This window comes from Erpetoichthys calabaricus, chromosome 12 (assembly GCF_900747795.2).
Source record: "Erpetoichthys calabaricus chromosome 12, fErpCal1.3, whole genome shotgun sequence".
Taxonomy (NCBI): Eukaryota; Metazoa; Chordata; class Cladistia; order Polypteriformes; family Polypteridae; genus Erpetoichthys; species Erpetoichthys calabaricus.
In genome coordinates, this window is record NC_041405.2 from 21,582,003 (window position 1) to 21,870,360 (window position 288,358).

General features: G+C 41.5%; 10 protein-coding genes and 1 long non-coding RNA gene across 14 annotated transcripts; 5 read left to right on the top strand and 6 right to left on the bottom strand.

Moving 5' to 3' along the window:
• Positions 1–1,217: 1,217 nt before the first annotated feature.
• LOC114661937 (tripartite motif-containing protein 29-like) lies at positions 1,218–17,891 on the bottom strand. Of its 2 annotated transcripts, none has more exons than XM_051934795.1 (6): positions 17,288–17,891; positions 14,611–14,706; positions 6,130–6,363; positions 5,865–6,024; positions 4,398–4,451; positions 1,218–2,311 (listed from the first exon to the last, which is right to left on the bottom strand). In XM_051934795.1, the coding sequence occupies exons 1-6, from the start codon at positions 17,855–17,857 to the stop codon at positions 2,211–2,213; spliced, it is 1,215 nt and encodes a 404-aa protein (XP_051790755.1). In that variant the 5' UTR covers positions 17,858–17,891; the 3' UTR covers positions 1,218–2,210. The 2 variants fall into 2 exon arrangements, with proteins under 2 accessions (XP_051790755.1, XP_028671030.1); XM_028815197.2 differs by having other exon boundaries at positions 4,398–4,454.
• A 15,553-nt stretch (positions 17,892–33,444) lies between these two features.
• LOC114663244 (E3 ubiquitin/ISG15 ligase TRIM25-like) lies at positions 33,445–45,440 on the bottom strand. Its single transcript, XM_028816990.2, has 5 exons — positions 44,818–45,440; positions 42,504–42,599; positions 40,350–40,583; positions 37,266–37,425; positions 33,445–33,735 (listed from the first exon to the last, which is right to left on the bottom strand). Exons 1-5 carry the CDS (start codon positions 45,397–45,399, stop codon positions 33,701–33,703), a joined length of 1,107 nt encoding a protein of 368 aa, XP_028672823.1. The 5' UTR covers positions 45,400–45,440; the 3' UTR covers positions 33,445–33,700.
• Positions 45,441–49,199: 3,759 nt separating this feature from the next.
• On the top strand, positions 49,200–108,853 carry LOC114662329 (uncharacterized). Its single transcript, XM_051934916.1, has 15 exons — positions 49,200–49,608; positions 50,096–50,885; positions 54,646–54,741; positions 56,806–57,039; positions 60,638–60,797; positions 61,232–61,297; positions 67,708–68,224; positions 75,629–75,794; positions 75,901–76,054; positions 88,531–89,171; positions 92,553–92,648; positions 96,134–96,367; positions 96,467–96,626; positions 104,998–105,063; positions 108,255–108,853. The coding sequence occupies exons 2-15, from the start codon at positions 50,304–50,306 to the stop codon at positions 108,791–108,793; spliced, it is 3,711 nt and encodes a 1,236-aa protein (XP_051790876.1). The 5' UTR covers positions 49,200–49,608; positions 50,096–50,303; the 3' UTR covers positions 108,794–108,853.
• On the top strand, positions 75,467–84,630 carry LOC114661944 (uncharacterized). Its single transcript, XR_003717931.2, has 4 exons — positions 75,467–75,794; positions 75,901–76,054; positions 78,286–78,345; positions 83,928–84,630. It is a non-coding gene; the product is annotated as an uncharacterized LOC114661944 (long non-coding RNA).
• A 4,752-nt stretch (positions 108,854–113,605) lies between the features above and the next one.
• LOC114661939 (gastrula zinc finger protein XlCGF57.1-like) lies at positions 113,606–132,073 on the bottom strand. Its single transcript, XM_028815199.2, has 2 exons — positions 131,617–132,073; positions 113,606–117,300 (listed from the first exon to the last, which is right to left on the bottom strand). Exons 1-2 carry the CDS (start codon positions 131,783–131,785, stop codon positions 115,724–115,726), a joined length of 1,746 nt encoding a protein of 581 aa, XP_028671032.1. The 5' UTR covers positions 131,786–132,073; the 3' UTR covers positions 113,606–115,723.
• Positions 132,074–141,106: 9,033 nt separating this feature from the next.
• On the bottom strand, positions 141,107–155,946 carry LOC114661940 (zinc finger protein 3-like). Its single transcript, XM_028815200.2, has 2 exons — positions 155,440–155,946; positions 141,107–142,444 (listed from the first exon to the last, which is right to left on the bottom strand). The coding sequence occupies exons 1-2, from the start codon at positions 155,882–155,884 to the stop codon at positions 141,339–141,341; spliced, it is 1,551 nt and encodes a 516-aa protein (XP_028671033.2). The 5' UTR covers positions 155,885–155,946; the 3' UTR covers positions 141,107–141,338.
• Positions 147,478–175,894, bottom strand: LOC114661941 (zinc finger protein 570-like). 2 transcript variants are annotated; one of them, XM_028815202.2, is made up of 3 exons: positions 175,377–175,894; positions 173,865–173,980; positions 147,478–148,848 (listed from the first exon to the last, which is right to left on the bottom strand). In XM_028815202.2, the coding sequence occupies exons 1-3, from the start codon at positions 175,819–175,821 to the stop codon at positions 147,907–147,909; spliced, it is 1,503 nt and encodes a 500-aa protein (XP_028671035.2). In that variant the 5' UTR covers positions 175,822–175,894; the 3' UTR covers positions 147,478–147,906. The 2 variants fall into 2 exon arrangements, with proteins under 2 accessions (XP_028671035.2, XP_051790752.1); XM_051934792.1 differs by lacking the exon at positions 173,865–173,980 and having other exon boundaries at positions 147,478–148,985.
• A 14,435-nt stretch (positions 175,895–190,329) lies between these two features.
• LOC114661942 (zinc finger protein with KRAB and SCAN domains 4-like) lies at positions 190,330–195,391 on the bottom strand. The gene is made up of 2 exons (XM_028815203.2): positions 194,873–195,391; positions 190,330–193,446 (listed from the first exon to the last, which is right to left on the bottom strand). The coding sequence occupies exons 1-2, from the start codon at positions 195,315–195,317 to the stop codon at positions 192,575–192,577; spliced, it is 1,317 nt and encodes a 438-aa protein (XP_028671036.1). The 5' UTR covers positions 195,318–195,391; the 3' UTR covers positions 190,330–192,574.
• Positions 195,392–201,009: 5,618 nt separating this feature from the next.
• On the top strand, positions 201,010–239,791 carry LOC127529833 (tripartite motif-containing protein 16-like). Of its 2 annotated transcripts, none has more exons than XM_051934791.1 (6): positions 201,010–201,999; positions 229,367–229,462; positions 231,284–231,517; positions 234,032–234,191; positions 236,238–236,297; positions 239,133–239,791. In XM_051934791.1, the coding sequence occupies exons 1-6, from the start codon at positions 201,421–201,423 to the stop codon at positions 239,651–239,653; spliced, it is 1,650 nt and encodes a 549-aa protein (XP_051790751.1). In that variant the 5' UTR covers positions 201,010–201,420; the 3' UTR covers positions 239,654–239,791. The 2 variants fall into 2 exon arrangements, with proteins under 2 accessions (XP_051790751.1, XP_051790750.1); XM_051934790.1 differs by lacking the exon at positions 201,010–201,999 and adding an exon at positions 213,273–214,047 and having other exon boundaries at positions 239,133–239,790.
• Positions 239,792–245,921: 6,130 nt separating this feature from the next.
• Positions 245,922–260,027, top strand: LOC127529835 (tripartite motif-containing protein 16-like). Its single transcript, XM_051934805.1, has 3 exons — positions 245,922–245,958; positions 250,115–250,185; positions 258,603–260,027. The coding sequence occupies exons 2-3, from the start codon at positions 250,143–250,145 to the stop codon at positions 259,157–259,159; spliced, it is 600 nt and encodes a 199-aa protein (XP_051790765.1). The 5' UTR covers positions 245,922–245,958; positions 250,115–250,142; the 3' UTR covers positions 259,160–260,027.
• Positions 260,028–263,723: 3,696 nt separating this feature from the next.
• On the top strand, positions 263,724–285,422 carry LOC114662330 (tripartite motif-containing protein 16-like). The gene is made up of 6 exons (XM_028815726.2): positions 263,724–264,222; positions 274,469–274,564; positions 278,457–278,690; positions 278,783–278,942; positions 280,778–280,828; positions 283,612–285,422. Exons 1-6 carry the CDS (start codon positions 263,878–263,880, stop codon positions 284,142–284,144), a joined length of 1,419 nt encoding a protein of 472 aa, XP_028671559.2. The 5' UTR covers positions 263,724–263,877; the 3' UTR covers positions 284,145–285,422.
• Positions 285,423–288,358: the final 2,936 nt, after the last annotated feature.

Below are 288,358 nucleotides of genomic sequence, written 5' to 3' on the forward strand. Positions count from 1 at the left end.
TGTCTGGTTCAAAGTCCAAAACAGAACTGATGACATGTGGCAAAGATGGCGGCTTTAAAGGCCTGGACAGGAACTGATGTCATCGGTGCGCTGGAACCAGAAGTGACATCATCACGGGTGTTGGAACTGTAAGTGCCATCATCACGGGCGCCGGAACCCTGTGGGATTTCCCGTGAATGGTCTGCAGAGGATTGAGAGAAAAAAATCAGTGCACCTTGCCAACCCCTGGTCATGCATGGAATTGTCACTGTTCGGACCCTTTAGCTGTCTTGCATGCATACGTGTGTGACAATAGATATAGATTATTTAGTGGATGTGTAATTTATTTTGCTAACAGATTCTCCATAACATGCTGATTTAGCAATGTAATTTTTGATTTTCAACACAGATACGAAGAAGGTTGCATAAACAGTTATGGACTGTAGATTTTCAGATAGTTCAATTGATTTCAAGCATTCAAACACAGGTCGCACATACAAAAGTGGCCTAAATCTCATCTTTTGATTCCATATTTTTATGCTGTTCATTATTCTCTAAAAAGACTGATTCTGATTGAAAATGTAAGCATTGAGCTGAAGCGTGGTCTTCTTCTAGGGCACCTAGTAACATGCATTTTTAATTGAACCCCTCTCTTGTTGAATTTATTTGTTTATTTTGTTATATTTCTCAGTTCAATTTCATTTACTTTATTGCCTTATCAATGCAATCTGCAGGGAAGTTAATGCAGTGAGACTTGTACAAATAAAAAAACAGTTCCGTTGGAAGAAATTCCCTTACCTTTACTGCTTGACTTGTATCAAGGTAACTGAACCACATTTGTTTTAAGAAACAGAATAATATAATTTCATGATATATACAAGTGTTATAGGAACTGGATAACTGCTATTAAATTAACCTAAAAACTGAAAGCTGCAAGACCATTGAGACGTTCAAAAGCACAAAACAGGGTTATCTGCACTTTTATAAGTTTACAGGCCTTTTCATTTACCTCTATAATGTTAATGTGCCCTCACAGTCAGCTTGTTCTTATCCTTATGCACAGAGGTGGGTTATATTCAACTCCTGAAATATGGAGGTGGTTGGGAGAAGAAACGTCAAAAATACCAGAACAAAGGATCAATACTGAGAATCTGTCCTATTTTTCAAACAAATTCTAAAAATTAAAGTCGTAGAAAGGAAAAGGGTCTGTGACACTAATAATGAACATTAACAACAACAACATGCAGAGATTTATTTTGATTTTATCCACAAACTCTAGGAAGCTCACAGTGCAAATCTTTTAAACCTGAAGTTAGAATTACGTACCTCCGAGGTTCGTTGCAATGCAATAGCAACTATTGCTGAAAAATGGGCGCACCCAGGAAAACAAAGATGGCATTGGAAAAACACACATAAAATATTTAACAATTTAAAAATTAGTATTGATTAAAAAAAAGCTGGTAGACAAAATTGACTTCGCTGTCCCCAAAAATCTATATCCAGATATAGTATGTAATTAGTGAAGCTCAAGGAACTTAAAGAGGGCTACTCTGTTAGGCCACAGTCTGAGGCTACTTGTTTGAAATTAATTGAAAGCTTGTAAAATCTAGAAGTTTACCTGACACAGTTAGTCATGGACTTCTTACATGTTAACAATCAGTTATGAAAAAGTAGGTTTTAACTGGCTGTTTAGTGGCTACATAAAGAGAGAAAGAGATTGGGAGCGTTCACTGATACAGCGCATTGTCGCTCCCACCACACGACAAACCACGCTATGTAGAGTTCTGATTCATCTTCTTCAGAGTAGAAGGGTAGAGCAAGGATGCCAAGCCTTCCATGATGATGACTGAAGAGATGTACAATTGCACGTCATACCATGTGGTTCTTTTGATGTCTTCCTTAGCTTGTTGCTAGGCTTTTTGCTTGTTTGTCTGCAACTTCATATGGAAAAGTTTGAGTCAAAGGTCATTGGTTGGCTGGAGAGATATTTGCACCACCTAGATTTAAAGGAAATTGCAGTAGCCTCCAATTATTGTATCAGAATCCACTTTCAATTACCGGTCCATGCCTAGTGTTCATTAAGTGAAGCAAGAGTTCAGTTTGCAGTGAGGTACTTGACCTTGTTGTCACCTCTTTGGTCTTGCAGGATGTCAACATTGTGTTTGAAATTCAGAAGGCAAGCTGACCAGATATTGGTCAAGGAGAGAGCTGCAGAATAGCTTAGCCGTTTATCAGGTGTTAATTCGGCAAAGCAGGTTTCTGGGTTTCTGTGCCTCTGTCAAGTCTGTTTTTTTAACAAACGATGAGGGAAGCAAAATGGACATATGCTGTCCTACAATATAAAAGAACAACATGAGAACAGAACAGCTGGAAACATCAAGCCCAACAACCCCTGGAAGAACCAAATGAAAAAATAAAAAATACACACACATCAAAAACATTAATCAAGGTACTGTATCCATCTAATCATATATATATACACATATTCATTATTACATTTGGTCTTCTTCATGTCCATTGTAAGAAAATTAGTTAAATGAGGCAATGGTGCTGCTTCTCCACTTGATATTCTTTATTTGCTGTGATTTTTGCTTTATTTGGCCCTTTCCTTTTTCCTCACCTTCTCTGTACACAAGATAGACTTTTTGAACTGATCTTCATGTCATACATGTCTCACTATTTTGTCTTTTACAGGTAACTGGCAAGTCTACAGGACTAAATATTATGTGAAATAATGGCGGGCTATCAAAGGAGCAGGATCAGGATTAGTGAAATATCAGGCAAGGGTGTGATCATGGGAGTTCTATTTAATATCGAGTGTCAAAGTAAATTTGTGATCTACCAGTCATAGTGTAAAATGCAGAACTGAAGTCCTAGCACTAATTTATGGGATAATAATGCATTTTTATTCAGGGGGATAGATACATTTTTACAGTATTTTGAGGTATTTACTAATATGTACAAAATTCTTTACAATTTTTTTAAACCATTGGATGCAAAAAGAAATGCAGTGTTAGCATGCCCGTTCTTTAAACATGTGTTTTTTTTACTTTTTACTAATATATGCAATTATTTTTTTTACCCTATCCTAACCCTAACTAAAATTCCTATTCTAAACAACAATAAGATTCTGATTGTTCTATCAGGACGATCCAGGATGTAGACTGCTGAGTGATACATCTTAAATAGCAGTGGCACAATGGCATCACAAGTCAAATCCATTCGACTGGCAAGAGGTGTCATTGGCATCAAGAAAATATCAACCATGAGTCAAACGCATAAAATTGCAACCACTCTTTTAAAACTGAACCTCAACAACAAAACATCACTGTCATAAACACAAAAATGAATCTAATGAAAAATAGTCCATATGAATATATAATCACAATATCAAGAAATGGCCAAAGATAATCATATCAAATACCATCTTTCTAATATTTTTCAAAACTAGATTTTTTCTAATATAAGGCCACTGGGAACTACAGAACATCCCGAGAAAGAAGATATGAGCTAGTCCAAGAAAGAAATCCAGATGATACAGCATTTTGAATTAAAATAATCAATATACAGTATCTTAGAGCTATGGAAGAAGCTTTAACAGAAGGATACAACCCAAATGATGTGGGGAGATGGCACATTGAAACATGTCAAACATCTCTGAGTCGAATGGCTCCTATTATTCCAGTTTTTATTCTTCCTTTACTACTGAGGGTCACTGTACGCCACTGTTTAGCCTGGCAGCACTGGGTGCAAGGCAAGAGCCAATGCTGCCCTTTCTCCCTTTTTACTGCTGATTTTTGGTAACAAAAGAAGCCTCACATCACAATAAAACCCAATGGTTGTGAAAAGCACTTTTGTAAGCTGGGGTCAGAAATCTCAAGGTTTTCCCTATGCACCACCAAGGCACTATTGCTTCAGGTTTTAGCTATGTTAGCACAAGCAATTATGCATACAGTATTTGCCCTCTAAGCTTATTTAAATAATTTTGCCTCTTTAATTTCATCCTCAGACTACTAAGGTCCTGGGTTCTAATCTTAGCCTGGTCATTGCTTCTGTGGAGGTTGTCCATTCTCCTCATGTCTACATAGGCATTCCTGCAGGTACTCTATTTTTTTCTCCCACAGCCCAAACACATACATTACAATAAGTTGACTGTCAACTCGTATTTCTGGTGATGGCCCTGAGTGTGCCATGTGATGAACTGCCACTTCATCCAAGTTTGGTTCCTGACTTGTGCCGAGTGTTACTGGGATAGATTCCCTGGAAATCTGAACTGGAGTAAGCAGGTGTGGGAGAGACAGGTGTACTGACAATACAAAGACACTTTCGTGAGTTTCCATATATGTGAAATAAACATGAAGCCGGGATAATGGGTTATCATAGGAACAGAATCAAGCTGAAAATGGAATTCAACTTACGTTTTAAAGGTTCACATGGCAAAGCCACTCTCAATGTTATAACTGGAACTGCACCTTCTGACAAAGGAAAGACATACAGAACTGAAAATCTTCAGCACAAATGAAGGAATTTTATTGTTTCGCTTAACAAAATCTGCAAATGTTCCATTCAGTTCATTCTCATGAAGTATTTTTCCACTTCATTTCTAATACACTATTAAAACAAAAACACAATGCAACAAAGACAATACACGGGCACAGAAACAGACAGCCACACATACACTCACAGGGTAAATTCTTAGGAACACCTCTACACCTGCTTATCCATAGCAATTATTTAATCAGTCCAGGCTGGTGATGGTGGTGTAATGGTGAGAGGAATGTTTTCTCTGCACACTTTCTAACCATTAATAACCATTAATCATTGCTTGATTGCCAAGGCCTGTTTAAGTTTTGTTGCTGACTATGTGCATCCCTTCATAGCCACAGTTTACCCATTTACTTATGGCTACTTCCGGCATGGTAATGCACCATGTCACAAAGCAGGAAATATCTTAAACTGGACAATGAGCTCAATTTTCTTCAGTGGCCTTCCAACAGAATACCTTTGGGATGTGATATAATGGGAGATTCGCAACATGAATGCACAGCTGAAAAATCGGCAGGAATTGCGTGATTCAGTCTACTTGGACTAGAATACCTTTGCACGCCACTGTAGTTTACACCTATTGTACTTTGTTGTTATATCTGACATAACCTAGGTAGCGAGATTTGTGCTGCTTGAGAGTGTTGGCCTGTTGGTCAAGCAAGTCGGTAAGAATTGCCTACCTTGTACATCAGAGTGATTATGCTACATGAAATATTTCACTTACTGAAAATTAGTAGAAATTACCCAGCAGTCACAAGCCTGTTCCATCCGCTTTTGGTTTCTCTTCACTGCCCTCTGTTGGTGATGCCACTCTGATCTTTTTACTTTCTCATATATGAAGTATAGGGAAAGTATTGGAATCCTCCAAAAAATTCCATTTTGAGATTTTGATTAATCTTGCCGTTTTAGACCTCCCAGTGTCCAAAAATACCATTTTTGGAATTATGTCTGTGTGTCTGTCTATCTGTGTATGTGTATGTAAACACAATAACTTGAGTACGCTTTCACTTAGGACAACCAAATTTTGCAGGCAAGAATTAGATACAAAACGTAGATTTCTATCAACTTTTGGGCTATTTCTATTAACCGGAAGTGTTTGATTTATTCAAATTTACTTTTATAATAATTGATCAGTATATTATTAATTTGGATTAATTTGTTGTTGATGGTTCTTTAAAATACATAATATAAAAATACAATCCTTGTCTTGCGGTTTACACCTCAAATATCCATCCCTATATTTGAGTATACAAGAAAGTCAAGGGGAGACCACTCACGATTTTTTCTTATAAGTGAAGATTTTTTTTTCTCCAGATGGAAATTTCAGATGGCTACCATACCTGTTTTAACGACTGCCTCCAGTCCTCGCTTGCTGATGTCCTCTAGAGTCGTTTTCAGATCCAACAACTCTTTCCTCAGTTCTTCAGATGAAAAGTCTCTGCATACAACTTTAGAAGGTGAAGCACCAGCTCCACAAGGGACAGAAGGTGTCTTGTAGTTCTACAACAGAGGACCAGAAATAAGAAGGTGTTGAGTGTTTTTTTTATGTTTTTCAGAAAGGAGATCTTTCACCAGCTTTTAGTTTGAAAGATGTCGAAATATCACCTGTAGGAAAAGAGTGTGGTCTTCAGTCTCGGAAAGCTTTATCATCTCATTATACCTTGTATTCAAATCCTCAATCTCATTCTCCAGTTGTTTTTTAATCCCTTTGGCCTTTCTGACTTCTTTCTTTTCGTGTTCAGTAATCAGATCACTCAGCTTTGTTTCCAATTCAGCGAGTAAATTTTTCAGGAGGCTAATAATCTCCTGACATTCTTGCTGTTCCCTCTTCGCAGAGGCCTGAAATCAGAGAATAAAGAAGCTGTGTGTACAGTTTATTATTTTCAGTGTTTGAGAGGTGCAGGGACCATGGCCTTAAACATTCAAAACCTCAAAGAAGCTGGATTAAGTGCTACCACTTATTTAGTGTACAGTGGGACCCTGAGGAAATCACATAACCTGCCAAAACTCTTACTATAAAAAATGTGTGTAACAAATTTAAAGCATTCTAATATTCTATTTATGGTTATATCATAACTTAATTCATTGGCTAGAGCAATATTTTCAGACAAAACACAATAAAATTTCATACCCAAAATTATTTATGGAGGACCTTGAAATTCTTCTTATCCAGATCTTGTAAAATATTTAAGCAATAGTGTCATACAACCCAAAAAGCACATGCACTGTAAACATCAGTGTTATATTTTAATGTAACACTGAGTACATATCTGAACTATCATTTTCTCATACGATGTCTCTCTATTATAATAAAAAAATCCTAGGATGAATCAAGACTTTTTAGCCTGGGACGAGACATGACTTTTTCAGAGAGATACTTTCAAGTCCCACGAGACGAGACTTTGTGCCAAGAGATTTAACCACACCTGGCCATAGAACGTTGTAAAGAATTCAAAAACGTTGGTGCGATACACATGCAGAGCAGGTTAGAGATAATGAAAGTACTAAAATTCGAAAGCCTCAAAAATTGATAGTAAAGATCGCATTAGCGCAAACAAACAGAAATTATTACTTGGTGAAATAACGGAACAGTGAAAAGAGATCGAATATATTGTTCGGATTTAAACTTTAAGTCGGAGACTTGTAGATCATCTAATTCGTATTGCCATCAGGGAAAAGTAGTGTTTCTTCCCAATGAAGAGGCGTATTCGCGAGAATTAAAAGATTGGTTGTTTGGTGAAAGTGAAAACCACATACGCGAGCAGCAGAGACATGAAGTGGCTAGTGTGTAGCGCAGACCAGGGGGGTTGGTGAGCGAAGTGAGCAGGACACGAAGCCCCCTAGTCATAAAGATGAATAATGGCATAGAGGAAAATATGCATCAGTACTCCTTCCAGATAAGACGCTCTTACCCAGCCAGGATGTGAAATCAAGAGATAGTCATGTCCCAGACCGGAGGAGGTGGCAGTACTAGTGTGCTACACTGATCTACTGGGAGTTATAGCATTTACTGGGGTCTTAAAGGTAACCATGTCAACATGTGCTTCTTGATTGGCAGGAATGGCCTCTTAGGAGCCTTCAGCTCTTCACTATGGTGAGCTTGGAGTGAGGAGAGTGAGTACTGGCAAGGTGATGCTGGGTGAGAAAAAAAACATGGCCAGGTCAGTGTAACTAAGGATGGCTAGTGCAGGGTGACGAGGAGTTTGGTCAGTTGGCTAATTTGTATGACATTGTATGACATTGTATGACATATAAAATTCAGAAGGCATAGACTTTGCTTTCTGTTTTTTGCATAATTGTTTCCTTCTTTACTCTCACGTTTCAATTAATAAACCCTCTTCCTTCCATTTACTTGTACAGTTTTGGTGTTCTTTGTGCCTAGATTAGCCAAATAGTTCATAGTATAGACAACCTGGCAGAACATTGACCGAAGCAGAACTGATAAATAACAAACACAGCTGTATCATTAACAATTTTAGAAAGTAAATGTAAAAAAAGTTAGCAGCACTGGTAAAAGATTTTCAATGCACAGAGAATAGATAATTGAGTGAGTGGCATGCAAAGACCATGTCATATTAGATGACTTTTCTAGTAATTTTTTCCAGTTGTTCCATTTTTTCCAATTTCTAGTTGTAGCCTACATTTAAATAATTAAAGTGAGTTGTAGGCAGCTGGCAGCACGCTCCAGTGAAGGTCCTTCATCTAGTCTGACATTCCCAGTGAATCACTCCAAATGATCTGTGACTCACCCTGATAAAATTAAACAGGTCTGACTTTAGTCATAGTGGTGGGCTTGTTCATATGCGAGAGAGATGACAACTAATTAACACTCATCTGGAAATACAAGGTATATAATGCAGCAACGAGGAAGAAGAAAGCAGGTATCTTGGACCACCCAAACCAAAGAACCTTGTCTGTCTCAAGACTTGTGTTTTACATACCAGGACTCAATGGCCTTGCCACATCTTTTAAGCGCTGGCTTCGTTCAGCAGCCTACTATTGGGCAAACACAACTGTGCTGGAAACTCATTACGCAAATATGGCGTGGCGGGCAATATTCACTTGTATAAATTGACATGGACCTGTGACAAGATTGGCAACTTCAGTCAGAAAGTCTGACATAACCTATGAGAGAAGTTGCATAATGTGAAATTGGCTTAATAAAAAGTTTTGGCCTCACTGTTAGCCAGTTTTATATTTTGAGAAGAGCTAATTCGGTGATCAGATAGGAGTGATGGGGGGAAAAAACGACTGGTGGCCCCACTCCTGCACATTGAATGACAATGAATAATACAGGCACAAAACAGAGCTTTGTCAGAAAAGATACAGTATTGTGAATGCATTAGGCCCTTTGAAATGGTAATGAGCACTGTTTCAAGGAAGTGTTTTAGAAAGAACTTTTAAACAATTAATAACTTTCCACATATTTGTGAAACTGTCTTGACGACCTAGTGACTACGCACTGTAAAATAAAACAGAGAAGGTCAGCTCTTATTGCTGCTGCTATGCACAGATATGAGATCTTTCGCTTTTAAATAAGCTGTTATAAGAACATTAGAACAATTTTGAGCAGAAAAAGCTGTTTGGTCCAACCAAACTCATCAATTCCTATTCACCTTCTTTTTGGAAAATATCTTTGACTTGAGTTATGTAAGCCCCCCCATGACTGTTACTTCCACACTGTGATTAATTTATTCCACATATATGTTCTCCTATGTTTGAATTTAACCTTTACCCATCTCCTATTTGTGCTCCAGAATTCTTGTTAAAGTAACAGCTGGACTCCACTGTAGTAAATTCCTTCATTATTTCTGCTTAACCTCTTTTCCATTGATATGAAAGGATTCAGCTCCTTCAGTCTTTTCACATACCTCATACCCAGCAGTCTACTGTACCTGGTCTTTTTTCTAGCACTGTTGTAGCTTTGCCATATAGAGGGGAGTTCATTTTTGTATAGTATGTCTTGTTTGGTGATCGTTAAATGTTAGAAGCAACACTGGTAGCTCAAATACCTGGGGCCTCATGTATAAACGGTGCGTACACACAGAAATGTTGCGTAAGAACGTTTCCACATTCAAATCGCGATGTATAAAACCTACACTTGGTGTAAAGCCACGCACTTTTCCATGGTACCTCATACCCTGTCGTACGCAAAGCAGTACTACTGTTCCTGTGTGGTTACCCTTTCTTAGATCCACATCCACGACAGAGGCTTTATCAAATACACAGAAATTAACCACATATCGTTCATAAATTTAATGCATCTGATTGTAATTAACCTGTAACAATATAATGGTCCACAGAATAGTCAAACTATTCTAAATACCATAACTGCTTTAGCGTTGTTACTCTTACTGCACCTTCTTCTTCCGTCAGCTGCTCCCATTAGGGGTTGCCACAGCGGATCATCTTTTTCCATATTACTCTCACTGCACCACTCGGAGTATTTATATCACTGTATCTGAGTGTGAATCACAGATCTACAGCGATTGGAAAGAGAATTATCGGTATACAGCATCAAGCACTCACTGCCTCAGCCATTCGCTATTTGAACTGCTCTCATCTGACCAACGCTTCAGAGCCTTTCCTGTTCGGACCTTGCGGTTCAAAAACAGTTTCATCCCAAGAACTCTAAATGCACTCAATCAGTCCATCAAGTGCTCCTTGTAGAACTGTTTGTACTTGCAAGTTACCGTGAGGTAATTGTACTTCTATTTTTCCTCGTACTTTTGCCATTGCCTTTTCACAGAACGCTGGGCTAAAGGTCTATTCATATTGATTTGAATAGTCAAAGAGACGTAATTCTGGGAGGAGTTGGGGTGGGACAGCAAGCGCGTGCACGTGCATTTATTTCCACACTGAGCGGGATTTATGTAGCGGAAGAATGCGGAAGATGGCGAACGCACAGATTCCAGCATCTGGATTTTTCTGTGCGTAAGCACATTTCGGCTTTTGTGCTTACGTCATGTTATAGTGCGAATTCTATGCACGGCTTTATGAATGAGGCCCCTGGTGTGTAATTATGGGGTCTGTGTCTTTAAAGAGGTTTGCAGAGTGGCTTGTGAAATTGTAGTTTTTAGTTTTCGGCACCGTACATATAAAATCGGAAACTAGAAGAGAAGGATGTGGCTGGACATTTTGACTTTTCCATTTTCCTACTGCTTTATCTCCAGCAGCACCTAAAAACCCTTTATTAACTGGATGCTCACAGCAAAGGAGGATTTTGCACAGCCATTGGGTACACGGGCAGTGGTGGGTATTTTGTTTTCCCAATGCTGTCTACAGTTGCTCTTTGTGAAGAGCTGCACCTTAGAAGAACATTCACCTTCTGGACTTTGGTGGTAGGACTGTGTTCATTATCCATTTTTCTGGGGAGCAGTTTAGTAAAGGGGATTATTCCACCACGTCTTTCCTTCTGTTAAACGTTGTTTGCACTTCAAGATCCACACTCTTCACTTACATTAAACACTTTTTTCTGGACTGTAAATATCATTGGGGTTTGTTTGTGGAATTTGTATTTTTGTGATTACCTTTCTTTGTTGTGTTTGCAGATAGTTATTATAGTAAATAGTTAATATAAATATTAGTTGCTTAACATACTGTAACTGTCTGGACATTTTTCTGACGTGTGTTGTTAATATTTGGGTGTTGGGGTGGACAATACTGCAGGACTGATTACATCCATCACTCATTTTAAAAGGATAGTGGCCTCGTTGCTACACATATTGTGTGCCACCTCACCACCCTTCCAGAAGTCGAGGTTCACTACACTGTTATATTCTTTATTTAATATAGAGACCAGTAGTATACACAATGGTATTACATTACTAATGGATGATCATTTTGAAATATTATCTTATTATACAAAATGGGTGACTGGGCAGATCCAAGCCAACTGAAGACCAGTAAGCTTTATGTGCGTCAGAGGTAAATTAATGGAAGGGATTATTAATGAGAAGACTGAGCAACACAAGGCAAGAACAGGAGTTTTACCAAACAGTAAGCATGGGTTCAGAAGATGGAGGTCATGTTTTACTAACATGCTAGAATTCTATGAGGAAGCAACAAAAGGACATAATCAAAGTGGAGCACATGATTTTATTTTTCTTGGCTTTTCAGGAAGCATTTGATAAGGTGCCACATGACTGGGGTGGGGGGGTGGTGGGGGGGCATCAAACTAAAAGAAGTGGGAGTTCAGGGTGGTGTTTGTAGATATTTGCAGAATTGGCTCAGACACAGAAAGCACAGGGTGATGGTGCAAGGAACCTCATCAGAATTGGCTGATGTTAAGAGTGGTGACCAGCAGGGATTTTGGATAGGAAAATAAATAATAAACTGGTTAAGTCTGAAGATGATACCAAGCTAGGTGGACTGGCAGATAATCTGGAACTGTTGAATCATTACAGAGGTAGTTGAACAGCATACAGGCTTGATCAGATTAAATTTAATATAAGCAACTGTAAAGTATTACATGTGGGAAGTAAAAACATTAGGTTTGAATACTCAATGGCAGGTCTGAAAATTGAAAGTTCACCTTATGAGGAGGATTGAGAAGTCACAGTAGACTTGACACTGTCAACTGTCAGACAGTGTTCAGAAGCCATTAAGAAGGCTAACAGAATGTCACATTATATAGCACCTTGATGTGTGGAGTACAAGTCCAAGGAGGTACTACTTAATCTTTATAACAAACTGGTGATGCCTCATCTGGAGTACTGCATGCAATTTTGGTCGCCAGGCTACAAAAAGAACAGAGAAGCTCCATAGAAGATTGACTAGGCTGATTCTAGGACTAAAGGGGATTAATTATGAAGAAAGATTAAAAGAGCTGAGCTTTTATAGTTTAAGCAAGAGAAGACTAAGAGGAGACCTGATTGAAGTGTTTAAAATTATGAAGGGAATTAGTCCAGTGGATCGAGACTGTTATTTTAAAATGAGTTCATCAAGAACACGGGGACACAGTTGGAAACTTGATAAGGGTAAATTTCACAGAGAAAACCACAGACACATGGAACAAGCTGCCAAGTAGTGTGGTAGACAGCAGGACTCTAGAGACTTTCAAAACGCGACTTGATGTTATTTTACAAGAATTAAGTGGATAGGACTGACAAACTTTGTTGGGCTGAATGCACTCTTCTCATCTAGATTGATCCTTCTTGGAAGGAGATTAAGAGGAGACATGATTGATGTACTTAAAATTATAAAGGGAACTAGAACAGTGGATCGAGACAGTGACTGGTGACATTAAAATGAGTTCATCAAGAACATGAATACACATGTAATTTACAGTTGCTTACTAAAATATATATAACATATTTATGTTATTATTATGAATTGTATTTAGTTTAATAATTTACAGATTTTTTTTTAAGGAAATAATGGAATGGAGAGGGGAAGTATGTTGTGTGTAGCTTAGACTTCTAATCTGCCCATGTAAACTAATATTGGTAGCAGGACTTTTAATTTGATAGCAGGACTTTTAATTTGAATTGTCTGGCTGGGTGGGCATAGGATTTCCTGTACAACAGCCATTAGAGAAGGAAGCTTCATAAAGCTTAGGGTAGTTGTCCTGCTGAAAGATGAACTGTCGCCCCAGTCTGAGGTCAAGAGCGCTCTGGAGCAGGTTTTCATCCAGGATGTCTCTGTACATTGCTGCAGTCATCTTTCCCTTTATCCTGACTAGTCTCCCAGTTCCTGCCGCTGAAAAACATCCCCACAGCATGATGCTGCCACCACCATGCTTCACTGTAGGGATGGTGCCAGGTTTCCTCCAAATGTGACGCCTGGCATTCACACCAAAGAGTTCAATCTTTCATCAGACCAGAGAATTTTCTTTCTCATGGTCTGAGAGTCCTTCAGGTGCCTTTTGGCAAACTCCAGGCGGGCTGCCATGTGCCTTTTACTAAGGAGTGGCTTCCGTCTGGCCACTCTACCATACAGGACTGATTGGTGGATTGCTGCAGAGATGGTTGTCCTTCTGGAAGGTTCTCTTCTCTCCACAGAGGACCTCTGGAGCTCTGACAGAGTGACCATCGGGTTCTTGGTCACCTCCCTGACTAAGGCCCTTCTCCCCCGATCGCTCAGTTTAGATGGCTGGCCAGCTCTACGAAGAGTCCTGGTGGTTTCGAACTTCTTCCACTTACGGATGATGGAGAGCCACTGTGCTCATTGGGACCTTCAAAGCAGCAGAAATTTTTCTGTAACCTTCCCCAGATTGGTGCCTCGAGACAATCCTGTCTCAGAGGTCTACAGACAATTCCTTTGACTTCATGCTTGATTTGTGCTCTGACATGAACTGTCAACTGTGGGACCTTATATAGACAGGTGTGTGCCTTTCCAAATCATGTCCAGTCAACTGAATTTACCACAGGTGGACTCCAATTAAGCTGCAGAAACATCTCAAGGATGATCAGGGGAAACAGGATGCACCTGAGCTCAATTTTGAGCTTCATGGCAAAGGCTGTGAATACTTATGTACATGTGCTTTCTCAATTTTTTTATTTTTAATAAATTTGCAAAAACCTCAAGTAAACTTTTTTCACGTTGTCATTATAGGGTGTTGTGTGTAGAATTCTGAGGAAAAAAATTAATTTAATCCATTTTGGAATAAGGCTGTAACATAACAAAATGTGGAAAAAGTGATGCGCTATGAATACTTTCCGGATGCACTGTGTGTATATATATATATATATATATATATATATAATTTTTTTTTTCTTTTGAAAGATCTTGATCTTTCGTTTTTTTCTTTTTTTTTTGCTTAAATAAACTGCCAAATTATTATTTTTATACATATTTGTTGCTCTGTCTTTCATGCTTCCTTTAACTGAACCTGAAATAAAATTTTAAAGTGCTGCATAGTAAATAGTGGTTGGTAGGGGGGCAACAAAGTGCTGTGTCGCCCTCCTCACCCACTAAGCACCTGCTACACGCAATTGGAAAACCTGTTAAAGGTAAATTTTGTACAAAAATCAGGACATTTTTCTTCACACAGAGACCAAGAGACAGATGGAATAAGTGACCAAGTAGTGTAGTAGACAGTAAGACTTTAGGTACCTTTAAACTAGCCTTAATACAAAAACTCACCATAATTAGTTTTGGAGTCTCTTTCATTGCCTGCTGCTTCTCTTGCTTCTCCTTAAGTGCTTTCTGGATCAGTTCCATGTTTGCTTTCAGCGGGACCTTTGTGGAGATATAATCCAAATTTAAGAAGGTGTCATGAGGTACCTTGTGTAACCTTCTAGATTCTAGGGAAGCTTACAAAGGCAGAGTGAGAAGAATGAAGAAATGGCGTTTCTTGAAATGGGAAAATACCTAAAAAGCCTATGACTTCTAAAAATGTATTTTGAGGTGAAGAAATACAATATCTCTATGAGGCACAGCCTTACCCAGTACCTGAAAGCTAAAGAGTGTGGTGGTGTAAATGGATACACCTCACAAAGTATACTTAAGAATGACTACATTAATGTTGGGAGGAAGGAGGCCCTAAGTATAAGTTAGCGGTAGACTAGGTGTCATGGGAGCAGTGCTCCCACTAGCCAAACTGGGGGCCTAAACATAAACTTCTTTGGGTCCACCCCCCCTTTCCCTCCCAGAATCCACTACATTAGTATTTCTTATAGCAGCTTTAATTTGAATAATAAATGTATAAACAATAAACAAAGAAACACACATCAAAACCCTAACTATAACTTTTAGTATACAGGAAAAGGGGTGGCTCTGCATGGGGGCACTGGTCTTGAACTTTTGTTTGGGCTCCACCTGGTTGTTCTGAGGGAACCACAGAAAAAGAACAGCAAGTCATGTGAGAGTATGCAATAGGTACATAGATAGCAGTGAAAACCATATTAGATTATGAGTGTTATATAAATATATACATATATGTGTATATTTACTTATATAATAAAGCAGTAACATCTGTATGTTCAGTCCCTTGAAGGAATCTGATTGGTCAGTTTGGCTTTGGTGTGATTGGTCAGTTTGGTGACATGACAAAAGAGGAAGTTATTAAAAAATGTAAACACCTGAGAAACAAACTGAAACGTTTTTCACTTAAGATCCACTGTCTTTAAATTGTTTCATTTTTTAGCTTTCAGCTTTGAATTATCTACAGTAAGTACAAAGAAAGCCAGCAGCTTGTCATAAGCAAGCATTATAAAAAAATAGAAATAAAAATTTGTGCTAAGAATGACATCATGTGTACAATGCAAAACAGCATTAGTAAGCTAATGAATATCTTCTTGTGATATTATTGTATGTTTATCAAAGCCATTAAAATAATAATATTTTCATGAAAAATGCTTTGCTCTCTTCTGAATGCTGCTCAGATATGTTTATTAAAATCTGCTTTTTTAAGAGTTCTCATCCCTTTAACTTTTTAAGCACACCCCAGCCCTTCTCCCAATCTGCCATACCTGTGTCTTTGAATTGTTCCAGCCCACATCTACATGCTGTAGACAGTATTCATGTTCTGTTATACAGTAAGTGTGCAGTCTCTTTGCATTTCTCGACCATCATTGGTTTATGGGGGTTAAAGAGGACTCAATTAACTAGTCTAATGGCCGAAATACATCTCTGGAAAAAAAGAACACATACTTTTTCAGACATCTTGATTAATTTTATTAATGGGCTGTAGCCCATGTTAGCCATAGCAGAGGTCCAGTTATGCTGAGAGGGAACAGGCTGTCTGGCCTTTAATGACAGCGGTAATTTATTTTTTAAAGTACAATGGCTGTCACTACGGCAGACTCCTTATCAGCGAGCAGTATACTGTGGTGCTAGGCACCTGCATGCTGTACCATATAGCTTGCAAATGATGAATTTAGACTTGAACAGCCTATTATCGACTTATACCTGGGTATTTGTTTTTGGCTTTGCTCAAGGTTTTAGTGTCTTTATGTTTTTGTTTCTGATTTTGCTTCTTGTGTGTATGCCATTTCCTTTTCTTGTGGCCTTTCATTTTTGTAAGCTAGTTCTTTTCCTTTGGTATGTTATCTTTTGCCTGGACTTACGCCCCAGATTATTTCTGTCTGCTTTACTAATTCTATGTAATATCACACTAATGTCAGCTTTCATTATTCACTAGACCTGAACATCACTTAGCAGCTAATCACACAATGATAATGATGACGTTTATATCTGGTGTGTGATTTAGAGTGAGTTTCAGTTTTACTTTGTTTTCCCTTCAATTATAAATCCTTTGTGAATTTTTGTGGTCTGGCATATTTTGGTGCCTGGTTGCTCCAACCAAACTCTACATTAGAAGCCAATTCCTGCTGTTAATGAGACAAGTTATTTAATTCTATGCAACTGTGAGTGCATTCAACCTGCCTGTCAGGCATTTGTGATATTGTTGATTCTGTTTTTACAGTATCTCCAGTCTCTTTAATGTGTAGACACTTACCATGAAAAAAAAAACTTAAAAAATGAATGGAATGCCATTTCCTGTTTAAAAGATGTTGTAGAGGAGACGGACATCATTTTCCACTGGCATAACTGATGGCCACACTTAACCTTATAATAATAACATTCTTTAACGTTTTACTGAACATAGAAACTTTCTTACTGTTGATCGGTATGTTGTTTTCGCTACATACATTTTAACTACATTTGCTTAGAGTGCATTTTTTGCAGAGTACTTTGTGAGAGGTATTGCTATTTAAAATTAAAAATGCTACATAAAAGTCATAGCCATAATTGCCATAGTTCATTCTATGAAAGCTCAAGCTAATATGTCATTGAAATCAGACAGTACACTCGTCACCTGCTTTTGTTGCCTTTCTTCTTCCGTTGAGCAAGTATCATGAGTCTTATGTTCACTCACTTCACATAAGCAGCAGATACAGGTCTGGTCTGTCCGACAATATAACTCCATGGGCTTCTCGTGCTGACTGCAGACTCTCATCTTCAGGTTTTCAATGGGATCTATCAGCTTGTGGTTTCTCCACATGGGAATGTCAAAGTGGGACTGGATATGCATCTCACAGTAGGAGATTAAACAATTCAGGCAAGACTTCACCGCTCTGCACTTTGTCCCAGAACAAAAATCACACATCACTTCCCTAGGTCTCAAATCTTTCTTCAGTGGAGAACTGAGTCGCCTTTTTTTTGCATCATCGGCTCCTTTTTCCGTGGTGGATGTTTGGACCTTAATTGTCCTCTTGGTTAAAGTCTTTTTGCATTGAGAGCAACAGCTTACTCCAGTGTCACTCCTGAGGCCTTTATTACATTCTGTGCAGTAGCCATGCCCACATGGGAGATAAACAGGTTCCTGCATTTTTTGCATGCATCCGCAGCAATAAACAGAATCCTCTGCGTCTGCTTCCTCCTTCATGTTTCAGATATAGGCACACAAGTCTGACAAAGAGAGGAGCGTTCAGTTTTCTGAAATGACAGGTTGCTGCTTGCACTTTTAAGGAGCTATGGGGTGGAGATTTGGCCTAGTGCCCAAATAGCACCTGACAGAAAAGACGAAGGCTGCATTTTCCAGTAAAGCAGAATGGTGATTGCTAAAGAATCGAAACTTAAATTGGGGCAGATGTTTATTGGAAGTTTAATGAGTTTCGTACAGCTCATCAATACTGAATGTCTGATCTCAGTAAGTAATGAGTATTAAGTAATAAATGTGATCCATACCTGCTTTGGGCCATCCAGCTCTGGAATGCAAGTGAGTAACTACAAACTCACATGTCTGCTATGGATCACAAAACACTTGAAAGCCCTACTGTATAAGAAGAAGAAAGCTTTCAGGTCTGAAGATTAGGAGGAAAGCAAAAGGGTGCCTTCAGAACTAAGGAAGCAACTTTACAAGGGGAAATCCCATTTCAGTGACAAACTGGAGAGTAACTTACAGAAGAACAATGTAAAAGAAGTGTGTAACGGGATGAGGACTATCACTGACTACAAGCAGGTTGTAAAACCTGAAGAGGAAGGAAAACAAGAACAGAGCTAATGAATTGAACCAATTCTTCAACAGGTTTGACTCATTCTCATCAGTCCAGTCCCAAACCTATACGCTGCTAGTCTCCGTAATCAAGATATAGGGGTTCTGGAAGTCCAACTGCCATCTCCACCCTCCACCCTTCCACTTCCTGGACTTTGTGTCTCTGCTGATCAAATGAGGAGAGAGCTGGGAAAACTCTGCATGAACAAAGTTGTGGGGTTGGATGGAATCAACTCCAGGGTGCCTAAAACATGTGCCAGCCAGATCTTCAACACCTGTTCTCCCTTTCCCCTGAGTTTGCAGAAGGTCCCTCAACTGTGGAAATGTCCTATGTGTTCCCAGTGCCAAAGAAAGGACATTGCAGTGATCCCAAGAACTTCGGACCAATTGCTTGTACTTCATACATCATGAGGGGCTGGTCCTAAAACAGCTCCAACCCCTGATCTCAAAACATCTGGATCTCCTGTTGTCAGTCTATCAGACACATATACATGTGGAGGCCCTACCTAACTGTGAGGGACGATACGGCACCCCAGCTGGTGTGGCCCTCATTTCCCTACCTGGCCAAGAAGCCTTGATAACAAATGTTCAGGGAGGGAATAACAGTATCTCATTTTTGTACCAGGACCCTGGTGTAGAAGGACGTTACATCTGGCTATGTGGGGCTGACACCCTATAGAGCACGCTACATGCTTGCACAATGTGACAAATGTTCAGTGAACCATAGAGCAGCACAATAGACTGGAAATACTTTTTATTTACATAAGAAAATTCATTCTCTGAAGGCGCCTTTATAGTGTAGCGTCGATGCTGAGTGCCACAATGGATCGATTCTCTGCTCTTTATCCTTAAAGGGACTGCTTGCCTTTTGCCACACTAGTTGGAAAAAGCACCTGTGCCTGTGAGCTGCTGTTGTTTAATGCTCTCCTGCTATTGATGATGTAATATCAGCTTATCCTTTTGGTGATTCATCCCTGGCTGAACACTTCCAGCACCATCACAATAGCAATGTGTGTGCAGCTGACCACTTTACTTTGCATTTGGAAAACCGGACATTGCTGCGAATTGAGCTTTCATACTTCCCAGTTCAACCACAGTGTAAGGAAATCTTATATATCTAGATGACAAGTGGATAATACCATCCCATACACGTGGGATGGTACGCCTCAGTGATGACTGAGAAATACCAGATCAGTCAGCAAGTTTGCGTTGAAAAGATCCTGTGGCTAAAAACCCGAGGGTGGGAAGAACTTGCAATGGAACAGGTAGAGTACAATTCCTCAAAGTCTGCCTTTGTAAAGCTGGCCCCAGTTCAGCACGCTGTGCCAAGAGGATATCTCTTGGAAGCCAAAATCGACTTAGAAGCCAGTCATTATTATCATCCATAAATATGCTCTCTTCTAATTCTTCCATTTGTGATGTCTTCTAACAATGCTAAAGCAGACATGGTAGTTGGAATAGTTTGGCCATTCTGTGCACCATTATTTTGTTGCAGAAGGATTACAATTAAGTGAATTAAATTTGTAAATGATTTGGAATTAATTTCAGTGTATCTGATAAAACCCGGGTGGCATGGTGGCGCAGTGATAGCTCAGCTGCCTTGCAGTTAGGAGACCTGGGTTCACTTTCTGGGTCCTCCCATTGTGGAGTTTGCATGTTCTTCCCATGTCTGCGTGGGTTTCCTCCCACAGACCAAAGAAATGCAGGTTAGGCAGATTGGCAATCTTAAATTGTCCCTAGGGTGTGCTTTGTGTGTGTGTGTGTGTGTGTGTCCTGCGGTGGGTTGGCGCCCTGCCCGGGATTGGTTCCTGCCTTGCACCCTGTGCTGGCTTGAATTGGCTCCAGCAGACCCTCGTGACCTTGTGTTCGGATTCAGCGGGTTGGAAAATGGATGGATGGATGGATGGATGGATGGATGGATGATAAAACCCGCATCAGAACAGAAACAGTAGCACTGCTTTGACGCTGGGTGCTGCCAGTTTGCAAAACCTAGCAAAAACTTGCGTATGCATGGCAGAAGGCTGCCATGAAAATGTGTGTGGCTTTACGCCAAGTTTAGTGTTTATACATCTCAAAGTGAGTGTGGAAATGGGAGTACGCAACATTTTTGTGTGTACGCACTGTTTATGCATGAGGCCAGTCATTCTAGTACAGGGTTCCATTGATGGATTTCAGGGGGTCCGTGAGGGTCAGATAAAAATGAACATTTATATTCACTATACAGTCTGGTACTATTGAATTTTCTCGCCTGAAATTTCTCACATGATTTTTCTCACGCGTTATATCTCTCTCGGTTATTTTGGATACTCTGCAGAACTCTTTCAAAGGTTACTTTGGCTCAGGTGACCTTAAAGTTGAAATCCTTTCCTAGCCGACATAGACTGTTGAAGACCTTTTCAAAGATGACCTCATTGAACTGAGGAAAAAGGAAATGTTACGAAATTAATTTATCTCGAAGAGTCTTGGAGAATTCTAGTGTGCGTTGACACAAGCCCACCCTCTTCTGTACAGCTACAGTATGAGTGCTTTGATTCCCTTTGCTGCTACATACCTTTGTGAATCAGGGTTTTCAGCACTTGTTTCTATCAAAACGAAAAGTCGAAATAAATTGACTGTCAAAGATGATATGCGTGTCACCTTGTCAAAGACCACACCACAATTTCATATTCTTATTCAAGGTAAACAAAAACAACCTTTTCATTGAAATAAAGTAGATAGCAAGAGAGTAGATGTAGTAGTAGCAGTAATGCTAGTACAAAACGCAGTAGTAGTATATCTGTTTTAATTTGCATCATTATATTGAGTGACCATTAATTTTTTGCATAAAAAATGAGTGTTTTTTTTAGGTTATTTACTTTAAAGTTTAATAATACTTTGTGTATGTCATATATGTTTGAGACAATCAAATCTCGATAAATAAAGTACATTATATTCATTGCATGCAGAGTTGTGTTTATGTGAATATTTCTGGGAGGGTGGGGGTCCATAGCTTTCATTATGGAAGAGAAAAAAATGTATATATTAGCATAAATAGCATATTAACATTAATAACCATAAAAGTAATTAATAGCTTCTGAAGCATTAGATTTAGCATACATTAGAATGTCAAGCAAATAAGATATATCAAGCAAATAGTTAAATAAAAGACATTAGCCATATTGCATTATTTTTAAGCTTGGAGCAGAATTACCAATTTGGGAAAGGAAGGATAGAACAGGAAGAGAATGACGTGTAGAAACTGCTTGAGGACAAAAACAAGGGGGAATAAGAAAACACACCTCTTGAGTGATACCAAAAACAAAATGTGGAAAAAATGGTTCTGGTAGGCACGTGAGAAACCAGCTGGAATAGTGAGTCAGCAGAAACAGCAAAGGCACTGATACAACAAGGTCAAGGTGATGTAATGTATGGAAAGTAAAATTAGTGTATTCATGTATTAGTATAAATAAATATAGAGAAATATACAAGCATTAACCTTAGTGCAGATATTAATGCAAGTCAGGCCTGCCACACAAAGAATTAAATAAAGGTACATGCTATATTTCTTTTTAATTAAAGCTTAGCTTTAGCCGCTAAATAAAAAATAGCTTGAAGGCCAAGGGAAAGGGAAGTGATAACAGAGTGACCAAATATGGAAGAAGGAACATCTGCCCAGCCGAAGACCAATCAAAAATAAGCAAAACAGAAACTAAAAATGAACAATAGACAAGTAAAAGTACCACAGGCCAGATACAGGGGAGTAAGGAGATAATAATGGTTCCCATGAGAACTCGAGGTACAGTGCAGGAAGAAGTCAGAGAAAAGCAGCAAGTTAATTTGAGCGAGGTCAGAATGATAAGAAATTACTATATAAGTTTTGAGTCTGGAACTGTTCAGGGCTCAGCTCAATTTGGCTGTATTGGGTTGAGTCCGTGTTTTTTATTATTGTTGATTTATTGCAATAGAACTGTAGACTGCCTATCCTGAGTCTCCTAATAGTCTTCATTTCAGGTAAAAAGCCTTGTGGTGACAATTTTTCGCCACAACATCATCAGATTCTTAAAGGGATCTGTGACTCAAAAAAGGTTAAGAATTTCTGTTCTAGTAGTTTTTTTCAGAAAAGGTAAGGTTAGAGATAGGATAGAAATGTAAGGTGGCGGATCAACAACAACAACAACTTTTTCCTCTTGCTTGGATGAGATTGAGGCCTGGATGTCTAAGAACTTCCTCAAGCTGAACAGCACCAAAACTGAAGCTCTTTTAATTGGCACCCCCCCCATCAACTTCGTTCCTCTGTAAATTGTATGTCCTTTTCTGACCGTACCATTACCCTCTCCCCTTCTGTTACAAATCTGGGTGTCAAGTTAGACTCCCATCTGTCAATTGATATACATATTCATCACCTTTGTAAAATTGCATTCCTTCATCTCAGAAACATAGCCAAACTCTGTCCCTACCTCTCCCTCTGTGATGCTGAAAAGCTGGTTCATGCCTTTGTCTCATCCAGACTGGACTATTGTAATGCACTCCTCATCGGGATACCCAACAAGAGCCTTCAAAAGCTCCAACAAATTCAAAATAGTGCTGCAAGAATCCTGATGAAGGTGCGGAAATATGAGCACATTTCACCAATCCTTCAGTCGCTTCATTGGCTCCCTATCCATGACCGTATCGAATACAATCTCTGTTTGTTTACTCACCAGTGTATCCGTGGAAATGCTCCACAATATCTTAAAGAACTCCTTATATTACAATCCACTACAAGAAACCTCCGTTTTACAAAAACCCACCGCCTTTGCCCCCCTATGACCAAACTTCATACAATGGGTGACCGAGCTTTTGCAGCCGCTGCTCCACGGCTCCGGAATGCCTTACCAGAGAACTTGAGAATTCCCTGTTAGAATAACTTTTGCAAAGACAATTGACAAATCTCAGAGCCAAACATTTGAAAAAGTTGTTTTATTTAATAGAAAAATGAAATGAAATTCAATCACGGGCAGTAATACGTTGCATTGTCACAATGAAATTCCAAACACAGAATCAAAATCCAATGCGATAGTGATGAAAATTTAATTCAAAAAATTGTTTTTACTGAAATTTTACAGTAACAGTGTAAGTTTAAAAAGTATTTGCCTGTTAATTTAAAAGCCAAACAGAACAAAATCGTAATAATCGTAACAATTTACTTTCAAATTATTATGTTTTACTGTTTTTTACTATGGCTAATTACTCACTGTAATGTAGTACTAGGGTGTTGTACCGTGTTAGCCATTATGAATGTAGAGAAAAGCCAAGCAAAATGACACCTTTTATTGGCTAACTAGAAAGATTACAATATGCAAGCTTTCGAGGCAACTCAGGCCCCTTTGCCTGAAGAAGGGGCCTGAGTTGCCTCGAAAGCTTGCATATTGTAATCTTTCTAGTTAGCCAATAAAAGGTGTCATTTTGCTTGGCTCACTGTAATGTAAAATAGTTAGTTCTATTATGCATATGTAACAATTCCCATGAAAATAAAAATCTGTTTAAATTGTACATCTGCATCCCCATACATGAGCGGCAGAACCGCAAAGAGGCTTGCACGTAGTGCAGGCCCAGGGGTTGACGAGCAAAGCAAGCAAAAATTCTCCTTTAAATAGAATAGTGTTGGAGAACAGCTTCAGTAATTGTAATATTCCACTGAGACAGCAGGTGGCACTGTCTAGTAATGACATCTCTTCTCCTCCCTCTGTAAAAAGGAAAATTGGCACCTTTCCATTTATGATGTCATGATGAGCCACCTCTTCTTCACAGAATCCATCTTAACTAGAAGAAACATCATCTTGGGCAGTCTGCTTGCAAAGTTGGAACGACTCATTAGCGTTTTTACCACTCACTTTATTTCATTTTTTTCAAACGTGTAATTATACAGGGTTAGCTGTAAGGTGCCTCAAAACACTTTAATCTTCCGGTCTTGATTTTACACAAGAAAAGTTAAAATGGCCCCCTGCATAAATCCTGCAATATTTAAACAAGGTGAGTTTGTTCTTTATGGAGGAGTATTGGTGCCAAAATTAAATGCAATCCAACATGTTAACTAGATTACAATGCAATGCATATACACAAGGTGCATTTAGTCTTGCCATGGCTTTATTCTGTTATCATTAAAACCATATCATCCAAATCATTGATGGCTTTTCACTATGGCATGCAAGTTTTAAAGATGGGGAATGGTTAGTTCATAAGGCAGTGGATCCGCTATGATGACTTTATACTCTTACGTATTGACTGATTGCTGGAATGAGCTGGTATAACAGAAGCAGCAACGGGGAAGAATCCCCAACTGCTACAGTAACATCCTGTGGCCTGAGTGTGGATCCCAATGCCCCAGTGCAGTGACAGGGGACACTGTGCTATAAAAAAACGGTTCTGTCATTCAGATGAGACATAAAACTGAGGTCCTGATTCTCTGTGGTCATGAAAGATCCCTGGGCATCCTTTATAAAGAGTAGGGTGTATCCCAATGTCCTGGCTAAATTGCCCACCTCATCCATGTCATTCCAGCCCCCTAATCATCGCCTGTCTTTGATTGGCTAGCTACTTTCACCCCTTCACTACTTAAGAGTTAATGTGTTATGAGTGTACTGCTGCAAAAATGTCTGCTGTCATTCAGGTGGATGCAACACATTAGTGGTGGTTGAAGTGGCTTCACACACACTGAAGCACTTTGAGTGGTGAGAGAAGCACTAAATAACTATAAGGAATTATTATTATTATTATTATTATTATTATTATTATTATTATTATCATCCTTAGAACACATTCAAGAGCTAATGGGCCGAAAAGCTGCAGCATACAATTTTGTAGATCATCAACTGGGGTGCCAATATTCCACTAATGTGGTTTATAAACTCTCATAGATGGGGATTGACAGTACCGGCTATTACTAAACCTCTTGATGTATCAATCAGGACTGTCAGAAGAAGAATGGAACAACATGCTATAAGGCAAGCAAAACATATTAAACAACTTAACATAAGAGTAAATTTTTTTAGCAAGACCTAAAACATGCTTTTCTCCATTTCGGTTTATCATTCCACATTGACGACACTTACGTTTGGAAATCTTTAGAAGTGGAATGCCTCTTTGACCACCTTTTGATGCTGATTGGTCATTTGATTACATTCAGGTTAGGCACGATTAACGTGCTCTTCAATCGAAATGCAATACACCCAGAGCAGCAGCTAAGTGAAATTTATGACACGCGATTTATGGACATGAATTAAAATGCATGACACTTTTCATATTAAACTGACATAAAAATTGTGTGCCGTAGTGTAAAGCAATTGATCATTTGGGGGATAAGTTTTTAATTATGAAACAATAAAAACGTGCCAAAATGAAATGCACCACGCAAGTCCAATTTAGTGCAATGTAGTTAAGACATCTGCGGTGGGTTGGCACCCTGCCCAGGATTGGTTCCTGCCTTGTGCCCTGTGTTGGCTGGGATTGGCTCCAGCAGACCCCCGTGACCCTGTGTTCGGATTCAGCGGGTTGGAAAATGGATGGAAGGATGGATAGTTAAGACATTGGAATGCGGTTAATTTTGACGCAAATAATCTCCCATAGTTCTCCAGTTGTTTGTACTCTTCAGTGCCTCTGTGTCTTTCTAATGGAGTCACCATTAAGGAACTGCACAGGGTCATTCTTGACTACGAGGATGTCTACCATCCCCAAGTTCTATAGAAATTATCCGGAAAATAAAGAATTTCAATACGCAATACGGAATCTCTGAATCGCACAGTGAAAAAAAATTATGGGCCGTAATATGCATGTGTAAAAAAAAAAAAAGAAAAAAAGTCAGTTATAATTTTCTTAAAATGACAACTGAAAGATCTCATAAAGTAAAAGGTATTGATTGCTTTTGTATTATATTTCATTTTTGTAACATTTTAATTCATTTATCATTTATTTCATATACTGAAAAACTAGAATCAAACTCACATCTCAGAAAGTCTTCGCTGCTGTTTGGGTGCGATGGCCTTAGGCGGTAAACAGGAGCTGAAATCACTAAATAAAAAATAAAAAGACAAAAATATTAAGCAGCATTATGTTGTTCCTAATTCACGTCAGCAGTTTAGAAAAAGAAAAAACATTTTTAAAACACCAAAGTTGTACTTTAACACAATAATAATACTAAAGCAGAACTACTTTAATAGCTTTGGAGGGTCTTAAGCACATAAAAAACTTTGACTTTCGCCACAATCAGCCATCCACCATCTCAACCTTCCTGTCTGAAGTAACGGAGGCATTAGACAATATGTATTTAAGTTTTTAATCATATTATATACCATATGAAAGTATTATAATCAGTTTGCGCTGGTGAAAATACAACTTGGAATAGTGGTTCATGCTACTGCCTCATAGGCCCACCATCATCAGGTCAAATCCCATTTCATTTGTCACTAAGACTCATCACTATCGACTTCCAGATAGTGTTCAGAAGTCATTAAGAAGGCTAACAGAATGTGAAGATATATAGCGCCTTAATAGAGTACAAGTCCATGGAGGTTCCACTCAAGCTTTATAACACACTGGTGAGGCCTCATCTGGGGTACTGTGTGCAGTTTCGGTCAAAAAAGACATGGAAAAAGGGCAGAGAAGAGCGACTAGGCTGTTCCTAGGACTGCAGGGGATGAGTTATTAGGAAAGCAGAGCCTCTTCAGTTTAGGCAAAAGAAGATCAAGTGTTTATTATGAAGGGAATTAGTCCAGTGGATCGAGACTATCCACATCCAGTCTCCTCTACTTCAAACAAAACAGATTTAATTCTCTGAGTCTGTCAGAGTAGGACAGGTCATTAAGTCCTTGTCTGATGCTCAAACTCTGGTTCATTGTTTTATAATGTATCATATTGATTACTGTAATTCCCTGTTCATCGGTCTCCCTGCAAAATCTATACAGAATCTACAGTATATTTAGAACTCCGCAGCCAAGTCCTCACCCCCACAAAACGTTTAGCTCACATCTCCCCTATTCTTTCCCAGCTTCACTGGTTACCGGTTCCATCAATGATTAAATTCAAGATTCTGCTTCTCACCTTCAAAGCCTTACATAACTTTGCCCCCCTCTACCTCACTCAGCTCCTAGCTCCTTACACTCCTTGTCGCTCTCTCAGGTCCTCAAGCAGTAATTTCCTTACTGTCCCACGCACCAGACTCTCCACCCTGGGAGGCAGGTCCTTTAGTTCTATGGCCCCTCAACTCTGGAACGATCTTCCTCAGTCTCTCCGAGATTGCTCCTCTTTCTGCACCTTTAAATCTCAACTGTAAACTTCCCTCTTCTACAAACTTTTGTCTTCTGTGTAATTTTTTTTTTACTCTGTATGTAAAGCGACCTTGGGTTTGTGAAAGGCACTCTATAAATGCAACTTATTATTGTTATTATTATTGTTGCTCTGCTCTGCTCAGCTTCAATCACTGCTATGTCTTTCTTTTGGTGTGGTGACCAGAACTGTATACAGTACTTCAGATGTAGTCTCACTAATTGTGTTGTATAGGCACAGGGACAGCTTCCTCATGTCTCGTAGGACTCATATGCACAGTGGACACTCACTGTTACTGAATTTGAAACTCAGTTGATTATGAGGCTAAACTAAATTCAAGTTCAGGTTTACTGTGATGTGTATATAGTATATTGAAATTCTTATTTCTTTGGTTCTTTCCTTGCTGTTAGGCTTATACATAAATTCACTAAACTTGTGGGTATTCCCCATCCTTACCTTTATCTAATTGCCAGCTGCCTAACCATTCCAGGTCCTGCTTGAGAGATGACAGCTTTTTCCTAAAGTCATTGGACGAGAACTGAGTATTGACCACAGTGACAGGGACATGTCTGTTTCCAGGAGGGACATACAGAACTTCTGTGTGAGAACAGAAAAAGGACAGCGTTAAGAATGACAATCATAAAGAAAACAAAGAGCATAAAGATACAGACAGGAAAACAAAATGGTTCCAACCTGATTAACATAAATAGAACCCAGCAGTATCTGTCCAATAATGAACTCTTGAACCTCATGCTATAATTTTACCTGCAGTAAGTGGATGTGGTTGTCTGTCTGTCTGTAAAATCACAGTTAGTTCTGCATCTTTACTCTTCAGCTCCTCCTTCTCCTTGTTTAATGTCCATATGATATCTTCACCCTTACCCACTTCTCTTCTTTCTCACTCACTTTATTCAGCATGTTCCCAATGCAGACCATTAGATCTTATAAAGCTTTTTGACTTTCTTATAATTCTCTATCAGCTGAACTCTGATTGATAAAGAAAACAATGTACAGTATAGTTGTATTATTGTGGTATTTCCCTCCACTTACCCTTTACCTAGGGGTAAGTGTACTCATCAGATTTGATCTACTGTTGCACCTTAAAATTAACACACACATACATAGCTATACACATACACACAGAAACTCAACAGTGCCCTAGTAATGACACACACACAGAAGGTTAATCTGTAGCACTTTAAACCACACAAGTGCCTTAGGAATAACACAGCCTGTCACTCTCTTAGCATTTCAAGAGATTATTGGCACTGTGACACTAGGGGTCACTGTTGCCCCATTAAACCCACCAGACAGAACGTCCAGACATTTCTTCTTTCTGATATTGTGCCACAGTAGACACCACTAACATCAAAATAAACAATAAATCAATAATCAAATACAATAAATCACTCCTCCACTCCCAGCAGCTCTGTCACACTCCCTCCCAACTCTGGCTGGTTTCCCATAGTCCTTTAAATAGTCCTCGACCCAGAAGTGCTTCTGTCTGTCTGTCCATGTGATTCCATAGCACTTCTGGGTCGGATGAAAACTCTTATTTTTCTTCAGCCCAGAAGTACTTTTGTTCTTCCGTCCCTGTGACTTGGGAGTACTTCCAGGCTATAATAGAAACAAAAGTCTTCGTGTCTCCCTGCAGCGTCCCTTGGCAGCACCCACGGTATCCAGCAGGGCTGTGAAGCCGAACTCCATTTTCATGATGCCCTGCGGGCATCCGGGGCACCTTCATGTTGCAGGGAGGACTCCATCTACCGGCCTGGATGTGTTGGCCGGGGTAAACTGCCGGCCATCTCTCACAGCACGAACAGCATACATTGTTTTAATGATATCTCAGACCTAAATATTACTTTTGGTCTCCAAGAATACATTTAAATATACAAAGGCTCAGCACTCTTGACTATAGGCCATTTATCAGCCAAGGATGCCTCACTTTACGTACTGCTCCCTACTATTGGGTGGAGCTCTCACCCTTAGCCTTAATAAACCTCGCAGTACAGAGGTAATGGCAAATCTCCGGCTGCACCAGGTCCTCAAAGAAATCTACCTTATTACTTCAATCACTCTAGACATGAAGACAAAGTATAGAAAGTATCTATCTATCTATCTATCTATCTATCTATCTATCTATCTATCTATCTATCTATCTATCTATCTATCTATCTATCTATCTATCTATCTATCTATCTATCTATCTATCTATCTATCTATCTATCTATCTATCTATTACCTAGAAACCAACATTTTCCTTTTTTGTTATTCCTACAGAAGAGACTGAGAATATGCATTCTTCTAGCGTTTTTGGGATTCAGGTATCTTTTCTGTCTCCGGTGCATCTTTAGAATTGCAGTCTTATCTTAACTGGCAAAGTGAGAACAACAAAATGTCTACACATTTTTTTCGCTTCAGATCTTTATTTAAATAGACACGTACAGAATTAATGCACAGAAATACTTCTAGACAGGACTAAAAAGCTTTCTTCTTGTGTCAGTGCCATGAAGTTTTTGAAAGCAAAATGCAAGTTGCTTAGGGATTTTCTATTTTTTGTGGAGCTTCAGAGCTTTGCTGCAAACTAAATTTCATGCAAATTGTGAGGCTCATCATTAATTAGCACTGGCCAAGTGGGTGAGCTGGTAGACAGGGATCAGCTATCTGCTGTATATAGTCAGATTCAAACAAGCTGTGGAGTTGATCTTTAACTTCTTGTGGTGAAACGAGAAGCTGGGTTGTTCCAATTGTTTCATTTATTAATGATTTTAAAGTTTCTACTACAACCCGGTGTTTTAAGTTACTCTGGTACAAGATGCGCTGAGGAGTGCATGAGCTCACCAAATTCGATCATTACAAGCGGCAGTGTGGTGAATTAACAATTCAAGTTGTATTAAAGGAGGTTGTAAAACGAAACTCAGAGAAAGTGGTTGCTCGTTTGAGTTTTTTTGGAGCATGATGAGTACTTCGCAGGGGGAACAGGACAGGGAGCATTGACTCTGCTGAGCAGTTTTAATAGGAGCAGGGCTGAGGGCTGAGAGGAGGTTCTGCTGTGTGGTGAATTCTGTGTATGCCATACAATTGGAGCAGACAGGGATGGACAGGGAGGCCACTGGAATGAATGTGGATCCCGCAGAATGGTGATATCCAATGAAAGTTCAAAGCACCCTGGGGAAGCAGCGGTTACTGGCAGAGGTGGCAGCACTGTAAACTGTGAGTACTGAAGGAGATGCCAATTTGGATTGTCCACTGAGAGTGAGTGCAGCTCATATACTGTATATGGGGGCACCAACATCTTTTAAATGCTTAGGGCCACTAAAGGTCTTAATCCAGCCTTGTGTAACTCCATAAATGCAAAGTCCCATAACCAGTTATTGTTTTTTTAATAATTGTGGTTTGTTGTTGCTTAGTGCAAGGGTGACAGACTCGTTTGGGAATGGGCACCACACTGTTTAAAAATTTCATAAAAGGAGGCCATATCACCTTGCAAAAATCCAATTAATTGTCATTACTTAGTATGTGCCTAAAATTATAGCATTTATTCGAATAATCTTTGTTAGACAATTGGTGTGAATATAAAAAATAAAAAAGTAATTATCACTTTGTATTCATAAACTTTATTTCTCTGAACATTGTGCAAATAAATCTACTACTAAGCCCCTTTAGTGGCAGTGCTATTGACAGAATAACAATATATTTTTTTCAGATTACTGCACATTCACTTTGAGTTAACTTCGGGAAAACACAAATAAATGAGCCAAAGCTACTTAAACAGAACTCCCTGATACTGAACTATTTTGACTTTAACCAGCTCATCAAAATCTGCAGAGTGCAGCTTTCATCTTGTCATTTAAGGTAAGAGTGCACTTTTGACGTATTTGTGTTCATAATAGAAGGCATCTGCTCACAAGTGTCAGTACTTCCAAGAACACACAAAATCATTGAGGCAACAGTTGTCAGTTTTGGGCATTTTTGGTCCAAGACACATATAAACTGTGTTCAGACTTGTGTTGGCAAACATATCCTTCAACACAGCATTGCACTCTAAATCAGTTAATTCCATTTGTAGGTCCTCTCTGGCACGTCAGATGGGTTTATGGTGAACAGCGACTTTTAACACCTCAAGATGATTCAGGGCTTGAAAACGCTGCTTAAACTCAGTGTTCAGCCGTGTTATTTAATTTCAGTCCTGCCTGCGCTCTGATGTCCCTCAGAGAAGGGGAATATGCAGGATTGTTCTCTGCAAGCTATGCCTCTTGATTTAGTTTCTTGCTGAAATGCACAGATGCATGTCATGATATTCTGTTACAAGTTTGTTTAGACCTTGAGGGGTTGAGAACATTCAAGTGCTCCCACCATAACTGCAAGATCCCAGTTTTATCTGGGTTCACTCAATTCCGTTACCGCTTCCGCTTTTTGATTCATGAAAAGTCTGATTTCCATGCATATTTCCTAAAAACACTTGTGTGCAAAGCCTGTCAATCCATTCATTACACGACATAGAGGACCACCTAGGGCGCCGTCATTTCAGGGGCACCATTTATGAAAGTTATGATGTATATGCGCTTCATGTAAAGTCTCATTATGTGGAGTGAGTGCCATTTGTGAAAGTGCGCAAGCTCTGTACACAACAGGGCGCATGCTCCTTAGGTTATCAAGGAAAGGGGGCACCATAGAAATTTTCCATAGCTGGATTTACCATGGACCATAAGAATATGGTGCTGCTTAACCAGGTTCCACAAAAAGGGGCTCCCACATTAGATTAAAGAATTACATATATATTGTTAGAGACGGCCGGCAGCTCAATCTGGCCGGAACATCCCAGGATGGGTAGAATGGAGAAGGGCAACTTTTCCAGGATACTGCCTACCCCAGGACACTAGGTGGCAGCTCCCCTGGATGGTAAATGTACCCCGGATTCCCACAGGGCTTCATGGGAGATGGAGTTTGACTTCACAGCCCTGTTGGGTGCCGTGGGGGCCGCCAGTGGGAGCTAAAAAAAGGACCTGGGGACTCTTACTTTTCTTACAACCTGGAAGTACTTCGGAGTCACGAGGACGGAAGCCCACAGTACTTCCGGGATGTTTGAGGATGATGCGCTTAGTGACTGAAGAAGAAACAAAATAAAAATTAGGTAGGAAATCTCACATATTTGAGTTTCTGCACTTTGCTAGACATTGCAACAAACCAATTTTGCTTTAATATTATAGAGTGATGGACTACTCTATCTATCCACCAGTTTTCAAGCCTGTTTAATCCTCACACATTTAATCCAAATTAACGGATGATGGAGCGCAAATTCTAGCATTATTGGGCTCACACCAGTCTCACACATAAAGAGTCAGCAAGGCCCACCAGTTCACCTCACTTGATCAAAACTGGAGAACTGAGAGAAAATCTCAGAGACACGAGAAGAACATGCAAACTCCAGACACACAAAGGCCAGGAGTTTTAACAAAACTTGATGATGATGCTAATGACGGTGCCACCTCAATCACGTGTATGAATTCAACATGGAATTAAATTTTGTCCTATTGTATAAAAACTGCAAAGGCCTCTCTTGGACACATTTATTTATTTATTGTCAGAAGGAACAGCTGACAACGTCACTGTTTCTCAAGGTTCCAGAATTCATTTTCCAGCATAACTGCCTAATAGCTGGACTGACAGCAGCAGCACATTCCTTCTTATCTCTTGCGTTAACTAAAAGTCACAAAGCAGAAGAAGATGACATGAGTTCTGCTCCGCTCCGGTGAATCAGCAGTTCATCACTGGCTTGTTTTATTACTTTCCGCTGTTCACTTGTGAACTTCAAAACTCAACATTCAGATCCCATGGACTTCCCTAGATGTTCCCCTTAATATATCCATACCATGTGTGAAGGGTGCAATGTGGAAAAAAAAATGGGAAAATTGCTTAAAAAGTACACAAAATCTACTTTGTGTTCTGTGGTTCTCAAGGCTGCAGGATGAAAACTGGAGATTCACTCCCTAAGTGAAAAAGAGAAAGACAGAAATATAAAAATAAAAAAGTCAGACTTGCATAACCATCATGTTCAAATTATGACATACATTTTGATCACAAACTGACATACAGAAATGGAGGGTTTAGTGATCTGTAAAGCTGCTGTGATCGTAAGAGGGCTGATAGGCGATGAGATACACAAGCGTGTCCCTTTGGCTTCTTTTGTGCTCCTGCTATCTTTCCCAGTGTAGTCCTGCATTAAACATGCACTCCTCTTATTCTTTTTTCATTTATTCTAGAAAATTATTTAACAGTGGGATAGGTGAATGGAAAGCTTGATGTTCAGTCCACTCAAGCCATCTTTACAGATCAATAATTCGAGATGTTCTTACAGGCCTGGCTTGAATGTTACATCACTTGCAAAGCACAGCAAAGTAGAAGTTATTAGGCCGGTGGTCCAGTGTCTGTCATTGAATACAAGAAGAGTCAACCCCCGAAATGTTGGATTATGCAATAATTAAGCCAGTAGTTTTCAAACTTGAGACTGTAGACACCTGAATGGACACCATGGTGGCATTTGGGAGGTCCTGGCAAAGAGGAAGGTCCTGAAAACTCAATTGCGATTTTAAAAATTTGTTTTTAAATTGCTTGATAAAACAAAATTTCAAAATATTCTTTCACTGCTGTATAAAGTCAGGTCTTTATCATGGTAGTTATTATATAGAGCAGCTGTTCTTATTCTGTATGATATGTAAGCACCTGCCTGGTGACACAGTGAAGTGTAACTGCCCTCAGCAGGATTGTAATCTGTGCTTATTTTCCAATTAATTTCTTGTGGGATCTCTTGAACACAGACAGACACAGTATCCATCAAGGTGGAATGGAAGGATTATTTTGATCATTTTTGCTCCTTTTCCGGGGTGAATATCTATAATCAGGCACTCGTTACCAGGGCAGGCAGTGTGGTGTAGTGGTTACGGTTTTGGACTTCAGACCCTTAGGTTGTGTGTTCAAATCGTGTGTGACCATGAGCAAGTCACTTGACCATTCCTGTGCTCCAACTGGAAAAAAACAAAAGAAATGGAGCCAATTGTATCATGTTGGAAGTTGCCTTAGATCAAGGCATCAGTCAAATAAGTAAACGTTTTTGAGGTCAGAGAATTTGCTTTTCATGTAAGAATTAAGTTTCCGTGCCTTGTTTGCAAGTTCTCATTTTGAGCCTGAAGCAGTCCGAGTTTATGGATCTACTCTTGCATGCCTTTGTGCTAGACTGCTTATTCTTTTTTGTGAACTTTTGGTACTTTTTGTTCTTGAATATTTGGGACCTTGACTTTTGCCTGTTGCCTTGGGTTTACGATCCCCCAGGTTTTGAATTTTTTTCCTATGTTCTGACCATTTCTTTTCTCCTGATTATCTCTCTATATATAAAAGAAAATCCTGGAATGGAAAGCAAATGCAAGGCTACGATACGTGATAATCTCGAAAGACATTTTAAAGACCCGCGAGATCAAGGAGACTTGTCACGGTGAATCTCGCGGGGACCGTAAACATGTGACTTGGTGCCAAGAGATTGTCCCAGGGCCGTAGCAAAAAGGACAGCGGCTGTACAGGCTTTAAAAACATCGAAGGGCAGCACGACAGCAGCTACCCCAACCGAACGCGAGCAGCGTTATACATCCAGCAAGACAGAATTCAGCCACGCCCGCGGCCAGAAATAAAAGACAGGTTTTGCTTTTAAAACGTCACGTAAGACCAGGCAGTGAGCCATCATTTAAAACAAGTCAACAGACCTCTAAGCTAGCAGAGCTCTTAAAACAACGACATGCGACAGGCAGAAGAGGCAGCTAGCAAGCAGCAAAAAGACAGCAAATTATCCAAAGGCATATCCTTAGCGTACGTTCAGCCACAACACCCTTCACAACACGAGCAGTATTATACGTCTGGGAAGAAAGAGATGTAACCACGCACTGGGCAGGAAATAAAGAAACAAGTATTGTTTTTACAAAAGTTTTTAAAGTAAAAGTGAAAATAATGCATATGTAACAATTCACAAGAAAATAACAATCTCTTTAAATTGTAGATTGCCTGCCTAAGGTAAAGTCATCCCTGATGACTGGGGATGTGGGAATGAGGGGTCCTTTCATCGGATTAGCGCTATTTCAGATGTGGAATGGCAAAATGGGGGAGGCAGCTTGATGAATGAGGTCTCCAGGACTTAAAACAAATCCAAATCATATTATGTGATATCATCTAATGTGAAATTCTACTCCGTACTTCTAGAATTTTTATTTTTATACTGTATTGAGGATTTATTCTGTTCTATGTATTGTATTGTATTGTATTGACCCCCTTCTTTTGGACACCCACTGCACGTCCAACCTACCTGGAAAGGGGTCTCTCTTTGAACTGCCTTTCCCTAGGTTTCTTCCATTTTTTCCCTGCAAGGCTTTTTTTGAGAGTTTTTTCTGGTCTTCTTAGAGGGTCAAGGCTGGGGAGCTGTCAAGAGGCAGGGCCTGTTAAAGCCCATTGCGGCACTTCTTGTGTGATTTTGGGCTATACAAAAAAAAAATTGTATATCCGGTAAACCAAACACAGGGGTTGGTGAGCGAAGCGAGCAGGGGGCGGAGCCCCCTAGTCCTTATTAAAATAACTCAGCTCGCTACAAGGATTCTAAAATGACATTAGTTTCCCATGTGAATGGGGATATAAATGAGTTTCTGTCTGGAGCTTCAACATTGGGTGTTCCAATGGCAATCGCATCCTAGAATTCTTTGAGAAGTGCAATGCATGTGGCGTCATCAGTGAGACCGTATTTAGGACAGGACAGGCGTATACTCCGTATCCGAGCTTGATGGATTAATGCAAGAAAAATCCTTTCTTTATCCTCCTGGTATTTAGATTATTTTCTTCTGTCATTTGGTCTTTGGTTTTCGGTCTGAGATTTCAATGTAGCGTTGCTTGGTTTGATTCCCCGCTCTGACCTCAGCTTGACTAGGTTTAGCTCCTGGTCCTGTTCATTAAATATATATACGGTCTCACTCTGAATCTGTAAACGTAAGCACAGTACTGAAGACATCATCAACGTGACACCTACAGCCATGTACATTACTCGCATCATGACCAGTCCACTACATTCTTGTAAATATGACCATTTCAAGGCGTATCAAGGCATATTCAAAAAGCATCTTTACGCAATACCTACAGTGAGGATGTAATTCCATAATTAGGGTTAAGGTTAGGGTTGGAGAGGGCTCTAGACATGCTAACAAAAGACGAGTGAAGGAAATGTTAACAGGAATGGGATAACTGCTGGGACCAGTGTATTGCATCTCAAGGAGAGTATTTGAAAGGTAACTTAATGGGAATTGCTGTAAGTTTTTATAATAAAGGTTTTTTTTTTTATAACTCCCCAGGAATTTTGGGTCCTCCTTCGTATACTGTATATTTTCAGTGTTACAGTACATATACTTTGAACCATTGCAGTTTATGCAATTACTGCATGATTAAAATGAAAGAAAAAATTAAACCATAGAAAACTTCAGACAGTAAAAGTTACCATATTGGGTGCATTTCTCAAATTTCCACTGACTGATCTTGTCCAGATATTCTTTTAAATGAGACATTTCCTTCCTTTGATCCTCAGCAGAGAATTTGACATCGACTGTGACTCGGAGTGCATCTTCATCTCCAGGTATGACATAGAATGATGAGAAATTCTATATGAGAAGAGAAGAAGATAATAAAATAAAATAAAATAAGGTGACATTAAAGAGAATGGAAGTGTCCCATAACCTACATTTTTGGGGCCCTGAAGCTTGAAGCTTGAACTGTTATGGGGAGGCCCCTCCACAACTTCCAACGAGGTCAGAGGTAACCACTAATATCTTCCTCAATGGGGCTGTTCCAAGACAGAATATTTTAAAAAATGGAATCACTACACATAGGGGTTGTAAATACTACACGGGTTAGACGGGCATCCCGAACAGAGAAGGGGATGGTTTCTTACCCAGACAGAAGACTGGGCAGACAGATGGGCAACCCGACCAAGAGGAAAGGAGAAGCCAGACACAGAAGTGATGGCCGGAGGAGATGGCCGGACAGCCCACCAGAAGTGGAAGATATTGCTGGCAACTTTTCATTTCCCCCAAAACAGGAGATGGCAGCAGACCTCTGTATCAGCACCTACATGAGAACCAGTAGGTAATGTTGGGTGATGTAGTTCAGCACTACAGCCCTTCTGGGGACCATGGGTGCCACAAGGGGGTGCTGTCAGGAGATGCACTCCCTAAAATGGGACTTCTGTATGATCCGGAAGTACTTCCTTCAGGAAGTACTCCCGGGTCCTTAATAAAAGGGACTGCACTCCCTTCTCCAGGTGAGTTGGAGCTAGGAGGACATGGAGCAACACTCAACTGGAGGAGGGCAGTGCGGTGGTGAGAGAAATTGTGGAGAAGAATTGGATTATGGAGAGAGAAACCTGTGCTTTTGTTAACTTGTGGAGGTATTGTGTATTTTGATGCAATAAATATACCTTTATTTAAACCCAAGGCTCTGTGTGTGTTCATGCTGGGGGTCTGGGGCTCGCTGATGCCCTGGTTTCCAACACAGGGTTTTGAAAAGCCCTTCTCATACAGTAGAGTATATAGTATATACTGTATAGAGTATACAGTAGTATACACCCCAAATGTTTCTGGGGCCCTGAAGTTTAAGTTTCATTAGTTTGACAGTAGAGCTGCCTCCAGCCATTAGGAGCTCCCCGTAATAATCCCAGGTGTTCTTGTTCTATTTAAAGTAAGGAAAACAAATGTCTTGTGGGAAGGTAACTCTTTGAGCTAAGGAAGACAGATGTTTCAAGGTAACATACAGAGGGAAAAATAAGTATTGAACGTGTCAACATAAATATGTTTAGTCCATAACTTAGTTATGTGTAATAAAGTGGAATGACACAGGGAAAAAGTATTGAACACATTAAGAAAAGGAGGTGCAAAAAGGCATGGAAAGCCAGAAAACCAGTTGACATCTGTCAGTATTTAGAAAGCAATCCTGAGATCCGCCTATCCTGAGATCCACCTATCAGTGCAAATTAATATCAGTTGGTTTAGTCCTAATTGATGGCCTATAAAAAGGTTTCTCATTCCCAAGGTGTCACACAAGAAACATCTCATGATGGGTAAAAGCAAAGAGCTCTCTCAAGACCTTCGCATTTACCAGCATGCTGAAGATGAAACGAGGGTGGACATTTCCCAAACACACAGCCAAGGAAACTCTCAATTGGTTTCAGAGAAAGAAAATAAAGCTGCTAGAATGGCCCAGTCAATAAGCCGACTTGAATCCCATTGAAAATCTATGGAAAGAACTGAAGATCAGAGTTCATAGAAGTGGCCCCCCGGAACCTTCAAGATTTGTAGACAGTGTGTGTGGAAGAATGGGCCGAAATCACACCTGAGCAATGCATGCAATTCTTTTCTCCATACAGGAGGCGTCTTGAAGCTGTCATTACCAACAAAGGCTTTTCTACTAAGTATTAAATAAATGTCAGTAAGCGTGGTCAATGCTTCCCCCCTGTGTCATTCCACTTTATGACACATATCTTAATTTATGGACTTGTTTTGATTTCTTTGTATGTGTGGATTACTTGGGCTGTGACCGACATCTGGTATAAATTTCATGCCAATAGTCCCATTAGAAATATATTTACTGAGAAAAACGTTGACACGTTCAATACTTATTATTCCCGCTGTAGTTCTACTCACTACTGATGGTGTGGCGATATGTTGCATGTTGATTAATGCATTCAAGTAAGACTTTCACTGTGCTCTGAATGTGTGACAACAATGACCCTATGAACGTATGAAAATTAAACATCTCTCTATTTTAAAAGGAAATCATGGGACGAGACTTTCTCAGAGATGATTTCAAGTCCCACGAGAGATAATTTCAGGTCCAGCGAGACGAGACTTTTTGCTAAGAGATTTTGACAAGCCCCGCCCTCCTCTCAAATATTTACAACCATGCCCACGGTCCAATCACTTCTTATTTGTGTGAATGCTGTTGTCAGACACAATTCCTGCGCTCTCAGCTGCAAGCGGGGTCAGAAATAAAAGACAACGAGTAGAAGACAAAGTAGAACGTCGTAAAGAGGTTCAAAAACTTTGGCGCGATACACATGCAGAGCACATTAGAGATTATGAAAATACTAAAATTCAAAACTCTCAAAAAACTGATAGTAAAGATCGCATTAGCGCTAACAAATGGAAATTATTACTCGGTGAAATAACGGAAAAGCGAAGAGAGATTGAATATTTGGACATAGGTGAAATGACAGAAGTATGTAGATATTGTTTGGCTTTAAACTTTAAGTTGGAGACTTGTAGATCGTCTAATTCATGTTACCATCAGGGACAAGTAGTGTTTCTTCCCAATGAAGAGGCCTATCCATGAGAATTAAAAGATTTGTTGTTTGGTGAAAGTGAAATCCACATACATGAGTGGTAGAGATGTGAAGTGGCTGGCGCGTAGGCGAGCGAAGCAAGCAGGGGTCAGAGCCCCCTAGTTCCCTAAAAAAAGCAGAGACCCAGAGATCTTGTTCGCTGCCCTCATCTTTGCTCAAAAGGGATTCACTCTGATGTCTGTCACTCACCTTGAGGAACTGAATATCATCATCGGTCTTTAAAAGTTCACTGAGCTCAGTGTGGCCCCTCTCCAGCTCTTCAGACTCCTTCTCTAGTTGCTGCTTGATTGCTTCAGCTTTTTCTATTTCTTTCCTTTCTACCTCTCTGATCTGCTCGGTCAGTTTCCAGCAGGTTCTCTCAATGGACCACCTCAGATCACTGAATCGATTCTCAGTTTCTTGTATTTCCATGGATGCAGAAATCTGATTCAACAGAGAAGTAACTTCACTTAGATCCTTCAGTTTTTTTTTTCTCTGCACAATCCTATTTTCATTCCCAAAACTGCACTGGTTCTTGTCTTGTATTCAAAACAAAATGAAAGTACACATTACTGAGACTGAGATACTGGTGTGTACCCTAAGGGTGATCCCACTTAGAAAAGACACGTCGGGACTTTCTTGGATTCAGGACACAATATGGTAAGTACAATCAGCAAGGCTTACCATCACAAACCCTGCATAATGTTTGGGACAAAGACACTTTATCCCTCAATTTACCCCTCAGTTCCACAGTTTAAAATAACAAATCAAACAATTCAGACCAGATTAAAGTGTACATTGCTTACATTTCAGTCACAACACTTTTTCTAAATGGTCCCCACATTTCAGGGTACCATAATATTTGGGACAATTGGTGTTTGTGAATCCTCAGGTGTGTTTCATTGGTTCATAAGATATTTCTGCCTGCTTCTACCCTTTGGAGTCTGTTGTTGCCATTGTTCAACATGAAGACAAGAGCTGTGTCGATGAAAGTCAAAGAAGCCAATATGAGGCTGAAAAACTAAAATAAAACCATTAAAGACATCAGCAATACTTTACATGACCTGAATCAACAGTCTGGAATATCAGCAAGAAGAAAGACCACACTGGTGAACTCAGTTATCACAAAGGGACTATTAGGCCAAAGTAGACCCCCACTGCTGATGACAGAGTAATCCTCACTATGATAAAGAAAAGCCCAAAATGCCTTTCTGGCAGATCAGAAACAGTCAGGAGGGGGCCGATGTGTGTGTCAAAGACCACTATCAGCAGAAGATGTCATGAACAGAAATACAAAGGCCACACTACAAGATGCAAACCACTCGTTAGCCACAATAATAAAACGGACAGATTATAATTTGTGATAAAGGACGTAGGAGCTTGTAGAATTCTGAGAAAAGGTCTTGTGGACTGATAAGACAAAGATGAACCTGCTTGAGAGTGATGGCAAGAGCAGAGTGTGGAGAAGAAAAGGAACTGCCTGAGATCCAAAGCAGACCACCTCATCTGTTAAACATGGTGGTGGTGGGAGTGTTATGGCTTTAGGCATGTATGGATGCTACAGGTACTGGCACACATCTCTTCATTACTAATGGAACTGGTATCAATAATGAATACTGGGGTGTATAGAAACATCTGATCTGCTCAAGTTCCAGTGAATACCTCCAAATTCACTGGATGGTGCTTCATCCTACAAGATGATAATGAGCCAAACATGCTAACCCAACACAGGAGTTTCTCAAAGCTAAAACAGAAGAGAATTCTTGAATGTCCAAGCTAGTCACCTGATTTAAATCCAATTGAGCAGGCCTTCTATATGCTGAAGAGAGAACTTCAGATGGCAGCATGAGAGGCTTGGCAGAGCATCAACAGAGAAGACCCTCAGCACCTGGTGATATCTGTGAATCGCAGACTTGAAGCAGTCATTGAAGGCAAGGATATGTGAAAAAGTCCTAAATTTAATGGCTTTAATAGACCTGCCATTGCTGTGCCCCAAACACTATGGTGCCCTGAAGTGGGGGGACCATGTAGAAAAAGTGTTGTCATTTTTACAAGCTGTGACCGAAATGTATCCAAATTCCCTTAAATGAATGATTGCAATGTTTAATTTAATCACATCTGAATTACTTGATTTTAAACTGTGGATCAGAGGGGGAAATCAAGAAAGAATGTGTCTGTGTCCCAAACATTGACTGGGCTCTGGTTATGCTTGTCCCACCTCCTTCTATGTCTCAGGTTTTGTGTCAAAGATAAAAGTTTTAATTTTACAAGTATTGTCTTGGCATGACTATTTTAAATCCTGACTGCTTGGTGTAAGGATGCCAGCCATGCTGTCTGTTGTGCCGGCTTCCCACTAGAACTCACCCGAAGCATAGCCATAGCTGCCGTGATCTCCGACAGCTTCTTCTCTCTCTCATTTAGTCTTCGTTTCACTTCTAAAAGTGTCGCCTTCACCTCCACCTGTAAGGGAGCAGAGTAGAAAATGTACGGCAGGAAATGATGAAGCTGGAGGACACAAGGAGCCCGTGACTTTTCTGTGCTCTGATCTGCTTCTGTGAATTTTATTTTAACATACATATTTGAAGTTGGTTTCTTCTGCTTGGTCTTATGTGCCCATCTCCTTTACAAAGAACAAAGATTGGTGCAAATGGCAACTTACTGAAAACTACTGAAGATGAAAATCTCTGTACAGCTATGGCCAAAGGTTTTGAGAACAACACAAGTATTGGTTTTCACAAAGTTTGCTGCTTCAGTGTTTTTAAATCTTTTTGTCAGATGTTTCTATGGTATACTGAAGTAGAATTACAAGCATTTCATGAGTTTTAAAGTCTTTTATTGACAGTTACATTAAGTTTATGCAAAGAGCCAATATTTGCAGTGTTGCCCCTTCTTTCTTTTTCAAGACCTCTGCAATTCGCCCTGGCATGCTGTCACAATCAATGTTTGGTGTTTGTCAGAATTGTTGGATTTTTGTTTGTCCATCTGCCTCTTGAGAATTGACCACAAGTTCTCAATGGGATTAAGTTCTGAGGAGTCTCCTGGCCATGGTCCCCAAATTTGGATTTTTGAGCGCTGCCATCAGTCCTGTGTCAGGCCAACAGTAAAGCATCCCGAGACCATTCATGTGTGGAGTTACTTCTCAGCCAAGGCAGAGGACTCACTCACAATATGGCCTAAGAAAACAGCCATGAATAAATAATGGGACCAAAATATACTCCAAGAGCAACTTCTCCCAACCATCCAAGAACAGTTTGGTGACCAACAATGAACAATCCAGCATGATGGAGCACCAGGCCTTAAGTCAAAAGTGAGAACTAAGTGGCTCTGGGAACAAAACATAGAAATAGGAAACTCCCCAGACCTTAATCCCATTGAGAACTTGTGGTCAAGAGGCCGGCGGACAAACAAAACTCCAACAATTCTGACAAACTCCAACCATTGATGATGGAAGGATTAGCTGCCATCAGTCAGGATTTGGCCCAGAAGTTGACTGACAGCATACCAGGGCGAATTGCAGAGGTCTTGAAAAAGAAAGAAGGGTCAACACTGCAAATATTGACTCTGTGCATAAACTTAATGTAATTGTCAATAAAAGCCTTTGAAACTTATGAAATGCTTGTAATTATAATTCAGTAGACCATAGAAACATCTGACAAAAAGATCTAAAAACACTGCAGCAGTAAACTTTGTGAAAACCAATACTTGTGTCATTCTCAAAACTTTTGGCCACGGCTGTACTTGCATCATCTGGAACTGGTACATCAAAAAAAAAAAAAGATACTTAATGTTTTTAATAGTTCTGTGTTTCACGGGCTGTGTCAACTATGTACTACATATTCCATGTACAGGTTCTTGGCAGCACTATGGAGCAATTCACTCAGGTGTATGCAGATACACATTAATTCAGGTCTGTTCATGTGTGTGTACCATGTTTAAAAGCACACAGATTTGAATGTTTTCATGTAATAATTCTACATGAGTGGGAGAGCTATGTAAGATGGTGATCTGAGTGGTACCAAGAACAGTTCATAAGAGATGACAGTGGGTTCCCTCAAACAATAACAAATCTAAAAGCTGTTCAGTCATACTTGTTAAGGGCTATGCTCAGGTATACACAGGTGGGTGAGCCTTTGGTGCCCTGGACAATGGGGTCTCCATTAAGAAGAATGCAGTTTGTGATGTTAAAGGACTGTGTGAGAAACACTGGAGCACCAAAAGGAACAGTCTGGTCTCCTTTTCTCTTCCCTCTGTACCCCTCCGACTGTAAATATTAACACCAGGTCATGTCACTTGCAGAAATTCTCAGATGATTCTGCACTTGTGGGGTTTATTAATAAGGGGGATGAAACAAAGGAGAGGAGTCAGGTGGAGAACTTTGAGAACATGTCTGGTCACTTTGTAGAGGTGGATGTACTGTAGAGTTGGTCCATTCCTACAAGTACTTGGGGGTTCACATCAATGTCAGATTGGACTGGTCTCAGAACACAGAGGGACTATAGAAGAAAGGCTAGAGCAGACTCCCATTTTTCTTAGGAGGCCTCCATTTGTGACTTCCAGAGTCAAAGGTTTTACTTTTTTAAAGTACAAAGATGACATTTATCAGCACAACTGAAACGAGCAGCACATTTCAACTAAGCTGTTCTCACCCATTTACTAAAAAACCCAAAGCCCTGCTCACCTGCTTCTCTTCTCTTTCTGTGTCGGACATCACCAAGGTGTGGTTCTTGTGCTCAGTCACAACGCACAAATGGCAGATGCCACACTGGTCGGTCTTGCAGTAAATCTCCAGGAGGCTGTTGTGCTTTGAGCAGATCCTCTGCTGCAGGTTTCTGGTGGGTTTGTCCAGCTTGTGTTTCTTGAGCGCTTCACACTCCTGGTGAGTTTGGAGGTGAGTCTCACAGTAGGAGGCCAGGCAGGTTAAGCAGGTCTGGATGGCTACCTGCTTTCTCTCTGAGCACACATCACAGGGGACGTCACCTGGACCTGCAATGGTGCCTGGTAAAGTTGAGTCATGTTCTGGTGCCTTCAGTTTTTCTAGTATATCAGCTAATAAGGGATTTTTGGAAAGGGTGGGTTTTGAAAAAAAGCTTTCTGTACACTGAGGGCATCTGTAGTGTTGCTGAGTGTGCTGCCAGCAGTCTCTAATGCACTTTAGGCAGTAGTTGTGCCCACAGGGGATTGTGACGGGCTCCTTCAGGGTCTCCAGGCACAGGGCGCACACAAAATGATCTTGAGGCAGTACAATGATCACTGCCATCATCCCTGTGTGGAAGGAGCCAAACTGACACGCTGATGAGTGTACTGGAGGTTAAGTAGTGCCGTGTGACTCACATGAAGGAACAACATCAGTGGAACATTGTGTCATAATAAAAGAAGGTGTGGCACCCGGGGACTTTACTTACAAGGCTGACAGTTCAACTCTGGCCTCTGCGCTCTGTGCTGTCCTGAGCACCAAGTGCACAAAATACAATTGTAGAATATTTGAAGTCACCTTAGGTAATGATGTCAGCTAAAGTACACGATAAAAACAATAATAAAACGTTTCTCTCTATTGAATATCACCTTGGGTCTCTCCTACTCAGGGGCTCTGTAGTTTATTTTTAGCAGTTGTCGTGTAAATGTGAGGGGTGTCGTTGGCAGTTTGTGTCTTTCCCTAGTCCTGTTAATGGTGGAATGTCTGGATTTCTAATAGCAGCCAATGGTTCACATGGAAAGAAGCACCTGACTCGGAGGACCAAATCAACTGTAAGGGGAGGAGCCAACCAGCCGTGATAGGAGAAAGGTGGAGAAGAAGGGAAGAGAGCGCCAGATCAGTAGGAGAAGTCAAGACTCTGAAAAAATAAAAGCAAGAGGGAAAGCTGCACTCCCCACTGAAGGTTAGTCAGGTGAAGTGGGGTTCATTTCAGGAAGAATCATTTTCCTTTCCTTCGGTGGGGTGAAGTTAATTGGGGAAGGATCTGACATGCCAGCGTAAGGGACGGTGCATGATAAGAGTTGCCCAGGATTTGATAGATAGATAGATAGATAGATAGATAGATAGATAGATAGATAGATAGATAGATAGATAGATAGATAGATAGATAGATAGATAGATAGATAGATACTTTATTAATCCCAATGGGAAATTCACATTCTTCAGCAGCAGCATACTGATACAATAAATAATATTAAATTAAAGAATGATAATAATACAGGTGAAAAAAACAGACAATAACTATGTATAATGTTAAATATTAACGTTTACCCCCCCTGGTGGAATTAAAGAGTCGCATAGTTTGGGGGAGGAACGATCTCCTCAATCTGTCTGTGGAGCAGGACAGTGACAGCAGTCTGTCGCTGAAGCTGCTCTTCTGTCTGGAGATGACATTATTTAGTGGATGCAGTGGATTCTCCATGATTGATAGGAGCCTGCTGAGCGCCCTTCGCTCTGCCACAGATGTTAAACTGTCCAGCTCCATGCCAACAATAGAGCCTGCCTTCCTCACCAGTTTGTCCAGGCGTGAGGCGTCTTTCCTCTTAATGCTGTCTCCCCAGCACACCACTGCGTAGAAGAGGGCGCTTGCCACAACTGTTTGATAGAACATCTGCAGCATCTTATTGCAGATGTTGAAGGAAGCCAGCCTTCTAAGGAAGTATAACCGGCTTTGTCCTTTCTTGCACAGCGCATCAGTATTGGCAGTCCAGTCTAATTTATCATCCAGCTGCACTCCCAGATATTTATAGGTCTGCACCATCTGCACACAGTCACCTTTGATGATCACTGGGTCTATGAGGGGTCTGGGCCTCCTAAAATCCACCACCAGCTCCTTGGTTTTGCTGGTGTTCAGGTGTAGGTGGTTTGAGTCGGACCATTTAACAAAGTCATTGATTAGGTCCCTATACTCCTCCTCCAGCCCATTCCTGATACAGCCCACGATAGCAGTGTCATCAGCGAACTTTTGCACATGGCAGGACTCCGAGTTGTATTGGAAGTCCGATGTATATAGGCTGAACAGGACCGGAGAAAGTACAGTCCCTTGTGGCGCTCCTGTGTTGCTGACCACAATGTCAGACGTGCAGTTCCCAAGACGCACATACTGAGGTCTGTCTTTAAGATAGTCCACGATCCATGCCACTAGGTATGAATCTAATCCCATCTCTGTCAGCTTGTCCCTAAGGAGCAGAGGTTGGATTGTGTTGAAGGCGCTAGAGAAGTCTAGAAACATAATTCTTACAGCACCACTGCCTCTGTCCAAGTGAGAGAGGGATCGGTGTAGCATATAGATGATGGCATCTTCCGCTCCCACCTTCTCCTGATATGTAAACTTCAGAGGTACGGCTCTGCGCATCCTTCACAAGAACAGACTGTAAAGGATCATTAATGACTGTGGATAGTTAAAGATAGGACTCTTGTCTTCATTCATGCTTTTCTTACATGTGTTATTTGTGTATTTGTGGTGCATTTTGTGGAGTGTTTTGTTTTGTGATTCGTGAGTGGGGTGGAAGCACAGGTCAGGTCAGGTCAGGTTGGGGAGCATGCACTGGTACAGTGTGTTGCTGCACCCACCACATGACAAAACAGCTCAGGATCCTAGTTGGCAACCCCCCAGGCAGACACACGGTCCTGTCCCACCCTCCGAAAATGACCCTCTATCTGCTGTGCCAGGTGTTATGTGGATGTCCCACTGGCCTGGTCCAGATGCTCAGATCCTCAAAAATGAGGATCCCTTGAGCCTGATCATCCTCAGGGAATCACGTCACATGGCCGTAGTGCCGTAACTGACGCTCCCTCACGGTGCAGGTAATGTGCCTCATTTGGGACTCCAGGAGCAACCGCTCATTCAACACAAAGTCAGACCAGAGGTACACAAGGATTCTCTGTAGAGACACAGTACCGAAGGAGTCCAGTCTTCATCTCAGGTCACTGGACAGCATCCATATAACAAGACAGAGAGCACCAGGACTCTAAAGACTTTGACTTTTGCAAAGATATCAGGAGCACCACACATCCCTTCCCAGCGACCTCATGACTCCCCATGCTCTCCCAATCCATCTACTGACTTCATAGGAAGAGTCACCAGCAACATGAATGTCACTGCCGAGGTTTGTAAACCTCTTGACGAGGTCGACATTCTCTCCACAGACAGACACACTGCTGATGGCTATGCCCAAAAGGTCATTAAAGGCCTGGATCTTGGTTTTTATCAGGACACTCTCAAGCACAGACACTCAGACTCCTCACTCAGTCTCTCGAGTGCCCCGATCAGAGCCTCCATTGACTCCATGAAGATCACAATATCGTCAGCAAAGTCAAGATCAGTGAATCTTTCTTCACCAGCAGATGCCACACAGCCACTGGACCCCACAACCCTGCTTAACACCCAGTGCATGCAAGCATTGAACAGAATAGGAGCAGAACCCACCCCTGATGAACCCCAGAATCAACTGGGAAATAATGCAGAGGCTCTGCCTTCACTCTGCACAGCAGTAATATACAGTATATATAAATAAAATGTATATATATATTATTATAAATTTATATTGTGCAGATATTTCAAAATTAATTTAAAGAGTACTTTAGGAGGACGCATTGAATTGCCTGATAGCAGTAAGCAGAAAAGAACCCCAGAGGTGCTTCTTAGTATAACATTGTGGAATGAGTTTGTGGCTAAAAATGCTCCAAAAGAGCTACTATGATGTCATGTCCTATTGTAAACCTCTGCATCCAGACCAGAGTTGCAGGTGCCTGTCCCTATTGCGCCATAGGGTTCAAGGTAGGAACAAACCCTGGACAGGGTGCCAGTTCATCGCAGGCCAAACACAGGCAGACTGACCAAGACAGCAGCACCAATTCACCAAATCTGCTTGTCTGTGGAAGGTGGGGCCCAATTTTACATTTTTTATATGTCTTCGCGACCCACATTGCCTCAGCCACCACCAACATCCGGAGGGGACAGGGAGGGTCTGAAGGTTTTCCACATTTTAGAGACTGGTCGCGACACCTCCATTCGGTACTGTTTTGAGTCACAATTCCGCGCGACCTAACTTCTGACATCACGTGGCCATAGTTTAAGTAACGCCGGCCTGCGCCGTGCTGCGCAAATTAAAAGCGATCGGACACTGACAAAGCATATTAAATGGCTGCTGTAAATGTAAACCGGCTAAATTGTTTACAGATACGATCAATATAAGAAATGAACGTTAAGGGGGCGGGGTCTTTTGAGAAAACTATCAGTCATCGCGTGCAGTGTGTAACAGGTTTTAAATACGGATGACGCGGACCTTGAGTTTGACACTCCTGTATTAAACGCGTGTGTGTGTTTAATATTCATTCTTTGTCCATTTATTGCGTCACGGTGTGTGTGTGTGTTTTGGGTGGGAGGCGCCCACGGTTCCAGATGGACTTTAACCGATAAAGCATTCACGGCGAGCACAGGACGTTTCTTTGATGGGGTCGCAGTCGCAGTGTTTACATGGAAGCGTGTCTCAGGTATAGCTTGATTGACAGGATGTCTTATAAAAGGTAAAGGTTTGTCAGTTCTGTTTTGAACGCTGTATTGCGTTCGGGGGGCTTTAATACACGCACACTGTACGATAACGTCATGTAGCATCCCGGCCGGGGTGAAGTCCGGAGGAAGGGGAGCTGTTGAGTCTAGCAAGAAGGGCGGAGAGCGGATCTGCCGTCGGGGATATAATTAACACTAAAACGAAATAAAATGAAAGGTACCCTGACCGGTTTTCTTTACTGGAAATGGAGGCGGGGATTTCTAGACGGTTCAGGGGACGACCGGAAGGTGTGTGATTTAAGGATATGGGACTCACGAGCACGGGAGTATAGGGTGGGTTCTGTGTAGGAAATCGGACTTTTTTTGCGACGTCTCTCAGGGCTATAATAATGAGAGGTGTATAGATCATTGTAAATAGTTCTAGTTCAGTTTCAGTTTTTGTCTTACATTCGTGTTTTCTTTTCTTCTTAGGCTGTTACGAGTAAAAACTGTTCTGCAATCTGTTCTCTGTCCACAGCAGTCTTCCTTTTCAAACCTGTTACGGTGAGGTCGCTGCAGTAATATGCGCGTGCCTGGTGACTCGCTTTAATTCTCCGCCCCTTTCTTAGAAGGAAAAAGTAGCCTTCGCTTTCTTTTTTATTTTGTTCGCTTTCCCCAAACGTTGTTGATTTGACAGACGATGGCAGAGGCAAAACTGCGAGAACTTCGGGATCAGATTACTTGTTCAGTGTGTCTGGAGACCTTCAAGGAGCCCGTGTCGCTCCATTGTGGACACAGTTTCTGCATGGAGTGCATTACAGACTGCTGGGACCACTCCGGAGTGTGCTACTGCCCTCACTGCAGGAAGACCTTTGCACCAAGGCCGGATCTGTGTAAAAATACCGTGCTGGCCGAAGTGGTGAACAAATTAAAGGCGACGGAAGTGAGACCCTCTCCATCGAAGAATTACCCAGGATCGAAAAGGGGGGTTCGCTGTGACGCCTGCGCTGAAACGAAGATCAGAGCTGTGAAGTCCTGTCTGACATGCCTGGCCTCCTTCTGCGACACTCACATCCAGCTTCACTACCAGATCCCTGCCTGGAAGGAACACAAGCTGATCGACCCAAATGAAGATCTCCAAAAGAGACAATGCACAAAGCACCACAACGGGTTGGAGCTTTACTGCAGAACGGACCAGGCGGCCATCTGCATGCAGTGTGTTGTGATGGAGCACAGCAATCACGAAGTAGTGGAAATGGAGTCAGAAATCAACCAAAAACGGGTATGTTTATGTTTTCTGTACATTACTCTCATTTTTAAATATAACTTTTTTATTTCTATTCATTTTTTCAGCACTACGTAAGTTACGCAAGTGCGGTGGCATGGTGGCGCAGTTATTAGCAGGCAGCCTTACATAGAGCAGTGTTTCTTAAACATTTTGGGAGTGCTGTGCCGTATACAAATAAAATTGTATTCGCGGTACCCATATGACAATGTAAGATAATTATAAAATAATCTGTGAAAAACATATTAATCAAGAAAATGTTTAAATGTAGTCATACAGTATATGATTATGAAAAAATATTGTTTCATGGTTTAAGCATAATAAATATGCAAATCTGTTAGCCCCTTTACAACTCATTGGAAAAAGTGGCTCTCTGCCTCGTGAAAAGTGACGAAATGAAAACCAACTGTCCCCTGTAGACCTGCATGTTTTTATATGTCATCAAGTAAAGCAAAGCAAGTCCAAAAAGAAAGTTATTACTTCTTCTGCAAAGATTCTAAAATGGCCTGGACACATTGGCAGGTACCCCTAGAAAAGATCATCCAATAATTACATTCGAGTGATTTTTCAAACTAGCTATTCTTTTGAATTTGTGTCACAAATGTCTCCAATTGTACATTCAGTCATTCAGCCGATTTAAATGGAGAAAAGTCGTCACTCTGTTGTTTGGTGTCATCGTGTGTCCCACACTGAACATGGACCAGAGGAATCAAAGGAGAGAGTTGTCTGAGGATGTAGAAAGAAAAAGATAGACAACCATGTGAAAGGCAGAGGCTAGAAGACCATCAGTCTCCAAGCAGCTTGAAGTTCATGTAATAACACTTGCAAATCTCTCTATTATAAAAAAAAATCTTGAAAGGAGACGAGACGTGATTTTCTCGGAGAGACACTTATTCATCCCCGTGTGACGAGTCCACGCCTGGGGCCAGAAATAAAGGACAAAGAGTAGATGACAAAGTAGAACGTCATAAAGAATTCAAAAATGTTGGCCTGGTACACATGCGCAGCAGGTTAAAGATAATGGAAGTATGAAAATTTGAAAGTCTCAAAAAAGGATAGGAAAGATCGCATTAGTGCAAACAAATGGAAATTAATACTCGGTGAAATAATGGAACAGCGAAAATAGATCGAATATATTGTTCAGATTTAAACTTTACGTCGGAGACTTGTAGATTGTCTAATTCGTGTTGCCAGTGAGAATTAAAAGATTCCAACAACATTGGCACGATATGTGAGACGGAGACTTTTAACATGGGATTCATTCAAGTCACGCCCTACTTATAACTATTTTCAAACTAGACCACGGTCATCTAACCTCAGTTGTGTGAAAGCTTTTGACAGACACAGTTCCTGCACTCTCAGCTCTTATAAATTTTATCAGGACGATAATTTTATTTGTTCTAGATGACACGTCAACGACAAAGGGAAGAAGAAAGAGCATGGACAAACATTCGAGAAAGTCGTTTTATTTATTAGAGAGAGAGAAACGACATTCACTCACAGGCAGATATACGTTGTGTTGTCACGATGCGAGTCCAAACACGGAATCAAAATTCAATGCGATCTTGAAGAAAAGTTAATTCGAAATATTGTTTTTACTAATGCTTTAAAGTAAAAGTGAAAATAATGCATATGTAACAATTCCCATGAAAATAACAATCTCTTTAAATTGTACATCCGGTTAACCAAACCCGGGGGTGAGTGAGTAAAGAGAGCAGGGGGCAGAGCCCCTTAGTATTATTAAGAAGTTTAAGGTTCATGAGAATGTAGCCAATCTCCAGGATGCGGCCACAAGAGGAAAATTGACCCCAGAATGGCAGGAGGATAGTGAGAGTGGTAGACAAAAAGGCCAAGAACAACTTCCAGAGATACCCAAGCTGAACTCCAAGGTCAAAGTCCAGGAGTCTGATGACGACCCAGGAGGACTCCACTGTTGAAACAAAAACATAAAAAAGCCAGACTGGAGTTTGCTAAAATGCATATTGACAAGCCCCATTGCTTCTGAGAGAATGTCCTGTGGACAGATGAGCCAAAACTGCAGCTTTTTGGCCAATCACATCAGCTTTATGTCCACAGATAATAAAATGAAGGCCTACTACCTCTACATCCACTCCCTGAACAGTGGCTGGACTTGGAGGCTCTCTGGTGTGGTGACGTTCAGTAGCCATTACCCTGATTCTGCTGATGTTAAGGTGCAGATTGCATGGGGGGGCATGGGGGTATGCAATTGAAGGATCACGTTGGTGTCAGAGCACCGGTGTTTTTGGTCGGCTGCACTTATTGCATCAGATGTGTATGTGAGGGAGCACATGGAGGTGCGTGACTGTTCATGTGTCATGGCGTAAACTGTCCATTGTGACCAAGATCATGCTTCAAAGGCCAGAGGTGTGATGGACGGACAAGCCTTACAGTTGTAAAGGTCTAGATCGGGGGGTCCCCAACTCCGGTCCTGAAGGGCCCCAGTGGCTGCAGGTTTTCTTTCTGTTTCCTTAATTAGGGACCTGCTTTTGCTGCTAATTAACTTATTTTGAATTCATTTTATTTGATCTGCTCTTGAAGACTCAGACCCCTTAATTGTTTCTTTTTCCTTAATTAGCAGCCAAACAATAATGAGATACAAAATGAACCAAAAAACTTTGTCGATCATACAATATCTGAAAATAAAGAAAGGTGAAGGTTCAGGAATGCTGATCTGTTCAGGTCTCCAAAACATTTGAACAGCCCTAAAACCCCATCCACCCAAGTACGAATGAGTGATTCCTACAATGGCCGTCACTCCTCCATAATCCTCATAGGAACTCACTGTCTTTAGCATTAACAACTGATGTGCGTCCCGGAGACACACAAAGGCTCATTAAATTTTTTGGTTATATGCCACTTACCAGCCAACAGTGTCTTAGTTCTACCACACTTGTACTTCCTATTGAAGTGGGCCAGGGTTGAGCAAATGGTATTCTCCCCTGCACCAGTTGCCCAAATATTTGCTTTCTTACTTCAGTCATTCTAAAAATAAATTATAGAAACGTAAAGACAATGTGGTATTTGTTAAAATACAGAAATAGAAATAAAAGAAAATGAAGTAGATAGCAAAGTTTATATACTGTATATCGTCTTACAAAGCTTATTGAAAATCAGCAATCCCAAGGGTGGATGTTGTCCTGGGCAGCATTTTGATTCAGCAATGATGCCTAAGTTACATTCTCCGACAACCCGACGTAACGGTCTCTCTTTTTTTTGCTGTGTCTCAGTTTTTGACGTCGCTTCCTTTATCGTTGCCTTCTCAGTCCTTTGGGTGGGCCATTATTTATGTTGAATTGACACATGGGCTCCAGGACATGTGATGTCACACATATGACTGATGGATGGCTCTGCCCAAAAGCGGTGATTCAGTGGGAGTTTTTTTTGTCATTATTCTTTTTACCATTAAATCATAAAGCATGTCTGAACATTTTCAACTGAAAGCATCATAAACTCCTTGGATAACAAAACCGATACATTAAAGTTATAAATTGCTCGTACATTACAGAAAGAATGTACAGATGTATTTGAATCATACTGTAAGTTATTGCGATACTTTCAATGTAAATTGTCTCTGTACATTAGTTAAATTGTTTCAAGGGTGCTGTAAATTCAGTTTTAAACGAGTTCCTTTATAGTTCATTTGAGCAAAATTAATATAAGCAGTCTGCATTTTTGTTTTCCAGGCCTGGAGAAAAAATTATTTTCATATCTCTTTTCCCTCTTTTGTTTCTACCAGAAAAAGCTGGAATGGATGTTGGAAGAATTCCAGATGAAAGTCCAGCAAAGACTAAATAAAATGGAAGAGATCAGACGGGCCGTGAGCCTCATTAAGGTGAGGTTTAATAAAAAAAAAATGTTTACTGTAAAAAATGGAATTAAAGGAAATGCTAAGATCTGTGTGCACCTCGAAGCAATCTGATTGGTCAGTTTGGCATTGGTGACACGATCGAAAGTGTGAGGGAGTGAGAGACACAATAATGAATAAAAGTGTAAGAGGCAAGCAGAGAGTCGCCTTTAAAGACGGAAAGTATATAAAAGCTGACAAGCGGATTGAGAAAGCCACCTTAAAAATAACAATAGAGTCTGAGAAGCTGGCTTGATGGGAATACACTCGACAGGGGGAGCACCGGTCAAGAGAGGTTCAGACATATGCGGATACCGAGGACAGGAGCTGAAGGTACAGATAGAGCGATAGATAGATAGATAGATAGATAGATAGATAGATAGATAGATAGATAGATAGATACTTTATTAATCCCAATGGGAAATTCACATTCTTCAGCAGCAGCATACTGACACAATAAATAATATTAAATTAAAGAATGATAATAATGCAGGTGAAAAACGGACAATAACTATGTATAATGTTAAATGTTAACGTTTACCCCCCCGGGTGGAATTAAAGAGTCGCATAGTTTGGGGGAGGAACGATCTCCTCAGTCTGTCAGTGGAGCAGGACAGTGACAGCAGTCTGTCGCTGAAGCTGCTCTTCTGTCTGGAGATGATACTATTCAGTGGATGCAGTGGATTCTCCATAATTGATAGGAGCCTGCTGAGCGCCCTTTGCTCTGCCACAGATGTTAAACTGTCCAGCTCCATGCAGCAATAGATGTCAAATATTTTTACATTTGTTGACAGATAACGGGGCTAATTGAATAGAAAGACAGAGCTAACATTAAAGACACAATTCCAAAATAAGTTTTAAAATGCACAACCCTCAACAAAAGTTGGCACATACATTATTGAACCGGCTTGTTCTGTGTCAGAGCTGTGTGCGACCAGAGCCTGTGTAGGCTGCTGCTGTTTCTTCAGTATTCACCTTCTCCACTTTATCCTGCCTTCTTGTCTTGGTATGATTTACCATCTTTCAGTTAACCTTCTGATTTCTTTCCCTCCGGTGTATCCTCCAGCACTGTTTTCGATAGTCCATTCTCCTCCCAGTACACATCCTATCCAGTTTTGTTGCCTTCTTCTCACTGTTTCTCGCATGCTCCCTTTTTCACCAGTCCCTTCCAGTACTGTTTCATTAGATGATTTATCTATCCAACTGTTCATTTCCATCTTTCTCCATAGGTACATGTCTAGGAGTCTCAAGACATGCAAGTCCCAAAAAGTGGCAAAAGCACTTCTAATAATTGCCCACTAGAGGGGGATATACTGCCAAACCCCAGCTACTGTATATACTCACAAATTAATTCTCCCGTGGATAAGTCGGGACTTGATTTTACAGTATAATTTCTAGCATTTTATAATGTCGGTCGTATAAGTTGAATGCGGAAAACTCACGCTATTGGTCCAAGAGATTATGATATGCTAACGCCCACCTGAGAAAGTAACCACTGAGCACATGGCCTTTTTTTCTATGTGGGTGTGGCAATGCGCAGTATCAGCGTATGCTCCTAACCTCTCTCTCTCTCTGTCTCTCTATTGTGCATACGTGACCACACGGTAATACCCGAATTATTCTGAAGTGACGTTTGCACTGTTTATGTTTTTTTTGCATCTCACACCGTCATACACCTTTATCGTAAGAGCATCCCTTATCTACGATGGAGCGTTCGATCAAAAGAAAATATGAAGCTGGTCTTAAATTAAGTCATTGAAGTGACGAAAGAAATTGGTAACTGTGCTGCTGTAACAAAATTCGGTGCATCTGAGGAACTGATGTCTGATTGTCCCTGTCTTGTCTTCTAATGCTTGTCTAGCAGTTTTTATATGTGTGCTAAATCTGGCCTTGTGTTAGCTGTACATGTGAGTAGAAAGAAAAGTGGATTTATAAAATATTTTTGTGCAGAGCACAGTGACATATTAAACTTATATACTTATTACAGCATCTACTGACTAAAAATGCTTGTGCGTAAAATAGTCAATGAAGCCATTTTCTTTTTCCAATTAGGTATCTGCAGAGAGGGCGATGCAGGAAATTGAGAAGGTCTTCACAGATCTGATCGGCTGCATTGAGGAAACTTGCAAGAAATTGATCAGTCAGATTAGAGAGCAAAAGGAGAGAGATGTACAAAAGGCAAATGAAGTCACAGAACAACTGGAGAAGGAGATGGCAGAGTTGATGAAAAGAAACGCCATGCTGACCGAGCTCTCAATGACAGAGGACGACAGTCATTTCCTCCAGGTAAGAGTTGGTACCCTGGCTTCTCACAGCAGTCCATCCATCCATTTTCCAACCCGCTGAATCCGAACACAGGGTCACGGGGGTCTGCTGGAGCCAATCCCAGCCAACACAGGGCACAAGGCAGGGAACCAATCCTGGGCAGGGTGCCAACCCACCGCAGGACACACACAAACACACCCACACACCAAGCACACACTAGGGCCAATTTAGAATCGCCAATCCACCTAACCTGCATGTCTTTGGGAGGAAACCGGAGCGCCCGGAGGAAACCCACGCAGACACGGGGAGAACATGCAGACTCCACACAGGGAGGACCCGGGAAGCGAACCCGGGTCCCCAGGTATCCCAACTGCGAGGCAGCAGCGCTACCCACTGTGCCACCGTGCCGCCCCTCACAGCAGTCTGATATAGCAAATGAGGCCCCTCAGGCAAAAGGTGTCTGGCTTGGTTTATATGACCATTTGCTTTATACATTTTTTTTTTGTAATACATTAGAACAGTTGTGACGAGAGCAGGCCTTTCAGCCAAACAACATTCACCTAGATTGTCCAAAATAACATCAAGTCAAGATTTGAATGTCCCTAAAGACCTATTCTCCACCACATTATTTGTTCATTTATTCCATGTGTCTAATGTTCAATGCATGAAGAAAAATGTTTTGACATTTGTGCAAAATCTGCCTTTAGCAAGCTTCCAACTGTGTCCCCGTGTTCTTGTTGCAAAATTTTTTTTTAAAATAACAACAGGGAATCATCCTCTGTACTAATTCCTTTCATAATTTTAAACACTTCAGCCATGTCACCTCTTAACCTCTGCTTGTTTGAACTGAAAAGGTTCAGCTCCTTCAATCCCTCATCAAAGCTCAAACCACGTAATCCCAGAATCAGCCCGAGTGTCTCCTCTGGACTTTCTCTAGTGCTGCTATGTCTTTTTTGTAATAAGCAGAACAAAACTGAACACAGTATTGCAGGTGAGGCCTCACTCGTGCGTTTTTTAAGTGTAATCTCCCTAGACTTGCACTCCACACATCGTGTTTTACAACCTAACATCCAATTATCTTTTTTGATCACATTTCTGTCTTGATGTAAATAGTGACGCGTCCACAACGACTCCCAGGTCTGCCTCTTCATCAGTACTTTCAAGCGTCACACCTCCTGTTGTGTATTTAAATCTGCCATTTTTACTTCCTACACTTCATATTTTCCATTTACTTACGTTACATTTCACCTGGCACAAATCTGCCCAAAGTTGTATGCTGTCCAAGTCCTGCTAACAGTTAGCTGATCCTACATTATCCATTCATACCAAACTAAGAGGATCATCTGCAAAATGAACCATCTTATTGATAATATTCCTGTCTAGTTTATGTTCATTAAAAAGAACCCAGCACTGATCTCTGAGGAGCACCACTTTTAACATCACCTAATTCTGATAAAGCTCCCCTTACCATAACCCTTTGCCTCCTGTGTTTGAGCCAATTTTGTTCCCACCTACAGCATGCACCCTTAACTCCAACTTCCTTTAGTTTGAGGAAATTTAGATATATGCATACATAGTCTACATATTTTAAATCAATTGCTTAATCAGTCTATCTATATTGTGACAAGTGACACCCCCAACACCCCCCAACTGCTCTGTGCCCCGAAACTCTGTTAAAGCAAGTTCACAGGTTCACCATGTGTCGTGTCTGTCGCCCGGTGGTTGATGAGGGAAACCGGGAATTTAAAACCGGCCACTGACCTGGTCGTGTGGTCACTTTGTCTCCTCTCTTGTGCAGGAAGGCTATCTGTTCTTTTAATTTGAGAAGGGGGCTACTGTAGGACCGCATATATAGCGTGTGTGCTTAAGTGACAGCTTCTGTTTGAATAAATGCCTTGAGATGTTCCCGTTGTGGAAACCAGGGGTGCATGGGGCTGCCCTAACCCAACACAGGGTTTTACCACACAGCACATGACTTTATTGCTCTTCTTTGTGGGAACAACTCCACGTCACCTCCCACCATTACAACACCAATCTAAATTACAGTTAAACACACAACAGGTCGTCTTCTGCCACTTTCCACCACCATTCCCTCTTTGGCAAGCTCTGTCCTCTTCCTCCCGACTCTTGCTTCCCATTAGCAGTGGCTGGCTCCTTTAAGCAGATCCTGGGAGTGTTCTAGGTGCTTCATCGGTATTACCTGGAATCACTCCCAGGTGTGATGGAGCTCCACTGCCAGACTCTGCAGCTCCCCTAGGTGCCCCCACGGAAACCAACAGGGCTGCATCAAACTCTCACTGTGAGTCTGCACTGCAGGAACCCTTGGTGCCACAGCCACCCAGGAGGACTGCCCCCCTCTAGCGTCCCAGGGGAGGTAGTGCCTCGTAGGTGTTCTCTCCCCTGGTTCTTCCATCCAATTGGCGTCTCGGCCAGACAATGGCCGTGGCCGTCCGTCACACCGCCTTCACAATGATAAAGCCAATTTTCTCAGAAACCTGGACTCGCCTCCTTCTCTTGTGCAAGTCTGTGACCCATCCATCCATCCATTTTCCAACCCGCTGAATCCGAACAAAGGGTCACGGTGGTCTGCTGGAGCCAGTCCCAGCCAACACAGGGCACAAGGCAGGAACCAATCCCGGGCAGGGTGCCAACCCACTGCAGGACACACACAAACACACCCACACACCAAGCACACACTAGGGCCAATGTAGAATCGTCAGTCCACCTAACCTGCATGTCTTTGGACTGTGGGAGGAAACCAGAGCACCCGGAGGAAACCCACGCAGACACGGGGAGAACATGCAAACTCCACGCAGGGAGGACCCAGGAAGTGAACCCAGGTCCCCAGATCTCCCAACTGCGAGGCAGCATACCCACACATCACAATATATATAAAATGCTAAGAGTTGTTGGTCTGTCATGCAACAAATTCACAAACCACCTTGCCTCAAACCTTAATTGTGGTCTTAAAAAAAAGCTTGCACTGTGATACACGTAACGTGACCCATGATTTGGACATGCAGCCATGTAATTGGGCTTTGGGACCTTCTCACAGCAACATCTGCTGACAGTGCAGCAAATTGCACACGTTAATCAGAAGTGTGTCAAGTACACACAATTATACCAGGCATGCCCGAGATATTTCATCATTTACAAGGAGCCATACAGCACTTTTTTTATTCAGCTGCAAGGGAACCAAAAAATGTGTCCGCATCTGTATGTAATCACACAGTGCACAAGACAATGAATAGATAGATGTAAATAGTGAACGGAATTAATTTTATTTGGACCGCTTAAACACCCAAGGTAGGCAGTGAATGTTACCGTTAAATTCCTATTGTGTCAAAGAATTGCCTTCCCTGTGTGCAGTTTTCATGGCACAAGTTTTCAAATGTGTTAATCATGGAGTGAGAAAGCGTTATGGATTTTTCATTATTTATATAATTTTGTAGCCACAGAAATAGTAAAAAAAAAAAAAAAGAGTTCATTGGTGGTCTGGGAAACGCTGGAATCTGACCAAGGCGCGTAATGTGAGACCTGATTATTTTTAAAATAAAGACGGGAACTGCTGAGGATGGGAATAGCCTCTCAATGTCCCTGTCCTCTTCTGTCCATGCAGACTTTCTCCTCCCTCTCATCTGTTCCTGAAGATGAAGATTTGCTGAACATCGTGATCCCCACAACCTTCTCTTCTGCGAGCCTGAAGAAGGAGCTGTCCAGTCTAAAAGAGCGCCTGAAGAAAATAAGCCAACAGAAGATTGAGGAATTCACTCCTGCAGGTAGAGTATCGTTAGTTCATGTGGCAAAGGCAGAGGATGAGAAGGACAAGGTAAACAACTAGAAATCCAGAGGCAAGGCCAGAGGACGAGGCCTCTTTCTTATTATGTATCATTCAGCCATTATTGATGTAACGAGAAGTCAAGCAAAATGACACCTTTTATTGGCTAACTAAAAAGATTACAATATGCAAGCTTTCAATACAACTCAGGCCCCTTCTTCAGGCAACATGTAATGAGTACAGGGGGCCCGAGTTGTCTCGAAAACCTGCATATTGTAATCTTTTTAGTTAGCCAATAAAAGGTGTCATTTTGCTTGACTTCTCGTTACATCAATAATGGCTGACACGATACGACTCCCGAGTCTTTATTTGTTTTATCCATTTCACAGAAATTCACATTTCAAACCACAATGTGTTCTATTCCTTTTCTTTCAGGTCACAGTGCTCCAGATTACATCCTTCAGTCCCCAGCACCTCAGAGCAGAGAGGAGTTTTTACAATGTGAGATTCATTTTTTTTCCTTTGGCATCAGTTTTTCAGTGTGGTAGTCAGCAATCCTTTCTTGTATCTCTGGAGTCTTGGTTTCAAATATCAGTACAAGTACTGGCTATGGAGTCTGTATGTTCTTCCTGTGTTCCTTAGTTTTTTCTCTCAGGTTCTTAGACTTCTACCCACATCCCAAAACTAGCCCACTTACTGTGTTTCCCTGAAATGTATTAATTTTTACTCCAAAAGATGCACTAGGGCTTATTGTCAGGGATGTCTTATACCGTATTTATTCATGTACAACAATATACATTTATCCAAGTACAGTCATGTCATTTTCTTCTGGATTATCGTCATAACTCTCCTCATTCAAACCTTGAATTCCAGCCTGAATTTCTTGCTACTCCAGCCGCTTTTAGGATCATCTGGGATCGATGTGCCTGCTTCGATGTTTGATGAATGGCTTGATATGGTGAAGCAAAAAGCCGACATACAAATGCATTCGTGGTGCTTTTATATTCAAGCGTTGCACAGTACATTTTAAAGGTCTCACATACCATCTTCTCTGCTGCCTTGTTTTTTACCTTCACAATAGCATCAGAATGTACAGTGGGTACGGGAAGTATTCAGACCCCCTTCAATTTTTCACTCTTTGTCATATTGCAGCCATTTGCTAAAATCATTTAAATTAATTTTTTCCCTCATTAATGTACATACAGCACCCCATATTGACAGACAAAAAAAAGGAATTTTTGAAATTGTTGCAGATTTATTAAAAAAGAAAAACTGAAATATCACATGGTCCTAAGTATTCAGACCCTTTGCTCAGTATTTAGTAGAAGCACCCTTTTGAGCTAATACAGCCATGAGTCTTCTTGGGAAAGATGCAACAAGTTTTTCACACCTGGATTTGGGGATCCTCTGCCATTCCTCCTTGCAGATCCTCTCCAGTTCTGTCAGGTTGGATGGTGGACAGCCATTTTTAGGTCTCTCCAGAGATGCTCAATTGGGTTTAAGTCAGGGCTCTGGCTGGGCCATTCAAGAACAGTCGCAGAGTTATTGTGAAGCCACTCCTTCGTTATTTTAGCTGTGTGCTTAGGGTCATTGTCTTGTTGGAAGGTAAACCTTCGGCCCATTCTGAGGTTCTTAGCACTCTGGAGAAGGTCTTTGTCTAGGATATCCCTGTACTTGGCCGCATTCATCTTTCCCTCGATTGCAACCAGTCGTCCTGTCCCTGCAGCTGAAAAACACCCCACAGCATGATGCTGCCACCGCCATGCTTCACTGTGGGGACTGTATTGGACAAGTGATGAGCAGTGCCTGGTTGTCTCCACACATACCGCTTAGAATTAAGGCCAAAAAGTTCTATCTTTGTCTCATCAGACCAGAGAATCTTATTTCTCACCATCTCAGAGTCCTTCAGGTGTCTTTTAGCAAACTCCATGCGAGAGTTGGCCTTAATTCTAAGCGGTATGTGTGGAGACAACCAGGCACTGCTCATCACTTGTCCAATACTGTACGTTGGCGTATTTGAGCCACAGAGAAAAAAAATAAGGACATGGTGAAATTGTCTGTTTTGTGATTAAAGTGGAAATTTCGGCTTTAACCTCAAAATGTCCACTTTAACCTCGTAGTTTATCTATATTACTAAACCACAGTTTAATTTATGCACGGACGGCGGACGCACCACATGCGCACTGCGCCTCAGAGTCAAACCCATCGGCTTCCCAGAGTCAGTAGGTGGCGCCCAAACACCACAACCTGTGAACTAAACCTGCTCTAATCCACTGTGCCAGTGGTCTGTGTGGCATATTTGAATCACATAACGGAAAGAGCTCAACGTTTTGTAATACAAACCCGAGCCCGTAGTTCCCAGAGTCAGTGCGTGGCACCCAAACACCACAACCTGTAAACTACACCTGCTCTAATCCACTGTGCCAGCAGTCAGTGTGTGTAAGTTGGAGTATGTTTCCTAACAGTAAACGAGTTCTACCTAACGACACAGCCACAGAACAACAAAGACGAGGCCACATGGATAAAAACAATACACGGAGGCTCCTACGACGCACTTCAGACACACCAGAAGCAAAGACGTCACGGCTCCACAATTAAAGAGCTCAACTAACGAAATCGGATGGAACAGAAAGTGATTACCATTCTTGGATTTGTGATTGTTTCGAGAATCGCGGGCTTGCTGGTTTTGTCATTAAAGCAGACCGTCGTAAACGTCATCTTCAAACCGACCCAGTTGATAATCGCTACGCGCTTCTGGGGCTTCCTCCTGAGCTGACAGCAGCGGCAAGCAGCAATAGATCACCTCACAGAACACATTAAATTTATAATATTCCAGCTCTCTGCACATTTAGAATCCTTAGATTTATATTTGATATCGCTTTCATGATGAAATGCATTAAAATTATATGTTACATTTAACAGAAAAATTGTTAACTTTGTTTAAATAATCCATCCATCCCTAATTCTTTGCATTTATATAGCGCTTTTCTCACTACTCAAAGCACTCAGCAATTGTTTCCATTATCCAACCTGCTATCTCCTAACTACAGGGTCACGGGGGTCTGCTGGAGCCAATCCCAGCCAACACAGAGCGCAAGCCAGGAAATAAACCCCGGGCAGGGTGCCAGCCCACCACAGGGCACACACACACATCACACACCAGGGACAATTTAGGATCGCCAATGCACCAAACCTACATGTCTTTGGACTGTGGGAGGAAACCCACGCAGACACGGGGAGAACATGCAGACTCCACACAGGGAGGATCCGGGAAGCGAACCCAGGTTTTCCTAACTGCGAGGCAGCAGCACTACCACCGTGCTGCCCTATTTAAATAATGTATACTGTTAATAGTTACACATGTGGGTGTGACACGGCGGCAGAGCGGTAGCGCTGCTGTCTCGCAGGGAGTCGCGTCCTTATGGAGTCTGCATGTTTTCCTGGTGGGTTTCCACAGTGTGCTCCGTTTTCCATCCAAATGCATGAAGGTTTGGGGATTTGGTGACGCTAAAATGACACTAGTGCATGTGTGTGCTTGTGTTCTCCTTGCGATGAGCTGATGCCCCGTCCAGGGATTTTGTTTCTGTCTTGCGCCCGATGCTTGCTGGAATGGGCGCATCCCTGGATTGATGGATGTAATCATTAAACATCCATTCTTATCAGAGATATTGTGGCAAGGTGTCCTCAGAATTTAATGGATGTTTCGGGCACACGTGTCACAGTGCGTGAAGTAGCCTTAGGCGCCTTGCTTTTCAGCTGACGATCTTGACTACGGCTTATTTTTGGGGTAGGGCTTATATTACAGAGCAGCCTGAAAATCATGCTAGGGCTTATTTTCGGAGTAGGTCTTATTTTCGGGGAAACACGGTAGGTTAAATGTTGATGTCTCTCCATAACCGTGTAATAGTGCATGGATGGGCTAAGAGTACATCTTTTCTCATGGATATCTAAATGTAAAAATTTTGTGTGAATGGCGGCATATCAGTTCCCCGGGCAGCACTGAAAGGAATGTCGTGCTGAAACTTACATCAGACCAACTACAAGCGATTCCGATCACATATAGCAATCAGTTAAAGGAGTTGCCGATACTTTGATACAGTCCCACACAGAAGATTAGTTCTAAAACCAGAAAACACAAAGCACATGTTCAGCTTGAGAACCATTGTCCTATACGATATGGTTTAGGAGGTACCATCACCACCAAAGACAGCCATTGCTGCACGTGTGTAAATATACTGTACAGCTCCTTTAGCACCGCCATCTCCTTATGCTAAGGTATCTTTAGGCTTTTAGGTTTAAGTGATCCTGTGCATTTCCGCTTGGCTTGAATATAGTGGGCTGTAGTACCGTTTGGCACAGTTTGGATGATATTAGGTGGGATTGGCTTTGGACCAAGGCAACTTAGTGCCATGGAGTAATTTGAATGCTTGACAAAATATTTGAATTTTTAGTTAATGTGGAAGAGCTTCAACTGTAAAAAAAAATGTGTGCAAAAGAATAACTGTAAAACACTCTCGGATTGTTTTATAAATTAGAAATCTGATTGGTCAACAGTGAATTCAGCTACTGTACTATCCTCTTGTGCGGTGTAATGAATTGTGAGAGGAGTCCCAGAGGCGCATGTCTTTCTGTCTCCTCTATTAAAGTTTGACATTTGGTGAGCTTGATGGATACATTTTGTATTTTTAAAGTTATTTCTTCACAATTATGGTATAATCTGCCACATAAAATGTTTCTAAAGTGGAGCATTTTTTTTAATATTAATTTCAAAAAAAAAAAATACCTGGCCTGTTCATGCACTTTACAATGGAAGTCATGGGGGCAGTGGTCCAAATGTACAGAAAAGCCTTAAAAAATGTAAAATGAACTCAAGAGTGTTGACAAGTATTGATTGATCTGTAGCTTGACATTACATGCAAATTGCAAAACAGAATATCCATGTTATCAAAGGAAAAAAAAAAACAAGCAAAAAGAAACCTTTTTGTTAAATACAGCCATTTTAGAAGAAGGAGAGCAGCTGTGCGCTTCACCTCACTGATCGTCTACCTCCTTTCAGCCTGAGGTGTGCGATTTCACTTCCCGAAAGTCGTCTCCACACCCTGTGGTTTACGTTAAAGGTTTATGCTCAGATGTGTTCTGTAGACAACAATCTACAGTCAGCCATTCTTTCACTACATGGCATGTTACGTCATCTTCTGTTCTGCTTAGTCCAGACCAGGCATGGATGTGGCAGGAGTCCATCGCAGCTAGCATAGGGCGCAGGGAAGGTGATCACACACATGGGCCACCAGGCACGGGAAGAACATCCAAACTCCACCAAGGAGGACCGGGGCCAGGAACCCGGGTCCACTTTGAGGCAGCAGTGCTACCACAATAATTAATAGTCTGTTTAAAATTGCTATGCAATTATACTTGTACTTTTGTGGTAGACATTTACACAAGCCCATAATATGACAGTAACAGTAAAACTTTTTGATTATGTTTACTCACTCGAAAACATTGTCCTTATTATATTACCATATCCTCAGCAAGCAGTATAAAATTCAACAATTGGCATGTGATGCTTCAATCTGATTTTATCATGGTCTGGCTCTATTGCATAATTTGCCCTTTCCACTTTCTCATTATTTTGTATGGTACGTGAACACACTCCACAGAAAGTGCGTAATGCAAGTGCTGTTTGACACTGCGAACTTGACGTGCAGATGGCCTCGACTCATTCAAACATCTACAATGTTGATGAAAAATGCAATGCAGTGCAATCCGTTCACTTCAGATTTTTTAGGTTTACAAAGTGCAAAGAAACTCCCATCAGTGCCCACTTCATCACCCCACACAATGCAGCCATTCAGTATCGGCCTCCGTCCATAGACTATGTGTATGTGATTCAGTAGGTTTCCCAGTTTGCCAATAATAAATATAATTTGAGTACTTATGGTGGCAACACTTTAGTTTAGGAACTGCAAAAATGCATTTCTTACACGATTACTGTCATGGAGCAAGACTTTAACAAATGCTTCTTTTGGTGATAATACTCCTACAAAGCATCAGTAAAGTGCTTATTTATCTATAGAATATGGCCTACTAAAATAGCTTTGCTTTGGAACAGTCCAAAGGGGCTTAAGTGAGACACAGGTCTCTTGAAATTTAGTACTTCATTAGAAGATTTGTGAATCCTTCATATTCATAAGTTATTTTATCAGATGCCACACTGCACCACTTTACTGATGCTTTATAACCATAATTAAGACTAAAAGAACCCTTTAATTGTCTTGTTGCCTAAGAGTTAAGGAATAATAGTTGCATATTTGCAGTACCCAAACTAAAATGTTACGCACATGACAAAAGAAAATACGATTCGAATATGCATGCAGCACTGGTGCTGGTTCTTGTTTTGAATTATGGCCGATGTCTTCTCAAATCAGAGGATTTCAGGGCCTACTGCTATCACACATTTGGCACCCTTTTGTGCGGAGCATCATTTGTTACAAGCCATTACAGAATCCAAGAGTTGAAGAGACGGAATTGTAGGATCTTATGCAGCTTGAAGGTATGGAAATTTGGCAAAATGGGAGTGTGCTTGGGTTAAATGTCAAAATTCTACACATGACAGCCACTGCAAGCAGACAAGTGAACGGGAAACATTGAAACCTTCACTGCTTCAAAATCGAAATATTCAGTAACTTTTAAGGCTGTTGTTTTCACGTATTCCTCAGCTCTACGATCTCTAATTTAAAATATAAGAACAAGCTAGGTGTTTTTTTTTTAATGTATGAAAATACGTCACACAATTTCATGATAATTAATATACCGTGAGTGTTTAGAAATAACGATTCGAAAAATTGCAAGGGTATCATGTAAATGGTGTCCAGACCTCCTTTCTGATTTTATTTCTTTTCCATTCCGATCAGACTACTATCAGCTCACGATGGATCTGAACACGGCACACAGAGAAATCCAGCTCTCCGACGGCAACAAGAAGGCGTCACGCGTGAAGGAGAGACGCCGCTATCCTTCTCATCAAGAACGATTTGACCACTGGAGGCAAGTTCTGTGCCGAGAGGTTCTGATGAAGGCTCGCTGTTACTGGGAAGTAGAGTGGACCATGTCAGCTGCCGTTGGAGTTGCGTACAAGGAAATGTGCAGGAAAGGAAGCGGCCCTGAGGCACTTTTTGGGCACAATGAGAAATCCTGGTGTTTATTCTTCTCTGATTCCTGCTATTATGCGTGGCACGATAACAAGGATACTAAAATCGCTGCTCCTTTTTGCTCCAAAATTGGAGTATATGTGGACTTTCCGGATGGCTTTCTAGCATTTTATAGTATCTCGGACACAATGACGCTCCTGTACAAGTTCGACATTTCCTTCACCAAGCCACTTTATCCTGGGTTTTGGATTAGATTTGACTCCAGTGTGACAATCTGCTAGCTGAATGCATACAAGTCATGGCCAATATTTTCAGCAATTTAATTTTTTCGGGAAGTAGAATTTGATATGTTTAGGTACGTGGAAGGCCAGGCAAAGGAAACAGCATTTTGCCGATTGTAAAACAAAATATGGGGTGAGCTCATTTGGATAGCGATGTTGGACACGCACCCCATTAAGTCGACATAAGAAGAGAAAAGGTCTGCATGGGGTGAGCTCAAATGTGGAGTCTTTCCTCAGACTGTGAACCCCTTTTAAATTTTAAGTTATTATCAGTGACAAGTTAAATAAACTGCGTAGAATCAAAATTTAACACAACACCAAATCCCAATGGAGAGAAACTACTGAAGAGGCAGCCAAAAACAATTCAGAAAGATCTGAGAATTTTCAAAAATGGGCAGACACCTAGAAAAAGCAGGTTAGTAGAATATGAAGACTAATATAATAAATATGAAGACAAAGCGTTAATCTCTATAATAGAATGTCTGTCTGTCTGTTAACTCTACAATTCTACACACTGACTTTCTGGATTAAATTTTTCAGTTTCCCTCTAGGACCATACGGACAAGATAGATTTCTTTGGAACTCAAAATCTTGACCCTGGTAGAGTCCTAAGTGTTCCAAACCACTGTGTGCTGCAGTTTGCACATTAGTGCCACCTTCTGGCAAGTGAGACACCCAAACTGAAGCCAGATGAGCAGACAAAAGGACCAGAGCTGAACATTATTTACCCAGACACCGCCGAATGCTGATTCTATCTACTGTAAAATAAAATGGAGTATTATTCACTTTTTTCTATGGGTTGTTGGGTGAGACTTGATCGAGTGCAGCAAAAGACAATGGAGAATCAGAGGGTAGTTTAACTCCGTGAACTAAGAGAAAGAGTCAGACACGAGAGCATTCATGGTGACAACTCAGCAGTTAATTACTGCAATTCTGGAATCCAATTGGACTCAAAAAGAACTAATTCTCAACTCACGAGAGTCCAGACATTGATAGAGAGGCAGTTTAAATGATGGATGGGACAACAGCAATAACAGGGTCACCTCAACCCATTCTACAAACATACCCAGGCATCGGCGGGTACTTCTGCTGTTTATAATATAAGTGAAGCTGACACAGGGAAGCAACTTCTGAAAAGAATTTATGAGTTGTGTGTTGCTGCAGCATTCTCATGGAGACGCTATTTAAAGGGAAGACACGGTGTACCATTGTAGAGACCCAAGTGGGCTATGGAACTGGAATGTAAAGGTCCACCAGGCAGCTTTCAGAAGGTGTTTATATATATATATATATATATATATATATATATATATATATATATATATATATATATATATAAGAGGTAAGACACAAAAATAACTGGACCGGGCTTTCCTGGAAAACCATCTGGAGGTTGGCCAGACGTGAATCATAGAACTATATCCCCTCCTACGCGCCCTCTCAAACCGCTGACCAGCTAGGTATATCCTGTGAAGAACCCAGTCAGTATTTGCAAGACAATTGCTACACGAGTTGCCGTGGTAATGTCAGGTGAAAAAATTGAACAGCGAATCAACATCAAATTTCTTGCAATTTTTCTCTTTTTCTGTAAAGCAGTTTTTGACTGACAAAAACATGTCTGTCCTTGATCATCCTCCCTGTTCGCCTGATTTAGCTCCCTGTGATTTTTACTTGTTCCCAAAGATCAAAAGTGACCTGAAGGGAACACATTTTTCTTCAATGGATGAAGTGAAGACAGAAACGCCAAGCCTGTTGAAGAGCCTCAAGCAAGAAGCCTTCCAGCACTGTTTCAATCAGTGGAAGATACGTATAGAGTGGTGTAGAGATCGGGAGGAGGAGTATATAATACTGGCTTTATGGAAGAACCTTTTATCAAATACTGTTGGTTGTTAAATAATGTGTTTTATATTTGAATTATGCAATAAACAAGACATCATCTAAGGATTGTGTGGTTTGTGTGCAGTGGGTTCTACACCTAGTGCTGCTGGGATATTCTCCTACATCTCATGATTCTGCATTGGACTTAGCAGGTTTGAGAATTTTATGGTAAGTTAGCTGAGGGAACCTCTAATGGGAGCAGCTGAAAGAAGAAGAAGAAGGAGTGGCAACCAAGTGGAAAAGTGCCAGCTCTGCACACTACTCATCGTGCTATTAGAAGATGGCAGATCGCTGCTATTGCGCTAAGAATCAGAGTTCGCTTGTGGTACCGATTTATTTGCACGAATCCGAGATCCATGCAACGGGCCAAGGAGAAGGGCCTTCCTCACTCACTCACCAGCTTCGGTGCGTGTTCCTTAACTCCACTTAGCTAGCGAACGAGAGAATAATTGAATTCAACTTTGTTTGATATTTAAAATAAAGTGTTACTTAGGTCTTGATGAGTTTGATTCTGGATATTCTCTTAAGTGTATACCATACTGAAAAGATGGATTGCAATTCAGATTGTGAATCGTGATTTTGTGTTAAAAGGATTGTGATATGATTTTTTTGGAAAGATCGCCCATCCCTAATTTGACTAATGAAGTTTTCAAATTTATGTAGGATTCATTAACCCTTTGGTGAGCTACTTGTTGGAGACCCCTGCTCTAGACCTAAAAAACCCTAATTGTTAGGTCAATTTTGGTGCATATTTTGTGCAGGAAAGTATACCCTTATGATAAAACAGCAAACCAATAGGTGTTTTCATCAATAATGATTAGGAAGACTTGAAGTTGTGCATGCCACTTCAACTGACCCAAGGGATTCAGCCCTAATGGATGGATAGATAGATAGATAGATAGATAGATAGATAGATAGATAGATAGATAGATAGATAGATACTTTATTAATGGAAAATGAGAGGTCAAAGTTACTCCTTTTCACAAAACTTTGAAAAAATGGGACACGGTAATACAGGCATATAGAGTGCCATTTTATGATTTTTCAAGGTTATTGATCACAAATATGGCAATGTTTTTGCTACTTGATTCTTTACCTATGGCCCTTTCTCTCAAAGAGCCAGTCCCAGAGACTTAAAATGACATATTTCAAACATAAGCATGTGGGGTATTGTTTTAGACTATTTGGTATTTGGTACACAGTATTAATCCTCGAGGGGAAACTGTCTTTTTGCATGACCTTTGGAGGTCAGAGCACAGAGTTGGCCATTGTACATCACCCCTGGAGCAATTTTCAGGTCAGTGATTACAAATATGTTATTTTTGATTTTTGATTGTTTGCCTAATGTAGAATAGACTCAATTTTGGAAATATATTAAAGAAAGAAATTTGTCCTCAACTAGGACCTCTTTAAGTCAGGAACCAGGCAAGATTTCCATATAGGGATAAATACAGTATAATCTGTCTATTCTGCAAAAAAAAACAATAGACTAGCATGTTTCTTGAGAATGCTTTTTAGCCGTTTTGAGCCCAAGTGAACAGAATAACATTCAAGTGAACAGAATAACATTTCAGCAGTGCTAATGCAATTATAAAGGTTTCTCTAATAACCAATTAGCTATAAACATGACTATTTAAAGATACACTAAGAGAGTTTCCCATTAGGACTGTGAAAGAATGGCTGCTGAAAATGGAGCCTTGCAGTCATATATGAATAATAACAATAAAAGTCACTCATTTCCGCAGTGGGTTGGCACCCTGCCTGGGACTGGTTCCTGCCTTGTGCCCTGTGTTGGCTGGGATTGGCTCCAGCAGACCCCCGTGACCCTGTGTTCGGATTCAGCGGGTTGGAAAATGGATGGATGGATGGATAGAAGTCAGTCATTTCAAGCAGTAATCACCATTAACAACGCTAGTAATGTCTTGGCTGTACTTTTAAATCAATGTAATGATATTTTGTTTAGCAACTGGTATCAATTTTTTTTTTAAAAACGTGAACATTTCTGGGAGTGTTCAAACTTTCGGTGCTGTATTTATTGCAAACCTTGGCAGCATTAGATAGATAGAGGAACGATCTTCTCAGTCTGTCAGTGGAGCAGGACAGTGACAGCAGTCTCTCGCTGAAGCTGCTCTTCTGTCTGGAGATGATATTATTTAGTGGATGCAGTGGATTCTCCATAATTGATAGGAGCCTGCTGAGCGCCCTTCGCTCTACTACAGATGTTAAACTGTCCAGCTCCATGCCAACAATAGAGCCTGCCTTCCTCACCAGTTTGTCCAGGCGTGAGGCGTCTTTCCTCTTAATGCTGCCTCCCCAGCACACCACCGCGTAGAAGAGTGCGCTCGCCACAACTGTCTGATAGAACATCTGCAGCATCTTATTGCAGATGTTGAAGGACACCAGCCTTCTAAGGAAGTATAGTCGGCTCTGTCCTCTCTTGCACAGAGCATCAGTATTGGCAGTCCAGTCTAATTTATCATCCAGCTGCACTCCCAGATATTTATAGGTCTGCACCATCTGCACACAGTCACCTTTGATGATCACGGGGTCTATGAGGGGCCTGGGCCTCCTAAAATCCACCACCAGCTCTTTGGTTTTGCTGGTGCTCAGTTGTAGGTGGTTTGAGTCGCACCATTTAACAAAGTCATTGATTAGGTCCCTATACTCCTCCTCCTCCAGCCCATTCCTGATGCAGCCCACGATAGCAGTGTCATCAGCGAACTTTTGCACATGGCAGGACTCCGAGTTGTATTGGAAGTCCGATGTATATAGGCTGAACAGGACCGGAGAAAGTACAGTCCCTTGTGGCGCTCCTGTGTTGCTGACCACAATGTCAGACGTGCAGTTCCCAAGACGCACATACTGAGGTCTGTCTTTAAGATAGTCCACGATCCATGCCACTAGGTATGAATCAACTCCCATCTCTGTCAGCTTGTCCCTAAGGAGCAGAGGTTGGATTGTGTTGAAGGCACTAGAGAAGTCTAGAAACATAATTCTTACAGCACCACTGCCTCTGTCCAAGTGAGAGAGGGATCGGTGTAGCATATAGATGATGGCATCCTCCGCTCCCACCTTCTCCTGATATGCAAACTGCAGAGGGTCAAGGGTGTGTTGAACCTGTGGCCTAAGGTGGTGAAGCAGCAGCCTCTCCATGGTCTTCATCACATGTGATGTCAGAGCAACAGGCCGAAAGTCATTCAGCTCACTAGGACGTGATACCTTTGGGACTGCGGTGATACAAGATGTTTTCCAAAGCCTCGGGACTCTCCCCTGTTCCAGGCTCAGGTTGAAGATGCACTGTAGAGGACACCCCAGCTCCGATGCACAGATCTTCAGTCGTGGCGATACTCCATCTGGACCCGCTGCTTTGCTGGCATGAAGTCTCCTCAGCTCTTTGCTCACTTGTGCTGTTGTAATTATGGGTGGGGATGTCTCTCCTATGCTGGTATCAGCAGAAGGATGTGTGGAGGGTGCAGTACTCCGAGGTGAGAGTGAGAGTGGGTTAGGGTGGTCAAACGTGTTAAAGAAGTTGTTCATTTGGTTTGCTCTCTTCACGTCTCTCTCGATGGTGGTACCCCGCTTCGAGCTGTAGCCAGTGATGATCTTCATCCCATCCCACACTTCCTTCATGCTGTTATTCTGCAACTTCTGCTCCAGCTTTCTCCTGTACTGCTCCTTCGCCGCCCTGAGCTGGACTTGGAGTTCCTTCTGCACGCGCTTGAGCTCATGCTGATCACCGTCTTTAAAAGCCCTTTTCTTCTGGTTCAAAAGGCCCTTGATGTCACTTGTAATCCATGGCTTGTTGTTAGCATAGCAGCGTACTGTTCTTACTGGAACTACAATGTCCATACAGAAGTTGATGTAGTCAGTAGTGCAGTCAACAACTTCCTCAATGTTCTCACTATGAGATCCCTGCAGGATATCCCAGTCTGTAGTTCCAAAACATTCTCTCAGAGTATCTCTCAGGTCCACTTCCTGAATGATCGTGTGGTTACAGGTAGGACTCTCACTTTTGGTTTATAGTGAGGCTGAAGCAGAACCAGGTTATGATCTCCTTTCCCAAGCGCAGGCAGCGGGGTGGCGCTGTATGCATCTTTAACGTTTGCATACAGTAAATCAATAGTCTTATTTCCCCGGGTGTTACAGTCCACATACTGGGAGAAGGCAGGTAATGTTTTGTCCAGCGTTACATGGTTAAAGACTCCAGCGATTAGCACAAGCGCCTCAGGGTGCTGCGTTTGTAACTTAGCAACAGCAGAATGGATGATGTCACTCGCTGACTCCACGTCCACCCGAGGAGGGATGTACACGATGACAACAATGACATGTCCAAACTCTCTGGGCAAGTAATAGGGACGTAAACTTACGGCCAACAGTTCGATGTCCCTGCAGCAAGTGGAGATTTTGACGTTAACATGTCCAGAGTTACACCACCGTGTATTGACATAGAGAGCGAGTCCTCCTCCTTTGTGCTTCCCACAGGTACTTGCATCTCTGTCCGCTCTAACTGTGCTAAACCCGGGTAGTTCCACATTAGCATCTGGGATGGTGTTAGTTAGCCACGTTTCGCAGAAACACAACAAACTGCATTCTTTGTAGGTTCTGACATTTTTCACCAGCGCAGCCAGTTCGTCAATCTTATTTGAGATTGAGTTCACATTCCCCAGAATCACAGAAGGCACCGAAGGCTTAAAACGCCACTTTCTCGCAAGCCGCTAAATTTTTAGCTTAGTGCCCGCTCTGCTGCCACGATACCGCCTTCTTACCTCGTCAGGTAAATAGGGAACCACACCGGCACTGGCATTTGTTCTCAGCACTCGAAGTTGAGTACTTGAATAGGCGAGTCTCGGCGTGTAAAAATCCATGCCCATGTTGTAAAAGTAAGTGTGTCCAGGGAACGAATCCACATAAAATAAAGTGATAGGAGTGATCAATAAATAAAAATAAAATTAGAAAAGTACACATACACATACAATCATACACGGAGCTGCTGAAAAGGCTGCCACTGTCGGTGGCTCCGGATGTTATCATTATGCTTTACAGCAAGGCCAACAAATGTGCATGTTAAACTAACAAGGAAAACAATGTTAGTGTAGTAAGAGTGAGAGCAGGTGTGTGCATGAGTGTGCTCTGCAATGGACTGGCGGCTCTTTCAGGGTGGATTCCTGCTTGCTTTCAGTCCTACTGAGGAATGAGCAGACTGGCTCTCCATGACCTTGAGATGAAAAATGGAGATCCAAGAAATAGATAAATGGGCAATCTCATTGAAGGTCTAGTAATTCTAATTAACACATAACTCTTAGTTATTAAAGAGGAGCGATTTGAGTCAAGTCAAATGATACCATTGCTGTAATATGTTGCCGAAGTTCCGTACCTGTGATCCATCTCAGTCTATAAATGTGTTATCTTGTGATGTACTTGATATCATAAAGTGCTAAAATACCTACTTCTGCTTAGTGTGTTGCAGAAACAAATGTGCAGGAACATGAGCAGGTCTTCAGTTTACTTCTTCAATCCATCAACAGCCTGAAGTCAGAGGTAACTGCACTGATTAGAGAACATGAGAGGAAGGAGGTGAGAAGGACTGAGGAGCACATAGAGCGAATGGAGAAGGAGATAGAGGAGCTGATGAGAAAGGATGCTGAGCTGACTAAGCTTTTGCAGACAGACGACCATATTCACTTCCTCCAGGTAAAACTACAGTATTACGGCAAATCCGAAGAACACCAGAAAATTGACTTTTCTCCCACCCTGACATGTTTCTGCTTTTCCTTTTCCATTTGCTTCCTTCATATAGAAGTTCTCATCTCTCACTTGGCCTCCAGGAGATGGAGTCCCACCTCACATCACTGTCAATAAAGAGTTGCTTCCTGAATCTCTGAGGAAGGATCTGTCTGATCTGAAGAAAAGTCTACAGGAGATCAGCAGCAGGCAGTTAGTGAAAGTTAATGGTGAGTCAAGTTTGTTCATCCTGGTTGCACCGAGGTTTAGAATGGTCAAGGCCGGACTATCAGGTGAACAAGTGGACAACCTTTTTACTTTCTCATATACAAAGTATAGTATTGTAATCGTCCAAACATTTTGATGAATCTCGACATTTTAGACTTCCCTGAGTCCGATTTACTTTCTCGTAGGGAAGGTATTGTAATAGTCCAAAAATCTGATTTCGAGATTTTGATGAATCTCGATGTTTTAGACCTCCCTGAGTCCGAAAATACCATTTTTGGAATTATGACTGTGTGTTCGTTTGTGTGCGTGTGTGTGTGTGTGTGTGTGTGTGTGTGTGTGTGTGTGTGCGTGTGTGTATGTAAACACGATAACATGAGTACGCTTTCAGTTAGGTCAACCAAATTTTGCATACAAGTATTATGTATAAAACATAGATTTCTATCAACTTTTGAGCTATTTCCGCTAACTAGAAGTGGTACTTTTTTATTCATGCAGCCACAGAGTTTGATTTATTCAACTTTACTTTTATAATAATTGTTCAATATTTTATTAATTTGATTTGATTTGTTGTTAGGCAGCATGGTGGCGCAGTAGTATGCACTGCTGCCTCGCAGTAAGGAGCCCTGGGTTCGCTTCTCAGGTCCTCCCTGCGTGGAGTTTGCATGTTCTTCCCGTCTCAGTGGTGGCCCCTTGTGGTTAAACTATTTAAGGATAAGTTAAGCGAGTTTGTGTTGGGAATTACTGTGTCTGTGGTTTGGGGCTCAGTGGCGCCCCCTTTTGGTTACACTATTTAACCCTTTCGGACCGGAATTTTCACGGTGGCGCAGTGGTAGCGCTGCTGCCTCACAGTACAGAGACTGGGTTCGCTTCCCTGGTCCTCCCTGCGTGGAGTTTGCATGTTCTTCCCGTGTCTCAGTGGTGGCCCCTTTTGGTTACACTATTTAACCCTTTCGGACCGGAATTTTCACGGTGGCGCAGTGGTAGCGCTGCTGCCTCACAGTACAGAGACCGGGTTCGCTTCCCTGGTCCTCCATACATGGATTTTGTATGTTCTCCCCATGTCTGTGTGGGTTTCCTTAGGGTGCTCCGGTTTCCTCCCACAGTCCAAAGACATGCAGGTTAGGTGGACTTGCGATTCTTATTTGTTGCTTGGTGTGTGTGACCTGCAGTGGGTTGGCGCACTGCCCAGGATTTTGTTCCTGCCTTGTGCCCTGTGTTGGCTGTGATTGGCTACAGCAGACCCCCGTGACCCTGTGTTCGGATTCAGCGGGTTGGAAAATGGATGGATGGATGGATTTGTTGTTGATGGTTCTTTAATGTACATAATACAAAAATATAATCGTCTTGCGGTTTACTCCTCAAATATCCATCCCCATATCTGAGTATACGAGAAAGTCTAATGGAGACCATTCCCAATTTTTTTATGTAATACCTTTCGCGTCAGGACTCTTTACAAGAAGATCACTCAATCACTAAGAAAAAGGACTAACAGTGATGAGCAAAACAATTTACGTGAAATTCACAGAAAAACTCAAAAAAAGATGCAAAATAAATTGTGTTTTAATTCAGACGAAATTCATGCCGTTCACATAAGAGGAAAAATATTTAGGTCCTCTCTGGAAACGCTTCCTGCATGAATTCCACATACATGTGTCTGTCATTTACTATTTAAGTATGGATATTAACAGAAAAAAAAACACAGAAAGTTTGCATATCCTCAGCTAGGATAAGGCAATCACTAGATAGCGGTGGTTAGCACTTTGGTAGCGGCATCTTTCCGTGAATGTAGTTTTGCTCTGAAGAAAGCACAGTAATATGCATAATGGAGTGTTTTAATATGTCTTCATGTGGAAAATATGTAGCTTGTCATATTTTAATTAGATGTACTTCTCTTCTTTATGTTGTCGTGAACGAGCGGTATAAATAGAATTGACTTTATCGGTGTGGTACCGATTACACACATTACTGAGGTGCAGAAAAGAACTTGGGTAGACATGGAAGTGTGAAAAAGGCTTTAGGGAGCAGCATTCCTTGTTTTCTATGAAAAAAAAACAAAATCTTTAACGTATCCAGAAACTCCTAAAAAACACATTTAGGGGGGTTTGACTGTGAAATGGACTCTATTTTCAGTTTAGAGAAACCTACGTGTTTTGCTCCTTACTATGCATAAAATTTCAATCTGATTGTGCCCATCTTTAGCAGTGTTCACATTTAGTTTGTGTATTTTCATCAGGTACTTAAGATCCAGTTTACATCCTGCAGGAACTGATCACCAGAAGTAGCCTTTTAAAAAGTAAGTTCATTTTGTTTTAAAGTCAAGAGTTCTAAATTCAAGGTTTCATCACAGACTCTACTTCCACCAATCTATCCATCCATCCATTCATTTCCAAATCTGTTTGATACTCTTCCGAGTTGTGGGGGTATGTATAGGCTATTCCAATGGCCTCTGGGCACAACCCTGGGTGGGGAGTAAATACAGGTAGCTGTTTATCGAATAGTTGGTGCATCTTTACCAAGTTAGGCAGTCAGGAATACATCGCATCATAGTAGTGTTAAGATGAGGTGACTGGTCTGGTTTGGATAAGGCCTCCTGAGTTTGTATATGGTGACAATGGGGTTGAACTAGGCAGTGGGGGTGAGGTCAGGTCAGGTTGGGAAACATGCACTGGTACAGCATGTTGCCGTACCCAGCTGATCCCAAGACAGCTTGGGATTCCGGCTGGCAACCCCCTAGGCAGACACGTGGTCCAGTCCCACCTCCCAGAAATGACTCTCTATCTGCCGCAGCCAGGTGTTACTTGGCGTCCCCTTGGCCTGGTCCAGCCACTCGAGTCCTCAACAATGAGGATCCTGCAAGTCAGATAACCCTTGGGGAATCATGCCACATGGCCGTAGTGCCGTAACTGATGGCCCCTCACAATGCAGGTAATGTTCCTTACATTCAACACAAATCCAAACCAATGGTACCCAAGGATTCTGCGAAGCAGCACAGTACCGAAGGAGTTCAGTCTTCATCTCATGTCACTGGATAGCGTCCATGTCTCACAATCATATAACAGAACAGGAAGCCTCAGGTCTCTAAAAACTTGGACCTTCGTCCTTTTGCACAGATATCGGGAGCACCACACACCCTTTTTCAGCAACCTCATGACCCCCCCCATGCTCTCCCAATCCATCTACTGACTTAAAAGGAAAAGTCACCACAGATATGAATGTCACTGCCAAGGAAAGTAAACCTCTCGATGAGGTTGACATTGCTGATGGCTGTGCCCAAGAGGTCATTAAAGGCCTGGATCTTGGTTTTTATCAGGAGGTCAAGCCCAGACACTCAGACTCCTCGCTCAGTCTCTCGAGAGCCCTGATCAGAGCCTGCACTGACTCCGTGAAGATCACAGTATCATCAGCAGACTCAAGATCCATGAATCTTTCTTCACTAACAGATACCCCACAGCTGCTGGACCCCACAACCTTGCCCAACACCCAGTCCATGCAAGCATTGAACACAGTAGGAGCAGAACACACCCCTGACGAATCCTATAATCAACTGGGAAAAATGCAGCGGTTATGCCTCCAGTCTGCACTGCACTCACAGTTCTAGTGTACAGGCCATTCAAGATATCTTGCAACTTCTGGGGGATCCTGCGAAGTCTCAGGATGTCCCACAGGGCAGCTCGATCAACTGAGTCGAACACTTTATGAAAATCAGCAAAGGCTGCAAAGAAACTCTGCTGATATTTGCGTTTGTGCTCCATGAGAACCCTTAGTTACAGGATGCAGTCGATGGTGGACCTCTTAGAATTAAAACCAGACTGCTGCTGAAACAGCATAGACACCAAACCGTCCTTTTTAGGGCCACTCACAAGCAATCAGTGTAGAGGCTAATTCTATTCCTCTGTCTCCCGCACCCGCAGGGTCATTATACTGTTATTTTATATTATGATGATTGTTTTTAACTGATGACCTACGTAAGCCACAACTATTATGGGTGACCTTTTACATCCCCATATAGGAGTCATAGGCTACACTATAGATAACAGTAATATCCCTCAAACTGGCATAGTATAAAAAACACTGATGTGGCAAAGTAAAATTAAACAATCTAAACAGCAATGGGATTGCAGCTCTTGAATGCATTGCTAAAGGCAGATTTCCCACAGGGCAGCTCGATCAACTGAGTCGAACACTTTATGAAAATCAGCAAAGGCTGCAAAGAAACTCTGCTGATATTTGCGTTTGTGCTCCATGAGAACCCTTAGTTACAGGATGCAGTCGATGGTGGACCTCTTAGAATTAAAACCAGACTGCTTCGGTCACTGGTAGGTGAGCAAGTGATCATGGAACCTTATTGAGGATGACTCTAGCATGGACCTTACCTGGTACCGAGAGCAGTGTTATCCCCCTGTAGTTGCCACAATCTAGGTGTTCACCGTTCCCTTTCATACAGGGAAGAAGAAGGGGCCTGAGTTGCCTCGAAAGCTTGCATATTGTAATCTTTTTAGTTAGCCAATAAAAGGTGTCATTTTGCTTGGCTTTTCTCTACATTCATAATGGCTAACACGGTACAACACCCTAGTACTACAGATATAGTGAATACAAATTCCGTTTTCCAGTCAGTTGGGATGGAAGCAAAGATTGCTTGCAATGCCTACATTTGTAACCCGCTGGGCTGGGGGTGAGGGGGCGGAATTTTTTGAAACAATGCAGATTCTGACTTGCAAGCACTGACTCAGTACAACTGACCTGATGATATTGTAATGCCTTCCTAAGCTTCTTTTTTATTTCAAAACATTCCAATATACATCAATAAATCATTTTTAAGCAATTCGATTCAACAATAACATAATTTATTTGGAACTCAAAACATCCACGTATCCAAAGAGCGACCCTACAAAGACCTAAAGCAGAAGATGGCATGGCTCCACCTAACTTTCAGTTTTATTACTGGGCAGCAAACATATAAGCAATAAAAACCTGGACACAAATAGATGAACATCCACAGGCTTGGTCCGCAATAGAAGTAAAATCCTGTAGTACTTCTTTATATTCCCTGCTTTGTGATCCAATAAATGCAAGTTATCGGCAATATACTAATAACCCAATTGTGCTTCACTCACTCAGAATATGGAACCAATGTAGAAAGCATTTTAAGATGGAGAAGCTTTTATCTGTGGCACCTCTGCAAGAGAACCACCTCTTTCAACCCTCGCAAACATACGCAGTTTTTAATATCTGAAAAAAATTTGGGATTAAAATGCCCAGAGATCTTTATATAGACAACATCTTTGCATCCTACGAACAATTACATTCCAAATTTAACTTTCCAGCTACACATTTCTTTCACCATCTTCAAATTAGGAACTTTGTTAAACAGAACCTGCCTGATTTTCCTCATCTTGCACCCTCGTCCACACTGGAAAAAATATTGCTCAATTTCAAGGACTTAGACACCATCTCTGCAATATATAAAATTATTTTACAGTCCCTCCCTTTCAAAGATCCAAGAGGACAATGGGAAAAAGATCTCTTAATCAATATATCAGAAAGGGAGTAGAAAGTAGCAATGCAGAGAATTCACTCGAGCTCCATATGCGCAAAGCATACAATTATTCAACTCAAAGTTATATATCGAGCACATCTGTCTCACCTAAAACTGTCCAAAATGTTTCCAGGGCAAGATCCAACCTGCGAACGCTGCAATCAAGCTCCAGCCTCATTGGATCACATGTTTTGGGCCTGCACCAAATTAACATCATTTTGGTCCAAAATTTTTAAGTGCCTCTCAGACAGCCTTGGTGTCACAATCCCTCCTAATCCACTAACAGCTGTGTTTGGTGTTCTTCCAGAGGGGTTTAAAGTGGAGCAGGACAAACAAACTGTGATTTCCTTCACTTCACTATTGGCATGCAGACTTATTTTGTTAAACTGGAAGAATCCTAACTCTCTTCTTTTAAGTCAGTGGGAAACCGATGTTTTATACTATTTGATATTGGAAAAAATCAAATATTCAGTTAGAGGATCTGTACAGAATGTTTTTAAAACCTGGCAGGATATAATCAATAACATTTTAGAATAAGCTCTTAAAGCACCGAGGAAGCAATTATCTCCGCATTTCTTTTTCCTCTCCATTCATCTCTACTGGCCTATTAAACTCATCAATTTAGGTATATTTACAAGCCTTAAGTTTTACCCCGTTGGCCATGCTCTCTCTCTCAGGGGTGGGGGTCGACTTGTTTTTCAATCCTATTTTTTGTAAAAATTGATTAATTTCTATGAATGATTACAATAAAATTAATAAAATTAAACAAAAGATATTGTAATGCCTCAGAGTCTGGACCCCAGAGGGGTGACATACTGTCTTAGGGGACAGGAATACCTATAGAAACCAGTGTGAACAACAAAACACAGACAGAATCTATTAAGGATTGGGGAAACCGTCCCCGTATACTGTGTACCACTCAAGCTTTAAAAATGGCTTAGAAGTACCGGTCGTAGCATACAAAGTACACAAAGTACACGGAGGGAGGTTTTATGGAGACGGAACCGGCAGAATAACAGATGTAGAGGAAATTAGGGTGACGTAAATGGAGTGGAGTGAAGATGATGTCATCTTCGGGAGCTGGAACTGAGGTCATCAGAGAGGGACCAGAAATGAAGTCATTACGGGAGGACTGTTAGTAGATGCGGAAGTGTGTTTGACTTTATTGTCAGGAGGTTGTCTGTGGTATGTTCGATTATACATTTTTGGACTTCAGGTCTTCGTGCTTTCTGTTGAGGAAGAGAGAAAGGCATTAATACGCTGTTCTGCACTCCTATCCCGTGTCTTTTCACGCTCTGCTGGGCCCATTGAGTAGCAGGTAACAGTGGGTGGGACGGCTTAACACTTAGAAGACCATTTTAATCACATTTCCTATCTGCTAAATCCCCTCAGCTTGGATGCATAGCTGTCAGCGAGCCTTGGATGTGGACCCTGGCCTTGGGTTCGCTCACTGAGCCGTGAGATAGCGTGACATATCGGTTGCCTCAGACCCTGGGTAAAGTGGTGAGGTGGAGCTGGGTGGTGTGCATTAAGGGACAAAGCAGCTGGGAGCATGTTTCACTGCTGAACATCTGACCTGCGGGCAGAAACAGCATAGACACCAAACCGTCCTTTTTAGGGCCACTCACAAGCAAGCAGTGTAGAGGCTAATTCTATTCCTCTGTCTCCCGCACCTGCAGGGTCATTATACTGTTATTTTATATTATGATGATTGTTTTTAACTGTTGACCTATGTAAGCCACAACTATTATGGGTGACCTTTTATATCCCCGTATAGGAGTCATAGGCTACACTATAGATAACAGTAATATCCCTCAAACTGGCATAGCATAAAAAACACTGATGTGGCAAAGTAAAATTAAACAATCTAAACAGCAACGGGATTGCAGCTCTTGAATGCATTGCTGAAGGCAGATTTAATTTAAACTATAATAAAAACTGCCATTAAAATTTGACAAATGTACGCTCTCTGTTGTTCGACCACCATCTATGACTTTCGCTCTTGGCACAGTAAAGCAGTTCTCCATAGTCCATCTCTCTCTGGATAAACTCCCTGAGGTTGTGCATTGATTGTATAGTAGCACTGCATTATTTGCATACATGGTCGATGTGTATGGAGCTACTTTGGTAAGATTTTAACTAAATTGTCACCATCGTCATAGGATACCTCATAGGCTGGTAGTTTAAAAGGAGAGCCATAGAACATTTTTTCATACAAAGCCTACTAATAGGGCCCAATTTCTATGTGTTTTCTGAAATGGCACCCCACCTCTAGCTCACCGTGCCTTAGATAAGACTTTCAATTTGATTTTCTTTTCTTTTCACTTTTCTCTATTTAGATTCCTGCCGGCTCACGTTGGATCTTAATACAGTACATAAAAATCTCCATCTATCTGAAGAGAACAGGAAGGTAACGTATAGTAAGACAGAGACCCCGTACCCCAATCACGCTGATAGATTTGACTGGTGGCTCCAAGTACTCTGCACAGAAGGTCTAATCGGGAGCCACTGCTACTGGGAGGTGGAGTGGAGTGGCAGGAGAGCGGAAATTGGAGTTGCATACAAAGGACTCTGCAGGAAAGGATACGGCGATGTGTGCTGCCTTGGACGCAATGACAAATCCTGGTGTTTGTGCTGCTTGGACTCTCGGTACTCCATGTGGCACAATAACAAGGAAACAATGATCACGGCCCCATGCTGTTCAAGAATAGGAGTGCATCTGAATTGTCCCACTGGCGTTCTCTCATTTTATAATGTCTCAGATAACATGACCCTACTGTACAGGTTCAAGGCCTCCTTCAGTGAGCCTCTTTATCCAGGGTTTAGGATCGGAATTGACTCAAGCATTAGAATCTGCCAGCTGGACCTGTCCGACTAATGACTTATGGGGTAAGATTCTCGAGAATGCAATGCAGCACATGAAATTCTTTAATAATGATTGGGATAGAAGTTAAAAGGATTCAGTGTAGCAGAGTAACTCTAAAATCTGTGATATGGATGCGACTCTTAGGAATCCAGCACATCATAACCAACTTCATCAGTAATAACTGGAGCATCACTTTAGAGCCGGGAGATCTAAACATGGACTCCAGCGTGGATAACTCATGAGAATCCAGAGCAACTCACTACCTTCACTGTTGATAATCGGGGTGTGACTCTCTGAAGAGTTAGTACAACTTTTGATGATTTGGACATAACTCTTGAGAACACAAAAAAGGACAGCAGTGCCGCTGAAAATGACTGGGCTATGACTCTGAAGAATCCATAGCATTACATAGACTCCATAAATCGTGATTATGGCATGTCTCTTCATGAAGGTCCTATCTATCTATCTATCTATCTATCTATCTATCTATCTATCTATCTATCTATCTATCTATCTATCTATCTATCTATCTATCTATCTATCTATCTATCTATCTATCTATCTATCTATCTATCTATCTATCTATCTATCTATCTATCTATCTATCTATCTATCTAATAAAAGCACTTTCCACTTTTTGCACCATCCCCTTGCTCCATTTGTTGTGCCTCACTGCCCAGCTCATTGATGACATTATTAAGAGCTCCCTGAAGCTGCATGGGAGTGTGGAGAGCACCCACATCGTCACAATGCCACAGTGTGTTTGCAAGTAAACGTGCTGTATGAGAGGCTCATGAGCCATTACCAGCTACCATGAAGAGCATTCGTGTAGACCTCCGCCATCAGCTCCCTTGCACCATTGAGAGTTCTGCTGTGTGCAATAAGACTAATCCTGAGAAGACTCAAGTTCTCAGTTCAGTGCTTGGTTTCCATTTCAGTTCCAACTTATAAACAGGTCGGGAGTATCTCAATCTACTGTCAGTCAAAAGTACCTGCAAAACATTTTCATGATTACCCCAGCTCCACCACCCAGTGACTATGGAGAATCTTAAAACAGGACAACTCCCATCCCCTCCATCCACAAGGAGTATTTTATACAGCAGTCTGTAAGAGAAGATTATAAACTGCACATTTGACTGACCAGCATTCATTATTAAATTCTAAGTCCATATATGAACCTCCAGGAAATTGGCCAAAAACACAGCCAAGAGTGGTCATTTTCTTGTGTTTTATAAATACGTTTACTCCTTCATTTGCTGTGAAATAAATAACATTCATCCCCTTTTTACATCTTTGACCTGAGCTGTTGATGATTCCTGTTATGAACGCTGCATCACCTTATCATGCTGTCTCATCATATCAATAGCAAATTGTTGGTTTAAAACTCAACTGACACTTCATTAATAGGTTTCTGTTACTGGATGGCACATAGCACACTTTTGTCTGCTTGTCTTTTGTCTGCTCGGCTGTTCATACTGGTACGTCTGCTTCATGCCTTACACCCAGTGCTGCTAATAATAACGTAGATATTTTTCCTTCAATAAAAGAAGCATTGCATTAGGTTAGTTGCTACTTTGAATAGTAATTTGACTAATCTACTTTTAACGTGTTACCCCCAATGCTACTCACAAGGTTGTGCTGCTGGAGCTTAGCATTGTGCGTTCAACTCATCAACATAAATTTATCAATTTCTGAAATACTGAGACAAATTATTTCAGCCATGAGAAAGAATAATGCAATCACCTGAGATACCCAAGTATCTTTGTGGAGGCTTCCTCCATCTTCTACCTGTGGCTGGTGACAATGTATGTGCAGTTAACACAGTAATCTCCTGTCTCCCCATACAGACTCAGATGGCTGTGATGAGAATTACTGAGTCTGTAGTTTGGGGTTCAGTGGCGCCCCCTTGTGGTTACACTATTTAACGCTTTCGGCTCGGAATTTTCACGGTGGCGCAGTGGTAGCGCTGCTGCCTCGTAGTACGGAGACCGGGTTTGCTTCCCAGGTCCCCATGGAGTTTTCATGTTCTCCCTGTGTCTGCGTGGGTTTCCTCCCACAGTCCAAAGACATGCAGGTTAGGTGAATTGGCGATCCTAAATTGTCCCTAGTGTGTGCTTGGTGTGTGGGTGTGTATGTCCTGTGGTGGGCTGGCGACCTGCCTAGGATTGGTTCCTGCCTTGTGCCCTGTGTTGGCTGGGATTGGCTCCAGCAGAACCCCGTGACCCTGTAGTTAGGATATAGTAGGTTGGAGAATGGATGGATGGAGTGATGGCCCTGGATTTTCTGTTTTAATGGGAAAATTTTTTATTTGAGATATTCTACCTTTGGGGTGTCTAGGAAGCTCAAAAATGAAAAAACAAAAAATTATCATTATTATTATATAATAGCTGCCAAATACTTCAGTCTTCTTGAGGAAATAAAATTGAAAGTGGAGCTACTTACTATGTGGTCCATTCTCACTTCTGTGTTTCGCGGACTGTATGCCTGTCTCTCCAGTCTGTGCTAATAGTAGCACGCCCCGGTTCCAAATGACTGCAAACGTACCTGTGCTTTACAAAAACGGCTACATATATGTGTACTAGTAATAGGACGTCAGGGCCGAAAGGGTTAAGTATAAGCTAAGCGAGTTGACCGTTAGGACTGTGAAGGAATGGCTGATGGAAATGGGGCTTTGCACCCTTATGTAAATCCATCCATCCATTTCCAAACCCTCTGAATCCGAACACAGGGTCACGGGGGTCTGCTGGAGCCAATCCCAGCCAACACAGGGCACAAGGCAGGAACCAATCCCAGGCAGGGTGCCAACCCACCGCAGGACACACACAAACGCACCCACACACCAAGCACACACTAGGGCCAATTTAGAATTGGCAATCCACCTAACCTGCATGTCTTTGGACTGTGGGAAGAAACCGGAGTGCCCGGAGGAAACCCAAGCAGACACAGGGAGAACATGCAAACTCCACGCAGGGAGGACCCAGGAAGCGAACCCAGGTCCCCAGGTCTCCCAACTGCGAGGCAGCAGCGCTACCCACTGCGCCACCGTGCTGCTCCCTTATGTAAATAATACATTAAAAGTCAGTCATTTCAAGCAGCCATTAGCAACACTAGTAATGTTTTGGCTGTATTTTAAATGAATTTAATTGTGTTGAATAAATAAAAGTTTCAATTTCTACCAAAAACATGAACATTTCTGGAAGTGTCCAAACCTGTGAATTTCCCCTTGGGATTAATAAAGTATCTATCTATCTATCTATCTATCTATCTATCTATCTATCTATCTATCTATCTATCTATCTATCTATCTATCTATCTATCTATCTATCTATCTATCTATCTATCTATCTATCTTTGACAGGTAGTGTATGTATATACATGGTAAGCACTAGCTGCTGCATGTTGTCTGGGTGAAATATTTCTAGGGTGTGGAGCATTTCTCACAATTTTTGAAATCCCAATGTGTCATGGATGGCTTGGTGGTGCAGTGTTTAGCACTCTGGCCTCACAGTCTCTCAGGTGTGGCTCCCACCTTGACCTGAGCACTGTGTCTAGAGAGTCTGCATGTCCCCCGATGTTTATGTTAATTTTTTTTCCCCAGGTATTCTGATTTTTCTTGTACATCACATCTCATATTAGGGGCAGTGTGTGTGTGTGTGTGTGTGTTTGTGTATGAGAGAGTGGACCCCGAGATTTCATCTTGGCCCAATGCTTCTAGTGTAGACTCCAGACAACCCTGAATTGCATGGTTAGAGAATGCTGTGTATGATTTATTCAAAGTGCCAAAATGCTGACACATTAACAAAGCATGCTGGTATAACCCAATAATAACAAATTGCATTTACCTAAGAGGTGGATAATAAAAACTGAATGTCTCCTCTTCAATCGTGGATCATAAATGAGATCAGAATGCCTGACCTACACCTTGAGGCCTACTCCACCCGTCTCTAGGCATTTTCTTCTGCGTTTCGTTTCTTTGTTTGGATTTTTGTTTCCACTTCCTTGTCTCGGAGCCAATCAGCTGTAAGGACATCATAGCTGCAGGGCTTACTGCAAAACTCCTAACAAAACACATACAGGGAAGTCTCCTCTGCACTCCATGTTTCGGCAGAACGACTTGATATCAGTGAGAGAGACGACAATGGAAGCCCAGGATCCCGAGTCACTCGATCAGTTTTGCTGCTCCGTGTGTCTGGAGGTCCTGAGGAACCCGGTAACCCTCCCCTGTGGACACAATTACTGCACGGAGTGCATTCAAGAGTACTGGGATCAGTGTGGAGTGCACAGCTGCCCTCAGTGCAGGCAGTGCTTTCCCTTGAGGCCTGCCCTCTGTAAAAATACACTGCTAGCTGAGGTTTTGGAAAAATTACAGCGTGAGAAGGTTAGCAATTCTCCATCAGACTCTGACGCAGGACCAGGAGATGTGGTGTGTGACGTGTGTCCAAGGAGAAAGAAGAAGAAGGCAGTCGCATCCTGCTTCACCTGCCTGGTCTCCTACTGTGAGGCTCACATCCTGCCTCACCGGGAATTGGAGGCGTTTAGAGCACACAAGCTGGAAGCGCCGGCCGGAAACCTGCAGGAGAGATTCTGTCTGGAGCACAAGACGGAGGTACAGCTTTACTGTAGGACGGATCACACGTGCGTCTGCTTGCTGTGTGTCGCAGTAAAACACAGGAACCACGAGCTGGTGGAGCCGGAGATGGAGAGAGCAGAGAAGCAGGTATGGAGGACCTCAGGGTTTGGTGGTGGTGGCAGACCTCTCAGGCATTCCAACTTTCAGAAATACTCTCCAACCAACTTAATCCAATTCAAGATGGTGTAGGTTCTGACAGCACTGGTCACAAGGCACAAGCACACTGGCACTGACACTCACGTAGCGCCAATTAACCTACATGTCTTTGGGATGTTGGGAGGAAGCCAGAGACAATTTCATACTCAACTATCCAGATGTGAGATTTGACTCCAGGGCACTGCATTTGTGAGGAAGTGGTGCCATGCTTTGCATCACCATGCCAGGCCTCTGTGGTTCAAAGATTTATTAAAATTAGACGCAGGCTGATAACAAAGTCAGTGAGGTTCAAAATGATTTAAATGCCACGATGTAACAAGGCAGCATAGTGTAGTGGTTAAGGATTTGGACCTCACACCCTGAAGCTGTAGATTCAAATCCTACTACTGACACTCTGTGACTATAAGCAAGTGACTAAACCCGCCTGTACCCCCAAGGTTGGGAAACACAACAAAAAATGAAACCAATTGAATCTGTCAAATGTTGTGTTAAGGCGTTGAACAAATAAAGAAATGCAAAGAGGATACAAGTCACTTACATGTTTCTTTTTTGGTCCACTTCTCTTACAGACTGCAGTATAAAATACTCCTTGTGGATGGAGGGGATGGGGGTTGTCCTGTTTTAAGATTCTCCATAGTCACTGGGTGGTGGAGCTGGGGTAATCATGAAAATGTTTTGCGGGTACTTTTTGACTGAGAGTAGATTGAGATACTCCCGACCTGTTTATAAGGTGGAACTGAAATGGAAACCAAGCACTGAACTGAGAACTTCTCAGGATTAGTCTTATTGCACACAGCAGAACTCTCAATGGTGCGAGGGAGCTGCTGGCAGAGGTCTACACGAATGCTCTTCATGGTAGCTGGTAATGGCACATGAGCCTCTCATACAGCACGTTTACTTGCAAACACACTGTGGAATTGTGACGATGTGGGTGCTCTCCACACTCCCATGCAGCTTCAGGGAGCTCTTAATAATGTCATCGATGAGCTGGGCAGTGAGGCACAACAAATGGAGCAAGGGGATGGTGCAAAAAGTGGAAAGTGCTTTTATTAGATAGATAGATAGATAGATAGATAGATAGATAGATAGATAGATAGATAGATAGATAGATAGATAGATAGATAGATAGATAGATAGATAGATAGATAGATAGATACTTTATTAATCCCAAGGGGAAATTCACATAATCCAGCAGCAGCATACTGATACAAAAAACAATATTAAATTAAAGAGTAATAAAAATGCAGGTAAAAACAGACAATAACTTTGAATAACAACAAACCAGTATCCAAATAAATAAAGTGCAGTGTCTCAAAAGTCATTAAATAAATAATCCATAAAAACAGAAGTGAAATTGTGGAGGTTAAAAAAACACACTAGAAAAAACAATCCTTTACAACGAGGTTAAAACAACGACTGGAAGCAATCCTTTAAAAACACAAAGCCCGGTGTCTTCTTTTACCTGGCGGCTCCCCTGCTTCTCCCATCTGGGCCCCACAACAGGAGAGTCACCCTAACAGCAGCTGACCTTCTTCCCACACGACTGATCTGGAGTCTTCCCGATCCCTGGCTTCGGTCTAGCACTCTACAGATCGAGACTTGGCTTCCCTAACGACCAGGATGCTCATGCCAGGGAATTCACCTACCAAGCCTCTCGACTCCTGCTGTCTTACACGGCGAGCCATCCGTCATCACCGGTCACTCCAGCTCCCTGATCGCTCTGCTGGAGCAACCACTTCCTTCTGCCCCACCGAGTGTCGGCCAAACACTCTTCTTGGGGCTCACCTTCCAGCTGCCTACGAGCACTCACTCGCTCGTTCTCTTTTTCTTTCTCTTTCCTCACGCACCAGCTTTCTCGTCCGGCTTCCTGCCCTCTTCCTTACTCTCACAACCTCCGTTTCTTTCTCTCTTTTTTTTTCCTTTCTTCCCTCTGCTAGCCACCTCGCGGTTCTATTTATGATAGGGATGTCATTCAGCTGTGGCGATTAGCAGCTCCTGGGAACAATTATGGATGCGGACAACTCCTCACCTGTGCACTTAAGTGAGAAACGCCCACATCACTAATTCCCCGAGAACCGCTTGACCACACACCACCACGCCCCCTCGCTAAGCGGCGATTATTTATTTAAAACTGGCCTTTTTGATGTGAGCTGTGGACCCGCTATACCACAGGCATACGAACGGGGATCGTGGCCAGGGAAGAGCATCGATTACTACCTGGACGGGAGGCCTGAGAGAAACGTCACTGGCAAGCTTGGCAGAAAGATCATATTGTGTCCAGCCGGCATAAAATAATGGAGGGACCAGAGGAAGCTGGAGCTTAGGAGTAGGTCTATCCCCCATACGCTAGGTGGCAGTGGTCCTTGTGTAAGAGCCCAGTTGGGAAACCTGCAGGGGTGCTAGGGAAATGGAGTCCGGAAGTGCTGCCCTGTAGGATCAGTAGAGGGTGCTGTTGGGGAAGGTCCACTCTACTTTGTCTATGACCCAGAAGTGCTTCCTAGAGGGGACAGAAGGATACTGGAAGCATTCCCGAGTCCAACTTGCCCATCTGTCGGTAGGGTGAGTAACCTGGTTAGGGAAGAAACACAGTTTCTTAAAAATCTACATTTCAATGTGCAAGTACACCTCAAGAGTTCTCCTTTGGCAAATCGCTCCAACATCACTAAATGGCGCAAATCATCGACTACCATGAATCTGTAAACAAGCGTGAAGTGTGAATTTTCCTGTGTTTTATAAAAACATTTAGTCCTTCATGTGCTGTGAAGTACATAACATCCATCGTCTTTCCTACATCCTCGACCTGAGCCACTAATGATTCGCGGAATGAACACAGTGTCACCTGATCATGCCGTCTCATCATATCAATAGCAAACAGTTGGATGAAAACTTAACTGACACTTCATTAATAAGTTTCTGTTACTGAATGGCACACAGCACACTTTTGTCTGCTTGTCTATTGTCTGCTCGGCTGTTCACAGCAGTACGTGCGCTAAATGCCTTACACCCAGTGCTGCTAATAATAGTGCAGATATTTGTAATTCAGTAAAAGAAGGTTACTTTCTACTTTGAATAGTAATTGGACTAATCTGCTTTTAACGTGTTACCCCCAACACTGCTCCCAAGGTTGTACTGCTGGAGCTTAGCACTGTGTGTTCAACTCATCAAATAAATCTATCAATTTCTGAAATACTCAGACAGATTATTTCAGCCAAGAGGAAGAATAATGCAGTTGCAAGCTTCTGCCATCTTCTACCTGTGGCTGATGAAAGTCTGGACAAAGTTAACACAATGATCTCCCATCTCTCCACACAGAATCAGATGGCTGTGACGCAGAAAAGGATCAAAAAGCAAATCCAAGATAAAATTCATAAAGTGAGGAAAATGAAAGAGGCTGTACTGCAACTCAAGGTGAGTCTTGAATATGGCTGCTGCCTGAAGGTGTGTGTGACACTAGGAACAGCAGGAGTGTAGAAAGAACAAAGACAAGACAATGTCAAGATGTTGAGGTACCTGTAATAAATCCATGTAATTGCTATTAGACCACTGGAACATAAAGAAAAAGAGAATTAATCAAGTCTGGTGACACCTACGTGCCTTCCTCAATGGTTATGAAAGGACTGACGACATCTGGATAGGTTGTCCTGGGCTCGAAAGACCCTCACGGTGGCTGCTGGCCTTTTTCTGAGCCCTGATCTTCCAGTCTGCAGGCAAGTGGGTGAGTGACAGTGTTACATTAAAATTAACCTGTGGTGTACCCTAAAAATGAGTCCCCAGTGTTGTCAGACTAAATAATGAACTAGTGAGACCACATCTGGAGTATAGTGTGCAGTTCTGGTCACCACGCAAGAAAAAAGACATAGCAGCACTTGAAACTGTGCAGAGGAGAACACCCTGGTGCATCCCAGAACTTAAGGACATGAGAGACTCTAAGGGACCTAATCCAGGTCTTCAAAATTTTCAAAGGCCTCGATTAAGCAGATCAAGCAGAATTCTTTCAGCTTAACTGTCAATCGGGTACTTGTGGACATCGGTGGAAGTTAAGGGGAAGAGCGTTTAAAACTGAAGCAAGGAAGTAGTTCTTTAGGCAAAGAGTTGTGGGAATCCTGAACAAACGACTGAGACATGGAGTTTAAGTTGTCTTTAGAAGTTATGAAGCAAGTCTTTGTTTTAGACATTTCTGATCCATTCATGAAAAAGAATGAAAAACATGCTTTGGTGCATTTGGAGTTATGAATTTTTTCCCTCTTAGTTATCCCAAGTTCCTGAGGAACTTTGAACATTATATTTAACTAGTTAAGATGCAACAAACTGATGCAACTGATCTTCAAAAATTTAATATGAAATTTATAAAAAAATAATATTAAATAAAACAGTTTCTACAACTTGAACAGGTAGGAAAGGTGTACCAAATTAAAGGGTTAGTCCACCCAAAAATGAGAGTGTTTTTATATTGTAACGAATCGAATATGTGAAAAGTGGGTCGATCAGTACAGCTCGCCTTCCTAAACTGTAATGCGACTGGTATAAGAATAGGACTTCCGAAAAACCCTTCATAGGGGCCAGCTTAAGGGCTCTGGTGATTGTAATTCCTCGTCACTCCAGGGATTGGCGCTGTGACCCAAATGCTTTTTCTCTTCCACCCTCTGCAGACTGGAAGATCGATGGCCATACAACTGCTGATGTCACTTCCGGTGTCCTTCTACCTGGACAGTCCTCTTTCTGCAAGAAGGATTTAAGGCCAGAAGATCAGCCATTTTGAGATAGGAGCTCACATCTGTGATTATTTCATTTCAATTATACTGTGTCACCAGAGTGACAACCCATCTTTTTACCGTGGTCTGTGTGTTCTCTTACAACAATCAGATTCTTCTTGTGTATATAAAAAAGGCAATTTTGGCAAAAATAGAACAAATTTATTATATGTCTAAAAGAATAAACATGAAGATGGAAACACCAATGACACTCCCCAAACCCCCTCCACCACAAACACAACACACAATAACCCTTATTGTGCGGATAAAAACATAAACAGAGGATCACACACCCCTGCTCCTCTCGAAGTTCACACAATCTCTCTTACTAAACTACAGTTAATATATGCACGGCGGACGCACCGAGGCGAATGCGCACTGCGGCCTTGGCGCCCACCCCAGAGTCCAGAGTCAAACGCAGCGACTTTCCAATATGTGGCGGCTTCCCCAGAGTCAGTAGGTGGCGCCCGAACCACACAACCTGTACAGTCAAACGCAGCGGCTTCCCAAAACGTGGCAGATTCCCAGAGTCAGTAGGTGGCGCCCAAACAACACCACCTGTAAACTAGACTTGCTCTAATCCACTGTGCCAGTAATGTAGATCACATAACGGTCATTCAGTTTGGCGCCCGCCCCAGAGCCAAATGCAGCGGCTTCCCAAAACGCGGCAGCGCCCGCCCCAGAGTCAAACGCAGCGACTTCCCAAAATGCAGTGGCTTCCCAGAGTTAGTAGGTGGCGCCCAAATAACACAATGTAATGCGCCGTGGCGCCCACCCCAGAGTCAAATGCAGCGCCTTCCCAAAATGCAGTGGCTTCCCAGAGTCAGTAGGTGGCGCCCAAACAACACAACCTGTGAGCTACACTTGCTCTAATCCACTGTGCCAGTATTATAGATCACATAACAGTCACAGACTCAAACCCAGCGGCTTCCCAGACTCAGTGGCTGGCACACGAACACCACAACCTGTAAACTAAACTTGCTGTGCTCCACTCTGCCAGCAGTTGGTGTCAGCAAAGGCAACAGAATCACGTCTCCACAAAACGAGACCGCTTTACTACAGATATGCTTATGTAGTTAAATGACATTTCCCCAGACGCACCCACCCTCCATGATATGTCATCCATCCAGATATCGGACAGAACAGATACTGATTGCCATTCTTGGATTTCCGATTTTCTAGCGAATCGCAGGCTTACTTGTAGTCCAGATTTCAAACCATCTTATTTTACTGGATGGAATAATTGTAGAAGCTGGCCAATGAACGACAATAAATTTGAAATGTTAAATGGTTCAACAGTCAATACTGCACAATAATAAAAGAAAAATTCAAGACGTTTAGCCAGGACCATTAGATGTAACAAGAGCAAACACAGTTTTCAAAGGATTATCCCCCTGGAGATGAATGCTGATCTTCACCAATCTTTACAGGTCTTTTGTAGCTGTGGTTTTTTTAATGGCCAATGTCGTTTAGTTAGTCCACAAGTCTTTTTCCTCCAATTACTGTTCTTCTTGTCCTTTTTGAAAATGGTGCTATTTACACAAATCATAGATCCCAGAAACTGAACATCCTGCCTCCACATGGCCAGAAAGACAAATGGCAAGTGCATAACATTTCTATGTGGTAGTGCTACAATATGTTACTTAATGTAGTTTGTGGTGATGGTCGGGGGAAAAAAATGTATTTCATGTTTTCATGCAGAATGGAGAAAAAAATTCTTATGATATAATAAAAAACAATAGTGACCAATGCTGTACAATGTCAAACAATGTGTAAAACATCCATGGAAAATAGAAACTCGCATTACTTATGTGGCATAATCCACATGTCATTTATCTAGTCATATGCTCAAAGTGTGCAAAACACTTGCTTTTTTGCTATAACATTGTTAAATAGTCTACTGGAATAATCAGCACACATCATAAATAGGAAGCAAAGCCTCATGGGATTGAATTTCTGATGTGATGACCTGCCTCCTTCCACTCATTCATTAGTCAAGTGTCCTGTCTTGACTGTTTTCCTTCCTCTCACTTTCTGCAGTGCACTGAACTCCTCATTTAATTACCGCATACTCTTCAGTGCTGACACCCCAAACCATTAAACCCCACAAGCTAATGAAAGATATTGTTAACTTCTCCTCAGAGTTCAGCAGAGATAGAAGTGCAGGAGTGTGAGAAGATCTTCACATCTCTAATTCATAGCATTGAGAGGCTGAGGTCAGAGGCGACTGCGCTTATTAGAGACCATGAGAGGAGAAAGGTAAGAATGAACGAAGAGCTCATAGACCAACTGGAGAGGGAGATTGAGGGGCTGAAGAGGAGAGACTCTGAGCTGGAACAACTGTCAAAAATAGACGATCACATCCATTTCCTCCAGGTATGAGAACTGTTTCAAAACAAAATTAAGGGATATCACAGGAGGCTTCAAAAAGGTGTTTTCTCTGAAGTTTTCCTTCTCTCTGTTCTTTACATGTAGAAGTTTTCATCATTTCATGAACAACCTGAAGATCGAAACCTGACAGAAACTGCCGTCCATCAAGATTTACTTCCTGACACATTAAGCAAGAACCTTTCTGATCTGAAGAAATGTCTGCAGAAGATAATGAGCTGGGAGTTTGTGAAAACAGCAGAATTGAGTGAGTTATGCATATCTCTCTATATATAAAATCCAACATCTGTCTGTCTGTCCACTTTTCACGAGAAAACTATTAAACGAATTTAGATCAGATTTTTTTCTATAATTTGCTTCAACATTCCGGTTGATTTTGTGACTTCTCTTATCCCACTATGTATCATAATTTGCTTGTGGTACTGATTTATTTGTGCAAATATGAGAGACACGCAGCGGGCCCGTTCCTTACTTCCCCTTAGCTAGCGAACGAGAGAACTACTTAACAGATTTAGATATGTTTTTTTCTATAATTTACTTGAACATTGCGGTTGATTTTGCAACTTCTCTCATCCTGCTAAGAATCATAGTTAGGTTGTAGGAGTGATATATTCACGCTAATCTGAGACAGAGGCTGCAGGTCGAGGGGAGGGGGAAGCGTGACGTCAGGAGAAGGCAGCCAGGCAGGGCCCTTCTCACTGTCCTATTTCACTAATACGCGGGTGGAGCTGTGGGGAACAGCTAGTTTTAGGTATTAGGGAAAGACACCAGGGTAGTGGATCATCAAATTTGAACACAAGAACTGGAAATTGCATAAGAACCACGAAATAAAAGCATACTGAGAACACAACACAAGAGTGGTCATAAAACAGGGTCTGGTTTAAACAGGGAAGAGTAATAGACAAAGCAACAAAACCCAATACACAAAACAAAACATGAATCCAGAAAGCAAAAAACAAAAGTCCTGACTCCTTAAGGTGTTTTCACACTTACAGTGCATCCGGAAAGTATTCACAGCACATCACTTTTTCCACCTTTTGTTATGTTACAGCCTTATTCCAAAATGGATTAAATTCATTTTTTTCCTCAGAATTCTGCACACAACACCCCATAATAACAACGTGAAAAAAGTTTACTTGAGGTTTTTGCAAATTTATTAAAAATAAAACAACTGAGAAATCCCATGTACATAAGTATTCACAGCCTTTGCTCAATACTTTGTCAATGCACATTTGGCAGCAATTACAGCCTCAAGTCTTTTTGAATATGATGCCACAAGCTTGGCACACCTATCCTTGGCCAGTTTCGCCCATTCCTCTTTGCAGCACCTCTCAAGCTCCATCAGGTTGGATGGGAAGCGTCGGTGCACAGCCATTTTAAGATCTCTCCAGAGATGTTCACTCAGATTCAAGTCTGGGCTCTGGCTGGGCCACTCAAGGACATTCACAGAGTTGTACTGAAGCCACTTCTTTGATATCTTGGCTGTGTGCTTAGGGTCGTTGTCCTGCTGAAAGATGAACCGTCGCCCCAGTCCGAGGTCAAGAGCACTCTGGAGCAGGTTTTCATCCAGGATGTGTCTGTACATTGCTGCAGTCATCTTTCCCTTTATCCTGACTAGTCTCCCAGTTCCTGCCACTGAAAAACATCCCCACAGCATGATGCTGCCACCACCATGCTTCACTGTAGGGATGGTATTGGCCTGGTGATGAGCGGTGCCTGGTTTCCTCCAAACGTGACGCCTGGCATTCACACCAAAGAGTTCAATCTTTGTCTCATCAGACCAGAGAATTTTCTTTCTCATGGTCTGAGAGTCCTTCAGGTGCCTTTTGGAAAACTCCAGGCGGGCTGCCATGTGCCTTTTACTAAAGACTGGCTTCCGTCTGGCCACTCTACCATACAGGCCTGATTGGTGGATTGCTGCAGAGATGGTTGACCTTCTGGAAGGTTCTCCTTTCTCCACAGAGTACCTCTGGAGCTCTGACAGAGTGACCATCAGTTTCTTGGTCACCTCCTTGACTAAGGCCCTTCTCCCCCGATTGCTCAGTTTAGATGGCTGGCCAGCACTAGGAAGAGTCCTGGTGGTTTCGAACTTCTTCCACTTATGGATGATGGAGGCCACTGTGCTCATTGGGACCTTCAAAGCAGCAGAAATTTTTCTGTAACCTTCCCCAGATTTGTGCCTCGAGACAATCCTGTCTCAGAGGTCTACAGACAATTCCTTTGACTTCACGCTTGGTTTGTGCTCTGACATGAACTGTCAACTGTGGGACCTTATATAGACAGGTGTGTGCCTTTCCAATTCATGTCCAGTCAACTGAATTTACCACAGGTAGACTCCAATTAAGCTGCAGAAACATCTCAAGGATGATCAGGGGAAACAGGATGCACCTGAGCTCAGTTTTGAGCTTCATGGCAAAGGCTGTGAATACTTATGTACATGTGCTTTCTCAATTTTTTATTTTTAATAAATTTACAAAAATCTCAAGTAAACTTTTTTCACGTTGTCATTATGGGGTGTTGTGTGTAGAATTCTGAGGAAAAAAATGAATTTAATCCATTTTGGAATAAGGCTGTAACATAACAAAATGTGGAAAAAGTGATGTGCTGTGAATACTTTCCAGATGCACTGTAGTTTGGTTAGTGCAGTTTTTTCAAAGTCTGGTGTGATTTCCCAGAAAGTTAATTTCTGGTTCGTTTAGGTAGATGTGAACACAAAACACCCTTATGGAGAAACAAATAGCAATGCCCTGTGAGCCCGACGATCAAACTCCCTATAATTACTCCACAAAGCGATATACGCAGGTGAGGCATTCTTTCAATGTGATCGGTTTTTGGGTGTGATGCGGAAAAGAAGGCACACTAACTCTGACATATGTAATCAATGTTTATGAAACGTTTCAAAATTAACACAGCAGACATAATGATTTAAGAGGCTATGTTCATATGGTGTCTACTGGAGAGTAAATACACAGCATTGTACAGTTACATGAAACTCATCTGAAAGCTGAAGTACAGCAGTGAATGCCCTCGGGAGAGCTTGCTTCCTTTTGTACACTTACCCACCTGAAACGTGTCCCTTTCACATCTTTTGTGCTTGGTTTCCTAGGGAAAAACAAAATGTTTCTGCACAATGCAAGAATTCTGCGATGTGTCCATGGAATGTTTATTAGTATGTTGAGTTCTCTTGAAAGTATGTTGAGTTCTCTTGAAATGCAACCAAACTAGCTGAAAATTGAAGCAAAGTAACTAATCATCCCCTAATTTGGAACAAAATAAATGGACTATAAGTGTGAAAATGCATCTAGAACTGTTTCCATAACTTGCTGGTCTCTCAGTGGTAATTTGAACAAGGAATGTAACATACTGTCATCCTTAAATGGCCGTTAATAAATTACATCATGAACAGACTACAGCAGCATGCTAATCACATGCTGGCAACATCACAACGTTGCTAGAACAGCAATGGTGGTCATAAGAAATTGTGATGATTGTGAAACAAAACAAAAATAAAAAGAAATATTTCTAAATTCTGACAAAATGTGCATCATAGAACATGCTGAAAAATGTGAAGATCATTAGAACATTTGAACAATCTAGATGAGAACAGGCCATTCAACCTAACAAGCTCACCAGTCCTCTCCACTTAATTCTTCTAAAATAACATCAAGATGAGTTTTGAAAGTCCCTAAAGTCCTGCTGTCTACCACACTACTCCATGTGTGTATGGTTCCCTGTGGAAAGAACTTCCTAACGTTTATGCGAAATTTACCCTTAACAAGTTTCCATCTGTGTCTCCATGTTCTTGATGAACTAATCCATATTACTAACCGAGAATGCTAAACCGGATGATGGACGCAGGCACATCCGGCCATGGGCCGTAGCTGCAAAAAGACGTACTGCGCCGGCGCAACAAACAGTCCGCGAGAGTCGGCTGAGGACCCGAGAAAGGCGGACAAAAGAGGGCGAGAGAGGCGGATGAGGGTCCGCAAGAGACGCAGGCGCAAAAAGAGTCCGAGAGTCCGACAAGAGCACAGAAAACAGGAGTGAGCACATACAGAAAGGAGTCACAAAAATGAGGCTCAACAAGCACCAAAATAAGGAAAAGGCACATAAAAGAGTACTCAAACGAGGGGAAAACACGAAACACATTGCACACGAAACTAAACACACCAAAAAAAAAGAACAGACGAGCGCACAATAGCAAGGCACGACCATACCCCCCCCCCCCCCCCCCCCCCCCTACAGGCACGGGACGGGACGGGACACACACCAAGAGGGGGATTCAACAAGCCCATGGAAGACCAAAAAAAAGAACACAAAAACACCCCACAGACCCTACAAGCAATGGACGGGACACACACAAAGAGGGGGATTCAAACAAGACACAGGAACACAAAAAGAAACAAAACGCTCGCGCAACAACGATCCCCCCCCACACATCCATAAGAAAAAATGTCTCGACTCCAAAAACGCAAAGCTCAACTAAAGCTTCTAACTAACGATGTACCTAAAAGTAAAAACTTTATGAACTGCATTAGATCCTACAATAGTTCAGAATGCTAAACCGGATGATGGACGCAGGCACATCCGGCCATGGGCCGTAGCTGCAAAAAGACGTACTGCGCCGGCGCAACAAACAGTCCGCGAGAGTCGGCTGAGGACCCGAGAAAGGCGGACAAAAGAGGGCGAGAGAGGCGGATGAGGGTCCGCGAGAGACGCAGGCGCAAAAAGAGTCCGACAAGAGCACAGAAAACAGGAGTGAGCACATACAGAAAGGAGTCACAAAAATGAGGCTCAACAAGCACCAAAATAAGGAATAAAAACATTACAGAGTACTCAAACGAGGGGAAAGCACGAAACACATTGCACACGAAACTAAACACACCAAAAAAAAAAAGAACAGACGAGCGCACAATAGCAAGGCACGACCATACCCCCCCACCCTACAGGCACGGGACGGGACGGGACACACACCAAGAGGGGGATTCAACAAGCCCATGGAAGACCAAAAAAAAGAACACAAAACCACCCCACAGACCCTACAAGCAAGGGACGGAACACACACAAAGAGGGGGATTCAAACAAGACACAGGAACACAAAAGGAAACAAAACGCTCGCGCAACAACGATCCCCCCCACACATCCATAAGAAAAAATGTCTCGACTCCAAAAACGCAAAGCTCAACTAAAGCTTCTAACTAACGATGTACCTAAAAGTAAAAACTTTATGAACTGCATTAGATCCTACAATAGTTCATTTGCTTTTAGTAAATATCAGGCCACCAAAAGGCAATGGCCCATACTGCTTTCGCATATGTGCACAAATACTGCATCGCATTGGAACAGTGCACCCTGAAACAAATCAACAACGCAAATATGCACAAATCTACATCCTAGATCCACATGACGCAAACTATCAATCAAAGTGCTGCATCGCAACAGGCACGGATTCAAAACGAAACACCTCCCGTCTCAGACATACGTTAATGGCAGCGAAGGCTACAACGGGCTTCTCACACAGCACAGGCAAATCGATTACAGCTCCAAAACAACACGTCCCAAATACTACACATGCAACAACGCGCCTCTCAAACGGCACAAGGAAAACATACACCAGGAAAATTCATTCGGATTAATGAATGTCATTTGCAATCATTGGCATTCACTTCACTTCCCTGAAGAAACAACTGGCAATACAAGTTATACATTTACACGTTGTTGTCAAAAGGGTCAAATTAGACTGCCTTCTTTACATTCATATACTGAATATCTACAGAAGATTCTAACTGACGATGTACCTGAAAGTGAAATCTTTATCAACTACATTAGATCCTACAAATCGGTATCCACTATGAACATTAACGGTGGCACTGCACGTGACATCCGTCTTGAAAAAATGTTGTTTATTGATGAATGTTCAATGACATGAGGTCACTTACTCAACACCATTCATAAACTTCTACAAACGTTTATGAATAATAATATTCGATTTGGAGGAAAGGTACTTTTATGAGGAGGAGATTTTAGACAGTGATTAGCTATTCTTCCAGATGCCATGCACTCAGCTATTGTTCAGTGCACCTTAAAATACGCAGACAATTGGCATTACTTTCAAAAGATACAGTTAGTAAAAAAGATACGATGTCCAGAACCAGATCATAACAATTGCTTATTACAACTGAGAGATGGTACACTCACCAATACAGATGGACTTCAGCCACATATTATTACAATTCCTCAAGCCTTTATCTACGACGACTTAGTTACAGAGACATTTGGAACAGCAATCTCATTAGACCAAATGCCCCTTTTAACACAACGCACTATATTATGTCCAAAAAATATTAATGTGGAAAACATTAATACTCAAGTCATTCCATTACTTCCTGGAGAGACACAACTCTTTCTAAGCTCTGACAAACTTGACTCTGATCACAACAATAACCATCTTAAATGACCTTACAAGTTCTGAGCTGGAATTACCTTTTACACTTAAACGGCGTGTACAAAGAAATTTTCAAATAAACCTTTACACTGTGCCACACACTTTATTGTTTGATTTCTATTTGCATCATCTACACCGTCACACTATTCTATATCTCATTCATACATCACGCTCTTTGTCATTCCCAACACCAGGGGTTGGCGAGCGAAGCCCACCCCACAGACCCTACAAGCAACGGACGGGACACACACAAAGAGGGGGATTCAAACAAGACACAGGAACACAAAAAGAAAGAAGACGCTCGCGCAACAACAATCCTCACCCCCCCCCCCCCCCCCCACACACACACACATCCATAAGAAGTGACACCCAAAGCCACATATTCTAAAGTGAACGTCAACACCTTCACACTAGACAGCATAGGTGGATCTCCTTACAATAAAGCACTATTAACCGTTCAACTGCAGAAAAGGAAACATATTAACAGTGACTGCGATCCTCCGGAGTGGCAGCAAATCTGTTAATAAATGGTCGTACATGTCACTCAATATTCAAAATACTGGTCCCAATCACAGAGACATCAGTATCCACTATGAACATTCACAGTAGCAATGCCCGAGACATCCGTCTTGCAAAACTGATAATTATTGATGAATGTACAATGGCATCCAGTCACTTACTCAACACCATTGATAAACTTCTACAAACGTTGATGAATAATAATATTCCCTTTGGAGGAAAAGTTCTTTTATTAGGAGGAGATTTTAGACAATGCTTAGCTATTGTTCCACATGCCATGCGCTCAGCTATTGTTCAGTCCACCTTAAAATACGCAGACAATTGGCATTGCTTTAAAACAATACAGTTGGTACAAAACATGCGATGTCCAGATCCAGAATATAACAGTTGGCTAATACAACTGGGAAATGGTACACTCACAAATACAGATGGACTTCACCCAGATATTATTTCCATTCCACAATCCTTTATCTCAGACGACTTAGTAAAAGAGATATTTGGAACAGCAATCACATTAGACCAAATACCCCTGTTAACACAACGCACTATATTATGTCCAAAAAATATTAATGTTAATCACATTAATAACCAAGTCATTTCATTACTTCCTGGAGAGACACAGATCTTTCTAAGCTCAGACAAAGTTGACTCTGATGACGACAATGAACATATAAATTTCCCCTTAGAATATTTGAACACTATTAACCCTGCCGGATTACCACAACACGACCTTGCCCTTAAAAACGGAACAATAATCATGCTATTAAGAAACCTTAACACAAAACAGGGTTTATGCAATGGCACACGGTTAGTCGTCAACACCATGACACGCAATGTTATTCAAGCGACAGTTCTTACAGGATCACATGCTAACAATACTGTTCTCATTCCTAGAATTGACCTTACAAGTTCTGAGCTAGAATTACCTTTTACATTGAAACGCCGACAGTTCCCCATTAAACCTGCATTTGCCATGACCATCAACAAATCACAAGGACAAACCATGGACAAGGTTGGCATCTACCTCTCTGAACCCGTTTTTGGACATGGACAACTTTATGTTGCCTTCTCACGTGTTCGCCGTTCATCTGACGTTAAAGTTAAAATTATAAATAATCCATGCCAAGGAAGACTCATTCAAGGACAAGACACCATCTTTACTACTAATGTTGTATACAAAGAAATATTCCAATAAAACATTAATATATGACAAACACTCTATTTGTTATTTCTATGGGCATCATCCAAAGCTGCACACTATTCTATATCTAATTCATACATCTGACTCTTTCTCATGTCCCAACGCCAGGGGTTGGCGAGCGAAGCGAGCAGAGGGCGGAGCCCCCTAGTTTTAAATAACAGTCTCGAGCCACTGTACTAATTCCCTTCATAATTTTAAAAACTCTAATTATGTCTCTCCTTTTACTTGAACTGAAAGGTTCCACTCTTTGAATCTTTCCTCAATATCCATCATCTGTAGCCCTGGAATCAGCCTAGTTGCTCTTCTCTGGACTTTTTCCAGTACTGCTATGTCCTTTTTATAGCATGGAGACCAATACTGCACACAGTATGTTATACTCACCAGTGTGTTATAAAGCTTGAGCATAAATCACATCACAATACTTATATTCTGTTTTTCTTTATTTGTATTCAGAGGTGACAACTCCAAGCAGCATCTTGCAAGATGAACAACTGATGAGTCGAAGTCACTTCTTACAATGTAAGTCCATTCTTTATCTTTAAATCTGTTGCCAGAGCCTGATTACCCAGCGCAGGGACATTGTGGACATGACCTCACCAGATGTAGGACAGATCCCAGTCCTTGACAGGGCACTAGTCCATTGCAGAACACAGTCTGTCACACACACACACAAGTAGGAATTTCATTATACTCCATTAAACATGAATTGGCACATACTGTGCTCGCTTGTGCTAATTTTAAAGGCTTCATTAAACACACAAGTCTTTAGAATGTCTGAAGAACATCAAAATGGACACAGATATTAGGAGAATGGGATGATGCCACCTCCATCTCCTGGGGCTGTGAGCCAGCAGCATTAACTTGTGCCAATTTTTTTTTTAATTTGCTCTATTGAATTTTAATATCCTAAAAGCAGTCTGTCTATTTTTCTATACCTTCAAAAGTTCAGAATCTAATGTGAAGGTGTGATGGTGGATGACACTGTTGGGTAGAATGTTATCTCAGGGTTATACTGAATGAACTGAATGAGTTTGGAACCACTAGGACACTTCCTAGAGTTGGACGTGCACCTGAAATGAATAACTGGGCAAGAATGACTTTGGTCAGGAAGGTGATCAAGAACCCAATGATCACTCTAATAGAGCTTCAGAAGACCCTCTGCTGAGAACCTGTCAATCATATAAAAATTGTGATAAAAGGTTGAATATCATCTCACTGAAAAGCACAAGAGTTAGGAGGAATGAGTCATTTTCTTGTAGAAGGGTCTCTATCTACTTTTTGAAACCCTCACTAGTCTGAGTGGTATGTTTCCCAGGGTCTTCATCATCATCACACCCCAAACTCGTGCATGTTGTGACACAGAAACAAAGACGAGGAAATAAAGAGATTTATATGGCTGTCTGGAGCACAGTATTAGATGTCCTGCTGTGTTGTAAAATAGCAAGCCATACTCTTTTGGGTGTTAAAATGCTAACCGTGAATTGTCCCCCATAACTGATCATTTAGTGCTAAGTGAAAGAAGGAGACGGATGTAAAAAATCTTACAAATGGTGAGACTTCAACCTGGGGTGACATAGTGGTGCATTGGAAAGGTCACCTTAGGTGACGCCTGTGGTGGAAAGAAGACTGGAGTTTCAGGAAAAGGAGAAGGGGTTAACAAGTGAGAAAAGACATTCAGTAAAGAGTCATCTATACATTTGATGGTGGGCAGAAAGCAGGTTTACAATCTCATAGTTACATGATCTGATACATTTAGTGATCCGTTGTTTTCCAAAACTCATTTTCCATTAAAAGAGAGCAGTTATATTGGATTCACAAAGTAATTCATGTTCTCTACACATTATTGTGCTATAGATTTAAAGTTAACTTAGATACATTTGCCATTTTTGCCCATCAATCTACACTCAATAACCCATAAGAACAAAGTGAGAACAAGCTTCCAGAAAGGCGTGCACATTTATTAAAAATCAACAACTGAAATCTCTCTTTCATATCAGTCTCCAAACCATTTGTTGTGGCCACCAAGCTGTGGTCTGGTGCCTTCTGTGTGCTTTGATTCTCCTTGAGATGTTTCTAGAACTTGATTATAGTCCACCTGTGGCAAATTGAACTGATTGGACATCATTTACAAAAGCACAAACCTATTCACGCTGCCTGTCAGGACAAAAACCAAGCCATGAAGTCCAAGGAACTCTCTATGGACCTCCACAATCAGATTGTGTTGAGGCAAAGATTACAGCAAGGGGACAAAAGCATTTATAAAGCTTGGAGTTTTCCCAGGAGCACTGTGACCTCAAAAATTGTGAAATGGTAGGCCTTTGGAACCACCATGTCTCTTTCTAGAGTTGGTAGTCCACCCAAATGGAGTAAATGGACAAGAGTGGCCTTGGTCAAGGAGGTGAACCTAATGGTCACTCTAACAAAGCTTCAGAAATTGTCTGTTAAGATGGAGGAACCTGTCAGAAGAACAACCATTTCCACAGCGCTCCATCAATCAGGCATTTATAGTATGGCAGATTGGCTATATGGACGCAACTCTTAATTAAAGTTGGACTTTGCCAAAAAGCATTTATAGGGCTTTGACAGCATGAGGAAAAACATTCTCTGTTCTAATGAGACAAAAATTTAACTCTTTGGGACCTGCTCATCACCTCTGCCAACTGGTGAAGCATGGTGGTAGCAGCATCATGCTATGGGGTGCTTCGTAGAGGCTGGGACAGGGAGACTGGTCAGAATTGAGGGAAGGATGAATGCAGCCAAATACAGAGAGAGGTCCTTGAAGAGAACCTTCTCCAGAATGGAACAGTTCACCTTTCAGCGCGACAATAACATGAAGCATGAAGACAAGCCAACAAGTTTCTGATTGTCGTTGAGTGGCTTAACAAAAGCCCAGACATAAATCCCAAAGACCTTGTGTGGAGAGACCTGAAAATGGCAGCTTACAGATGCTTGAAATCCAATCTAATGGAGCTTGACAGGATCTGCCAGGAAGAATGGAGTAAAATGTCCAAATTCTGGGCGTACTAAGCTTGTGGAGATTTACCAAGAAGACTCAAACCTGGAATTAAAGGCCAGAGGGGCTTCAACAAAGTACTGAATTAAGGGTCTGAACAGTTATCTGAATGAGAGATTACAGTTTTTAATTTTTTAAACATTTGTAAACCTTTCTGAAAACATGTTTTCATTTGGTTATTATGGGTTATTTGAGTGTTAAATGACAAATGTATCCATTTAAAGTTAAATCTATAAGACAATAAGGTGTGCAATAAGTGAAGGGGTCTGAACACTTTCTGAGTCCATTGCACATTAGTGAGACCCCAGCTGTGCTTTGCTTTTAAAGCTATGATAAGGCATCAATCCGTCCTTTACACAAAATTAATTTCAATGTTAACTAAAATCTACGCCAACAACACTGGGTGCAAGCCAGGAACTGACACTGCCCCAGCAGGGCACATTCGCTCAAACATCTACACTCACTAATGCAGGCAAAGGCACGACTCATCAAATCATACAACCAGCATGTCTTTGTGTTGTTGGGGGCAAAGCAATCTCGTAAAACCCAGTATGTACAATCAAACTCTACATGGGTTCTGATTGGTCAAAAATAATTTAAAAGCTCCGGGACAGCAATGCTATCTACTGTATGACCATTTTCACGTGTGACAACCCATTTGCCTAATTCACTTTACCGTCTTCTTTAATTCCTTCAGACTCTTGTGAGGTTACATTAGACCCCAGCACTGCACACAGAGATCTCTATCTATCTGAAGAAAAGAGGAAGGTGACATGGGGGTCCGAGACCCAATACCCCGATCATGCTGACAGATTTGACTGTTGGAAGCAAGTTCTGTGCAAGGAGAGCCTAACTGGAAGGCGCTGGTACTTGGAGGTGGAGTGGAGTGGCTACTCGGTTGTCATTGGAGTTTCGTATAAAGCGATCAGTAGGAAGGGACTCAGCCTGGAGTGTGTGTTGGGAGCTAATGACAAGTCCTGGAGTTTGTGCTGCAATGACTCCTCTTATTCAGTTTTACACAATAACGAGGAGACTGAAATCATTGCGCCCTACTGCTCCAGAATTGGTGTGTACCTGGACTATCCCGCTGGCTCTCTGTCATTTTATAGCGTCTCAGACACAATGACACTCCTGCACCGGTTTACGGCTTCCTTTGTTGAGCCCCTCTATCCTGGCTTTCTGGTTGAAACTGACTCCAGCTTAACAATCTGCCGACTACACCAGTCTGCCCAGTGACTGCGGCTGTTCTTTCTTGCAGGCTGCTTTCAGATCTTTGGGTCAGTGACATTTTTGACAAGAAACAGAAACTGAGGAAGCAACAAGCACAGTGAGCCATGACCAAACACTGGTCAGTTCCAGAAGCAAGTGGCGCCCAACGTCTCTGAAACAAAATAAGTCTATATGGCTCAAGATTAGAATATGTATGAATGGAAGAGCAGGAGGATATAAACCAAACAAAATCTTGATCACTTTGAGGCCAAAGTTATAAATATTAAGTGTAAATCTTCTGGTAATGCCTGTGTAGTCTTTCTAATAATATTAAAGCACAAGATAGTGGATTACCAGCCATTACTTTTTAGTAGAACTGAGTATACCATGGGAAGAGGACTATGAGGAGGCAGCATAACGGAAGACCAGCAAATACAACGCAAGGGCAAATGGTGGCAAACCTGACTGTTTCCAGTGCAGGTGAGCTATCAGAGATTTCCTGCACAGCCAGTGTGAAATCTGTTGACCTTGATGGCCAGGACAGAAGAACAGTAGGTCAGAGTTTGGGAGAGGCAGCAGAGACAGCCTCTTGTTGGCTCTGGTATAAGAGAGAGGAGATGAGCTGGAAGTCAGGGGGAGAGGAGCAGTGAGCTGGTCACCAATGGTGATCCATCAACTGGAGATTGTCACTCAATGTTACTAGGACACCACCTGATGACCTCTTCTCCTGGCCAAGGCTTCAACTAGTCCAGCCAACACTAGTGTGGAGGGCATCCTAGAGAAATATGAAAATCTGGTGCATTGTTAGTCATAGGATCCTATATGAAGTTCTTCTTCTTCCTACTCTACATAGTTTCCCACTTGGGAGAGAATAAAGGGAACAATCAAAGGGTAACATAGCTTTTTGTAAATGGAGTGCTTTGAGTGCAGTGCACATTAAAAAGAATTATATAGCATTTTGTCTTATGCATAACATGAAGAGACTGCTGAAATGTTCAAGTGAACAAGCAGAATGTTCCAGGAGATACAGTACAAGAAACTGGCTGATGTCTTGTTCTTTCATGTACCAGTTGCCACGTACACAATTTTTCATCAAAGAGTAAGAGCTGAACTGAAGAGATCTTGAAGGACAAGTTGAGACTTTTATTTGGGTATGTAAGCCATTGAACCAATCAAGAGTGTATGCAAGCTAGTAAACCAATCAGAGTAAGCATTAACTAAGCACTGCTATGCAAACACAGTTATCTATAAGAATGACTCTGTCACTGTTCTGTGACCACTCTCTGTTCAGGGTCCATCCTTTAGCAGACACACCTGGGATGGGGTGCTCACTCTTCATGAAGAGAAATTAAAGATGCATAAACAAGCTTCCTCCTGCCTGGTTCTTCAGGTTGATTATTTTATATTCAAAGAGGTCCAAGTTGAGGACAAAATTTTCATTCTTTAATGTATTTATAATTTAATTTCTTCCACACACTTCTATGTGGGGTCGATGTGCTCGATCAACCGTGTCCATACAGCTTGGTCCCGCAGTCCCCAATCAAGCCCCTTTCCTTCAGATCTTCTTTTACTTTATCCATCCACCTCCACTTTGGTCTCCTTCGCTTTCTCTTCTGCTGTACTTCCATCACATGTCCATACCACTTCAATCTACTTTCCTGTACTTTCTTAGATATCTCTCCCACTTTTGCTGTACCTCAGATGGTCTCATTTCTTGTTCTGTCCTTTTTTGTAACTCCGCACATCCATCTCAACATTCTCATTTCTGCCACGGCCAACTTCTTCTCCTGTGCTCCCTTTACTGGCCATATTTTAGCTACATACATCATTGCTGGTCTTGCCACTTTCTTAAAAACCTTACCTTTACCCTTCACCTTAATTCATTGATAGTACAATACTCCTACCTTCTTCAAATTGTTCCATGTACATTGCACTTTATGGGTAATCACTGCTTCTAATTCTCTATCTTGGGCTATTGATACTTAGATATTTAAAATTATCCACTCTTTTCAGTAGCTCTCCCTGCAGGCTAACATCTGAATCCTGATCATCATTAAACCTCATAGATTTTGTCTTCTTCCTATTTATTTTCAACCCATAGGCTCCTACACCAAGTGCTGTCACATAATAGACACTATTAATTCCATAATACAGGTGCCTTGTATTTATGAAGGCGACTCAAGGGACAGTGACCATCATTCATTGTCCATTTCCACTTCATGAAGCCAATTGAATGCTTTAAAGGTTCATGATAAGGTCACAAAATAAGGTGTAATAGCATGCATCCTTACTGCCTTATGTACTGGTAACACACAACACAACACAATCCAACCTCTGCTCCTTAGGGACAAGCTGACAGAGATGGGAGTTGATTCATACATAGTGGCATGGATCGTGGACTATCTTAAAGACAGACCTCAGTATGTGCGTCTTGGGAACTGCACGTCTGACATTGTGGTCAGTAACACAGGAGTGCCACAGGGGACTGTACTTTCTCTGGTCCTGTTCAGCCTATATACATTGGACTTCCAACACAACTCGGAGTCCTACCATGTGCAAAAGTTCGCTGATGACACTGCTATCGTGGGCTGCATCAGGAGTGGGCAGGAGGAGGAGTATAGGAACCTAATCAAGGACTTTGTTAAATGTTGCGACTCAAACCACCTACAACTGAACACCAGCAAAACCAAGGAGCTGGTGGTGGATTTTAGGAGACCCAGACCCCTCATGGACCCCGTGATCATCAAAGGTGACTGTGTGCAGATGGTGCAGACCTATAAATATCTGGGAGTGCAGCTGGATGATAAATTAGACTGGACTGCCAATACTGATGCTCTGTGCAAGAAAGGACAGAGCCGACTAGACTTCCTTAGAAGGCTGGCGACCTTCAACATCTGCAATAAGATGCTGCAGATGTTCTATCAGACGGTTGTGGCGAGCGCCCTCTTCTATGCGGTGGTGTGCTGGGGAGGCAGCATAAAGAAGAGGGACGCCTCACGCCTGGACAAACTGGTGAGGAAGGCAGGCTCTATTGTTGGCATGGAGCTGGACAGTTTAACATCTGTGGCAGAGCGATGGGCGCTCAGCAGGCTCCTATCAATTATGGAGAATCCACTGCATCCACTAAACAGGATCATCTCCAGACAGAGGAGCAGCTTCAGCGACAGACTGCTGTCACCGTCCTGCTCCACTGACAGATTGAGAAGATCGTTCCTCCCCTAAACTATGCGACTCTTCAATTCCACCCGTGGGGGTAAACGTTAACATTATACAAAGTTATTGTCTGTTTTTTACCTGTATTATTATCAATCTTTAATTTAAAATTGTTTATTGTATCAGTATGCTGCTGCTGGAGAATGTGAATTTCCCCTTGGGATTAATAAAGTATCATCTATCTATCTATCTATCTATCTATCTATCTATCTATCTATCTATCTATCTATCTATCTATCTATCTATCTATCTATCTACTGTATGCTACCACACTCCCATCTTAGTATCCAATAAGAAGTCAAGCAAAATGTCACCTTTTATTGGATAACTGAGAAGATTACAATATGCAAGCTTTCGAGGCAACTCAGGCTCCTTCTTCGAAAGCTTGCATATTGAAATCTTTTCAGTTAGCCAATAAAAGGTGTCATTTTGCTTGACTTCTCACTACATCCATAATGGCTAACACGGTACAACACCCTAGTACTACAGTATCCAATAAGAAATACTGAACTATTAGCTACATTTGCATGTATGTTTTGGCCTAATTTGGGGGTTTGACACATGAAGATTTCATTTCAGATGTTTGGTATTTAGAAAAACAACTGTTTTTCATTACCATTATAATTTCTTCGCTTATGCAATGGCATGTTTGTTCCTGGGCGGCACGGTGGCGCAGTGGGTAGCGCTGCTGCCTCGCAGTTGGGAGACCTGGGTTCGCTTCCCGGGTCCTCCCTGCGTGGAGTTTGCATGTTCTCCCCGTGTCTGCGTGGGTTTCCTCCCACAGTCCAAAGACATGCAGGTTAGGTGGATTGGCTTGGTGTGTGTGTGTGTGTATGTGTGTGTGTGTGTGTGTGTGCCCTGTGGTGGGTTGGCACCCTGCCCGGGATTGGTTCCTGCCTTGTGCCCTGTGTTGGCTGGGATTGGCTCCAGCAGACCCCCGTGGATTCAGCGGGTTGGAAAATGGATGGCTGGATGGATGTTTGTTCCTGTCACGTGACTGCAAAAAACTGTGGGGTTTCCTGAGCCTTTATAGGCAGTGCAGTGACGGACTGATGGCCACGCCTCTTGAAGGGGCACCCACAAAATCTAAAAGATAATCCCCAGGCACATGGAAACTAAATGACCAAGAATATTAGCATAAATAAAGGAACCAAAAATGAACACAAAAGACATCACAACTTCAGCCATCTCGGGCAAATTATAATATTAACATTGCCAAATTTATTAATAAAAGACCCACAATAAAGCAACAACAACAACAACAAAAAAATGGCTCAAACTGAAACAGCCTTTTGATAAATCCTGTATCAATCATTTTTTCATGTTGTATTTTGTCCTAATTTTTATGTTCACCTTTCCCAGTATGTTGGCTGAATTGTTCTATTAGTTATCAATTATTGATAAATAAATAGATATATATCTAACTTTGTCTTGGTTTGTGATTTGGACGGGAATGTTTAGTTTTGGCCTTGTGCCTAACCACCAGGGGTAGAGCACAGAAACTCTGGGCCCAATACATAAACAGTCTGTGTGGGTCCCTTCCTCTCGGAAACAAACTTTTCATTCCAGGATTTGATCCCCGGACCCCCCTCAAGTAGACCCTGGGTAATCATTGCCCCCCCCCCCCCCCCTAACTATGACGTCTATGCTAACTACAATATGTGGTTCTGCATGAAGTTGGGTTCCCACATCCCCATCATCTCCTTACTTAACCCACCCATCCACTGTCCAATATGCAGCGACTTCAGGTATCTTCACAGCATTCCTCTACTTCAAATCTAAACATTGTCAGGATGGAGTCTGCAGAACCAGCAGCTCATGTACTGTATTGTCCCACAATTCAGATTCCCAGTCGCCCTTCTCTATTTTAGTTTATGCGATTGCAAAACTTTATTATTAACTTCATGTTCAATGTAACACAATTGTTTTCATGTAAAAACCATACGCTCACTTAACTTACCTTATCAATTGTGAATACCAACCCCTCGAAATACTGGCCTTGATTAAGTACATGTCATTTAATACTCAATAACCCATTGGGACAAAACGTTTTCAGAAAGGTTTGAAAACTTATATAAATTAAAAACTAAAATCTCTCACATAAGCATTCAGGCCCTCTACTGTGGCACTCCAAATTGTGCTCAGGTACATCCTGTTCACTTTAATTCTCCTTGAGATGTATCAAGAAGGTGACCGGAATCCAGAAGTGGAAAACTGAACTGACTGGATATTGTTTAGAAAGGCACACAACTGTGTAGATAAGGTCCCACAATTCGCACTGCACGTCAGGAGAAAAACCAAGCCATGAACTCCAAGGAACTCTCCGTAGACCTCCATGATCAAACTGGGGTAAGGCATAGATCAGGGCAAGGGCATAAAACCATTTCTAAAGCTTTGAGTGTTCCCAGCAAGATGGCCCAATAATCGAAATGGAACCACCAGGATTCTTCTTAAGAGTTGGCCATCTGGAAAAACTGTGTAAAGCAAGCAAGAAGGGCCTTGAGCAGGGAGGTGATCAACACCACAGCAGTCCCTCTAACAGAGCTTCAGAAGTAATCTGCTGAGATAGGACAGCATAATGGAAGGATGACCATCTCAACAGTGCTCTGTTACTCATGTGTTCATGGTAGAGTGGCTAGACGGAAGTCAGGTATGTGGGAATTTACAGGACTCAGAACAAGAAGAAAAAGGTTCTGATGAGAGAAAAATTGAACTCTTTGGGGAGAACTCCAAGCACTTGGTCTTGCAAAGACCAGGCACCACTCACCATCTGCCTAGTACCATCCCTAGAGTGAAGTATGGTGGTTGCATCATGCTATATGGGTGTGGGTGCTTCTCAGTGGTGGAGACAAGGAGACTGGTAAGAATTGAGGTTAGATTGGCAGTATGTAAGCAACCCTTAATTAAAAGGTACATGGAAGTCCGCTGGGAGTTTGCCAAACAGCATTTATAGAACTGTGAGGGCACAAGGAAAAATGTTCTGTTCTAATGTCATAAAAATTGAAGTCTTTGGGAAGTTCTCAACACCTCTGCCCAATGGTGAAGCATAGTGGTTGCCTGATGCTATAGGGGTTTTCTCAGTGGCAGTGGTCAGAACTGAGGGAAGGACGAATGTGGCCCAGTACAGAAAGGTCCTTGAAGAAAATCTGCTCCAGAGTGCATGCAGATTGAGAATGAGGTGATAGTTAAAATTTCGGCACAACAATGACCACAGCATACAGCCAAGACAATGCTGGAGTGAGTGTTATGAATTTTGTTTTTAGCTTCTTGAGAGACAGTTCATTGCATTTTCAAATAATTTTAACTCCTAAATAATCTAGTGGTTCATCTTTTCTATTTTTATGACATTAAAATCACCAAGGCACCATCACAGACTGTCATTTCATTTGTTTCTGATGGACAAACCCATGTTCTGTATAGTTGCCAGTCAGGAGATTGGGTGGTGTTGTGGCACTTAACATTGGAATGTAGCCCCTATTTAAGATGGTGGCATACATATCCAAACATCCCCTCTTTGAATGAAAATCTTGTGTTAGACGAAGCCAAGATTTTAGTGGTAGGACACATGGCCTCCTTCCTGGAATTTAATTCTCATTGTGTGTTTTGGCTTATTTGTTGTCTCTTTAATGAGTTTGACTTTTTCCTGGGCCCTCAGATTAGACTTGTGCATTAATCTCTCAGGCCTTTCTACTACTAATCCTCTGGACACTCTTTCACTACGAAGTGTCTTTAACACTGAGAACTCTACCCACAACTTGAGTTATTTGTGTGAATCTTTGAGTGTGATTTGAGCTTTCCAGAGCGATTAAAGCTCTCCCCACATTGTGAACACTTATACGGCTTTTCCCCGGTATGAATTCGCTTATGTATCTTAAAACCTGAGGCTTGACTGAAACATTTCCCACAATCAGTGCAAAAATACGGTTTTTCTCCAGTGTGCTTCCTCTGGTGAGCTTTAAGGTTAGACAAATGGCTGTAACGCTTTCCACACTCGAGACAGCTGTATGGTTTCTCCCCAGTGTGGACTCTCTGGTGTATCTTAAAGTTTCCAGAACGACTGAAGCGTTTTCCACATTCTAAACAGTTGTAAGGTTTCTCCCCAGTATGGATTCTCTGGTGCAGTTGAAGATTTCCTAAACAAGAGAAGGTCTTCCCACAGTCTGAACAATTAAATAATTTATTTCCCATATGCCTGTTCTGATGTGTTGTAACTTCTCCAAGTTTGCTGAACCTTTTCCCACATTCAGAGCAACTATACGGCTTCTCTCTTGTATGAATTTTCTGATGTATCTTGTAATTTCCCAGACGATTGAATCTTTTCCCGCATTCTGAACATTCGTATGGCTTTTCACCAGTATGAATTTTCTGGTGCATTTTATATGTCCCTAAACGTTTGAAGCTCTTTCCACATTCGAAACAGCTGAATGGTTTCTCCCCAGTATGAACTCTCTGGTGTGTCTGTAAGCTTCCCAAACATGAGAAGGTTTTTGCACATTTGGGACAATTAAACAATTTCCCTCCAGTATGCTTTTTTTGGTGTATCATGATGCCTGCAGAAGAACTAAACCTCTTCCCACATTCAGGACAACCGTATGGCTTCTCTCTAGTGTGGCTTCTTTGGTGGGCTTTCAGGTTTCCTAAACGATTGAAATTCTTGCCACATTCTGGACAGCCAAACGGTTTTTCTCCGGTGTGAATTCTCTGGTGCGTTTTATAGTTTTCTAAACGACCAAAGCTTTTCCCACATTCAGCACAACTATATGGCTTCTCACCAGTGTGAATCCTTTTGTGTGCTTTCAGATGACAAGACTGAATGAAGCTCTTCTCACATTCGTCACAACTATATGGCTTCTGGCCAGAGTGGATTCTGTGGTGAATCTTTAACTTTGACAAACAACTGAAGGTCTTTCCACACTCGCTACACCTCACACAATTAACAGATGAATCGAAACTCGCATGGTTGTCCTGCTCGTGGGTTACTTTAGAAGCTGCAAGGCTACCTTCAGGCTGCTCCTCCTTAATTTCTGTATCTTCCAGGTTAGACTCAATTAAGTTATTATGTAAGAAAATTTGAATTTCACACAATTCATCTTTCACCGACACAGAAACTGGATCAAGGAACTCTTCTTTCATCGGAACCGATGCCGTGATATTCACTTTGTCTTCATCGAGTAAATGTCCTTCCACCTTTTCACTTTCTCCACATTGAGCGGTGTGTAATTGGTTGTGTTGAGATGTTTCCCTGCAGGCTGGAGAAGCCATGAACTCTTGAGCGTCGTCCAAACTGATGAGTTCTTCTTTTACTAAATTGGGGAGCACAGCTGCATGAATACAAAACAGACACATCAAAATTACTAAAATGTATATGATAAAAATTAAACTTAGAAAAGATCAGTTTCTTTCTTTTGTGTTAACAAAATAAATGCTAAAAGGTTCACTGGGATAAGCAGAGCGCATGTCTGCATTTGCTCAAACAGCAGTGTGTAATGGAGGAGCAGGCTGAAGTAGCATTGCACTATAAAACTCTATATACAGCATCTCCAGTTTGGTAACACAGCGGCGTGTACACAACTGCTAAGAAAACAGCTAATCATGTGAGCACGACTGCACCACCAACTACAGTGCCCCCCACAATGTTCTGGGCAAAGACCCATTTCTCCTCAATTTCCCCTTGTGCTCCACAGTTTAAAAGTACAACTCAAACAACTCAGATGTGATTAAAGTGCACACTGCAGACTTTCATTTAAGGGAATTTGCATACATTTTGGTCATAGCTTGTAAAAATGACTGCACTTTTCTACAGGCCCCCCCCCCCCCCATTTCAGGGCATCATAATGTTTGGACACAGCAATGGCAGGTCTATTAAAGCCATCAATTTAGGACTTTGTTGAATATCCCTTGCATGAAATGACTATGTGAATCCTCTGATTCACAGACATCACCAGGTTTAAATTAAGGAAAAATGTGTCTTTGTCCCAAACATTATAAAGGGCGCTGTATATGAGGATTTATTACCCATAAGTATATGAAGCAACCACATGAAAGAGATGAGGTAGAAATGCGTCCTGGTGGAATCCTACTATATAAAAGCGGTCAGGATTGTCCTTCCGTCCCGGAGTGCAAAGTGTCGCGGTATTCCGCTTATCACAGACTTATTACTTGCGCCTTGCAGTATGAAGCGACGCAATGTGAGCAGAGTTCTGGTGCTCCCATCATTCCCTTGCTTTTGTGCGCGATGCGCTGGAAAAATAGACAAAATTATGTCTCTGGAAATAATTAACGTTGATTGAGTACAAATGCCTCACTGCGTAGTAAATATCAGGGGAGATGGTGCTTGCTTATTCTCATCTATAGCTTATTTAGTGCATGAAACTGTCTTTAGCGGTACAGATTCAGGCTGACATTGTACGACATGTTTTAAGTAATTGGTCAAGGTGTCAGCCATTTACAATGATGCCGTCAGGAATCTCTTAAGACAAATGAGCTTCAGTATCTCACTGAAATGTCAAAGTCTCAAACTTATGGTACCATTTCTGAGCTAATGGAAGCGGAAGAGTTGTTCCCCTATGAGTTTCAAATATATTATTATGGAGTCCTACACTCCAAGTTTGGAGAGGCACTCGAGAGATTCGGGAGATGTTATGAATGGGCACTTTGATGTTCTCATTCCCTACACTTACATGCCTGATGTACACATGGAGCGCACACAAATTGAGGATAAAAGTCGGTCACCTTAAAAGGCAGGTAAGCCAAGTAATAATATATTCCCCTAGGGTGCCAGAAGGGAGGTCACAGCCATGGAGAGCATTGTCTAACCCAGGGGTGGGCAAAGTCATTCCTGGAGGGCCGCAGTGGCCACGGGTTTTTGTTCCAACCCAGTTGCTTAATTAGAAAACAATCCTTGCCAATAGATACATTTCATGGCTTGTTAGTGCTTTAACTCTGCCATGTCAAGTCATTCTCCTATTCTAGATTTTTTTTTCCATTCTAAGGATATCATCCAAATACTTTGAAGTGTAAAACGGATGGGTAATTCTCAGTCCTTCACTTTTTTCTCTTCTCTTTCCTTCCAAGTATTTAATTAAACCAAATAGTGCACGATAAACACACGCAGGTGTAAAGGGTAACAAGCAAAATGGATAACTGCTGGTTTCTTTTGTCATTTGCATCTTATTGCTAATAAGGAGCAATTAAAAACCAAGAATGCAGCTGTTTAAGACTTAAATAAGCAATAAGGGTTCATAATCTTAACGAGGGAGATAACTAAAATGAAGCAGAAGTGTTTCTAGAGCAATAAGTGCTTCTTATTAAACAACTGGGTTGGAACAAAAACCTGCAGCCACCGCGGCCCTCCAGGAATGAATTTGCCCACCCCTGGTCTAACCCTCTCACAAATGCAGACTTCTGAAGTTAAACAATTTGAAGGCAAAGCCATGGGTGAAGGGTTAATATTCAATTTTTTTCTAGTTCAATAGGTGGCAATCAATTTGTGTTATAAATGGCTGCCTTCTGTCCCATCATATTAGGTAGGCAGTTTGGAAGTTATTTGAAGCTTCGTCTACAGTGGTGAGGAAACGTAAGTGAACCCATTAGAATGATCTGGTTTTCTGGTTTAATTGGTCATAAAAATGTGTTCTGATCTAAGAATCCTAAGTCACAAGTATAGATAAACACAATATGCTTACGCTAAGAACACACAAACAATTATAATCTGTCATGTCTTTATTGAACACACCGATCAAACATTCACAGTGTGACATGTGAAAAGTAATTAAACCCTCGGAATTAATAACTGGTCAGACCTCCTTTGGCAGCAGTAATTTCTATTAAGAGCTTCCAGTAGCTATGGATCAGACCTGCATCTTGTTCATAAGGAATTTTTGGAGCATTCTTCCATACCTAGCTGTTTCAGCTTGTTCATATTCTTTGGATGTTTGCTGGGAATGGCCTCTCTTGGGGTCACTCCATAATATCTCCATTTGGTTAAGGTCTGGGCTCTGACAGGTCAGGCCAGGTTGGGGAGCATGTACTGTTACAGCACGCTGTTGCACCCACCACATGATGAAACAGCTCGGGATCCTGGTTGGCAACCTCCTAGGCAGACATGCGGTCCAGTCCCACTCTCCAGAAATGACCATCTATCTGCCGCAGCCAGGTGTTACGTGGACATCACCTTGGCCTGGACCTGCCACTCCGGTCTTCAGCAATGAGGATTCTGCAAGCTGGATCACATGTGAGGAATCATGCCACATGGCCATAAGTGCCATAACTAATGCTCCCTCACAATGCTGGTAATATCATTCAGGACTCCGTGGACTTCTACTGAGCTTCATCTAGCAGACACCCACCCTGATAAACTTGGGAATTCAGTTTCCATCTTGATGACAGCAAATGGTTCAAGACTGAGGCGGCAAAGCAGTTCAAATCTTGATGCTCCCATCACTGTACTTCACCACTGGAATGAGGTTTTCTAGATATGTGGAGACCTTTTTTACTTTATACAAACTGCTGTGTATTATTCACAAAAACTGGAACTGTAATTTCTTCAGACCATGAGACATTTTCCTAATAATGTTGTGGAGTGTCAAGGTGGTCTCTGGCAAACTCTAGGTGTGTGATAGCTTTCTCATTCATGTCCTGCCATGGACACCACACTGTTCAAAGTTTTGTGTGTAATAGACTTATGAACAGAGATGTTAGCCCGTTCCAAAGGTTCCATCAAGTCTTTAGCTGTTACTCTGGGGTTCTTTTTACCTCATTGCGAATTCTGTGTTGTGCCTTTTGGGTCATCTTCACTGGGCACCCACTTCTAGGGGGATCAGCCTCAGCACTACACTGTATCCATTACTGCACAGTTTCTCTAATTGTGGACTGATGAACATTGTGGCGAGTGGCTGGGAGTGGTACCCAGCCGGGATGCCTGGAAGGACCGGAGGAGGGATTACGCCTCCTCCAGACCACAAGGGGGCGACCACCCTGGTGGCTTTGGGGACCACAGAAACTGAGCTTGGAAGCTCAACCCTATAGGGGCCCATGGTCACCGCCAGGGGGTGCCCCGATGCCTGGAGAGCCCTGGTCCTCATCACTTCCGCCACACCCAGAAGTGCTGGGGGGAAGAAGACCAGGGACACCCAGAGTGCTTCTGGGTGCGCAGCCGGTACTTACACCACACTGTGGAACGCTAATCAGGAGGCACCTGGAGCACGTACGGGTGATTATAAAAGGGGCCACCTCCCTCCATTCGAGGGCTGGAGTCGGGTGGAAGTGGACGGAGCTCGGAGGAGAGGAGTGGAGGCGGTCAGAAGACAGAGAAAGGCATTGTGAAGAGGCCTGGAGTTTGGGGAAGTATTGAGTTGCGTGTGTGTGCACTGTAAATAGTGATTATGTATAATAAACGTGTGTTGGGTGAAGCATCGGTGTCCGCCTGTCTGTGTCCGGGCCGAGCTCCACAACATCTAAGTAAGCCCTTTCAAATGATTTTGTAACTTTTTCCAGCTTTGTGCAAATCAACAATTTTGAGATCTCTTTTTCTGCAAGACCAGTTTCATACCAGCAGATGCTTCTTCTGAATAGAAAACTCAAAGTGTTTTGCATTTTTTCATTGGTCAAATATCTGTAAACCACACCTCCAGTCTCGTGTCATTGGTTGGACTTGAGGTTTGCTAACACCTGACTCCAGTTAGCTTCTTTTGAAGTCATCACAGACCTTTTCCAACCTAAACCCATGAATGTATGAATGAGGTATTCAAGATTTACAAGAACAATTCAATAATTAGTCCATTATTAGTTAAAAACAGATTGAGTTTGTTCGTTGTTGTAATTTAGATAAAGATCAGATCACATTTTAAGACAAATTTGTACATAAAGTTTGTTATTACTTAAGGGTTCACATACTTTTTTCTTACCACTGTAAGATCCTGGGTCCAGGATGGCACAGATACCGGAGATCACTAGGTGGAACTTTTGGTGGATGTTTCACAGGTCAGTCCTGACACCAGAAGTGTCTTTTTAAAATTCCCCTGGATGCTCCCTCCAGACAGACTTTGAGTATGGAGCTAAAACAAGAACTATGTTGGTGTGAAATCAGACCTGGTCAGAGAGAGGAATGGGAGGTAAAGGGGGTACTAATGTATGTGGTAGGTAAGTGGTCTAAGCACCCCACATATCTTAAGACCCATTTACATGGGCAGCGGGGGTTCAATTTCTGCTCTGACACCTTTCTTTATTTTCAAATTTACTCGTGTACATAACTCCCCATTATTTCTGTCAAAAAAACCTGATCATTTGATTTACTTGTTGCTATTTTTGAAATTGGTGAAGGCTCAAGTGTACTTCCATCATGATTTTAATAAATAATACACTTTAACAGTAGGTCTCATGCTCTACTGATTAATAGGGCAATAGTACAAAGCATACCTTAACATTTAGCATTTATATGGAAACGGAAATTTACATTCGGCGAGCAAATCCATATTACTAACCGAAGGTTGTAAACCGGTTGGGCGCAGGGCGCGGGGCTCACCGGATGTACGGAATCCCCAAAGGTCCATGCTGTGACAACGCGTGCGCCTACGATGCGCTTGCGAAAGGAGTCACGGGGTTGTAAACCGGATGGGCGCAGGATACCCTCCATGATATGTCTTCACGCAGCGGCTTCCCACCGAGGCGCATATTGCGCTGTGGCGCTCGCCCCACAGTCAGACGCAACGGCTTCCCACAGTCAGTAGGTGACCCCCAAACGACACAACCTGTTCAAGCAGTCGGTGTCAGCGAAGGCAACAGACTCACGTCTCCACAAAACGAAACCGCTTTAGTACAGATATGCTTATTGGATTAAATGACATTTCCCCAGACGCACCCGCCCTCCATGATATATCATCCATCCACATATCGGACGGAACAGAAACTGATTGCCATTCTAGGATTTCCGATTTGCTAGCGAAACGTGGGCTTACTTGTTCTTCAGAACACCGGTACACCTGCTTATGCAAGTAATTATCTAATCAGCCAATCATGTGGCGGCAGCACAATGCATAAAATCAAGCAGATACAAGGCAGTAAGCATTCAGTTAGCATTCACACTCAACACCAAAATGAGGAAAAGCTTGCAGTCTTCGTGCTTTCTACCGTGGCATGATTGTTGGTGCGGGACAGGCTGGTTTGAGTACTGCTGTACTTGCCAATCTCCTGGAAAAAACATCGAGTGAGCGGCAGCTAATGAGAGAGGTTTATTAGTCAAGAGTGCTCGCTTTATTTCAAAAACCCAATCCTATGTGATTTCTGTTTCCTGCCTATGTTGCATGTTGTATTTTTCAAAATAATTTACTTAACAATTTTTTAGCAAAAAAATGTATGCCTTTTTGCACATTTTGCGCAAACGATTAGATAAGTGACATGTTGGGTATGTGACATGAGTAACGTGAGATTTTTTTTTCCCCCTCTATGGATGTTTTTCATATCATTTGCCATTGTACAGCACTGGTCACCACTGGCTTGTATTAATTAGATTAATTTTTATCTTCGTTCTCCACGAAAATATGAGATAAAATATTTTCTCAGTCATCAATACAAAACACATGAGGTAAGCAACAAAAAAAAGAAGGTATCATTTTTCAGTGGAGTCTGTCTACGACTGTATGAGATGTGAGAATTCAATTACCAGCATCGCCAGGTAGTGTCACCCGTGCTTCTGAAACGCTGGAGTTGTTGAAAGTGGCAGATGGTGGCACTGAACGTCTTTGAGTGGCATAAGAGGTTCAAGGAGGGGCGAGAAGCGGTGAACGATGACAGCAGAAGTGGATCATCCATCCCGATATCCCCCAAAGCCATGGTGCCCTCAGTGTTTGCAACTTCTTGGCTAAGAAACTAATTACCAGATTGGATCTTCCATCCAGTTCACCTAACGTAGCCACTTGTGATTTCTGGTTATTACCAAAAATAAAAACTGCCATGAAAGGAAAAAAGATTTTCAGACATTTCTGACATCCAGTGTAACATGACAAAGGAACTCAAGGCTATTCGAGAAACAGAGTTCGAGGTGTGTTTCCAGCAAAAGCAACATTGTCTAACTCAGGGGTCTCCAAAACGTTGCTCGCAACCCCTTTCCAAGTAGCTCGCCAAAGAGTTAGTTGGTGGGCGATCTTTTCAAAAAATCATATCATGATCCTTTTAACACAAAATCACGATCCACAATTTGAATTACAATCTCTCTTTTCAATGTGGCATACACTTAAGAGAATATCCGGACTCAAACTCATCAAGACCTAAGTAACACTTTATTTTAAATATCAAACAAAGTTGAATTCAATTGTTCTCTCGTTCGCTAGCTAAGCGGAGTTAAGGAACATGCTCTGAAGCTGGTGAGTGAGTGAGTAAGGCCTCTCTCCTCGGTCCGCTGCGTGTTTCTCGGATTTGAACAAATAAATCGGTACTGCGAGCAAAATATGATACATAGCGAAATATGAGAAGTCGCAAAATCAACGGGAATATGCAAGCAAATTATAGAAAAAACCCTGATCTAAATCCGTTAAGTAGTTCTCTCATGAAAAGCGGACAGACATACAGACAGACAGACATTGGATTTTATATCTTCTTCTATAATATCGTTTGTCTGTCCAGGATTTTAAATCACCTGTAGCTCACAAACCATTTCACCGATTGACCTGAAATTTGGTACACATATACTATGTGACGTCTACTATCTGCTTTCGGCATGATGGTTTTTATTACTCTTTTTATTTTTATTTTATTTTATTATAGAATCAACTCTCGGCAGCACGCAGCAGGGCGGCCATGCGGCCCATGCGCACGGGCGCCGTTCTCACTCCCTACCACCTTTGCGGTCACTTCTCCTACCTCTTCATATCTTAAATCATTCTTGAGGCAGATTGAAGACTTAAGTGCTAGCTTAAGTGTAAAATTAAGAAAAACGTACTAAGTAATTGCAACACAAAAACTAACTTAATCAGTTTTAACGTGAAAAGATGCCGACGGAAGAAGAGAAGCAGCGGGCCGCTAGGGTGGAGAAAAGAAGAGCTGCTCAGGAAACAGCAAGCGCATCAACCTCTGAACAAATGAATGGTAAACGTACAGGGAAAGAGGATGAAAACTATTAATGCTCAAGTCCAGTGTATTCACTGCGCGCCGTTACTGGTATTATATATTAGTAAACCTTCAAAATAATGTGCAATTAAAGTCTCAATAGCATTCTCAGCATTTCTGAAGCTTAGTAGAGCCAGATAACTATACGAACCTTCACCCAGCAACTCTGAAAATGTCTGCTTTGTTTGGGTCTCCATACCTCTGCGAGTCTGACATGAATGTCATGAAATCAAAGTTCAGAGCAAGACTGACAGACGGACATTTAAAGAACTCCACCATACACCTGCCTCTCTTGTAGACTCCATGCAGTGCCAGTCATCTGACTAACTAAAAAACACATCACACATGCAACTGGACATGTGAATAAAGTGAATGCATAGCTGCAGAAGAAGGGGACAGTAGCCACTAGTGCACAGATACGCACACAGTTTTTCTACAAGTTAATTCTGGGAATTAAAAAAAATAATCCTGTAACAATGCATGACATTAACCGTATACAGTGGAACCTCGGTTCACGACCATAATTCGTTCCAATACTCTGGTCGTAAACCGAGTTGGTCGTGAACCGAAGCAATTTCTCCCATAGGATTGTATGTAAATACAATTAATCCGTTCCAGACCGTACAAACTGTATATATATATATATATATTTTTTTTTTTTTTTTACTTTTTAAACACAAATATAGTTAAGTATACCATAGAATGCACAGCGTAATGGTAAACTAAATGTAAAAACATTGAATAACACTGAGAAAACCTTGAACAACAGAGAAAACTATCACTGCAATAGTTCACGCTATAGCGCTAGGAACCGCTCGCTAAAAACACTTTTTTTAATGAGTTTTAAGCACAGGGGAAAAAATGAACATTTGAAAAATCCGTAATTTAATAAACCACCAAGAAAAGTAACATTGCAACAATGCAGGCTACGAACCGATCGCTGTAAATAGAACTGAAAACAAAAACAAGCCTTCTCTACCTTATGCGTCCCTCGCTCGCTCGCTCTCTCTCTCACGCCTGTGTGTGTGTGTGTGTGCGTCTCTCTTTTGCGAGCCTGGAGCGCCTGTGTGTGTGTCTCTCTAGCGCCACTCTTGTGTGTGTGTGTGTGTGTGTCACACTCTCTCTCTTGCTCGCTGCACAGGAAATGCACAGGGAGAGACAGAACATGTACAAACTGAAAGGGAACCTGGCTTGTTCGTATACCGAGTGTGTGGTCCTGAACCGAGGCAAAAGTTTAGCGAACTTTTTGGTCGTAAACTGAGTTGTACGTGTACCGAGACGTTCGTGAACCGAGGTTCCACTGTATTTTCAAAGTAAACAAACTGCAATTTAACAAATGTTTAAAACAACAAGATCAAACAGATGTAAATTTAATAATAATAATAATTCTTTGCATTTATATACACTTAAGCAGTGTTTTAGCTGTCTACACCAATTAGTTATTACAAAATGAAAAACTGTTGCATTGCCATAAACTCATAATGGTACAGAATCCTAAATTTGCATAAAGTTGGTATATTTGCATAAGGGAATGCCCCCTTTTCAGCAAAACTGCAAATTCTTCCTTATATCCCATCTATTTTTGTACTGTCAGCAACAAAAAATGTAATGATGTTTAGCAAAATCATTTTTTGTGTGTTCTGAATGTTTTTGTGATTGTGGAAGCTGATTTATGAGGAGTTATTTTTGATGTACTGTACTGGCAAAACTGTAGCGCACCCTACATCAGAAAAGCAGCTTTTCTTCACTACTGAGCAACAGGAATTACATTGTGTAAACATTAGATGACCAAAATAATTAACATTTTTTTTCTGTTTAAGTGTTGTTAAGTGATGTTGTTAATCTCATACAGGTAAATGAACTACATATTGTTGGTAATTTTCTAAGTTAAAAGTCACTTAACTATTTTGTTTCAGCTTGTTTGATTCGCTTGATACAGAATGAAACTGTTCATTTAATATCAGTGATGACAGAATTCTAATTGTTGGCTCCATTACTAAAATTAGTCAAACCGTACGCTGCTTTACGCTCCCGACTGTTTTTTGACAGTTAGACGATCATTTAACAATTAAATTACGACCACATTTTTAACAGTGCACCTCGCAACTTAACTGAAGCTCAGACTACAGTATTATGTGTAAAAAATGCAAAAATCCAGTTAATTCGAAAGGGTCCACACACTTTTTCTAGTAACTGAACATATACATATCTCTCTATTAGAAAAGGAAATCCTGGGACGAGACTTTCTTGGAGATAATTTCAACTCCCATGAGAGATAATTTAAAGTCCCCCGAGACGAGACTTTTTGCCTCGAGATTTTGACAAGTCCCGCCCTCCTCTCAAACATTCACAACCACACCCACGGTCCAAACACTTCTCATTCATGTGAATGCTATTGTCAGACACAGTTCCTGCGCTCTCTGCTCCAAGCGGGGTCGGAAATAGAAGACAAAGTAGAACATTGTAAAGAGGTTCAAAAATGTTGGCACAATACACATGCAAAGCAGGTTAGAGATTATGAAAGTACTTAAATTCGAAATTAGCGCTAACAAACAGAAATTATTATTCAGTGAAATAATGGAACAGCGAAAATAGTTCGAATACAGTGATCCCTCGCTATATCGCGCTTCACCTTTCGCGGCTTCACTCTATCGCGGATTTTATATGTAAGCATATTTAAATATATATCGCGGATTTTTTGCTGGTTCGCGGATTTCTGAGGACAATGGGTCTTTTAATTTCTGGTACATGCTTCCTCAGTTGGTTTGCCCAGTTGATTTCATACAAGGGACGCTATTGGCAGATGGCTGAGAAGCTACCCAACTTACTTTTCTCTCTCTCTTGCGCTGACTTTCTCTGATCCTGACGTAGGGGGATTGAGCAGGGGGGCTGTTTGCACACCTAGACGATTCGGACGCTCGATACGGACGCTCGTCTAAAAATGCTGAAATATTATCTTCACGTTGCTATCTTCTGTGCAGCTGCTTAGTGAAGCGACATGCTGCACGGTGCTTCGCATACTTAAAAGCTCAAAGGGCACGTATTGATTTTTCACTGTTTGTTTTTCTCTCTCTCTCTCTACCTGCTCCTGATGGAGGGGGTGTGAGCTGCCGCCTTCAACAGCTTTGTACCGGCGGTGCTTCGCATACTTAAAAGCCAAACAGCCCTATTGATTTGTTTGCTTTCCTCTGTCTTTCTGACAGTCTGTGCTCCTGATGCGCACTGCTTTGAAGAGGAAGATATGTTTGCATTCTTTTAATTGTGAGACAGAACTGTCATCTCTGTCTTGTCATGGAGCACAGTTTAAACTTTTGAAAGAGAGACAAATGTTTGTTTGCAGTGTTTGAATAACGTTCCTGTCTCTCTACAACCTCCTGTGTTTCTGCACAAATCTGTGACCCAAGCATGACAATATAAAAATAACCATATAAACATATGGTTTCTACTTCGCGGATTTTCTTATTTTGCAGGTGGCTCTGGAACGCAACCCCCGCGATGGAGGAGGGATTACTGTATATGGACATACAGTGGTGTGAAAAACTATTTGCCCCCTTCCTGATTTCTTATTCTTTTGCATGTTTGTCACACAAAATGTTTCTGATCATCAAACACATTTAACCATTAGTCAAATATAACACAAGTAAACACAAAATGCAGTTTTTAAATGATGGTTTTTATTATTTAGGGAGAAAAAAAATCCAAACCTACATGGCCCTGTGTGAAAAAGTAATTGCCCCCTTGTTAAAAAATAACCTAACTGTGGTGTATCACACCTGAGTTCAATTTCCGTAGCCACCCCCAGGCCTGATTATTGCCACACCTGTTTCAATCAAGAAATCACTTAAATAGGAGCTGCCTGACACAGAGAAGTAGACCAAAAGCACCTCAAAAGCTAGACATCATGCCAAGATCCAAAGAAATTCAGGAACAAATGAGAACAAAAGTAATTGAGATCTATCAGTATGGTAAAGGTTATAAAGCCATTTCTAAAGCTTTGGGACTCCAGCGAACCACAGTGAGAGCCATTATCCACAAATGGCAAAAACATGGAACAGTGGTGAACCTTCCCAGGAGTGGCCGGCCGACCAAAATTACCCCAAGAGCGCAGAGACGACTCATCTGAGAGGTCACAAAAGACCCCAGGACAACGTCTAAAGAACTGCAGGCCTCACTTGCCTCAATTAAGGTCAGTGTTCACGACTCCACCATAAGAAAGAGACTGGGCAAAAACGGACTGCATGGCAGATTTCCAAGACGCAAACCACTGTTAAGCAAAAAGAACATTAGGGCTCGTCTCAATTTTGCTAAGAAACATCTCAATGATTGCCAAGACTTTTGGGAAAATACCTTGTGGACTGATGAGACAAAAGTTGAACTTTTTGGAAGGCAAATGTCCCGTTACATCTGGCATAAAAGGAACACAGCATTTCAGAAAAAGAACATCATACCAACAGTAAAATATGGTGGTGGTAGTGTGATGGTCTGGGGTTGTTTTGCTGCTTCAGGACCTGGAAGGCTTGCTGTGATAGATGGAACCATGAATTCTACTGTCTACCAAAAAATCCTGAAGGAGAATGTCCGGCCATCTGTTTGTCAACTCAAGCTGAAGCGATCTTGGGTGCTGCAACAGGACAATGACCCAAAACACACCAGCAAATCCACCTCTGAATGGCTGAAGAAAAACAAAATGAAGACTTTGGAGTGGCCTAGTCAAAGTCCTGACCTGAATCCAATTGAGATGCTATGGCATGACCTTAAAAAGGCGGTTCATGCTAGAAAACCCTCAAATAAAGCTGAATTACAACAATTTTGCAAAGATGAGTGGGCCAAAATTCCTCCAGAGCGCTGTCAAAGACTCATTGCAAGTTATCACAAACGCTTGATTGCAGTTATTGCTGCTAAGGGTGGCCCAACCAGTTATTAGGTTCAGGGGGCAATTACTTTTTCACACAGGGCCATGTAGGTTTGGATTTTTTTTTTCTCCCTAAATAATAAAAACCACCATTTACAAACTGCATTTTGTGTTTACTTGTGTTATATTTGACTAATGGTTAAATGTGTTTGATGATCAGAAACATTTTGTGTGACAAACATGCAAAAGAATAAGAAATCAGGAAGGGGGCAAATAGTTTTTCACACCACTGTAGGTGATATGACAGAAGTATGTAGATATTGTTTGGCTTTAAACTTTAAGTCGGGGACTTGTAGATCGTTTAATTCGTGTTGCCATCAGGGAAAAGAAGCGTTTCTTCCCAATGAAGAGGCGTATTTGCGAGAATTAAAAGATTTGTTGTTTGGTGAAAGTGAAATCCACATATGCGAGCGGCAGAGATGCAAAGTGGCTGCCGCGTAGCACAGGCCATGGGGTTGGCGAGTGAAGCCCTCTATATATATATATATATATATATATATATATATATATATACACACACACACACACACATACATTATATATATATTGTAGAAAGGCACTATATAGGTGCCTGACCCGACACAGACTGACAACGGAGGCACGTGTAAACACAAACAAAAAAATGTATTTTCTTCGTCTGTGGGCTACGCCTTCCTTGTACCCACAGACACAACACAGTCCAAAAAGCAAACACACAAAAGAAAAACACCACAGAAACCACTCGTCCTTCTCCTCCACTCCTCCTGGGCAGCTTTGTCCTCCTCCTCCTGACTCTAGCACCTCAAGTAGTGACTGCAGGCTCCTTTTATAGCCCACCCAGAAGTGCTTCAGGAGATAATTAACCTAATTAAGGCTGCCCACACAGGTTCAGGAAGCCATGCAGCTCTCCCTGGCAGTGGCCACTGAGCCCAACAGGAATGAGCTCTGGTGGCCCCAATGGGGGGGATGCCACCAAGAGTTCCGGGGGACGTAGTGTACATCCCATGGCTGCTCCCCTGGATTCAGTGTCAAAGAGGCATCCCGGCCGTCTGCCACAGTATATATATATATATATATATATATATATATATATATATATACACACACACACACATATACATACTGTATATATATGAAAGGAAGATAAAAAGCTGCACTTATAGTTGCCTGTAACTGTCCAGCTCCTTATGCTGTCTGGAAACTAAATATACAGTGTATAATATTGTAAAAGTTTAAGCCAATTGTTTTAAATGATATTTTCTGGTATTTCTGTTGTTTTGTAAAATGTTACTGTCTTTGAGTACTGAGAAATGCTCTATATAATTGTAATGAATTATTATTATTATTTACGTTTGTTGTTTGTCTGCTTTCTGCTTAAATACATGTTAAATAAGTATGTAGTAACAGGAGGCTTTCCTAAACACTTTTTCATCAACGTACATAAAACCCCACTAACATTTGTCACCCTGCCTCCTATCCCCAGGTTAAACCCAACTCCAAAAATGACCCTGGCTAAACCCAGATCGGCTCGTCCACCATGCGTGTCGTTATGCTGATGTCAAAGCGCTGATCCGTATGATCATCCGCCCACCATGACTTCCACACAATTTTAATCAAACACTGAATGCTGGCTCGGCGTACCCACTTTTTGAATCTGGACTCTCCTGCTCCTCGCGCTTTACGCCGGAAACGCGGTCTTCTCCATTCTGTTCTTTAACGATGGCCGGCGAAGTCGCTCTCGCTACATGAATGATGCTGGAGGCCGACTGCCCTCTCAAATCGCTGTCCACAACGACCGCTGCGCTCTTGGCCATCGCGCCGGTTCTGATCGCGGCACCGCATTCTGCAGCCGAGGTCGCCTTCCACCAATCATCGGCCCCGTGACTCCCAAAACCCGCCCCTCTACTTTGCCCATCACAAAATTCAGATTCGTGTCTGTATTGCTGCCATCTATTGGAACGGAGAGATCATACCAAACTCTGTTGTACCGCTATTAACCTCTTTATAATACACTCTTACTTAAAACGAACTATGGGTCAGCCCGCTTTTTAAAGCCGCAAAACCTTATCGAGGTGTCGATTCGTATCCGACGGACAATAAGAACGCCGCATCCCACTTGTAATAAGGCAGGGAAAGGACTGCAACTTTCATTTAGCGTCGCCCATCTATTTTCTAACGCATGGACCAAAATCTTCGTTTCCAAGAATATTTTTGGCCTCCAAGCCTTGAAGAATACAGCCTGTCCTGCCGACCGTCAGATAGGAGGAACCAATAGTGTTCGTGGAGCGCCAGTTTATAAAGATACCCGTGGCGCACGTGCTTTTTCACACGTGTTATGTATTTGTCAATGGACACTGAATCTATCTATCTATCTATCTATCTATCTATCTATCTATCTATCTATCTATCTATCTATCTATGTTTTTGTATGCGCTTTCAGTGCGCTTATGTCAGTCAGTCATTCTCCAACCCGCTATATCCTGATACAGGGTCACGGGGTCTCCTGGAGCCAATCCCAGCCAACACAGGGCGCATGGCAGGAACAAATACCGTGCAGGGCGCACACACACCGCGCACACACTATGGACAATTTAGGATCTTTGGACTGTGGGAGGAAACCGGAGCACCCGGAGAACATGCAAACTCCACGCAGAGAGGACCCAGGAAGCGAACCAGCCGCCCTTTAGTCTGTTGTGTATAGTGCTTTTCACATTTGTCTATCCACCCATCGTGTGGTGTATAGTGCCTTTCACATCTATCTATCTATCTATCTATCTATCTATCTATCTATCTATCTATCTATCTATCATATAGTGCCTTTCACATCCGTCTCTCTGTCTAATTTGATTCTGTAATCCTGTATAGTGCCTTCAGCACTATGTACAATACTGTTTGACAGAGTCATCGCCCTAACATAGTATACAATATTTTCATCAGTAATTTTATAATAATGCTATTTCACTACACATTACTCAGATTTACAGCAAGACACAATTTTATAATAAAAATTGCTTTTCTGAGGGGTTCAAATACCTTTTTTGAAATATCTTTAAAACTTTGACTTAAATTTCCAAGTTGTTTTGCTTAAAGATTTCTAAGCTATGTTTTACGATAAATGAATTTAGGATGAAAAATGAGTGCAGCTCAAGGCAAAAAGTTGTGTTTGATATTTTCAGTCTCTCTTTTTTTGTGTAAGGTGTGCTCCACTGGAATTCTAAGAAAGCCAACAGGTTACAGTAATCATCCATCCACTTTGTAGTCTGTCTATTTTCTGACCTGCTGTTGTCATTTCTACACACTGTGACTGAAATATCTGCAAATGCCTGCAGTGTGAACTTTAATCACGACGTCTGAATTGTTTGCTTTGTAATTTTAAATTCTGGAGCTGAGGGGTAAATCAAGGACAAATGCATCTTTGTCCTAACCATTATGGAGGGCACTGCAAGTCAAATGAAGGTTGTAAGGGAACAGAGTCTGTCCTTACTAAACTGGGTAGGCTCTGCCCCCCCCCCCCCCCCAACAACCTTACACTGGGGGGAAGTGGGTTAGAAAATTGAGAAAGGTGCCAAGTGGGTTAGAAAATTGAGAAAGGTGCCAGTGCTAAGACATAAATCATCACAGTGTTACAAGCAGAAAGTTGAAGCAGTAACATCCATCATCACTAAACAGGGCCACATAGCACATTAGTATCCCCTCTATTGGTCACTCTCCTCTGTGGTAACATACAGTTGTGATTTTGACAATTGCTCTCAGGAGGTCCCGGTAAGACAGTCCTCGCTGCAGGGACATGAGACTGAGTGGGACGAGATTCAGAGACTAACCCCTGCATTCTGGTGCAGCAGGGGACAACATTTACTTCAGGTGCCTATGAATTGACTAACTAAATAGACTCCCAGCCTCCTACCTGCCTTATATGGACACTAAACCCCGCCTACATCTGACTCCACCCTATCACCTGTCCCTAAGCTAAGGCTACAAGGTTAGTCTCTCTCTATCCTCTCTGTATTATTTTCTCTATGTGCAGTTTCAGTCATTCTACAAGATATTCTGTAGGTACCAAAGTACTAGGGTGTTGTACCGTGTTAGCCATTATGAATGTAGAGAAAAGCCAAGCAAAATGACACCTTTTATTGGCTAACTAAAAAGATTACAATATGCAAGCATTCGAGGCAACTCAGGCTGAAGGAGTTGCCTCAAATGCTTGCATATTGTAATCTTTTTAGTTAGCCAATAAAAGGTGTCATTTTGCTTGGCTTTTCTCTGTAGGTACCAAAACAATTTTACTCAATCCTACCTGATTAGGACATTTTGTACCCTGCACTGTGGAACAATGAAAGAAATAAAAACCACATTTAAAGGTTTTCTTTCTTTGGTGTCTTCAAAGTTTCAAACAGATCCAACAAAATGATTTGACCCCATGATGCCTGAAGCACACAGGTGTACAGATCCATCCATGTACTTCCACTCCTGTCTTCTCAAAATCACATCTGAGAAGTCTTTGAGGAGCTCGAACAGGAGGCACTGCAGTTCAGGTTGGCTCCATCTCCCAGGATTCTGCATTGGATTAAATGGGTTGAAGAATGTGAGGTTATGTTAAAACTCTCTAAATCAAAAAGTTACTAAACAGCACAGTAACTGGGGGTTAGTAGGCCTCTGTCTTGTTGATACTTTTAGTACATCCTAAAAAAGATAAAACAGTAAAGTTAATATTTCAATGCAGACTCCTGTGCCCATTCTTTTTTTCCAAGTTCATTTCAATTGTTCGGGTGGCAAGGTGCCACAGTGGAAGCGCTGCTGCCTCGTAGTAAGGAGACCAAAGGTTTTCATCCCGGTTCCCCTGTATGGAGTTTGCATGGTCTCACCCTTTTTTGTGTGGTTTTCCTCCCACAGTCCAAAGACATGCAGGTTACGGGGCTTGGTGACGCTAAATTGTCCCTTATGTTAGTATATTCGCCCTGCGATGGACTAGCTAGGATAGGTTCCAGCAGACCCCCCCGTGACTCTGTTCAGGACAAGGCAGTTTAGAAAACAACATGACTTCTATTTTTCAGTGCCGCTGACATGCCTGCCATACACGTCCCCTATTAGATACCTCATCACAAATTACAATTTCTGGCTAAAACCTTCATGGTGCTGCAGTAGTTAGTTCTGCTGCCTACGAATTCCAGCACCCTGCATTGAGATCCTGTACCTGATTGCCGACCGTGTGTGTGTTCACACCATGTCCTCCATGCAGGAAAGGTTCATTGATGACATTACACAACTGTGTCTTCCAGAAGACTGGCATCCTGTCCCAAGTGGCATTTCATCTCGAAGGGTTATTAACAGAAGAAATGAGTACACCTGCAATCCTAGTACCAAGAAACGAAGAAGTCAAATGAATTAACGTGCAGTGAAAAATGTCGAACGGTTACACGGCAAATTGGTTAAATGCGTAACAATAGACTATGCTGAAACAGTTGGTGGTGATGGTATGGAAGATGAAAACACCAACTTACAATATCCCAAAGAATATCTACAACCGTTAACACCGTCCGGTTTTCCACCACCCAAATTACTATAGAAAGAAAGGTGATGTAGTACATCTTCAGGGGATAACATTAGACACCAAAGGAGATCTTGATATGCCATTCGTATTAAAACGTTTACAGTTTCCCATTAGAACAGCTTTCGCAAAGACAATGTTTGCACAGACATTTATATGTTGGTTTGTCACGATGTACGTCCAAACACAGAATCAAAATTCAATGCTATATTGATGAATAGTTTAAGTATTTGCGTGTTAATTTCAAATCCAAACAGAACGAAATCATAACTCTAACGCAACATGAAACAATTTACTTTCAAATTATTACATTTTACTATTTTTTAATATGATTAATTACTCACTGTAATGTAAAATAGTTAGTTCTATTATGAATATGTAACAATTCCCATGAAAATAATCTGTTTATCTGCGTGGGTTTCCTCCAGGCACTCCGGTTTCCTCCCACAGTCCAAAGACATGCAGGTTAGGTGGATTGGCGTTTCTAAATTGGCCCTAGTGTGTGCTTGGTGTGTGGGTGTGTTTGTGTGTGTCCTGCGGTGGGTTGGCACCCTGCCTGGGATTGGTTCCTGCCTTGTGCCCTGTGTTGGCTGGGATTGGCTCCAGCAGACCCCCGTGACCCTGTGTTCGGATTCAGCGGGTTGGAAAATGGATGGATGGATGGATAATCTGTTTAATTTGTACATCTGCATCCCCATAGTGGCAGAGCTGCGAACTGGCTAGCACGTAGCGCAGGCCCGGGGGTTGGAGAGCGAAGCAAGCAGGGGGCAAAGCCCCCTAGTTTTTTAGATAAAAATGATATCTGTCCAAACTAGCATTTTTGCATTGTTTACAAAAGTATCTCCAAGTCAAGTCAAGTTGGGGAGCATGCATTGGTACAGTGCGTTGCCGCACCCACTACACGTCAAAACACCTCAGGATCCCAGTTGGCAACCCCCCAGGCAGACATGCAGTCCAGTCCTACCCTCCGGAAATGACCCTCTATCTGCCGCAGTCAGGTGTTATGTGGGTGACCCCTTGGCCTGGTCCAGCCACCCTGGTCCCCAACAATGAGGATCTTACGAGCTGGATCACACTCGGGGAAACGCGCCACATTAGTGCCGTAACTGACGCTCCCTCACAATGCAGGTAATGTGCCTCATTCGGGACTCCATGAGCAACACAAAGTCAAACCAATAATACCCAAGGATTTTCCAGAGAGACACAGGACCAAAGGAGTCCAGTCTTTGTCTCAGGTCACTGGATAGCATCCATGTCTCGCAACCATCTAGTAAGACAGGAAGTATCTCCGCCCACACTAAAATGACCAAAAATGAATATGACGTAGACATTCGGTTAGAGGTCTGCAATGGGACGAGCCCCAACAAAACTTTGGGTTTCTGGTCGGGTTCAGACCAATTTTTAATATTAAAGTAGCAGCAGCAGGAGCAAGTGGAATTTTAACAAAGAAGGCCAGAAACAAAGATAGACAAATTAAATAATAATAATAGAGTAACAAAGATAGAGCAGAAGAGAATGGCACTGAAACCATCAATGGTGGATGTCATTTTTTTTACTCTTTTGACAGTCAAGTCCATAAACACTTAAAAAGTCATACAATTTTCATAATTTCGGCTCTGCAAGCCAACACAATGGATCTGAAATGAAGCAATCAAGATGTGATTGAAGTACAGACTTGTAGTTTTAACAAAAATATCGTATAAGCTGTTTAGAAAAGACAGACATTTTTATATACAGTATGGTCCCTCCATTTTCAGGGGCTCAGACACACTAACATAATCATAATTATAATGATCACTTTCAATATTTGGTTGAAAATCCTTTGCAGTCAATGACTGCCTGAAGTGCCAGGTTTTCATTCTAGTGCTACTCTGCCAGGCCTTTGCTGTCTTCGGGTTCTGCTTGTTCGTTGGATTTACTGCCTTCAGTTTTGTCTCCGATAAGTGAAGTGCACGTCCAGTTGGGTTGAGGTCAGTTGATTGACTTGGACATTCAAGAATCTTCCACTAGTTTGTGTTGTAAAGCACTTGGTTTGCTGTCCCAGTATGTTTTGGCTCATTGTCCATCTGTACTGTGAAGCGTCACCCTATCAGTTTTGCAGCATTTGTCTGAATCTGAGCAGACAGTATAGCACCCTGTATACTTCAGAATTCATCCTGCAACTTCTGCTAGCAGTCATATCACCAATAAACACCAGTGACTCACTTCCATTGGCAGTCATGCATGCCCATGCCAAAATATAGATAGTGTGGTATTCTTCAGATCATGAGCTGTTCTTTCTCTTCTCTAGCCATCATTGTGGTACTGATCTTAATTTCTTCTCTCGAAAGAAAAATGTTCCAAAGCTTGACTGTTTTTTTTTTTTTTGTTGTTGTTTTTAATGTTTTCTGGAAAAGTCTAATCTGTCCTTCCTACACTTGAGGTTTACCAGTGGTTGGCACCTTGTGGTAAACCCCTCTGTCTTCACTTTGATTTGAAGTCTTCTCTTGATTGTAGACATTGGCAATGATAGGCCTACCTCCTAGAGAGTGTTCTTCGTTTTGCTAAATGTTGGGAAGGGGTTATACTTCACCCAAGAAAGAATTCTGTGATTATCCAGCACAACTGTCTTCAATGGTTGTCCAGGCCTTCTGGAGTTGCCGAGCTCACCAGTGTGTTCCTTCTCTTTAAGAATGTGCCAAATGGTTGATCTGACCACTCCTGGGGAGTATTTTCCGTACGTCGCTTAAATCATCCGAGATCAGGTGCCTCATCTTGGATAAGTTAATGCCGGTGACACTCATCCAGGATAGGTCGGTTTTTCAAACACAGCCGTGTATTAGAGTAGTCTAGCTGGATCTAATCATACGAAATGAATGCGTGCGCCCACGCTGTGTGAAAAGCCCATATATATTGAGTCTAGAAAACATGATCAGCAAATCTTTGATAGGCTGTAACAAAATGACAAAGGAACTGGCGCATTTTTTTTTTCACACAAGTGGAGCAAGACCTTTTACTCAAAGGACATGAAGAATTTCAAGATTTAATATGCACAAGGGGTAACACTGCAAAAGCAGCCCAGACCAGAAAAGACGGCTGGCAAAAAGTGGCCGACAAATTAAACGCGCGTGCATTGTACTTACTGAAAGCAGCGTTTCATTTCCTATGTGTTTAATATGTCATAATTCCAGATCAATGTGAGCACAAGGAGAACACGGGAACAGGTTAAAGTGAAGTATAAGAATATACTTCAAACTGGTAAATATTGGTATATAACTATTTAAAGAATTGTTGACATAAAGAATCATATATAATGTAAAGAATATTAATTTTAAAGCTAATAAGAAGGCAGACAAGCAAAAAACAGGTGGAGTTCCACGCGGACCAGACCTAACCCCTGCAGAAGAGTTGGCTCTCCAGCAAAATGCCCATCGCCCTGTTTCTGAGGGCATTCCAGGGGGAAGCTCCTCCTCAGAACCAGTGGCAGGATGCAGTGGTCACTTCATTTCAGGTAAAGGATGGTCATTGCATATATTTGTTCTCCATGTGTGCCATAGGTATGTTCCATATAGCCCTCTTTTTTGTTGGGTCAGTTGCAGGGAATGTCATATCTCTAGAACCTGTGTCTGACCAACGAGATATTGACAAAGGTCAAATATTTGATCAAGACACTGTGTCTGATTATTCATCAGGAGGAGAGGTACATTTTCCAAATAATGTTTGATCAAATTCCACTCTGATCAGTCCCATGTGCCCCAATCACATTTGGAAATCCTGGTATTGAGAATGTTAGGCTGATTGAGATTCTTTATGGAACTGTGGGTGTTTTAGCCTGTTTATTACCTACCTGCAATGGCATGAAACGCCTCTTTTATTGTCTGCACACGCAGGTGTCCAGGAAACACAATGAAAACCCGAAGGAAATATTTCAGAGCCAAACAGACTTTACGAATTGCCTGGCAAACTGCACTTTTTATATAGATTTTCCGCATCGCCTACAGTATATAAAAAAAGTGCTGCTTGCAAAAAACTTCAAAGCAATGCATACTGTCCGTGTGGTGGTGAGAGCCTGACTTCACCAAGTTTGACTTTGAATATAAGGTCCTAATAAATTTTTGAGGTACAATATTCCCCCTCGGCTAAAGCGGTATCTTTCAAAAAGAATTTCCTCTGGGAGCAATAAAGGATCTCGCCGATCGCACAAACCCCTCTCTATATGAAATTCTCTTCTTATAATTTGCGTACCAATATCAATTGGTCGCTCATTCATGAACGGCGAAGTCATGACTAAATGAATTCCACGCACGGACACTGATTAAGTGTGTGAGCTAATCCTTGTTTACATCGAACAAACCTGCTCCGAGTAGGTTTGAGGATTAGGATGTGCTGCTATGACAACACATCCAGCAAGAGTTTCGAAAAACCGACAGATCCAGGATCAGGCCAAATCGTCAACAATTGCATCCGGCTAAACGACTAATCCACGTACGAAAAATACCCCCCATGTGTTTCTGCTATCTCTCTGCTGAGTTTGTTTTGTTTCCTCAGCGTAATTTGTATTTGGTTGGACAGAGTTCACAGTGACAGCTCCCAAATACAAATTCCACACTTGGAATCAACTCCACACCTTCTACCTACTTAATAGTTTATGAAATAGTGAGGGACCTGCTCATGCCTGGCTTGTCAGTCAATTGCCCAAATACTTTTGGGGGCCCGTGTATAGAAATGTCTGTCATTCCTAAACAACTCATATGGTATTTCTGTTAAACCCTTTGAATGAATGCTGAAAGCCTACACTTCAATCATGTAATTATTTCTTTGTTTCAAAACTATTATGGTAGCATACAAAGCCAAAATTATGAAAATTGTGTCACTGTCCGAATACTTATGGACCTAGCTGTATGAATGACTTCATCATAACTGAAAATAGTTTTGAGTTTGCACAACAGTTTTATTCATTTGGAAGTCATACAAAAGTATCCAGTTCACTACCAGCAATAACCAGTAAGACAAATCTCTCCATTATAAAAAAAAAAAAAATCTTGGGAGGGAGACTAAGGAGATGAGACGTTATCTTCTCGGAAGACAATTTGACGTCCCGCGAGACAAGGCAGTGAGACAACATTTAAAACAAGTTCACGGACATCTACCCAAGCAATTGTTGGAATGCTTTTGGCAGACACACTTCAAGTGCTCCTAGCCCTTAAAACAATGACAAGCAGAACACGCAGCTCGCCAGCAGCAGCAAGCCAGCAGATGATCCAACCACTTCTTCTTAGCGTGCGTTCATCCCACATACCACACCCCCGACACATCACAACGCGAGCGGCAGAGACACGAAGTGGCATAAGGACATCTGCTGTACAGGCTTTTAAATGATCGATGTGCAGCGCGACAAGCAGAACACGCAGCTTGCCAGCAGCAGCAGCAGAAAGACAGCAGATGATCCGACGGCATCTCCTTAGCGTGCGTTCAACTGCCCACCACCCCCACAACGCGAGCAGCGTTATATGTCTTGCGAGAAAGAGATTTAACCACGCCCTGGGCCAGAAATAAAGGACAAGTATTGTTTTCACAAAAGTTTTAATGTAAATGTAACCCCTGTTCTAATTGCACAGTATTTTTATTTACTGAACTCAACGTGGTATGTAAAGTAAATTGGGGGGTCAGTGAGAACATTATGATGTCAGGCTTTAATTTCATAGGCATGTGCAGAACTCTACATTTGTTACACTGGGCATGGGTGGGGTAGTGTGGGTGAAGGGTGAAAATGAAGATTAACATTTGTGTTCAAGTGGTTGTGAGCTTAGTCAGAGACAGAAGGCCTTGACTCACTTCCAGTCTTAGCTGATCAGGAGTCGATGACTTTTTCTGGTGCTATGCTTGGCGGCATGGACCTTCTGGTGTGCTTTCAGAGTGCACGACTGCCGGAAGCTCTTTCCGCATTCACTGCAGTGATATGGTTTCTCGCCGGTGTGAATCCTCTGGTGTATTTTTAAGTAAGTCGACTGACTGAAATTCTTTCCGCACTCAGAACAGTCGTATCGTTTTCTGCCCACATGGGTTTTCCGGTGAGCCCTGAGGCAGCTTAACTGATCAAACGTCATCCAGCACACAGTACAGTGGTGCATTTGCTTACCAGCATGAATTTCCTGGTGGGATTTAATAGCATGCAAGCATCTGAAGGTCTTCCCACATGTGGCACAAGTGTACGGAGGATTCCCAATGGGAATCTTCTTGTGTTGCCTCAGGCTTCTTGAATTACGGTAAGTCTTCCCACATTCACTACAACTGAAGGGCCTCTCACCAGTGTGAATTCTTATGTGGATTTTAAGGTTGTCAACCCGGCTAAAATTCTTCCCACAATCTGAACAATTATATGGCTTCTCTCCCGTGTGGACCCTCATATGGATTCTGAGGCACCGTAACCACTTGTAAACTTTCCCACATTCAGGGCAACTGTGTTTCTTCTCTGTACACAAGCTAAAGGCACATATTTTATTCTTATTGGAGACATAATCAGGGGGCTGATTCTTTCCAGAAGATTTATTCCCCAAAATGAGATTCTCCTTCGCGATAGTGTATGGACCATCCTCCATATCCGAGTCTTTAGTTTCATTTGCTTGCGTGGTAGGAGGCATAGTGGTAGTTATACTAACCTCTGGTTTGATCTGTAAAGAAACAGCCAAGTTCTGCTCCACCGGTTCCTGCTCATTCACTTCATCCTTAATGTGAACAAACTCCTGCTCCAGCAGATACTCGGAATCAGCGTTCACATCATTTGCTTTAATGTGCCCAAATATCTGATCCGCTAACTCATTTTTGGTTTCTGATACGCCGAATTCTGCAGTCTCTATGGAAGATAAGTAGAAATCTTGAACTATGGCCTCTTTTTCACTTGCAGCATTTGTCGTTTCTTGAATATCCGCTTCATTATCTTTTCCAACATCTGTACAAAACAGATGAAAATATTAGATTCTATCTTTTGACAACATCAAAAGTTTATATTAAACAAGCATAGAACCTTATGCAACAGTGGCTGGCTTACCGAAGTGCTAGGGTTAAATTTTACCCTGGTTACTCCCTGGGTGGTACCTGCAGGTTCTCCCTGTGGGTTTTCCACCTCCTTCGCAAAAATGCCCAGTTTAGTTTAACTGGTAGCTTTGAACTGTGAGCAAGTGTGCCCTGTCCATGGCTGAACCCTTACTTGAGCCCGATGCTGCCAAGACAAGCTACCCGGGCTTCAGAATAGACGGATGGATACTACCTGAAGGGCAAAAGGTTTACCAGCTCACCTAATGCATCTTTCAGCATTAAGCGTGTCTATAAAGCTAATAAAAGGCTATTTGAAATATGCAATAATCATACTTAAGCAACAGGTCATGGGTTGTATTTAAATAACTTTTATCAAGCAGCTTTTGAACCTCTTCTGCTTTGTATCTATTCAATTTGTTTTTCAATCTCTCAGCCTTATGCTTGCTTCTTTCTTAGATTCAAAATTATAAAAAAAACGTACTCTTAAAATTGGTAATCTACGTAATAGAAAAGTATTATAAACACATGAGAAAAGTAGACTATTTTACTAAGCATTAAGATGTAAAGAGTTACGATTAAAAAGACTTATGCCTACATATATTTTTATTATTCTGTATCAGCTAAAAACCAACAATAGTTCATTAAGCCAATGGTCAGACGTGCAGGAGAGCTGCAGAAGATTTATCCCCGGCTATGTCAGTGTCTGTGTACGTTGTTTAAGTCCCCAAAAGTTCACATGGGCTTCCTCTGTGTAAACTCTGCTTTCCTCCTGTACCCTAAACACATGTATTTTAAGTGGTGGCTTTAATATGACCCTACATGAGTGTCAGGGTGTACATGAATGAGTACTGCAATAGATTGTGAACTCACCTATGACTGGTTCCTGCCATGCATCCAATTGTTAAACTGGATTAAGTAGTTTAGACAACTGTAAGTCATTTATAACGTCTGCGAGTTCACATCCTGGCTTTATGTTACTGTCTGCACAGAGTATTAACAGTCTTTCTATATAATTTTTAGTTAGTATACGAGGGGGTACCCAAAAATAACCGGAATTTACACCTGGTGTTCAATCTCGACTTAGTTGCGAGTTTCACTGCTAGTTTAGCATGCTTGCAGTATTCTGTGGCAGTCTGCCAAGTGGCGTTGCTCTGTATTGTTCATACAGCATTCCGTATCGGTTTTTCTTGGTGCTTATTAAACCTGTTCTGCTATTTTTGTGATGGGTGATCATAAAGAACAGCAAGTCTGCGTTAAATTTTGTTTTCTCTCAGGGAAAACAGCTACTTAAACTGTAGTGATGCTTCAAACTGCTTTTAAAGAGGAAGCTTTAAGTAAAACACAAGGTCTACAAGTGGATTTCATGTTTCAAATGAGGTGAAATGTCACTTGAAGACCAACCAAGATCTGACCGATCTACAATTAGGAATGTCGAAAATGTTGAAGAAGTTCGCAATGCAATTTACGAAGATCGTCGTCGGATGATTGAAGAGATTTCTGAATTGACTTGTGTGTCTTGGAGTTCTTGCCACCTACTCACCTGATCTTTGCTCCATGTAACCTTTTCTTGTTCCCGCTGTAGTGTGTGGCAGGGACTCTTGCCTGGCTGGGATACCTCCATGCTGGTAGGACCGGGAGAGCAAGGATGGCCAGAGCGTTACCTCCCCCGGGACGCTAGATGGCAACTCTGGGTTGCACCAGTGCCTCGGACTCCTGCAGAGCTTCATGGGAGTTGGAGTGTAGTGCAGCCCCGTTGGGATCCACAGGTGCCGCCCTTATTGGCAGTTCTTCCACCACACCTGGAAGTGCTGCCGGAAACAAGTAATCAAACACCTGGATCACTTCCAGGTGTTATAAAAAGGAGCCAGCAGCGACTACTCGGGGAACCAGAGTCGGGAGAAGGAGCGACAAAGCTTGACCCGAAGAGTGAAGGAGGAGAAGGAAAAAACAGTAAAGAAAGGGATTACTTGTTTGTGCTGTGCTTGTGCTTGGACTGTGTTATACTTGTGATGAACGGGGAAGGCGTTTCCCACAAGGGAAAAAGAAAATAAAAATCAGAGTGTGCCTTGAACTTGTGTCCCACGCTTGTCTGTGTCAGGTTCAGCTGGCAGTGCCAGCCTGGTGGGCCACACCGCATATGAAAAAAGGACTCAAAAGGAAAGCGTTTCTATACTGTGGAGGAAGTCAAAGAAAAATCACTGCAGGCATTGGACAACATTCCCCTTCAGCAATTCCTAAAATGTTTCCACCAGTGGGAAAACCATTGGGACGAGTGCATTCATTCACATGGAGAATACTTTGAAGGAGACTAAAGTTTCAGTAAGTAAAAATTATTAAAAAAAAATTTTTCAGTTCCGGTTATTTTTGGGTACCCCCTCATATAATAACCTTTTAGAATGTATTACAAGTGTATATAATATATATATATATATATAAAGCCACAACATAATGAATTATTAAACAAGGAAAAGGACTGAACAGAACTCAAAGCAACTTAAAAAGTTGAAAGCACAAGAGGTCTCTGCCTCGTGTTACAGAAGCCATCAATGTACTTTTTCAAGTTTAGAATGAGGTAAATGAGTAATGAACACCCCCTCCAGAAGGCAGGGATAAACTGTTGGGAAAGCCGATACACTCCTCCTATGAAGTGGTGCCAAGATCAATAGGACAAACCACTAAACAACCTCTTAAAAACCATTGTTCAGAGTAATGGGAGAATCAACATGAGTCAGAAATCACTGGTGGCTTTAGTTGATTGGAGGAGGTAATATAGTTCTGTAAATTAAAAGGTCAGGTGACATAGATAAGGTGATGTAATTAGAAAAAGTATAAAAACAGATGAATTATTTAATTGATTGCTCACCCCATGGACAGACATTTGTGCACAACTCTGTGCAAATGAAGAAATGTTCTGCAGTCTCATCTGGCCTCCGTAACATCCTTTTATGAAGATAGTGGAAAGTTTTATCCATTACAGTTCTCAAAAACTTTTAATGCGTTGGGTTAATTGGTATATCATGTCATTTTGTAACCCACTTAATTCAGAGAACAGGGTTGTCATGGGGGTGGTGGTGCTTGAGCCTCTCCCAGCACGCAAAGGGCGCAAGGAAGGAACAAAACTTGATGGGTATCAAGTCCATCACAATCCGACCACACACAACCCAAAGCCAATTCACCATTGTCAGTTTACCTAACCTGAGTGTCTTTGGGTCACAGTGGTTCATCCACTCCCACTGCCAGACACAGGGAGAACATGCAAGCTTGGTGCAGGGAGGACACAGGATGCAAACCCTGGTCTCTTTACTGTGAGGCAACAGTGCTACCACTGCACCAACATGCCACCCATGCCACCATCACTCAGCTTCATTTCGATATACAATATTTCTGTAATTTTCACACTGAAAAGAAAGTACAGAACTTGAAGTTTATTAATGTCTACTTATACTTGTAAATGTACACACAAGTGTGGCATGATGCTGTATTTCTTATTGCACAGAGTTATAAAATGGAACAGGAAATGCCATGAACAGAACGGCATATAATACAAATATACACATCACAAAAATAACAGTGACGAGTCTTTATGCAATTTAAAGATGATCATTACAACTTACAAAGTCTGTTTTAGTATACATTTTTGTAGCCATTTTTAATGCTGTGGTGATGTCTCCCATCTGTACCCAGCATCATTGAAATCTTCACTCTTAAAAAGGTTTTCCACTTTTTATCACAATAACCGGACATACTGATGAGACTTGAAATGGATGCGTTGTCATACTACCAGACACACAGCCAGTATGGGATTTGGTTTGCTAGTTTCACCTTGGCGAGTTTAAATCGGCCCGTGTTAGAATGCCTTACAATGTACAGGAGTCCCCTCCAAGGGTGGATGTTACTTTATGCCCACTATTGCCACGACTCTGCAATTAGATAAGGTAGCTTCTGAGAAACGAGTGCATGGACAGAAGCAAATTTGACATGATGCAGCCTACACCATGAAGGCAACGGACATGAAAAGTCAAGTGGTGATTTTTGGGTTTCTGTTGATCCTTGTACAATATTAAATGCCTGTCCTGGAGCAACAAGTTTATTTTCAACTAATCATCTTAAAAGGTAGGCTCTAAGCAGGGGTGTCAGACTCCGGTCCTGGACGGCCGCAGGTTTTCATTCTAACTTTCTTCTTAATTAGTGACCAGTTTTTGCTGTTAATTAACTGCTTTTGCCTTAATTTTAATTAACTTGACTCAGGCCCCTTAGTTGTTGCTTTTTCCTTAATTAGCAGCCAAAGAATAATGAGACACAAAACAAGCCAACACATGACCAGCTCACCTGTGCCCATCACACAATATCTGAAAATAAAGAAATGTGAAGGTCTCAGGTAAGGATGATCTCTGAGGTCACCAAAAAATTTTAACATTGCTCTTAGAAAAAACGGAAAATCAGTTTTGGAAAGGTCTGTTGTGGCAGAATGAGAGCAGCAACAAGCCATGGAATTAAATAACAGGTTTAATTAACAGCAAGAATTTCTTCTCATTAAGGAAGTGGTTGGAGTGAAATTGATTGGAGTTTGAAATCCCAATGGTCAACTGTTGGCTTGTTACACATCTCATTTCTTTTTGGCTGTCATTTAGTGAAGAAAAGAATTAATTCAGAGGGCTGAATCCTTGAACACAGGGCTATTAAAATGAAGGGAAAAGGAGTTAATTAGCAGTGAAAACTGGGCACTGATTAGGAAAAGGTTTAGAATGAAATCCTGCAGCCACTGCAGCCCACCAGGCCCAGAGTTCAACACCCGGGCTCTAAGGTCATACAATAGTGATAGCACAATATCACTGCAAAAAGAGAACAAAAAATCCTTACTTTACCACGTATAATGCACAGAACATTTGTCATTTCAATTTCTAAGTATTCCATTAAAGAATGCAAATTAGTGTGGTTTTGTGCATAGTTAGTCTCTGATGTCATAACTTTAAAGCTGATTAGATGACTTAAAATAAACGTACAGGACAACAACTAACATGAAGTTTCAGGAACAACTAATTTGGCCAAACAATCACAAGAGATGTTGCTTTCTGCTTCTCTTTTCCTTTACTCTAGACTGTGAGGTGATATCTCCGTATACGTTTGTAACCCTCACACATTACCCGTGACATTTCTTAATCCTGTTTTTTCAGTTATTTTCTCAGATTTGCAGAGCAGTACCAGTATCTTTCAAAGCACGCCATTTTTCTTATGATCCACCTAAAGCCTTGTGGGATGGTGGCCAGCCTCTCCACATTTAACACTCGTGTGTTTTACTCTCCTCTTTTCCCGAGGTGCTCACTTTGGCCAATTCCTTTCCCAATGTGTTATACTAGATTGTTGTTTTTTTTTCCTCTAATGTTTGACTTCTCTGGTAGTTGTGAAGGTTTTTTCTAATATGTGACTTCTTTGGTGATTTTTAAGGTTTCCAGTGTGCTTGAAAGTCATTTTGCAGTCAGGACACGTGTACGATTCTTCCCTTTTGTGAAGTCTCTGGTGGTATCTGAGCTGTGTAATTCGGGTGAAAGATTTTCCGCATTCGTTACACTGGTACGGTTTTTCGCCAGTGTGAGTCTTCTGATGGTTTTTAAGGCTTGCAGCCTGGGTGAAAATCTTTTTGCATTCCGTGCACTCGTATGGTTTTTCTCCTGTATGAATTCTCCGGTGCTGTCTAAGGTGACTACCTTGGATGAAAGTCTTGCTGCACTCATTGCACTTGTATGGTTTTTCTTGGGTGTGAATCCTCCGGTGTTCCCTAAGGTGCGCAGAGCGCATGAAAGTCTTCCTGCATTCAGGACACTGGTGTGGTTTTTCTCCGGTGTGAACTCGCTTGTGGTATCTAAGGCTTGCGGCCAGGCTGAAAGTCTTTCCACACTCATCACACGGATATGGTTTTACTCCTGTGTGAATTTTCTGATGGACTTTAACAATGAGGGATTTATTAGATAATTCTGAGCTTTCCTTGAAAATGGGCTGTTCGTTCACAGCATGGACTTGCTGAATCCTTTCCACATAATTCTTTTGTAGCATCTTATCATCGGTACTCTCATCTCCAGGCCAACATTTCTGCTTAGAAAATGCCACACTGCTTTGCCCCATACTGACTGGATCTTCATTCAAAAATTCCAAGGGAACCAAGGGCTGCTTAAAAGCAGAAGAAACTTCTAATTCTGAGACCCCCACTTGAACAGTCAGTAAATTCTCATTGTTTGACAAGACGGATCCTTGTTCCAAGCCATCACCTAAAAACTGAGGTATGTCCACTTTGGTATCTTCTTGTTTAATGTAACAAGAAAACTGCTCGAGTACTTGGACTTCAGTCTTTAAAAAGCCAATGTCTGCAGGGGATTTTGCAGTTTTTCTCTCCGTCTCGAAGGAGTTCAAGTTACAGTGAGGCTTTCCGTCTGCAAATCGGGAAAAGGCTTTGAGAAATCCTGTGGGAAAAAGTATGGAACAAGACTTTGACATGTGAACTTTGTACAATTTTAGAAGTCAGTAATATTACACCCTTACACAGATAACATCTCACTATATTATATATAATATAAAAAAATCCAATGACTGTCTGTCCTCTTTTCACGAGAGAACTACTTAGCGTTTTTTTTTTTTTTTTATTATTTATTATATAATTTGCATGAACATTCCGGTTGATTTTGCAACTTCTCTCGTCACGGTAAGCATTATAGTTCTGTTGTGACACTGATTTATTTGCGCGAATCCAAGAGACAGGTTGCAGGCCGAAGGGATGGGGAGGCAGGACCTCAAGAGTAAGGAGCCGGGCAGGCCCTCCTCACTCACACGCCAGCCTCCGTTCGAGTTGCTCTACCTCTTGCCACGTGTTGGAGCGCACCTTGCCTCCACATAGCTAACGATACCGGTTTGTTCAGCAGACATTATCATATAGAGATCGTTGAAGAGTAATGTTTGACATTTTTCAGAGAGAGAGAGAGAGAGAGAGAGATCACAGCTACATGTGTTTTAGAGGGTACCAGTGTGACGATGCGGGTTCTCTCCATGCTCCCCTCGTCCGTGCGGGAGCCCTGAACCCAACACCGTCGATAATGTGACCGAGATGAGCTGACAAATGGGGACAAATCTCACATGAAGCCGGGGATATTTTCAAAAGTGAAAAAGTGCTTTTAAAACAATCAAAACAAAGTGCAGTGACCAAAGATCAATCAATAAATCCATAAAAACAAGTGTCCAGTGGGGATAAAAGCCAACAATAAATAAATCCTTTAAAACACAAGGTTAAGATGTGCAGCAGTTAAAACACAGTCTCTCTTTCTCTCTCTTTATTCTCCAGCCCACCTCAGTCTCTTTCTCCCCGGCTCACCCATTGCTCCTTCAGCCAGCAGAGAACCAACAACCACAAGCTCCATCAGCTAACCTCCATCTTGGCCGCCTTCCGGATGTCACTGCCAGCCGTCGAGGTCAGCTCTCCTCCCTCGATCCTTCACGCACCCGCAGTCGCTCCTCAGATCCCTCAGGAGGACACCTCTCCTGCTCGCCCCACTCACTTGTACATTCAGTGGGGCGAACTAGCCCCCAGAGTACATCAGCATAACGCTCCTTCACGGGGCCCCAGCTCATGGTGTCTCCACCTTCCAGGTGGCCAGATCATAACCTTTTGACTGCTGTTTTCCGTTCTTTTACCACATCCTCTCTCCATGAACCTTTCTCCTTCTCTTTCATCCTCTAAGATTTATCTCCCCCTTCTCTGGTGTACATATACAGTGGGGCAAAAAAGTATTTAGTCAGCCACCAATTGTGCAAGTTCTCCCACTTAAACAGATGAGAGGCCTGTAATTTTCATCATAGGTATACCTCAACTATGAGAGACAAAATGAGAAAAAAAAAATCCAGAAAATCACATTGTCGGATTTTTAAAGAATTTATTAGCAAATTATGATGGGAAATAAGTATTTGGTCACCTACAAACAAGCAACATTTCTGGCTCTCACAGACCTGTAACTTCTTCTGTAAGAGGCTCCTCGGTCCTCCACTCGTTAACTGTATTAATGGCACCTGTTTGAACTCGTTATCAATATAAAAGACACCTGTCCACAACCTCAAACAGTCACACTCCAAACTCCACTATGGCCAAGACCAAGGAGCTGTCAAAGAACACCAGAAACAAAATTGTAGACCTGCACCAGGCTGGGAAGAATGAATCTGCAATAGGCAAGCAGCTTGGTGTGAAGAAATCAACTGTGGGAGCAATTATTAGAAAATGGAAGACATACAAGACCACTGATAATCTCCCTTGATCTGGGGCTCCATGCAAGATCTCACCCTGTGGGGTCAAAATGATCACAAGAACAGTGAGCAAAAATCCCAGAACCACACGGGGGGACCTAATGAATGACCTGCAGAGACCTGGGACCAAAGTAACAAAGGCTACCATCAGTAACACACTACGCCGCCAGGGACTCAAATCCTGCAGTGCCAGACGTGTCCCGCTGCATAAGCCAGTACATGTGCAGGCCCGTCTGAAGTTTGCTAGAGAGCATTTGGATGATCCAGAAGAGGATTGGGAGAATGTCATATGGTCAGATGAAACCAAAATAGAACTTTTTGGTAAAAATTCTACTCGTTGTGTTTGGAGGAGAAAGATTGCTGAGTTGCACCCAAAGAACACCATACCTACTGTAAAGCATGGGGGTGGAAACATCATGCTTTGGGGCTGTTTTTCTGCAAAGGGACCAGGACGACTGATCCGTGTAAACGAAAGAATGAATGGGGCCATGTATCGTCAGATTTTGAGTGAAAACCTCCTTCCATCAGCAAGGGCATTGAAGATGAAACGTGGCTGGGTCTTTCAGCATGACAATGATCCCAAACACACCGCCCGGGTAACGAAGGAGTGGCTTCGTAAGAAGCATTTCAAGGTCCTGGAGTGGCCCAGCCAGTTTCCAGATCTCAACCCCATAGAAAATCTTTGGAAGGAGTTGAGAGTCCGCGTTGCCCAGCGACAGCCCCAAAACATCACTGCTCTAGAGGAGATCTGCATGGAGAAATGGGCCAAAATACCAGCAACAGTGTGTGAAAACCTTGTGAAGACTTACAGAAAACGTCTGACCTCTGTCATTGCCAACAAAGGGTACATAAAGTATTGAGATGAACTTTTGTTATTGACCAAATACTTTTTTTCCACCATAATTTGCAAATAAATTCTTCAAAAATCAGACAATGTGATTTTCTGGATTTTTTTTCCCCTCATTTTGACTCTCATAGTTGAGGTATACCTAAGATGAAAAATTACAGGCCTCCCTCATCTTTTTAAGTGGGAGAACTTGTACAATTGGTGGCTGACTAAATACTTTTTTGCCCCATTGTATATATACACGCACGGGTGCCTCCATGGGCGCAGCGCCTTAATTGCACACTGCAGGAAGCCAATGAGGCAAACAAGAGCGACTGCACCCACACGTGCAGGTCTGACTCTCTCCAATCACCTCATTAACTCCCAGCAGTCGTGCAATCGCACCCACGGAGAACGGCACGGCTATACGGATTTAAAAACCCGACCTTTTTTCGGAAGCCGCAGACCCGCTATACCACAACCTGCTCATTGGCAAAGATATCACGGCCACGTGCTCTTCTCTCTACGCGGGAGACGATCTCCCGTCAGAGCTGTGCACGATTAGATACAGTGGCAACATTTGACATTTAGAGCGTACCTACCTTCCGATTGGCCAGATATACTGTACCTTACCAACTTTTTACATTTTTTGGCAAAGAGATCACAGCTACATTCTCACCCCTAATAGCAAAACCAAAAATATTGTAGGTATATCAAGAGGTCCTCGGATACAAAAGCTATCAATATAAATTCTTCTCAAAACAAATTACTACATTTTTTGTTTTTTTTAAATTGATTTTTAAAGTATGTCCTGTTTCACTACTATGCGGGTGGAGTGCAGGGGACAGCTATTCCGAAATATAATTACCATCCAGTTAGCAATATTTTCTGACTTTCTCTGGCTTCATCAAACTGAGAATGCCTTCAATGAGTTTGCAGTGACATTACGGGTCACTCCTTCAGATATTGCACAAGATTATATTAGAAGCCTGCTGCTAACCATTAGCTCTGGATGGTTGGTTTTAGATAGGCTTTATTCAACACTCACTTTTTTTGGAAAAAAATTAAATAAAGTACAAAAAAAATCAGATATATTGCAGTTTAGGCTGATGATAGTGTTCAACACAATTTGGAAGCTTGGATCCATAAAGAAATGTAGGTTGATAAAAATAAAAAAAAGCAGGTAGCAGTCACTTTCATTATTTTCTGAAAGAAAACATGGCCACTCCACTGTATGTCTGCACCAAAGACGACCAGCGAGAAGCTGTCCACTTTGTATGGGCTGAAGATGTACTAGGAGCGGAGTGTTTACGAATGGAATTGGAGGTTCAAAAATGTTCAGACAAGTGTTAAGCACGAAGGAGGATCAGGATACCCATCCACTACCAATGACAAAACTGCACAAGTCCATAACCAGTTTCTGATTAACCAACGAGTGACTATCAATGAAGTGGGAAACCACAGGCAAACGGATCTGCATATAACAGTATCCACAAAAGTGATAGCTTTCATAATGTCTGCGCAAGAAGGATCTCAAAACATCTCACAGAGGAGCACAAAACAGTGCAACCGTCTACTTATGGGACTGCTACAGTAATGAACACGACGCATATTGCATGGCCTGACAGTACAAATCTAACAAAGGTGAAAAGCCAAATGGGTCTAGTCGCTATTATTTAGCTAAAACACATTTATGGACTACATCTGCATATCAATACAAAACAAAAAAAAAAAGCAAATTACAATATCAAATATTTCACAGATTTCTTAAGTAACCAAGAAGAAATCAAAAACGTTTTGTTCTTAATGTCCCCTACCATCCCAGCATAAAGAAGATGGACAGACCAAACTTCTGCTCTGCAATATCACACTTATTGTTATAACCTCCTGGAATGAATGATTCCAAAGTCATCGGAGTTATGGCTTTTATATCTGTCTTCTGTGAAATTTTTTTTTACACTTAAGGAAACGTAAAATCTTTTTGAAAGCTTTATCTCAAGTATCATCATATTGGTTGACTTGTGTAGGACAGACTGGCATTATCCATCTTGAGAGGCTTGGACCCAAATCTTGGCTTAGCAAACGGTTGCCAGATACTCTCATCGCCAGCTAAAGAGTCTCAGTTTGCCTGGATGGGCCTCCCTTTGGAATGCAGCATCTGCAGCCTTACCTGATAAGATGATCGATTCCCAACCATGTAACAGTCAGGGACATCTCTCTCTAAGGTGCGAAATGGACTCAAGATCTGAAGAAAGGACCATCGATCCAGGATGAGTAACACCAATGGACAGAACTTTGCACCAGTAGTCAACCAAGACAATGGGCTTATGAGATGATATGACCTCTGATCCCCCTGTAAATCCCTTGTAACAGCCTAACTAACTACTCTTCTCTCACAACAATATGGCCTGACCTGGCCACAGAGATTGAAGCAATCCCTTTACTCCAGAGGACAACCATGCTGGACTGAAAAGTTTGAATACTCGTCTGTGATGGAGTTTGGGTGAGGTGGCCTTTACTCCTCTGTTGGAAATGGGACAACAAGGACAGGGACAATGGGGGTAACTGTACGTAAATCATGCATTCACCTTGCTAACGATGGTCACTGACTGGTCACCAGTTGACTTTGCAGACGTAACTTTGCTACCATCCGACGACACTTTGTGTAAAACCCTCAAAAGAGAAGACAGTGGGATGCAAGGTGAAGAAGGAGACCTCCTGAACAAGGAAAGGGGAGCGTGCAGAAAAATCATTCCATGAGTCCGAAGAAAGCCGACCAGGAAAAGAACCAAGCATCACTCACCTCAAACCAAAAGCATACTTTTAAAATGAGAATTATTAACTGTAATTTAATACACAGGACAAAGCCAGCTAATGTACTATGGTACTGGTGTTAACTGAAACTAAAGATAATAAATGTGTGAAGGAGAAGCTCTGGCTATTATAAGTTTCTCATTCTAAATACAAAAGGAAAGAAGAGCAGCACCTCACACACACACACACACACACACACACGGAGTGAGAACTCGGTGTGGTGGGGTATGGGGGTCCCTGAGGCAGGGCAAATTTAAGCTGCTGTAAGCAAATGTGCACCACTTGACGGCACTAGAAACTTCATTACCAGCCACAGAAGTTATTTATCTTAACCCCACGAATCGAAAATTCAGGATTCTTAAGTCATGCGCCTTTTCAATTAGGAGAGGAAAGCTCTTTCTAAGCCAGGCGATAGAATGGATAAGTTATGTGCCCTTTTCTACAGGAGAGAAAAAGTGAAACTAGGCTTTCGTTATTTTATGTTTTGTGCTGTTTGTGTCTTTCGTCTTCATAGATTTATATAAATCCATCTTCTATTATACTTATGTTGGAAGCTAGGCTAAGATAAGCTAAGAAGACTTTATTAATCCAGAAAGGGAAATTTAGGTGCTCCAGCAGCTCACAACAAAATTAAAATAAGTACATATAGATAAAATAACTAAAACACCCAATACATAAAATGAAACAGTGAAGATAAACAATAACTATAAAATACCAAAAATAGTGGTGTATTACCAATCCACAGTAATACAATGCAGTAACACAGTATTATAATATATGCACTAAATGTGATGCATAGGATGACCAGTAGCTACAGATAAAGGGCTATGGTGCCAGTCTATCACGGGGCACACATATAAATAGTCCATGCCATGAGTCACTAATCACTAACATTCGACTAACAAATACAAAGTCACACAGACAGTGGCATGGCCAGGACTTCACATCTCTAACGCCGTGAAAGCACTCCGTCACATTCACTAACTTACCTCTCTCACACTCGTCTCTGCATCCTTGGCCGACGGCCGCCGGTCCACACGGTGTTGCAGGTCTATTCCGCCCGAGTGACTGATCTGCCGTTTCTTCTTCGCTATTTGCGCCAAGCCGGCTCTCCCCCACATCGCTCCTGGCGGCTGTTCCATCCTTCAATAGGTCCTCTGCACAGCTTCGCATTGCTCCCGGGTCATCACTGGATGCTTGTAGCTGGAGTCTGAGGCTTTCGATTTCTTTTTCGTGCCGAGATATTTCGAGTTGCAAACCTGAGAACTTTGTATCAACGTAGCCCGAAAACTCGGAGATGATGATCGCCACAACTGCCGTCAATGCCTTGGTGATTTTATCGGACGAGAAGCAGTTAAACGTGACAGGTCCTTCAGAAGAATCATTCGTCTCCTCGTCGACTTTCATGGTAATCAGCATGTGCTCGCTGTTCATTGTAATAATTGTTACTTTGCAATAAATCACTCCGATCTCAGTTAACACGCCTTCTATCCCGTGCGCCGTCTCTAGTAAACCGATCACAGAGTTCACAGGCGCCGCCTGTACGACACTTGTAGTGCAATACCGCCATCAACTGGCCTGGAGTATGATCAAGAATATAAGGGGGAGAAAAATCGCGCACATTTGGCGACAGTGTTGTCACTAAAAACCTGCAGCCACAGTGGGTCCCCAGGACCGAGTTTGAGAATCCCTTAGATCAGGGGTCCTCAATCACAGTCCTGGAGGGCCGCAGTGGCTGCAGATTTTTGTTCTAACCTGGCTGCTTAATTAGAAAGCAATTCTTGCCAATAATTTAATGTCATTGTTTGTTAGTGCTTTAACTCTGCTATGTCGGCTCATTCTCATATCCTACATTTCCTTCCCCTTTCTAAGGATATCATCCAAATGATTTGAAGGCTAAAATGGGTGAGTAATTTTCAGTCCTTCACTTTTTTCTCTTCACTTTCCTTTCAAGTATTTAATTAAACCCAATAGTGCATGATAGATACACACAGGTGTAAATGGTAACAAGCTGAATGAAGAAATGCTGGTCTCTTTTGTCATTTGCATGTTATTGCTAATTGGGAGCAATTAAAAAACAAGACTACAGCTATTTAAGACTAAAATAAGCAACAAGGGTTCAAAATCTTAACGAGCAAGACATCTAAAGTGAAGCAGAAGTGTTACTTGAGCAATAAGTGCTTCTTATTAAGCAATTGGGTTGGAGCAAAAACCTGTAGCCACTGCAGCCCTCTAGGACCGTGATTGAGGACCCCTGCCTTAGATAGATAGATAGATTTTAGTGTAGTCGGCAGGATTAGATAGATAGACCTTAATAAAAGTCCAAATGGCTGTGTACCTCCTATGTCTCTGTTATGTATTACGCCATTTTATTGTGATGCACTTTTTTACTACATGCATTACAAAATACATTCCAACAGATGGTACACCGTAAACGTTAACACTGAATAATTTGAGGTTTACCGTCAGGTCCCTAAGTATTTAAACAGTGACACAATTTTCCTAATTCTGGCTCTGTACGCCATCACAATGGATTTGATATGAAGAAATCATTACATGATTGAAATGTAGACTTTCAGCGTTAACTTAAGGGGTTTAACAAAAATTAGGAATTTGGGAATGACAGTTTTATAGATGCCCACCCCTCATGCCCCCCATTTTCAGGGGTTCAAAGGTATTTGGACATTTGACTGACAGGCTGTTCCATAGCCAGGTGGGAGTAGGTCTCTCATTATTTCATTAACTGTTAAGCAGGTAGAAGGTCTGGAGCTGATTCCAAGTGTGGAATTTGCATTTGGAAGCTGGCGCTGTGAACTCTCAATATGAGGTCCAAAGAGCTGTCCATGCAAGTAAAAATAGGTCATCATTAGGATGACAAAACAAAACAAACCCTTTAGAGAGACAACAGAAACACCAGGGGCCTCAAGTATAAACGGTGCGTACGCACAAAAATGTTGCGTAGTCCCATTTCCACGCTCATATCAAGATGTATAAAAACTAAACTTGCCGTAAAGCCACACACATTTTCACGGTAGCTCAAACCCTGGCGTACGCAAGTTCTCTGCTTGGTTTTGCAAATTGGCAGCACCCAGCGTCAAAGCAGTGCTTTTGTTCCAGTGTGGTTTCCCTTACTTTTTTAGATCCACATCCCAGTAACAATATAATTGTCCAGGGAATGGCCAAACTATTCCAAATACCTTAACTGCTTTAGCGTTGTTACTCTCACTGCACCTTCTTCTTCTTCTTCTTCTTCTTCTTCTTCTTCTTCTTCTTCTTCTTCTTCTTCTTCTTTCAGCTGCCCCAGTTAGGGGTTGCCACAGCGGATCATCTTTTTCCATATTTCTCTCAATGCACTACTCAGAGTATTTATATCACTGTATCTGAGTGTGGCATCACAGTTCTACAGCAGCTGATCAGATTATTGGTATACAGCATCAAGCAAACGCTGCCTTAGCCATGCTGTCTAATGAACTGCTCCGATATGGGAAACACTTCAGAGCCTTTCCTATACGGACCTCTCAGTTCACAGTTTCATCCCAAGAACTATAAACTCACTCAATCAGTCCATCAAGTGCTCCTTGTAGAACTGTTTGTACTTATAAATACAATCACCTCACTGTAAACTTGCACTACAGTTATAATATTGCACAACCTGAGCCACTTTATAAAGCATGTATTTACATATGATGATATAATTTTTAAGATGAAATGCAGCAAAATATGTTTATTACATTATACAGATAAAATGTTAACATCATTTAAATAATCTCTATTGTTAATAATTAAACATGTGAGGACACGGTGTCGCAGCCCTAGCAAGGAGCTGGCGCCCCGATTGTTCCTGCCTCGCGCTGTATTCTTGCTGGGACTGGCGCGACACTGGAAGGATAGATGAATAGAATAATTAAACATGTACTACAAAGATATTTCAATGTTCCTTAAAAGTTATGAAGAATCGGACTTCTAAGCTTACACATGGCTTAATGTCTATTACTGAGCTGATTGTGTGGCGATTGGGTATTTGGAGAAAGAAAAGAAAGGACAGGAATTGGGGGTTAGTACGTTTGAAAGAGATAGTTCTGCTGCAATAAATTATTTCATTGAAGGTCACACACGGCACGGCAAGCATCTTGCGTGAGGCAGGAACAATCTGTGGACGGGGCGCCAGCTCATCACTATCACTGCACCACCATGTTCCCATGTTTAATAACATGCTTTAATTAATATGATATGAATACTGAAATGATATCAAGTACATATCTCAGTATTTAAATTATTCAGAGAGCTGTAATATCACAAATGTAATGGATTCTGTGTTCTGTCAGAGGAAGAGAAAGCCCGTTTAAGAAGCAGGTAGTGATTCACACATATAGAGTACATAGAAGAACACATACAAAACAAAGCATTTAACGTGCTACTTTAGTTACAATGGGATTTGAGAAACTAGTAAATTAAACGATTTTAAGATGAAGTTTATGATGTTCTACTTTAATGACAAAATAAACTATGTGATTAAAGTGGAAATTTTGAGATTAAAGTTGACATTTTGAGCTTTTTTCCCCACTATGTCCCTATTTTTTTTTCTCTGTACCCTGATAAGCTTTCATATGACACTCAAACGGTGGGCTACGGCTTGCCTTTTCATGGCGACTTAAATATCTGACGACTTCTTTTTTATTTCAGGTACTGTGCGACTTTGTGAACTTGAGCTTTCGAGTTTCTCCGACACTCTATGTCACTTGCTCAACTTCCTTTTGTTGATTATATCCATGCTTAAACCAACAAATAGTATGTTTTTCCTTGCCTCCACTTGGTATTCCCTGAAATTCTTCTTTTTCCCCCGTGCTTTTGCCATTGCCTTTTCACAGAATGCTGAGCTTAAGGGCTATTTATATTGATTTGCATATTCAAACGGGCATAATTCTGGGAGGAGTTGGGGTGGGACAGAAGGCATGTGCACGTGCGTTACTTTTCACGCTGACCGGGATTTATGGAGCAGAAGAACGTGGAAGTTGGCACTCGCACAGATTTATGCTTCTGTGTTTTTTTGTGCATCTGCACATTTCCGCTTTTGTCTGTACGTCATGTTTTAGTGTGAATTCTACGCACGGCGTTATGCATGAGGCCCCAGGAGTGGTCAAGTCAACCATTTGGTAGATTCTTAAAAAGAAGGAAAACACTGGTGAGCTTAGTAACACCAGTAGGTCTAGAAAACCACAGACGACAACTGTGCTGGATGGTCACAGAATTCTGTCCTTGGTGAAGAAGAACCAATGCCTGACATGCAAACCCAGACCACTCTCCGTGAGGTAGAGCTATCATTACTAAAGTCTGCAATCAAGAGAAGACTTCATGAAAGTAAAGATAGGGGGTTTACAACAAGGTGCAAAGCATTGGTAAACCTTAAGTGTAGGAAGGACAGATTAGATTTTGCCAGAAAACATTTTTAGAAAGCCTGTCTGATTCTGGAACAATTTTCTTTGTACAAAAAAAACTAAGATCGATATATGCCAGAACGTTGGGAAGAGAAGAGTATGGAGAAGAGAAGAAACGGCTCCTGATCTGATGAACACCACATCATCTGTGAAACATGGTGGAGGCAGTGTTATGGCATGAGCATGCATGGCCTCCATTTAGTGAGTCACTGGTGTTTATTGATGATATGACTGCTAGCAGAAGTAGCAGGATGAATTCTGAAGTGTACAGGGCTATGCTGTCCACTCAGATTCTGACAAATGCTGCAAAACTAGTATATATATATATTTATAAGTGCCTCCACTCCCTTACCTGCCCCGGAGGCCTTAATAATGGGAAGTCAGGGAGGGAGTGCCATCATCTCCTTTCTATGCCAGAGCGCAGATGTTGATGGACATTATAGTGATTACATCGGTGCTGCAGGATGAAGTAGTGTAGAAGTAAAAGATATCATCGTCTGCAAGAAAGTCAGAGTAGCTGCTCCTTGGTCATTTCATGTGGCTTTATCAGTTTTTCTAAGAAAGGTGACAGGGTCAGGACACTTTGAGAACTTTAATAATAAGAATAAAATAATTATTTGCATTTATATAGAGTTTTTATTACTACTCAAAGCACTTTTCATAGTGAGAGGGGAGCCACTTCAACCACCACTAATGTGCAGCATCCACCTGGATAATGCAGTGTCAGCCATTTTTGGTACCAGTACGCTGACCACATATTAGCTGTTAGGTGGTGAGAGAGATAGCCAATTAGAGACAGAGGATGATTAGGGGGCCAGAATGACCAGATCATGGTGAACAATTTAGCCTGGACATCTTGATAGACTCTGCTCTTTACAAAGGATGCCCAGAGATCTTTTTATGACCACAGAGTGTCAGTACCCTGGTTTTAAATCTCATTTGATGGCACAGCACAAGTGTCCCCATCACTGCATTGGGATCCACATTCAAATTACAGGGTAAGCACCCCTGACGACATCACCAACACCTCTTCCAGCAGCAACCCAAGCTTTCCTAGATGGTCTCCCATCCAAGTACTGGCCAGGCCCGAATATGCTGAGCTTCAGATGGATGACCTCTTCTGAAGTGCATGTGGTATGGCTGCTGGTATGGCACATCACATACATTTTTAATAATAAAATTGTGTGGCCACCAAAGGGCGCTCCAGCCACCCTTCCCCAATACAGACAGACGCAGACACAAGTCTTACCACACAGCACACCGTTATTACTGTGGGGAAGTGCTTTTTGCTCGCTCCCCACAACCCAGCACAGTACAAGCACCAATAGCACAACGCAACAGACTCCTTCTCTCTTCCTTTCTCTTCTTGGTTCCGCCTCCACTCCTCCTCTGACATGCTTCATCCCACCCCCTCCTCCCGACTCTGGCTCCCTGAAGTAATGGCAGCTGGCTCCTTTTATAGGGCACCCGGAAGCACCACAGATTCTTGACGACCTTCTTGCAGCAGCACTTTCGGGTGTGGCAGAAGTGCTGCCACACAGGGCTCAACAATACCTGTGGCACACCCTGGTGGCTCCCACAGAATCTGATAGGGTTGCACCAAACTCCAACTCCCATGGAGCTCTGTGGGAGTCCGAGACACCGGGGGAGGTAATGCTCTGACTATGTTCTCTCCCCAGGTCCTTCCAGTATAGAGGCATCTCGGTTGGGTAAGGGTCCAGATCTTCTTCCACAATGGATTGCTTTTATCATTTCAATAACATATTTAAAAATAACAATAATATAGTGTAATTCACAACAATTGTAATCAAAATCTGAGAATTTTTTTTTAAATTGTGTTGATATGTCATTGAATGACCCCATTGAAGAAGATATGTGGTTACCTAGACCTTATTGCTGGTTGCAAAGGGGCTCCATACAAAAACGTAGGTCCACCACGGTCAGTGTTGGATTATAATGTCAGGGCTGGATTAACCATTAAGCAAAATAAGCACATGTTTAGGGCATCACAGAAACTTTAAATTGCCGGATTTACTATGCCCCATATGGTGCAAAACTGCAAATGGAGCAGCTGAACCAGATTGCACAAAAAGGGGTTCCTACATTAAATGAAAAAAATTACATACATTTATTACTATTTTTATCATGGTATACATAGCAGTAATAATATTGGTTAATGATATATACAGTATTAATCTTGGGAATACAACAAAATTAGAATCTGGTAACTGTCACATGGTCCACGGATGCTCGTGTGACCGTTCATAGGGCCGACCTTCCACAATCAGTAATGACAAAAATCTTGAAAAAGTTTGCAATGCAATTTACAAAGATCGTCGTCGGACTATTGAAGAGATTTCTGAACTGACTTGCGTGTCTTGGACTTCTTGCCACCTTCCCTACTCACCAGGGGCCTCATGTATAAACGGTGCGTACGCACAGAAATGTTGCGTACGAACCTTTCCACGCTCAAATCGCGATGTATAAAACCTAAACTTGGCGTAAAGCCACGCACATTTCCACGGTAACTCATACCTTGGCGTACGCAATTTATCCGCCCGGTTTTGCAGACTGGCGGCACCCAGTGTCAAAGCAGTGCTACTGTTCCTGTGTGATCACCCTTTCTTTCTTAAATCCACATTCCTGGCGTGGCTTTATAAATACACTGAAACTAACTGCATATTGTTTATTAGTGTAATGCATCTGATTGTAATTAACCTGTAGCAATATAATGGTCCAGGGAATAGCCATAGTATGCCAAATACCATAACTGCTTTAGCGTTGTAACTCTCACTGCATGTTCTTTCAGCTGATCCCGTTAAGGGTTGCCACAGCAGATCATCTTTTTCCACATTACTCTCACTGCACCACACGGAGTATTTATATCACTGTATCTGAGTGGGAAATCACAGCAGCAGCTGATTGTAAAGAGAATTATCGGTACACAGCATGAAGCAGATGCTGCCTGAGCCACAGCAAACACTTTAGTCCCTGTACGGACTTCGCGGTTTAGAAACAGTTTCATCCCAAGAACTCTAAACGCAATAAATCAGTCCATCAAGTGCTCCTTGTAGAAATGTTTGGACTTATAAGTACAATTACCCCACTGTAAACTTGCACTACAGTTATAATATTGCACAACCTGCGCCACTTTATAAAGCGCGTATTTACATGTGATGACGGTATTCATTTCTAAGACGAAATGCAGCAAAACATGTTGATTATATTATACAGATAAAACTTTAACTTCATTTAAAAATCTGTATTGTTAATAATTAAACATGTGAGGACACGGTGCCGCAGCGCTAGCTAGTTCAGTAATTGTTCCTGCCTTGCGCTGTATTCTTGCTGGTGCTGACGCGACACTGGAAAGATAGTAGTACGTGTTTAATTATTATATCCGTCTAAGATATTTCAATGTTCCTTAAAAGTTTTGAAGAACCGAAGTTCTAAGCTTACAGATGGCTTCACGTCTATTACATAGCTTATTGTGTGGCGATTGAGTTTTTGGAGAAAGAAAAGTAAGGACAGGAATTGGAGGTTAGTACGTTTGAAAAAGACAGTACTGCTGTGATAAATTATTTCATTGAAGGTCGCGCATGGCCCAGCAAGCCTCTTGCGTGAGACATGAACAAGCACTGCGCCACCGTGTTCCCATGTTTAATAACATGCTTTCATTCCTATCATCATGAAAAAGATATCACGTATACATCTCAGTATTTTAATTATTCAGAGAGCTGTAATATCAAGAATGTAATGGATTATGTGTCCTGTCGGAGAAAGAGAAAGCCCGTTTAAAAAGCAGGTAGTGATTCATACACATAGAGCACATAGAAGATCAAATACAGAACAAAGCATTTAACATGCCACTTTAGTTACAATGGAATTTGAGAAACTAGTAAATTAAACGATTTTAAGATGAACTTTATGATGTTCTACTTTAATGGCAAAATAAACTACGTGATTAAAGTGGAAATTTCGAGATTAAAGTTGACATTTCGTGCTTTTTTCCCCACTGTGTGCCTTTTTTTTGTCTGTACCCTAATAAGCTTTCATATGACACTCAGACGGTGGGCTACGACTCGCTTTTTCACGGCGACTTTGATATGTGATTTCTTTTTTATTTCGGGCACTGTGCGACTTTGTGAAGTTGAGCCATCGAGTTTCTCCGACAGTCTGTCACTCGATCAGCTTCCTTTTGTTGATTATACCACTGTTTAAACCAACAAATAGTACGTTTTTCCTTTGCCTCCACTTGGTATTCGCTCAAATTCTTATATTTTCTCCCGTGCTTTTCCCATTGTCTTTTCACAGAAGGCTGTTTATATTGATTTGCATATTCAAAGAGGCGTAATTCTGGGAGGAGTTGGGGCGGGACAGAAGGCGCGTGCACGTGCGTTACTTTTCACGCAAATCGGGATTTATGTAGTAGAAGAACGTGAAAGTATGCGTGCGCATGGATTCCTGCATCTGGATTTTTCTGTGCGTACGCACAATCCCGCTTTTGTGCTTACGCCATGTTATAGTGTGAGTTCTACGCACGGCGTTATACATGAGGCCCCAGATCTTTGCTCTGTGTGACTTTTTCTTGTTCCCGCATATGAAAAAAGAACTCAAAGGAAAGCGTTTTTTGTACCGTGGAGAAAGTCAAAGAAAAATCACTGCAGGCATAGGACAATGTTCCTCTTCAGCAATTCCAAAAAATGTTTCCACCAGTGGGAAAACCAGTGGGACAAGTGCATTCATTCACATGGAGAGTACTTTGAAGGAGACTAAAGTTTCAGTAAGTAAAAATTATTAAAACTATTGTTTTTTAATTCCGGTTATTTTTGGGTACACCCTCATATAATAACCTTTTAGAATGTATTACAAGTGTATATATAATATACTGTATATAAAGCCACAACATAATGAATTATTAAACACAAGGAAAAGGACTGAGTAGAACTCAATACAACTTAGAGTTGAAAGCACAAGGTTAGAATGAGGTAAATGAGTAATGAACACCCTTCCAGAAGGCAGGGATAAACTGATGGGAAAGCCCACACACTCCTCCTATGAAGTGGTGCCAATATCATTAGGACAATCTGCTAAACACCCTCTTAAAGAAGCATTGTTCAGAATAATGGAAGAATCAACAGGAGTCAGAAATCAATGGTGGCTGTAGTTGATTGGAGGAGGTAATATAGTTCTGCACATTAAGAGTCAGATGATGTGATGTATTAGATAAGGTGACATAATTAGAAAAAGCATAAAAGTAGATGAATTGTTTAATTGATTGTTCACTCCATGGACTGAGACATTTGTGCACAACTCTGTGCAAATAAAGAAATGTTCTGCAGTCTCATCTGGCCTCCGTAACATCCTTCTATGAAGATAGAGGAAAGTTTTTTCCATTACAGTTCTCAAAAATTTTTAATACATTGGATTAATTGGTATGTCATGTCATTTTCTAACCTGCTTAATCCACAGAACAAGTTTGCGATGGGGGGACTTTGGTGCTTGAGCCTCTCCCAGCTAGCAAAGGGCGCAAGGAAGGAACAAACCTTGATGGGCGTCAAGCTGAACACACACACACACCAAGACCAATTGAGCATTGCCAGTTTACCTAACCTGCATGTCTTTGGGTCACAGTGGGTCATCCACTCTCACTTCCAAACACAGGGAGAAGTTGCAAGCGTGATGCAAGGACGACTCAGGATGCAAACGATTGTCTCTGCACTGTGAGGCAGCAGTGATACCACGTCGCCAACTTGTCACCATCTCTCAGCATCATTTAGATATATAATACTTTGTGTAATTGTCACACTGAAAACAAAGGTTTATTAATGTCTACTTAGACATGTGTAAATGTACAAAAAGTGTGGCATGGTGCTGTATTGGACAGAGTTATAAGATGGAACAGGAAACGCCATGAACAGAATCACATATTAAACAAATATCCACATCATGAAAATAACAGTGCAGTCTTTATGCAATTTAAAGAGGACCACTACAACATAACAAAGTCTGTTTTAGTGTACATATTTGTAGCCATTTTTAACGCTGTGGTGGCATCTCCCATCTGTACCCAGCATCATTGGAATCTTCACTCTTAAAAGGTTTTCCATTTTTTATCACAATAATTGGACATACTGATGAGACTTGGAATGGATGCGTAGTTATACTACCAGACACACAGCCAGTGTGGGATTTGGTTTGCTAGTTTCACCTTGGCGAGTTTAAATCGGCCCGTGTTATAGTGCCCTACAATGGACAGGAGTCCCCTCCAAGGCTGGATGTTGAATTATGCCCACTACTGCCATGACCTTACAATTAGTTTCTGAGAAATGACTTTACCATTTATGATGCACGGAACATTTGTCATTTCAAATTCTAAAGATCATATTAAAGAATGCAAATTAGTGTGGTTTTGTACATAATGTTATGACATCAGAGTCTTAACTTTAAAGCTGACTGGATGACTTGAAATAAACGTACAGGACAACAACTAACATGAAGTTCCAGGAACAACTAATTTGGCCAAACAATCACAAAAGTTCTTGCTTTCTGCTTCCCTTTTCTTTTATTTTAGACTGTGAGTGGATATCTCCATATACGTTTGTAACCCTCGCACATTACCCATGACATTTCTTAATCCTGTTTTTTCAGTTATTACCTAACATTTGCAGAGCAGTACCAGTAGTTTTCATAGCACACCACTTTTCTTAGGATCCACTTGAAGCCTTGTGGGTTGGCGGCCAGTCTCTCCACATTTAACACTCTGGTGTGTTTTACTCTCCTCTTTTCTCAAGGTGCTCACTTAGGGCCCTATGATTTCCAAGATGTGGAAAACACGGACAGAATCATGGAATTAACACATAAAAACTGATTTTAGATTTAAAAATGGAAATGTGCAGAATTGAGACACTGGAGGGGTGACTGTTACAAAGCTTCCAAATAAATTAAACGAATGAATAATCTGTAGTTCTATCATTCAGATACTATTTTCTAGTTTGTTGTTTTTCAAGCGAATGTAATTCTTTGTAGAAATTCAGTCGTGGCTCCATCTGTTTGTAAGCGTGTTTCCGGTATGTTTTCTCATTAAAGGCATGCGAATTAGCCAACCCTAACTATGTCAAAAAAACTAAGAAACACAAAATTTACTGCACAACAATATCCCGGTGACTTTTACGAATCTGGACAATAACTTTTCTTCAAGTTTTGCCAGCATACCATAGTACCCTTTAAAAAATTAACAATGATGTTTCGGGATTTAATAAATGTTCTGCCTCGCCAAGGTCCACATTTGACTCTTCCGCTATAAACTCGGCCCCTACAAAGCTAGGCAGAAGAGCAGGCTTCTCCTCAGATGCAACGAGCCCTTAAAAGCGGGTCTTTTTTTCCTGTTTAATTCCCAGATTAGTTTGCTTTTGCTTTGTAATTAATTATTTTAAGACTAGACAAAGAGCCCGTTTCGACAACGTAAGATAAAACGGGCACGAGTGCAATAGTAGTAAGTATAAGCACCACAAACCTGATATAGGTGTATTGAATGAATGCGTAATTAGGCCTGGAGCTGTAGTCGAAATCGCCTTTCAGGCCTCTAGAGCTTTAATTGTAGTCGCCTTTCTCTTTGAATTTTTGCGGCCGTAAATCGCCGCCTGCCGCGATATCGGTCTCGTAAAGTTTTTCAGGCAGCTGCACAGAAGGCGACTGCGCATTCGGCTTCGGACAGACGTGAGTGAGTGAGTAGACTGGCGAACTATATATAAGATATGCAGCATATGAAGCTACAGATGTAATGATGGATGTTTTCATTCTGTAAACATTTAAGGTTTAAGAATCATTAGAAATAATTTACATAATTACAAAATACAGGTACTGAAGACCGGTACTTTTTGGCAGATGTTATCTTTATGGAGAGCTGCAACTTTTCCACCTTTTCACAGGCAGCACTTCAGTTCCTTCACAATAACCAGCTGAATTTTAATGACATCTGAGCAGTGGATACAGACAATGCATCATACTGTCTGAAAACATACCAGGAAGTTTTAAAAGGGGTTCTGCCTAACAGTGTACATTCACCCTGCTTGTGTCAAGTCATCAGTTTGGTGGGAGAGACCTGGCAGCAGTATAAATACTTCAGTGAGGCTGCATCACCAGTGATGTGGGGAAAGTCTGCCTTCTTCAAGAAGCCTGCCAGGAACCCCCGAGTTAGGAAACACCACGTGGAATAGCTGCTTCAAATCAGTCAGGCACCTCGCTGAACATATTCACCTCTACAAAAAGTTCTTTCTGGCCGAGAACACATCAGCTCAGGCTGTAACAAATATCCTAGCTCAGTGTTTCCCAACCTCGGTCCTGTGGCCCACCTGTGACTGCGGGTTTTTGTTCCAACCAGATTCCTAATCAGTGACAACACCTGATAGCACTGATCTCATTTAATTAGTTGGTATTATTTTTCTTTTATTCGACATTCAGAAAAGCACAGCAGCATGATTTTTACATTTATAAGACATTTAGAAATATTTCTGCTTTAGATTTAAATGCTTAACTCTTTTGTTGATTTTATTATATTTTGCCCTTTCTCTGTGCAGTTTTTCCCCCTTCGTTGTGTCTTAATAATGACAATTTAAAACGAGCAGAGCAGGCACGCTGGCAAACACTAAATAATCAAAGCTGCAAACACTTTAGCATCAGACCCACTAATTGCTTAATGAATCCATTATTTACTAATCAGAACACCTAGAACACCTTGCTACTGACCTAACTTCTGCCAAATCTTCCTTCTACAGAACCAAGTTTGATAAATCCTTATCTAACCCTCGCAAACTTTTTGCCACTTTTTCTTCACTGCTTAAATCACCATCTCCTTCTGTCTCCCCAGCTCTCTCACCAGAGGACTTTGCTACATTCTTTGAGGATAAGGTTGCTACTATCTGTAGTTCCTTCCCTCAGACTGACATGTTGCCCACCCACTCTCAACCGACCTGTGCGACCCAGCTTCATCACTTCACTCCACTTTCTCACGAGGAAGTGTCTCAGATCCTGACGGCCAGCAACCCCACAACATGTTCACTCGACCCTATCCCCTCAGGTACATTTCAGCTCATCTCTCAGGATCTTCTCCCACACATCACACACATAGTTAATGGCTCCCTAACGACTGGCCATGTTCCCACTGCCTTTAAGTCTGCTGTTGTCACACCAATTCTTAAGAAACCTACTCTGGACTGCTCAGATATTAACCACTACAGACCAGTATCCCTGCTCTCTTTTCTTTCTAAAGTACTGGAACGAGCAGTGTATAACCAACTTAACTTGTTTTTATCTAATAACGCCCTTCTTGACCCTCACCAGTCTGGATTCAAAGCAGCTCATTCTACCGAGACTGCACTTCTTGCTGTCTCTGAAACCCTTCACACAGCCAGATCTACCAACCTGTCCTCAGTCCTCATACTTCTGGACCTATCTGCAGCCTTTGACACGGTCAACCATCAGATACTTCTGGAAACTCTCACTAGTCTTGGGATCTCAAGCATTGTCTGGCAATGGTTTGCTTCTTACCTTGCTGACCGGACATTCCAGGTTGCCTGGCAAGGCTCCCAGTCAGCTCCACGAAGACTGACCACTGGTGTTCCTCAGGGCTCTGTCCTAGGACCCCTTCTCTTCTCCTTATACACAGGTTCTCTTGGGAAGGTAATAGCTGGACATGGATTCTCTTACCACTGCTATGCGGATGACAGTCAACTCATTCTCTCCTTTCCACCCGATGACCAGCAGGTCTCAACCCGCATCTCAAACTGCCTTGCTGATATCTCCTCTTGGATGACTTCCCACCACCTCAAGTTGAATCCCAGCAAGACTGAACTCTTGTATATCAGAGGCAACTCATCTCCGAATCTTGACCTGGCAATCTCTCTTGACAACTCGGTTATCGTCCCCTCAAAAACGGCAAGAAGTCTTGGTGTCACTCTAGACGAAGAATTGTCTTTCTCTCCACACATCAGCAACCTCTCCAGGTCCTGCAGATATCTCCTTTACAACATTAGGAGAATCCGCCCCTTTCTCACTACAGAGGCTACTCAGCTTCTCGTCCAGACCTTGGTCATCTCTAAGCTGGACTACTGCAACTCTCTGCTGTCTGGACTTTCACTAAAGGCAACACGACCACTTCAACTGATCCAGAATGCAGCTGCAAGACTCGTTTTTGATATTCCCAAATTCTCGCACACTACACCTCTGCTGCAGAACCTGCACTGGCTCCCTGTGGCTGCCCGCATTAGGTTCAAAACCCTAACACTTGCCTTTAAGGCCAAAACTGGAGCTGCACCACCTTACATATCAGCACTGGTCAAGCAGCGTGTCACTTCTCGCTGTCTCAGAACATCAAGCACTGCATGTCTCGAACCACCCTTACTTAAAAGAAGAGGACGACATGCATCAAGACTCTTTGCAGTGTTGGCTCCTCAGTGGTGGAACGAACTTCCTCTTGCTGTACGAACAGCGGAGACCCTCACTGTCTTCAAACGTCGCCTGAAGACACACTTCTTTCAACAGCACTTGGACTAAAGTCCCCATACTTTTTTTTCTACCCTTTTTTTTTTCAAAAAAAAAAAAAAAATTTTGTACTAACTTACTATTTTCTTCTAGCAGGGTTTTGTATACAACTTGGTCAGCGGTAACTTGTTTAATGACAGTAGATTTAATCCTAGCCTTAAAGACTGAAGAACAGTCGTAGACTACTAAGCACTGTTGTAAGTCGCTCTGGATAAGAGCGTCTGCTAAATGATGTAAATGTAAATGTAAATGTAGAAAAGTAGAATGAAAATCAAGATGAAAAAATTGTAAAAAGAAAAAAATACATTATTTCCATATAACTGCTTGGTACATTTTAATATATATATATATTTTTAACCAAACTTAGTTTTCCAATTTCTATATTGTTCCCAAAACACATAATCTGGGAAATAACACATCACTTAATTAGCCCAGGAGTCCAATTAAAAGCAGAAGCTGGTTGGAACAAAAACCTGCAGACACAGGAGGGCTACAGGACCGAGGTTGGGAAACACTGTGCTAGACCCTAAAAGTGAAGTTAACTTCATCTCAGAAGGATGCATCAAACTATTAACAGCTCTGACAATTCTGGAGGGCACTCTCTGTTCTACTACAATCTCAGCATGCAGCGTCATGGAGGATCTGCGCTCCTCTGTGATAAATGGATATGCAAAATAATGTTCAGTTGTGCTAGTGTGCTGTTTCATTAAAAGGAAAGTAAAGTGCCATTTCATTATTGTTTCTTTTGTTGTAGCTGTTACTACTTACAGTAAAAAAAAAAAAAAAAAACAGAAATCTGAATCAAGGAAAAATAAAAATGGTAAAAACCAAAAATCACAAAAAATAAAACTGGAATTTGTGAAAAAATAAAATGGATTCCATAGGGCCCTACTCACTCACTCACAGTTTGTTTTTTCTCTAATGTTTGATTCCTCTGGTATTTGTGAAGGTTTTTTCTAATACAGTGGTACCTTGAGATACGAGTGCCCCAACGTACAAGTTTGAGATACGAGCCGTCACTAGGTCGATTTTTTGTCTTGTGTTACGAGCCAAAATTTGAAATACGGAGCCATCAAAGAGCTTGTCCCCGCACATTCTGAGGAACTGGTGACAGAGGAGTTGATGGAACTACAGCCACAGCAACATACAGAGGTTCTGCAGGAGATCGGTATCGCGGAGGAGGTTCTCTCTTAAAGTGAGATAAAGGAAGTGTTTGCAATGTGGGAAAAAGTTTCGAACTTTAAAGAAAAGAAACACCCTGAAAAAATTACAACTGATCATACAGCGGCGCTATTTAATGACACTTGCCTAACGCTCGACTTTATTGAAAAGAAACTGAACGTGCAGCGGCGCTATTTAATGACACTTGCCTAACTCATTTCAGAAACATTCTAAAGGGGAGGACTGAACAAAGCTCCTTGGACAGGTTTCTATTGAAACGCCCTGCGAATGAAAGTGACGAAAGCATGGCAAAAAAGAAAAAAAAACTAGTAAAGAAAATTAAGTTAAGCAAAAGTGAAGTGAAAGAAAAAAACATTACAATACGCTAATCGGCTTCGCCAACATCTGTTTATTTCTTTAGATTCTCTTTTATGTATTAGGTTTTATTTTGTTTGTATACAATATTTGTTCATTATAAATGTTTTCAACATAAGAAAAATGTAACAAAAAATTGGGGTGGTTTTTTGGGGGCTGGCACGAATTAATCTCATTTCAATTAATTTCAATGGGGAAAACTGATTTGAGATACAGGCATTTTGACTTACGAGCTCAGTCATGGAATGAATTAAATTCGTATCTCAAGGTATTACTATATGTGATTTTTAACTCTTTTAGGGGTATTTTTTTTTCTTTTGTCCTAAGGCTAAATATTTTTTCTAAAAAGCACAAAAAGCAATGGTTTAACACAAAAATCAACATGAAATACATATTTATGACCAATGTCACTCTCTATGTTCCATGAGCCCTTACAGTGTGTGAATTTATATTACATACCAGTTTGTCTCATCACTCACAAGCTGAAGGGCAAAAACTAAAAAGTAGTCGAGTGACTGGTAATCCGTAGTGTCCATTGGCACGCCATCTCGTCTGAAGTCCAGTTGCCAGCTTGCCTCTAATAGATCAGTCTGTGTTGTCCTCCCAGGGTGAATGTTGCAGTAGGTGCGTCAACTGCACAATCAGCTGATGCAGGTACCTGACTTTCATTTTTGATCTCCAGACCACTTGCATCAAAATTAGAGTTCGATACGTCAGAGTCCGATTCAGCAATAATACGCAAAAAATAAATAGCACGTACAGTATTTTGCTTTGCGCATTATCATTGCTCTCTCGCCCAATGTCTGCTGTTCTAGACGTTATTTACTCTGTGCTACTCACACACACAAAGGGATTCTATGTCAAGTCAACGAGTCTAACAGTCCTCCAAGCAAAGAGGGTCTACCTATATCATAAATGGCGAGTTTTATTGTCATTTACAGGTTTTATCACTTCCTGTTCCAGATGTCGACTTTGACATCCGCGCTCTTGAAAACAAAAGTCGACATCCACCCTAAAAGAGTTAAGTTTTCCCAGCATGCTTGAAAGTCATTTTGCAGTCGGGACATGTGTACGATTCTTCCCTTTTGTGAAGTCTCTGGTGGTATCTGAGGTGTGTAATTCGGGTGAAAGTCTTTCTGCATTCGTTACACTGGTGTAGTTTTTAGCCAGTGTTGAGTCTTCAGATGCTTTTTAAGGCTTGCGGCCTGGGTGAAAATCTTTTTGCATTCCGTGCACTCGTATGGTTTTTCTCCTGTATGAATTCTCTGATGTTGTTTAAGGTGACTACCTTGGATGAAAGTCTTGCTGCATTCATTGCACTTGTATGGTTTTTCTTGGGTGTGAATCCTCCGGTGTTCCCAAAGGTGTGAAGGACGCATGAAAGTCTTCCTGCATTCAGGACACTGGTGTGTTTTTTCTCCGGTGTGAATTCGCTTGTGGTATCTAAGGCTTGCAGCCAGGATGAAAGTCTTTCCACACTCGGTACATGGATATGATTTTACTCCTGTGTGAATTTTCCGATGGTCTTTAACAATGAGGGATTCGTCAGATAATTCTGAGCTTTTCTTCGAAATGGGCTGCTCGTTCACAGCATGGACTTGCTGAAACCATTCCACATAATTCTTTTGTAGTATCTTCTTATTGGTACTCTCATCTCCAGGCCGACATGTCTGCTCAGAAAAGGCCACACTGCTTTGCCCCATACCGACAGGATCTTCGTTCAAACATTCCAAGGGAACCAAGGGCTGCTTAACAGCAGAAGAAACTTCTAATTCTGAGACCCCCACTTGAACGGTCAGTAAATTCTCGTTCTTTGACAAGACGGACCCTTGTTCTAAGCCATCATCTAAAAACGGAGGTATATCCTCTTTGGTGTCTTCTTGTTTAATCCAACAAGAAACCTGCTCGGGTACTTGGTCTTCAGTCTTTATAAAGCCAATGTCTGCAGGGGATTCTGCAGTTTTACTGCTACAGTGAGGCATTCCGTCTGCAAATTGGGAAGAGGCTTTGAAAAATCCTGTGGGGAAAAAGTATGGAACAAGACTTTAACATGTGAACTTTGTACAATTTTAGAAATCAGTAATATTACACCCTCATCTGTGTTGGAGTTTGAGCAAGGTGGCCTTTACTCAAATGGTGCTAAGGGACAGCAAGGACAGGAGTGTGGTACCGAAAACAGACCTTGCATTTGACTTGCTAACCATGGTCACAGACTGGTAGCCAGTTGACTTTGCAATCGTAACTTTGCTAGTGTCCGGCGACACGTTGTGTAAAACCCTCAAAGAGAAGACTGCAGAGAAGACGCACAACCAGAAGGTGTGACCTAAGGTGAAGAAGGAGACCTCCTGAAAAAGGAAAAGGGACCATGCAGAAAAATCCTGTCATGAGTCTGGAGAAAGCCAACCAGGAAAGGAACCAAACATCACTCACCTCAAACCATAAGCATACTTTGATTACGAGAATTATTAACTAATTTAATAGAGAGGACAAAGCCAGCTAATGTACTATGGTATTGGTGTTAACTGAAACTAAAGATAATAATCTTGTGAAGGAGAAGTTTTGACTATTATAAGTTTCTCATCCTAAACACAAAAGGAAAGGGCAGAGAAGCACCTCACACACACACACACACACACACACACAGAGACACACACACACACACACAGAGGCAGAGCAAATATACGCTGCTGTAAGCAAGCAAGCGCCACTTGACGGCACTAGAAACTTCATTACCAGCCACAGAACTTACTCATCTTAACCCCACAAATTGAAAATTCAGGATTCTTAAGTCGTGTGCCTTTTCAATTAGGAGAGGAAAGCTCTTTCTACGCCAGGCGATAGAATGGATAAGTTATTTGCCCTTTTCTACAAAAGAGAAAAAGTGAAACTAAGCTTTCGTTATTTTATGTTTTGTGCTGTTTGTGTCTTTCGTCTTCATAGATTTATATAAATCCATCTTCTATTATACTTATGATGGAAGCTAGGCTAAGATAAGCTAAGAAGACTTTATTAATCCAGAAAGGGAAATTTAGGGGGTCCAGCAGCTCATAACAAAATTAAAATAAGTACATACAGATAAAATAACTAAAACACCTAATACACAAGATGAAACAGTGAAGATAAACAATAACCATAAAATACCAAAAATAGTGGTGTATTACCAATCCACAGTAATACAATGCAGTAATACAGTATTATAATATGCACTGAATGTGATGCATAGGATGACCAGTAGCCACAGATAAAGGGCTATGGTGCCAGTCTATCACGGGGCACACATATAAATAGTCCATGCCATGAGTCACTAATCACTAACATTCGACTAACAAATACAAAACCACACAGACAGTGGCATGGCCAGGACTTCACATCTCTTGCGCCGTGAAAGCTCTCCGTCACATTCACTAACTTACCTCTCTCACACTCGTCTCTGCATCCTTGGCCGACGGCCGCCGGTCCACACGGTGTTGCAGGTCTGTTCCGCCCGAGTGACTGATCCTCTGTTTCTGCTTCGCTATTTGCGCCAAGCCGGCTCTCCCCCACATCGCTCCTGGCGGCTGTTCCATCCTTCAATGGGTCCTCCGCACAGCTTCGCATTGCTCCCGGGTCATCACTGGAGGCTTGTAGCTGGAGTCTGAGGCTTTCGATTTCTTTTTCATGCCGAGATATTTCGAGTTGCAAACCTGAGAACTTTGTATCAACGTAGCCCAAAAACTCGGAGATAATGACCGCCACGGCTGCAGTCAATGCCTCGGCGATTTTATCGGACGAGAAGCGGTTAAACGTGACAGGTCCTTCAGAAAAACCATTCGTCTCCTCTTCGACTTTCATGGTAATCAGCATGTGCTCCCTGTTCATTGTAATAATTGTTACTTTGCAATAAATCACTCCGATCTCAGTTAACACGCCTTCTATCCCGTGCGCCGTCTCTAGTAAACCGATCACAGAGTTCACAGGCGCCGCCTGTACGACACTTGTAGTGCAATACCGCCATCAACTGGCCTGGAGTATGATCAAGAATATAGGGGGAGAAAAATCGCGCACATTTGGCGACAGTGTTGTCACTAAAAACCTGCAGCCACAGTGGGTCCCCAGGACCGAGTTTGAGAATCCCTTAGATCAGGGGTCCTCAATCACAGTCCTGGAGGGCCGCAGTGGCTGCAGATTTTTGTTCTAACCTGGCTGCTTAATTAGAAAGCAATTCTTGCCAATAATTTAATTTCATTGTTTGTTAGTGCTTTAACTCTGCTATGTCGGCTCATTCTCATATCCTACATTTCCTTCCCCTTTCTAAGGATATCATCCAAATGATTTGAAGGCTAAAATGGGTGAGTAATTTTCAGTCCTTCACTTTTTTCTCTTCACTTTCCTTTCAAGTATTTAATTAAACCCAATAGTGCATGATAGATACACACAGGTGTAAATGGTAACAAGCTGAATGAAGAAATGCTGGTCTCTTTTGTCATTTGCATGTTATTGCTAATTGGGAGCAATTAAAAAACAAGACTACAGCTATTTAAGACTAAAATAAGCAACAAGGGTTCAAAATCTTAACGAGCGAGACATCTAAAGTGAAGCAGAAGTGTTACTTGAGCAATAAGTGCTTCTTATTAAGCAATTGGGTTGGAGCAAAAACCTGTAGCCACTGCAGCCCTCTAGGACCGTGATTTAGTGTAGTCGGCAGGATTAGATAGATAGACCTTAATAAAAGTCCAAATGGCTGTGTACCTCCTATGTCTCTGTTATGTATTACGCCATTTTATTGTGATGCACTTTTTTACTACATGCATTACAAAATACATTCCAACAGATGGTACACCGTAAACGTTAACACTGAATAATTTGAGGTTTACCGTCAGGTCCCTAAGTATTTAAACAGTGACACAATTTTCCTAATTCTGGCTCTGTACGCCATCACAATGGATTTGATATGAAGAAATCATTACATGATTGAAATGTAGACTTTCAGCGTTAACTTAAGGGGTTTAACAAAAATTAGGAATTTGGGAATGACAGTTTTATAGATGCCCACCCCTCATGCCCCCCATTTTCAGGGGTTCAAAGGTATTTGGACATTTGACTGACAGGCTGTTCCATAGCCAGGTGGGAGTACGTCTCTCATTATTTCATTAACTGTTAAGCAGGTAGAAGGTCTGGAGCTGATTCCAAGTGTGGAATTTGCATTTGGAAGCTGGAGCTGTGAACTCTCATTATGAGGTCCAAAGAGCTGTCCATGCAAGTAAAAATAGGTCATCATTAGGATGACAAAACAAAACAAACCCTTTAGAGAGAGAACAGAAACACCAGGGGCCTCATGTATAAACGGTGGGTAAGCACAAAAATGTTGCGTAGTCCCGTTTCCACGCTCATATCAAGATGTATAAAAACTAAACTTGCCGTAAAGCCTCAGACATTTTCATGGTAGCTCAAACCCTGGTGTACGCAAGTTCTCTGCTTGGTTTTGCAAATTGGCAGCACCCAGCGTCAAAGCAGTGCTTTTGTTCCAGTGTGGTTTCCCTTTCTTTTTTAGATCCACATCCCAGTAACAATATAATGGTCCAGGGAATGGCCAAACTATTCCAAATACCATAACTGCTTTAGTGTTGTTACTCTCACTGCACCTCCTCCTTCTTCTTCTTCTTCTTCTTCTTCTTCTTCTTCTTTCAGCTGCTCCAGTTAGGGGTTGCCACAGCGGATCATCTTTTTCCATATTTCTCTCAATGCACTACTCAGAGTATTTATATCACTGTATCTGAGTGTGGCATCACAGTTCTACAGCAGCTGATCAGATTATTGGTATACAGCATCAAGCACACGCTGCCTTAGCCATGCTGTCTAATCAACTGCTCCGATATGGCAAACGCTTCAGAGCCTTTCCTGTACGGACCTCTCAGTTCACGAACAGTTTCATCCCAAGAACTCTAAGCGCACTCAATCAGTCCATCAAGTGCTCCTTGTAGAACTGTTTGTACTTATAAATACAATCACCTCACTGTATACTTGCACTACAGTTTTAATATTGCACAACCTGAGCCACTTTATAAAGCACGTATTTACATATGATGATATAATTTTTAAGATGAAATGCAGCAAAATATGTTTATTACATTATACATATAAAATGTTAGCATCATTTAAATAATCTATATTGTTAATAATTAAACATGTGAGGACACGGTGTCGCAGCACTAGCAAGGAGCTGGCGCCCCGATTGTTCCTGCCTCGCGCTGTATTCTTGCTGGGACTGGTGCGAAACTGGAAGGATAGATGGATAGAATAATTAAACATGTACTATGAAGATACAGTATTTCAATGTTCCTTAAAAGTTATGAAGAATCGGAGTTCTAAGCTTACAGATGGCTTAATGTCTATTACTGAGCTGATTGTGTGGCAATTGGGTATTTGGAGAAAGAAAAGGAAGGACAGGAATTGGGGGTTAGTACGTTTGAAAGAGATAGTACTGCTGCAATAAATTATTTCATTGAAGGTCGCACACGGCACAGAAGGCATCTTGCGTGAAGCAGGAACAATCTGTGGACGGGGCGCCAGCTCATCACTATCACTGCACCACCATGTTCCCATGTTTAATAACATGCTTTAATTAATATGATATGAATACTGAAATGATATCAAGTACATATCTCAGTATTTAAATTATTCAGAGAGCTGTAATATCACAAATGTAATGGATTCTGTGTTCTGTCAGAGGAAGAGAAAGCCCGTTTAAGAAGCAGGTAGTGATTCACACATATAGAGTACATAGAAGAACACATACAAAACAAAGCATTTAACGTGCTACTTTAGTTACAATGGGATTTGAGAAACTAGTAAATTAAATGATTTTAAGATGAAGTTTATGATGTTCTACTTTAATGACAAAATAAACTATGTGATTAAAGTGGAAATTTTGAGATTAAAGTTGACATTTTGAGCTTTTTTCCCCACTATGTCCCTATTTTTTTTTCTCTGTACCCTAATAAGCTTTCATATGACACTCAAACGGTGGGCTACGGCTTGCCTTTTCATGGCGACTTAAATATCTGACGACTTCTTTTTTATTTCAGGTACTGTGCGACTTTGTGAACTTGAGCTTTCGAGTTTCTCCGACACTCTATGTCACTTGATCAACTTCCTTTTGTTGATTATATCCATGCTTAAACCAACAAATAGTATGTTTTTCCTTGCCTCCACTTGGTATTCCCTGAAATTCTTCTTTTTCCCCCGTGCTTTTGCCATTGCCTTTTCACAGAATGCTGAGCTTAAGGGCTATTTATATTGATTTGCATATTCAAACGGGCATAATTCTGGGAGGTGTTGGGGTGGGACAGAAGGCATGTGCACGTGCGTTACTTTTCACGCTGGATTTATCGAGCAGAAGAACGTGGAAGTTGGCACTCGCACAGATTTATGCTTCTGTGGTTTTTTTGTGCATTTCCACTTTTGTCCGTATGTCATGTTTTAGTGTGAATTCTACGCACGGCGTTATGCATGAGGCCCTAGGAGTGGTCAAGTCAACCATTTGGTAGATTCTTAAAAAGAAGGAAAACACTGGTGAGCTCAGTAACACCAGTAGATCTAGGAAACCACAGACGACAACTGTGCTGGATGGTCACAGAATTCTGTCCTTGGTGAAGAAGAACCAATGCCTGACATGCAAACCCAGACCACTCTCCGTGAGGTAGAGCTATCATTACTAAAGTCTGCAATCAAGAGAAGACTTCATGAAAGTAAAGATAGGGGGTTTACAACAAGGTGCAAAGCATTGGTAAACCTTAAGTGTAGGAAGGACAGATTAGATTTTGCCAGAAAACATTTTTAGAAAGCCTGTCTGATTCTGGAACAATTTTCTTTGTACAAAAAAAACTAAGATCGATATATGCCAGAATGTTGGGAAGAGAAGAGTATGGAGAAGAGAAGAAATGGCTCCTGATCTGATGAACACCACATCATCTGTGAAACATGGTGGAGGCAGTGTTATGGCATGAGCATGCATGGCCTCCATTTAGTGAGTCACTGGTGTTTATTGATGATATGACTGCTAGCAGAAGTAGCAGGATGAATTCTGAAGTGTACAGGGCTATGCTGTCCACTCAGATTCTGACAAATGCTGCAAAACTAGTATATATATATATATAAGTGCCTCCACTCCCTTACCTGCCCCGGAGGCCTTAATAATGGGAAGTCAGGGAGGGAGTGCCATCATCTCCTTTCTATGCCAGAGCGCAGAGGTTGATGGACATTATAGTGATTACATCGGTGCTGCAGGATGAAGTAGTGTAGAAGTAAAAGATATCATCGTCTGCAAGAAAGTCAGAGAAGCTGCTCCTTGGTCATTTCATGTGGCTTTATCAGTTTTTCTAAGAAAGGTGACAGGGTCAGGACACTTTGAGAACTTTAATAATAAGAATAAAATAATTATTTGCATTTATATAGAGTTTTTATCACTACTCAAAGCACTTTTCATAGTGAGAGGGGAGCCACTTCAACCACCACTAATGTGCAGCATCCACCTGGATAATGCAGTGTCAGCCATTTTTGGTACCAGTACGCTGACCACATATTAGCTGTTAGGTGGTGAGAGAGATAGCCAATTAGAGATAGAGGATGATTAGGGGGCCAGAATGACCAGATCGTGGTGAACAATTTAGCCTGGACATCTTGATAGACTCTGCTCTTTACAAAGGATGCCCAGAGATCTTTTTATGACCACAGAGTGTCAGTACCCTGGTTTTAAATCTCATTTGATGGCACAGCACAAGTGTCCCCATCACTGCATTGGGATCCACATTCAAATTACAGGGTAAGCACCCCTGACGACATCACCAACACCTCTTCCAGCAGCAACCCAAGCTTTCCTAGATGGTCTCCCATCCAAGTACTGGCCAGGCCCGAATATGCTGAGCTTCAGATGGATGACCTCTTCTGAAGTGCATGTGGTATGGCTGCTGGTATGGCACATCACATACATTTTTAATAATAAAATTGTGTGGCCACCAAAGGGCGCTCCAGCCACCCTTCCCCAATACAGACAGACGCAGACACAAGTCTTACCACACAGCACACCGTTATTACTGTGGGGAAGTGCTTTTTGCTCGCTCCCCACAACCCAGCACAGTACAAGCACCAATAGCACAACGCAACAGACTCCTTCTTTCTTCCTTTCTCTTCTTGGTTCCGCCTCCACTCCTCCTCTGACATGCTTCATCCCACCCCCTCCTCCCGACTCTGGCTCCCTGGAGTAATGGCAGCTGGCTCCTTTTATAGGGCACCCGGAAGCACCACAGATTCTTGACGACCTTCTTCCAGCAGCACTTTCGGGTGTGGCAGAAGTGGTGCCACATAGGGCTCAACAATACCTGTGGCACACCCTGGTGGCTCCCACGGAATCTGATAGGGTTGCACCAAACTCCAACTCCCATGGAGCTCTGTGGGAGTCCGAGACACCGGGGGAGGTAATGCTCTGACTATGTTCTCTCCCCAGGTCCTTCCAGTATAGAGGCGTCTCGGTTGGGTAAGGGTCCAGATCTTCTTCCACAATGGATTGCTTTTATCATTTCAATAGCATATTTAAAAATAACAATAATATAGTGTAATTCACAACAATTGTAATCAAAATCTGAGAATTTTTTTTTTAAATTGTGTTGATATGTCATTGAATGACCCCATTGAAGAAGATAAATGTGGTTACCTAGACCTCATTGCTGGTTGCAAATGGGCTCCATACAAAAACGTAGGTCCACCACTGTCAGTGGTGGATTATAATGTCAGGGCTGGATTAACCATTAAGCAAAATAAGCACATGTTTAGGGCATCACAGAAACTTTAAATTGCCGGATTTACTATGCCCCATATGGTGCAAAACTGCAAATGGAGCAGCTGAACCAGATTGCACAAAAAGGGGTTCCCACATTACATTAAAAAAATTACATACATTTATTACTATTTTTATTATGGTGTACATAGCAGTAATAATATTGGTTAATGATATATACAGTATTAATCTTGGGAATACAACAAAATTAGAATCTGGTAACTGTCACATGGTCCACGGATGCTCGTGTGACCGTTCATAGGGCCGACCTTCCACAATCAGGAATGACAAAAATCTTGAAAAAGTTTGCAATGCAACTTACAAAGATCGTCGTCGGACTATTGAAGAGATTTCTGAACTGACTTGTGTGTCTTGGACTTCTTGCCACCTTCCCTACTCACCAGATCTTTGCTCCGTGTGACTTTTTCTTGTTCCCGCATATGAAAAAAGAACTCAAAGGAAAGCGTTTTTTGTACCGTGGAGGAAGTCAAAGAAAAATCACTGCAGGCATTGGACAATGTTCCTCTTCAGCAATTCCAAAAATGTTTCCACCAGTGGGAAAACCAGTGGGACAAGTGCATTCATTCACATGGAGAGTACTTTGAAGGAGACTAAAGTTTCAGTAAGTAAAAATTATTAAAACTATTGTTTTTTAATTCCGGTTATTTTTGGGTACACCCTCATATAATAACATTTTAGAATGTATTACAAGTGTATATATAATATACTGTATATAAAGCCACAACATAATGAATTATTAAACACAAGGAAAAGGACTGAGTAGAACTCAATACAACTTAGAGTTGAATGCACAAGGTTAGAATGAGGTAAATGAGTAATGAACACCCTTCCAGAAGGCAGGGATAAACTGATGGGAAAGTCCACACACTCCTCCTATGAAGTGGTGCCAATATCATTAGGACAATCTGCTAAACACCCTCTTAAAGAAGCATTGTTCAGAATAATGGAAGAATCAACATGAGTCAGAAATCAATGGTGGCTGTAGTTGATTGGAGGAGGTAATATAGTTCTGCACATTAAGAGTCAGATGATGTGATGTATTAGATAAGGTGACATAATTAGAAAAAGTATAAAAGTAGATGAATTGTTTAATTGATTGTTCACTCCATGGACTGAGACATTTGTGTACAACTCTGTGCAAATAAAGAAATGTTCTGCAGTCTCATCTGGCCTCTGTAACATCCTTCTATGAAGATAGAGGAAAGTTTTTTCCATTACAGTTCTCAAAAATTTTTAATACATTGGATTAATTGGTATGTCATGTCATTTTCTAACCTGCTTAATCCACAGAACAAGTTTGCGATGGGGGGACTTTGGTGCTTGAGCCTCTCCCAGCTAGCAAAGGGCGCAAGGAAGGAACAAACCTTGATGGGCGTCAAGCTGAACACACACACACACCAAGACCAATTGAGCATTGCCAGTTTACCTAACCTGCATGTCTTTGGGTCACAGTGGGTCATCCACTCTCACTTCCAAACACAGGGAGAACTTGCAAGCGTGATGCAAGGACGACTCAGGATGCAAACGATTGTCTCTGCACTGTGAGGCAGCAGTGATACCACGTCGCCAACTTGTCACCATCTCTCAGCATCATTTAGATATATAATACTTTGTGTAATTGTCACACTGAAAACAAAGGTTTATTAATGTCTACTTAGACATGTGTAAATGTACAAAAAGTGTGGCATGGTGCTGTATTGGACAGAGTTATAAGATGGAACAGGAAACGCCATGAACAGAATCACATATTAAACAAATATCCACATCATGAAAATAACAGTGCAGTCTTTATGCAATTTAAAGAGGACCACTACAACTTACAAAGTCTGTTTTAGTGTACATATTTGTAGCCATTTTTAACGCTGTGGTGGCATCTCCCATCTGTACCCAGCATCATTGGAATCTTCACTCTTAAAAGGTTTTCCATTTTTTATCACAATAATTGGACATACTGATGAGACTTGGAATGGATACGTAGTTATACTACCAGACACACAGCCAGTGTGGGATTTGGTTTGCTAGTTTCACCTTGGCAAGTTTAAATCGGCCCGTGTTAGAGTGCCCTACAATGGACAGGAGTCCCCTCCAAGGCTGGATGTTGAATTATGCCCACTACTGCCATGACCTTACAATTAGTTTCTGAGAAATGACTTTACCATTTATGATGCACGGAACATTTGTCATTTCAAATTCTAAAGATCACTAGGGGGCTCCGCCCCCTGCTCGCTTCGCTCGCCAACCCCTGGCGTTGGGACATGAGAAAGAGTCAGATGTATGAATTAGATATAGAATAGTGTGCAGATTTGGATGATGCCCATAGAAATAACAAATAGAGTGTTTGTCATATATTAATGTTTTATTGGAATATTTCTTTGTATACAACATTAGTAGTAAAGATGGTGTCTTGTCCTTGAATGAGTCTTCCTTGGCATGGATTATTTATAATTTTAACTTTAACGTCAGATGAACGGCGAACACGTGAGAAGGCAACATAAAGTTGTCCATGTCCAAAAACGGGCTCAGAGAGGTAGATGCCAACCTTGTCCATGGTTTGTCCTTGTGATTTGTTGATGGTCATGGCAAATGCAGGTTTAATGGGGAACTGTCGGCGTTTCAATGTAAAAGGTAATTCTAGCTCAGAACTTGTAAGGTCAATTCTAGGAATGAGAACAGTATTGTTAGCATGTGATCCTGTAAGAACTGTCGCTTGAATAACATTGCGTGTCATGGTGTTGACGACTAACCGTGTGCCATTGCATAAACCCTGTTTTGTGTTAAGGTTTCTTAATAGCATGATTATTGTTCCGTTTTTAAGGGCAAGGTTGTGTTGTGGTAATCCGGCAGGGTTAATAGTGTTCAAATATTCTAAGGGGAAATTTATATGTTCATTGTCGTCATCAGAGTCAACTTTGTCTGAGCTTAGAAAGATCTGTGTCTCTCCAGGAAGTAATGAAATGACTTGGTTATTAATGTGATTAACATTAATATTTTTTTGGACATAATATAGTGCGTTGTGTTAACAGGGGTATTTGGTCTAATGTGATTGCTGTTCCAAATATCTCTTTTACTAAGTCGTCTGAGATAAAGGATTGTGGAATGGAAATAATATCTGGGTGAAGTCCATCTGTATTTGTGAGTGTACCATTTCCCAGTTGTATTAGCCAACTGTTATATTCTGGATCTGGACATCACATGTTTTGTACCAACTGTATTGTTTTAAAGCAATGCCAATTGTCTGCGTATTTTAAGGTGGACTGAACAATAGCTGAGCGCATAGCATGTGGAACAATAGCTAAGCATTGTCTAAAATCTCCTCCTAATAAAAGAACTTTTCCTCCAAAGGGAATATTATTATTCATCAATGTTTGTAGAAGTTTATCAATGGTGTTGAGTAAGTGACTGGATGCCATTGTACATTCATCAATAATTATCAGTTTTGCAAGACGGATGTCTCGGGCATTGCTACTGTGAATGTTCATAGTGGATACTGATGTCTCTGTGATTGGGACCGTTATTTTGAATATTGAGTGACATGTACGACCATTTATTAACAGATTTGCTGCCACTCCGGAGGATCGCAGTCACTGTTAATATGTTTCCTTTTCTGCAGTTGAACTGTTAATAGTGCTTTATTGTAAGGAGATCCACCTATGCTGACACCTATGCTGTCTAGTGTGAAGGTGTTGACGTTCACTTTAGAATATGTGGCTTTGGGTGTCACTTCTTATGGATGTGTGTGTGTGTGTGTGGGGGGGGGGTGAGGATTGTTGTTGCGCGAGCGTCTTCTTTCTTTTTGTGTTCCTGTGTCTTGTTTGAATCCCCCTCTTTGTGTGTGTCCCGTCCGTTGCTTGTAGGGTCTGTGGGGTGGGCTTCGCTCGCCAACCCCTGGTGTTGGGAATGACAAAGAGCGTGATGTATGAATGAGATATAGAATAGTGTGACGGTGTAGATGATGCAAATAGAAAGCACACAATAAAGTGTGTGGCACAGTGTAAAGGTTTATTTGAAAATTTCTTTGTACACGCCGTTTAAGTGTAAAAGGTAATTCCAGCTCAGAACTTGTAAGGTCATTTAAGATGGTTATTGTTGTGATCAGAGTCAAGTTTGTCAGAGCTTAGAAAGAGTTGTGTCTCTCCAGGAAGTAATGGAATGACTTGGGTATTTATGTTTTCCACATTAATATTTTTTGGACATAATATAGTGCATTGTGTTAAAAGGGGCATTTGGTCTAATGAGATTGCTGTTCCAAATGTCTCTGTAACTAAGTCGTCGCAGATAAAGGCTTGAGGAATTGTAATAATATGTGGCTGAAGTCCATCTGTATTGGTGAGTGTACCATCTCTCAGTTGTAATAAGCAATTGTTATGATCTGGTTCTGGACATCGTATCTTTTTTACTAACTGTATCTTTTGAAAGTAATGCCAATTGTCTGCGTATTTTAAGGTGCACTGAACAATAGCTGAGTGCATGGCATCTGGAAGAATAGCTAATCACTGTCTAAAATCTCCTCCTCATAAAAGTACCTTTCCTCCAAATCTAATATTATTATTCATAAACGTTTGTAGAAGTTTATGAATGGTGTTGAGTAAGTGACTTCATGTCATTGAACATTCATCAATAAACAACATTTTTTCAAGACGGATGTCACGTGCAGTGCCACCGTTAATGTTCATAGTGGATACCGATTTGTAGGATCTAATGCAGTTGATAAAGATTTCACTTTCAGGTACATCGTCAGTTATAAGCTTCTGTAGATATTCAGTATATGAATGTAAAGAAGGCAGTCTAATTTGACCCTTTTGACAACAACGTGTAAATGTATAACTTGTATTGCCAGTTGTTTCTTCAGGGAAGTGAACTGAATGACAATGATTGCAAATGACATTCATTAATCCGAATGAATTTTCCTGGTGTATGTTTTCCTTGTGCCGTTTGAGAGGCGCGTTGTTGCATGTGTAGTATTTGGGACGTGTTGTTTTGGAGCTGTAATCGATTTGCCTGTGCTGTGTGAGAAGCCCGTTGTAGCCTTCGCTGCCATTAACGTATGTCTGAGACGGGAGGTGTTTCGTTTTGAATCCGTGCTTGTTGCGATGCAACACTTTGATTGATAGTTTGCGTAATGTGGATCTAGGATGTAGATTTGTGCATATTTGCGTTGTTGATTTGTTTCAGGGTGCACTGTTCCAATGCGATGCAGTATTTGTGCACATATGCGAAAGCAGTATGGTCCATTGCCTTTTGGTGGCCTGATATTTACTCCGGTATATGCAAAAGCAAATGAACTATTGTAGGATCTAATGCAGTTCATAAAGTTTTTACTTTTAGGTACATCGTTAGTTAGAAGCTTTAGTTGAGCTTTGCGTTTTTGGAGTCGAGACATTTTTTCTTATGGATGTGTGGGGGGGGGGGGGATCGTTGTTGCGTGAGCGTTTTGTTTCTTTTTGTGTTCCTGTGTCTTGTTTGAATCCTCCTCTTTGTGTGTGTCCCGTCCCTTGCTTGTAGGGTCTGTGGGGTGGTTTTGTGTTCTTTTTTTTGGTCTTCCATGGGCTTGTTGAATCCCCCTCTTGGTGTGTGTCCCGTCCCGTCCCGTCCCGTGCCTGTAGGGTGGCGGGGGGTAGGGGGGGCGGGGGGTATGGTCGTGCCTTGCTATTGTGCGCTCGTCTGTTCTTTTTTTTTTGGTGTGTTTAGTTTCGTGTGCAATGTGTTTCGTGCTTTCCCCTCGTTTGAGTGCTCTTTAATGTTTTTTTTCCTTATTTTGGTGCTTGTTGAGCCTCATTTTTGTGACTCCTTTCTGTATGTGCTCACTCCTGTTTTCTGTGCTCTTGTCGGACTCTTTTTGCGCCTGCGTCTCTCGCGGACCCTCATCCGCCTCTCTCGCCCTCTTTTGTCCGCCTTTCTCGGGTCCTCAGCCGACTCTCGCGGACTGTTTGTTGCGCCGGCGCAGTACGTCTTTTTGCAGCTACGGCCCATGGCCGGATGTGCCTGCGTCCATCATCCGGTTTAGCATTCTCGGTTAGTAATATGGATATTAAAGAATGCAAATTAGTGTGGTTTTGTACATAATGTTATGACATCAGAGTCTTAACTTTAAAGCTGACTGGATGACTTGAAATAAACGTACAGGACAACAACTAACATGAAGTTCCAGGAACAACTAATTTGGCCAAACAATCACAAAAGTTCTTGCTTTCTGCTTCCCTTTTCTTTTATTTTAGACTGTGAGTGGATATCTCCATATACGTTTGTAACCCTCGCACATTACCCATGACATTTCTTAATCCTGTTTTTTCAGTTATTGCCTAACATTTGCAGAGCAGTACCAGTAGTTTTCATAGCACACCACTTTTCTTAGGATCCACTTGAAGCCTTGTGGGTTGGCGGCCAGTCTCTCCACATTTAACACTCTGGTGTGTTTTACTCTCCTCTTTTCTCAAGGTGCTCACTTAGGGCCCTATGATTTCCAACATGTGGAAAACACGGACAGAATCATGGAATTAACGCATAAAAACTAATTTTAGATTTAAAAATGGAAATGTGCAGAATTTAGAGACTGGAGGGGTGACTGTTACAAAGCTTCCAAATAAATTAAACGAATAAATAATCTGTAGTTCTATTATTCAGATACTATTTTCTAGTTTGTTGTTTTTCAAGCGAATGTAATTCTTTGTAGAAATTCAGTCGTGGCTCCATCCGTTTGTAAGCGTGTTTCCGGTATGTTTTCTCATTAAAGGCATGCGAATTAGCCAACCCTAACTATGTCAAAAAAACTAAGAAACGCAAAATTTACTGCACAACAATATCCCAGCGACTTTTACGAATCTGGACAATAACTTTTCTTCAAGTTTTGCCAGCATACTATAGTACCCTTTAAAAAATTAACAATGATGTTTCGGGATTTAATAAATGTTCTGCCTCGCCAAGGTCCACATTTGACTCTTCCGCTATAAACTCGGCCCCTACAAAGCTAGGCAGAAGAGCAGGCTTCTCCTCAGATGCAACGAGCCCTTAAAAGCGGGTCTTTTTTTCTGTTTAATTCCCAGATTAGTTTGCTTTTGCTTTGTAATTAATTATTTTAAGACTAGACAAAGAGCCCGTTTCGACAACGTAAGATAAAACGGGCACGAGTGCAATAGTAGTAAGTATAAGCACCACAAACCTGATATAGGTGTATTGAATGAATGCGTAATTAGGCCTGGAGCTGTAGTCGAAATCGCCTTTCAGGCCTCTAGAGCTTTAATTGTAGTCGCCTTTCTCTTTGAATTTTTGCAGCCGTAAATCGCCGCCTGCCGCGATATCGGTCTCGTAAAGTTTTTCAGGCAGCTGCACAGAAGGCGACTGCGCATTCGGCTTCGGACAGACGTGAGTGAGTGAGTAGACTGGCAAACTATATATAAGATATGCAGCATATGAAGCTACAGATGTAATGATGTATGTTTTCAATCTGTAAACATTTAAGGTTTAAGAATCATTAGAAATAATTTACATAATTACAAAATACAGGTACTGAAGACCGGTACTTTTTGGCAGATGTTATCTTTATGGAGAGCTGCAACTTTTCCACCTTTTCACAGGCAGCACTTCAGTTCCTTCACAATAACCAGCTGAATTTTAATGACATCTGAGCAGTGGATACAGACAATGCATCATACTGTCTGAAAACATACCAGGAAGTTTTAAAAGGGGTTCTGCCTAACAGTGTACATTCACCCTGCTTGTGTCGTCAGTTTGGTGGGAGAGACCTGGCAGCAGTATAAATACTTCAGTGAGGCTGCATCACCAGTGATGTGGGGAAAGTCTGCCTTCTTCAAGAAGCCTGCCAGGAACCCCCGAGTCAGGAAACACCACGTGGAATAGCTGCTTCAAATCAGTCAGGCACCTCGCTGAACATATTCACCTCTACAAAAAGTTCTTTCTGGCCGAGAACACATCAGCTCAGGCTGTAACAAATATCCTAGCTCAGTGTTTCCCAACCTCGGTCCTGTGGCCCACCTGTGACTGCGGGTTTTTGTTCCAACCAGATTCCTAATCAGTGACAACACCTGATAGCACTGATCTCATTTAATTAGTTGGTATTATTTTTCTTTTATTCGACATTCAGAAAAGCACAGCAGCATGATTTTTACATTTATAAGACATTTAGAAATATTTCTGCTTTTGCTATAGATTTAAATGCTTACCTCTTTTGTTGATTTTATTATATTTTGCCCTTTCTCTGTGCAGTTTTTCCCCCTTCGTTGTGTCTTAATAATGACAATTTAAAACGAGCAGAGCAGGCACGCTGGCAAACACTAAATAATCAAAGCTGCAAACACTTTAGCATCAGACCCACTAATTGTTTAATGAATCCATTATTTACTAATTAGAACACCTAGAAAAGTAGAATGAAAATCAAGATGAAAAAATTGTAAAAAGAAAAAAATACATTATTTCCATATAACTGCTTGGTACATTTTAATATATATATATATTTTTAACCAAACTTAGTTTTCCAATTTCTATATTGTTCCCAAAACACATAATCTGGGAAATAACACATCACTTAATTAGCCCAGGAGTCCAATTAAAAGCAGAAGCTGGTTGGAACAAAAACCTGCAGACACAGGAGGGCTACAGGACCGAGGTTGGGAAACACTGTGCTAGACCCTAAAAGTGAAGTTAACTTCATCTCAGAAGGATGCATCAAACTATTAACAGCTCTGACAATTCTGGAGGGCACTCTCTGTTCTACTACAATCTCAGCATGCAGCGTCATGGAGGATCTGCGCTCCTCTGTGATAAATGGATATGCAAAATAATGTTCAGTTGTGCTAGTGTGCTGTTTCATTAAAAGGAAAGTAAAGTGCCATTTCATTATTGTTTCTTTTGTTGTAGCTGTTACTACTTACAGTAAAAAAAAAAAAACAGAAATCTGAATCAAGGAAAAATAAAAATGGTAAAAACCAAAAATCACAAAAAATAAAAATGGAGTTTGTGAAAAAATAAAAGGGATTCCATAGGGCCCTACTCACTCACTCACAGTTTGTTTTTTCTCTAATGTTTGATTCCTCTGGTATTTGTGAAGGTTTTTTCTAATACAGTGGTACCTTGAGATACGAGTGCCCCAACGTACAAGTTTGAGATACGAGCCGTCACTAGGTCGATTTTTTGTCTTGTGTTACGAGCCAAAATTTGAAATACGGAGCCATCAAAGAGCTTGTCCCCGCACATTCTGAGGAACTGGTGACAGAGGAGTTGATGGAACTACAGCCACAGCAACATACAGAGGTTCTGCAGGAGATCGGTATCGCGGAGGAGGTTCTCTCTTAAAGTGACATAAAGGAAGTGTTTGCAATGTGGGAAAAAGTTTCGAACTTTAAAGAAAAGAAACACCCTGAAAAAATTACAACTGATCATACAGCGGCGCTATTTAATGACACTTGCCTAACGCTCGACTTTATTGAAAAGAAACTGAACGTGCAGCGGCGCTATTTAATGACACTTGCCTAACTCATTTCAGAAACATTCTAAAGGGGAGGACTAAACAAAGCTCCTTGGACAGGTTTCTGTTGAAACGCCCTGCGAATAAAAGTGACGAAAGCATGGCAAAAAAGAAAAAAAACTAGTGAAGAAAATTAAGTTAAGCAAAAGTGAAGTGAAAGAAAAAAACATTACAATACGCTAATCGGCTTCGCCAACATCTGTTTATTTCTTTAGATTCTCTTTTATGTATTAGGTTTTATTTTGTTTGTATACAATATTTGTTGATTATAAATAAATGTTTTCAACATAAGAAAAATGTAACAAAAAATTGGGGGCTGGCACGAATTAATCTCATTTCAATTAATTTCAATGGGGAAAACTGATTTGAGATACAGGCATTTTGACTTACGAGCTCAGTCATGGAATGAATTAAATTCGTATCTCAAGGTATTACTATATGTGATTTTTAACTCTTTTAGGGGTATTTTTTTTTCTTTTGTCCTAAGGCTAAATATTTTTTCTAAAAAGCACAAAAAGCAATGGTTTAACACAAAAATCAACATGAAATACATATTTATGACCAATGTCACTCTCTATGTTCCATGAGCCCTTACAGTGTGTGAATTTATATTACATACCAGTTTGTCTCATCACTCACAAGCTGAAGGGCAAAAACTAAAAAGTAGTCGAGTGACTGGTAATCCGTAGTGTCCATTGGCACGCCATCTCGTCTGAAGTCCAGTTGCCAGCTTGCCTCTAATAGATCAGTCTGTGTTGTCCTCCCAGGGTGAATGTTGCAGTAGGCGTGTCAACTGCACAATCAGCTGATGCAGGTACCTGACTTTCATTTTTGATCTCCAGACCACTTGCATCAAAATTGGAGTTTGATACGTCAGAGTCCGATTCAGAAACAATACGCAAAAAATAAATAACAGAGTATTTTGCTTTGCGCATTATCATTGCTCTCTCGCCCAATGTCTGCTGTTCTAGACGTTATTTACCCTATGCTACTCATGCACACAAAGGGATTCTATGTCAAGTCAACGAGACTAACAGTCCTCCAAGCACAGAGGGTCTACCTATATCATAAATGGCGAGTTTTATTGTCATTTACAGGTTTTATCACTTCCTGTTCCAGATGTCGACTTTGACATCCGCGCTCTTGAAAACAAAAGTCGACATCCACCCTAAAAGAGTTAAGTTTTCCCAGCATGCTTGAAAGTCATTTTGCAGTCGGGACATGTGTACGATTCTTCCCTTTTGTGAAGTCTCTGGTGGTATCTGAGGTGTGTAATTCGGGTGAAAGTCTTTCCGCATTCGTTACACTGGTGTAGTTTTTAGCCAGTGTTGAGTCTTCAGATGCTTTTTAAGGCTTGCGGCCTGGGTGAAAATCTTTTTGCATTCCGTGCACTCGTATGGTTTTTCTCCTGTATGAATTCTCTGGTGTTGTTTAAGGTGACTACCTTGGATGAAAGTCTTGCTGCATTCATTGCACTTGTATGGTTTTTCTTGGGTGTGAATCCTCCGGTGTTCCCAAAGGTGTGAAGGACGCATGAAAGTCTTCCTGCATTCAGGACACTGGTGTGGTTTTTCTCCGGTGTGAATTCGCTTGTGGTATCTAAGGCTTGCAGCCAGGATGAAAGTCTTTCCACACTCGGTACATGGATATGATTTTACTCCTGTGTGAATTTTCCGATGGTCTTTAACAATGAGGGATTCGTCAGATAATTCTGAGCTTTTCTTCGAAATGGGCTGCTCGTTCACAGCATGGACTTGCTGAAACCATTCCACATAATTCTTTTGTAGTATCTTCTTATCGGTACTCTCATCTCCAGGCCGACATGTCTGCTCAGAAAAGGCCACACTGCTTTGCCCCATACTGACAGGATCTTCGTTCAAAGATTCCAAGGGAACCAAGGGCTGCTTAACAGCAGAAGAAACTTCTAATTCTGAGACCCCCACTTGAACGGTCAGTAAATTCTCGTTCTTTGACAAGACGGACCCTTGTTCTAAGCCATCATCTAAAAACGGAGGTATATCCTCTTTGGTGTCTTCTTGTTTAATCCAACAAGAAACCTGCTCAGGTACTTGGTCTTCAGTCTTTATAAAGCCAATGTCTGCAGGGGATTCTGCAGTTTTACTGCTACAGTGAGGCATTCCGTCTGCAAATTGGGAAGAGGCTTTGAAAAATCCTGTGGGGAAAAAGTATGGAACAAGACTTTAACATGTGAACTTTGTACAATTTTAGAAATCAGTAATATTACACCCTCATCTGTGTTGGAGTTTGAGCAAGGTGGCCTTTACTCAAATGGTGCTAAGGGACAGCAAGGACAGGAGTGTGGTACCGAAAACAGACCTTGCATTTGACTTGCTAACCATGGTCACAGACTGGTAGCCAGTTGACTTTGCAATCGTAACTTTGCTAGTGTCCGGCGACACGTTGTGTAAAACCCTCAAAGAGAAGACTGCAGAGAAGACCCACAACCAGAAGGTGTGACCTAAGGTGAAGAAGGAGACCTCCTGAAAAAGGAAAAGGGAGCATGCAGAAAAATCCTGTCATGAGTCTGGAGAAAGCCAACCAGGAAAGGAACCAAACATCACTCACCTCAAACCATAAGCATACTTTGATTACGAGAATTATTAACTAATTTAATAGAGAGGACAAAGCCAGCTAATGTACTATGGTATTGGTGTTAACTGAAACTAAAGATAATAATCTTGTGAAGGAGAAGTTCTGACTATTATAAGTTTCTCATCCTAAATACAAAAGGACAGAGAAGCACCTCACACACACACACACACACACACACACACACACACACACACACACACACACACAGAACTCGGTGTGGTAGGGTATGGGGGTCCCTGAGGCAAGGCAAATATAAGCTGCTGTAAGCAAGCAAGCGCCACTTGACGGCACTAGAAACTTCCTAACCAGCCACAGAACTTACTCATTTTAACCCCACAAATTGAAAATTCAGGATTATTAAGTCGTGTGCCTTTTCAATTAGGAGAGGAAAGCTCTTTCTACGCCAGGCGATAGAATGGATAAGTTATTTGCCCTTTTCTACAAAAGAGAAAAAGTGAAACTAAGCTTTCGTTATTTTATGTTTTGTGCTGTTTGTGTCTTTCGTCTTCATAGATTTATATAAATCCATCTTCTATTATACTTATGATGGAAGCTAGGCTAAGATAAGCTAAGAAGACTATTAATCCAGAAAGGGAAATTTAGGGGGTCCAGCAGCTCACAACAAAATTAAAATAAGTACATACAGATAAAATAACTAAAACACCTAATACATAAGATGAAACAGTGAAGATAAACAATAACCATAAAATACCAAAAATAGTGGTGTATTACCAATCCACAGTAATACAATGCAGTAACACAGTATTATAATATATGCACTAAATGTGATGCATAGGATGACCAGTAGCCACAGATAAAGGGCTATGGTGCCAGTCTATCACGGGGCACACATATAAATAGTCCATGCCATGAGTCACTAATCACTAACATTCGACTAACAAATACAAAACCACACAGACAGTGGCATGGCCAGGACTTCACATCTCTTGTGCCGTGAAAGCTCTCCGTCACATTCACTAACTTACCTCTCTCACTCTCGTCTCTGCATCCTTGGCCGACGGCCGCCGGTCCACACGGTGTTGCAGGTCTGTTCCGCCCGAGTGACTGATCCTCTGTTTCTGCTTCGCTATTTGCGCCAAGCCGGCTCTCCCCCACATCGCTCCTGGCGGCTGTTCCATCCTTCAATGGGTCCTCCGCACAGCTTCGCATTGCTCCCGGGTCATCACTGGAGGCTTGTAGCTGGAGTCTGAGGCTTTCGATTTCTTTTTCATGCCGAGATATTTCGAGTTGCAAACCTGAGAACTTTGTATCAACGTAGCCCGAAAACTCGGAGATAATGACCGCCACGGCTGCCGTCAATGCCTCGGCGATTTTATCGGACGAGAAGCGGTTAAACGTGACAGGTCCTTCAGAAAAACCATTCGTCTCCTCTTCGACTTTCATGGTAATCAGCATTTGCTCGCTGTTCATTGTAATAATTGTTACTTTGCAATAAATCACTTCGATCTCAGTTAACACGCCTTCTATCCCGTGCGCCGTCTCTAGTAAACCGATCACAGAGTTCACAGGCGCCGCCTGTACGACACTTGTAGTGCAATACCGCCATCAACTGGCCTGGAGTATGATCAAGAGTATAAGAGGGAGAAAAATCGCACACATTGGCTACGATAGATAGATTTTTTTTATCCCCAAGGGCAAATACATTTTTTTACAGAAGGGAGAAAAAACGAATCACGTATCATAAAATAGTTTTATTCCTGAGCTTTCAACCCCTATCAGGGGTCTTCATCAGAGGATAATGCTTAGACTTACAAGAATCAAAATAATATATATATATATGTACATACATACATACACACACACACGCAAACACACAGGTGCATCTCAGTAAATTAGAATATCATCAAAAACTTAATTTATTTCAGTAATTCAAAAAGTGAAACTCATATATTATATAGATTCAATACATACAGTGATATATTTCAAGCGTTTATTTCTTTTCATTTTGCTGATTATGGCTTATAGCTAATGAAAAACAAATTCAGTATCTCAGAAAATTACAATATCGTGAAAAAGTTTAATATTGTAGACTCCTGTTGTTGCACTCCACTCAGCTAATTAACCCAAAACACCTGCAAAGGGGCCCTGAGCCTTAAAATTCCATGCGGGGATTTCTTAACTGTGGCATTTACTTGTCCATATTGGTTTCCTCCCACAGGCCAACTGTAGCAGACCTCAGAAATTCTAGGAGTGCTGAGGCCACCACAGATTTGCATATATGCTTAATCTAAAAGGATGGAGGTTTTAGGCCAACTTGAATACAATACTGTAAATATTCCTCCCAATCAACCAAGTGTTTAGATAAAATTGAGTACTATTAGAGAAATTTGCTTAAACCCAGATTGTATTATCATCCGAACCAACAAAGCAAAGACAAACACAAAACTGCATTTATAGAGCACCAGCCTAGTCCCAGAATAGTGGAAGTGGTTTGTAGTCCAGATGAAAGTGAAGAAGACTTATGGATGAACTGAGGTGAACGTTCCACTGACAAAACAGCTTCCTAAAATAAAATAAGAATCCTACCAGCAAATCCTAAGTATGTTTTTGCTTCTGAGGTGCTCTTCTTCCAGAAGATGAGCAGCATTGAGCAGATAATTCAGATATGCACTCCAATGTCCTTTACTAGGGGAGTAGGACCAAACCTTTGGCAGTGGAGTCTGTTTTTCAAGTTGGGAATTCTTCCTTATTTTTAAATTATCAGATTTAAGTTTGAACAAAAAGGTGTCTCCTACTGCCCTGTCTTCTTCTTTTTCTTCTTCTAAGTGGGATCGATGTGCTTGACGACCTTCTCCAAACAGCTCAGTCCTGCACCTCCTCACCAGTCAAACCCTTTTCCTTCCAATCTTCTTTTGCTTTATCCATACACCTCTGCTTTGGCCTCCCTCTCTTTCTGGTTCCCGCATAATCATTTTTGTCCCACATATTCCTTGTCTCATGTCCATACCACTTCAATATACATTCCTGTACTTTCTTAGCTATCTCTCCCACTTATGTTCCTCTGATTCTCTCATTTTTTATTCTGTCCTTTTTTGCAACTCAACACATCCATGTCAACATTCTCATTTCTGCCACACCTAACTTCTCCTGCACCCCCTTTACTGCCCATATCTCAAAACCCTTACCTTTAACGTTCACCTTAGTTCTTCAGTCACTCAATACTCCTGATCTCTTCTTCCAATTGTTATATTCAAGCTATGCTCTGTGGGTTATCGCTGAATTGAATTCTCCATCTTGAGCCACCACTACTTCATCTTCATCTTTTCATACTTCTCTTTGCCATTGATGTGCTTAATCAACCTTCTCCATACAGTTCAATCTTGCAGCACCTCCTAATCAATCAAATCCTTTTCCTTCCAATCTTCTTTTGAAGATTTTACTTTATCCATCCACCTCCACTTCGGCCTCCCTTGCTTTCTCTCCCCCTTTACTTCCATTCCCATCATTGCTTTGTCCACACAGTCATTGTCTCTCCTCATCACATGTCCATACCTCTTCAACCTACATTCCTGTACTATCTTAGATATCTCTACCATGTTTGTTGTACCTCTGATTCTCTCATTTCTTATTCTGTCCTTTTTTGTAACTCCACACAATAATCTCAACATTCTCTTTTACTGTCCCTGTCTCTGCTCCATACATCACTGCTGGTCTTCCCACTGTCTTAAAAACCTGACCTTTAACCTTCACCTTACTTCTTCAGTCGCACAATACTCCGGATACTGTCTTCTAATTGTTCAATGCACACTGCACTCTGTGGTTTATCTCTGCATCTAATTCATTATCTTGGGCTTCCACTGATCTTAGATATTTAAACGTATCCATTCTTTTCAATCACTCCGCCTGCAGGCTAATGTCTAAATCCTGCTCATCATTAACATTCATATATTCTGTTTTCTTCCTATTTATCGTCAACCCTCTATCTTCTAAAGCCCTTCTCTATTCTTCCAACTTCCTGCTCCTTTCCTCTTTTCTGGTGATACTCAACACAATGTCATCATCAAAAAGCCTGCACCAGGAGGATTGGTTTTTTATCCCATGACTCGACATATCCATAAGCAGATCAAAGATTTAAGGACTTAAAGAAGACCCCCGGTGAAGACCTCTTCTAATCGGGATCTCGTCTCTTACTCCCAGCACTGCTTTTAACCTGAGTTCTGACTCCCTCATACATATTCTGGACAATCCTCACATACTTCTCTGGTCCTTCTTTCTCTCTCATGCACCTCCAGACTTCTTGATGTGACACTCTATCATAAGCCTTCCCCATGGATTTATATAGAGCAGGGATGTCAAACTCCAGTCCTGGTGGGCCGCAATGGCTGCAGGTTTTCATTCTAATCACCTTCTTAATTAGTGACCTGTTTTTGCTGCTAATTAACTTCTTTTGCCTTAGTTTTAATTAACTCGACTCAGACCCCTTAGTTCTTTCTATTTCCTTAATTAGCAGCCAAACAATAATGAGACACAAAACGAGCAAACAGGTGACCAGCTGACCACATTATCTGAACATATAGAAAGATGAGGGTCTTGGTAAGGTTGATCTCTCAGGTCAATAATCATAAACAGAAAATCAACAGTTTGGGAAATGTCTGCTGTAGCAAAATGAGAGCACCAGCAAGCCGTGGAATTAAGTAACGGGTTTGATTAACAGCAAGAACTGGCTTCTCATTAAGAAACTGGTTGAGGTGAAATTGGTTGGAGTTTGAAACCCCAGTTTAGCTGGTCATCTGTTGGCTCGTTTCACATCTCATTTCTGTTTGGCTGCCATTTAATGAAGAAAAAAATAAATTGAGAGGACTGAATTCTTAAAAACAGGGCTGTGAAAATGAAGGGGAAAGGAGTTAATTAGCAGTGAGGCCCACCAGGACCACTGAGGCCCACCAGGACCAGAGTTGGACACCTGTGATATAGAGAAATGAATAAAACAAACACACAAAAGTACAATACCAACAAACTGTCAGTAAGTCATTATCCAACCCACTTTATCCTAACACAAGGTCACCTGGAGCCAATCCCAGCCAACATAGGAACAAAACCCGAGCAGGGCGCTAGCCCACCGCAGGGCACACACACCAAGCACAAACTAGGGATAATTTAGGATCACCAATGCACCTAACCTGCATGTCTTTGGACTGTGGGAGGAAACCCACACAGACACGGGGAGATCATGCAAACTCCACGCATAGAGGACCCGGGAAGTGAACCCGGGTCTCCTTACTGTGAGGCAGCAGCGCTACCACTGAGCTGCTCACCAACAAACTGAATTCTACAAAAATTTCTACTTAAAGACATAGCCCGAGATTATACTGGAAATCTACAAAACAAGAAAACAGAAAACAAGCTTTACACAGGAACACGAAAAATAAGCATTTTTATGTGGCATTGCTACACAATGACCTGCAAATATGTCGACTGGGAAGTATATACTGACTGGGTGACAAGAGTGTGGATGCATGCTTGTTCCTTCCTTTTGCTGACATAGTTGCTTCTCCCCTAAGCTGGCTAAGCTGTATATAGCAGGTTAGTAAAATGCCTGGAGAGCTAAATTAAATACAATCAGTCATTTAAATATGTCAGTAGGGAAAATGATGATTATTAGACAATCATCTACTACCATCCAACCTCTGCTCCTTAGGGACAAGCTGACAGAGATGGGAGTAGATTCATACCTAGTGGCATTGATCGTGGACTATCTTACAAACAGACCTCAGTATGTGCGTCTCGGGAACTGCAGGTCTGACATTGTGGTCAGCAGCACAGGAGCGCCGCACGGGACTGTACTTTCTCCGGTCCTGCTCAGCCTATATACATCGGACTTCCAATATAACTCGGAGTCCTGCCACGTGCAAAAGTTCGCTGACAACACTGCTATCATGGGCTGCATCAGGAGTGGGCAGGAGGAGGAGTATAGGGACCTAATCAAAGACTTTGTTAAATTGTTCGACTCAAACCACCTACACTTGAACACCAGCAAAACCAAGGAGCTGGTGATGGATTTTAGGAGGCCTAGACCCCTCCTGGACCCCATGATCATCAGAGGTGACTGTGTGCAGAGGGTACAGACCTATAAATACCTGGGAGTGCAGCTGGATGATAAACTGGACTGGACTGCCAATACTGATTCTCTGTGCAAGAGAGGACAGAGCCGGCTATACTTCCTTAGAAGACTGGCGTCCTTCAACATCTGCAATAAGATGCTGCAGATGTTCTATCAGATGGTTGTGGCGAGTGCCCTCTTCTACGCCGTGGTGTGCTGGGGAGGCAGCATTAAGGAGAAGGACGCCTCACGGCTGGACAAACTGGTGAGGAAAGCAGGCTCTATTGTTGGCACGGAGCTGGACAGTTTGACATCCGTGGTGGAGCGACGGGCGCTCAAAAGGCTCCTGTCAATCATGGAGAATCCACTGCATCCACTGAACAGGATCATCTCCAGACAGAGGAGCAGCTTCAGCGACAGACTGCTGTCACTGTCCTGCTCCACTGACAGACTGAGAAGATCGTTCCTCCCCCAAACTATGCGACTCTTCAGTTCCACACGGGGAGGTAAACGTTAACATTATACAAAGTTATTGTCTGTTATACCTGCATTTTTATTACTCTTTAATTTAATATTGTTTTTGTATCAGTATGCTGCTGCTGGAGTATGTGAATTTCCCCTTGGGATTAATAAAGTATCTATCTATCTATCTATCTATCTATCTATCTATCTATCTATCTATCTATCTATCTATCTATCTATCTATCTATCTATCTATCTATCTATCTATCTATCTATCTGCTCAATAATAAATGTTATTCTTCTGTGTTGTAGAGGAAAGCTGGACAGCAGGGATAACAGAAGGCTATTTTTTACCTTCCAGATCAATAGAACCATGGCTGGGAAAACATTGCAAAAATTGCATCAGGCCTCCAGATCAACAGCAGGCAGCTGCAAAGGCACCTGGGAAATGCAGTTCCTGCAGGAGGTAAGTGTTTTATAAAGCTGAAGTGCTTCCCAACTGAATGGCAATGGCACTGGGAGTACTTATATAACAGCCTCCCTGTCCTCAGTCAAGGGAGTTTGGAGTGAGAAGAGGAGGAGGAGGATGAAGAGGAGGCAGAGAATTGACAAAAGTACTGTATGTTAGGAGATTGCAAAGAGTGATCTAATATGTTGTGTGTATGTGGCTGAGCTATCTGTAGAGTTCTAGTTAAGAGTGGAAGATTTTATGAGGGGGCTAACAATTAAAAAACTGGTTTTTGCTGATGAACAGCATTTTTTTCCCAACTGTTAGTAAAATGTTCATGAATGTTGGGGGTGAAGAGATGAAATAGATTAAAAAAAAGAAAAAAAAACTTTGTTCTCAACCAGTTGTGTTTGTGGAAGGCGTGAATCTTCTCTTGTGGGCTTGACTACAGTACTTCACTCACGCTGGCGTCATACCATTGTTCCACCTGAAAATTAGCAGGAAGTACTCGGTTTCCATTCAGTTTACCAGACGCTCTCTGAGGCTTTTCTCTCTGAAAGACAATGGCGGAAAACTATATTTTAAGATTACAGGACGAGTTTGTCTGCTGCCTGTGTCTGGAGTTACTGAGGAATCCTGTGTCCTTGCTCTGTGGGCACAGTTTCTGCAAAGAGTGCATCGAAAGGTTTTGGAATAGTGGTGAGGAATTCTTATGGCGCTGTCCTACGTGTGATTTTCAATACTCGGACAGACCCGTGCTCAATATTAACATCATTCTGAATAAGATTGCAAGGGATCTGAGTGCTCTTATGCTTCCTGAGACTGAGAGTGCTCCTGGATCGCAGGTTATCGAATGCGATGTCTGTGTGGACGGCAGGAGTAGAGCGGTGAAATCCTGTTTGACTTGCCGGGCCTCTTTCTGTGACATTCACATCCAGTCGCACCAGAATTGCACCACTTGGAGGAATCACAGACTGGTACGGCCCAGTGGAAACCTCCAGGAGAGCTTCTGCATCAGGCATCAGAAGCTGCTCGAGCTGTTTTGCAGAACTGATCAGACATGCATCTGTTCCCACTGTGGGATTACTGAACACCGGGGACATGATCTTACGAGTGTTGAAGCGGAGAGGGTGGAGAAAGAGGTGAGAGTTCTGCTTATGTAATTTGAGCTAATGCTTACATTCTGAAAATTTTAATGGCAGCTTCCCTTAAATGGGACAATTTTTTTTTTTAAAGTTTTGCTTCCTGAAACATTTTTGGTTATTATGTTAGATAGTTTCAAGCTGAACACAAATATAATTTCAGACTGACTGCATCATTGTTGGAATTTGAAGAAACATGAAATGAACTTTTCTTGAATTTAATGTGTTTAATCACTTAATGATTATAACACATTCGTTCAATTGAGCTAAAAATGTTTTGCTGCTGATTTTCGTTTATACTCGGCACCTGATGCTTCTGATTTCAATGTCCAGCAATAATCAGCAAGCATTGATGGATTTACCTTGCCTTAATACCATGCTTTTCCGTCATTGCAGAGTCCTGGTTAAAACCTTCCACAATGTTTGTCATTGAATGCATCAAGATTAACAGATAGGAAGTCCAAGTGTGACCGCAGAAAATGTATCTTTAGCAACAGGTTACACTTCATAGTTTTGTATGCTCGAAGCATGTTGAATATAGTTTGGTGCTCTGTAGTTGGAAAGATAATCCTCAAAAATACCTTTGAATGTCTCCAGCCCCAGTAGCAGATCTTTAAACTGATGGTCATAGATGACGTGTCCAACAAAAATGCCTTCCTTAGTCTTGGCCTCAGCTATTCATGGACATTAGTCTCAGGTATTGAAATCCTTCACCCACCTTGTTCATCACTTTCATGAAATATTTCATCAGTCCAAGTTTTATGTGAAGAGGTGCCAACAATATCTTTGTTGGGTTGGCACACTTATGGAGCAGCCAGTTCTTTTTAACGTGATGAGACTCTTTAGCACGGCTGTCATATTTGTAAATAAAGTAACGGGACCCGGTGTATCTGAACTGCACTCGCAGTAGTAAGGCCAATACTTTAAGATCACTACATATGTTCCTGTTGTACAGGGAGAGTCACTCGAAAGAGGCCCCAAATATTCTGTTGTAACTCCCGTTAGGATGAAGTAATCTGAACCCAAAAAATTCGCTCTATACCTTGACGTATGTGTCTTCGACTGCATTACATGCAATGCTGGAAGTGGTTTCCGTTTTCTGCCAGACACATTTCGACGTGGCACTCCATGTTCCTGAACGTATCGGCAAGCTTCTTGGAGGGAATAGCAGCAATTTCACGTTGGTTGTTTTCTTTCAAATCTTCCACAGTGCGAGGCTTGTTCCGATAGACTTTTCCTTTGAGCAAACCCCAAATGAAGAAGTCAGGTAGTGTCAGATCCAGTGACAGTGGTAGCCAAAGCCCCTTTGAAGTTACCCTGTTGCCGAAGAAGGACTCAATTTCTGCCGTGCTCCTTGCCAATGTGTGACACGTTGCTCCATCTTGATGGAAGTATCCTTCCGTTAATCTCACAATCATTCAGTTGATTCTGACATCGCTTAAACGAATTAGTGACCCAATAGGTTCGCACCATGAAGATGCTCTGCTCAATACTGTACACCACCATCCTGATGAGAAGTCGAGTGACTGAGTGAAGAGGTACGGGTGGTAGGCACCCAGAAGTTGTAAACGGAGGTTAAATTTCACAACGCTTGTCTGGCGGCAACCTCATCACTCCGACTCAGGGCCATCCCAGCTTGTTCGAAGCTCCATATACTGAGGAGCACATTGCAGGTTGTTTTGTTCAGATTGCTTGTACTTGTTGTACTTTATATTTATACTTAAAATATGAAAGAAAATCACCAAAAGAAGTAATTGCAATAAAATGATACATGATAGGAAAATTTTAAGGGATTTTGTGGCAGGGAAAAATTCCATATGATACACCCAAAAGTGTTCAGGAAGCAAAATCTTCATTGTCCATTTGCTTTTAAATTCAACAGGAGCAAGCCATTCTGTAATTGTTTTATTTATCTCTGTTGTCTGAGTTGTGTGCTATCTGCATAACCATGGAAATTGGTTTTCTGCAGTGGGTCCATCTATCCATCCATTTTCTGATTATTATTTGTGTCTGGGTCATGGGGGCAACAATCTAAGCAATGATGCCCTGACATTCCTTTTCCCCATCCGCTCCTCTGGGTGGTGAGGATACCGAGGTGTTCCCAGTCCAACTGAGAAACATAATCTCTCCAGAGTGTCCTGGGTCTACCCTGAGGTCTCCTCCGAGTTGGACACGCCTGACGCACCTCTCAAGGGTAGCGTCTAGGAGGAATCCTAATCAGACACCCAAATCACCTTATCTGACTCCTTTCAATGTGGTTAAGCAGCAGCTGTATTCTGAACTCCTCCCGAATGTCTGCACTTCTCACTCTCTCTCTAATGGAGTCCAGTCACCATGCAAATGAAACTTATTTCTGCTGCTTGTATCTGCAATCTACTTCTTTCGGTCACCATTCAAATCTCGTGAGCTTAGGTGAGGATAGGAATGTAGATCATCCTTTTGGCTCAGCTCCCTCTGCACCAGAACTGACTTGTACAATATTTGCATCACAGCAGACACTCCTTTTATTTACCTCTCGATCCCCCTATCTGTTTGTTCCTCACTCGTGAAGAAGATCACAAGATAATTATGGTGTGTTCCAGTTACCTCGGATATTGGAGCTGGGAATAACGTCACACCCAGGTTATCTGCGTTATAGTAAAACATTCAGAAAACAATGCATTACGATGTATTTTGTGTATCCGAATACTGTAGTAGCATGTCTACAGATAGAAGTTGGACCATACTGTGTGTACGATTGATTTAATGAGACATAGACAGACAGAAGGGCTAATATACAGTGCAATACTACAATTCTCACTAAAATCCATGCTGTATGTCGCCATTTTGGATTGGCGTCAGGATCTGACATAGACTTGACAAACCAGCCCAAAGTTTCCGAGTTGAAATTCCAACTTTCCATTCCAAACAAACTGCAGCATTAAACTCCTCTACTTGAGGAAGCACCCTATCCCTTTTTCTGGCATCCCTTTTTCTGGCTGAGAACCATGAACCTGGACTTCAAGGTGCTGATCCTCATCCATCACACTCCGCTGCAAGCCACCTGGGTAATTGGTCACCATAAGAGACTTGTCACGTTACTGTCTGTAACAATGTATTATAATAAACATACATATTCAGCACTCTGAATTTGTAGATCAAGCTCTAGGTGTGATGAATCTCAGTTTGGAAACGTTTAGAATTGATTTAGTCTGTTTTCGGAATTTAGTTAAGTGTCTTTCTCATTTATTCATTTGATCATTTTAAGGAAGCCATTTTGGGTAAGTGTTTCGTTTTTATTTTCTAGAGTTATGTCCTAAAAATTATGAAACAGTGGGTACCAAAAGTAATGGACCAAGAACTGATCCTGATAGCATACCACACTTTATAATACCACATAGTTTGTATATTTGACTGACAATTGTTAACTGGCAAAGAATTGAACTCAATTCAAGGCAGAAGCTTCGGCTTTAAGGCATTACTAGTCTTTGTTAGCCTCCATTTGTCCCTTTTGTCCACACTACCCATTTTTTTAACTCCTGAAAATGAAGACATTTTCAAAATGCTCTCCAGAGCTGTATACTTCTGCAAAGGCCGGCTTAATGTTGTAATGTGGACAGGTGAAATCAGACTTTTCAAAAACCAGACTCTAATCACACTCCGATTTTTTTGGGCTTATTATGCAGACCATCCACCTCATTACAACATGTCATCTTAGTTGGTGACCCTTCATAGAAATAAGCCGTATTCTAGCCTAGAGGACACAGAGGAGTTCCTACCAATGGCCTTTGTTATGTTGCTTACCTGTATGCATCTAAAATTTATTTTGCAAAGTTTGAATGCTTCATTCCTGTGCAGAAGGCAAATAATTTACTTGTCGTTGTCATTTTGTGATAAATCCCATGGTGTTACCGTCCCCTCGAGGGATTTTATTTTGCTCTTGCTGCATGCCCAGTCTAGGTGAACAGCTATATCATTTGTATTTTTTCTCATATTAGTGTGAGCAGAGATATTTTCATAAATGATAAGAAGATACTAGTGTGGATGGTGATCATTTTAGTTTAGAAATACCGTTTTAAAAAGAAAATGTAGTAGTGTAGACACAGCCTAAGTCTTAACTGGTTTGACAGAGCCATGACTATCCCTTATCCTTCAGATATTCATTGAAATATTGTAAAATAAATAAACAGACCAGATGACACAAGGGGTGTCAGAGTGCACGCGACATCAGACTAGTAAAATGGTTTACCATGATGACCCAAACGATGACCCAAAGCCAATAGCCAGCCCCTTTTAATGGACAAGCATACTAAGGAAACGAAAATGCAAACTGAAAAAAGACACAATAGGACCAAAGTGGTCAAAGTTGGTGAATCCCAACAGTGCGTGTCTAGAGTGTTGAAGTGGGTCCTTGAATGAGCTCTATCTGGGTTTGCTGGTGCTTATACAGGGTGGCGCATGGAAATTTTGGAAATAGGTGTTGGCAACCCTAGGGCATCAGCAGTTGTTTGGGACCAATGCGACCTCATTTAGAACCCCTTGCCAATAGTTATAATGGAGCAGTGGAGTGGAGCGCAGAGAGCATTCGCTGTGAAAGCCCCTTTTATGAGAATGGTGATAGGGAATTTCGGCGTCATTACCAGTTGGGACATCATGATCATGTCCTGTCTGGTCATGCAATTACAACATGGGTACGTAATTTCATAGATATGGGTTCAGACTTAAAAAAGAAGTCCCCAGGTGGAGCTACTTCACATACTGCCTGACAATCGATGGCAGCTATTCGACGATTGTTTGAAAGGTGCGTCATTTCACGCAAAGGTAACATTCCATGGCCTCTGAGATCTCCAGAACTCACTGTTTATGATTTTTTTCTGTGGGGTCATCTTAAAAGCCAAGTGTACCGCACACGTCCTGCAACCATTGCTGAACTAAAAAGGAGGATTGAAGAGAAAATCGCTGGCATTCCTCTTGACATGTTATGTCAAGCAATGGAGAATTTCCACAACAGGCTGTCAGAATGTGTACAGGGAAATGGACAACACCTTCATGAAGTTTTCTTCAAAACATAAAATGAATATTGAGTACCATCATTAATCGCATATCCTGTACAATACATTTCATCATTAAATATATTTTGTAATGTGTTTATTCGTGCATTAAACATCAATTGAAAATTTTCCATTTCCCTGCGCCACCCTGTATATGTTCCAGGTTGGGGCTCGACTTCAGGCGAAAGTGACGTTGGTCAAACCATCAGGTCCACAGATTAAAGAGCAGAAGATGTTAATGACAGCCTCTCTGAAGTATCTGAAAATCATACGGAGGCTTCAGAGCACTTCACACTCACCTCTCTAGTAAAATCTCCTGGCCATTTGTATTAACGTCACACCAACTCACAAGATGGTTCAAAGACGTCTGTTCAATTTTTATTTTTCACTGCTAAGGATTGTCAATGACGAGAGCAGAGACTTTTAATGTCTGGTGTTTAAAAAAATTTAAATGTCCCATACAACAAACAACAAGTTTTAATAAAATAAGATAAGACGATTCAATCATAGTGCCCCGCCTCTTCTATTCCCTTTTTACATTTAATCATTATTATCTCTCCAGTTATTAATATCATTATTAGCTTTCCTCTTTTCTTAACAATTATTTGGGGCTCTACAGGTATGAAAAATAAAAAATTCAAAACAGGCCTTGTCATTTCTCCTCAAATGTTTTCTTTGTTCTCAATTTGTTAAAACTGAGTAGACAGAAAATAAAGGCTTAATGCCCTACTTTGCTATAAAAGAGGTGAGCACATTTGCAAAAGAAGATAAAATCTTTAAATTAACATAAGACATTATTACTCTACCATGGAATGAGATATTTCAATCACTAATACTTTTTATTGATTATACTAGCCGTGTCCTACGGCTTCGTCCGCGTAGTAGTGAAACAGGACAGGCCCTGCCCGGCTCCCCACTCCTGACGTCACACATCCCCCTCCCCTTGGCCCGCAGCCTCTGTCTCGGATTAGTGCGAATATATTACTCCAGCAAGCGAACTATGATTCTTAGCACGATGAGAGAAGTCACAAAATCAACCAGAATGTTCAAGCAATCTATATAAAACAACCCAATCTAAATCCGTTAAGTAGTTCTCTCGTTCGCTAACTAAGCAAATATTAGTTACGCACCAAGGCTGGAGCGTGAGTGAGGAGGGCCCCGCCCCCCTTCCCTTTGGCCCATTGTATGGATCACGGATTTGCGCAAATAAATCAGTATAGCGGGTGAACTGTGATGCATAGCATAATGAGAGAAGTAAACTATAGAAAAGATACGATCTAAATCCGTTAAGTAGTTCTCTCATGAAAAGCAGACAGATAGACAGGCAGGCAGACAGACAGTCGTTGGATTTTATATATATAGAGATACTGAGGAGCTCACAATGAACGAGCTCTCTACGAAGAAAAGACGCCGTCACGGTCAACATTGTTACTATTTGTGGCTCGTCTGACTAAGGGGTTTGCATTTCATATTCTGCATGTAGCATGGATCTGGGTTTAAGTCCAAGAAGAGTTCTGGAATAAGAGCGTCACATCACCCAACTGGAAAGAACCCGATTAGGAGTCATATGTATATTCTAAACTGACAAAAAATTTTGAGAGATACTATGGGAGATTTGCATAAGAGATTTCTTTTTCTGAACTGGAATAATTTACCTTTGGAATCACCACGAAAAATGCAAGGTGATCAGTAAGTAACAAAGTCGTCTTAGTCACATCACAGCAAAATAAACCATTTCCCTAAATAAAAATAATAGTTCTCCTGTTGGTACCATTTGATAAAAAGCGCAGAAACAATAATAAAGGGTCTGGGGCAATCAAAAGCAAAGCCCATCCATATTACTAACCGAGAATGCTAAACCGGATGATGGACGCAGGCACATCCGGCAATGGGCCGTAGCTGCAGAAAGACGTACTGCGCAGGCGCAAAAAGAGTCCGCGAGGGTCGGCTGAGGAGCCGAGAAAGGCGGATAGAAGAGGGCGAGAGAGGCGGATGAGGGGCCGCGAGAGGCGGACAAGACCACAGAAAAAAGGAGTGAGCACAGGAAAAATTGAGAAATGAGGCGCAAAGAGCACCGAAAAAAGGAAACGGCACATAAAAAGTATTCAAACGCAAGCAAAGCACGAAACACATTGCACACGAAACTAGACCCAAAAAAAAAAAAAAAAAAAAAAGAGGCTCGCGCACAACAGCAAGGCACCCCCCCCCCCCTACAGGCACCGGACGGGACACACCAAGAGGGGGATTCAACAAGCCCATGGAACACAAAAAAAAGAACACAAAACCACCCCACAGACCCTTCAAGCAAGGGACGGGACACACACAAACAGGGGGATTCAACAAGACACAGGAACACAAAAAGAAAGAAGACGCTCGCGCGACAACAATCCTCAACCCCCCCAACACACACACACACACACATCCATAAGAAGTGACACCCAAAGCCACATATTCTAAAGTGAACATCAACACCTTCACACTAGACAGCATAGGTGTCAGCATTGGTGGATCTCCTTACAATAAAGCACTATTAACCGTTCAACTGCAGAAAAAGAAACATATTAACAGTGACTGCGATCCTTCTTATTACTTATCCATATTTCGCATGCTGAGAAAGAAACAAGTCATGAATACACGGTCACGGGTACAAAACGAAAAGGAAAGGATAACAGGAACAAACACACGAAAACGAAAGAAACAACAAAATAGACGGCTATGCAGCATAGGTGGATCTCATTACAATAAGGCACTATTAACCGTTCAACCGCAGAAAAGGCTCCATATTAACAGTGAGTGCAATTCTCCTTATTACTTATCCATATTTCTAAAAGAAAAAATGTCTCGACTCCAAAAACGCAAAGCTCAACTAAAGCTTCTAACTAACGATGTACCTAAAAGTAAAAACTTTATGAACTGCATTAGATCCTACAATGGTTCATTTGCTTTTGCATATACCGGAGTAAATATCAGGCCACCAAAAGGCAATGGCCCATACTACTTTCGCATATGTGCACAAATACTGCATCGCATTGGAACAGTGCACCCTGAAACAAATCAACAACACAAATATGCACAAATCTACATCCTGGATCCACATGACGCAAACTATCAATCAAAGTGCTGCATCGCAACAGGCACGGATTCAAAACGAAACACCTCCCGTCTCAGACATACGTTAATGGCAGCGAAGGCTACAACGGGCTTCTCACACAGCACAGGCAAATCGATTACAGCTCCAAAACAACACGTCCCAAATACTACATATGCAACAACGCGCCTCTCAAACGGCACAAGCAAAACATACACCAGGAAAATTCATTCGGATTAATGAATGTCATTTGCAATCATTGTCATTCAGTTCACTTCCCTGAAGAAACAGCTGGCAATACAAGTAATACATTTACACGTTGTTGTCAAAAGGGTCAAATTAGACTGCCTTCTTTACATTCATATACTGAATATCTACAGAAGCTTATAACTGACGATGTACCTGAAAGTGAAATCTTTATCAACTACATTAGATCCTACAAATCGGTATCCACTATGAACATTAACGGTGGCACTGCACGTGACATCCGTCTTGAAAAAATGTTGTTTATTGATGAATGTTCAATGGCATGAAGTCACTTACTCAACACCATTCATAAACTTCTACAAACGTTTATGAATAATAATATTCGATTTGAAGGAAAGGTACTTTTATGAGGAAGAGATTTTAGACAGTGATTAGCTATTCTTCCAGATGCCATGCACTCAGCTATTGTTCAGTGCACCTTAAAATACGCAGACAATTGGCATTGCTTTCAAAAGATACAGTTAGTAAAAAAGATACGATGTCCAGAACCAGATCATAACAATTGCTTATTACAACTGAGAGATGGTACACTCACCAATACAGCTGGACTTCAGCCACATATTATTACAATTCCTCAAGCCTTTATCTGCGACAACTTAGTTACAGAGACATTTGGAACAGCAATCTCATTAGACCAAATGCCGCTTTTAACACAACGCACTATATTATGTCCAAAAAATATTAATATGGAAAACATTAATACCCAAGTCATTCCATTACTTCCTGGAGAGACACAACTCTTTCTAAGCTCTGACAAACTTGACTCTGATCACAACAATAACCATCTTAAATGACCTTACAAGTTCTGAGCTGGAATTACCTTTTACACTTAAACGGCGTGTACAAAGAAATTTTCAAATAAACCTTTACACTGTGCCACACACTTTATTGTTTGCTTTCTATTTGCATCATCTACACCGTCACGCTATTCTATATCTCATTCATACATCACGCTCTTTGTCATTCCCAACACCAGGGGTTGGCGAGCGAAGCGAGCAGGGGGCGGAGCCCCCTAGTATATTATAAATAGCTCACAAGGCACAAAAGAAACGTGTGGTAACGCAATTAGGAAACTGGTCCCAGTGAATACGTCAAGTCTGTTCCAAAATGGCAGTGGTTCTGTTTAAGATGGCTTCTGGGAGAAAGAGGCAGATACAGAGGGGTTGACCCTGGTAGTGATGTCATAGATGGCAGCACGTCAATCTTCATTTCTGCAGAGGGGAAAGAAGAGGAGATACCATTATTGCTTTGTAGCGAGTTCCTCTTATGTTAGATGAGGAGCCCTGCACACACAAAAATCTCCTACTCTTAGGAAAAATATTTCTATTAGGAACGGAAACCGACAGAACCTTAGTCTTGTCCTCACAGGTGGCGCAATGGTAGTGCTTCTGCTTTGCAGTAAGGTGACTGTGGAAGATTGTGGGTTCGCTTCCCGGTTCCTCCCTGTGTGGATAGCGCTTTGAGTACTAAGAAAAGCGCTATATAAATGTAATGAATATATATATATATATAGCCTTAATTTGATGTCCTCAGATGGAATTATCTTTTTGCGAATTTACACCAATGAAATAATCACCCCAACAATTCTTTAACCAATCAAAACAAAAAAAGAATATATATTATAAATCAAACAACAATAAACACCCTTCAACAATTCTTATAAACTCTATAACTATACAAACCCTAAATAATATGCTCCCCCCCTTTTACCCTCTAATATATTCCCCAGAATACAGCGCAACAGCAAAGAAAGCAAGAAAGCATGAAAGTAAGAAAGCAAGAAAGAAATGAAAAAATATCCTATTTATAAACAACACACCTATATTCACATGTACTTTAAACCTATATTACATTTATATACAAATATCAATTAGATGCACACACACAATCCCCACACGTTGAAACAGGTGGAAAGTCCCATCTGGGATGCCATTGTGGATGCCAGCCCGACCACAGATAGACAGACACCATCTTAAGTCCACCACACACGATTTATTTACAAATATTTACAAGTTCAAAGTCCCGCACAACACACAGTGCTTCCAGCACCAAACACCTCTCTCTCTCTCGACCTCTCGATGGTCCTCTTCGGGCCGCCTCTTCTCTACTCTCTGAAGCCTTGCCTTCTTCCTTCCCAACACCAGCTCCCCGACTGTTGGAAGGCAGAACCTTTAATCCTTCCCTGGATATGCTCTAGGTGCCCCTTGATGAACTTCCGCTGGCACTTCCTGGTGTGGCGGAAGTGCCAGCTGAGCAACCGGAATCACTCTGGGTGACCTTGAAATACCTTCTGCCAGCACTTCCTGGTGTGGTGGAAGTGCTGGCTTCCAGGGCTTCAGGATCCAGAACCCTCCCCCTGGCAGTGGCCATGGGCCCTTATAGGGTTTCCGTGACCCTCATAGCAACCAGGGCAGCTGTCCTCTCCTGGCAGAGGCGCCATATAGGTGTCCCGGCTGGGTGCCCGTGACAGAGTCTTAAACTGTATAAGACATTGTTATATGTAATTTTATATTTATTTTTTTACTATTTTATTATTCTGTGTAAACAATGGAAATGTAATCATTGTACATTTTAATGCATCCTTTATTTTTCTGCATTAATTGTACACATTGTATAGCTTAATGTTTAACTGCATTACTGGGATGTACTACACTTAGTAAAGAAGGCCTCTAATGGATCCAAGAACTTGCTTCTATCCACTAATGTCTAATTTTGTCACGTCTCTACTCAGTTGATAGCTTGAATGCTGACTTGTGAATATTTAAAAAATATGCCTGCATTTTTATTTATTGAAGTGTTCAGCGCGGTGCTATTATATAAAGTAAGGCTTAATCAGTTTTTGCTGAAGTACAGCAGTTTTATAATGTTTGTTGTTCCAGAATGTGGACATTTATGTGCTGGTTTACATAAAGAGTTCATAGGACACACCCTGCTCTGCTTACTGGAAGAAATAAAAGACTCGCCTACCGCTGCTGCACTTCCCTCCAGAGCTCACCTGATAATTAGCAGGCAGCAGTCGGTTTCCTTTCACTTTACCAGACGCCTTACCAGTTGTCTGCCTGAAGCTTTTCTTCCTGAAACACCATGGCAGAGGAGTACATTTCACAATTGCAGGATGAGCTCATCTGCTGCGTGTGTCTGGACATACTGAAGGATCCCATCTCCCTGCAGTGTGGGCACAGTTTCTGCAAGGAATGCATTAACTCTTGTTGGGATAACTATGAAGAACTCCTTTGCCGCTGTCCCAGTTGTCGATCCGTCAACATCCCAAGACCTGACCTTCAAAAAAACATCCTTCTGAATAAGATTGCAAGAGAACTGAGGGTTCTGACGCTTCCTACGTCTCAAAGTGCTGCTGGAGCCCAGGATATAGCTTGCGATTTCTGCAAGAGGAATAAGTTCCGGGCAGTGAAATCCTGCCTGACCTGCCGGGCCTCTTTCTGTGAGATTCATATCCAGCCACATCAAAGAGGCCCCGCTTGGATAAATCACAGACTGGTAAAGCCCAGCAGAAACCTCGAGAAGAACTTCTGTACTGAGCATCAAAAGTTGCTTGAGTTGTTCTGCAGAAGCGATCAGATGTGCATCTGCTCACAATGTGGGGTTACTGAGCACCGTGGACATGATCTGGTGGGTCTTGAAGCAGAGAGGGCTGAGAAAGAGGTGAGAGTAATTTGAGCGAATGCTTACATTCTGAAGATTTCAATGGTAGCTTCACTTACTCAGAAATAAATTACATATCCACTGTAATATCAGGATAAGTGTCTGTGTATCTGTGTGTCTGTCAGGTGCTACGTCTCTGTCATTCCAACAGATGACGCATCACAAACATTTCTAGTAATAAAATATATTACAACATGTTACTACAAATGTTTGTGTTGCGCCATCTGTTGGAATAATCAATGCAATTTATTTTTATTAATACAAATTTTTGTGTTGGCACTGAGATGGACTGGTGCCCTGTCCAGGGTTTGTTCCTGCCTTGTGCCATGTGATAGCTGGAATAGGCTCCAGCAACCCCTGAAACTGTTTGTGATGCGCCATCTGCTGGAATGAAAAATGCAATGCATTTTATTACTACAAATGTTTGCATTGTGCCATCTGTTGAATTGCAAATGCAATGCATTTTTTTACTAGAAATGTTTCTAATGCACCATCTGTTGGCATGACAAATGCAATGTTTTTTTTTCACTACAAATGTTTCTGATGCACCATCAGTTGGAATGACAAATTCAATGCATTTTTTGCTACAAGTGTGATGTGCTCTCTGTTGGAATGGCAAATGCACTTCAGTTTATTGCAGCAAATGCTTCAGGTGAACAATCTGTTGGAATGACTAATACAATGCATTTTATTACTACAAATGTTTGTGATGCTCCATCTGTTGGAGTTACAAACGCTATGCATTTTTTTTTTTTGCTACAAATGTTTGTAAAGTAATGCAAAGTATTTTATTACTACATGTATTACCAAAAACATTCTAGTACATGGTGCAGGGCAAACATTAACACTGAGGTCTACGTTGATTACTTAATTTTCAACCTGACCTAGACAGGTATCACAGCCAGTGTGCTTTTAAATGAAAGATTAAAGGGATGAAAAGGGATAAGCTATTCTCTAATCTTTTTTTTTTTACTAAAATGTGAGTGTTACTTACCAGTATAGTTTTTACATTAACAACCAGTGGGGTAGAGGCAGATGATGTACAAAGTAATAGGTCAGTCAGTCAGTCATCTTCCAACCTGCTATATCCTAAGACAGGGTCACATGGGTCTGCTGGAGCCAATCCCAGCCAGCACAGGCTGCAAGGCAGGAAACAAACCACGGGCAGGGCGCCAGCCCATCGCAGCAAAGTAATAGGTATCCCTCAGTAATATAATGTATTAAATATTTATAGCAACCTTCATCTTTTTCTTATTCAGCATTTTTTTCCCACCTTCCATTATACTGCTGATGTAATTTCTTGTCTATATAAATATTGCTTTCTGTAGTATGTGAAATCTCCTTATGGCAGGTGCCAGAAGCCTCCAGCTCTGTTGGCCGTGTCATGTTCTCTGTATAACCTTTTAATGGGGCATGAAGGCTGGGAAAATTATACCCAGTGTTAAAATAAGGATTTTTAAACTGTGTGTTTGCCTCTCCAGTGCCTGAACACTAGGGCCATGAGAGGGGGCAGAAAGACAGGTGAGAGACTTGCTTTAACAAAATGATTAAGTGCTCAAATTCTAAAGCTTCATTTCTTTAGAAGTAAACTTCTACCTTTTGCGTGGAGAGCAGCAAGCCATTCTGTACATGTCTTATTTATCCATTGCTCCATGCATTTATAATAATTTTAAATGTGTGTGTTCTTTACAGTGATCTGGTGTACCCTTTAGAGTTTGCTCCTGCCTCGCACACACAGGTTGCACTTCCTCTCCGTTACCCTGATTTAGATAAATGGTGAATTGATGGAGTATGAAGGGTAGCATGGTGGTACAGTGATCAGTGCTCATGCCTCACAGATCCAGTTTCCAGGTTCCAATTCAGTTCAGTTTTGTGTGGCGCTCTTCAATGAGTGCAGACGTAAAGTGCTGTGATCAATTCTTGTTTTTAATGGAAATACAGATTTATATGTCAGGATGTGTGGAATTCAAGTCAATGGAGGTTATGCTGAAGCTTTGTAATGCACTAGTGAGGCCTCTCCTGGAGTGCTGTGTGCAGTTTTGGCCTCTATATTATAAAAGAGACAGGGCAGCACTAGAGAAAGTCTGGAGGAGAGCGACTATGCTGATTCTGGGACAGTGTGGTGAGCTATGAGGAGAGACTGAAGGAGATGAACCTTTAAATTAAGAGGGGATGTGATTAATTATGAAGGAAGTTAGTACAGTGGATCCCACCCATTACTTGAAAAGGATACATGGACTTGGATGGAAACTTGTTAAGGGCAGATATTGCAGAAATGTTAGTGAGTTTTTCTTCACATAAAATATCTATCTACATAGGGAAAAGATTGACCAAGTAGTGTAGTGAAATCCAAAAGTTTAGGGACCTTCAAATCTCGACTTGATGTTATTTAGGATAAGCTTCTTGAGCTGAATGGCCTGTTGTCATTGCAATGTTTCTAATGTTCTTACAAATTATTGATTACATAATGAACACACATAAAGACACATGTTTGTTTAAACAGACAGGAAAGCAAAATAGCTTGAAACTGATTAACATACAGTAAATGGAATCCAGCAGTATCGGTCTATAAATTCATCACTGAACTATGGCTAGCTGACAATGGAGGGGGGAAAGCAGAAATGCCAGTCAGCAGCACCTCCAGAGAAAATAAACATCTTGGAGGTCCTCAGTCAGTTATAACAGACAAACGTCAGCCACAGTCAGAGTCCTGAAGACCTCGACCAAGTGACCGCCCAACCCCTTCTGGGCATTCTACACTAGAGTCAGTGGTGGGCCATCCAGTCTGATGAAAGAATCTTTCCATTCACTTCCAGTAGCTCAGAGGAATCTTCCAAGGGTGTGAAAATAGTTTGCACCAGATGCCACAGGAGGATACCGAGAAGAGAAATCAAAAGAAGAAAGTTAGTAGCGGGTCATAATTACTGCCATACTTATATTTCTGTACAAATGACTGACAGACAGAGGTGCGGTATGCACAGCTAATCAGCAGCTCTAGTCAGGGTATGCCAGACTAACTGGTGTTCTTAATGAAGCTGGGCATTCTGCTATTACAGAGTTAATGGAGGACTGTCTCAGCATATATGGTATTTGCAAAAAGTAAAAATAGGTCAAAAATAATTCAACCTTTTCTGACCTGACATACTTTAAAATAGGTAAAAGATCACCCAACTTTGCATCCATTTTCTGACCGTAGGTGACCATGTAAAGGTTCTGATATGGAAAGGTGATTGGGATTCTGGCCATATAAAGGTGATTGAATTACATGGTTGAATTACAGAGGTGATTGAATTACATGGTTGAATTACAATTACAATTCAATTACATGGAAAGTGATTAAATTACATGGTTCATGTAAAGGTGATTGACATTCTGGCCATATAAAGGTGATTTAATTACATGGTTGAATTACAAAAGTGATTGAATTACATGGTTGAATTACAATTACAATTTAATTACATGGAAGGTGATTAATTTACATGGTTCATGTAAAGGTGATTGAAAATCACAAGTCAGGAGATGGAGATGAGAAAATATCAACGTCACTGAGTATGTATTGAAGTCCAGTAAAATCAGTTGTGAAGAAATGGAAAGAGTATGGCACAGATGCAAATCTGCATCTACCAAAGCTGAGTGAAGAAGAAAACTAGTGGGGGAGGCCATCAAGAGACCTCTGAGAGCTCTAAGAAGTTACAAGCTACAGTGGATGAGATTGGAGAGACTGGGTATGCAATACCTGTTCCTCAGATGCTTTACCAGTTAAAGCTTTATGTGTCAAGAGAAAGCTACTGGTTGCTGTTGAAATCAGCTAGAAGAAGGTTTCTGTGGCCTTCTATGAGCTTTTTTGACCAGGAGACTAAATGCCATATTTGAACCCTGCACACCATCCCCACCAGGAGGCATGGTGGTGATGGCAGCATCATGCTTTGATGAGATGTGCAGGTGAATGTTCCTCCATCCATGTGCACATGTGTGGGATTGACCCATTCCCTCATTAGCACTGGAGCCATGATTGCCACACCTGTGTCCAACAGAGTTTTAAAAGAAACTCAAGGTGTGAGAGGGACGAAATGAGAGAGGAACAGAATCATGAGTGAGCGCAGTATCAGGGCCTTAGAGCCAACTTGAAAGGGAGCGGTCATTTAGTCCTGCAGAAGAGTAAACGATCTGCTCTCTGGGGTGGATCGTTACCCACTGATTTAGTGGAGGAGCGGGTATGATGATGGCGTAGTGCTCCTTAAGGATCTATAGGACGTCAGGTGAGCGTGAGGGAAGATGGGAGGACAGCTATCTCTGAGCTGTTTGGCAGACGCCAATGAAAGCTGCCAAGACTGGGGTGAGGACCACAGTTGCTGGTGTCTCTGCCGACTGAGCAAACCATTGGGTGAGCTGAGGAGACAGGAGAGAGGAAGTTGCGTTGGGATCAGTGAAAAGAATGGAAGAAGAGAAAGAACCCGTTGGCTGCATTTTTTTTATATATATATTTTAATTTTATTGAAGTTTTTAAAATCAAATAACACTCCATACACATAACTCGAGTTTTACAAAAAAAAGAAAAAAGAAAAAGGTTCGAAATAAATCAACCCCCACACCTGAGAAAGAGAGGTAGGCCAGCAGTGTAAAACTTTATGCTAGTAAAGACAAATGAATAGATAAATTAATAGAGATAAATGGAGTAAAAGAGGGGAGAGAACCTGCTTCCTCAATTTAAATGCTTATTCTAAAATGTTATTGATTAGCTCCTGCCAGGTTTTGAAAAAGTTTTGTACAGATTCTCTAATGTGAATGTGATTTTTTTCCAATTTTAAATAATATATAACATCAGTTACCCACTGACTTAGAACAGGAGAGTTGGGATTCTTCTAATTGAGCGAGATAAGTCTAAGTGCCAATAGTGTGGTAAAGGCAATCGCAGTTTGTTTGTCCTTCTCTACTTTAAGCCCATCTGGGGGTCCACCAAACACAGCTGTTAATGGGTTAGGTGGGATTGTGACACCAAGGCTATCTGATAGGCATTTAAAGATTTTGGTCCAAGATGATGTTAATTTGGTGCCGGCCCAAAACACATGGCCCAGTGAGGCTGGAGCTCGATTGCAACGTTCGCAGGTTGGATCTTGCCCTGGAAACATTTTGGACAATTTTAAACAAGACAGATGTGCTTGATAGATGATTTTAAGTTGAATAATTGTATAGATATTGTATATATGGAGTGGTGGCTCTGAGGCTAGAGATCTGCACTGGCAATCGGAAGGTTGCCGGTTCGAATCCCATCAATGCCAATAGGGACTCTGCTCTGTTGGGCCCTTAAGCAAGGGCCTTAACCTGCAATTGCTGAGCGCTTTGAGTAGTGAGAAAAGCGCTATATAAATGCAAAAAATTATTATTATTATTAAAAAAAAAAAAAATTATTAAATTATTATTATTACTTTGCACATATGGAGCTCGAGTGAATTCTGTGCATTGCTGCCTTCCATTCCTTTTCTGAAATGTTGAGTGAGAGATCCTTTTCCCACTGTACTCTGAGATCTTTGAAAGGGAGGGACCTTAAAATGTTTTTATATGTTGCAGAAATGCTGTCTGAGTCCTCAAGACTAATTAATATTTCTTCCAAAGTAGAAGTAGGTGAGAGGTGAGGAAAGTCAGGCAGGTTTTATTTAACAAAAGTTTCTAATTTGGAGGTAGTGAAAGAAATGTGTTGCTGGAAAGTTAAATTTGGAGTGTAATTGTTCATAGGATGTGAAGACGGTGTCTATGTACAGATCTCTAAGTGATTTAATCACAAATGTTTTCCGGACATTAAAAAATGCATACATTTGTGAGGGTAGAAAAAGGTGGCTATCATGAAGAGGTGCCACAGATAAATGCTTCTCAATCTTAAAATACTGCATGGTTTTATTCTGTGTTTTATTGTTGGACTATTTATGTAATTTTAACTCACGGATTTTCACTTTGATTGTATGGATTATTTATTTATTGATTGAAGATTGTGCCCTTTGGACACTTTTGTTTGGTTTTTAATTAAACCCCTTGCTGACTGTGTATGCCTGGCTCATCTTTGAGTATGTTATAGACTATTCCCAGTTCAGGAGGCTCCCAGAAACATCCAGGGAGTATGGAGCAAACATGAATAAAGTGAAAGTAAGTCGTGGACGGGATGTTACTCATTGTTAGGCACAGCAGCCCCCAATCATAACTGCTCAAGTCACATCCATCAATTAAACCTGGACTGTGGATCTAATTAACCAATCAGGTCCATCTTTTTATTTTCCTTCTTTTCTCATTGCATACTTGACACTCATTTCATTAGGTGGCTCTTTCTGCAGTTTTAGTTATTCATTTACCTGTCTAACAGCAGTCTCCCTGCTCATTATTCCTGTGTGTTTACTTTGTAGCTCATGCAATGCAACAGGGAAATAGACAGCCAGGTGCAGAATAAGAAAGAGTAGGTCACCTTATTTATACTGTTACTATGGTTACACAGTAAGCAGCCAGTAATAATGCCTGGTTATTAGGGAGGTGATTGCTTAAGTAAGTAGAGCATAACTACACTCACTTTAATAAGGAATGCAATGTACAGCTATTGTGATGTTTTCCAGCCTGACTTTTTCCGTATTTCACAGGTGGAGTGAGGTCAATATCTTTATCACAGATCTTGTTTAGCTTTTATACTTGGGGGCTCTGCCCCCTGCTCACTTCGCTCGTCAACCCCTTGTTTTGGGTAACCCGAAATACATTTTAAAGAGATTATTTTCTTTCTTGGTAATTGTTACATATACATCATGTTCACTGTCACGATATCTGTAGGTCTATTTAATATATGTAAATGACAGTAGCAGTTTAATTGTTATGTAAGTATAGAATGTCTTTGAGTTTGCGCAGATCTATGTATGAGATATATTGGAGTGTAAAGGTGTAGATGACGTACATAGGAAGTAAAGAACCCATAGCATGGCACATTACAAAGATTTATTCGAATATTTCTTTATACACAACATTTGTAGTAAAGATGGCGTGTTGTCCTGGAATGAGTGTTCCTTGGTATGGAGTATTTATAATCCTAACTTTAACGTCACATGAACAACGAACTCTTGAGAAGGCTACATAAAGTTATCTATGTCCAAATACAGGCGCAGAAAGGTAAATGCCCACTCTGTACATGGTCTGTCCTTGGGATTTGTTGATTGTCATGGCAAATGCAGCTTTAATGGGAAATTGGCGTCGTTTAAGTTTAAAAGGTAATGCCAGGTCAGAACTTGTAAGGTCAACCCTGGGAATCAAAACAGTATTGTTAGTATGCGATCCTGTAAGTATTTTTGCTTCAATAACATGTTCTGTCATGGTGTTCACGACTAACCATGTACCGTTGCATAAACCTTGTTTAGTATTAAGGTTTCTTAATAGCATGACTATTGTCCCAACTTTAAGGTTAAGACTGTGTTGTGGTAATCCGGCCGGGTTAATGGTGTTTAAATATTCTAAGGGGAAATTAAGATGATCATTCTCGTCTTCAGAATCAACATTGTCAGACGCGCATTGTAGGCGCCTGCGTTGATTGCTTTTATCCATGCGGGCTCGTTTTTGTATCTCCGTTAGTCGATCTCTTTCGTTTTGAAGCCGTGCCTGCTTTGTTTCCTCTGTTTCAGACGCGTGTTGTAGGTGCCTACGTACATTGATTTTATCCATGCGGGCTCGTTTTGTTTTTTGTTGCGCTGTTTCAGACGCGCGCTGTAGGCGCCTGCATTTCATTGTTTTTATCCATGCAGGCTCGTTTCGGTTATTCGAGCTGTTTCGTTTTTGGAGCCGAGACTTTTTTGCTTGCTGCTGGATAATTGCACTTACAGACGCGCGCTGTAGGCGCCTGCATTCATTGTTTTTATCCATGCAGGCTCGTTTTTGTAGCTCGGTTAGTCGAGCTGTTTCGTTTTGGAGCCGTGACCTTGACTCCATTAGTTATGCCTTGTTTACTGTTAGTAATATGGATAATTGCACTTACTGTTAAAATTTCGATCTCTGTCGTTTTGAAACTGTGCCTGCTTTGTTTCCGCTGTTTCAGACGCGCGTCGTAGGCACCTACATTCATTGATTTTATCCATGCGGGCTCGTTTTTGTATGTCCGTTAGTCGAGCTCTTTCGTTTTGGAGCCGAGACTTTTTTGCTTGCGCTGTTTCAGACGTGCGCTGTAGGCGCCTGCATTCATTGTTTTTATCCATGCGGGCTCGTTTTTGTAGCTCCGTTAGTCGAGCTGTGTTGTTTTGGAGCCGTGACCATGACTCCATTAGTTATACGTTGTTTGCTGTTAGTAATATGGATAATTGCACTTACTGTTAAAATTTCTTATTTCCGTTAGTTGAGCTCTTTCGTTTTTGAGCCGTGGCTCCTTCGCTTGCGGTGTGTCAGAATTCGCTTATTATCCATCTGGTCTCGTGTCTGTGTTTTCTGTGGTTGTACTGTTAATAATGTATCACTGTAATGGGCTTCACATATACTGTGTAGTTTGGACGTTTGGGAATTCCGTCCGTTTAATATGGAGCGTTCGTTTATTCTTATTATCCCTCTGGTGTTGTGTGTGTGTTTTCTGTGGTTGTACTGTTAATATTGTATCACTGTAATGTGATTCACATATGTTGTGGAGTCCGGATCTTTGGGGCTTGCGGTGTTGTAGAAGTGCGTTGTAGGTGCCTGCACTGTCCGTACTATCTCGGGGTTGACTATGCTGTGTAGTGTGGACCTTTAGGGTTCCGTACTGTCTGTGTCGTTAGTTATGGTTGAGAAGTTTTTTCTGTGGCTGTGTAGTGTGGTGTGGACTTTTGGGGATTCCATAGTCTCTCCGGTTTGACTCTGGGGCGTGGCGCAGAATCCTCTTGTGTTTTTTTTTCTGTGGCTGTGTCGTTGGCTATGGGCTTGTTGCTGTATTTCTTATTTCCGTTGGTTGAGCTCTTTCATTTTTGAGCCGTGGCTCCTTCGCTTGCAGTGTATCAGACGCGCGCTGTAGGCGCCTGCACACTATGTATCTCTGTAGGTGCCTGCGTACTATGTATCCTTCTGTGTCCATGGCCATGGCCGTGTACCTGCATCTGTGCCTTCCGGTGACTGCGCCCGTGCATCCGGTTTACAACCTTCGGTTAGTAATATGGATCACTAGTGGAGCTCCTTCTCTGCACATAAAGTCACGTAAAGTACGTAGTTACGTCTCCTTGTAGGTATTCTTTGAGACGTTGCATACAAACATTCTGTATTTACCTACTGGATACTGTGAGTGTCATGGAGGATAGACGGGCATCCTGGCTGGATGATGGCATGACTTTGAGATAAAATGGAAGATGCAGGGGATGGACAAGCAGAAGCAGTTCCATCCCCCATATGTTAGGTGGCCATGGTCTGCTAGAAGCGTACCAGCTTGGACACCCACAGGGCTTCATGGGAACTGGAGTCCAGAATTTCAGCCTTGTCAGGGTCCCTGGGTGCCACAAGGGGGCGCTGTTGGGGAAGGAATACCCTGGTTTTCAAACAACCTGGAAGTACTCCACAGAAGTCATACCAGCAGCTGTTTGGGTCCAGCATAAAAGGAACCAGCAGCCTTACCTTGGAGTCAGGAGGCAGCAGGCAACACTCAACTGGAGGTGGAAGGAGAAGAAAAACTTGATTGTTTGTATGGTTTGGGGCTGGGTTTCATTTTTTTATGCTTGTTGGATTAAAAATTCCATTATTTGAACCCATGATGGAAATTATTGGGTCTGGGGTTTGGGGCTCAGTCCTGCCCCCTGCTGGTTACAGTACATACAGGTGTACTAAGAAGCACCTCTGAAGGTGTTTACTGCCCACTGCTCTCAGGCAATTCAGTGCTTCAACCCAATGTACTTGTTAAGTTTATTTTTATTTATTTATTACTTACCGATTGATTGATTGGGTGTATTATGTGTCCTGTGAGTCTGCATTTTTGTTTTTTTATGATTCTTCTACTGTATGCATCTCAATTTCCCCATGAGATTAATAAAGTTTATCTAATCTCATCTCATCGAATTTCCTTCACTGCACTAAAGACATAAATAATTTATGGCCTTCATGAGCCTTGCGTCCGCATTAAACTTCGACATTTCATATTGCAAAAATGCAGCATTTTCTTGGGGCAACTAATTAATGTGTCATAGCAAGAGGGGCTAAAGTGTGTTTTGTGGATTAAAGGGGTCGAGTTTTCTCCTAAAATCCTTTTCACCAGTTTGAGGATTTACTTCCTACAGCTTGACTGGTAGAAATTCCAATTTCAGTGGTTTGTAGGTTTGCATTTGGACTTTTTCCAAAAGCAGAAGCCAATTCTTAATAAGATGGTTAGTGTCAGGTTCTTACATTATCTTCTGTATTTACTATTGTATAAGCTGGTTTATGTAAAATTAATTTTATTTCCTATTTTGCTTATACTTTGCATCTTAATCATCACATTTAGTGATGTCAGTGCATCCAGTTTTGTTGCAGATGTTTGTTAGTATGTACAACTATTGCCGGGTACATTCCAAGCATGTAATGACAGGCTGAGATGGCATATTATGGGAGAACGTGAGCTGCTTGCATTGCTAGGGTGTGCCATCCTGAAGGAACATGAAAATAAAATTCATTCATTACTGAATCATCTTAATCCAACTTGGGCAACAAGCTAGGAACCGGGGTCTAAGTGAAAGTGGAGTTCATGTCACGGCACAGTAGTGTACATACTCACTAATGTAAAATCCTAAAATTGTGGAAGGAAAACCAAAGTACCTGAAGAAAACATTGTGCAGACTCGACATTCAGTGCCTATAAAAAGTATTCAACCCCCTGGAAGCTTTCACATTTTATTGTTATACGACATTGAATCACAGTAGAGCTAATCTGGCTTTTCCAACTTTGATCAGCAGAAAATAAGTGAAAGGGAGAAGTGGTCAAAATTAATTACAAATTTAAATCACAAAATAACTGATTGCATAAGTTTAATATGACACACATAAACCATCACTGGTGCAGCTGATTCTTTTTAGAAGTCACTGATTATTTCAATGGAGATGAGCTGTCTGGGGTTTCAATTGCTTATAATGTCAATGAAATTTTGTATCTGGAAGGTCCATCTTGTGGTAAGTCACTATGGTGGCCTAACCTACACAATGAAGACAAAAGAGCAAGCAACTCTGTGAAAAGGCGATTGAAAAGCTGAAGTCAGGGGATGGAGACAAGAAAATATCCAAGTCACCGAATATCCCTCCCTAAAATCAGTTGTTAGGAAATGGAAAGAGTATAACAGAGCTGGAAATCTGCTAGTGCAGGCCATCTCCAAAAACTGAGTGACTGCAAAAGAAGACCGCTCATGAGGGTGGCCATCAAAAGAGCTATGAGAACTCTGAAGGGGTTTCAAGCTAAAGTGGATGAGATTGGAGCGACTGTGCCGACAATGATAACTGTTGACCGGGTACTTCACCAGTTGCAACTTTATGGGAGATGGAAAGCCACTGTTAAAAAAAAACACTTGGTAGAGTTTGTTAGAAGGCCATCAAGAGACCTATGAGAACTCTGAAGACGTTACAAGCTACAGTGGCTGAGATTGGAGAGACTGTGCAGACAACAACTCTCACATGCCATGGAAAAATCTAGTAAGTTCCATTTTTTTTTCAAAATTGAGTTTTTTAAAATTTTTGGAGTTACTAAGGCATTCCTGATGTTATAAGGTAGTGGTGATGGCCAACTATGTCTTCATTCTGGTCATAGCACCATGGAAGAAGCCAGTATGTACGCAATATTTTACATACTACAAGACAAAAACTTAGCAACTCCACTGATCAATGAGGAAAGACCGCCTACCAATGAAAACGTCGGATTACGATCACGTGATTCAAATGCTGCGACTGTGCAATTTAAATGGCAGGTGTTATTGATTCATGAAAAAAACACTATTGTGCATGTGAAGCTCAGGAAAAATGAAATCTACAGATCGTTAATTACAGGGGCGACATCATTTTCTCAATTTGCCGAAAACCTGAAAGATGTGACACACCAGGTTTTTCCATAGGTGATAACTGGTGCTTGGGTGCTTCACCTTTTGTAACTTTATGGGAGAGTGTCCAAGAGAAAGCCACATTTTAAAAAACGTACACATGACATCTCGGCTAGAGTTTACCAGAAGATACATGGGAGACTCCGAAATCAGCTGGAAGAAGGTTCTATGGTCCAAATTTGAGATTGTATGGTTTCTAAACTCCCGTCCCCAACAGGACGACACGCCGAAGAGCATCCCGAAGTGCGATCGCCACATCTGTGGAAGACAGTCTATCCATTGCCAGGGCAACTGCAGGCTCCCAGCGCTGCAGAGAAAGCAAATCCGAGCCAAACCGCCGTCGCACTGTTAGTGCCTGTTATTGATGGGTGATGCAAGGAACATTATAAATACAGGGAACAATATTACTTGGCCACTAACCTGACCACGACTCTGCCTGATTGTCGTGTCTGTGTATAGGAGAGTGGTAGATCCCGCTACAATAAATAACCATGCTGTTCCTGTTTCAAGCTGAATAAATCTGGTTTTGCTAAAGCACTGAGACTTGGCCTCCTGCTTTGGGGTGCAAGGCAAGGAGTCACACGTCACAAGATGCTTAACCATGAGACTGAACACCATGTTCATCAGAAGCTAAACACCGCACACCATCCTCACCATGAAGCACACTGATGGCAGCATCGTGCTGTGGTGATGTTAAACAGTAGCAGGCCATGTGGCTGGACTTGAACAAGGTTGTTCATTGATCATCACCACGCAACCTGACAGAGCTTGAGCAGACTTACAAAGAAGAATGTGGAGAAGTGACAGTGGGCTGATGTGCAAAGCTGATTGAGACCTGAGAACACAGACTCAAGGCCACAATGGCTGACAACAACAACAACAACAACAACATTTATTTATATAGCACATTTTCATACAAAAAGTAGCTCAAAGTGCTTTACATAATGAAGAGAAGAAAAATAAAAGACAAAATAAGAAATTAAAATAAGACAACATTAATTAACATAGAAAGGAGTAAGGTCCGATGGCCAGGGTGGACAGAAAAAACAAAAAAAACTCCAGAAGGCTGGAGAAAAAAATAAAATCTGTAGGGGTTCCAGGCCATGAGACCACCCAGTCCCCTCTGGGCATTCTACCTAACATAAATGAAATAGTCCTCTTTGTAGTTCGGGCTTTTCACGGAGTCACTTGATGCTGATGGTCATACAGACTTCTGGCTTTTAATCCATCCATCATTGTTGGAACATCATGGTGCTTTGGGTAGATGGTGGTGGCGCACGCCACCACCAACAGGACACCGGAAAAGGAAACAGAAGAGAGAGTAGGGGTTAGTACAGATTTTGAATGAATAGTTATTATAATGAATTAGATATACAGAGTATCAGGATTAAATTACAGTGAAGTTATGAGAAGGCCATGTTAAAGTAATGTGTTTTCAGCAGTTTTTTAAAAAACAGTTTTTTTAAAGTGCTCCACTGTATTAGCCTGGCGAATTCCTACTGGCAGGCTATTCCAGATTTTAGGTGCATAACAGCAGAAGGCCGCCTCACCACTTTTTTTAAGTTTTGCTCTTGACAAAGGTGCATTGACAAAATGCAGACTTGAAGGGGGGTGAATACTTATTGAATCAATTCTTTTGTGTTTTATATTTGTAACTTTGCAGAGATCCATTTTCAGTTTGATATTAAAGACTTGTTTCCTGCCATTTAGTGTCAAAGACCCAAGTTAACTCCCCTGTGACTCAATGTTTTTTATTTTGCTCTTTATTTCACCTTATACAATTTCTTGTATTAGGATTTTGTTAGTTTTTACAAACCCCTTGGGGTCAGAGCACAGGGTCAGCCATTGTACAGCACCCCTGGAGCAATTGAAGGTAAAGGGCCTTGCTCAAGGGCCCAGCAGAGTAGGATCTCTTTAAGCAGTAATGGGGATTCAAACTGGCAACCTACCAGATCCTTAGCTTCAGAGCCACCACTCCACCCTTCATGTTGTATCTCTCTATTATAAAAAAAAATCTTGGAAGGGGACGAGATGTGATTTTCCTTGGAGAGACACTTAAACGCCCGCGTGACGAGAGATTTAACCATGCCCGGGGACAGAGTAGATGACAAAGTAGAACGTCGTAAAGAATTCAAAAACGTTGGCGCGATACACATGCAGAGCAGGTTAGAGATAATGGAAGTACGAAAATTCAAAAGTCTCAGAAAAAGGATAGTAAAGATCACATTAGCTCAAACAAACGGAAATTATTACTCAGTGAAATAACGGAACAGCGAAAAGAGATCGAATGTATTGTTTGGATTTAAATTTTAAGTCAGAGACTTGTAGATCGTGTAATTCGTGTTGCCATCAGGCAATGAAGAGGCGTATCCGCGAGAATTAAAAGATTCCAAAAATGTTGGCACGGTACACATGCAGAGCAGGTTAGAGATAATGGAAGTACAAAAATTCGAAAGTCTCAAAAAAGGATAGTACAGATCGCATTAGCGCAAACAAACAGAAATTATTACTCAGTGAAATAACCGAATAGCGAAAAGAGATCGAATATATTGTTCAGATTTAAGTTGGAAAAAAACATCCCAGGGAGTGAAAACTTTTTATAAGGCACTGTAGAACACACAGTCACTTATTTAGGATACCTAATCAACCAAACCAGCATTTTCACATTATCTTTGTCCACACTTAAACGGCAAAAACATATGATGCAGACATTCACCTACACTGGGCATGCACACATTTGCAGAAAAATCCTTTAAGGGACGTTAACACCGCCAGCCACAGGATTTATCACAAAACTGTAGCGAATGGTAAATTATTTGGCCTTTACACATTTATGCAGGATTTAAACTCTACAAAATGCAATTTAGATGCATACGGGTAAGCAACACAACAAGCGTCGTGGAAAACAACTCCTGTTTGTCCGCTACGCTAGAATGTGTTTTCCTTCCAAGATGGGTGACCAATCAGGGAATGGAGACATTATATTAAGTAGGATCCAATCAGGGAAAAGACTGCATAATACACACCAACCAAACAGAGTGCGAGTAGAGTCAGCATTTTCAAAAAAGCGCACTTTGGCCCATCCATATTACATCTCTGAGCCTGATTTTTTAGAGGTTAACGGCTCTGTAGAATTTTCAAAAAATCTGTGGGTTTAAAACCCAGAGTTAGTGAGTGTGTTAACCCAGAGTTAGAGTTAGTGAAAGACAAAAATGGAGACTGCATTTTTAAATGAAAACATGGTAGTGGGGATTGAACCTAAATCTAATCCATTCTCTTCCTCCATTTTGTATTCCCACCCAGACTGAACTGGAAGCAGCAAGGACTAACATCAGGAACAGAATCCAGCAAAGACAGGGGAATGTTGGGGAACTGAGACAAACTGTGAATCGGATTAAGGTAAGATTAAGCCAAAGTGGACATTTGCCTGATAGTTTGTGCTTTTATCTGTTATTACATCTAATATTATTAATGAGATGAAGGTATCTCTATTACTGTTTATCGTGGCAAATAGCTCCTATCAAGTTTGGTGTTTCTCTGTAATTTTTTATGTACGTTCCTCAAGTGTTTGTGAAAATGTATGCCTCTGCACAACGGTTTTTACAATCAAGGAATTCATTTTTGACATATTGTTGTTGAAGACATCCCAAAAACCCTGAAAATTGCTCACATTATGAGGTGATGCCATTTTGTTTTGCATTGGTAGTTACCATTTGTGGTGTTTCCCAGAATTCCCTGGGGCTCTGAAGTGTATGACATCATCGGTTCGATCTTATAAAGATCAGTATGAACACTTGTGTATAATCTAAGGTTAGGATACAACTGTGAATTTTTGATGAACGATTCTTTTATCTGTGTTTGTGGTATAAAGACTTCTTTTGATGTTTCAACATTGATTTTTGGTTAGCGCTATAGGTTTGAATTCTGGTTAATGAACTTTGATTACATCTCGTCTCCTGGTCCTTTATCTAAAAACCTTACAGTCTCTTAGAGTGTTGGAGACAATACAGCTGCGTGTTGGTACGGGTGTGGAAGTAAAAATTTCACTATACTCCATACACATTACAACGCTAATCGGACATGCAAGTTCACTGTACAAGTGACAATACTCCTTTTCCTCTTCCTCCTTATGCTGTATTTTATAGGTTTGAGGGACAATAGTGTCAAGTGTACAGTACAGTGAGATTTTTTTCTTGCATGTATACCAATAAAGTGTGAAAACTGTAAGGTGGTAAATAGTTTTTCATGCACAATTCACTTAACTAAAAGTCCTCGTGTCTGAATGCCCTTAATCAGTTGTAACTTGGAGCCGTGCTCATCTGGCTTGTTTCTATCTCATTGCAGCACACGATTGTGACTCGCTTTGCTATTTCTTGTCCAGGTGAAGTGTCTATCTATCTATTATTTGCTGAAGCTGCTCTCACAGCCAACTGAGCTGACATGACGGGGTTGCTATCTCTGCACCCTTCCAGTAATCTCCACAGAAGGAGAGACCCTCATTTGAGGCACAGTGTAGAGAGGATCCAGAAAAGCTGTTGCCCTGATTTATGAAAATCACTTTGAATATATTTGCTGTTCACTGAATTTTGTAGCTGGCTAACCCACACACCTTTCCTAATGTTGCAGGTTATGGATGCCTGGTGTGCTATGATGTATAGAAACACACACACAGAGTCACAGCAAGGTTTTTATAAAAAAATTAACTGAAAGAATATTCAAGATGAACATGTTATCGGTTCATGGACAGATTAATCAAAATCTCTCCCAAAGGTTGAAATTTTTGGCATTTTCCAGTTTCCATCTGTCAGTTAGTTTTTATGTGGCTGTTCTGTGATTCTGTTGGTGTTCTGTACATTTCAGAAATCATACAGCCATACTTGTGGGACAGACTAGGCCCCTCATGACTAGGATGGGTGTGTTTCTATAGATGAATGGATAAGCCACATTGCACAGCTAATATGTGGTGAGTCAGAGAAGTAATAAGCTTACAGCCTTAGAAAATTACATTTTTTAGTGAATTGAGATATTTGGCAGAGGCATCATGGAACTGGATGACATCCAAAAGCCATCAAAGATGCTTTAGAACTGTCCAGGCTAGAAACATTCTCCTTCATTAAATCCGTTAATAGAGTTTACTCTTAAAATGTAGAAATGTACTGCAGATGGTAAGAAAGTACATGAGCTGATAATGAAATTCCAACTTCTTTGTCTCTCATTTAGGCCTCTGCAGAAAGAGAGTTACAAGAAACTGAGAGGGCCTTTACTGTGCTGATCAATAGCATTAATGAGACCCGCAGGAAAGTGGTACAGCTGATAAAAGACATGGAGAGGACAGAAGTGGAGAAGGTGGAAGGGCCCATGAGGCAACTACAGACCGAGATCATGGAGTTGAAGAGACGAGATGAACATCTTGTACAGCTGTCAGAGTCGGAGGACTCCATTCATTTTCTCCAGGTAATAAGGCCTTTTTGTAGATGGCCTGAAGGACATTATCATATTCATTAGCCCTTGTATATTTGTAGAACGGGGAAAGGATAGGAAGCAAAGGTTTACGTGTTTTTGAAATGGTGATCCTGTTGTTATTGCTGCTGTCCCATCCATCATCCACACTGCCTCTCTATTAATGTCTCTGCTCTTGTGAGTCGAGAATTTGTTCTTTTCAGGTCCAATTGGATTCCAGACTTGTGGTGACTCCTTGCTGGGTTGTAACCACAAATCCTGTCATGTCTGACTTGTCCTTTTAAATCAAGGTGGACTGTTCATAGTTCTTAAATAAAGAAAAGCAGGAGGTAAACAACAACCCCTTGCTTCTCCTTTGTGTTGCGCTGCACGTCCACTCGCGATCAGGCCTCACCCAACACTCCCCTGCTAAACCACATGCTGCTCCTTTGTATATCCCAGTAGACAGATGAGGCACCGCAGAACAAATGTGTTGGTCCCCTTACAGTTCATTGAAATTGAAGTTACTACTTAAATTACTAGTTAGTTAGAGTACAGGTATAATTTATGGCTTTTATTGAAGTAAAATATAGTAATTGTCTCTGCTCCTGCATAAACAGTTAGGGGCCGGAAGTGTAAGAGCCAATCTTCGAAAGTTAATGCCTTAAATTAATCTCATATTAGTGCTTACTTAATTTGAATAGAATATAGTTTTCTTTCATTGCTATAGATTATGGTATAATCTTTTACCCCCTGTAGTTAATGTGAAATAGAACATTCTTAGCTATATCTGCAACACAGTGTGAAGTCATTGTGTGTGTTTTGGAATAGGCTCATTGCTAGAAGAGACTGAAAGAGCCATTTACAGTATGGGATAAGCATACAGTTTTCTGACGAAACATTGTAGCTTCGTTTACCCAAAATTACCAAACTTCTGCAGCATTAGTTTGCTTCATGGGATTCTGGCAATAGTGTCCATCCATCCATCCGTTATCCAACCCACTATATCCTAACATAGGGTCACGGGGGTCTGCTGGAGCCAATCCCAGCCAACAAAGGGCGCAAGGTAGGAGACAAACCGCAGGGCACACTCACATAATTTAGGATCGCCATTGCACCTAACCTGCATGTCTTTGGACTGTGGGAGGACACCCACGCAGACACGGGAAGAACATGCAAACTCCATGCAGGGAGGACCTGGGAAGCGTACCCGGGTCTCCATACTGTGAAGCAGCAGTGCCACCACTGCGCCACCGTGCCGCCCGAATAAACAACAATGGGTGCCAATTACTTTTGTCAGTTTCAAGTTATTTCAGGGCCAATTGTGGGTTCTTCTTTTTTAATTGAGGGGCACCAACAAATTGAGATGGGTCCAGCTGCAGACCTTATAGAAAAGTATATTCTTAAAGTTGATGATTTGCTCATATTCAAAGAGAATCATGAGCATACATGAAAATAAGCATTATATCCAAGTGCACGTTAGTATAGCAAGTGTTAAATCACAAAAAGGCCTGTGCCTGTGTATTTTTAATTTTTCTTAGCAAGCTGGAAACCATTGATATTTCGTGAGTCAAGGTCAGGTATGTAGAGAGAGGCTGACAGGCAGAACCCAAACCCCTTTTTTCCAGATGGTGAATGGGAGCTGAGGACCATAGATAACGGTGGCAGGAACTGGACGGGTTCAAGGCCTGCCAGGTGGCCAGGATGGATAAGACAGAGTGCTACGCTCATTAGGCTCGGAAATATTGGTGGAACTAATTAGAGGCAGGACCGTGGCAACGGGAAGTTGGGAATCAGATGTATGAGTTGAGTGAGGTCAGCTTTTGATAAGAACTGTAAATAAAAGTAAGACGGTCCCATTGCTGGACGCTCATTTCATTGAACTGAGACCGTGTGTACATCACACAATAAAGCTTGATTCTGCCTGCACATCCTGAGGTCTCTGAGTGCCTTCTTTGAGCAGAGTGTTTCTGCCACAACAACCTCCACAGCTTCGCGATTCAGTAGCTCTACTGGACAGCCAATTGGATTGCAGTTTTTTGTCACCTAATTGACTCGACTTGAGAGTTCTTAATCTAAACCATAGTGTAACCCGGCATATCACTCATGAGTAATGTAAGACGACAGAGTCCTCAACAGAGTGGAGCTCTGAATGTCCATAGCTGGAGTCTATTGAACACATTTGTCCATGTCTTTCAGTAATGTTAAGTAAGCCCTGGTTGTTTTGGTCTGCTAATCTGCAGTCTCTTCAGATGTTTCACTCGCTTAGGGCCAGCAGGTGGCACTGGTGTGCAAATTGTAGCACACAGGAAAAAAAAACCCTGGTTCAAAGTTTGGGTTCCAGAGTGGTCCATTTTGTCCGTATGGTACCAGAGAGCAACTATGTAAAATTTGGTCCATATCAGTCAAAGGGTGTAGAATTATATTGGGAACATACTGATGGACATATTTTATTTATAAATGTCAGAATTTTTTTAAGTTGACACGCAAATTTTTCTAGTTAGCTTTCTTTCTTCTTTCCACATGTAGAACTTCACATCCCCGTATGTCCTCCCGGATGAAGAAGACCCTCCCCATATTGACGTGTGCACCGAGGTCTCCTCTGTTGACCTGAGGGAGGAGCTCTCCCATCTCAAGGAGCGCCTGGAGCAGATTGGCAAATGGACATTCTTACGTGTTGACAATACAGGTGGGCCATCGGCTTATTAAATAAAGAGGAGGGGCAGACATAGCTAGCAATATGACAGCAGCTCCCAGTACAACACTCAAAAAACAGATTTGTTTAACAAACTTAATTCAGGTATGGACGGTGGTTTCACACAATTAGTTAATGAAATATTCTTTTAAAGTTGATGCATTGATTTTGTGTTCAGAAAACATAACATAGTTAAGGTAAACTAAATGAACATCTTTGTGTAGAATTACAGTAGCTGAATCCCTTTCATTAAACTTAAATTCCATCTGCAGCTGAGGATTCGTATTCTGTTTGCTACCTAAATTATATTTCACTACATATGAATGAAAATTGTGGACAGTATTGCTATTTAATAAGCGCATTGAACACAAATGGTTGGTTAAGCATGTAGTGGTTCACTTTTTACCACAGAAAGTAAGTTGCGTTTTTCATGTAGTTTTAACATTAATTATATTGTTGTATTGGAAACAAAGAAAAAGAAGCTTTTTGATGTAGGGTGGGCAACATGCATCCAAAAAAAGCTTCCATAATTCCATATTTGGGAAAAAATCAATTTACTTAAAGTCTTTTAACTTTCTTTCCAAGTATACAAAGGTGTGGGGCTCCTTCAGAACAAAAGGAGGTGGTTCTTTATGCAAAATACCCTACTTTATGCAAATCTAGGGCAATCATTTACATAAAACTCAATTACCGTATATGCTTGCGGATAAGTTCTCCCGCAGATAAGTCGGGACTTGATTTTACTGTTTAATTTATGGTATTTCATAATGTCGTCGTGTGAGTCGAATGCAGAAAACTCACGCTATTGGTCCAAGTGATTACGATATGCTAACGTCCACCTGAGAGAGTAACCACGGGGCACACAGCCTTTTTTTTCTACGTGGGTGCAGCAATGCGCTGTATCAGTGCGTGCTCCTAACCTTTCTCTCTCTCTCTATTGTGCCTACATGACCACACGCTAATACCCAAACTATTCTGATGCGACCTTTGCACTGTTTTTTGGTTTGTGTATCTCACACCGTCATACACCTTTATCGTAAAAGCATCTCTTATCTACGAAGGAGCGTTCGATCAGAAGAAAATATGAAGCTGGTTTTAAATTAAACGTTGAAGTAGCAAAATAAATTGGTAACTGCGCTGTTGCAACAAAATTCGATGTGTCTGAGAAACTGATGGGAGGTTGGAGGAGGAAAGAAGATGTAAAAAAAAAAAAAAATGAAGTGTCGTATTTTTGAACGAACGTGTAAGTCGGGGTCTGATTTTATGATCGATTTTTTGGGTTTCAAGACCCGACTTATATTTGAGTATATACGGTATTTTATGTTAAATCCACGGTTTTCAAACTGTGGTAAGCGTACCACTGGTGGTACTTCAAGTCATGCCAGGTGGTACTCGTGTGGTCCTTTATTTTCCACGAATTGATGTTGCTAGAATGTCAATATGTTGCATATAATCATATATAGTATAAGTATACTACTGTAAATGTGTGGAAGACTCCAAGCCGGCTTTTATTAGGCACTTTAATGTCATAATTATAGTCAATATAGTGATTATAGTGACTTTTACTTCAAAACAACACGGGCGTAAATTAACGATTCATTGACAGTGGTACTTCAGTTTACTGGTCCTCGCGGAGTGGTACTTGTTCAAAAAAGTTTGAAAACCGTGGTGTTAAATCAACTTAATTTAACTGTGTAGAGAAAAAATTGGAATGCCATGCTTTGAGGACTGGAAAAGTGTTAATTTTGAGTAAGGTTATCGTAAAATAAGTGAGTAATGACAACAGTCAGTGAGGCGGATTGTGCTTCTGCTAAACGTAAATATTCTGATGTCTTTGTTTAAACACAAATTAATTGTGTAAGAGTAACATCTAACACATTTAATTTCATGTAACTACAAAAAAGTTAAGTAATGCTAGCAAACATAACTATTTTAAATTCAATTAACTTCAATTAAATACATAAATTGAACATCCTCCAGTAGTTAATTTTTTTCAGTGAACTTTTCTTACTGCGGCTCACACTCTCTTTTTTCATTCAGATCTTCCAGTGTTCTTCCTGATACCACCACAACCAAGAAACAGAGAGGACTTTTTACAGTGTAAGTAATTTTTTTGTCATTTTATCAAAATGATAGTCGGCATTGCCCAGGTATAATGGAACAGGATATGCAACAATAGAAATTGTAATTCACATGGTATGGCACAGGTAATGGCAGTGCCTGGTTTCCTCCAAACATGACGCTAGTATTGGTTTCATCAGACCAGAGAATTTTGTTTCTGACAGTCTGAGAATCTTTTAGGTTAACTTTTTGCAAACTCCAAGTGGGATTCCATGTGTATTGCACTGACGGGTGGCTTCTGTCTGGTAACTGTCCTAAAACCCAAATTAGTGGAGTGCTGCAGCGATGGTTGTCCTTCTCAAAGTTTCTGGTAGTTCCTCTTTACGTTGCTCCATTCAGCTTTTCCTCCTAGTCCCTGCCACTGAAAAGAAAAACAAAAAACAACCCCACAGCATGACACTTCCACCACCATACTTCAATGCTGGAATGGCATTGCACAGGTGATGAGAGGTGCCTGGTTTCCTCTAGATGTGATGTTAGAAATGAGGCCAAACAGTTATTTTTGCATACAGTAATTGGTTACTTTGGTTTCATCAGACCAATGAATCGTGTTTCTCATTTTTGCAAACTGAGGGGAGCCTTCAGTCTGGCCACTATGCCCTAAAGCCCAGATTGGTGGAGCATTGTGGTGATGGTTGTCCCTCTAGACGTTTTTTCCCATTTTCACAGTTTCACTGGAGATCAGTTAGATGACCTTTGAGTTCTTGGACACCTCTTTAACACCTTCATTTGCTCTGTTTGGCTGGGAGGCCAGCTCTTAGACGAGTTGTGGATGTTCCAAACTCCTTTCATTTAAGAAAGATGGAGGCCACTCTTGGGAACCTTTGATGCTGCAGAAAATTTTCGGTTGCCATCCCCACATGTTGCCATTCCTTTGACCTGCAATGCGGTCTCTAAGCTCTACAGGCAAGTCTTTCGAGCTCATGACCTGGTTTTTTGCTCAGATAGACATTGTCACCTGGGGGACCTTCTGTAGATAGGTGTGTGCTTTTCCTAATCACGTCCAATCACCTGAAGTGACCACAGGTGGATGTCATCTCAGTGCCGATCAAACGAATGGGAAGCACCTGAGCCACATGTCACGTTTCATCGGAAAGAGTCAGAATATTTGTGTCAATGTGATATTTCAGTTTAATACATTTGCAAATAAAAATTCTAAAATCCCGTTTTCGCATTGTCATTCTGGGATATCGAGTATTCCTTACTGTGAGGGAACAAAATAATTTTACCGGAAGGTTGCAACATAATAAAATGAGACAAAAATGGTGTGAATTTTTTGTGAACCCACTGTATGTGTGTGTGACTGAAGTTCTGCAATGGACTATTCTGCCATCTACAGTTTCTCCCTGCCTTGCTGTTGGGATGTGACCATTAATTAGGTCTGAGAACGTCGTCATTGTTTCTGTCTCTCATGATATTTTCTGAATCTTCAAAAATAAACATTCAACTAACGAAATTAGCAACAAAAATAAACCTGAATATTTCCAGTTACTTTAAATGCTGAATGTTGTTGAGTTCTTTCTAGCACAACAACAACAACATTTATTTCTATAGCATGTCTTCATACAAATGATGTAGCTCAAAGTGCTTTACAAAATGAAGAAAGAAAAATAAGATTAGGCAATAATAAGTAACAAAGAATAAAGTAAGGTCCAGGAAAAAAAACTCCAGAGGGCTGGAGAAAAAAAAAAACAAAATCTGCAGGGGTTCCAAGGCCACAAGATGACCCAGTCCCCGATAGGCATTCTACCAAACATAAATGATCTCAATCAGACTTCATGGTTTGGAAGAATTTGATGATAATGGTCATGTGGACCTCTGGCCTTCAATCCATCGATGTTGGGACAGCACAGTTCCCTGATCATGTGGCAGTGGCACAGATCGCCACCACAGAAAAACGGATAAAGAACAACAGAGAAGAGTATGGTTTAGTACGGATTGTGGAGCCATGATAAAAACAATAATTAAATACATATACAGAATATGTGGAAGATCAGCCCCAGAACACAGACAGGCACACACCGATGGTTCCTAAAAGCACACATTTATTTACAGTTTCTCCACACATCACACAGTGTCCCTGCACCAAATACCCTCTTCATGGGTCCTCCAATGGTCCTGCACCGCCTCCACTCCTCTCCACCAAGCTCTGTCCTCTTCCTCCCGACTCCAGCTGATGACTGGAGGGAGCCACCCCTTTTATGTCCACCCGGACATGCTCCAGGTGCCCTCTGACGAGCTTCCTGTGGCACTTGTGCCGCATGAGCACCAGGAAGCATTCCGGATGTCCCTGGTAATACTTCCGCCAGCACCTCTAGGTGTGGCGGAAGTGCTGACATCCAGGGCTTTGCAGTGTTCAGGACACCCCCTGGTTGTGGCCACGGGCCCCTATAGGGTTGATCTTCCATGCCCAATTCCTGTGGCCTCCAGACAAACCAGGGCGGCTGCCCTCTCGTGGTTCGGGGGAGTCATAGTCCCTCTCCTGGTCCTTCTCGACGTCCCGGCTGGGCACAGTCCCCAGCCGCCCGCCACAAATATTAGGGTTACACTTAAATATAGCTATGAGAAAGCCATGTTAAAATAATGAGTTTTTAGCAACTTTTTAAAGTGCTCCACCATATTAGCCTGGCGAATTTCTATCAGTAAGCTATTCTAGATTTGAGGTGCCTAACAGCAGAAGGCTGCCTCAGCACTTCTTTTAAGTTTAGCTCTTGGAATTCCAAGCAGACCCTCATTTGAAGATCTAAGGTTAATCCCATGACTTTCTTCCGTGTTTTCTTTTCTCATTGTTTCTCCACATTTTTCCCCTTTCAGATTCCTGTCAGCTCACACTGGATCCTGATACAGTAAATGAACACCTCTCAATATCGGATGGAAACAGAAAAGTGATGGGGAAGGACAGAACGTCCCACTATCCCGATCATCCTGACAGATTTGACAGTGTGCCTCAAGTCCTCTGCCGGGAGGATCTGTCCAGGACTCGCTGTTACTGGGAGGTGGAACGGAGTGGTAATCCCATTGTGATCGGAGTCGCTTATAAAAGCCTTAGTAGGAGGGGGGGGAACAGTGAGTGTATCATTGGAGGGAACAACAAGTCCTGGTGCTTGTTCTGCTCTGATTCCAGTCCTTCTGTATGTCACCAGACCGAGATGACAGAAGTAGCTGGCCCCCTCTGCAGCAGAATTGGGATTTATGTTGACCGTTGTGCTGGTACTTTATCATTTTATAACGTCTCGAACACAATGACGCTTCTGCACAGTTTCACGACCTCTTTCACTGAACCACTGCATGCAGGTTTTTGGGCGAACCAAGATACAAGTTTAACCATTTGTTAGGTAACTGAATATCTTGGCCATGGATTTCAAATTTAAGGTCCTAAATTAAATTTTAAAGTTTTTGCTTTGGTCCAAAGAGGATCTATCTATCTATCTATCTATCTATCTATCTATCTATCTATCTATCTATCTATCTATCTATCTATCTATCTATCTATCTATCTATCTATCTATCTATCTATCTATCTATCTATCTATCTATCTATCTATCTATCTATCTATCTATCTATCTATCTATCTATCTATCTATCTATTTCTCATTGTGGGGAATGTAGCTTGGTGGTGTGGCCATTGGACTTCCAACCTTATGTTTTCACTTCATTTCCCATCACCTCTTCATTTTGTAATCTGCCTGTAAAAAATAAATGGCAGTATTAAGTTATATCCTGAACTTGTTAGTTATCTTAGGCAGGGGTTAGCCAAGTTGGTCATGGAAGGCTGCAGGGGCTGCAAGGTTTTTATTTCAAAAAATTTCGAATTTGCTTTTATTTAGGCGAGGGATAGGCACTGGCAATCAGAAGGTTGCCGGTTCGAATCCCATAAAATGCCAAAAGGGACTCTGCTTTGTTGGGCCCTTGAGCAAGGCCCTTAACCTGCAATTTCTAAGCGCTTTGAATAGTGAGAAAAGCGCTATATAAATGTAAAGAATTATTATTATTATTATTCAACACAGTTGCTCAATTAGAAGCCAATCTTTACCAATCTTTACAGGTGTCAATGGAATGGAAACAATTTAGTTAGAGAACTTTTACTTCCTTTGTCATTTACATCTTACTGCTGATGAGGAGTATAAACACAAGGGGGCGCCAGTGAGCCCCAATAACAATAACAGGTCTTATTTAATTTCATGACTTGTTTGTGTTTTAACTCCGCCGTGTCAGGTAGGGAACAGAACAAAATCCTGTCTCATTAAGCATGAGGGTTGGAACAAAAACCTGCAGCCTCTGCAGCCCCCCAGGACAGAGACTGCCCATCCCTGACCATGGGTAAAGATGGCTGATAGGCATATAATAATAATTACATTAATAAGGCTGGATAAGTAGAAATATCTTTACATGCACCAAGGTCATACCAAAAATAAAGTGTTTAAATTATATGATTTGAAAAACGATAATATAATACTTGCAAACTTACTTAATCCAATTCAAGGTTATGGATTCATGAATAGGAAATTCCTATAAATCAGTTAAGTCTGCCAACACTTATGTGCTTCTCCACAAAAATTCCTTTTTCGATCCATTTTTGCCAAACTTGCTCCAAATTTTAAAGGTATCTTTGTGGTAGAACAAAATTCCAACAATTTGGTGTGTTGATTAAGATGATTGGTCAGCCATTATAATGTAGGAAAAGGTGCCAGCCTTTGGACAGCATAGCATTTCAGAAATTCCAAATTGTACCCATAAATATTTCCTTGCAGACTTCTGTCATCAAAAATGGCATCAGGGTGACATCAACATTGGTAACGCTTTAGTTTAGGTGCTGCAAAAATGAATGGCCTGTTCTTGTCAATTTTTTTCCAATTGCAAAGACCTGACTGTTGTTGGTAGTGGCTTTAAAAACTTTGAACAACACAATGTTTCACTGAAAAGGGGCCGACTGCAATGTTTAATTTATTTTTTTCTTTACAAATGTACTTTATTTAAAACCTAAAATTACAGAGAGACACGTGTGGTATTAGCACTATGTATGCTAAAGCACATTAAAAACATGCGTCAATTCACAAAAGACATTCCGAAAACGCACTTGCTTTAACACGTGTCTCCACAAACGTTTGGCCTGGATGGGTGGCAGCCTGGAGACATGATAAGCTATATGGGGGCACTAGAGGGTTAGCGTTAGGGTTAGGGTTAGGAAGATGTTCTGACCCTCAAGGTATCCCTGAGACACAGTGCAGGATTTACGTATAAGCTACACATGCTATAGCTTAGGGCCCCCGCCTTCTTGGGGGCCCCCAAAACAAATTGTCCGAGTGAGCAATTGTCATATATACTTAAATATACTACAGCATTATTTGTCCCAAATTGAGACATGACGGCTGATAGTCCCTGCTGGTGTTTAATAGCTCCTTCTGGCCAGCAAACCATTGAACTTGTAGTTGGGAGTGCTGGTGAGGCCAGATGTGATAGAAGAGGTATGGAAGATGAAAGAATGGAGGGTGATGTTTAACCTTCTTGGTGTGGAATTTTATGTAAATATGGTTAACCCAGAGTATCTCTCAGGCATGGAATTCTATGTAAATACAATTAAGTCAGAGTGTCTCTCACATGTCCATCCATCCATCCATCCTCTTCTGCTTATCCGAGGTCGGGTCGCGGGGGCAGCAGCTTGAGCAGAGATGCCCAGACTTCCCTCTCCCCGGCCACTTCTTCTAGCTCTTCCGGGAGAATCCCAAGGCGTTCCCAGGCCAGCCGGGAGACATAGTCCTTCCAGTGTGTCCTGGGTCTTCCACTGGGCCTCCTCCCGGTTAGACATGCCCAGAACACCTCACCAGGGAGGCGTCCAGGAGGCATCCTGATCAGATGCCCGAGCCACCTCATCTGACTCCTCTCGATGCGGAGGAGCAGCAGCTCTACTCTGAGCCCCTCCCGGATGACTGAGTTTCTCACCCTATCTTTAAGGGAGAGCCAAGACACCCTGCGGAGGAAACTCATTTCAGCCACTTGTATTCGCGATCTCGTTCTTTCAGTCACTACCCATAGCTCATGACCATAGGTGAGGGTAGGAACATAGATTGACTGGTAAATTGAGAGCTTTGCCTTATGGCTCAGCTCCTTTTTCACCACGACAGACTGATGCAGAGCCTGCATTACTGCGGATGCCTCACCGATCCACCTGTCGATCTCACGCTCCATTCTTCCCTCACTCGTGAACAAGATCCCGAGATACTTGAACTCCTCCACTTGGGGCAGGATCTCGCTACCAACCCTAAGAGGGCACTCCACCCTTTTACTGCTGAGGACCATGGTCTCTCACGTGTGGAATCCTATATAAATACAGTTAAGTCCAGGTGTCTCTCAGGCATGGAATCCTATGTAAATACAATTAAGTCCTAGTGTCTCTCAGGCATGGAATCCTATATAAATATGGTTAAGTCCGGATGTCTCTCAGGCATATAATTGTATGTATATACGGTTAAGTCTGGGTGTCTCTCAGGCGTGGAATCCTATGTAAATATGGTGTCACGCATGGGTGTCAGACGACTCCTGTAAGGGCCTGGGAAAGGTACACTATAGCCCACCGAAATGATGGGGTTGGGGGGGCTACCTCTGACCTTATCCTGTTCTTCTTCCCTCATAGCTCCGAGAAGCCGCCCGGCGAGGGCACTTAACCCTGCTCCTTCTGGAAGTACCGCTATAAAGGAAGCGCCGGCAAAGAGAAAGATGTCTTTTGCCAGTAGATTAGAACGAGCTGCACGATGGTGCATGTAACTCTCCAAAGAATTATTGCTCTGAAAGAAATCCCTGTTCGGGATAGCACATAGGCGCTAATTTCGTTGCTTTTGTTTATTTTTGTCTGTTCGTCTCGCGACGATTAAAAGGGACAACCCAGTTGGTGTCCCAACATTCCAACTGTTTCCAATCTGTCCTTCCACTGCCCGGCCATAACGGTTAAGTCCGAGTGTCTCTCAGGCATAGAATTCTATGTAATCCGGTTTAGTCTGAGTGTCTCTCAGGGATAGCTGTATTGTTGACATGTATTTTGTTAAGCCTGAGCAGCACTCGAGATAATATTCTGCTGCCATCTAGTGGATAAAATAACATCACACTGCAAAAATATTTCTATGTGTTTTGCTACTCTACTCATCAAAATTCATGAGTGGGGCTGAGCCTTCAACTAAAAAACACAACAACATGTAAGCAACTAGCTATGAAGTTAGTTTTAGAACAAACTGAAACTGAACCATTAGTTGAATCAACTGATAGTGATGACAAAGTGAATTGGTCATCAGACATTGACTTGGATAGTGAAATTGACACATGCGGCACCGTATGACTGAATTGCCGTGATATGTCTGGTGAATCTATTTGTGTGAAGCTTCAGCAGGACAAAAAGGTAGAAGAACATGAATAACGTTGTCCGCCTAAGCACTATTCAGAATGTAGTAACTGTCAGTGTTCATGTTAAGGTAACTATAGGAGTCACTAATCCTTATGCTATGGTAGCCTAAAATAACACGAGGGGCATGTGAATCGCGCAGGTCTGACAATGACATTCTACCCTCTCGTGTGCAACAACAGAAGTGTGAGAAAAACACACATCTACTGTGCCAGTTGTGACACTGAACTGTGCATTGGTGACACATCACATGAAGAACGTGTACTAAACCTGCATCAGTGCTGCAGAGGACACTAGACAGGCCTTTCTTAGTGTATTTATCTTGACATTTTGGAATGTGCATGTTTCTGTTACACATATTAATATTTTTTCTTGTTAAAAAAATGCAGCATTTTTGGCTCGTTTTTCTGGGGGTAAACATGATGCTAAGTAGGCTACAGTAGGGAAGTGGATAAGATACCCCACTAGATAGAAAGGGGTGCAAGAACTGGATTAGCCGGGCCAGTGGGTCAGCTAATGTCTTGTTTATTTAAATAGTTTTTTACTTTGATCCTGATTATTTTTTATCTTCTGTGTATTATTAATTTTGCTAATAAACACTTTTTAATTCTATTTCTTTGACTTGCTAGTCATAATTTTGGTTCAAGGGTTGGCTTAAGAGTGCCCTCTGTCTTTTGTAGCCCAGATAGTACTTTGCTACAATCATTTTATTTCATCAGCACTGCATGGGCACCAACTGGGATTGATGGAGGTCTTTATCTCCGGTTGAATTTCTACATTGTTACATACAGGGGGCTTGATCCACATCTGAACTTTTCACTATGTGGCCATTAAAAGAATGTAGCAATAATGAGACTTAATGGCATAAATAGCACTGCCATGATCCCCACATAGTGGCGAAGCACAGATGTTATGGGTGTACAAGCCAGAAAACCACTGGAAATACTACCAGGAGCTGGATAAAGGAAGCCCACTGCCACTGATCTGGGAGCCAGAGTCAGGAGGAAGGTGATGACGTTTGCTGGAGGAGGAGTGGAGGTGCAAGGAGAAATAAAGACAGAGACAGAGGAACAGAAAAGAAGACAAAGACAAAGTGCTGTGGGTTGCTATATGGGTTGTGAGACATGGACGCTATCCAGTGACCTGAGATGAAGACTGGACTCCTTCGGTACTGTGTCTCTTTCGATAATCCTTGGCTACCGCTGGTTTGAGTTTGTGTCGAATGAGTGGTTGCTCATGGAGTCCCAAATGAGGCACATTACCTGCATTGTGAAGGAGCGTCAGTTACAGCACTACGACCATGTGGCGCAATTGCCCGAGTGTGATTTGGCTTGCAGGATCCACATTGTTGAGGACCTGAGTGGCTGGACCAGGCCAAGGGGGACACCCACATAACACCTTGCTGCGGCAGGTAGAGGGTCATTTCCGGAGGGTCGGACTGGACTGTGTATCTGCTTGTGGGGGTTGCCAACCACGATCCCTGTACCAGTGCATGCTCCCCAACCTGACCTGACCTAACCTATTCATGATGTAACACCAGCTCAATCTTTTGGTTACTCATCCCTGGGCTGGTGTAATTTGTCCAGTGCCATTGCAGTATATTTGTGCAATACTTTATTATTGTCTATGACTGAATACAATGTTGGACTTGTGTCATGTATTGTATATTGTGCTGTTACTTTTGTAATGTGTTTGGATTTAACACCAATAGAAATTACTAACAACTATGTTGCCTGGCAGTAAAGTTCAATTCAATTCAATACTGAGCCATGACAACACTTTTGCAAAACTTCATATGCTATCATCTAAGCTTATGATGGAGATCATTCTACCCAAATGAGATCACATTTCTTTCACATGTTTACACAGCATGAAAAGCAAAATATGAGTACCACCTAGTTTTCTACTCAGCACAAGCAAGGAGTGCCTTCTCGTCTTTGTGCCCAGGTATACCACATTGATGTACGGTTTTACTGCAGATTTTCCATTTTCCATCATCATATTCCAGAGTGTTTAGTTTCATCCCCATCCCACTATTTTTAAATATTTGTTCTTAACAGAATGTGGTCTCTTCCAAATCTCATCTCTGAAATGCTGATCAGGTGTAATCTGACAACCCTGCACTTGCTAAACTTGTTTTCCCTTCCGTTGGAGGCTCCAGCTGACTGCCTGAAGCTCAGCGTTGCTCACACCTTTCAAGCTCAGTCGCTGTTCTGGCGTGAGCATGTGAAGCTGCGATGGGCCGTTTGGTAAGTCCCTGTCGTGTTTCTTTTCTCTGTCTTGTGTGTGAACGTCAGGTTGGCTACTAAAAACTCGTGGCTGTCAATGTGATTAGGCAGATGGTGGGCATTTTAAATGAGGTAAATGAGGCTGTGGCTACAAAGGCAAATCACACAAATGATTTCAGGCAGGTTATTGGGAAATTTTAATCTTTATACAAAAAATGTAAATTTGCCAAAATGTTTTGAAATACATTATGAACAGGAGCTTACAGATTATTTTGCACTCTAGAGGTCAAATGTTTTCCTAATGTTTAGTTATATTCTCACTAGACAAAGAGCCCGTTACGACAACGTATGATGAAACGGGCACGAGTTTGTGTCAGCAGTGTATGAAGAACAAATGATAAGTAACGAAGAAGTTGTTTTGTAATGATTGTAGTCCACTTTACTCATTACTGTACAGGCTTGTACTGTTAGTTGATGAATTTTCCAGGCCTATAGTATAATATTGAATGATGAATGTTCCAGTACAATATGGAATAGTAATAAGTATAAGCACCTGATATACAGTAGGTGTATTGAATGAATGCGTAATTGAATCAGAATGCGTAATTAGGCCTCGAGCTGTAGTCGAAATTGCCTTTCAGGCCTCAAGAGCTTTAATCGAAGTCGCCTTTCTCTTTGAATTTTTGCGGCCGTAAATACGCCGCCTGCCGCGATGTTGGGGTTGGATGTCGGTCTCGTAATGTTTTTCGGGCAGCTGCGCAGAAGGCGACTGTGCATTCGGCTTTGGACGTGCGCAGAAGGTGACTGCGCATTCGGCTTCGGATGGACGTGAGTGAGTGAGTGAGTGAGTGAGTGAGTGAGTGAGTGAGTGAGTGAGTGAGTGAGTGAGTGAGTGAGTGAGTGAGTGAGTGAGTGAGTGAGTGAGTGAGGAGGCAGGCAAATTATGTATTAAGATGTGTTTGAAGAGCTACGCATATCCATCCTTCAATCACACCTATAGTAACGTTAACACGCTCGCTGGCCATGTTTCCTATTTGCTTTTAATGGACACAGATTTTTCACCGCTAGTTGATGACATGATTAGCAAGGCTGTAGATGTCATAATTGAATTAGAATTTTTGAAAAACTTTTAATGAGTGAAAGCCATTCAGCCCAATATTGTGTTCTTAAGAATTACTTCTGAAGGTTTTGAAATCACTTCAGTTTTTTGGCGGCTGACCCATCCTGATTCACTAGTATGAGGAAACCCCCACATATTATACACCGTTCAACTTGTCTTGATGTCAAGTTAAGCAAGACGTTGAGCTTTTTGGGGTTACCCTCTATTTTTGACCCTGTACACCCATAAAACCCAACTTTTTAGGCCATTTTAGAATGATAAAGAGTAAACAAAAGGGCGTCTTCAGCCAAAATGATCCTCAGGACTTAAAGTTGTGCAGACCACATCAACTGATCCCAGGGGATCACTCCCTAATGGGATACGAGGGGTCCTTTTCACAAAACTTCAAAAAAATGGGGATCACTAATAGGCATGTGGAGTGTTGTTTAACGCTTTTTTGAAATTAGCGATCAGGGATATGATCATATTTTTAATATTTGATTCTTTACCGGTGGCCCTCTAAGAGACACTCCCAAAAGGTTAAACATTTAAACATAAGAATGAGGTGTATCAGTTTATATCCTTTACTAGGGATAAGGCCCACTGTGGATGTCTGTCAGAGAGTGAAAAATGACAAATTTCTATTACAATCGAGAACATTTAGACTTAAAATGTATAAATTAAATCATGCATTTTAATGTTGCAAATATTTGATGCAACTCTCCTTGTTTATTATCTACTTCTGCATCATGAAATCACTACATTTCTTAAGAACACCGTGAATTAGGGCTGCTTTCAATTATTCAGACTTTTTCTTACTGTTAATTCATTTCACTTCACCTAATATGGGTCCAAGGCCTTGTGGTTGTGTTTCAATCCCATTCCTTGTCCTTATTAGTGCGGAGTTCATACATTTTCTCCATATTTGCATGTCGTTTTCTTTGGATATTCCAAAGATATTCCAGTTTTCCTCCCACATCTCAAAAACGTGTTAGATGGACCTACGACTCTAAATTGTCCTTCCTTGAATGTAAGTGTCTCGGTCTTACAATGAACCAGTGGCCATTCCAGGGGTTGTTTCCCAATGAGATAAGCTCTGGCCCATTGTGACCCTGAATTGGATTACCAGGTATGTATGTCAGTAGGTAATGTGTGGCAAGACTTCAGCTTACCCAAATGCATCTTTATGCAACAGTCCTGATTGAATAATAGGGCACAAAAGCCGACAGCTATAGTGGGATCTCAGGTCTGAGCTTGACAGTACTGAGGTCTTAGTACACCCATCTAGCCGTGTGTTATGCATCCTTTGGTCTTCAGAGAACTGTGAATTAATCTTTGCCACTCTACAATATGCTGGATGCATTGCTCAGGAAGGTTGTTACAAATTAGAGAGCCACACAGTCTTGAGTCAAACAGTCATTCCCACCTCATCCCAAGGGTACTTGATAGTGTTTAAATCTGGGGACTGTGCAGACCATTGAAGCCATGAAAATTTGTGGTCGTGTTCCTGACATATAACACGGTGAACTGTCATGCTGGAAGTGTCCATCCATGTATTGAAAAACTTTAGGAATGAACTTGATCATCAATAATGCTCGGATACGTTTTTCCATTCAGACATTCTTCTTTTGGGCTGATGTGCGCTAGAGTGTCAGGAGAACAGCCCCCAAACAATCACACTGCCACCATTGGCCTGCACTCTTGACAATGAGCAAAATGGACTCATGGGCTGACTCATTTTGTTTGTGCCAAATTCTGATCTTTCCATCAAGATGATGCAAAACCTGGATTTGTCTGAATTTTTTGCACTCCTCAAGGGTTCCCATCCTGGGTATGACGTTAATCTGCTTCCAGCCCTGTAAGCAGGACCCCCAACTTGCTGGGAAAACTTGGGGGTTGGTGACAAGATTGGCACTCTAGCCACCGTAAAAAAACTTCACACTGTTCAGTGTGGTGCTGAGGTGTCACCCGTTGCACGGCTGCATTTGGATCTCAGTCCAGGTGGTGGCCATGTGGTGGGTGCAGCAATGTGTTGTAATCACTGCATGCTCCCAACCTCTCTCTCTAGGGTTCAGTTTTGATGTTTTGGTGCCTAGTGTAGACATGTTTCTTCTATTTTGTTTTTTGCTGATATCATCAACACCTAATAGGAGGTCAGTCTATTAAATAACTCTATATAACAATTCTAGTGTTTGTCCCATTCAACATACCCCCCATTTGCAATTACGCACTGATGCAGTCTTGGTTCCCACCGGTTGAAGGCGTGGAGCAGATCAGTTTCTGTCAGTCGTTTCCAGACATCTGACGTTTTCTTCTTTACTTCTTTACTGCATCTATTGACTCAAAATGTGTTCCATTAAGCACAATTTCAATTTAGGAGAAACTAGCATGCATGAGACGTGCAGTCTTCCTCATTAGCCTCAGTAAGCATAGAAAAGATTGCTTTAAGAGTTTTGTTCAATTTTACAAAAAATTTCAAATTTGAAACTTAGGATGATTCTGGTACACAAGGGGAAACACAACTGCAATTAAATGGTGACTGACAATCAACTAAACGGCAGAGTGTTGTTATTTGTCATGCAGGTTTGGACAGGTTTAAACTGGCATGGCAAGAGCTCAAAATCAGTTGTCACTGCTTTGTTTAAGAGACAGAAACACAGTCTCGTTATTTAATAGACAGACCTTGTATAATCTTTAGTCATTATATTTGACAGAAAATCAAGTAAGTTTTGTGTTCTGAGCTGACATTCTCCGCCACAATGTTGAGTTCAGATGTGATTTGCCTGATTGTGACCTGTCTGTTTGCTTCCACAATTCTCACCATTTTCCTACAAGCTGTTTTTCGTCCAGTAGCTTTTTGACATTTGCACCGTTCTTCAGTAAACCCTTGAAATAGTTGTGCTTGAAAGCCCGTGACGACAGTCACTTCGAGAGATGTTAGGACTGAGACATCAACTGTTCAAAAGCCGCCAAAGTCACTTGTTCTGTACTGATGTTTTTGAAGGAATGTATCAGGTGATGTGGTGAAGTTCTCTTCTCCAAACAACACTTTAATCACTCTTTTCTTCATATTTGTAGTAAAGAGAGGTCCTATCTACTGTACATCATGCAGCCCTTGGAACCCAGTGTGAGAGAAGAATTTTTAAAATGTAAGACTTGTAGTTCCTTTTTTTACCTTTGGCATAACATTATATAGTGATATAATGAAATTATCCTTTAATAACAAGGTCATGGGGAACCAATGGGAATAAAACTGAAGCTGCTTCCAGATTGGACACCAGTCTATTTCAGTTCAGCATTTTGAATCTAATCTAATCTAATCTAATCTAATCTAATCTAATCTAATCTAATCTAATCTAATACAATACAATACAATACAATACAATACAATACAATACAATACAATACAATACAATACAATACAATACAATACAATACAGCAGCGCTGCTGCCTCACAGTTAGGAGACCTGGGTTCACTTCCCGGGTCCTCCCTGTGTGGAGTTTGCATGTTCTCCCCGTGTCTGCGTGGGTTTCCTCTGGGTACTCTGGTTTCCTTCCACAGTCCAAAGACATGCAGGTTAGGTACATTGGTGATCCTAAATTGTCCCTAGTGTGTGCTTGGTGTGTGTGTGTATGTGTGTGTGTGTATGTGTATGTGTGTGTGTGCCCTGTGGTGGGCTGGCACCCTGCCTGTGGTTTATTTCCTGCCTTGTGCCCTGTGTTGGCTGGGATTGGTTCCACCAGACCCCTGTGACCCTGTAGTTAGGATATAGTGAATTGGATGATGGATAATATAATATAATATAATATAATATAATATAATATAATATAATATAATATAATATAATATAATATAATATAATATAATATAATATATAAAGCAGACTTGTATGCATGCTGTCATACAGTTGAGCTTAGTAACCACAAGGGTGCGCCAGAGAGCCCCAGACACAGCAATACAGTCCACAATATCCATATCCATATCCATATCCATATTACTAACCGAGAATGCTAAACCGGATGATGGACGCAGGCACATCCGGCCATGGGCCGTAGCTGCAAAAAGACGTACTGCGCAGGCGCAAAAAGAGTCTGCGAGAGGCGGATGAGGAGCCGCGAGAGGTGGACAAAAGAGGCCGCGAGAGACGGACAAGACCACAGAAAAAAGGAGTGAGCACAGAAAAAAGACAAAAAAGGAGAAATGACGCGCAACGAGCACCGAAAAAAGGAAAAGGCACATAAAAAAGTAGTCAAATGCCGGCAAAGCACAAAACACATTGCACACGAAACTAGACCCAAAAAAAAAAAAAAAAAAAAGAGGCTCGCGCACAACAGCAAGGCAACCCCCCACCCCCCCCCCCCCCCACCCCCCCTACAGGCACCGGACGGGACACACACCAAGAGGGGGATTCAACAAGCCCATGGAACACAAAAAAAAGAACACAAAACCACCCCACAGACCCTACAAGCAAGGGACGGGACACACACAAAGATGGGGATTCAACAAGACACAGGAACACAAAAAGAAAGAAGACGCTCGCGCGACAACAATCCTCACCCCCTCCCCCCCACACACACACACATCCATAAGAAGTGACACCCAAAGACACATATTCTAAAGTGAACGTCAGCACCTTCACACTAGACAGCATAGGTGTCAGCATTGGTGGATCTCCTTACAATAAAGCACTATTAACCGTTCAACTGCAGAAAAGGAAACATATTAACAGTGACTGCGATCCTTCTTATTACTTATCCATATTTCGCATGCTGAGAAAGAAACAAGTCATGAATACACGGTCACGGGTACAAAACGAAAAGGAAAGGATAACAGGAACAAACACACGAACACGAAAGAAACAACAAAATAGACGGCTATGCAGCATAGGTGGATCTCATTACAATAAGGCACTATTAACCGTTCAACCGCAGAAAAGGCTCCATATTAACAGTGAGTGCAATACTCCTTATTACTTATCCATATTTCGAAAAGAAAAAATGTCTCGACTCCAAAAACGCAAAGCTCAACTAAAGCTTCTAACTAACGATGTACCTAAAAGTAAAAACTTTATGAACTGCATTAGATCCTACAATAGTTCATTTGCACTGCATCGCATTGGAAAATTACAACCTGAAACAAATCAACAACGCAAATATGCACAAATCCACATCCTAGATCCACATGACGCAAGCTATCAATCAAAGTGCTGCATCGCAACAGTCACGGATTCAAAACGAAACACCTCCCGTCTCAGACATACGTTAACGGCAAGGAAGGCTACAACAGTCTTCTCACACAGCACAGGCAAATCGATTACAGCTCCAAAACAACACGTCCCAAATACTACACATGCAAACAAGCAAAACATACACAAGGAAAATTCATTCGGATTAATGAATGTCATTTGAAAGTGAAATCTTTATCAACTTCATTAGATCCTACAAATCGGTATCCACTATGAACATTAACGGTGGCACTGCACGTGACATCCGTCTTGAAAAAATGTTAATTATTGATGAATGTTCAATGGCATGAAGTCACTTACTCAACACCATTCATAAACTTCTACAAACGTTTATGAATAATAATATTCGATTTGGATGAAAGGTACTTTTATGAGGAGGAGATTTTAGACAGTGCTTAGCTATTCTTCCAGATGCCATGCACTCAGCTATTGTTCAGTGCACCTTAAAATACGCAGACAATTGGCATTGCTTTCAAAAGATACAGTTAGTAAAAAAGATACGATGTCCAGAACCAAATCATAACAATTACTTATTACAACTGAGAGATGGTACACTCACCAATACAGATGAACTTCAGCCACATATTATTACAATTCCTCAAGCCTTTATCTGCGACAACTTAGTTACAGAGAGATTTGGAACAGCAATCTCATTTGACCAAATGCCCCTTTTAACACAACGCACTATATTAGATCAAAAAAAAATATTAATGTGCAAAACATAAATACCCAAGTCATTGCATTACTTCCTGAAGAGACACAACTCTTTCTAAGCTCTGACAAACTTGACTCTGATCACAACAATAACCATCTTCATTGACCTTACAAGTTCTGAGCTGGAATTACCTTTTACACTTAAACGACGTGTACAAAGAAATTTTCAAATAAACCTTTACACTGTGCCACACACTTTATTGTTTGCTTTCTATTTGCATCATCTACACCGTCACACTATTCTATATCTCATTCATACATCATGCTCTTTGTCATTCCCAACACCAGGGGTTGGCGAGCGAAGCGAGCAGGGGGCGGAACCCCCTAGTATAATATAATGGGCTGCAGGGTTCTCTACATGTCTGAATAACATTTTTTCTGTGTAGGCTCATTTTCCTCCCACATGCCATAGACATGCATGTTTGATTATCTGGCCTCTCTAGCTTTTTCGCATTAATGGCTATGAGTGTACCCTTTGATGGAATGACACCCTGACCCAAGCTGATCGTATCCTGTACCAGGAAAGGACAAAACTTTGAGATTGCACAATGGAGTGCTTATAATGAACACGCAAATGACTGAATACTCAACCTACTATGTAATAAAACACTAAAGGCATTGTGTCCCGTCCCTCAGAGAAATCTGACTGGTCAGTTTGACTTTGGTGAAGTGACAAAAGCGGAAGTGTGAGATGCACAAGGAGAAGTAAAGACACATGGTGGGAGAGCCATCTTCAAAGATTGAATGTTGAAAATTGAACAGGAGGTGAGAAAGGTGCCAGAAAAATAATGTCAGAGTCTCAGAAACACACTTTATGGGAATACAATCGATTGAGGGAGTGTCAATAAACAGATGTTCACACGGAGAAAAGGTGCTGAAGGTACATGTAGATTGTAAATATTTTGTAATTATTCTATTACCTGTTCTTGACATATTTGGCTAGCATAATATGAGCTTTGTATCCAGAATGGAGCACTGGCTCCTTAGGAATTTCAGTTTTTAGAGCAGTCGACTTAAAAGATCAAATTTCTTTGCCGCTGATAAATAAAGGAAAATATAAATATGCTCTCAGCTTGTTTTAATGGTGATGGTCTATAAGAACAACTGAAAGAAGCCCATAGAGAAAATTCTCCACAGATCAAGTAAAGGGAGTGGTATTAAACACTCTTGACATGTTTAAGGTTTACTTTTCATTTAGACTTAGTTTGAAGAAGTGTAATTTTCTTACCATCTCAGTTTTCTTTGTTTACGCAATGTCATTGGGATGTGCCACATATGTGGTGTCACAAAAGTAATCTTATATACACAAAATTGTTTTACTATGTGTAAGAGCCAGTCTTAGAAATTTAAAGTTTTAAGTTAAACTCGTATTAATGTTTGCTTAAGTAGAATAGAATGCAATTTTCTTTCATAGCTATAGATTATGGTATAGTCTTTTACCCTCTGTAAGTTAACATGAGATAGACCCTTCCTCTGCGGTGGGTTGGCACCCTGCCCGGGATTGTTTCCTGCCTTGTGCCCTGTGTTGGCTGGGATTGGCTCCAGCAGACCCCCGTGACCCTGTGTTCGGATTCAGCGGGTTGGAAAATGGATGGAACGATAGAGCCTTCCTATCTATATCTGTAATCCAGTGTGTTAATTAAGTCAGTGTGTGTTTTGTAATAAGTTCATTGCTAGCATGGACTGATAGACTCATTTGCAGTTTGTAAATGGATAGGCATACAGTTTTCTGACCGTTTAGATAACGGTCAACTGTGTGAGCAAACTTAAAGAATGAAACAAGATATATAAGCTTTGAACAGAACTTTTCTTAAACAACATTTCTTTTCTTTGTTATATCACTTTTTTCTCTATTTTTGTGTAAACTATTTTACTTTGGATTTTTACTAAAGCTTTTAAAAAACAAAGATATTTGTCCATGGAATCACTTCAACACATCAAGCTATTGCCAGAATGCCATGAAGCAAACTAAAGCTGCAGAACTTTGGTAATTTTGTGTAAAAACAACTACACTATGTTTTATCCCTCGGGGGGACACACTGATTCACTTTAAGGGTGTTAGCTTATTTTTCCAAGTTGGTCCTAGTGTTTGAATTGTTTTCTGGTTTCTGACTACTCCTGCAAGAGAGGACAGAGCCGGCTATACTTCCTTAGAAGGCTGGCGTCTTTCAACATCTACAATAAGATGCTGCAGATGTTCTATCAGACTGTTGTGGCGAGCGCCCTCTTCTACGCGGTGGTGTGCTGGGGAGGTAGCATTAAGAAGAAGGACGCCTCACGCCTGGACATACTGGTGAGGAAGGCAGGCTCTATTGTAGGCATGGAGCTGGACAGTTTGACATCTGTGGCAGAGCGACGGGCGCTGAGCAGACTCCTGTCAATAATGGAGAATCCACTGCATCCACTAAATAGTATCATCTCCAGACAGAAGAGCAGCTTCAGCGACAGACTGCTGTTACCGTCCTGCTCCACTGACAGACTGAGGAGATCGTTCCTCCCCCACACTATGCGACTTTTCTATTCCATCCAGGGGGATAAACGTTAACATTATAAAAAGTTATTGTCTGTCTGTATACCTGCATTGTCATCACTCTTTAATTTAATACTGTTTTTTATCAGTATGCTGTTGCTGGAGTATGTGAATTTCCCCTTGGGATTAATAAAGTAGATTCTATCTATCTATCTATCTATCTATCTATCTATCTATCTATCTATCTATCTATCTATCTATCTATCTATCTATCTATCTATCTATCTATCTATCTATCTATCTATCTATCTATCTATCTATCTATCTATCCTTATTAACGTCTTGTCCATTGATTTTTAGTTGCCTTTTTATTTTATGGTCTCCTAATTTAGCTGTCCCTGAACACGACTTCGTCTAAGAAATAAACTTCTCCTTTTTTGGCAGCTTAGGATTTCTCTGTTTAATGTCTTTTTACGGAAAAACAAGCTTTGGAATTTAAAATAACAGTAAGATGCTAAGAAAATACAAACTTCATTTCAGCAAAAAGTTGTTTGAGCGCCTTTAGTTTTATTCTTTGGCATCCATCCATCCATTTTCCAACCCGCTGAATCTGAACACAGGGTCACGGGGGTCTGCTGGAGCCAATCCCAACCAACATAGGGCACAAGGCAGGAACCAATCCCGGGCAGGGTGCCAACCCACCACAGGACACACCCACACACCAAGCACACACTAGGGCCAATTTAGAATCGCCAATCCACCTAACCTGCATGTCTTTGGACTGTGGGAGGAAACCGGAGCGCCCGGAGGAAACCCACGCAGACATGGGGAGAACATGCAAACTCCATGAAGGGAAGACCCGGGAAGCGAACCCAGGTCTCCTAACTGCGAGGCAGCAGCATTACCACTGTACCAGGTTTCCATTTTAAAACAGAATAAATTCAGAAGAAAATCCATAGAGTCAAACACTCAGATAGCAATACAATGATCATATATTTTTTCCAGATAGTAAATGTATTAATTGTTTCTTCTTCCGCTCATATAAATTAAAAAGCCCATTCAGCCTCTCAGAATTCCGCAAAGCACCTGAAATTGTATTCTTGAAATTCTGCCCAGCCATTACGAATTCTAATACACGTTTCCAGCAACATCTACAGAACGAAACAATCATTTAAAATAAAATACCTGCCACAAAATGGCTGTGTTTGCAGACGAGAGCAATGCCCTGAACATCGATCAGCACAACATAACATCTACACAGCGACATGTCTCGGATTGACTCACTGACAAGAAATTCCTGTCTCTTTCAGACAACTAACGGAAAAACAGGTTTGACTAAAAAAATAAATCCCATGGCCCTGAGGCCCAATCTCACTGAAACTCTGATTCAATTTTGAAAATATTAGAGAAAACCACAATGATGTTTCATCTCTATATACATAAAATCCAGCGTCTGTCTGTCTGTCTGTCTGTCCGCTTTTCACGAGAGAACTACTTAACGGAGTTAGATTGCGTATTTTTCTATAATTTGCTTGAACATTCCGGTTGATTTTGCTACTTCTCTCATCGTGCTAACAATCATAGTCCTCTTGCAAAAGCAATATATTCGCGCTAATCCGAGACAGTGGCTGTGGGCCGAGGGGAGGGGGAAGCGTGACGTCAGGAGTGGGGAGCCGGACAGGGCCTTCCTTACTCACGCTTAGCTAGTGATGCCTGTTTGTTTATTAATTTTTAAAGTTTGTCCTGTTTCACTACTACACGGGTGGAGCCACAGGGGATGGCAAATAGTTAACAATCAGAAAGGGGCATCTTAGTTTAGTGCCCGTATTTGTCAACCATCTCAGAGCGGGAAAACAGTCCTAACTGGCTCTAAATTTCTCCACAGGATGCAAATTTGGTTCTACTTTTAGGAGGATTAATAGCATTGAACCAATTTTACAAATTTAGAAAATGACTCCTAACTTCACCAGGATTTAGAAAAACTGCAGCGGTCCTAATTTGGCCAGAAGATGGCATCTAGGCAGAGAGCAGATTGTACATCCCAATAAAGGCTGAATGTTTCATAAATGTTGGACAATGAACTCATTAAAAAATATCAATCAAACAGAGATGGAATGATATTCGTAACAAATCTTCTACGTTATGTGATTGATCCATGTACTGTGTGAGGAGTAGCCACGTGCTGAAAGCCAAAATGAAAATTTTTGGTAACGTTATGTTTTTGGCCACAGCAAAAAATGCATCTTGGTATTAATGATGAGTTGGTTATGTCACAGCCCACCAGTGTGGTGCTGCAGTGTCACCTGCTGCACTTGGCTCCCAATCCAGGTGGTTTGTTGTGTGGTGGGTGCAGAGGCGTAGCCAGGGTTTTCAGCGCCCGCTGAAAACTGAAGATTTCGCACCTCCTCCTGTTTGCCAAAGGGAAGGGAAATTTGACGCCGCCTGGATGCTGCGCCCGGTGACAGATGTCCCCCCTCAGCACATGCTCTCCACCTCTCTTTAAGAATATAAGACAGGTGACAAATGAGAGGAGACCATTCAGCAGTCCATCAAGCCCATTTGTTTAGTTAATAGCTAACCTCTCCCATAATCTCCTCCATATTCTTCATGAAGATTGTCAAGATTTTTACTTCAACTCCATGTCTCAGTAGTTTGTTCCAGAGTCCCACAACTCTTTACGTCAAGAAGTGCTTCCTGGCTTCAGTCCCAAATGCACTCCTTCTTAATTCCCACTGATGTCCTCGAGTACATGATTCACCGTTAAGCCGATGAAATGTTGCTGGATCTACTTTATCAGTGACTTTGAGGGATTTTGAAGACCTGGATGAGGTCCCCACACAGTCTCCTTTGCTTGAGACCAAACAGGTTCCATTCTCTGAGTCTGTCACAGTAGGACGTGTTCTTGAGTCCTGGGATGCTCTCCACTGCATGGCTTCAAGTGCTGCTATGTCTTTCTTGTAACGAGTTGACCAGAACTGCACATGATACTCCAGATGTGGTGTCCTGATCCTGTATGTCGCCTTGGGTAAGCCATTCTGGATGACTGTGTTGCTGTCCACATTTGTGTTACCTGAACGTTCATCTTGTGACTGACAAACCTCTCAGTGACTCTCCTGTCTTGTTCTCTCTCCTCAGACTACTGTCCTCTAACGTTGGACCCCAACACAGCCAACAGGCGCCTGAGTCTCTCTGAAGGGAACAGGAAGGCCACACTAATGGCAGATGTCCAAATGTATACTGAACATGCTGAGCGATTCGATCACCGGCCACAAGTTCTGTGCAAAGAGGGTCTGTTGGGGTCTCGCTTTTACTGGGAAGTGGAGTGGAGTGGAGGAGGAGCCGAAATTGGAGTCGCATATAAAGAAATCGACAGGAAAGATTGGTCCAAAGAAGGACGACTAGGATTTAATGACAAATCATGGATTGTGCTCTGCTCTGATACCAGTTCCTGTGCTTGGCCAGACAAAATAAAATTATTGGCCCGCCCTGATCCTAAAATTGGGATATACCTTAACTGTCTCTTTGGCACCCTCTCATTTTACAACATATCTGACCCAATGACCCTCCTATATTGTTTCAAGAGCACATTCACTGAGCCCCTCTATCCTGGATTTCGGCTTCATTATAACTTTTCCGGGGACAGTGACTCCAGTGTGACGATATGCCAGCTAAGCCAATCTAACCATCTGTAACCTGTAAACCTGTAAATCCTCTTCCGTTTGCTCAAAGGCTGTTGAATAGCCCACTTTTTAAGGTGCCTCCTATGTGTGAGGCTGCCACAAAAAGACCTCCTGGGTTCAAATTCCCATAGCACCCCCATAGTGTTTTTTAAGTTGTAAAACTTGTAATGTGTAATACAAGGCATATTCTAATGAACAACTCATCAGGTCCCATTGTGTCTTCTTTAAATTGGCCAGTAACGTTTCATTTTCCACTAATCTATAAATATGAAATGCTAATATCTGTCGGTCTGTCACGCAATTACTTGCGGACTAATGGGGCTAGAACCTTGATCTTGGCCTTAATCAAAACCTTATGACTTAAAAAATTTGGTAGCGGCATCCTCAGCAAAATGACCTGTGGTTTTCACTTTATGACAAAGTGAACGAAAAAGTGAGTGATAACCACCATAATGACAGAAAGAAAAAGAAGAGCAGTGACATCTGCTGAACATCAAGCACATCACAGACAGTGATAAAGTGATGACAAATGACAAAGAATAAGAAGACAAGGCAATGAAGCACACAGACAAGCAGGAATTAATATTTTGATATTTGGTGTACTCTTTTAATCCCCGAGAGGAAATTGTCTTTTTGCATGACCTTAGGAGGAATATAGCCTGATATGTTCAGGAAATTCTAAAAATTTTGAGAAGCATCAACCTGGTGGCCACTTTAATGGTAGCCAGAAAAGTTTATTGTGATTAAAGTGTGGTATCTGCAAGCCCAGCTATTGGTAATCCCCAGGACATGGTAAATATGTGTTCAGAATTCGTAATCAAGTGTAATTATTGTGTTTGTTGATCTTTGAACATGGAACTTCTTTATTAAATGTAAATAAAATCTGGCAAAGTGGCATGTGAAACGTCTTTACAACAAAGTGATGGAAAAACCAAGTGATAACCACCATGCTGGCAGAAAGAAAAAGGAGAGCAGTGACATGTGCTCTGCATCAAGCAAATCTTAAAAGGTGATTAAGTGATGAAGAACGAGAAAGAATTAGAAGACAAGGCGTTGAAACACATAGGCAAGCAAGAAGTAATCCTGAATATACAGCAACTGAGCAGTGGACAAACGTGACAGCTCATAGGCATGCAAGACAATGTCCAGGGTACACAATACAAGAATGAGAAAGTGACAGAAATGCACCGTGACAATTAAAACATTCATCAAAGAGTCGAAACTTCCCACCTTTCATATCCTTACACTGATGTTTCTTTGAAGACCACTACTTAGCAAAGTTACATCAAATAGGGCAAATTGAGAGTGCGCAATAGGAAGCCTTAGTGAAAATAACAGAAAGTGGCCGGTCTGGTTCCTTGTTAGGAGTGTAACGTATCATACAGTAGGAGAAGAGGGAGAGAGGAAGACAACAGTACACTGCATATCCTTAGGGACTTGCAATGTAAAGTGTGAAGTCCCAAGTCAGATGTCACCAGTCCTTCTAATATAACGTTTACAGCATGAAGTCAGTCCTTAGATAAAAACCCACATGAAGCAACAGGAAGCAGGTGTAGACGGTAAATGGGTGGGGTGGTGGTAACCCTGAGCCAGCAGCTCTATCTGGTGCACATCTGTACTTGCATCAAATCACCTCACATTAGTTTGAGGTGGGGAGAGCTTAGCGTTTTGAATTGCATAAGTCAAGTGCTGGCGAGAGACTTAGCTACAGTATGATTGTGTGAAATAGTAAAATGGGTGGATCACACAGTCAGATTCAGACATGCCTCTAAGTCTGCCGGTTTTATTTTGATAAAGACAACAAAAAAATGCAAATAGCAGTTAGAGTTTTGCTGTTCGATACCTAAATAAAAACAGCATACCATAACCTCTAACATATAGAGTACAGTATGTCCAGCTGGGGAAACTCCAAGTGTAGAACTTCACATTATTGTGGGCTCCTAGTACAGCATTAGACAGGTGCAGTAGGGGCCTTCAAGTACAAATGGGCAGCATATAGTTGGCTCAAAGAGCACAGGTCAGAAGCCCCCTGAAGACCTGCACCAGGCTGCAGGCACAGATGCTCATCCCCCAGTAACTCATGCAGGCTGTTCTACCAGCAGAACTGCTCACTGCTGGTCCAGTGATAGGCAACATTCTGCAGCAGAGGTAGCAGAAAGGCCATTGCTGCACTCCATAATGTTTCTCCATCCCTGACAACTATTTTAACCAGTTAAATCAAAGGTGTGAACAACTGAAGCAAAGAGTACAGTGATGTCACCCATGGGACTGAGGACGGCTTACTGACAGTTGAACAAATTGTCAAGTCAACATGTGTGAGATATCTATCTATCTATCTATCTATCTATCTATCTATCTATCTATCTATCTATCTATCTATCTATCTATCTATAGATATACTGTACACCGCTCCAAAAATGGAACACTTACGCCAGCAAAACACAACTTCAATGAAATTTCAGGAATATCAATTTATCCAGTTAGGAAGCAGAAGCGATTCTGAATCAGTTTCACCTGCTTTGGTGCAGATGAAAGTGACAACAGTTGCTATCTCCTTATCCTCCAGACTGATTCTTTTGTGTTTTGCTATGTCCCTGTCACTACTGGTAGCATGAGGCTTTACCTGCAGCCCATTCAGGTTGCACAGGTATTCCAGTTCCTCCAGGATGGCACATCAATATTTGCTGTCGCAAGGTTTGTTTTGTCTGCCAGCACAGTCTCAAGAGAATGAAGGAGATATCAGGAGATGGGCTGTTAAACGAGGAGAGCTGGACAGGGCAATAGAAGGGCATCAACAATGCAGCAGGACTGCTATCTGCTCTTTTGTGCAAGGAGGAACAGGAGCAACACTGCCAGTACTCTACAAAATGACCTCCATGAGGTTGGCATCCCCTAGTGGGACCTGTGCACACAGCCTATCACCCTGCAGCTTGATTGGCATTCACCAGAGAATACCACAATTGGCAACTCAGCCATTGGTGCCCCGTTCTCTTCACAGATGACAGCAGGTTCACACTGAGACTTGAAGGATTGTGGAGACGCTATTATCTTTACTGTATATATACGAGGTGGGCAAAAGTAGGTTCACGTCTGTATGTAAAAAGACATGCAAGTCATGATTATACAATAGCTTTATTAACTCAATGGCTTTATTAACTTTATTAACTCAAAAGAATGTCGCAGAAGCACAGCATACTTAGGTATAATGTCATAAATTCTCAAATTGCCTATGTCTCGGATTAGCGCGAATATATCACTCCTGCAAGCGAACTATGATTGTTAGCGCGATGAGAGAAGTCGCAAAATCAAGCAAATTATAGAAAAAAAAAAAAAAAAAAAAAAAAACAGATCTAAATCCGTTAAGTAGTTCTTTCGTCAAAAGTGGACAGACATACAGACAGAGAAACAGACGTTGGATTTTATATAGAGAGAGATATTGATGATATGGTACATATATGTATATGGTATGGTATATATGAATGATGGTAAGTGTATATATATATATATACTCTTTAATAAAATCCTTTTGTGCGTCCAGGTGTCCGTGTGTTTGTGTCTTCTGGTGAAGTGCGCATGCGCGGGGCACTGTGCGATGCGCGATATTACTGTCAGAGAAAGTTAGAGGCGTTTTACGGAAATACAAACCAGTATTACTGCGAGAGGAAATTAAAGGTACACAATACAGTGACGCATATTACAGCCACATACAAGCCAGTATTACTGTCAGAGGAGATTAAAGGCATATTACCGACACGCACGCCTGTATTACCGCCAGAGAAAATTAAAGGTATATTACGGACGTACAAGCCAGCGGACGTACAAGACGGTATTACTGTCACAGAAAATTAAAGACACACAATACACGGCGGCAGCCCACGAAGAACGGTCAGCTCAGCAAGTAAACATCAACAAAAGAAAGGCTGAAAGAAAGAAAAATACGACCAACAAAAAGAATGAGGTCAAAGTCCCTTGCCATTTTATATAGACTGTTCCTACTAATGTTTATGCATTACTGTTCTAGCGCCCGTTATTGTAACGGGCTAAATGACTAGTATATATATAATTAGCAAAACATTTTTGAATCTTGTTTTCATTTTGTCATTGGGGCATTGGGTGTTGCACGATATGGAGGAAAAAATAATTTAAATGATTTTAATACAAGGCTTCACCAGGGCAAAATGTGAAAAACAAGTGAAGCGATCTGAATACTTTCTGAAAGCCCTGTTTATCAATAACTAATTTTAATAACCACACAGTATAATACAGTATTTCTAGCAGGTTTTAAATGTGTCAGCACAGGTTAAGAGAGCAATTTTAAATTAGCGTTCGTACCTACTGCCTGTCACGAGACCCCCGTCAGCCGCGCCCTCCCAATCACACAGCACGCTGGCAAAGGTGCAGAAGCCACAAAGACCTTCATTTCCTTAAGAGCGCTCTCTCTCTCTCTCTCTCTCTCTCTCTCTCTCTCTCTCTCTCTCTCTCTCTCTCTCTCTCTCCCTCTCTCGGTTTCGCCAGTGAGATCACTCGGTATAAAATAGCATTTGCAAGCGTCTGCTTGTTCTGAACGTCTGGGGATCTCCAAGCTACTTTCCCCCCCTGTCTCTCTCTCTTCTGCAAATTATTGGTCACTGGGATCGGACTGGGATCACTGGAGCGTTTTTTTTTTTGCCGGCAACCCAAAACAACCTTCTTCACTCTTCAAATCCTCCCTTACAAATAAAAAAAAAAAAATGATGGAGGAGCTACCGGGGACCACACCTAGCCTCTCTCGGACTGGAAATGTGGACTGCGATTTCTGCACTGGTCAGAAATCCAAAGCGGCCAAGTCCTGCCTGACCTGCCTAGCTTCATTCTGTGAGACTCACGTCCAGCTTCACTTCGAGGGGGGAGCTTGGCAACATCACGAGTTGGTGAACCCAGTGGGAGATCTGCGCCAGAAGCTGTGCGCTAAACACCAGAAATGCGTGGAAGTGTTCTGCAGGACGGATCGCGTGTGCATCTGTTATTTGTGCGCTGCGACTGACCATAAAAATCACGTTACAGTTGAGCTAGAGCTGGAGCGGAGTGAGCAACAGGTAAGACGCTACAGTACGTTTTCTTACCGCTTGATTTGAACGGAGTTTTGTGGTGCAGGAGGAGGCTGCCCACAGTTTCAAACAGGTTTGACTCGGTCAGATTCCGCTGCCTGTTAAGGTCAGTTACATTATCTGTTCCTCTGCTGCGTTTGGTTTCTGCTCAGAATTTGTCATCATCTACTGTAATGAGAAGTCAAGCAAAATGACACCTCTCATTGGTTAACTAAAAAGTTTACAAAATGCATGCTTTTGAGGCAACTCAGGCTCCTTCTTCAGGATTGATTATAACTTGCCTGAGTTACACTGAATATATACTTGTGTCACTTTAGGTATGGATTTAGCAGATTCTACACTGCTGAGGAATTTCTTTGACTGTTTTGATGTCCTGTCATGTCAACTCCATCATGGGACTAAATTTGTTGGCAGAATAAACATGGGTGTGAGCATGATACGATATACTTTGAGTCCAATAGTCCAGTACACAATAAATTTCATATTGTAACGAGTGCCAAGATAAGAACAACACAGCAACGCCTTCCAGGAAGAACAGTTCAAGGTCCATTTACTTAAACTGGTTCACTTTCAATAGAACAGGTAAATCACTGAACCATAAATTGCAACTAAGAAAATGTCCCAACTGTTTAAGGGTCCCGGGGCACATCCCCTGAACAACAAATACCCAAACATCAAGACAGGGCACAACACTTGTTGCCCTGTCACTCCTGTCCACACACACTCATGGTGATGGTAGGTTGCACTCTATCACCCGCGTTTGTACCTGTGGCCAACTCACCCTCCTCTTCTTCCTAAGATGTGGCTCCTGCAACCCTTCCTGATCTGCTGCATGCAGTCTCTCCTAACTCCAAGTTGATCCTCACACCAGTACTTCAGCTCCTTCACCGCCTGTCATTCATTGGGGGTCCTTCTCCAGAGAAAAGCGACTAGACTGATGGCTAAAGGGGACATGCTCTGTCTCTTTATAGATATCTTGAAATTCATTTGGAAGATCTCAGCTTGAATAAGAATCTGATTTGAGATATCTGGAAATGTTTTTGACGTATCATTTTGAGATATCTACAACACAATTACAGATATTCTGATATCTTGAAGCAGTGACGTGCGGTGAGGTTCATGGCTGGTGAGGCCCTGACTCCTTCAGAGTCAGATTTACAAATATATGAACCCAAAAGAGTAGCCTATTTACTATTCAGTTTGGCGGCATGCACACTACTGGTCATGTTTCATATCTCACCAGCATTCTTTCCACACAAACGGTACATATTTAACTAAGAAAGAATGTTATGTTTATAGCGGCGAGAGAGAGCGGAGAGAGCGCATTTGCTCCTCACCCTCCATGTGTTCTAAATTTGCTGTTGCGATTCCACAATTCAAACTCATTCACTAAAAATGAAAGTATAGAGTGGCATACAAAAAAATTGATCGATTTTGACCTTAATTGAAATATTTAGTTGCTTTTAATTCTGATGTTTTAATCAATTTTAATACAGACTGTTCAACAAAAGGATAGCAAGAAAAGCAAAAGAATATTTTATTTAAGGTCAAAATTTAGTTTTTAAATATTGGATTGTTTTTTTCTTAGTCTGATCCCATTTGTTTAATAAAATTGAAAACCGTTTATGGTCTTACCTTTATTTGCGCCTATCCTTCTCCTCGAATATCTCCCTCGCTTTCTTATGTTCCTTTAGTTTTAAAAATCTTAATTTTCCATTTTGGCAGTCAGTTGGAAGAAAAAATAAAAATAAATGGCCCGCTGCAGTGCACTTGACTTTCTGATGTTGCTAACGTACTGGAACCTCTGAGTAGAAGAACAGCAGCAACGAGCACCTGTTGGGCTCACATGCGCCCTCTTCAGGGCGGCACGGTACTCTCTGCCTCGCCACGTGCCTTCTCACTGCGGTTTTATGTCCGATCAGCAAGACTAAATATGTCACACACATTCATTAAAGATATTAGCCAGACTGTGGAAAGTCAGGGTGTATAATAAACCTTATATTAGCGACATCCAGAGAGACAGCGACAGGCACACGAAAACTGCAGGCATCAACCCAGTGTGTCAGGAGAGCGCAGTCCGAGGTGAGGCCCGGCTCATCTTGCTACCGCAACTCACGTTTCTCTCCCTGTATTTGAACATGAAATGCGCAAATTCAGCGATTTTGACTATAAAATGATCCAAATTATTGGAATCATACAGAAAACAAATTTATAGTACAGACCAGTGGACACATTTATTTTATGATATTGTTATTCGTTTTTTCACTTTTCATGATGAGCCTCGCCCACCTCCCCTGACCATACGCCCCTGTCTTGAAGTAACTTAATAGCTTTTTTTTTTTTAAGATATCTGAAAACGTATTTGAGATACCTTGATATCTTGAAATACATTATACAATATCAGAAATGAAGGTATAACCCATTTTAAGATTTCATGAAATTCATTTTAGATATCTGAAATTTGAATCAGTATGAAGGTTTTCAAGTCAGTCATTTCTTCACAAGCATGGTATATGTGCTGTGATAAATAGAGGCACCGTCGATCCCTTGAACCCTCAGACCAGACGTCAGACACCAGATAAAAGTCCAAATATTGAATTTATTATAATAATAATGTGCACAAAGTACCCTCCTCTCCACAACACTCATATAAATCAATACAATAATCAATCCTCCACTCCCAGACGTGTTGCCACCCTTCCACCCAGCTCAGCTCAACGTCTGGGATTTCACAATCCTTTTATAGTCCTTGACCCGGAAGTGGTTCTGTCCCTCAGTCCATGTGACTTTAGAACATTAGAACACTCTAGATGAGAACAGGCCATTCAGCCCAACAAAGCTCGCCAGTACTATCCACTTTCTATCACTTCCAGGTCAGGTAAAAACTTCTCCTTTTCTTCTTCCCGGATGTATATCATTTCTTCCATTCCCATGACTTGGAAATACTTCCGGGCTATACGGAAAGCATAAATCCCTGGGCCTCCCTGCAGCAACTCCTGGTGGCCCCCATGGTATCCAGCAGGGCTGTGCATTAAAACTCCAAGGTCCATGAGGCCCTGCTGGAATTCGAGGCACCTCCATGTTGCAGGGAGGGCTCCATCTGGCGGCCTGGGGGTATTGGCCGGACTGTATGGCCAGCAATCCCTCACAGTGCATTTGACACACAAAACTGTGTGCTAAAGTTAAGCATTTTCTATAATTTTTTAAGAATATTTGCCCACACTGACGCTTTACAATAGAGGCTAGTGGGGTATGGGGCACCACTGGAAAATAAAAGCTTTAAAACACTCCTGAAAACATCTGATACAGTTTTTGAGTATTGGTCCAAGTATTGCAATTACACACACATTGTAAAATAGCTTATATATGTCATTTTTAGAACAAAAAAACACCAATATTATGAGATTCTGTCTTTTTAAAGAAGGCTAGCTGTGCGCGCTCACTCAGTGCTCATCTTCTTCCACAGTAACCTGAGGGGGTGAGGTTTCCTCTCGAAAGATCAAATCACAGTAAACTTTTCATGTCACATGGCGGCTTTTTGTTTTGATTTACTTCTATATTTATGTGAGAATTCATACAAGTGAATAGAAAACATACCCTTACTACAAGAACAATGAAACGATTGATTCCAGATCCCTTTTGTTGTCACATGGAAGGAATGTTTTCTTATATCAAAAGTAAGTACGTTTTTAGGTTACTATTATGCATCTATATCATGCTTGTGAAGAAATAACTTTGACTTGAAAAATATTCTAATCCATCCATCCATCCATCCATCCATCCATCCATCCATCCATCCATCCATCCATCCATTATCCAACCCACTATATCAAAAACCAGAGATCGAAATTTTGACAAATCTAAAGCTTGCATTTCTCCCCCATAGACGATAGGTTGTGGTGGGGGAGGGTGCAAAGCAATAAGGTGACAATATTTTTAGATCTACGGTATAACTTTTTGAAGCTGTAAATTGTACAGTAAATAACTGTTTTTCTTTACAGAACATTACAAAAGAATTGAACATTTGAAATGCATGCACTGTAATAAATAACCATCCATCATTATGTAACAGGTGTCTGGTCACACTTACAGGTAATCTAATTTAGACACCATTAAAATATCTGACTACGCCACCCAGTTTTATTAAGAGACTGGTAACTCCTGAAATTTACCAATAATAGCACACAGGTTTCTTTAAACTGGGCGGCGAGTAAACACACAATGAAAGACACAACAGTAATTTCAGAAAAAAGCAACAGTAAGTTCTATTACACAAGACAATAAAAATACATTAAAAAGATAAACGAACCTAACAAAATCTAAACATATCAGGAACGAATTTCCTTTTTTTAAAAGGAAAACACACAGTCCACACTCTAAAGTCCGTTAAAAGCAAGAATTGGAGGATACAACCTTTAGTGGTGCAGAGTCCAGTTTGTGCACTGTGTTACCCTAACACTTAATCGTTCAACTGTCCATGGATGCACTCTGTTCCCTGGACACTCGTTCCCCTACAGAAGTTGTGTCAAATTGTTGACTCCCTGTCAGCGTCTCTTCGTTGTTCCTTTTTCTTCCACTCTAGACTCCTTGAGTTGCTGGGACCTAGGCACGCCTCATTTCTCGTCTGTCAGCTTTGCTTGGTCCTTTCATGCGGATTCCCTCTCTCGCTGAACCCACATCCGGCGTCTCCTTGTGGAGCTGTCTCTTCCTCCCTAGAAGTGTTGCCGTCCTTGTGCCTCATGTCGTGCCAGCCAGGTACCCTTGTCTGCCTACGAGCCCCTGTGCTCTGCCCGAGTGTCTTGGCAGCGTTCTCAGTGGACTGTCCCCTCTGCCTTCTGTTGCCCAGGAGTTTAAATCTCCTTAAGTCCCTGCTGTTGTCAATCCTGGACAATCAGTTTAATCAATGGCACATCTACATTTCCTGGGCTTAACAATTAATGAAAACACAAGTTAACAAAATGTATTGTTACCAACCATTAATGAGTACAGATCTGCTGATTAGAAACCAATATTGTCAAACATGTTAATTTAATGCATCCTCCAAGGAAGCAGCAGTTCTTTTATCACAACTTGGTTTTGTTTGTAATCTCAACCAGCCAGACTTCAAAGCGGTGACTCCTTTGCAAGACAGCAAATACCCACACAGACAACCCTGACACAATCAGTAACTGGATTATCCAGGAAATCGAAAAACAAGGTCCCCTTCTGACACATCCATTATCCAACCAGCTATATCCTAACTACAGGGTCACGGGGGTCTGCTGGAGCCAATACCAGCCAGCACAGGGCACAAGGCAGGAAACAAACCCCGGGCAGGGCGCCAGCCCACCGCAGGGCACACACACACCAAGCACACACTAGGGACAATTTAGAATCACCAATGCACCTCACCTGCATGTCTTTGGACTGTGGGAGGAAACCCACGCAGACACGGGGAGAACATGCAAACTCCATGCAGGGAGGACCCAGGAAGCGCAAATATTTTAATATATCATGAAATTTTAAAAGGAAGAAATCTTCCTATTGATACAAATTTCAGATATCTAAAATACATTTTTAGATATCTCAATAATAAAACTATAATGATAATCTTATATATAAATAACTATGCGTGGAAGTGTGTGTGTCTGTCTGTCCAGCCCAGAAGTGCAAGGCTACAGCATGAATCTCAAAGAGCCAGCAAGGCAGCCCCAAGTTAACAAGTCGGAAGAAGAAAGAAGTCTGAGGCTACAGCATGAAGCTGAAAGAAAGCGACTCCATCACCAAAGTGAAACCACCGAGGAAAGACAAATGAGAGAGAAACTCGCTTAGCCGCTGATAGACAAGGGGGGCAAGCATGTCCACAAAACGAAACCGATGACTCTGCATTTCAATTTTTTTCTGACGATTTCAATAGTTTCCCGGGCTTACACAGCTAGTAAATTATAATGGGCTATTATTATAGGTGTCCCATGCCCCATTGGCCTCTACTGTAAAGGACCAGCGTGGGCAAGATATTTTATTACACTTTTCGAAAACGCTTAACATTAGAACATGATTTTGCATGGCAAATACATATAGATAGATAGATAGATAGATAGATAGATAGATAGATAGATAGATAGATAGATAGATAGATAGATAGATAGATAGATAGATAGATAGATAGATAGATAGATAGATAGATAGATAGATAGATAGATAGATACTTTATTAATCCCAAGGGGAAATTCACAATATATATATATATATATAGCGTGTTTGTGAAGAAATAACTTTGACTTGAAAAATACCAAACTTATCTTTTAAAATAACATCAAGGCCATTGCGACAGATCTCACATGTGTTTATGATATCACCAATACATCTTAAAATAGCTACATGTCATTTTCAGATGTCTCAGATGCATTACAAGAGATTTCCAAATAGATAGTTCCACTGAACACACAGGCAGTTTTACAGCACGTCATTTTGAGGTTTCTTGACTTGCATTTTTGATGTGCCCACAAAATGTTCACGGATGTAACTGCAAGATACCTTGAAATGTACTTGAGATAGCTAACAGTGCACAGGAGCATTTCAAGATCTTTGTTCTGTGCTAGTGAAAAACCGTGACAAAATAATAATTTGATCTGATTGTTCAGTCCAAGCATCTGTGACTAGAATGACTGGCATTTGGACTGCTGTGTGCAAGTGTGCACTATAATGGACTGGCACAACATCCAGGACTGGTACCTATACTGTGCCCGGTGCTGCCAGGATGGGTTCCAGCTCTTTACTACTCTGCAGCAGAAAAAAAACACAATAATCTGTTTCAAGGTTTATTTCTCTATCAGATTTAGAATTCTCATCTGTTTCTATAAAACAGGCTGTCTGTCTGTAGGAATTTTATACAATTCTACACCTTTGATTGATCTGGACCAAATTTTGCATAGTTTCTCTCAATGACCATACAGACAAGACCGACTACTTTGGAACCCATATTTTTTTTTCTTTTTATAAAATTTTATTGAATTTATTAAAATCAAACAACATTCCATACAAGCAAGTCAAATTTTATAAAACTAGGTTCAAGTCAAGGCAACCTCCACCGATGAGAAAGAAGGATAGGCCAACAGAGTGAAACTTTAATACTAGAAAAGATAAGTAAGTAAATAAACAGAATAAAAAAGGGAAGAGAGTCTGCTTCCTTAATTTAAATGTTTATTCTAAAATGTTATTAATTAGATCCTGCCAGGTTTTAAAAAAGTTGTGCATAGATCCTCTAAGTGAGTATTTGATTTTTTTCCAATTTCAAATAGTATATAACATTGGTTACCCACTGACTTAGAATAGGTGAGTTAGGATTCTTCCAGTTGAGCAACATAAGTCTGCATGCCAATAGTGAAGTAAAGGCCATTACAGTTTGTTTGTCCTTTTCCACTTTAAGCCCATCTGTGAGTCCACCAAACACAGCTGTAAATGGGTTAGAAGGGAGTGTAACACCAAGGCTGTCTGAAAGGCATTTAAAGATTTTGGTCCAGAATGATGTTAATTTGGTGCACACACAAAACATTGAGACCCAGTGAGGCTGGAGCTCGATTGCAACGTTCGCAGGTTGGCTCTTGCCCTGGAAACATTTTGGACAATTTTAAACAAGAGAGATGTGCCCGATAGATTATTTTAAGTTGAATAATTGTATACTTTCCACATGTGGAGCTTGAATGAATTTAGTGCATTGCTGCCTTCCATTCTTTTTCGGAAATGTTGAGTGAGAGATCCATTTCCCAATGTACTCTGGGATCTTTGAAAGGGAGGGACTTTAAAATGTTTTTATATGTTACAGAAGTGCTGCCTGGGTCCTCAAGACTGATCAATATTTTTTCCTGAGTAGAAGAAGGTGAGAGGTGAGGAAAGGTGGGCAGGTTTTGCTTAACAAAAGTTTCTAATTTGAAGGTAGTGAAAGAAATTTGTTGCTGGAAGGTTAAATTTCGAGTGTAATTGTTCATAGGATGCGAAGGCGTTGTCTGTGTACAGATATCTAAGTGATTTAATTCCGAATGTTTTCCAGACTTTAAAAACTGCATTTGTTTGAGACAGAGGAAAAAGGTGGTTATTGTGCAGAGGTGCCACTGATAAAAGCTTCTCTATCTTAAAGTACTTCCTACATTGATTCCATATTCGTATCCATAATGCGCTCTGACCCCAAGGGGTATGCGAAAACTAACAAATTCCTAATACGAGAAATCGTATAAGGCAAAATAAAGAACAAAAAAAAAAAGAACAAATATTCTGAGTGAGTGAAGGACAATGGGGTTATTAGTATATTGGTGATAACTTGTATTTACTGGAGTACAAAGCAAGGAATACAAAGAAGTGCTGCAGGAATTTATTTAAATTTCGGACCAGGCCTGTGTATGTTCATCCATTTGTGTCAATGTCCAGGGTTTTTATAGCTTGTATATTTGCCACCCAGTAAGAAAACTGAAAGTTAGGTAGACCCATGGCACCTTCTACCTTAGTTCTTTGCAGGGTTGCCCTTTGAATGTTTTGAATTCCAAATAATTGAGGTTATGATTGAATCCAACTTCTTAAAAAAACGATTTAAGGATTTGTTGATGTATATTGGAATGCTTTGAAATAGAAAAAGAAGCTTAGGAAGGATATTCATCTTAACAACGTTAATTCTTCTAGCTAAAGCGAGATGAAGGGTGGACCATCTATACAAGTCTTGCTTAAGTTTTTCCACGCAGACAGCAAATTTTTATTGATATGGAGCTTTATGTTTACTTGTGATGTTTACCCCTAGGTATTTAAACTGATCTGCGATGATAAAAGGGAAGGTGTCCAATCTAATATTGTGTGCTGGAGAGTTCACTGGAAAGAGCACACTTTTATTCAAATTAATTCTGAGACTGGAAATCTTTTGAAATTCTGTTAGTGCTGTTAGGACTGCAGGCACAGTATTTTGTGGATCTGATGTATATAAAACCATATCATCTGCATGTAGTGAAATTTTCTCTTCAAGTCCTTCTCTGATAATCCCCTTATTCTCATAAGCATTTTGACAGTGAAATGCCAATGGCTCTATGGCAATTGCAAAAAGCAGTGGTGAGAAGGGGCATTCTTGTCTAGTACCACATTCTAGTAGTCTGAAATAATATTGTTAATACAAACTGAAACTTCTGGACTGGCATACAGTAGTTTGATCCATGCACATATGTTAGGGCCAGAACCAAAATTTTTCCAATGTGGTGAAAAGGTAGTTCCATTCAACCATATCAGATGCATTTTCTACATCCAATGATAATAATATCTCCGGGGTGTTGGACTTTGTGGGTGAATATATTAAATTGAACAGGTGTCGGAGATTGGAAGCTAAGTGTCTGCCTTTAATAAATCTAGTTTGCTCTTGTGATATTATCAAAGGAAGAACCCAAATTTTTGACACTGAGGGTCCCAGTGTTTTTTTTTTTCCCCTGTGGCCAACAGTTTACACACCAGTGCCACCTGCTGGCTCAGATCAAGTGAAACATCTAAACAGACTGAAGCCAAATGTGCAGACAAAATGACCAGAGCTCAACATTACGTACCCAGACAACGCTGTGTGCTGCTCCTGTCTACTGTAATATACAAAGGAGTATTGTGTGCTTTTGCAGGGGGGAATGCTGGGTGAGGCTTCATCGAGAGTGGATGTGCAGAACAACACAAAGGAGAATCGACAGGTTTTTTAAACTCCTGCTTTGTCATAATTTAAGCGCTAGGAACTGCCCAACTTGAACTAAATGTATGAGTTAGACATGACAGCATTCATTGCTACAACCCAGCAAGGAGTTACCGCAAGTCTGGAATCCAACTTGACCCAAAAAGAACAAATTCTCAACTCACGAGAGCAGAGACGTTGATAGAGAAGCAGTGTGGATGATGGACGGGACTGCTAGCAATAACAACAGGGTCACTATTTAAAAAACTCATAAAGCTCTGATTTATTTTCTTAGCCTATTCTATAAATGTACCTGGGCAACAGTGGGTGCTTCAGCTATTAATTAATAAGAAACTAGTGGAGAAAGCACTTTACAATGCTTTACAATGATATTGTTCTTTCAGTTTTATATGATAATGAATGGTTTATTTAAAAAAATAAATAAATAAAGCTTAACATTTTACCGAAATTGAATGTATTTCTGTGCTGTTCTTTAGTCTCAATTGTGCATAGTGCAATTTGAATTTGACGTTAAGTGTGTTAATGAGAAATGAACAATGCTTTATCATATAGAAGCTGCTTGACGAATCACTACTAGAAATCAAGAAGGAGACCGTGGAAAGACAGAAGGAGCTGGAGGCGATGGAATGTTCTAAACGCCTCATTAAGGTGAGAATTGTGTTGAAACACCATTACAAACTTCTAGTCAAATAATGCATTGTTTTAATAGTGCATTGTAAATAGATCTTAAAAAACGTGAAATGGATGACATGAAAGCACATAAAGCTTTTATCAGGTCAGATGTGCTGAAAGGATGGCACTGTGGCCCAGTGGTAGCACTGCTACCTCTCAGTAAGGAGGCCAGGGTTCGCTTAGCAGGTCCTCCCTATGTGGAGTTTGCATATTCTCCCCGCGTCCGTGTGGGTTTCCTCCAGGTGATTCAGTTTCCTCTCACAGGTTAGTTGAATTGGCGACACTAAATTGGCCCTGGTGTGTGTATTTGGGCTGTGATGGACTGGCGCCCTGTCCAGGGTTTGTTCCTGCCTTGTGTCCTATGCTAGCTGGGTTAGGCTCCAGCAGACCCCCGCTCAGATCTAACTAGGTATGAAGCTGACTGACTGCTCTATTTTTGATTACAATCTAAACTCTCCTAACTCTCCATTATGCTGGGCAATCTGAGTTCTGCTGTACTTATTTGTAATTCTGTTGACTGCAATTTGATAAATGAAACAATTGGAATTGGTATTTGGTTTGGGGAAGCAATGATCATCTCAAATATGCAACTTAAACGTGAGCTACAAGTTAACTTGTATCACATTTAGCCTGTCAAGATATCTCAACATACTGTCACTATTTCTGAAATGTTAATTTGATTTGTCCTTCTCGGCCACCATACGCGATAGACGCAGCCAGCTTCTGAGCACAATAGACTCCAGAGCTCCACTCCGTTGAGGAGATTGTTGCTTTATATTATACATCAGTGATAACACCTTGTTACACTATAGTTAAGATTAGTGTATAGGGAGGGTTATCTGACTCAAGTCAAGCAAACCAAGTAATAAAAACCTGCAATCCAATTGGCTGTCGAGCAGAAGCTACTGAATCGTGGGGCTACAGACGTCTGCTTCTGGACCCATCTCTCTCAATGATCTTTACTAATGCATGTCACTTACCAGCTATAGTGCTGCCATTTAGTGGATAGCCATAGATTTTTTTTTTGCTGGTAATGAGAAGTAAAGCAAAATGACACCTTTTATTGACTAACTAAAAAGATTACAATATGCAAGTTTTCGAGGCAACTCAGGCCTGTATATCTTGCCTGAAGAAGGGTACATCTTGCCAAGAAGGGTACACCGTACTCTTTAGAAAGGATGCCCAGGGATCTTTTATGACCACAGAGGTTCAGGTCCTCAGTTTTATGTCTCATCCAAAGGCCAGTGCCATTTTTACAGCATGGTGTCTCTTTCACCGCACTTGGGCATTGGGATCCACATTCAGACCACAAGATAGGCACCCCCTGCTGGTTACCAACACCTCTTCCAGCAGTAACCCAAGCTTTCCTAGATGGTCTCCCATCCAAGTACTGGTCGGGCCCAAACATGCTTAGCTTCAGGTGGATGACCTCTTCTGAAGTGCATGTGGTATGGCTGCTGGATAATAGACAAGTAACTAACTTATTCAGTATGTCCTTACAGTCTGCATGGTTAGAAACAACACTGGTACCATTCTGAGAAAGAAAGGTAATTTGTACTGTTGGAATGATAAAAGTGTTTGGAATTGCAGTGCAGTGAATCCAATCTCTCTAACCCCAAATTATGGAGTCAACCGAATAACTGAGCTCTCAGTGCAAAGCTGTGTCAGTGGTGTCCAGGAAGTGTAGTTTGTTGAGGATGTTTTTATTAGATAAAAGAGCATGAGAGTCAACTTTTTAATACATGTTAAAAAATTAAAAACCAACACCAGTACGGTGGCTTCACTCGCACTACCCTAAACCCGGCCTTATCTATCCTTGATCGTTGATTTCAAAATTTATGTTTTGTGAAAACTTGGAAAATCACATTGTCATTTTATGGGAGAAGATGTAATTCAGAGGGTATCTAAGGAATTAATCCCAACTCCTTCTCTGTAATCTAGAGAGAAAATGTAAGAGTAGAGTATTGCATCTGTGACTCATAATTTACAGAAGAAGAACACTTTTGTACGACTCAACCATTTTACGACCAAGCAGTACATTTTCCTTTGGTCTGATTGCTAAAGGCCATTTTCAGCTTCAACACTCAACTCTCCTTCACATTCCCTGACCCCAGAATTCAAGAGTCAAGGTTTTATTACGTTAAACTTGGGTGACATACAGTCTTTCACAGGCAACTGTCGCCTTGTTTTTCAGTGAAGAACATTTTTGAAATGCCCAGACACCACTGCCTGTTATTTCAAAAATAAAAAAAATCCCATGTAAACTATGGACCTTCAGTTAATTTTTGGTAGAACAAGTTGATGGACATTAATGTCTACTTTGTTTATTGCCCTGACTTGCTTCTGACTAGTAATTTGCTAGTAATTCTGCCTGCACCTCTGCTGCTCACAAGTACTTTATTAGTGCCAGAAGGATCATGACTAGATCTATATGATCACAACAATGAGTTCTGAATAAATACCTACAACAGGGGTGTCCAACTCCGGTCCTGGTGGGCTGCAGTGGCTGCAGGTTTTCATTCTAACCCATTTCTTAATCAGTGAGCAGTTTTCACTGCTAATTAACTCCTTTTCCCTTCATTTTAATAGCCCTGTTTTTAAGGATTCAGTCTCCTGAATTCATTAAATGGCAGCCAAACAAAAAATGAGATGTGACACGAGGCAACAGATGACCAGGTAAATTGGAACGTCAGACTCCAGCCAATTTCACTCCAACCATTTTCTTAATGGGAAGCCAATTCTTGCTGTTAATTAAAGCCGTTATTGAGTACTAGACAAAGAGCCCGTTTCGACAACGTAAGATGAAACGCGCACGAGTGCAATAGTAATAAGTATAAGCACCACAAACCTGATATAGGTGTATTGAATGAATGCGTAATTAGGCCTCGAGCTATAGTCGAAATCACCTTTCAGGCCTCTAGAGCTTTAATCGAAGTCACCTTTCTCTTTGAATTTTTGCGGCCGTAAATCCGCCTCCTCCCGCGATGTTGGGGTTGGATGTCAGTCGAAGTCGCCTTTCTCTTTGAATTTTCGCAGCCGTAGTCGTCTTTCTCTTTGAATTTTCGCGGCCGTAAATCCGCCTCCTGCCGCAATGTCGGTCTCGTAAGGTTTTTCGGGCAGCTGCGCAGAAGGCGACTGCGCATTCGGCTTCGGACGTGAGTGAGTGAGTGAGTGAGTGAGTGAGTGAGTGAGTGAGTGAGTGAGTGAGTGAGTGAGTGAGTGAGTGAGTGAGTGAGTGAGTGAGTGAGTGAGGAGACTGGCGAATTATGTATTAAGATTAGGACTTGTTGCTGCTCTCATTCTGCCACAGCAGATTGTTAATTTTCTGGGTTTTTTTTATGACCATCGTCAAGATGTTTTGGTGACCTAAGCAGACCAACACAGCTGAGACCTTCACCTTTCTTTATTTTCAGGTTAGCTGGTCATGTGGTGGCTTGTTTTGTGTCTCATTATTGTTTGGTTGCTCATTAAGGAAAAAGAAACAACTAAGGGGTCTGAGTCATGTCAATTAAAATGAAGGCGAAACAAGTTAACTAGCAGCAAAAACGACTCACTAATTAAGAAAATGGTTAGAATGAAAACCTGAAGCCACTGCAGACCACCAGGACCAGAGCTGGATACTCCGATCTACAATGTAAGCATGGCAGTTTTTGCCTCTTTTTTTAGTAGAACAGCTCAACCTCTTTCAGGTGGACAGGATTACCTGTTGCCACCACAGTACAGGTTTTCAATGAAATTCAGTTTTTGTTTTCTACTTGGCCATTTGAGGACATGCCCTTTCTTTTCACTTTGTCTTGAAGATGGTTGTCTTATGGAAAAGGTACCTTTGAGAATGTCATACTGAATAGTAACTGTATTTCTCAATCAGAAGTCAGCAGAGAGAGATATGAAGGAATGTAAGGATGCCTTCCATGCCTTGCTCTGCTCCATTGATGAAGTCCACAGGAAAGTCATGGAGTACATCAGCGATCTAGAGAAGCGAGAACTGAGGAGAGCTGAAGAAGCCATGAAACAACTGGAAAAGGAGATAGAGGAACTGAAGAGGAGAGATGCTGAGCTGACTAAGCTTTCCGAGACAGATGACCACATCCACTTCCTCCAGGTGAGGGTGGGAGGACATATTTGAAGGGGACTCCATTTTGACTATTTTATTTCTTCCTCTGAGCTGTTTAACTCTTGATTTTTTTAATGCAGGCATATTCGGTTTACCAAATGCAGCCTGAAGAGAAAGACCCACTCCACTTCATTGCCTATACAGACTTCTTTTCAATGAGCATGAAAAATGCCATCCATAATGTGAAAGAGCGAATTGAAAAGATCTCCCAGCATGGAAGAGAACAAAATCCTATGTCGGGTATAAAGCAGTTATCTAAACAAGGGGTCTGCAAAGTCAGTCCTGGAGGGCTGTCGTGACTGTAGGTTTTTGTTCCAACCCAGTCACATAATTAGAAACCAATCCTTGCCGAGAACCAGTCATATTTAATATTATGGCTTGCTAGTGTTTTCATTCCTGCATTGTACATTTTCTCGATTTCTGCCCTTCCCCGCCATAACCTATCATATGTGGGGGAGAAGCAAAAGCTTTAGATTCGTTAAAAATTTCAATCTGTTGTTTTCTAGGGTCCCCTGGTACCGAAAACATTGATATCTCAATGATGGATGTGTGTCTGCCTGTCTGTGTGTCACGGTTTCTTGAGGACGGTCCAGAGCTAAAATGGCTGAACGGTAAAATACCAAACCTGAAATTTACGCCTGTTATGAGATGGCGATGTGCTGATTAGTTTTTCAGCCAAATCGTGCAAGAGGCATCCACAGGAACCCTCAAATACCGGAATTCTGCAATTAATTATGAATTCTTCTCGTCAATTACTATCGTAATGAGTTATGTTATGATCAGAAAGTCAGCAACAGAGCGGTAAATAATTGCTGAAATGTTATAGAATAGTTCGGGTAACCTGGTTCCTAGGCCGCAAAGCCTACTGATGCTCACATCCGAAATTATTTAATTTCCAAGGATATCATTGAAATGATTTGTTGCCTGAAATAGATTAGTAATCCTCAGTCCTTCACTTTTTTCTCTTCAGTTTACTTCCAGATATTTTATTAATCCTGATAGTTCGGAATGAATACACACTGGTATAAATGGAAACAAGTTTGATGGAGAACTGCTGGCTCCTTTGTCATTTGTATTTTATTGCTAATGATAAATGTGGCCACCAGGGGATGTACCAACACCTCAAACCTAAGACACCACTACCACAGACACAGTCCTGGCTTCAAACCCAGTTGTTTTATTTAACCACCCAAGTGTACCTGATACAAGTTTATTCCTCACACATCTATGAAGGGTTCCCGATAGTATAGCGCAGAACTGTCTTCAGTCCTTTATTCTCTCCAATCTCCTCCACTCCACCCAGGAGAGTGTTGTCCATCTGCTTTCCCGATTCTGACCCCCTGAACTGAGTGGTGGACTCTCTATTAACTCCACACCCGGCAGTAATTGATCTACTGCCTCCAGGAAGCACAGACAGGACCACAATGGTTCTTGTATCATCACTATCCTAGAGCTCCCCCTGGGAATCCCCATACAACCTGACAGGGCAGGCCCATAGGACCACAACTCCCATGATGCCTTGCAGGCATCCATAATGCTAGACAGGATGCTATCATTCCATGCACAGGTGGATGCTCTGCCCATAGCAGACAGTCTTCCATTGTGCTTTCCATCCCTGTTCCCAAGTCCATCCTAAGTGTCTCTCAGTGGCTGTTAGGATGCCTACCCAGATGTAGCCAATGGAATTTCCTGCTGTGGAATGGAGATCATGTCAATCCCTCACTGACCTTCTATTATCAAGGCCTCCTGGCCATGTAATTGAGTGGGGCCCGCACTGGTTTGTCCACCACACAAGCAATTAAAAAACAGCAAATGCAGCTCTTTAATACTAAAAGAAGCCATTAAGGATGGGGAATCTTAACAAGTGAGACATCTAAAATGAAGCATAAAGTGAGCGATAAGCGATTCAACAATAATTAGCTTCTCATTAAGAAACTGGGTTGGATCAAAAACCTGCAGTAACTATAGCCCTCCAGGACCGATTCTGCAGACCCCTGACCGAAACAATATGACACAACTTCAAATGAATAATCTAGTACTAAAATTATACTTTTCTCTTTTTTATTTTATTGTAGCTTCCTTCTTGCCTCAGACATTTCCACAAACCAGAGAACAGTTTTTAGAATGTAAGTCTCAATTTCATTTTATTATCATTTTCCATCATATATCTTGGTAATGCATTGACATAGCAGAACTGCACGCGACAATGCCATTAAAGATCCGGCCAGTTCAAAAGACGTCTGCACTGGGAAGTGTGCTGCAGTGGTGTTTGTGGCAGGAATATTCTAATGGAGGTACATTTCCTTTATGCGTGTAGTCTTCTCTAACGTGAACATTAACTTATCTAACTAATTGTGAAATGGAGTCAAGGCCAGAATGAGACCAGAATTTGCCTGCCTAGAAAAGGCCTCACCCTGGTGGGCTTAATCCCAGCCAGAAACAGATTGGCAGCACCTGGCACAAAGAACATTTCACAAGCTACAAAAAGTAATATTGGAAAAAAATTGCTTGAGAAGATAAAGATGATGCTTGTTATAAACACTTTAGGAAAATTGAAATGAATCAAGGAAGCTTATGATTTATGTTGCAGCACATCTGTCGGGGCTGTGCCCCACTGGCCTTCAATGCAGAGATGCCCTTGTTGTTATATGAGTTGCTTTGACAGTGCCATACCTGTAACTCTGCAAGATGCCTGAATATCCTGGGCATTGGCAGGGAATCCTGGGTATCTATTAGGTAGAACCATCAGTGCAGATCAGAGAAAAGGAGACTCCTGGGAAGAGACATATACCTGTAATATTCTCCCGGGATGTTAAGGGGTGCACAATTTTTTCTGTGCTTTTTATAGGCACTGCATCTAGTAGGGTGGATATTCTTCCTCCCATCCCATTACTAGAACAACCCTCCTCTCTAACACCTCCCATTCCTCTTAGTTGTGTTTTTACTTTCTCGTATACAAAGTATAGGGAAAGTATTGGAATCGTTCAAAAATTCAATGTCGAGATTTTGATGAATCTAGACATTTTAGACCTCCCTGACTTTCTTGTATACGAAGTATAGGGAAAGTATCGGAATCATCCAAAAATTCCTTTTCGAGATTTTGATGAATCTCGACATTTTAGACCTCCCTGATTCCAAAAATACCGTTTTTGGAATTATGTCTGTGTGTATGTAAACACGATAAACTGAGTACGATTTCACTTCGGTCAACCAAATTTTGCATACAAGTATTAGGTACAAAACATAGATTTCGTTCAACTTTTGGGCTATTTCCGTTAACCAGAAGTGGTATTTTACCTTTTATTCATGCAGCTGTAGAGTCTGATTTATTCAGCTTTACTTTTATAATAATTGTTCAATATATTATTAATTTGATTTGATTTGTTGTTGAATGGTTATTTTAATAGATAGATAGATAGATAGATAGATAGATAGATAGATAGATAGATAGATAGATAGATAGATAGATAGATAGATAGATAGATAGATAGATAGATAGATACTTTATTAATCCCAATGGGAAATTCACATTCTTCAGCAGCAGCATATTGATACAATAAATAATATTAAATTAAAGAATGATAATAATGCAGGTGAAAAACAGACAATAACTATGTATAATGTTAAATGTTAACGCTTACCCCCCTGGATGGAATTAAAGAGTCGCATAGTTTGGGGGAGGAACGATCTCCTCAATCTGTCAGTGGAGCAGGACATTGACAGCAGTCTGTCGCTGAAGCTGCTCTTCTGTCTGGAGATGATACTATTAATTGGATGCAGTGGATTCTCCATAATTGATAGGAGCCTGCTGAGCGCCCGTCGCTCTGCCACAGATTTTAAACTGTCCAGCTCCATGCCAACAATAGAGCTTGCCTTCCTCACCAGTTTGTCCAGACGTGAGGCGTCTTTCCTCTTAATGCTGCCTCCCCAGCACACCACTGCGTAGAAGAGGGTGCTCGCCACAACTGTCTGATAGAACATCTGCAGCATCTTATTGCAGATGTTGAAGGACGCCAGCCTTCTAAGGTAGTATAACCGGCTCTGTCCTTTCTTGCACAAAGCATCAGTATTGGCAGTCCAGTCTAATTTATCATCCAGCTGCACTCCCAGATATTTATAGGTCTGCACCATCTGCACACAATCACCTTTGATGATCACTGGGTCTATGAGGGGTCTGGGCCTCCTAAAATCCACCACCAGCTCTTTGGTTTTGCTGGTGTTCAGGTGTAGGTGGTTTGAGTCGCACCATTTAACAAAGTCATTGATTAGGTCCCTATACTCCTCCTGTACATAATATACAAATATAATCATTGTCTTGCAGTTTACTCCTCAAATATCCATCCCCATATTTGATTTGATTTGTTGTCCATGGCTCTTTAGTGTACAAAATATAAAAATACTTGCTTCGCTCACCTACCCCCACCCAATATCCCCAAAGGCCACAGGGGTGCGCTACGCTCCAGCCACTTTGCATCACTGCCTAACGTGTTTTCAATTGGGTGGGTGAACACACACTGAGGAAATGCGCTCTGATCAGCTGCTGGCTGTCTGCTAGCTGCTACCGAGCTGCGTGTTCTGCTTGTTGCGCTGCACATCGACCATTTAAAAGCCTGTACAGCAGCTGTCCTTTTATCTCACTGCCTTGTCTCGCGGGACGTCAAATTGTCTTCCAAGAAGACCACATATCGTCTCCTTCCATGCCTTCCCAGATTTTTTTTTTAATAGGGAGATAATCATTATCTTGCAGTTTACTCCTCAAATATCCATCCCCATATCTGAGTATACGAGAAAGTCTAGGGGAGACCACTCCCGATTTTTATTCTGAGAACACCCCCAATTGTTCCCTGTTTACTGACACATTACAGTTTTTACTCAATAGAAAATTTTCTTTTCTGTTCTTCTTGATCAGGCTCCTGCTCGCTTTCCTTGGACCCAAACACAGCAAACAAATTCCTCTACCTTTCAGAAGGGAACAGAAGGATGACTCTGGTGCACACTTCTCAGCCATATCCAGACCACCCAGAGAGATTTGACTGGTGGTCCCAAGTCCTCTGCACACAGGGTCTTTTTAGGTCATGCTTTTACTGGGAGGTGCAATGGACTGGAAGCAAGGCTGTCATTGGAGTCACATACAGAGGGATTAACAGGAAAGAGAAATGTGACACGTGTATCCTTGGACAGAATGGCAAATCCTGGAGTTTGAGATGTTCTGATTCTGGCTTCTCTGCCCAACATAATAAGAAGGAAACTAAAATCACTGCACATCCTTGCCACAGAATAGGAGTGTATCTTGACTGTCCAGCTGGCTCTTTGTCCTTTTATAGTGTCTCGGACACAATGACCCACCTGTACAGCTTTAGAAGCACTTTCAAGGAGCCCCTATATCCTGGTTTCTGGGTTTATTCCCATAAATCAAGTATCACAATCTGCCAGTTAAAGTAGAGTTCCCTGAGGTGAATATTGATCAACACCATGATTGAGAATATTGTAATATGTCCCACAAGAACAACAATTATATGACACTATAGAGTGAAAAGCTTTGCTATGGTGTGGCAAGCAATATTTACAAAATTACCCATTAAAACATTTATTGAAAAATATATACATACATATATCAATATACTGTATTTTCAAACATTCTTAATTCATTTCAGGGAAGATAAACCTATTTTGGCAGCATTGGGTGCAAGGCAGGAAACAATACTGGATGAGGCACCAGAAGTTAATAAACATAAACCTACTTAATCCAATTCAAGAAGGGGTGGTGGGGGGCGTTGTATTACAGCAGCACTGTTCAGGTCAGGTCAGGTTGGGGAGCATGCACTGGTACAGTATGTTGCCACACTCACCACACAACGAAACAGCTTGGGATCCTGGTTGGCAAACCCCCCAGGCAGACACACGGTCTAGTTCCACCCTCCAGAAATGACCTTCTATCTGCCGCAGCCAGGAGTTATGTGAGCGTCCCCTTGGCCTGATCCAACTGTTCAGGTCCTCAACAATGAGAGTCATCCTCAGGGAATTGCACCACATGGCCACAGTGCCATAACTGACAGCCCCTCACAATGCAGGTAATGTGCCTCATTCGGGACTCCATGAGCAACACAAAGTCAGGCCAGCGGTACCCAAGGATTCTCTGAAGACACACAGTACCGAAGGAGTCCAGGCTTCATCTCAGGTCAATGGATAGCATACATGTCTCTCAACCATATAGCAAGACAGGAAGCACCAGAACTCTAAAGAATAGGACCTTTGCCCTTTCCAGCGACCTTATGACTCCCCCCCATGCTCTCAATGATGACTCGTCGTATGAAGTCAGCACTGTTCACAAGGTGGGGAAATAACCTGGACGGAATGTCAGACCTTTGCATGTTCAAACTCACTGGAGTCACCAGTTAATGTCACCTCAAAGTCTTTGGAAATGTGTGAACAAAACCAGGGAGAACTCCAGATTGGTACAGGATTTGAAACAATCCTGCCTAACATTTAATATAATAATGCTAAAAGAATGTTTTTACTTAACTCTTTGAAGGCTGAATATATTTTCCAAAAAACACAGTTTTCTGAAAAGCACACAAAGCAATGGTTTCATACATAAATCAACATAAATGTCTGTTGTTGTGTGCTGTGGCTGCTGACAGCAGCGTCTAGTAATGGGGGTGACTTGATGGCCAACAGGAATATGTGGTGGGCCGGCTGCTTGGTTGTTGCAGCACGACGCCATCTGTTTTGTGTCTCTTGTCATTACAAGTGGCGGTCCTACCAGGTGAACATTGCTGTAGGCACGTCAGCTGCACGATTGTGTTCAGTGCTGCGATCACCTGGGGGCCAGTCAGCTAATGTTAGAACCTCACATCTCCAGAACACTTGCATCAAAATTGGAGTCCAACGAGTCTGAGTCCGATTCAGCGAAAATACACAAAATGCCGTCCATGGAGTATTTTGCTTTGTGTGTTCGCTTTGGTCTCTCACCATATGTTGATGCCATCTTAGAGGTTGTTTGCTCTTCGCTATTTATACACGTGAAAGAAATCAAGGTCAGATCAACAAAACTAACTTTCCTTTTAGCAAAGAGTCAAACTAAAATGTCGCAGTTTACAGCTGATTACCGTTCTCTACCCCTGAATTTTGACAAAAGTCGACATCCGCCCGGAAAGAGTTAATATCAACCAGTAAACTCAAGCATTTGAAAAGATTTGACAAAATACAAAGGTTAGTCAATGACTGTCTATAAAACTTATGTTTGGCATGACTGGCCTGGCAACAGGCACAGAAACTTGTTATAACATATTAGCATATTTGACTTGGTCGGTTTGGATATCTTTGACCAGTAGCTGGATCGGCAAGACCAGATCTTTTTGGAAAATGCTACGTTTATGTAAATGTTGTAATATTTTGAACACTTTCTGATATTACAGTCTGTTATAATTTGACATGTTTTAAAGAATTACTTGGTAATGATACATCCACTCCTTGCTTTTTGTTTTGAATAATGTAATAAAGAATAACATCTAGCATATAGGCCCATGACGTGTGACGGGAAACCAAAGGATTTGCATAAGTTTGATCTCCTTGCCTCTGTTTATCATTTTCCATGCACAAAAGAGGAGAAGTCCACCCTTCTTGGAAGCCAAATTGAGACAGGCCATGCTGCCTGCTTCTACCACTCAATTCAAAGGCCATGCTGGATCAAGGGTCATGCCAGACCGGAGAGTGATCAGTAAGACAATGAGCCACCTGGTAGCTTACTATTACATTATATTATTCTAAACAGTACTTATATTTGTACTTTATTTATTGTAACTTTTTTTTCTCCTGCCTGTTCTGGTACTCCATATAGTTGCCTGTTATTATGCAGGGTGAGCCAAAAAGAAGTACCACATTTCAAATGTTTATTTTTACAAAAATGCTACAAGATAAAATAAATTTGATTATGACACAAGAAAAGGTGTACAAAATAGATTTTTTTCACTGTGTTTGAAAAATTAGGTCTTCAAGGTGGTGGCCATCATTGGCGATACACTCTTTGAGATGATTTCTGAACGCTCATATGACTTGAACCGCTATTTCAAGGGGAATAGCATCCATGAGGGCTTCAAGGTTTTGAGATTGGTGTGTGTATACCGTTCAACTTGAGATAGCCCCACAAGAAGAAATCACACGGAGCGAGATCAGGCAAACAAGAAGGCCACTCGACTATTGTAGTGTATAGTGATGATGGATTCAGAGTTTTTGAAGAACACTTTGACAGTGAAAGCAGGGTGCACACCGGACCAAGGCATGTTGCCGACTGAAAACTACAAGGGATCGCCTATCAAAGGACCCCCCATGCCAACCTACTCGACTGCCTCTACCTCGCACAATGACCATGAGAAATGTGGTACTTCATTAACTCACCCTGTAGATGTAAATGAAATGGGGGAATATTGAAGTATGGCAGCAGACACCCCTCACAGAGTGGTTAGGGTATGGGTTTGAGGCATTTTGTTAATAATAGAAAGTATAAAGAGGAATAGGATCATCCTGGGACCTGACAATGACAAAACATAAAAACAATAGTAATCTTTTAATTTGTAGTTTAAGGTAAGTACAATACAACTTGAAAACACATTTTTCAACACATTTTGCTTCCCGAAACATTTTTGGCGATTATGATAGACAGCATCAAACTAAACACAAGTATAATTTTACATTGACTGCACTACTTTTCGATTTACACGTTATACATTTTGTCAAAGGAAACTAACCCAGCTTGCCTAATCTTCCAGCAACATCAAAGCTTGAATATATGGACACAAGTGTGTGTCAGCCTCTTGGTAAGAGATAGAAATAACTGAGAAATGCAAACATAGTAAAATATAATTATATTCTTCTAATTTGTACAGTGTATTGGGACCATGCTGCCTGGTGATTCTGCATGTTAAATAAAGTTGATTGATTGACTTCCTGTTTCGAACATGTTACAAAAGGCAAACTGACCAATCACAAAAAAGCAAAACTGACCAATCAGATTGATCTGAGGGACTGGACACACAGACCTTAGCTCCTTATTATATAGTAGACAGATTGAAATAAGGAGTTTGAAAGAGAGCGAGATGAATCACAATTGGTAATATTTAAGACATTAGTTTCTTTGGATTCCTGAGAGCTGTTCCCTGGCATCTATGGACTCATCAGATTAGATGCAGGGCTGGAGGACACATTGGTAAATGTCAGTGGCTCTGGACATGTGCAGGTCTTAATATGAATCACCCCCGCTGCCATAAGTGCTTGGTTTTGCATACTCATCGTTGCTCTACCAGTCATGATGTTTTGGCAGCCATCTTTCAGATTCATGACTTATTTTCTCCAAGATCTTGTGAAAATGCAGAGATGGTACAATGCTCCATAACTCTGATATACTGTATGTACAATTAAAACCTTTGATGGCACAATCAACTTTAACAACACTACTACTCAATGATGTCTCCATTGCAATACTAGTAATAACATGTGCACCCACAAAATTTAATGAACATCTTACAGCCAAAAAAATAACAAAGAGAAAGAAATAAAATGTGGATAAATAAGCTTCTGTCAATTCAAGATTGGTCCAAAACAGATCTATACAATGTCTGATGTTTTGACATTTATACTTTTACTAGGGGGTTCCCCCC

What these genes read in the sequence shown, in the direction of transcription:
- LOC114662329 (XM_051934916.1), top strand. Translation starts at nt 50,304, where the DNA reads ATGGCAGAGGCAAAACTGCGAGAACTTCGGGATCAGATTACTTGTTCA. An exon ending in TGAGGAATTCACTCCTGCAG is followed by an intron (nt 60,798 to 61,231) that starts GTAGAGTATCGT and finishes CTTTTCTTTCAG; the next exon opens with GTCACAGTGCTCCAGATTAC. An exon ending in ATCACATCCATTTCCTCCAG is followed by an intron (nt 96,368 to 96,466) that starts GTATGAGAACTG and finishes CTTTACATGTAG; the next exon opens with AAGTTTTCATCATTTCATGA.
- LOC114663244 (XM_028816990.2), bottom strand. Translation starts at nt 45,399, where the DNA reads ATGATGGCAGTGATCATTGTACTGCCTCAAGATCATTTTGTGTGCGCC. An exon ending in CAGCTATGGCTATGCTTCGG is followed by an intron (nt 40,584 to 42,503) that starts GTGAGTTCTAGT and finishes CTGTTGAATCAG; the next exon opens with ATTTCTGCATCCATGGAAAT. An exon ending in ATGATATTCAGTTCCTCAAG is followed by an intron (nt 37,426 to 40,349) that starts GTGAGTGACAGA and finishes CTTCTCATATAG; the next exon opens with AATTTCTCATCATTCTATGT.
- LOC127529835 (XM_051934805.1), top strand. Translation starts at nt 250,143, where the DNA reads ATGCAGCCCTTGGAACCCAGTGTGAGAGAAGAATTTTTAAAAT. An exon ending in GAGAGAAGAATTTTTAAAAT is followed by an intron (nt 250,186 to 258,602) that starts GTAAGACTTGTA and finishes CTCTCTCCTCAG; the next exon opens with ACTACTGTCCTCTAACGTTG.
- LOC127529833 (XM_051934791.1), top strand. Translation starts at nt 201,421, where the DNA reads ATGGCGGAAAACTATATTTTAAGATTACAGGACGAGTTTGTCTGCTGC. An exon ending in AAACTGTGAATCGGATTAAG is followed by an intron (nt 229,463 to 231,283) that starts GTAAGATTAAGC and finishes TCTCTCATTTAG; the next exon opens with GCCTCTGCAGAAAGAGAGTT. An exon ending in CAGAGAGGACTTTTTACAGT is followed by an intron (nt 236,298 to 239,132) that starts GTAAGTAATTTT and finishes TTCCCCTTTCAG; the next exon opens with ATTCCTGTCAGCTCACACTG.
- LOC114661941 (XM_051934792.1), bottom strand. Translation starts at nt 175,821, where the DNA reads ATGAACAGGGAGCACATGCTGATTACCATGAAAGTCGAAGAGGAGACG. An exon ending in CAGAGACGAGTGTGAGAGAG is followed by an intron (nt 148,986 to 175,376) that starts GTAAGTTAGTGA and finishes TTTTTCCCACAG; the next exon opens with GATTTCTCAAAGCCTTTTCC.
- LOC114661937 (XM_028815197.2), bottom strand. Translation starts at nt 17,857, where the DNA reads ATGAAGGAGGAAGCAGACGCAGAGGATTCTGTTTATTGCTGCGGATGC. An exon ending in AGACTCCAAAACTAATTATG is followed by an intron (nt 6,364 to 14,610) that starts GTGAGTTTTTGT and finishes CTCTGATTTCAG; the next exon opens with GCCTCTGCGAAGAGGGAACA. An exon ending in GGAGGCAGTCGTTAAAACAG is followed by an intron (nt 4,455 to 5,864) that starts GTATGGTAGCCA and finishes TTCCTTTGTCAG; the next exon opens with AAGGTGCAGTTCCAGTTATA.
- LOC114662330 (XM_028815726.2), top strand. Translation starts at nt 263,878, where the DNA reads ATGATGGAGGAGCTACCGGGGACCACACCTAGCCTCTCTCGGACTGGA. An exon ending in GTTCTAAACGCCTCATTAAG is followed by an intron (nt 274,565 to 278,456) that starts GTGAGAATTGTG and finishes TTTCTCAATCAG; the next exon opens with AAGTCAGCAGAGAGAGATAT. An exon ending in AGAACAAAATCCTATGTCGG is followed by an intron (nt 278,943 to 280,777) that starts GTATAAAGCAGT and finishes ATTTTATTGTAG; the next exon opens with CTTCCTTCTTGCCTCAGACA.
- LOC114661942 (XM_028815203.2), bottom strand. Translation starts at nt 195,317, where the DNA reads ATGAACAGCGAGCAAATGCTGATTACCATGAAAGTCGAAGAGGAGACG. An exon ending in CAGAGACGAGAGTGAGAGAG is followed by an intron (nt 193,447 to 194,872) that starts GTAAGTTAGTGA and finishes TTTTCCCCACAG; the next exon opens with GATTTTTCAAAGCCTCTTCC.
- LOC114661939 (XM_028815199.2), bottom strand. Translation starts at nt 131,785, where the DNA reads ATGGCCAAGAGCGCAGCGGTCGTTGTGGACAGCGATTTGAGAGGGCAG. An exon ending in GGAGAGTCCAGATTCAAAAA is followed by an intron (nt 117,301 to 131,616) that starts GTGGGTACGCCG and finishes GTATTCATGCAG; the next exon opens with CTGTGCTCCCCAATTTAGTA.
- LOC114661940 (XM_028815200.2), bottom strand. Translation starts at nt 155,884, where the DNA reads ATGAACAGCGAGCACATGCTGATTACCATGAAAGTCGACGAGGAGACG. An exon ending in CAGAGACGAGTGTGAGAGAG is followed by an intron (nt 142,445 to 155,439) that starts GTAAGTTAGTGA and finishes TGTTTTGTACAG; the next exon opens with ATGTTGGAAAAGATAATGAA.